General features: G+C 41.7%; 2 protein-coding genes across 7 annotated transcripts; one reads left to right on the top strand and one right to left on the bottom strand.

Annotated features, from left to right (window-relative positions):
* Window positions 1-51,164: 51,164 nt before the first annotated feature.
* On the top strand, window positions 51,165-271,878 carry NAV2 (neuron navigator 2). Of its 6 annotated transcripts, XM_086748544.1 has the most exons (40): window positions 51,165-51,489; window positions 111,114-111,231; window positions 117,520-117,572; window positions 131,211-131,283; window positions 138,126-138,292; window positions 138,341-138,393; window positions 138,971-139,039; window positions 142,256-142,413; window positions 160,137-161,235; window positions 163,957-164,069; window positions 167,459-167,567; window positions 169,511-169,900; window positions 183,667-183,789; window positions 217,195-217,333; window positions 222,028-222,319; window positions 223,234-223,936; window positions 227,302-227,769; window positions 228,819-228,884; window positions 230,130-230,174; window positions 232,271-232,431; window positions 234,465-234,653; window positions 240,408-240,460; window positions 242,851-242,874; window positions 242,992-243,066; window positions 247,194-247,277; window positions 247,855-247,966; window positions 248,454-248,599; window positions 251,176-251,348; window positions 254,087-254,240; window positions 254,776-254,935; window positions 255,412-255,512; window positions 257,178-257,273; window positions 257,429-257,597; window positions 259,587-259,822; window positions 261,072-261,226; window positions 261,707-261,778; window positions 262,265-262,461; window positions 262,913-263,031; window positions 266,803-267,006; window positions 268,120-271,878. In XM_086748544.1, the coding sequence occupies exons 1-40, from the start codon at window positions 51,232-51,234 to the stop codon at window positions 268,243-268,245; spliced, it is 7,302 nt and encodes a 2,433-aa protein (XP_086604670.1). In that variant the 5' UTR covers window positions 51,165-51,231; the 3' UTR covers window positions 268,246-271,878. The 6 variants fall into 6 exon arrangements, with proteins under 6 accessions (XP_086604670.1, XP_086604669.1, XP_086604665.1 ...); XM_086748543.1 differs by lacking the exon at window positions 138,971-139,039 and adding an exon at window positions 249,647-249,651 and having other exon boundaries at window positions 138,126-138,393; window positions 248,454-248,603; XM_086748539.1 differs by having other exon boundaries at window positions 138,126-138,393.
* An 8,036-nt stretch (window positions 271,879-279,914) lies between these two features.
* On the bottom strand, window positions 279,915-284,683 carry DBX1 (developing brain homeobox 1). The gene is made up of 4 exons (XM_086749201.1): window positions 284,118-284,683; window positions 283,490-283,591; window positions 281,727-281,929; window positions 279,915-281,335 (listed from the first exon to the last, which is right to left on the bottom strand). The coding sequence occupies exons 1-4, from the start codon at window positions 284,677-284,679 to the stop codon at window positions 280,961-280,963; spliced, it is 1,242 nt and encodes a 413-aa protein (XP_086605327.1). The 5' UTR covers window positions 284,680-284,683; the 3' UTR covers window positions 279,915-280,960.
* Between the last annotated feature and the right edge of the window lie 3,675 nt (window positions 284,684-288,358).

The raw sequence follows: 288,358 nt of genomic DNA, 5'->3' as shown, positions 1-288,358 counted from the left end.
GTGCTGACTTGGGTATTTGAGCCTTTTTCACCTCTGAATGAGACTGTTTTCTGTTGTTTTGGTAAATCATAACTGTTTTGGGAGGTTTGAGGTTCTCCTGAAGTCCATTGCTTGCTAGATAGAAAGCTGTAGCTCTTAGGTTCTTCAGAACAGGGACTGAGAGGCAGTGGCAGTCGTTTTGATAACTAAGGCTCTGGCCTTCACAAGAGAAAAATGATAGTGTTTTTCTCTCTATAAGGTTAGAGAAATCTTAATAGTTTTAAATTCAGTTTCTGTCGCTTGCTGTGATTGAGCTATTTTTCTAAATTGTAAGTAAGGTATCGGCTTGTAGGCAAAATCCACTTATCGTGGTTCATAGATGGTCAGGTTGTCTTGGAAAATGTCATCTGTGTATGAAAATTCCAAAAGACAGTGATCAAAACCTGTCTCTGAAGAAAACCTGCACTTTGAGAAACTTCAGTGTTAACGATTTGCATCTAGATTTGAATTAAATGCTTTTTATAAAAGCTAGCGTCTCCCTCAAATACTGTAACCAAAAGTTCATAGTTTTGCTAAGTTTTAGCCCTGATTTTTATTCTTAGGTTTATTCCCCTTCCTAGGACTGAGTATGGGAGAAATTCCTTGAGTATCTGGTGTAAATCCCTTCAATTTTAATCATCTGCCAGGGAACGTCCCATCAAATGGCAGTGAAGACAGAAGTGCAATCTTTGAGGCAAGTGTCTTGGCTTAATGATTATTATTATTTTTTTTTTTTAATTACTAATCGCTTAATTTGAATCCATCAGTGGCAAGGACGTAAACCTTGTAGTAGCTAAATAAATGTTTCTTGTCGGAAAGCCCTAGCCTATGTTGACTTGCTTTTCTGCTCAAGGTCGTTACCCGCTCTGTGCCAGTAAGTCTGCGCTTTAACATTACAGTAAATTCAAATCAGATAAACTTTGAAAGAATTAAAGTTATATTAACAATGCTTGGCATGTTTGCAATAACAATTTCTCAATTTCTGTTTTATATGCCCAAGATGGTTTTTAATTAGGTAAGGCATTTCAAACATGCTGCAAAATGTTTGGGAGGTTTTGATAGCAGGAGGCTACGTGATGTTTTCTGCTTCTAAAGGGAAAAACTTGGCCATCCAGGGTCATCCAGTCGCTACATCTGTGGCTCCACAGCTGGGGTAAGCCAGTCTAAGCGCGTGGGTTACCTTTGAAAAAGGTTGTCTGGTTCCCGGCGAGATGGCTGTGCTACATCTGGTGACGGTGTGACTGCGTGGTGAACCAGAATAACCTCTCCTTGCCAGGCTGCGTTTCAGCTGGATTTGGTGCCCTTATCTGGCTCATTGCACAAGGTGCACCATTGCTGGTAAGAGCCCTGCCGAGGGGCTGGCATCACAGGATTTGTCTTTTCGTGAAAACCTGCACTGACATTGACTTAAAATGCTTGTAAAACCTGAGCGCCATCGGCTTTAAAACTCCCTGAGGATGGGATTATCTTCCCACCTTCAGGGGTGATGCAGCGCAGGGCTCTGCTAACGCCCCTCCGTGCTACCGGCACGCGTTGTACGTGTCTTAATAACACTAATGTTGTATTTCAGAGTGCTATAACTGAAATACTACATCGGCAATTACAACCGCAGTGGCACATTACGGAAGTTTGCAGATATGCTGAAGTTTGCATTCTAGCTCTTCACCTTACACAATTATTAAAAACAATTGCCTGAAAAAAAAATCTGGTAACAGTGAAGCAAAGAAGCATGAAAAGGTCCAAACCTGACCCTTCTCGGGTCGGCTGGGCCTGGGAAGGAAATACTACCTGTGCTTGACGAAGTACGTGTCTGCGCCCCTTGCTTCCTCTTGAGTGAACCATATTTGAGTAGATACTTCTATGTAAGCACGTGCTCAGATACATTCCTGAATCGTGGCCTCATCTGAAGGAGCTGGAGCACAAGTCTTCTGAGGAGCAGCTGAGGGAATTGGGGTTGTTTAGTCTGGAGAAGAGGATGCTGAGGGGAGACCTCATTGCTCTCTACAACTCCCTGAAAGGAGGTTGTAGGGAGGTGGGTGTTGATCTCTTCTACCACGTAACGAGTGATAGGATGGGAGGAAACGGTATCAAGTTGCAGCAGGGGAGGTTTAGGTTGGATATTAGGAAACATTTCTTTACTGAAAGAGTGGTCAGGTGCTGGAACAGGCTGCCCAAGGAAGTGGTGGAGTCACCATCCCTGGAGGTGTTCAAAGAACATGTAGACGTGACACTTCGGGACATGGTTTAGTGGACACAGTGGTGGTAGGCTGATGGTTGGATGTGATGATCTTGGAGGTCTCTTCCAGCCTTAAAAATTCTATGATTCTGTCTCTGCCACAGAAAGAAGAGGGTGCTCTCTTCTTGCCTATTGATGTTTCTGACCATCACAGCAATGCTACACCTAACTCGGCTAAAAAAAATACGTGGCTTTCCTGCTTGGCAGAGATCTTGAAAGTATTTATCGGAGAAACTGTTTTGGGGAACAGTGGGATGAGGTGGAGATGGGAGCTCTTGTGTTTGGCCAGACATCTTGTTGGACACGTTTTTCTTGAGGCACAGCTGTGTGGCGAAATGGTTGCGTAATTTACCCAGCTGTAAGCAAGATCTACTTTTTCTTACTCTTCCTAAAGTTACATGCTGTTATTGGTCGTGTGTTGACTCTTACTGGAAGCACAACTGGTGGAGGACACTACTAGAAGGATATGATGCAGACACTACAACTGCGTAGACAAGTTATACAGAAACACAGTGGTCTGATAACCCAAGCAGCCCAGCTGTCTCAGCTTCAGATTTCCTACGTAACCGCTGTTCGAGCAGCGTAATACCGTGTGGTAAGCTTTAGAAATTTTAATGCATCGTTTACAGGTGGATAGAAATAATTTGTCATTAGGTTAGAAGGAACAAGTCGAGTCTCCTGATTCAGTATGAAACGCTGTTAATAATTAAATGTCTCTATCTGGATCACTGCCCCATTACCCAAATAACAAAAGTTGCAGTTTGCTTCATATGAACAAGTAAAACAAGCAGAAAAGTAGGGATTTTGCAGAGTGAATGGCGGTAGTTGGCACAGAAATGAGGACATATTAGGATTTTGAGGAGCAGCTAAGAAACAATTTCTATTGAATTCATCTGTACATTGGCTTTTACCAGATTCAATTCCTAATAAAAATCTTTCTGTTCCTCTTAAATGGCTGCACTGCTGAAGTGTAAAACTGCTGCTTGTGATGGGCAAGTCAATAAAGTCTCGTTAGTGTGCTCCGCTGCCTCTCACTGCCGTCCCCGCTGCAGTGCCCGTCCTTCGATGAAGGGATGCTGGGGCATTGTGTTCCCAGCGTCCTCTGATTTGTGGCCAGCGAGGCAGGAAGGTCCGAAGGGATACAGGATCGGAATAGCTCAAATATCCATTTAAAAGAAGCCTCTGTGAGCAGCAGAGCAATGAATGCCTGGTTCCTCCTGGGTTTGCCTTGTGTTTGGATTTTCCTGGTGCCGAAGACGACATCAGTTTGAGCTTTTCTGGTTTTGTGTTTGAGCCTTTGCTGATACAGCAGCTAAATCTAGCTGATGGCATTCAGAATTGTTAGAGAAGGAACAAATGCACAAAGTGAGTGATAGGATTCACCTTTTTTTTTTTTTTTTTTCTTTAATTCAAGCAAAAATTCAGGAGCTGGTGAACTACTGTGTGTACTGGGGACGACTGGTCCCAGCCAGTAATGGCCACCAGTGCCAACACAGCTGTTTTCAAAAGTTATAACAAGTTTTATTTCTATTCATTTTTTTTTTAAATGTTGAATTTTAGATAAAGATCATTTGAGGTCAGGCTATCATAACAAACAGCAAAGTGTGCTATCACACAGTGACAGATAACAGGAGCTATGCCTACTGGAAACACCAACAAAAATATGCCTGATAAAACCAGAAAACATGATCCACGTGACCCTGAAGTTCCTCTGTTCCAAAGAAAAACAGATCACTGCTTGTAAATAAAGTGAGTCTTAAAATGTCTTGATCAGACCTTCACCTTGTAATAAATAGTTTCTAAATCTGGCATCAAATCCAGTACCTGAGCAGAGCATTGGTGTCTCCACAGGAGTATTGCAAACTTCAGTCTCCTGTGCTTTTATCCAACTTGTGTCTTTGGTCTGTGCAAAACGTGTTACTGCTAACCATGCCTTTTATTTCCGAAATATTCTTCTGGCTGGTGATTTGGCTCCGGTGGTATCAACTTATAATCGGATTTTTCCAGGTGCCCTAGTCAAGAATGTGGCTCGTGGTGTACCGCAGGCTTTGCCGATAAACTGCCATTAGTCTTGAAGGTTGGTGAATTATTTAAACCATCCTCCAGGTACAGCATCCTTGGGACAATCCGTGGAGGTTATTACCAAAACAGGGATAGTGGGGTGGGGAGATGTACCAGAACGTGGATGCTGATGCTTAAAGCCAGAATTTGCTGCATGGCATTGTACATTTCGATAGCTTTTGTCTCAGAACCTCTCCAGTTTCGTAGAGGTGCAAACGTTTCTAAACGCAAATACAAATGCTGATGTATTAAGTAATTTAAAAGGAAAATGGTAAAAAAAATAAATCTAGGGGATGTGAAATAATGAAGTTAGCAGATAAGGGTTTTAACATAAGGAGAAGGAGATTATTTTTCGGCACGATATGTGGTTAAACTCCAGAACTCCTTGCTAGACAGTGCAGCAGAAATCTCTTTGGGGTTTCTAAATCTGTAGCAAATACCCCTCAGGGTATTTGCTCAGGAGGGTCTGAGCTGCAGGTCCTGGTAAGCTGGGGCAGTGTGACACTGAGCTCATCCTGCTCTCACGGCCTTCTCTGGGCAACTGCTCTTGGCACCATTTGGGGATGGGAGATGTGGAACTAAACCGAGCTGTGGGCTAGCCTGGTACGGCAGCTCTCCCGTGCCAAAGCTGAATTTCTCACTTTCTAGAAAGGGAAACAGAGACATGGAGGGGACGTGTCTTTTCCGCTGATAACTGCCTGAAGGCTAATTAGGGCATGAAAATGGAGCGTTTGTCGTCAGCCCTGGGCTGCTGGCAGAGCTTTCCTACATTGCGCAGAAGACAGGGGTGGCTGTAGCCCACCGGCAATATGGTTACGGTATGGACTCTACACACTTATCTGAAATTTCTCCTGCTTCAGGCATCTTCCATTACAACTGAGGCAGCTGGGATCCAAAAAATGGTACCCAAAGAGGATGTTGTTGGTAGTGCTGTTTCAAGGGCTATTTAAGAAGACACGCTGAATTATCCTCTGGCCTCTCCTCAAACTCCTGAGATTTTCTTTGTTTTCGCCTCTCTCAGATGATGACTCATCATGTTTATAAAAATCGTACATCGCTCCCTAGAAATAATGTAATTTATTTAGAAATGCTGACTTCCGCATTTTATCTGCTAAACTAAGCAAGTACGAAACTGGCCTTGATCAATGAGCTTCAGCCAAGGGTGCTGGCAGTTTACTGGCTCTGACCTTCCCTGCGCGTTGAAGAGCTTAGAAGACAGGGAAGGTCAATGGCAATTACGCCATTTAAGAAATTCATGGAGAGTTAGGCAGCTAAATAACTCCAAGGATTGAGACCAAAGCTTGATTTATTTCTTCTTCTTCTTTTTTTTTTTTTTAATATTGCTGTCATCACTTAGCAGAGAAAGGTTCATTCATTTGGAGATGAATGAGTAAGGTGGATCTAGCAGTGGTGAGTTCAAACAGTAAATAAAATCTGCCTTTGCACCTCTGAAAAAATAGAATTTTAGGTCCTCTAAGAGAATGTTATTAAAAATAATTACCTAGTCACTCTGAAACTGTTAAAAGATCCACATAACACTAATACGGGCTTTGGTACTAGTCCTTACGTATTGGATCAGCCTAATAAAATTTAATCATATTTTGTCAATTGAAAACTCTTAATTTTGACCGACAGGAGATGTTCAAACATGCAGTGCATTGTAAGTGTATGCGTATCTGTAAAACATTTTTGCTATGTCTAAACACGTAGGATGTTTTGATTTCTGAGTAATTAATCCGAGATGCTTTTAGAAGTCCTAATGATGAAGAGTGCACTCTACGTGTGGCTTGGAACTGCATTTTCAAGGTATTTCAAGCTGAAAAATTTAGAACCAGATGGAACCAAACCTCATTAATTGCTTTGTGTCCTAAGGTACGTGAGATGTTCTTAGAATTCAAAAGGTTGTTGGTTTTCAACGTGGAGTAACCCTTCCAGATGCTTTGCTGGTCCCTGGGAGTGGTTCTGGGCCAAAGACAAAGGACAGAATATGGGGAAGAGCTGACAGGACCAAATTTTGTAACTGACTCCTCCAAAGAATTGAAGCCAAACTGTCCTGCTCAGGCTTTTTGTGTTTTAACCTCGTGATATGAACACTTCCAAGCCATTTAATCCAGTGCAGTATGACAGAAATAAAATTAAATCCGATGTCAGCAGCTGGAATCATTTTGTCTTAAGCTTGTTAGTAAAAGATCACTTTCTTCTTATTTTTTTTTTCTGCCTGCGCTGTGTGTCTGCCATGTACTCACTTCTTGGGTGTAAATTTTGTGTGTAACTGTACATCATGAGGAATTTAAGTGTCTCTGGTCAGACTTTTATTTTAAAAATATTTTTGTGCAGCCAAGCAGGAATTGAGAAGCATGTATGGAGTTGAATTTGGAAATATTTGTACAGGAGCTCCTGCTTGAAATTATTATTTTGCCATCGGGGTGTGTGAGCGAGCATTAGCGTTCCCTGGTTTGTAGCGGTGGCATGAGAGTGGTCATTGCTTTTGCCAAGTCACTGTGACATTAGCTAAAAATTAGCATTTTCATCCTAAGTCCTGAGATAAACGCACGTCTTTGTACGTGGCTGGCACCGTCACGTGTGACCGATGCAGTGGTATTGAATGCCACGGCATTTTGAACTGTAAGGCGTTGCTTTTGCCCTGAGTTAACCGCTGGCGTGGGCGGTGTGATGTCTCCAGCCTTCTCCATGCTCCCTGATGATGACAAGCTGAAAAAAACCCAGTCATTATTTTGTGCTCTCGGGTTCGCAGGTGGAGCTGGATTTGCAGGCTGCTATTTCTCTGAGATGCTTTTGTTCCCTTCAAGGACTTCCATCATCTGAATATTCATTTCCGCATCGGATTGCACACTTCTTGAGAAGGATGACTGGAGCTTTTCAGTGCTGCAGATTGAGATGCAAAAATGAGCCATAAATCACTTGAGGAATTCTGTCTTTAAATGCCAATATTGCAGCTGCTCTAAGAACTTGTATTTAAACAGCTGTCATCAGCGTTTTCTAACGTAGGCTACGCTTGCCGTGGGGAAGCTGTGACCACCTGTATGAAGGAGATGTACAAGAAAATATGTTTAATGTATTTGAGGTGCTTCCCTTCTATGTCATTTCTTTCAGGTTTACATTTGCAGTGAGATTTTTAGGAGCGAGGAGACCTTGGCTTTGTATTTGTTATTAGGAACTGTAGTGTGGGCATCACAGCCAAATCCCTCATCAGAAAGTGGGTTGATTTTTTTTTTTTTAATTGTGTGGTTGCAGGCTTTCTGTATCTTGTCAGTCCCAGTGATATATAAATGGATCTGTGCATGCCAAATACTGGCTTTATTTGTATAAACAGCTACGTTCTCATGCCAACATCTAGCTTTTATCTCAGCCACTAGATACCTTAGGGAAAGTAAAGATAAATACAGTGAGTGTGTTTTTGCTCATGGAACATACAGCACGGCAACTTCCGTGGTCCTCGGCATCTGCATTCAGATCTTGGTGGCGCCGAGGTTGGTACCAGAGGTGAAGCCCTTCGGGCAGGGTCATACGGTGGGGGCTCAGAGGCAGAGTTTGGGAACCGCCCTGTGATGGAGGTTACTCGGATGGTGTCATTCTCTCTAACTATTTTTCTGCAATAAACTTTCAATTTTTCTCATAGCAAATGCAAAATATCAGCATCTGGTCCGGATGCCTGGGATTACAGTTATTTTCTCTGCATGTGTTTCGTTTAACTAAGCTATGAACACTGTTTAATTTTCTATAGAAATAATGTTACTGGGGAAATAATTAGTTATAGTCTGGAATAAGTGTGCGTATGTGTGAAGAATATGCCATTACTGGAAAGACAAATTCTTTGTATGATGAATCCTATAGTTCTTTTTGAAAGATATGATGAAGATGAGGAAGAATTGTTCTGCTCTTATTTGCTTCTCTTAATAGCGCGACAAATGCGTCTTTCTTACACTGGAATGCTGATAGTTTTAATAAACCCATTTCATGGATGTAGAATACTGGGGAGGGGATGCTGGTTAATATGTGGAAGTGAATGCACTTCAGTAGTTGTGTGCTTTGCAAAATTATGACTGGAAAGAGTTGGCAGAAGTGGAATCGACTGCACAGTTACCTGTGAACATCAAAACCATAAACATTTAGGTCAGATTCAGGCTGAGATCTTCTGTTACTTCTTAAGATTCTGCCTTGAGTAGTCACATTCTGCTTTTGTGTGCTGGCTCGGAGGAACTTCATGTTGGTGGGAACAAAAATGAAGCAAAGCCAATAGGGTTTTTGTAGGAGGTTGATTAGACTTAGACAAGAAAACTGCTTTGGGAATTCTAGAAAGAAAAGATTTAACTTTTGTTGCCTTATACTAGAAGTCAGAAGCAAAGCCATGGAGAGACATTAGGAAGACTGAATCCTCTTCAGTTCTTGAGGCCACATGAAAAAGCTCTTTACAACTCAAAGCTCGGAGAATAGTATTTAATATGTTGCTTTGTTGAATGATGTCCCAGTTCCAAAAAACACTACTCCAATTGACAAATTTTGAGCGAGAAATTAGTTTAGCCTATTCATAATGATGAGTTAGAAAACATTTTTTCTGTACTCATTATGGGTCGTAGTCACCAATTCTTCCCTTTCCAAGTCATGCAGTTTAATTTAGGATGGTGGGACTTGCAGGACGTCTTTTGCTCTGTCTGGTGGTCTTTTTTTTCTGCTTTAGGCCTGCCCTGTCCAGCCTCCTTGTCCCAGTCCTTCTCACAGGTTCTTCTGACCCATCTTAACCATTATCTCAATGGTGGGCTGCAAGTTTTTTGCCAGTTTGGTGAATATTGCCACCCAGATGGAAGAGAGAAATTGGAGCAGTTCTTTTGCCAACAACAAAAAAATTTACAGTGGGAGCCCATTCTTTCTTAAACCTGCAAAGGGATAAATGCTGTCAACGCATCTACACACACACACAAAAAAAAAAAAAAAAAAAATCAAAGGAAGCTCATCTCTTACTCAACTCCAGCAATTTCAGCCAGTAGACAAAAAGCCGTAGGAAACCAGCTTCATTAGTGCTTCATTAGCTTTACTTAACAGACTGAAAGGGAAATGAGCACTATACACCAGAGCTGAATGCTCTTCCAAATGCTCCAGATTATTTCCTAACTTGTATTTCTCATCAGCTGTTGAAATTGGCCAACATCTGTGAAGATGTTTAAAAAAATGTTTCTGCTGCTGGAAAACTAGAATATTCTCCTTCTGCAACCTGCTGCATTGCTTCTCCCCTCTTCTCCCCTGCTGAGCCTGCTGCCATGTGCTTTTTGGGTGATGTTAGCACAACTCGACCGCTCCGAAACTGCTGAACTTTGTCATACATGGTGAATTGTATAAGCAAGACATTCTTTCGAGCCTAAAGTATTTTATATATATATATTTATATATATCTGTTTATATATACATATTCCTTATACCAGAACTGTTGGATAGACACATGACATGGCTTTTTTTTTTTCCTTCTGCTGAGACTTTTGCATATTTATGGTTGTTCTTAGCTATATTTAGTTTGAATGATTGAGTTCTCTCAATTCAAACAAGAAGCGTTTAGAAAGAAAATGTTCCAAAGTGGGCCATGTGCTTTCCTCTCAAACGGCATTTTTGTTCGATTCTACAGCAGCTGGTGGCAGTTGGAACTGAGGTATTTAACGAAAATACACGTTATAAACTCCAGAAGGTGTTGACTTAAGCAGCAATGCTAATACCTAACAAATGCCTTTCCTGCTCGCAGGTAGATAGGACTCAGGAATTTTGGAGATCTCTGTGTAGTTTCTTCACGATGGCAGAAAATACGTGGCAGTGCCTCTTTGTCCTCACTGACTTTTTATGAAGAAAGGAGCTGTGGCATTTTCAAGGAAAGCAATAATGAATTCTGGTACAACTTCATTTTATTTTTTTTTTAGATCACGAGGGATAATTTACTTGCCCTTTTCTTACAGCTCTTGTTGAAATTCATGTTGCTTAATCTCCTTGCTCTGCTATTAAAACTCACCTTTGTATTTTCCACAGGCTAGGAGAGATTAATCTTAGCTCCTGGTAATTAGTGCTAATTTAGTTCTTTGTGCTCCATGAGTGGCCAACAAAGGCCTAATACAGAATGTGCATATTTTATCTTCACAGTAAGCTAACAATCCAATCAATGAAAAGAATTTTTTTTTTTGCCTCCATAATTCCTATCTTGCCTCTTCCCCCCCCCCCCCCCCCCCCATGGATGTATGGAGATAATAACGCTAAGAATCAATTTAGCCGTGCTACGGTAGTAATAGCAAGAAGAAAGACTGAATAGCAAGAGTCCTTCTGCAGAGGCTGAGCAGAAGGTTGACAAAAATGTGTTTCGAAGGAACAGTGTTTTCATCTGTTGCCAGAACGTGGCTGTTTCCAGGGCTGTATTTAGTAGCTGCTAATGCGACGGAGAAAGCCGCCTCCCGGGATGGCATCTGAAGAGCGCATCCCAACTGAATGAAGATACCGCTTGGACTCTTGCCTTGGACAGCCCTCACTCCCCACAACCCCAACCACATCAATAGCTGCCTTGCTTTTCAGAAGCTAGCATTTTAGAAACTCAGCCTCCGGAAAGAATATATCCCTTCCTTTGGGTTAGCGTGTTAAACTGGTGATACCTCTTGGACGAAGCCAGCAATCTCACAGCCGTGGTACTCCTCTGCTCTTAGAAGTCTCCCATCTATTCTGGCTGATAACTGGTCAATGACTGGAGGAAAAAAGAGCTCGGTACAGGCAAAACAAGCTGCTGTTGGGGAACTTGGGGTGCTGTATGAGGGATATACATGGACCAGAGGCTAATAACCAAGTTCAGTGCACCCTAAAGGCAGAGCATGTCACGTGAATTCCTGAAATGTGTAAGTCAATACGCTGGAATAATTTTAACCGATATAAATTGTTAATTTAAGACAGCGTGCTGGGGATCAAAGACAGGGAGAGGCAAACAATCAGTTGATGCACTGTGGAAATGTATTTAAAGTAGTAAGTTTATTACATTTTAATGCATAATTTTTTAACTTCATAGACAAGTTTGCTGCTGAAGACTGTCGGGTGTAGATCTAAAACATAGGTAGGTAGTTTTAAGAAAGATGTGCGTCTTTAATCCCAGACAGCAGTTATCGAGCATCAGTAACGACTTCCTGCCATGAACAGGGAAGAATTTCTGGCGTTGTTTTCTGCCTTGGAGTTCAAAGCGTGAACGTCTGTGCTCTGAAGTCAAACGCACGGGGAAAGCGGCGAGCACTTCAGTAGAAACTGGGCTTAATTTTTGGATTTCACTTCCCTTTCCTGTACTGCTGTGAACACCCAAAAACGTTCCCATTGTTTTCATGGGTTTCGATTTCCAGTGCCAGCGAAGGCTGGATTGTTTCCTGAGGTGACTCCAGTGCTGCCTTTGGATCGCGCAGCAGAGGCATCTGCCAGCTCACAGAACCGTAGACTGATGAGCTGCAGATAAGCCTTTCTATTTCACTTGCCAGTAAGCAAAGAATGGAAATGGTTCTCTCGCCCTTCGCTTATCGGCAGTTGTGTTTTGTAACATGAAACTGCCTACTAACGCCGCACCTTGACCAACGTGCATGGGACTGCCAAGCTGTGGGTTGTCCCAAGCCCTCTCCTCGGGTAAAAATCCTCCCCTCAATTGATAGATGTAATTGTAAAGATTAAAAAAAGAGATGTAAGATAGGCACAGTCCACTGTTGCAGAACACGCAGGCTTGAATGACAAAAAAGTGGAAGAACAAGCTGAGTATTTCTAAGTAAAAGTAGTAAAACCTGCCCAGTTAGTCATTGCAAACACTCAGAGTGTTTCTGATTTTTGCGTGCACGTGTTTTTAGCAGCACATTGCTAAATCTGGTGGAATAAGGTCGGAGCTGTAGAGTTTGGGGCGGCGGATTTGAAATCTCAGAAAATGTGGTTTCTGAGATCTTTGCAGTTCCTCCTAGCCTTGTGCTCGGGGTGTCTCCCTTCTCCTGTTGTGTTTTTCGTTGACTGGGAAATGTTGTGGTATTGGTTCACTCTCCCTTTGTGTATTTAAGCTACTTTCCTAAGGAACTGATTTTTTTTTTTTTTGATAGTTCTGTTGGTCCTGTCTGCTCGTTCATCTCTTATTCTCTGCCTCCTTCCGGTACCTTTTTAACCCATTCACCAATTTAAAATCCATCCGAAGAAGCTGTAGATGCATTGAATCTCTGTAAGCGGCTCGGTGTGGTTCATGAAAATCATAGCTGTGTAGAGGGAAGGGATGCAAACTGATCTTCTCACGGAAGGAAATGCAACCTCAGTCTACAGTGAAGACACTGGAGGTTGTTCAAGAACGTAGGGAAGAAACCCTGGACAGTTTAGGGAAAATACAGATGCTGCCAGGGAGAGGGAGGGCAACAGGAGTAGTAAGGTAGTAGTAAATCTTCAGGGACTTGGGGAAAATGGGGGATGTGATGGTGTGGGTGATTACTGGGAGCATGTCATTGAGAAGGGCAAAGAGCAAGGACTGTAAATGATGGATGAAGGTGGGATGTAGGGCACAAATCCCCAGGAGATGCTTTCTTGGTCCAGCGTGGGCAGGAGAACTTTTTTTTTTCTGGTGGCACTCAATTAATTGTGGTTCTGTTTGATAAATGTTAATATATTCCTATCTCATAAAAGTGCTGTGTTAGCACGTGTCTGGCTGCCATTTGTGAATTCAAAGCAGCAGTTTTGCTGTGCAAGTAGGTCTCGTGCTGACTTTGTCACTGTAGGTCAGCCTGCGGCTTCGTTCCTATAAAAGCTTTATGTCGGCAAATCAAGAAATGATTTCTCTCTCTAAACAGTTGACTTCCACAAAGAAAAAAGTGCTTTTAGGATGAGAGATTTCTAAAAATACATTTTTCCCTGGAATTATTTCAGGTACTGCATCATCCTCACAGGTTGTATAAATCAATGTTTCTATGTTTTCATGGCAGTGGCTGCTTTAGCTGCTAAATATTGATTAAAGCATTTTGATATAAAGATGAGCTGCCAGCAAATCTTCTGTATGCAAAAATTAAGCAAAATTGAGCTGAACTGTATAAAGTGAAGATGGTTGTGCGCGGTCAGTTTACATTTACAGAATGACTGTGGTGCAGAACGTATTGCTAGAATGTGCTAAGACTTAATTTCACAGTCCAGTATAAAAAGCATCATTTGGTGATGACTTAAATAATTTAATCTGGCAGATTTGATAAATCTTTATTAATGCTATTATTTTGAAGCTCCTTTCATTGACTTTGTCAGTCAAAACTAAAAATAGCGCGAACTGGACTTGCGGATTTCAAGCTGCAAGGCATAAAGTAGTTAATGGAGATAATTGACGAACAAACGGTAAAAGCATACATCTGATAAATAATATATGCTTGGCAATTGTAGCCTGCCTACAAAAAAACCATGAAACAATTGGGTAACCAGCAAAATTGGAAATATATTCAGTGTCGTTTGAATTATTTTTGCAAGCATCCAAGATCAAGAAGGGCATAAGCTCGAGATCACAGCGTTACATTAGCATTAACAGAATGCCCCTCACTTTATATTTAAGAGTAGTTACCATATGGTTACTTCTGAGTCCTGCTGTGAATCTGGTTTTGATGAAGCATATGTTTCTGCTTCCTATCTCCTTTGGTTTCAGTGTACAGCAAACCCTACTTGTTTCCTAGCAGCTGGACGTGTCTCACTGGTGTCTCAGCAGGGCATCCTACCCAAGGAGTCATTACATTCCTTGATGGAAACTTCTTGGCTCTTTGCGGTTTTCTTTGGTGGGAGCACTCCTCTGAATATTTGAGTGTTTCTGCCTCAGGTAAGGAGACCACAGAGGTGTTCTTTGCTTGGACGCGTTACTCTGTTCACAGTTCTCGTCACCCTCATGTGTCTTTCCATTTAGTGACCTTTTTCCAGCTGTTCTGGCCAAGGGACAGGTGAGCACAGCTCATTCCAGGCTTCATTAGCATTGCTCTGAGCATCAATTAGTGGTGAAATAGGAGCACAGTAGTAGTAGTGGGATAGCAGTGCTTGTGCAGAATGAATCATTCTCGTGCACCCTCGGGGCCGTGATGAATTGCCTCCAAAATGCTTCCACTGTAAACTCAGAGAGGTGAAATCGCTGATGTCCACCATACCAGCATGTTCTGCCGTGAGTAAATCACCTGCTCGGTCTAGGCTGCTGTATCTGTGGCAGTCAATCAAAAGTATGCTGCTGAGGCCTGAGTACTGCTGTAAAGCAAAACAACAACAAAAACCCTGACAAACCTCGCCTCAAAATAAAGAACACAGATACAGAGCTGCAGCATTATTTTCCAAATGAAAGCGAAGAGCCCTGTAGTTAAATTTCTGCATTTGAAGTCGTATTGGATGTGAAAGCTTGCGCAGCTGAGTACAGGAGGGGTCTGACTGGCTGTCAGCTCTGGTTTGTCATTCCAAGGCTGTTCCTCTGTTCGTGTAGTGCGGATCAGAGTGGCTGCAGCCCAGGGGGGCCGCTTCAACTTGGTCTGGGTATTCGTGACGGTCTGAGAGTGCTGTGGAGGAACGCTTTTACTCAGCACGCAATGAGGGTTGGTGCCAGCCGCTGCAGCGGGGGAGCCTCCCTGGGTCTCCTCTCAATAACAGCGTAGTAGAAGTGTTCAGAGGATGAACTTGGGTGTAAGTATCTGAAAGTTACAGTACTGTACATAAAAGTGCAAGTTCTTTTTGATGATGGTTTGGGTCATGCTTGCTTTCTAGCAAACACTAGCACGTGTGGTCGGTGCTTCCATTAACGCCAGCTTGTCAAGGGGAATGGTTTTCAGATGGCTTTTCTGCACATCTGGAGTCACGGCGTTTCTCAGCGCGTCAGCTCCTTGTCTGTTTAAAGGGGGTGTATGCCTTGCTTTTCCATCCCTTGTCTCTTCTCTCTGTCTATATTGCGTGCTGTTTGTGGCAGATAAAGTCGCTTCATGTATACAAACCCTCCCTGGATCTTCAGGTTTGGCTGGGGCCTGGAGATGCTGCTGAACACAAATAAAAGGGCAGACCAAACCCATTTCTGTATTTACAGCTGAAGCTGTGAATTTTCCTTTGGGTCTGTTTTCTATAAAGAAACCGGACCCTCTTAGTAAAAACAGGCAAACAAACCCCTGCGAAAGATGGTGCCCAAAGTTGTAAATGTGGTTATTTATCAATTTTGATTGCTTTTCAGAAGACCTTGTAGAGAGTTCCCAGTAGCTGTCAGCACAGATATGGTTATGGACAAACAGCCAACTTGGATTCTCCCAAACCGTAGAATAAATCAGTTCTTTCAGTCCTTCTGGAACAGTGAGATGGCGAACAGGAGCAAACTGAACCCCACGTGCTACTTCGTGGGGTTTGTTTGGTTTTGTTCTTTTTTTTTTTTTTTTTTTAAAAAAAAAAAAAAAAGATACATCCTAATTGTAAGTACTAAAAACTATTCTAAAAAAAAAAGTTATCCCCAACGTACTTCAGTCAGATAGGAGACTGGGGATTGAGAGGGGCTTTAGTCTCAGCTCATTCATTGTGCAGTCTGAGGGCTTGTGTCTTACCTTCCCTCCGCTGTGGACTGAAGGAGCCCCAACCTACAATATGTGGTAGATGTTGCAGGCATTCTCTGATGTTTGTAACACACAGAGAAATCTTGGGCACATTGTGCCTCAGAAATGCCAAGCATCTTACAGTATTTCGATGAAAATTTAAATTAATTGAAATGGTTCCTGTGTTTAGGCAGGTGATGGTCTTGCTCATAAGGAGATAGGTGCAGTAATTGTAGAAAGGAGGTCACTGAAGTACTACAGTCCTTTGTTTCTGCCAAGAATTAAGAATTATATGTGAGCATACTTAAAAATTAAAAATCCATCAATTAATCAGAAGTGATAAAATATTTAACAGGCGTACTGCAGAGTGCAGATTGTTCAGGCTAATGCAATAAACGTGTTCACATTTTTTAGTTTTCCTACCCTGCTGAGAATGTGGGGAGGACCTCCATGCCAGGCTGCTCCTGCCTCTGCACCTGGGGGAGAGGAATTCACGCTGGGCTTTGGCTGCGGGCCACTTGTGAAGAGCAACCCCTGCTCCCTTCCTCGTCAGAGTAATGCTCTTTCCCTTTTCGCAGCAGAAAAAGCAGCTCAGCACAATAAACCTCATCCCCACCCCAGTAAGGCGGTGGCCCCTGGTGACCTCCCTTCCCTGGGTCTGCTGCGGAGAAGCTGGATGGTTGGAGTGGTGAGGTGTGGGAGGAAGAGACAGCCTGACCCGGAGAAGCGGGTTAATGCAGCTTTCCCAGGGAACGGCCGAGGCGCTCGGCGTGCTGCGGGTGCTCCGGTCACGGCAGCACCATCACGCCTGGAGGCTGCCTCCGCTTTTCTCCTGCCGCTTGCTTTTACGGTGAAGAATCACATTCTGCTGAATATCAACATGTAATTATTTCATCTCTGAAAAGAAGAGAATGATACTGATAAAAGATGTAGAGCAGTAAAATAGTAAATCCTATACATAGAAAAAATCTGGTTTTTGACCAGTGAGGAAAATTAAAGAGAGATCTGATCTCTCTCCACGCCAAGTCATTAAATGCCTAATTGTTAATTGGAGGAAAGTTTTTGACGGCTCACGTGGAAAAAAATCTTTGCTGTTTTGCCAGTCACAGTGCTAGTGGGCTTTCAATACCAGGAGCATGTCAGTCCTACCAAGTTCCCTGGAAAGCGTTAGCCTTTCTGTAAGGCTGAGCTTTGCCTTATAAGCTCTCCGCGAGTTGTAATGCGGCCAGGGTAGCTGTCAGGGTATCCCAGGTAACTTGTGTATCAGTTGGCTGTATCCAAGCACCATCTGCTTGAAACCTTATTTGTTGCTGCCTGAAACATTTACACTTGAAACGGTCCTAGATCAGATCATCGCATTGCTCTGTGCATCTTGGTCGTTAAGTAGTTAAGAAGCAGAAGGAAAAATAGCCGGATATTTTACCTTTGGATAAAGATTTGCAAGTAGATTAATATTAGTCTGCTAAAAAAAAAAAAATTGCAGATATAGGTTAAAATACTGTGTCTGTTTTTCTCAGCACCCTAAAATGTTTGCCTTCTATTATGTACTACGATAATTTTAAGCTAAGAAATATCTGAGAGTTTAAAACTATATTCTAGGATATACTGTGAATTAGCCAAAACCGGTGAGATGAATTGTGCAGCAAACCCAATTAATCTCCTTTACTTTTTGCTGCAGTGATTTAAAATAAAACCCCCAAACTTTCCCATGATCTTTAAGAAAAATGCTCCCGCATCAGGGACTTCAGAAGGAAAAACCGGTATTGTGAGCTCGCAGCGGGGGATCGACTCCCAGCAAACCGAGAGGATAATACTACCGGTAAATGGAGCGAATGTCCTTGCCTCTCCAATCAGCTGGTATTTGAAGGGTATTATCCTTGCTAAACTTGTCATCCACTTTACATGGAAGTTGGACTGCAAATGTATATACTCTGCTTAATGTGACTTTTGAAGAGTTGCCTCCGCAGTTTAGGGGTTGGATTTAATTCTTGAAGATAGACCGCTGCGGCGGCTTTATTTAATCTCTGTTTATTTGCTTTGCTGTTCTCTCAGTTTATAATCTAGGCAGAGTGTAAGGAAACTGCTCAGGAATAAGCAAAGCAAACATGAAACATCTTGGAGGAAAAAAAAAAAGCTGAAAAGCTGGATATCAGTCAGATTGAGTAAATTTCTGTCTTGAAGTAATCAGCAAATAACGGGTGCTACTGTATGTTGAGGCGCAGAAATAACCTTTCGGACATGGAATAGAAAGAGGGATGTGCTAGAGTATTCAGCTGAAATTGTGGGTCGTTCTCTCTAGGCAGTGCGTTCCACGTAATTACAGCTGGAATTGTTAAAGCTTCTGTCTGTTGTTGCTGTCGGTTGCCCACTTGACTCCTCTGTTTTGCCCTATTATAGTCATTTTAAAGCCAGATGAACCCAAATATTTGTTAGTCTCATTACTTCCTCATCCCATTGCTTCCTCATCCAAAGACTTAGCTATCCAAATCTCTTGCCGCCATTAAATAGGAACTGCAGTCGTCAGTAGTGTTAGCCAAGTCAACTGATACAGCCTACGAGGCACATTTTCCCTTTTTTAACATGTCTATAATAAATCTGTCTCTAAATATGTAAATAGATGCATTTTATATATATGTAACATGAATGGAGGGAGAATGTGTGGTGTGTATTCATGCACGTGAGTGCTGACACGATCCAACACTTGGACGTAGTTGCTGTAACAGATGATAAAATTATTTCTTCGTTAAGTCTTTTATTCTACCAGTCTGTTGACATTTCCCTGGAACACAGGTGGAGACATCTTCCAAAGATCAAAAACAGGCAGCGGAGTCTGCCGTTGGCGCGCTGCACAGCGCAGGGGCAGTGACACGGATTTGGTTGCGGTTCCTTATTGCTTACTTTGCATCTCTAGGATATCAGCTCCCTTTCTCTCCTAGCAGAACGCATGCATATTTGATCAGTCTGCCTCAGGATCTCAGCCTTTCTGCTTCAGTGTGTGTGAAAGCCTGGCACCTGGGGATTTCCACCCGTGGCGTATCTTATCTTCCCACCTAACTGCGCGCTGCAGATCAGTGGCTTAGCACATCAGCGAGGTATTGTGATCTAAAACCGCGGCTTTATGAACCAGAAAGCACTGCACATCTGAACTGGAGGTGATTTAATAAATTAGTCCGTACCTAGTGCTCCTCAGTTTCAAAGCAAAAATGAGATTTCTACGAAAGAGCTGCCTTAAAGTGAGCTAAGGAAATGTAGCTGTTTACTAACTCAACTGCATCCCTACAACATGTCACTCTGATTTTCAATGTGTTGCCTTTAGCAAGCTGAACAGGATGAAAGCCCAGAGCTTTCAGGGACAGCTGGAAGCGGAGCGCGTGGTTAACCATGGTCTGTTCTCCTTAAGATGTAAAGGGAACCGATATCACAGCTCGGAACAGAGATAGTGACATTGTGCTTTCCTACAGGGTCAGTTTTGACCAGGTATGATATTTCTTCGTACTTTGTGTCGTGGAACTCTCAACAACGTGGATTATTACACAGCTTGTTGAACTTTATTCAGGAAATGGTCCTGTATCACTTAGGGAATTTCCAGGAGTGAATGGACAGCTAAGGAGATAGAAAGAAAACCAAACAATTGTTAGAATGCCGTCAGTAAAATCTCATGCGTCAGTTCTATAGGACTAAAATGTCTTTGCCTAGAGTTAATCAGAAAGTACAATATATTTAAAAAAAAAAAATCATTATTTCCTCCCTAGTAGAGTGTGACTGACTTCATCTCCTACCAGAAGGCCTTTGACAGTGCTCATGTATTAGTAAGTATTTTTGTCACTCTTTGTCTGTGAGGTAATTGAAAATTCTGGTGTTTCCAAACAGAAGCCTGACTAAAACCAACCTTGACAGGAATTACAGTCTGGACTCTCCCTATCAAGAATCAGCTTCCATTGAAACTGTGATATTTAGCTCTGACGAGGTTGTCTCTGGTGATCTAGATGACCATAAATGATCCTAACCTCCAAATATATTTTTGTATTAAGCTCCAATAAAGGAAGAGCTTATTTTGCATTGTTTTCAAATCTTTGGACTTTCACAGGTGAGAGGTAATAATAGGCAGAAAGAAATGAAGGGAAACACTTGAGAAATGTCCTTACTTTCCAGAAACAATCTCCTGATATTTCCAGGTGGCTCAGCAAGAGACATGAAATGTTAATTTTCTTCATTGGGATTTGGGAGTTTGTGCTTTGTGGAGATCTTGGAAGATAATCTAAACTGACTGGAGTCTGGTCCCGTGCATTGATTATGATAAATTAATGAAGTAGCTAAAAGGGAAGTCCAAATTAAAAAAAGTACTAACTGTGAACACAGGGATAATCTCTAACTCCTGCACAATGTGGTTTTTTTTTCTGTTTAGAGAGGAACAGGCCAGTGCTACTGTGGGAATCACATTATTAGGCATGACAGCTATAACGAGGGCTTTTGCCCATTAGTTTAATCTACTTGAAAAGGGAGAGAACGGAAAACAAAAATTATGGCAATATCCTAAATACTGTGGTGTTCTTACCTGTGGTGCTATCAGCTCAGCCCTAAGGATGGGTACCGTGCCTGTTGACGGCCCTGCTGAGGAACTGGAGTTTTTGCCAGGTTCTACGCCAACGCCGTTGCCGTAGCGGTCTGTCAGCCTGGCTTGCTTGCACGAGGTGCCAAGCAGACGCTGTGGCATGGGCACTAATGGCTTAGTTTGTCGTTGTCAGAGCAAGGGAGATGCAGTTCAGATTATGAATGACCATTTACAGACCCATTTAGAATGTGTAACTCAATGTAAGGTTTTATTTATTAAAAAAAAAAAATCTACCAGTATCTTTTAATATAAGTAGTAATATTGTTCTGTGAAGCCAATGGTTTTCTAAAGCAACAGGCAAGAGCAGAGATGTACTGTGGGGATGTCTGACACGTGAACTGTATTGAGTCTTGTGAAGATACCCCCACAGGGCTGTGCTGGAGACCTAGTGACCTAGAAATAGTAGCGGCCATCCTCTAACAAAGTCAGAAAGTACCGCACCGTACAGCAAAGGGCTTTGGGATTTCAAAATAAAAAGTAATTGAAACAGACTTGCCCTCAGGTGACACGGCTTACCATGTGTTCAGAAGTCCCTGTTGCTCCAGGAGAAAACACTTCCAGTTTCCGACTCTGCAGATCGAGGGAGCAAAGCGCGCAGTTGGGACAACGTGCCCGGTCTCTGGGAAACATTTTCAGTCACTCTGCTGTTCACGCCTGTAGCAAAGCGAGGTATTAATCGGGTGACAAAATTTTACACTTAGTACCAAGCAAAACAGGCTCAGCTTAATGCAATTATGGCCACTAGGCAATCTTGAGGACTTTGTGATCTGTTTGATTCAGCTGTTGTACGCACTGATTGAATTAAAGGTGGAGCCTCCTAGGAGGGCACCTCAGCCCTCCTAGGGCAGAGGAGGAGAGGAAGGGGTGGAATTATTTTTCGTATCGTCTCATATTCTGTGGGGAAAATGGCAATCAAATCCACAAGAAAAAAAAAAAAAGACAATCTGATAACTGCCGAAGAAATTCAGCAACCTGCATCTTGCAAGCGTGCTCTTGGCAGAACGCAGTCCCTCAGACTGAGTTCTCTTCACCAGGTCTATGTAGCTATTATACAGTTGTTATTATAGCTGTGGCCGTTGCGTTATGATCTCCCAGCAAACAGTGGAAACACACAGTACGGTGTGGAAAAGGAGCTTGTAACATGAGGTAGAGTTTGGAAAATATCAGTTGAAGAAGAGTTTGGTCTCTGGAACAAAAGTGTTAAAATGATACTTTCAAGGTAAAGTGTTGGCTCTGGATGGCTTGCTCTGAAGTGATGTGTTACCAACCTGATCGGGAATGAACCAAGAAGAAAAGATGTATTTGAAAGAATGCTGTCAGGCACTTTCACTGTCACAGTGCTTAAGCAGTTGAACAGCAAGATACAAGATGTGCAATCACGGAGCTCTTAGTCCAGTGCAGAGATTTGAGTTGGGTTTTGTGGCTGGTCTTTTACAGCTGGCAAAATTATGTTCTGGCCTCCTCTGTAAAAAATCTCTGAATCTTTGCAAGTCGATGCTATACTGTAATAAGTGTAGGAGTTACAGGTGGCTGAGGCAGTATCTATTTTTCAATATTTCTTGCAGGAACATGGAAGCTGAAGCCTAATGAAATTTGTATTTTCGATCATCCTTGAGTTTTTTTGAAACGAAGTGACCTTACTTAAATCCATATAATCTGAGTACATGATCCCTCCGAACACTCTGGATGACATCCCAGAACATTTTATCTTTTATATTGCAATAAAAGACTTTCTCATTTCTTTCATTGCAGATACTTGTACTGCAGCAGTTTGGGAGTATTTTATTTGATGGATCCCTTATTTACATGAGAAAATCTTCTTAATTTAGTTCAGCGCAGATATAACAGTGAGCTCCTTCTGCTGAATGGGTGCTGCTTCCACTTGCAAAAGCACTGCGATGCAGAAGCAACGCTTGGTTCATACAGGGAGGACATTTCTTCTGAGCATCTCGGGTGCCAAAAGTGGTTGTCAGCCTCCAGGCACTCTGGGGTGGTTTTCAGGATCAAGTTCACTTCCCTGCATCTGCGGGTTTGCAGTAAGGTCAAGTCACAAATAAATCCCTGCGACATTTAAGCAGGATTGTTTCTCTTTATAGTTTAGGTGTTCGGCTAAGAGCAGATAATTCAGTATGTTATCACGTGGATTTAGACTCATATTAAAAAGGAGATTAATCAATTACTCTACAAAATCACCGTGTCAGCCTGTTTGTGGTGGAGTGATGGCTGGTAGCTCTGAGTTTGAAAACTTCTGAGTGTTCCTGGGGAGGAAGTCGTTATTCCTGGCGGCTTTTTTTTTTATACATCTTCACTGTTCTGGTTGCGGGTCAACTCCGTTCTCTGCTTGAAGTCTCAAGATTGAACGCTGAGCTGAAAAAAAAAGCAGTTTGCATACCACCTTGGGACTGTGGAAAGGAAGTGCTCTCCCTCTCTGACAGTTGTATTTTATAAATATTGCGCTGAGGTCAAACGTAGGCAAGCAGATTGTAAAAATATATGGCAAAGATGTAGAGATTTCCTGGCAATAATTTTAACACGTCCTGTTTTATTAGTTCTCATGTAGTTGTTTCTCAAGAGGTTGCTTCATTCATGCAGTACCAGTTTTCTACGGATACAGAATCAATTAGGCAAGGGCAGTGTAGGGAAGCTGTGTGCAACCCGCTCTTAGGAATTAGTTTTCCTCCAAAGCCCCATTATAGTGCTGTTTTCCTGCTTTGAGGCTTTACATACTCCATTTGGTCTGCATAAAAGGACTTACTGATGTGGATGGTTAGGAGAATGCATCAGTAGGTTCTCTCTCTTTCAGTTCATGCTCATTGAAACCTAGCAGTTAAGCAAAAACATGGTTTGCCCTTCTGGATTTATTTGAGATAGGAATCATAGAATCATAAAATCATAGAATGGTTAGAGTTGGAAGGGAATAAACTACTCAGCTTCAGAACAGGAAGACATACAGTCAGTATTTTTTCCCTTTTATGATATGAAAACTGATTCAGGTGATTATTTAGAATCATAGAATAGTTTGGGTTGGAACAGACCTTTAAAGGCCATCCAGTCCAACCCCCCTGGAAGGAGCAGGGACAGTTGGAAGGAACCTTTAAGGGCTGTCCAGGACATCTCCAACCAGATCAGGTTGCTCAGAGCCCCGTCCAACCTGGCCTGGAATGTTTCCAGGGATGTGGGGCATCCACCACCTCTCTGGGCAACCTGGGCCAGTGCTCCACCACCCTCACTGTAAAAAATTTTTTCCTAATATCCAATCTGAATCTACCTCCCTCTATTTTGAAACCATTACCCCTTGTCCTATTTCTTGTGGGAACGTTGTTGTCACCTCAAGTTTTTGAGACTGTTTCTGATGTGTTTAAGTAGTTGATGAGACCCTGTAACTGAAATTAGACAGAGGCATTGGATGAGGCTGTGTCTCCAATAGAAGATACTTAACCCAGTAAGAAAAGTAACTTTGGGGCTTGGAGCACAAGGTGGTGACCCGGACATCAGTTTTTCGTTGTTAACCATTGCTGTCTCACTTGTGGGACTTTGCATCCCCACGTCCATCAGCTCTTATCTTGAGATTTAGTACTCGAGGGAGAAGGTCTGTTTGTTTTGTGTGTTAATACTGCTAAATAAGAGTCAGGGAGTGAACTCAGCCGTGGTGCTGCTGATTGTCCATCCCCCCTGTTAGTAGGTCCTAGGGCACCTTATCCCTCCCATGTGCTAGGGCGACAAAGGCCAGGGACTGTTCCTCCTTGGCTCCTTCCATCCTGCACCGTCCTCTAGCACTACCTCAGCGCCGTTTGAAACCTCAGGCACCCCTTGATGCCCTTTATGCCACATCCCTGGGTATGAGCCACACTTCCTGAAATTCCGTGCCATAAAACTTACTGACTACAATGCAGTCATCGCGTTATTTCAGGCACTTAACGGCCAGCGACTGATTCCTGGCCCTGTTTTATTTAGCTGTAGTCAAGGAGACTAGGAAGATTGGGCTGTGATTCATGAGGGGAGATAAAGCTGGCAGAGTCTGGTTTTTTCCTCGTCCCCAGGGAAACAGAAAGCAGCTTTAAGTGAATGGGCAATTTCTGCTCAAGATGGAAGCTCATCGATGCTTAAAAATGCAGCGTCGCTGAGTGCTGGTCACTAATGCTGGGTACCGACGCTCGGTTCCTGCGCTGCAGTCAGGGCTTCCACCGTGGCCCTTTGCAGAGCAGCCGCAGTCACGGCTTTTCCCAAAATCATGATCTGCCATGTTCACACAGTTTTGGGCGGTTGGCAGTGATTTCTACAAGCAGCCCACGACAGGCTGGGTTTGGAAGAGCTCAAAATAGAAACAGAAGCTTACTGCTTTGTAGCCGGTGCAAATGATGTCAAGGAAATCTCACCTGTTTCCTTGCCACGTGTCGGCGTGCTGTCCTTCCAGCCCTTGACCGGGAATTCCTAGGACTAAGGACTTTGCATGATGTGACTGAACTTGGCAGAGGCTCCCCAAATCCTAACTGCTTGGTGCAGCAAAATGTCCCTGTCTCTGCTCTGTCAGAGCCTGAAATGAGAGAGCTCAACTTTCTGTTTGTCTCTGCGTGACACAGTTTTTAAATCTGGTAAAATAGAAGATATTCTGGTCATTTCATAGTCTATTGTTTTGAGGGAATGAAAGCCTCTTCCACCCTTTCCTTCCTCCCCTGAGTTAGGAAAAGCACAAAGCAAGCTGCTTAAGGTGAGACAGGTCCTTAGAAGGGAAAAGTCCTTGCTCACGGTAGAGATTTGAGCAGATCCCAGGACTGAGCTCAGTTGGCAAGCCTGACTCGCTATCTGTCGGCTGACTGACTTGTCAGAAGGCTGCTGGTGGCCGTTCATCATTTCGAGGATAATGCTTTTGATCTTCAGAGGCCGGATGCTTTTCCCTCGTGCGGCGTGACGAGGCCGGAGCGTTTTATGAAAACGAAAGCATGTGCTGTCCGTCGGCGTGGTGACTCCTCCGATGAGTCAGAGGATTTGCTGGTTAACTGACGAACCGCGTGCCTGCTTCTCAGATGTTTCCCGTTCAGTTTCTGTCTGAATAGCCTTCCTGAATAATTGTTTACTTTTGAATTACAGGAACATGCTTTAGCATCCAAAAAAGTAACAGAGAGCGGCGGAGTTGCTGGGAATTAACCAAGCATGTGCAGTCAATTCAGTGTATTTTGTTTCTTCCCAGTAGTATTTCTTAATTATGCTGTTACTTAGGAAATATAATGCTTGTGAGATTAACAGGCTTGGAAACTCTGGAAACTAGATGGAAACATGCAGCAGCAATGTTCTCTTCATGTACATTGACCTCACTGTAGAGCCTCAAGTTGGGTGCTCCTCACTTCTTCCCCTTTACCGAGTCTGCATTTATTGTGAGGTGAAGAGCTTTGCATTGCGAACCGAATTTATTTCGAAGAAATAGTCAATAGCTTTCTAGAATGTTGTTTTTCTTTCTCTTTTAAGGCTCCTGTTTACTATTTCTTTTGGGAGAGTGGCACTGTACCTTTGCTGTGAGAAGTTCCCTTCAGTAGAACCAAGTCATCTGGTTCCTTGCACGTTGGCAGTTGCCGCCTTTGTACAGTAATCCTATGATAACTCAGGGTTTTTAAACATGGGGGAAGGGCTTGGATGGTTATTATCCAAAAAGTGGACCCCATTTCCCGTCTTTGGGTAGAAATTTCCTCATATCTCTCCACCGTGTAATTTTAAGAAACTTCCTGTGATTCTGCATAGAATCGCTTTTAATGAGAAATTAATTAATCTTACTTTCAGACCTCTGCGGTGTAGAAATATACATTTGAACTGATTGCCTTAGGCTCCTTTTATAGTTAAAGAACAGAAATAAGCATTTTTAGGATGTGATTCACCTGAACTATTTTAGGTACCCGGTGTGGGAGGAGCTCAAGTACACTATGGCAGTGCTGTTTCTCTGCTTTGATGGCAAGGAGAATTCTAGCTGGTCCTGGATTTCGGCTTATCGTAGTCATTCTTTCTGGGTACAGCCTGTGTCCTACATGGATTCTGTTACGTGCAAGGTGATCTCAGCTCAGTCTGCCTGTTATGGCTGAACCCTGCAAGTCCCTTCAAACCATTGAAATTCTAGTGTGGGGTTGCCTTGGAAATAGCAGATAGAGAATGCTGTCTAGAAACAGCAGAAAAAAAAAAAAAGAGAAAATGTCTTGCACAGTTGAAAGTAGTTATATCAGTCAAAAAATGGGAAGAAGTTAAGCTTGTATGGTAGTTTTTTATTTTTAGTGTCAGTTTTGCCTAGTAGCAGCTGATGGGAGGTGAGATGAAATCATGTGTGTGCCTGGGCTATTGCAGTTTTTCTGTATTAACTAACCGGTAGGTTCTCCTTGGGTGAACTGTATCTTTTCAAATATCGGCTGCCTGGCTGCTTGCCGGCAGATTGAGCCGTTGAACTCTCTGATTCCCTTCCAAGTAGACCTGAAGATCTTACCACGCTCATTCAAGTCTGAAAAACACTGCAGTTGGTACAAAGAGGTGGCCCAGTAACGCTGTTTAGGTTGTATTGCAAAGCTCAGATTTTATTTTTAGCCATGTCTCATGCAGCTCTCCATTGGTTTCTTTGTAGAAGTGAATAGCAGTACGGCTAGAAATAATACACAGGCTTCAACTGTGCCCGGTGAAGACCAGCAAGGAGGAGATGTGGTCGGAGAATAACCCAAGTATTTGATTTGGCTTTAAGAACCTGTATAGCTAAATGATGATGATACAAAATGGAAAGAATGATGATCAGAAAATGTCTTCTGTGCATGAATGCATAAGGAAAAAAAAGGGTTTGCTTTTGATCTGTTGTTTTCCTAACTGGAATGACAGTTGGCTGAGAATGATTGGATGCGCTGCATTGCCACTCTTCATTTCCTTCATCTGGAACATACAGACTTATTTACACAGCAACATGTTTCTTCTTCAAACACAGTGGACATTGGTGTTTCTTCTCCGCAGAGGGGTGGTTCATTGTTAGATCCCAAAGGCCGTAAATATGCTACAGCCTACAGCTTAAGCCTTGATTTAGTTGCTGGTGAGCAAGTCGGTCATCCATGATGTCCACCTAAGGCACTGAATAACTGAAGGAGGAAGCCTGTGGCCCATATTCTGAAACTGGAAAATAAATTAAATTGTAATATTAATAATCCCCTGGCTCAAATCTGGGCTCGGATGCCTTTGGTGGAGCAAGGAAACGCCGTACTTTCCCTCATACCCAGCCAGTGCCTGCGAGAGAGCCTACGCCGCTCCTTTGCATACCTGCTGCTTCCAGAGACCGGCAGCTCCCCGGGGTGAAGCTACCCGGGAGCTACTGTTGGTTTTGCCTGAGATTTGATCCTTATCTTTTGTTTGGACTGAGCTTTGCTGTTGCGTATTCTGACTAGGATTAGTTTTAGTCCAGCTGCATCCCCTGAGGACAACAGTAGCACTCCCATTAGCCTGTAATCACCTTTACACGCTACGCCTCTGCGTTTTAACATACAGGTAAGGTTATGGAGCTCGGTGAATGTAGCAAAGATGTTAGTCCTAAACTCAGAAAACCTGTAAATTTTTATTTATTTATTTTTTCCCTGGCTTGGACACAAACGTCAGTGACTTTTGAGGGGTGCAGGGCAGTACCCATTCTGTCTTCTGCTCTCTGTTTAAAATTAATAGCTCTGTGCTATTGGCTTAATACAGCTGGGTTTTTATCACTGCACAATCCCAGAATGTCTTCGGGTATTGTCAGCCTCAAACACAGGAAATAATCCCTCATTAGGCTGAATTATCTAGACACCGCACAGACTAGCTAGGCCAGTGCTCAAATAGTATTGTATTGACACGGGCTTCCTGTTCGGTACGGGAAAATCCAGGCATCCGAGATGAAACTGCAGCGGCAGATCCAAATTTCTTCTCGACGGGTGTAAGGTGCTGATGGAAAACTCCCAATCCTGCAAAAATAAAACACCAGCTTTTGGCCACTGGCAAGAGTTTCCCTTAAGAAAGGTATCCAGCGAGTCGCTTTACACGGCATGTAATATTTTCAGCCTATTTGGGTTTTTGAGAGGGAAAAATGATAGGCTGTGCCTGATGCCCAGGCCCTGCTCTCTCCTTTGTCGCCTGTGGAGCGGCTCCACGGGGTGCTGGGTCCCTACACCCCAAGCCCCGGGACGGTGGCTGTGGCAAGAAGTCCTCTCCCTGCCAGAAGCCATCCCTGAGGAGGGGAAGAGGCTCAGCTGAGGCTGGCAGGTAGGGTTTACTGTGGCTTTTCCTGGAGGTAACGTGCTTCACGTAACTCTGTCTATTGCTTCTCCCATCGAGCAGCACAACGTTTCCACCGAATAAATCAAATACAGAGTGTACCGTTTAAAGGTGGCTGGTCCTGCGCAATGGTAACGAGGTCGAGATGTTCTGCATCCCAAGATGCGCACGGCACTTCAGTCTGGAAAACTGGAAGGGAAAATTCAGATCGTTTCTTAAAGAAACGAGCAGCCCCAGAGCGCTTTTCTCAGTTGTGTGCAGTTCACTGTAGGCGATGTGCTGCGATGCAGGGAACTCTATAATTTCTGAAGGATTTCTCAGTTCTCTGAAAGAAGGTTTGTTTTTAAATTGCCATTAAACATCCAGGGGATGCCGGCCACACCTGGCACAGGGTGGCCCCGGCCTCTCCTCACAGAGAGCCCTGCAGCCCCCGCGGCCAGTGCCTCGCCAGACTGGGTACAAAATGGTGCCGCAACCGCTTTCTGGTGGATTATACCTTTCTCTCTCTCCTTTACCCTATTTGTTTCCTGTATTTAGAGTCCAATTTAGGCAGGATTGTCCATCGCTTTCTGACAGGGGGGCACAACTTTCAGCAGGCTTCGGCGTCGGCTCAGCTCTGAGCTGGCGCTCGGCAGTGGAGACGGTGGAACCGGGGATGGATGTTTCCCGCTGTGCTCTGAGCGTGGCTTACGTGTACGTCAGCAAAGGCGGTGTATTGCAAATGGTTGCATTGAGGAGAGTCAACTTGGACTCTGGATGAACTTGGCACCAGTTCATACTGGCCTCACTTTCTGGGGGGTTTGGGTGCGTTTTTAGGCATAATTTGGTTTTGACTCTTTTTATATGAGACGTTTTGCGTGAAATGTCACCATCTGAAATCCAGCCGTTGCCTTTATAATGTATTCTTGCAGTCGTGTACGAACTTGCCAGTAAAAGAGAAATTTAAGAGCTTCTAGGTCATTGAATCCCAGCCCCTGGGAGATGCCTGTCAGCGCCCTCCTCTGCTCCCTTTTCCGACCAAGGGGAAATCCTGAATTCCAAGCACTTAACCTGTGCTGCTCTAACTTTTAGATTACGGTGGGAACAGAATCGCAGGATTTCTGGGCAGGGCCCAAAGCACAGAGGTAGGTGCAGGGGTCAGGAACCGGGAGGGGTCCCTACGCCCCGTAGGTTAGACTTTGACAGGCAGACAAGAGACACGTTGACCTCTTGCTCTCCTATTCTGGCATTTAAGAATGGTGCGATAAGTATGTCCTTGATGTTTCTGTATGAGTTTTAGAAATTATTCTATATGGTTGGGTGCTAGGAAAAATATTCCACATCATCTATTTATCAAGACTACATCCAATTTTTTTTTTCTTACAGTCTCTGTGAAGTCCCCATCTCCTCAACTCCCAACTAACCAGAGAAGAGAGAAAAAAAATAATATTCCTTACTGATGCTGAACGTAAGCCCTGTGCATAAGCAAAACTATCATGTTTAAGCATCTAATCCCGGAGATATCCATAGATATCACTGGTATCCAAGCAAACTGTTTTTATTTTCTTGGCTGTTGCATTATTTATATGCTGCAGAAGTCTCCTGGACAAAAAATTCCACGTGGCTAGATAGCATCCCACTTGGGATAAACCACCACAGTTTTGTTTAATATAAATAACTTCTATTTTGAAGCCTAGGATTGTCCACATGTTTTTCTGTTGCTGCTTAGTTCAAACTTATCCGTCCCCCAGATCCTTGTGATCCCCCTTAAGGTACTTAGAGAGCGCAAGAAGATCCCCCCTGTAGCCTTCTCATCTTCAAATACACGCGCTTAAGCGCCTCATCCTGTCATCTTAGCAAAGGCCCTCCCTACTTTTGGCCAGACTCTTATCTCTTACGGATTTTCTCTAGAATGCGTATGTTCCTTATATGAAGATAAGATGTGCCCAACTCCAGCTTATGCCCCAAAATGGCTATTTATTATGGCATAGTCATGATTTATTTTTAATGTTTGCAAATCTTCCTTTCCTCTTCCCCTGGAAGGAGCGTGCTCCAAGCCCGGCTCCCAGGAGCGCGACGGGGGAAGCTTTGCTCACGTGGCTGGCAGGGAGGAAGGAGAACTCTTGTGAAAGCCCTGGCAGTGCCGTGCTGTGCCGTGTCGATGAGAGCACACGACTGAAATAGTGACTGCTGTAGAGCTGGGCGTACGATCAGCTAACTTCTCGGCAGAGGTTGAGTTATGGTGTAGAAGATACCTGCTCAGAGCGGCGCAAATAGCTGGCCAGGCCCAAAATACGTGGCTTGCAGTGAAGGTGGTGGAGAAAAGCTACGCTTTTTGCAGAACTCTAGCAATAAGTGCTTTTCGTGCTGTTTCTTTCAGCTTGCGTGCAAAAATTACTGGTATTGAAAAATTTCCTTACAGGATTCGCAGCCTGATGTTTGACTCACTTCACTATTCCTGTCTGCCAGGAAGTGAAAGTGGGAAGCCTGTTTCCTTTTGGCAAGCCTGGGTAAAATGCGTTGAGAAATAAATGGACGGACGCTGATGGAGGCTGTAAAGGTGCTACTGGTATTATTGCAGGCCTGAAGAGAAAATAAACGTCAACCCAGCCTCATGCCATTCGTTAATGACCGCACGGCATGAGGATCAGAGATTTATCTGGGGATTAAGTGGTAAGGACAAAGGGAGCAGAGGTAGGAATAGATAAACCTGCGTGGTCTGATACAGAGCTTTGGGGCTGAGCTGAGTATACACAAGGGAGATCAGCTTATATTTATTGGCGGTGCCATTTTCAATCCTTTCAGACTATTTCGCAGCGTAACATTTGGTTAAAAGCAAGCATATTGTTTTTTAAAAATCGTTATATACTGGATTTTTTGTCCTTTGGTTCTTGAGCTGTTTTTAAAATATCTTTTGCCTTTGAGGGAGAGAATAATTGGTCCTGTGCAACAATATCTCATCTTTCACACCTCTTGTGTTGATCCTGCACTTACCTGATGTTATAGCTAGATGTCAGCCTCAGATGTGAATCGGGGGCTTGTCAGTCAGAATCAGATTTATTTTTGGGTCCTCATCTCTCAGTACCGGGAGACTGCTGAGATGATAGCATGATAACTGTGACTTCCCTCCTTCCCAAAAGCCCAGCCGAAGGGTTTAATTGTTACATTTAACAGAGTAAGGATTTGCTTTTAACAGACTCGGAGGAGTATCTGTGCTCATAGTAAAGTCTGGCTTTCTGTTGACTTCTATTCGGAGTGTGGTGGACTTCTTATTTTGCAGGTGATGTCCCCAGCCCATAAAGCTCTGCTCACAACCCTTTCTCTGAACACCTTGCCTCACTAACGTAGCCTTAACAAGTGCCAGAAGCTTCAACGCCGGCTCTGCAGAGGCTGACGTGGTGAGGCACCGAGGCCAGGACAGTTTCAGACCTGAGACAACAGCAGCAGCGAATGTGCTGGAAAACGGGTGATTCAGCTATTCCAGTAACTCACCACGGTGACCTGGCAGCCTCATAAACGAGCAGGTCCCATTTTGGCTGATGTGGGAACGGACCAGCTGACAGAGGGTTGTGACTCACGGGGTGACTGGTGCTGGGAGCAGCGGAGGGTCGCGCCCGCGGGACTGGCTTGCAGTGGGATGGCTGAGGCTGGACCGCTGTGGCGCAGAGCAGGCTGTTGCAGTTGAGAGGGGCACTGGTTTCTCCTTTCTCTGTACGTGGTTTGCTGTGAGCTGCAGCAGCTCGGGGCCTGTTTCATGGGCAGCGGGAGGCCGAAGTGCGTTAGGGATGCGGTACGCAGCAGGTCCTTGGGACTTTGTCGGTCGTTCCAGTGTGTCAGCCCTGCCTGTGAGTCAGCGTCGTGAGATGGGATGGACGTGCAGATTGTTATTAAATTTTCTCGTAAAAGACCTTGATAAGAAAATTGTAAATTATAGAATATAAGGACTGTACGTCCATTATTCAAAGCAAGGAAAGAAGCCCTTGTCTTTCTGTGCTAGGCTTCAGAAATGACTGTTTAATGTCTGTGTTGCTGGGAGCTCACTGAGTTGCTACAGACATTTAAATGCAAGTGGTTACCTGAGGGCTTACTGGCTTACTAAGCTCTGCTCCCTGTCGCCAACACAGTTCAATTTATTTGATTAATCTTTTTGCCCAGTCTTTCCTTTCCAGGAAGGACAGAAATTGAGAGAATTCTCTGCTGCAAGTAACTGTGTTCTCCCCTTGCTTCAGTTGGTTTAACGTGATAACAAGTAGCTCCTCAATGCACAGATTTGCAGGGTAGATACCCTGATGTATCCTAAAATTAATGTCTTGGAAAGAAAATGTGGTGACCGACGGGTTCCCAACTTAAATGGAACTCGTAACTGAACTGGATTGAAGTTCTGTAGCTGCCTTTTCCCCTCCTCTGAATTACTGCAGTCTCGGTGCCAACTTCCAAATCGTAAGCACACAACAAAACACAAATCCCAACGTGAGAGCTTGTCCACCGAGCTGGAAATGTGAGCTCTTCCTTTGCCCGTGACATTGCCCGCGCCTCTCATTGCACCGTTGCTTCTCTTGTTCCCCTTAACTCCGGCTGCTTGTCTGCTCACAGACGATTTCCATTCCTGCTTTTGTTGCCTGCCAGGCTCAGGGCAAGGAAAAGCAGCAGGTGTAACCACAGAGCTGTCAGCAGAACAAACCTGGGGGCGGTATTTTGGATGCTTAGGTGACTCGCCGGAGGAACAGGAATATTTCATTATGATTCTTTTTGGTTTGGGAGGGATACTTTTCTTTCTTTTTTTTTCTTTCCCTCTGGCTTTTACAAGAAGACAGGGAGTTGCACTCCTGACTGGAAGGCAAAGACTTGGGCTCTGTGGCTTAATTACTAAGATCCTAAAATAATTTCTGTTGGAAGGGATGTTTGAGGGCCATCTGGGAGTGGGAGCGTGCGTGGGAGCGTAGTGCGGGGTGCCAGGGCCGTCCACCCCGGCTCTGCGCAGGCGGCTGGGACACGGGCAGGCAATCTGGTCATGGCGTTGCCTCCTCCTTCCCTGTCACCGTGACCTTGGGCTGCTCGGTGCCGCTCACGGGTGGCAGCAGCTAGACCTCTCTAGCCCTTGTAATTTAGGAATCGCGGCAGAGGTCAAGCCTTTCATAACGGGTCCAAAGAACATAAGACTTCTGTGACCCCATCACTCAGTGCTCACTGCATCTCATGAAGGACAATTACTTTGCAGATACTGAGTCATCCTTGTGAGGTGCTTGCAGAAACCAAACTAGAAGAACTAATAGAAGCACAGAGGTCTTGATTTAGGTTTTGTACATCCTCATTCAACTCTGGGAGTTACTACCCAAGAATTTTGTCTCCTGTTACCTCTATTTTAAAAAACTTTATCCCAGGGGAAATACATTATGGCTAGCTCCTGAGAGTGCCCAGCCTAATTTTGACTGTGAGGCAAGCTAGCATGCCAACACTTTCTATTTTTCTTTAAGAAGTAACAGAGCGTACTTTGCCCATCAGTAGCTTTATGGCTAGTAATTACACTTTGCAGTGTGTCTTTATGCATCTCTTGCATGTTGTAGCAGCTGCTTTATAGTTGGCACCAGTTTTGGGTCTTCATTCATGGCCAAGGCAACTGCACGCGATATAAATAAGAATAACCACTGGGTTATCTGGGAAATAACCGTATCAATATCCAATCGCAGAGAAATGTAAAAAAATGAGTATTTCTCTCCAACTCAGCTACTTTTTACTTGCTAGAAGTACTGAATGCAGACAATTATCTTACAGAATGCTTAGGATTATTAATAAAATGTAGTGGGGCGGGGGTTGACATTGGCAAGTGGCTACCTTTTCAGTGGAAATGCTTCAGGCATCTAGCTTAGCTTTGTGTTAACACTGCCACTGATTAACATTTCCTGCAATGTCCTACAATTAAACTGGGACAGTCAACGAGCTATTTCGCTCTGCGTGGGTTCACTGACACTGGAGGGATGCTCGATTGTCGCTCTGAGAGCCAGAGTGATGTCAGGTGAGGGTGAGGGCCATCCTTGGGTGACAGAGGTGGAGGGGAACAGAAGTAGGAGGGCTGGCAGTGTCACTCCTGCTTCTGAGTCACTAGTGAGCTAAAAATCTGGGCAGAGAGCGGGGGGGTGTATTGACAGGGTAAGCGAATTGCTGCCACAACAGTTGCCTCTAATCTTATTTTCATGTATTTATAGTGTGTAAGATAACATTTTCCCGTGAGTGAGCCCTCTTGCAGGCCCCTTGGCACAAAGGGGCCATTTCCTATCAGAATCTTCTGAAGCCATACTCTGATTACTCCAAGGGGGTCATTATTGCTGGCGGGCCAGGTTTTGCTGAGGACGTCTTCAGGTTGAATTCAAGAGCTCTAATGGCCTTGATTACAGACTAATAACGAGCTCCGGTGCCATGCTCAAACTCTTGAGTGGGAAGAAAAGCAAGCAAAGAGGGAGCTGAAATATGGGACCATTGGGACAGTTTCCAGCTTGGACTTGTGATCTTTCTTTGTGCTCCCAGGCTTTGCCCCGTCCGTGACTCAATTACTTATTTTATACAAGTATGAGAGATCGCTCTGATGCGGCTGGTTCTTTGTTTCCGAGGGCTGTTCTCAGCCAATGTCCTCAGCAATTGAATTTGCTTCCACATTGTTATATTCAGAGATGCCTTTTATTTGCCGTAATTATCTGCTCCTAGCACAGCTCTGCCGCACAAAGGTTTGGGTCTGTGTTCCTGCGTGCCCACCCACGCGGGGAACCGCTGCCCTTTGTGCTCCGACTCCAGGTGGCAAAGCATAAGAGGGAAAGGAAGATGAACGTTATTTTTTTTTTTGATCAGAGGAACAAAACTAAGTTTTCAAAGTTGAAAATAGCATTAGAGTTCCCTCACCCTCTTGTTTATGGGGTAGGGAAGCAAAATTCCAAGCGTAAAAGGAAAGATAAACAGTACCTTCCTTTATTTCTTCCTTCCCTCAGCGTTATCTGCATAACGCTCTCCGCTTTTCATCTGATTTGTTTGGGACTCGGTGGTGCTGTAAACATGAAATCAAAACAGATATTCACATCAAAAAGGAGGCTGTTATTTTAGATTGCTTTATAGATATATTTTATATATATTCTATTTATTTTACTTTATTTATTGATTTCTACTCTTCATTAGCTTGCTTACAAATCCCAAAGTTTTTTTTTCCGATGGTTTTGTCTTTTCCATTTGTCAAACTCTGGCTCTCTATCTGTGCTTCCACCTGCTCCCCTGTTGTGATTTATCCAGGTTTGGAAATAATTATGGCTGTTTTGTTTAACTGGCGCTGCACCCATGTGTACCAGTCCCTCGAGATGCCAAAGAACCCTTGTTTGTAGACTGACTAGAGAACTGATGTTAGCTGTACCCTTCAGGAAATATAAAATCAACTGTGATGCTCTGGGTTTTTTAGTTTTGTCTTGCTAAGGAGCCCAAAACTTGGCCAATTTAAACTTTTTAAAATTTGTTTTCTAATTCCAAGGGAGGCTGGTGAAAGATGACACATTTAATAGCCTCTGTTCTCTACTAGGAGAGCAGTCGCTGCCTGTGCCTGCCTTTTGGATTTGCCCACATATCAGTAAAGGCATAGAATCATAGGAGGGTTACGGTTGGAAGGGACCTTCAAAGCCCATCCAGTCCAACCCCCCTGCAAGGAGCAGGGACATCTCCAACCAGATCAGGTTGCTCAGAGCCCCGGCCAACCTGGCCTTGAACGTTTCCAGGGATGGGGCATCCACCACCTCTCTGGGCAACCTGGGACAGTGCTCTAGAACCCTCAGTGTAAAACATTTTTTCCTACCATCTAATCTAAATCTACCTCTGTCTATTTGAAAACCATCCACTTCAATGCAGAGGAGCCTGGCTTTAAGTATGTCACACAAATGTAGATCAGCATTAACTACAGCAGTGGGGATCAGTTTGATGTTTAAATGCAATCTCTATCTGCCAACGTCTCGATATCCGAGGGCCTCCTGGTAACACAGCTGTCACATCTCCTTGGGCAGTGTGAAGACATTTTTATCTGGTCTTACAGTTTGTAAAAAGAAAATGGAAAAAAAAAAAAACCTAAACATTTCCAAAGTAGCAACTAAATTTGCTTGTTTCTATTTTGGGAAGCCCCATTTGAGGTGTTTGCCAAGCTGTCAGGCCAGCTTGCCTACGTTCGCAGGAGAGCTCAGCATCGGCGCTGAGTGCTCATCCCATGTTCTTGACTTCCAGCGTGAGAATTCCCCTGCAATATAACGTGCTTTTCCTTTTTCCTGAACGGGTCGGATCTGTCTAGCTCTGTTTTAATTTCGAAGTCCAAGTGAGTAAGTGTAGCTTACGACCTGGCTGCAGACCCTCAGAACACTTTCTGAGCACTGCGGCCTGGCCGGTGGCAAGGGCTGCCCTTGGAAGAGAGCAGCTCGCTCGCCGTGCAGCACAGCGGGCGAGGCGCTCTCGATGGCATGGACCGCGTCGGTGTCGTCAAGCCCGCTGCGATTAAATCGTTGTGGAGATAGAGAAAGCCATCTGCTATTTGTTCCCCCTGCCTGCTCGCTATTCAGAGAGCCGATGCCAGACGTGACGGCCGAGCCTGGCTGACTGGGTGCCAGGCTGTCATGTGGAGCTGGCCTGGCTGCTGCTGGGACTGGGTCAGAGGTTTGGTGACCCTTTGGCAGGTGACATTGTACGTAGGTGTGGAAAAGGCTTGGCTGTCAGTTGATGGAGGGAAGTTGCGGCGAAGGGTGCGATAGCTACTGGAGCGCGCCTTTTACAGCTGGTGTCTTTGCACTGCTGGGTGATGATCCTGGCTGAGCTGATAATATGTTCTCGCTCTCTTCAGACATATGGCTGTGAGAGTTGGGCTTGTGCCTGCTCCTTCCCCGGAGAAAGAGAGGTGTGTGGAACTTCTCCCAGCGTCGCTGTTAGGTGATGACCTTAGAGAAAGAAAGGCATGCATGTGAGATTTATCCCGGCATCGCTGTGAGATGATGGGTGACCTTAGGGTTGCTGCCGTGCCGATGGTGGGATGATTATCAGGGAGGAGTGTGCATCCCGTCTGTGCTGAAAGGGTTGGGGTGGGGCACAGAGGTGTTTGGGGGGCACAGAGATGGGGCGTGTGGGCTGCGTGTGGTTCTGCTGGCTTCCCAGGTAATGAGTAGTCGCTGTGCATCTTCTGAGCAAGTGTCTGAAGTTCTTTGATCTGTTAGAATCATAGAACCATTCGGGTTGCAAGGGACCTTCAAGGTCATCCAGTCCAACCCCCCTGCAAGGAGCAGGGACATCTCCAACCAGATCAATGAATATTATCTAATATACTTTGGGAAACAATATCAAATTCCTTAAACGACAACAACAAAGCGTCAAAAGGATATTAGGATTGCTGAACGACTAAGGTTAAGGATCCAAAGTTTAGGAAATGCCAGAAGCAAGTTGTCCTATGTATCTGCTTTTTTTTGTATTTGTGACATAACGTCTTTTTGCCGTGATGATACAGTTTTTAAGGATATGGCATGTACTGTTTTTTTCCTATGTTGCTGTTACAGAGCAATGAGTTAGCAAGCACAAAAAGAACAGTATGTGAGATCCTAAACTTTGTTTATTGTACTTAACTAAATGCTTCTCTAAACACAAAATTCTTATTTTCTCTCCCTCCCGAGCCCAAAGGATTTTTCTTCTTGGGTTCTTCACAGTGACTCGTGCTGCTCAGTAGAACACCTAAGTACTGTATTGGCAAGAATGTACCCTCACCTCATCTCTGGGTGAGGTTTGGTGGATGATGGGGATGGTATAACCTCTGTTACGTAGATAAGGGACTGAAACACTGGGAAAGTGAAAAATTAGTATTTTACTGACTTTGTGCAGACAATATGAACCTGATTAGGGGGCATACGCTCTGTATTTTATAAGTTCAGAGCTTACCTATCCCAGCACTATCTCTTTTTTTATACCTTGGTGTTCATCCCAGTCCTGCTCCCAATGTTGTCTCTACTCTTCAGACCTCTTTGGAACCAGTTTCCATCTCCATGTTCTACCAGCGTAGTCCATGCTCTCAGCCCCACTTACAGTTTTCCTCCGTTATGTTCCCCTCTCACTAGGCTCCTCCTTTTGCTCTGGTTTGGTCATTCTGCTGTGGTCCAGCTCAGCATTCGAGTTAGACACAGGTAGTGCTGTCATTCACGGCGCTTGTGAACCAACAGGAATGTCGCTGGCGCTACTGGAAGGAGCAGTGCCACCACCCAAACCACCAGTTACAGAGAAGGTGTTTTGTCTGGTCCCTCTGGGCTGGAGAGGGCTCGGCTCAGCTGTGGGTACTGGTTTTGTTGGTGCACTGAGGGGGTAGCGTTCGGGAGGATGGACTCGGCCCATCTTAGCTACTGAATTTAAATGTTCTTATGGAGCACATGTAAAATGAAGTGACTTTTAAATTGGCCGTGTTGTGCGTGTTTTAAGAGAAACCACGTTAAACTTACTTCTGGCACAAACATCGCTACCTTGCCGAATTGTGAGTTCTTTGTTCAAAGCTCGGGAGTGCCAGAGCTTGCTTAAGCAAAGGTCACTGGTGCTTCTGGGTGTGGTTGTGCAATGATACATTGTTCTGCCTTGGTTCTGGGATTTTGGCTAAAATATTCCAAAATTTTCAGCGTGAGGTGGGCTCTGGCGTCGTACGCTTCATACCAGAGTGTTAAAGTTTGACAAAATGATCGGCAGCTGAGATCAAGGTACTAAGAGTGGAAAAATCTCGATCGGCTTTAATAAAACGATGATGATGTTTATAAAAATTCTACCTGATATCCAATTATTCCCTGATGGGGTCTGAAGCTTCCTGTGAGCAACAGGAGCGGCGTAGGCACAGCGCTGCCTATCCCAGCGCTCCCGGGGTGTTTGAGCCGCGAGTGCTCGTGGTGGGCTTACAGCCATGAATTCTCATTGATCTTTGCTAATGCAAGGTTAAAGCTTTGGTATTTGCTTGTGCTCTGATTTTTATACGGCGTGCTAATTACGCTTTTGAATGGGAAATGCTCGTTCAGCACAATGTAAGAGAAATTGGAATTGGCTTCGTGATGCTGCGTTGCGAATAGCGTCAAACCTTTTCCTGTTTATGTAGAAATGCTGTTCTGGTTTTCTCGGGCCAAATGAGACATCACCACATTTTTATTCAGCTCACAATACGTGTGTGCACGCATGCATACGCGTACACAGTTGTTATTTTTTATTGTTGTGCTATCAGTGATACTGTGCAGAAGAATTTTCTTTCCGAACATCATGGTGGAGACATGGAAGCGGATGCAGCTGTCTGAAAATGAAAAAGAAAAGACAAAATAGAAACACAAACAATTTGCATCTGTGCAGCGGGACTGAAGGGTAATTAGCCACGGACAAATAAATGAGTTTATTTTGAAACGCCCAAAATGGTGACCCAAAATGTTTTGAAAGGTTTTCCGTATGATGGCATTTCTATGTTCAAAGTTTCAGTCCAGGAATCCTCAGATGAAACTGGTAATTGCTGGCAGGGGAGAGCAATGGAAAATTATGCCGGAGATAGGAAATCATCTCACTTTTAAAAGTGAACATTGCTATTTCAGTTGGTAATTCTGATAATTAGCAGGAGCAGCTCATCCTCAAATTGCTCTTCTAACATTAGCTGGTCCAGAATTGCATGAGGGAACTTAATATGCCTTTTTATCCTGAGTCTGTAATTGGAAAAAGACAGGAACAGCAAACTGCTGTTAATTGCACAAGCTATTTACAGCAAGGAAAATTTTGTTTTTCTTTTTTTTTCACACAGAACAGTGTTAGTGCTGCTGCAGCATGATTCACTGCAAAGGTCTTGCTCTAATATTGTGTATCACATACTAATTGCTGTCCCTGGAAGTCTGTCTCAGCCTATACTTCATGTGCATTCAGCCAGAGCACCTCTCTTGCACGTTCTCCTCACCTCTCGGGTGGACATGGCAGGCTCCTGGGTGTGAGCTCTAGTACCTCGCTGGTGGCCACCAATCTGTGGAAGATACTTCTGTGTTTCCTCTCTTGTGTTCATGCAGGCTAGGTTAATGTAAATTGCAAATGTAAGCATCTGTTCGCATAATTCAAAGTGATAACACATTTGTGTTTGTGAGAGATGTGGGAGAAGAACTGGAATAAAAATCACATTTAAACACGTGCTACAGTTTTCTTTCTAAAACTTGATCTGCTGGTGTCTTCTGCTGGACCTCCTGCCTAAGCATTTCCTTGTGATGGACCAGGTTATTGTTCACAGCTGATTTCAACTTTAGGTTCTTCCAATGGATCCTGATGGATTTTTAAATTATTATTATTTTATCTTTCATTTTAGCTTTTATTTTATTCAGGAATCATTGGGATAATTCAGATTGGATGGGCCCTCAGAAGGTCTCCAGTCCAACCTTGTGCTCAAAGCAGGGTCTCCTATGAGATCAGACCATGTTACTCAAGGCTATATCCAGCTGGTTCCTGAAAACGTCCCAGGACAGAGACTGAAAACGTCCCAGAATGGAGGCTGCACCTCTCTGGGCAACACATGCCACTGCCTGGCTGTCCTTGCAGCGAGAGGTTCTCCTTGTACCCAGTCTGAACCTGTTGTTGCAGTTTTTGCCTGTTGTCCCTTGTCCTCCCATGGAGTACTGCTGTGTAAAGCCTGGCTCTGTCTTCTCGATAGCCTCCCCAGAGATCGCAGCGGCTGCTGCCGCCGTTGTCTGCTGTCCATGCCAGCTCTTCTTCAGGCTGGACAAGGCCCGTCCCTCAGCATCTCCTCCCAGGGTAGTAGGTGCTCCAGGCCCAACCGTCCTCCGCTGGACTCGCTCCTGTTTGTATGGTGAGAGTGGAATAGAGCGTTTTCTTCTCAATTAAAGTTAACGTGGTTTCACTGCTTAGAAAGGCGGTTGTCGTCTCCTGTACTCGCCCGGCTCATTAACAGCTCCTTGCTGCCACGCTGGCGGGGGGGTGTTTGACTGAAGTCCTTCTGTTAACGAATGCACTCGTGTGGCTCCAGGCCGGATGGTGTTTGAGAGCAGGTGTAGTACATGCCCTTTGGAAGGGTGACCAGGCTGAGTAGATGGATGCCCAGCGATGTTTTCCTAAACAAACTCTATCGGTGAGATAAGGCGAGACAGAGCTGGTTAGGACTGCGATCAGGACTTGCCTCAATTCTTCAGGAAGCCGGAGGTGCAAAGCCTGGAGGTACAACTGAAGGTGGAACAGATGTTACACGTGTATTGAACCTTCCTGGTGGATCGCTGTCTGAAAAGGTTTATAATTTGCCAGTTATTTTCCAGATGATCTTTTTTAATGTGCTGCGGTAGCAGATGTGTTTGTTGTATCCAACTCTTTAAAGTCATTTTAGGAAGTTAAACAGATGGATGCATTTTGAAATTCAGCAGCATCTCTTTCAGCATCTGTAACGTCGTTGTTTCATGTGCCAACCGGGATAGAAAGAAACAGAGCATCTGATAAGTACTTTGCCTGTGACAAGCTGACCCGTTTGCCAACAGCCAATGATACGCTAATGCTGTGGCAGGAATGATTGACTACTGCTGCTTTTACAGCAGAGCCATTTGAATTTCCAGACAGTTGTCCCTTTTTTTTTTTTTTTTTTTTCCCCTCCTGATGTAGCTTGAATACAGGTTGTTTTATTGCTGGAATAAACAAAGCTGATGTTAATTCTCATACAGGAGGTGATTGTGCCTCCAGAACGCAGAAAATCATTCCATCAATTAAATTCCATCCATCTAAAAAAAAAAAAAAAAAAAGTTGTATATAAAAAAATCATATCATGGGGTGTGTAAAGTAAATGCATGCTGTCAGGTCTTTAAACAGGGTGAGTTCAATTCAGCATCATGGGTAAAATTCAGGGTGGCAGGAAACTTTAGGACAGAAAAATATCCTGTCACCTTAAAAAAGTAAAATTGGTCAAATGTTGAAATATCAAAGCTGTTTAAAACAACAAACATGGCATTAATCATTACACTGCAACCTCCTTTGTTTTGGTATGAACCAAAATATTAGGACAACATTCAGGTTTTTTAAATGTCATTTTGGGGGGTGGATGTTATAAAAGCTTGTAAAAATTCAATATTAAAGCAGTAGGAGAGTTAGTTGTCAATCTGCTACTGGGAGAGAGAACAAAGGAAATAAAGGGAAATGGGAGAAGGGAAGCTTGATGCTGCCGCGCATGAGGCTGCGTGGTGGCCTTGCAGCACTTCTGAGTATTCTGTGGTAGATCAACAGGGAGATCAATGAATAACTTTCCTGTACGTTTCCTCGCAAAGTGATCTTGGAAACTTTCTGATTTGAAACTGAACGTGGTGTTTGGCAGGTGCAGGTAAAGCTCTCCCTCAAAGGTACAAGTGATTTTTGAATATAAACTGAATCAGAACTTTGGGTTGTTTTTCCGTGGGTTATGGTGTCATCGTCCTCAAGTTGCCTTGTGATACGTCGTCACGTTGGAGATGGAGGTGGCAGACTGGGTTTTTTTGGGTGTTGCCTCTCAAGAATGGTCATGGCTGTTGAGCTGAAGGTTGACTGGAGTTATGTCTGTGTACACTTGAAGAACATTTACTAAAATTTTTTACTTAAAATTTCAGTAGGACCTTTAGTGTACTCTAGATTTTAGCTTCTGAGGATGTACTTAACATTTTCCATAAACATCAAATCAGGGCTACGCTTTCTTTAAAGGGGCTGTGCAAGCAGTAGGCATTCATGTCGGGGCATTGTGTTAAGCACTTTCTGTGTTTCCTTTTATATCACTGTCAACAATCTAGGTTTATATATTATTTTTTTCTGCCAACACATTCAGAAATAGCTGGTGTTTGTAACATTGCCATTAATCACTGTGCCATTATATGGCGTGTTGCAGGTGACCTCCAGCAGCGAACCGCTCCTGAATGGTTGCCCTGGGGGAATGCTCTCTTTTTTTGGCTTCTAGGAAAGAGTGGCTGCCCGCAGACTTCGGTTGTGAAGTGTACTTGGCAAAGCCTGCAAGCGTGGGACGGTATTTGTTGTTCTCTGCTATCTAGTTGGCAGTTGGTGAGCACCACAAGCACCACTTCCACGGCTCCAGAACTGCCCTGTGTGTCATCAACTGAACTGGATGCGTGGGCTCAGCACACAAGAGGATTTTTAAAAATACAAATTGATTGGTAATGTGTATTGGTGGGGAGGGAGCAATGCGAGTGTAGGATAGGATTGGAATAGTTATCTAAAGACGATTTTGATAAATACTTCTCATTTGGAAGTCAAATTCTGAGGTTGGCTGTAGAGTAAGGGCACGGATGGAGAGCAGGTGAAAATCTGACTCACCATTGAGTTCGAATAGCGATGCCTTGCTCTTTACGAAACAGCTGAAGTTGCGTAATGATAATTTGGCCAATTTGTGTTTGTTCAAAACTGCTGATGTGGGAGAGACTGATGGCAGCTAAGGTTGGGTTGGAATGCTTAAGCAGATCCCGTTGAAATAAAGGCTTTGAAAAAGAGCCTTTTCTTCCAATCTGCTTCTCAGATGGTTTCTACGTTCAGGCCCTGACAGCTCTTTCAGAAGATGGAGCAGGTGTGTTAGAAATGTGCCAGTGAGGGACAGCAGGGTTACAGAAGGTGACTGCCTGATGATGTGAGATTGTTAGCTTCTGAGCAGTGGATTTTTTTCCCTGCCACAACTTGAGAAGGTAGGGAGAATAGCAGCACAGGGAAGATAGCATTTTTTTAGGCCCTCCTCTTCATGTTTCATCTTAACTTGCTGGTTCTTGAAGTCGAGAGTAGTTCGCGGTATTTGGATCATCATCACCTTCCTTCTGTGGTATTCTCATTAGTCACAGATGGGTTTTTTTTGCTTTTCCAAATACAAGCCATAGGCAATGTCAAATTAGGCATAAAATAATGTGGGAGCTGGTACTGTTAACCGTGTGGAAACAAAGGACATCTGAATAGATTAAGAATACCCAGATGCACGTCTCTGTTGGGAAGATGTGGATTTGCCAGGGTCTTTCTAAACTGATATTGAGATAGTTATTCTAGGTGCTGTTAGTGGCACGGAAAGATGATGTCTCTTCTCATGGTCGCAGATGTTAAGATATACATAGGTTGAGGTGAGCTATAGATTGGCATGACAAAGCTAGTCTGTTAGGAGCGTAAAGATGATTCACATGTAAATGTTTTACACAGCGGTCACTGCTGTGCCTACTGTACAGACACACAATTTGCATCTAAACCGTACAACACTGCAGAAAGCATTAACTGAAATAAGCTCTTCCATTCCTTACCCTTTTCACTCCTGTTCCTGAGGAGTTTGAGGAGTGAACTTTACCTGCAAAGTCAGAGAGATGGACCTTTTCAAACCCAGTCACAGAACCCCTCTCAGTGTGTCTGTCTCCATCCAGTCAGCTGAGCCCAATTTTTATTAGATTCTGAGAAACTGATATCGCTACAGATCCAAAAGTGAGTGAAACATAATGAAATCAAAGATGTGGGCGTTGATCAAAATGCATTTGCTATGACAATAAAAACTTCTGTAGCTTTGGAGTGAAGCACTAGCAGAGTCAGATTTCTATAAAATGGCCATGCAGTCCAACGATAAATGCATCACGAAATAAAAAAAATACCAGTCTGGAATGAGGTGGGAAAAGTATTTCAGTGCAGTCATCATGCCAGCCTCTACTGTTCGTGCTTGCGTTACAAAACCATGAAGTGTTCTGGTACAGCAACAGGATTGAATACGAGCACTGTTCAGAAGATGCTCATTTAAAATGGTGCCATTTTGTGTCACCATGCAAAAGTGTCTGCCCGTATCACCAGTGTGACTGGTGACGCTTTCTATGTATATTCTGAAAATCAGTGTGATGGGTGTTCTGGTCCAGGTGGAACCTAGCTTGTGTATTCGTTAAAACATGACACTGTTAGAAAATGAGGTGGAATTAAACCCAGTGTGAAGTAGAAGCATGTCAGGGGATTACAAAAGGGATTTTTAGATCAGAATTAGTGTAATGCAGACAAAATTTCTGTGAAAAGAACTGGGAACGGGACCAAGGTTTCCTTCTTTTCTCTCTGCTCTATATAAAGAACTCACATGTACAGATTATAATTGCTGTGGTGAGAGGATGCCAAATTATATAACGCTTCTACCCACATTTCTCTTTTCTAACCTCAACCTTTCCTTCCTCTTGTGAGGATACAACAAAAAAAAATTAGGAGCTTGATCCCATTTACATCTTTACAGGTTCTTTCATGAAATGGCAACGTAAATCTGCAGACAGGATCAGGCTTTTACATATTCGATACTCCGATCGAGGACAAAAGATGGATGTGAATGTGCAAAATGTCTGCAGTGCCAAAAATAGGCCCATATTTATTCACTGAAGTTGATGGAGTTGTGCCAAGGCTGAATCTGCCCACAGTCTATAGGACAGCCGGCCGCCTGGCAGTAGCCGAGTTGGGCGAGAACGCTTTTGTGAGAACGATGAAGCCTTCTGATATTGACAGTACGGGGTGATATTTTAGGAATGTTCCCCTAGGCTTAAATCGATTTTCTGGGAGATGCATCTGTAATGCCTAAAAGACAAGGAGAGCATTGATCAAGCCGTTTTCAAGCCTTGAGTTTAGTTCCATCAGCAGTTCTGAACCGCCAGACCAGTTAACGAGGTGTTCTAATTGATATAATAATTCTACAGAGTTTTTCCACTTACACTAATGTAACATTTGGCTTCACTGAGGATGGGTATTAACCACAAGTTGAAAGGAAGGTCTGGTTCTCTGATCCTTTGCTGCATTTCATAAAGCTTTTAATTTTGCTTGCAATCCGTACAGGCATTTTCTTTCCACTTGGGTTTAGAGGCCCTGTTCAGTTGTTAATTGATAGTGTATGAGCAATGAGGGCAGCTTCAGTAGTTCTACTGTTCCAGAAACATTCATCTCATTCATAAAGCTCGTCTGTTCAAGAGCAGTCGACCCTGGGTTTTGTTCTGTTTACGGGCTTTGTTTTGGGCAATGTGCTGACTTGCCTACATGCTCTTCAACTACAGAGCATTCACATAGTTTCCACTGATGTGTTAAGGTCTCTGGTTCACACGAGTCCGCTCACTAACGTTTTGAGAATATTAAGCCAGTTTTCGACACCAGCGTGTTGGCACTTGAGATGACACTACGTGGTGCTAAGTGGCCACAGCTTGACTCCTGAGCAGTGGCATCTCCTGAGCTTAAAAATCAATCCCATAAGCAAAGCCACTCAGGGTTGTGTGGTCAGTTGTGGAGTTTGTTTTCCTAACAGAGAGGTAAAGTTCTTGTTTATAGCATTTTTTTCCCTCTGTATTGGCCCAGTCAGGGAGTGGGTGGACGCTTGCTGGACCACGGGCGGATAAGGGGAGGATGTTGTGATCATTCAGGCAAAGATACTCATCAGAGCTGCGGGGGAATGTTCCCCTAGTTAGTGGCTCATCTGACATTTGTGGCAGGAAGGCATGAAGCTCTTGCTTTTTATTTAGATAATTTGCCTGCTTTTTAATATTTACTTATCTTATAGCGTAGATACAGAAATTTGGCAGATTCCAAACAGAGGAAGGGAACACTGGTTGGGCTTTTCAGGGAAGATAGGTTCCCAGGTCCCACTGACTGTTCAAGACAAGTAGTTTCTTTTAAAAATCTTGGCCTTAAAACCAGGTAGAATCAATTTTTAACAAAAAAAAAAAAAAAATCCCCAAACACCAAAGCCTAGTCACTTCCAAAGATAGACCAAAACTGATGTTGCCCGTCTTTGCAGATACAGCCTGTGATGTGATGTGTTAGCAGTTTACGACCTGGTGGTACGGCTGCACCGCTGCTGGATACCGTATGTTGCATTTTAGTGGCATTATGCTGTAGTGCTTGGATATATAAAGCAAAATATGGATTAAAAAACTCCCGGTGTTAGATAACAATGGATTATTAATGCGAAATTTTCTCTTAAATAGCTGGTTTTGAATTAATCCATCAGAGAAGCAGTAATTATAGGCCACTCTCCAAATGTGTTATCAGGAATTCACATTGGGCTTTGGTAAAGAAGGGGTCCGTGTTCTTGATCTGGCAGAATAACTGGGAGGAGCATAGACTGAGTGTATTGATGGTACCCTGCAACCCATCACTTCAGTAGGCAGGACTGCTCACCAGGAAATAAAAGTTTCCTCTAGCTGTGCGATATTCAATCCACCATCATCAAAGGATGTGATTCAATAATTGTTAAAGGAGCAGCAAGAGGAATCCTTTTCTTCTGCTCAAATTAACTTTGAGTCTGTTTTGGTACCCGGTAACCCAGCCAATTTTCCAAGATGAAAACAGAACAACAAAACCTGGCAAGTTCTGTGCATCAGGGATTGGCGGCCTGAACCTCATAAAACGTGTAAGTGAAGAACAGAACATAAAGCTGTCAATTAGATCTTCTAATAGCTTTTAAACAGTACTATATTTTATTACAAACGTAAAATTAGCCTTGTTTTCAGGCTTGGATCTTTTTCAAGTTTTTCATACTTCAGCCCAGCCTTCTCTTAGCTAGCAAGCACTGAACAATGGAAATGGTATCGAAGCACTTGACACATTTCTGCTCCCATAACTACCAGTCCTTTCGTATGGTAAATCCTTCTTTATCGAGTTGTTGGGCTTTGAAATTTTCTATACAGTTATGTTTAAGCTGACGCTGCGCGTGGTGTTACGGCAGGGAAGTAAACATGAGAATATCCGTCGCAGTGAGATGGGTGAAGAGAGACGTGCACTTTCCAATGTGAGATTAGTGGATAAAGAGATGAGGGTGAAAGCAGTTATTCGTAAAAACAACAACAGCGACAAAGAATTACGCTCTTCGAGTTAATACAAAGCAGCCTGCAGAGTTGGTATATATGAAAGCACATGTGCCGAAAAATCCAGCAACAACCCGAGCTCCAGTTAACACGTGGGCCTCTTGTGTGCTGTGAGAGCTTGAGTTAGGCAGTCGGGGCCGCGCTGTGTGGGAGATGGCAGAAAGCAGTGATCGTGTGTCCAGGGTTTGCTTTTGGTTTTAAATCATCTAGTTAATGTGAGATATGTCAAAAAAAAAAACCCCAAAACCCGCAGCAAACAAAAAAACCCAAACCAGCAACAACAAACAACGCCCCCACATAGTACAGCCTTCTGCAACTGCTCTGTTCATGGAGACAGACCATTTTACATTGTGGTGTTGAGGAAGAAGAGTATTTTGTAATGAGTAGAAGACACGTTTCGACTTTAATTTCCAGTTCTGCCACTTACTCACTGTGTAACCCTGGGTAAGTCATTTAAGATGACATCCACAGAAGGATCCAGTATGCAGGTCTCATCTGATTTCCACTTCCTAAAATGCTATCCTAATCCTGCTGCCTAGTCCTTGAGACACCTACAGTTCAGAAATGCCGAATTTGTCTACTAGAAGAATCCCAGAGGTAAAAACCTGGGTTTTGCACATGTGAACCTCTCCCAAAAGTCAAGGTAGGTCCCAGCTCCCCTTGGAACGGGTCGTGGAGTGTGCTTCGGCCGTCCTTCTCCTCGCAGCCCGGCCGGGGCAGGGCCGTGGGGCTGTGCTTCCTCCGTCCTGCTGAGCAGTAGCTCTAGGGGCTGGGTGCTCACCCAGCGCGTATTTCAAGTATTTCAAGGCTGGGCTCACGTCTTCTCCTCGCTTGCTGGGATCGCTGCTGTCCCTGCCTCCCAGGCGGTGGTGTAGGGATGTGGTCTTCAGGAGGAGGGCGAGGTGAGAATAAGGAGGTGGGGGAAGTGCCCCACCTTGGGAAATAGCGCGATGGCTGGGGCTGCAATGAGGATGGGGTTTAAAACGCACCTTTGTCTTCCATGTCTTGTGTTGGCTTTGCGAATATTATCCTGAGGCGCCCTCGCGTCCCCGTGTATAACATAAGAAGCCTATGTGGTAACTCAAAGCCTTTGGGTGTCCGAAAAGTGGGTGCTGTGGCACTGTAGGTCCCGGTGCTAAGACCCCCTTAGGAGGCCTGGGCCATCTCCGGGTGCCTCGAGCGTCCCCGGTCCGGGAACACGGGCCTGGGTGATCCTGCGCCCTGGGATGGTGGGCGGTGGGCCGAAAGAGGGACGTGTGCGGCTCAAAAGCCTGTAACGCTTGGCGGGAATAAGGGATCTGGGGACTGTAAGGGATCCTGGCACCTGCGGAGCAGCGTGGGGAGAAACCCGGGGCACAGAAAGACTCCAAAAAGCCGGGTGCGAGTGTTGCTGTAACGGGGCTGCGTTACTGCGCTGATTCACGTTCCTGTGTGCGCCGGCAGCGGCGCTTTTCCCGGACAGCGCCGAACAATGACTCACCTCCAGGTGTTTTTATTTGAAAGCGGGTTTTTTTTGTTGTTTCGATGTTTTTTTTTTTTTAAATTTCAAAAAGAAACGGGTGCAGCATCCCGAGATCCCGCCGACCCGTTTTGCAGCCGAGTTCCCTGCCCGCCGCAGCACTTGAAGCCACTCCTACCCCTGCAGAGAGAGAGATATATATAAATATATTTAAATTTTTTTTTTTTTTTTGTTCCTGCTTGGAGCGGGCAGGGCCAATCCGGGGGCGGCGCCCTGCCCGCCCGTTGCGCGAGGCAGCCGCCGCCGCCCCCCCCATCCCGGGATGGTCCCGTCCGCCCCCCCCGCTCCCCGCCCCGGCAGAGCGGGGGCCGCTCCACTGCGGGAGGGGAGCGTGAAGCGGCGGCTGCTCTCCCCGCCGTCTGACAGCTTGAGTGGCTTTGATTTGATTTTATTTTCATTTTTCCACCTCCAGATTTTCATGACCGGCACCGGGGGAGCCGGGAAATGTAGTGGCCAGTGGCTGATTTTTATTTAAAATCGCTGTCAGCCGACGTTTCTCCTCCTGCTCCAGCATCGTGGTCCTGTTCGCAGCTCCTCAGGCTTAAGAAGCTTGGTTCGCTGGGGCTGCTCTCCAAGGGCATCAGTCATTAACACACTGAGCTACATCTGCTTCTTGGCTAAGGCTGAAGAAAGACATCTTAAGCTGGAAATCCCGCTCGCTCTCTAGTGCATACGGAAGGGGAAGCATATGCAGCAGCAGGCTCCCCCCCCCACACCTTTTTTTTTTTTTTCTTTTTTTTTTTTCCCCCTTATAAATTCCAAAAGGCTGCCTCACTTTGGAGATGCGGTGAGGAGATAATGGAGTGAAAGTCTCCCCATTTCCAGGGAAGAAAATTACGGGAGTCAGCCAGAGAAAGGAAGGAGCGAGTTAAATAACGGCAGAAATAGGAAGGAGGATAGTGGTGAAGAACTGAAAATCAAATTAGAGGAAACAGGTGGAAGGCTGGCAGATATACCTGGGAGATATTTTAGTCTCAAAGTGCTTTTCTTTTTTTTTTTTTCTTTTTTTTTTTTTTTTTTGGTTGGCTTTAAATTCTAAGCTGGTTTTGGAGATCCCTGCAGTGAACCAGGCTGCCTTAGCATAGAGCAGCTTCCCCAACGTGTCCTTTTCTCTCTCCCTGCCTGCTGCCTCTGCTGCTGCTGACAGAAACGTGTTAGGAAAGCAGAAAGAGAAAATGCCAGCCATCCTGGTAGCCTCCAAAATGAAATCGGGACTACCTAAACCCGTACACAGCGCTGCTCCGATCCTGCACGTCCCGACAGCCAGGACCATCCCACAGCCCTGTTACCTGAAGTTTGGGAACAAGGTGGAGGTGACGAAGCCATTGTATTCCAGCCAGATTCCTCTCAAATCTCCTAATGGACAAGAAAACGCAGGAGATGGGCTCCCACCGAGGAAGAGTAGCTCGGTAGAAAATGGATTTGACACACAGGTTAGAAAGCACCAGATGTTGGGGTGGGGGATGCGAGAATTCATTTCTGTATTGAATGTGCGCGGCAGGTTTTCGCAGGTAGATAGCGGTGGTGTGAACGGCAGTGAGACCGTACGTGTGCGTGTGGTAACATCTGTTTGCAGTGGTGGGATGTGTTATTTTCCCCGTAGTGGCATGTGTCACCAAGGGATGGCTTTGTGATTTTTGTCAGCGGGGGGGAGCCGATGGTGGGGTGGTGAGGGATGCTACTGTGGGAGCTCCTCGCTCATGTTGCCTCCTCTGTTGCCTTTGCTGGAACTTGGGGGATTTGTGGAAAGGAGACGGTGGAGATGGTGTTTCTGGGATGTGCTCTTTGTGTTCTTTCTGTAGGTGCTGATTGTAATGGCTGGGTCGCGTGCCTGGGATGGGGAAAGATTGCTGGTTGTCGTGAATGCGTTTTGTGTTTGGTCACGTACTGTGCTGGAGCGCGAGTCGTGTGGACGTTTTGTATCTGTAGTTGTGTGTGGAGTGAATGGCAGGCAGTGCTTGATGTTCAGCTGCAGTGTGCTTGTCGTTCCCAGTGCAGCTAATTAAATAGATTATGTAGGAAATGAATGCTCAAGTGGAATTGTATGTTTTCATGCTATATGGGCATGACATCATAGGTGCAGCACACTATCAGTGGGCATTTTTTACGTTTCCCTTTAATGTCTATCAGTTTTCTGATGCATTTTTATATATACTGCTTCCTGTGTAGGGAGGAGAAATGTACGTTCTTCAGCTCATGTAATTTTTGTCAGCATAGCAACGTGTTCAGCACGGCTCGGCTTGCCTTGTACCGCTGATGCCCCAGCGTGCTCAACAGCAGCGTGAGCAGACCGTACGTGTTAGCGTACTACGGCGTGCGCAGAGCAGATGGTCTGCTGCAGCGAGCAGAATTGATTAGCGTTCTACAGAGAGCGCTGTATAGCAGCGTGAGGTATTTTGGCAACAGCCCTGTACATTACAAGCTGCTTCTACTGATATCTGAGCCCAGTAGAAGGTGACACCATTATAGTGGGACAGGCAAATGATGACAGATACTTTCTTTTTTTTTTTTTTCTTTCCTCTTTTCCTTCCCTAAGGAATAATGGGTGATCCCTACCACCCAGATTTTCAACTCTATGGCCTCGTAACCCTGTTCTCTTAAGACAAGTGTGACTGCTGACTGGGCGTGTTCGGCCCCGTGCCCTGAATTTTAGGATGTGCTGCACTTTCATTGCTGGTAGACAGGGTGCCGTATTGGGCTGCTCAGGCCAGACAAATACGACTGTAGCTGTTCCTGAGGGACTGAGAGCAGGAAAAGGAGACAGACAAGTACTGGTGGCAGGGTGGTGGCAGCAGACAGACCGACCTGCGCATCACATCTTGTTCTTAGGAGAGAAACAAATGCTCTTCCCCCTGACTCCTTGTGCTAGAGTCTGTCCTCATGATTTTGAAATGTCAGCAAAATCTCATTATATGCTGCTCCTTCTCTCAGACACACCTTGGTTTCTGCACAGAAATTTACATTCATGCAGAGGTGATTGTTATCCGTAAATACTTTCTCATCTTATAATAGACTGTCGTGAGGGAGATCCTGCCAGTGGCAGCCGTTAGCGGCAGGAAGGGGAACACTATGGTGGTTTTAACCCTTACACAGATGTGAAGCAAACTCCATTTTATTAATACCCTGATGATGAAAGGGTCTTCATGCTAACTGGCTATATTTAAACAGGGAGTGATTTTGGCCAAAGGCATTTCAGATAATGTTGAGTTTTCGAATAACTTCAGCAGTGGGAGAAATCCTAAGCTTTGTCATTCTCAGGAACCTCATTTGGGTAGGAGCGTTAGCAGATGACCAGCACCTTTTAAGGTGTGATCCAGTGAGGTTTGTTTCGCTATCCATTATCTTCAATAAACACAAGTCCTTTTTTTGTTATTCTTATTGATCCAACTTTGATCCCTCTGCCCCCGTAAGCATGCAGGTCTTTGCCATTCAAGGTAGTAATTTGGAACGTCGGTCTATGTCTGAAGTGAGATTATTCCAGATCGGTTGTATCAAGGGCAACGTTCTCCTCTTTTTCTCCTGTCCCTCCCTCCCAAGGGAGGAGGAATGGGATGGATGGGCAGCTGCCAGATGGTGTATCAGCAGCTGAGGCATTGTTATCTTGGAAAACCTTCAGCTACATCCAGGTGCAGAAGTGCTTTCTGAAAATCAAGCTTAGTAAGGTTTAGTATTAAACACTGCGCTAGGACTAATTATCTCAAGAATCATAGACGTGTCCTATGAGGGTGATCACTTGCTTCTCTGGATATTTTATCTGAAGTACCAATATGGTCCTCACCATTCTACTGTGCAGGCATCTGGCATCCCCTGTATAAGTTGTATTCTTATCGTGACATTTTGAGTTTAGATCCACAAGCTGGACTGATGCCAAGTGTTTTGGCACCCATCTTTGGTGGATCTTGGTCCCCACATGGAGTTTGCAGCCCACAGGGAAGGACATAATATCCTCCTGTGTGGGTGGAGAGAGAATTAAAAAGAGATTGTGACACTTGGAAAAAAAAACAAACGAAGAGAAGAAACAAAAATTACTAAAATCTATTTGACTTGAGCTGTATTCCTTGCTGAGGCTTAACTTGAGATCTGCAGCCCCAAACGCTTCTCTTGGAGTTGGGGACATAAGCTATTTCCATCAAAACCCAAGGTGATATCAGGCCACTTTCAACACAAGTGGCAGAGAAGCGTGGCTTTTGTACGACTGCTTAGTGGTTAGAGCATTCCCTCTGAGACCGGGCCGTCTGAGTTCAGCTTCTATTTCAACATGAGGGCATTCAGACTCCTATCATATCTCTGGAGGGTTTCATAATCAACAAGCCGCAGGATGTTCTGGGAGTATTTTAGGGAGTTGCTCTTAATCCTGTTGAAGTTGGTCCTCTTTGCACTACATAATACAAAATTCCCTTGCGTGTACAGAAGTGACTTGACCTTGTGTTTAGGACATCTGCTTACAGGGAAAGAGATGATGGGAGGGCTGAAACAGGTAGATGGGGTACCTGTCTATCCTATATGGGATAGCGATTTGTGAACATGAGTTTTTCTCTCTCATCATGGTGTATGTATACTTCCACTCTGAATGCCTTTTTCCCTGCACTTAGTTTATTGATTTTTTCTGAAGAAGAGGCTGTGTCTAGTGCACAGACCAGAAGTCACAGCGTGAAGACACCAGACCATGTTCTGATGCTGGTTGAGCATGTTGCAAGCCACTTGCACACCAGTGCTATGTTCATGAGCTTTTTTGGTGCCAGATGGAGCCTTTCTTAGGCCTGATTCTTCAGAGAACATGGGCACTGCGGGTGGTATTCATTAAAGTACTCATTTTAAAAATATGCTGAAAATCAAGGTGTCCCACTTAAGAAGTGTGGTGTCAGTGAAAACTTCTCAATTTTATTTTTTTTTTTATCTTCTTGATATGGTTTTGCACGTGTAAGCTGGATTTTATAGTGAGTGGAAGTTACGTGCCTTAAGGCCATATAAGGGCAACCTGTGATTTCAAATGCTGTGCAATTTATAAAAAGCATTCTTCAGAGTATTTCAGGGGCACTTTCCAAAGAAAGGTCGGAGGGTTTTAGCATCAAGCCCATTGTAAATGCTAGTCGGAAATCTTCAGTCGATGAATCATGGCCGAGTCGTTCCTGTTTTATTGTCACTGATATACACACTCCATTCATTTTTCCATATTAAATTCCCCGTGTTGTGCACAACGGTATCCTACTGCTGCACTGGTGCTTATTTTGTCTAATTTGAAAACACCGCCAGTAAATTGTACCCGTATTTAGAGGGCATTGTTTTGGAAATATTTAACTTTGTTACCAGAGAAACTTCAGTCAAGTAGATAGCAAGATAGTGATCTCTCATATACGAAATGGTATTTATTAGTTATTCTGAAAAAGTCATATGCATTTGGCTACTAAATTTGCATTAGTTAGTTAAGACAGGAGTAATTGCCAATTAGAAGTCCATGGGCCTGGTAAAATTGTTCGTGCGAAATGCGAGAAGGAAGATATCGTTCCAGGAATACGGTCTGTTGCCATGTTATTGTGAAAGCCACCAAAGGAGATCATGGATTTAATTATTGTGTTTATTGCTGCTATGTTGTATTCTCTAGCTTCTTCATTTTCATTCCCTGCAGAACCTAAAATATAATTACAGTTTGTATCTGGAGTAATTGCAGCAGTCCTAAAAGCACTGGGACCTTACTGGGTCCTTACTGGGTCATTGGTCCCACATTCCCCGTAGAACACTTCAATGTTGGCAGGCACCTATTTAGCCTGGTATTAAAGTATGTGTATTCAGCAATTACCTATAACTGTCCTTCATAATTAGCAGGGAGAGGTGGGGGTGGGTTTTGTTATTTCTTTGCAAATGTCTTCATTTGCTGAAAGTTAGACAGTTCTCTGTTGGTGGATGTGCAAGGCAGATGCTCACTAGGTGTTAGCATGTTCTCTCTTGCTTTTCTCTTTCTCTGCGCTAGACAAACCTAGTTCTTTTAACCTTTTCTCTCAGGATTTCTAGAACTCTCACAGCTTTGTGCAACCTACTGACCTCTTTTCCGTTTGCCTGGATAGACCTTGTTTTAGGAATTCAGTTCACAACTGGATAGATGCCATTGTCTGCAATAAAACCACCTTGTTCAGCTTCTTCACATCGCTTTCCAAATTTGTGAAGATCCTGTTAACTGGGGCAGTCTAGATCTGGGGTGGTCTAGTTCTCACTGTTTGATAGTCTTACACTAGATTTTTCTTCTGGTGATTCAGTCCTTCTTTCCTATTTTGTGAAGATCATCTACATCCAGGGTATTCTAGATCTGGGGTCTGCTCCAAAAATACTTGTAATAACTGTCAAGGTTAGAAGTGATCCTGGGTTTTTCTCATCAGCCATTCTGTAGTCTGAGTCAATGACAACGGTATGGAATGGAGTTGGTAGAGAAACTTCATTGCAGATCCCTGCAAAAAATCTATTGGATAGCCTTTCCTAGGTTGATAGCACACTGCTGAAAAAATTTAAAAGGATTTTTCCGTCAGTTGTGTGCTGTGTTGAAGTACTCTAGCTACTCACAAATCGGTTACTTAAGAGGTTGTGCCAGTATTTTTCCACACTTCAAATGTAGGTGCTCATCGACTCTTTCGTGAGCCACGTGTGACTTTTGCAGTCTGTTGGGTGTTGGTTAGCCTTCTCCTATTCCCATGCCATTAGCAATCCAAATGAAGTTTGGATTCATATAGTTCAGATATTAATAATTACTTTAAAATATTTTAATTAATTTTATCAGAAGCTATTTATACTTCTGTATCACTGTCTTGCTAATGTGACGCTTCATAGGGAGAAGGATTAATTAAGTGTATTGCAGAGAAATTACGCCTTCCTTTCTCACATGCATTAGCCATTCTTGTGCGTGATACTGTGCTTCACAGTTTTCCTGCAGAGCCATCTTGCAGAAGGGATAGGAATCAAGCAAATCCTGATCTGGACCCAATTTCAGGTCAGATGTACATCGGCTGGTTTCAGTGCCACTATGAGCTGCCTCAGTGATATAACATGGGCTTTCACCACCACTGCTGAGCCAAGAAGTTATGAGAAATGTGGTCAGTAATACTGATAACTTAACCATAAAATATAGTTTTTTGCAATCTTGGAAGAAACCAAATGAGGTCATGTTCAGGATGTAGAAGCTCCATCCCTGGAAACATTCCAGGCCAGGTTGGCTGGGACTCTGAGCAACCTGATCTGGTTGGAGATGTCCCTGCTCCTTGCAGGGGGGTTGGACTGGATGGCCTTTAAAGGTCCCTTCCAACCCAAACCATTCTATGGTTCTATGATTCTGTGTGTACAAAGGAGAAATTTTACTGAAGAGCTGGGAAAATCTAAGAAAAACTGTAGATTCAGGCTATCAAAAATATATAACTAAAATTATTTTAAATTAGTATTAATGAGCTTGCTTATATAATTATAGTTATGGACCTAAGTACATTCCTATGGAAAAAACCTTGCCGTGTCTTTCTCTGATGCATTTTTTTGACACACTGTAAGTAATCTGAGACTATTATGTAGCCAAATTATTATTCTTTTATTTATGATTACAATGGTTTTGGTAATGTTTGTATATAGATACCAGTAAATATTAAATTTTGAGTTGTTCCAAATGAAATGTTACCAGATAGAAAACAAAACCCCAGTTCTTAAGGGTTTCTTTGTGGTAATTAGCATGGAGTTTTCAGTGATCTATCTTTTAATAAAAAGAGCTACCCTGTTTTAATGCCCAGCCTTTGAACAAACGATGTGAGACTGCATTGTAAACTCAGCAAGTTCTTTCGTCCTTGGGTTTTCATTTAGAATATGCAAAGGGTCGCTTGGATTCAAACTTCCATTCAGTTTTCAATTGTGCTGCATAATGAGTGAAAATGGGTTTTTGCTCTGATTTCAGTTTGATTGCAACAGTTCTTAAGTAAAGGAGCATTTGGTTGTTGTGTAATGTTCCTTCCCAAGTTCAGTACCTCCACCGTCAAATTGCCTGAGACGGGATTTCCAACGATGTTTACTGTTGAGCTAATAATGCTGCTGTTAAATTCACCCTGGTTTTTACTTGAAATAGTAATTTAATATGACCTTTTTTCCTGCTTCTGATTTGTTTTATTTTTATGCTATTTCTCTGATCTCTGCTCATAGGTAATACCTAAGGGGCTTCCAAATTTTAATACACTTAACCTAAGAGCACACTCCTTAGCAGCAGGGGTATTGTACTTCTTTCAGAAATGAATGGCTAAGGCACAAAGAGACTTACCCAAGGTCGTGAAGTCTGCAGTGCTATAGAAAATTCCTAGCCAGTCCCCTGGCTATTAGATTATCTTTCTCCTTTGCTGCTACTTGTTAATCAGTTCAAAATGCGTATGCGTATGGTGTCCACGTGTTCTCCCTCTGTCCTTGAAACTGTGAGCTTACTCCATAAAACGCTCTTTCTTCAGTGAACACTCTCACCTTCTTTGTCCCTGTCTTAGCAAGTGATTTTTATAATCTTCTGCTCTGGCACTTGATGTACGGCAGCGCCCAAGCAGGACACTTGGGTCCAGCTGTCCTCTAATCAGAAATGGGTTAATTTTGTTTTTTCCCATACTTTCTTTCTCCTGGCCTTCCTTTACCTCCCTGGCTGCACTGGTGAAGTTCTTTGAACAGCTTTTAGAGTTTTGCTTCTTACTTTTCCTAGATTGTTTGTCCATTGTGTGTTCCACAGAACTTCTCCTTCTTGATGTACGTGTTGAAGTCCAGTTCTGTTAGACACTCAGTCTCTCCTGGAGGCTTGTTTGAACTAAAATTGGCTTCAACAGAGAAACATTCAGTCTTTCTACCTATCCAGTTGCTAACTGATATATTTTATATAGTTTGTCAATGTTCAAATACGGATAAAATAGTTATAATTTGAAAAGCAAGTGTAATGTGAGGAACCGGAAAGACGAAAGCACCCGTGTGTATGATAGACCTAGCACAGGCACTGCTTGAGCTGTACGGGTGTTCTCAGTGGCTGAAAACCACGCTGCCATGCTTTATGGAGCTCATCATGAAGTAATGTTCTCTAGTCTGCTGCAAAATGCTCTCATCAAAAATCAGGTGGTGTGAAATACAAAACTTATCCGAAAGGAATTTCCTGGAGATGCAGAGAGGTACAAGGATGTTAGTGGAGGAGAAAAACTGATACTGGTTTTTAAAACTCTTGGCACTAAACCTGGGCTTTACTTCTCAAAAAGAAAAAAAAAATCAAATTATAAAGAAGTTGTCTGGTAAACAAAACATGAACCTTTCCCAAGTTGCGAATACCTGAGAAGTACCAAAAAGAAACAACACTGAGACCATCACTACCTGTGCTCTTTTTTTCTGTGCAGAGGGTATCAGAAAAGAAAGCCTTTCTCTTATTGGGACAGGAAAGGTGGATTCGGTTCTTTGTTTTGGAAATTCAGAGCTGCTTTTGGCTATTTTTTATTTCCTGTGAAGAGTCCTTTGAGAAACAGTCTACTCTGTAATTTCACTTTCCAGATTATCACACCACTAGGTTTAAAATCTCTGTTTAGTTTGTATTTCAATGCTTTTAGCCTACAAGTCCTTCTTTTTTTCCTACCAAAGGGAAGAAATTAAGGAGGGATTGGAATCAATAATTATTCTGCTTGAACTTCCCAAACTTGCAACACAGAATAAACACTCTAAGTACTGTTTAAGAAGATACAGTTTTGAATAAAGTGATAGTTGGGCTTTTAATGGCAGGATGTGTTTTCCTCTATTTTTCCCACTTGTTTTTTGCTTATTTAAGCTTTGGGGCTAAACGTTTTACTTTTACTCTGGTATAAATCAAGAGATGCTCTTAAAATTTAACCCATTAGTGTATTTTTTTCCTTGCAGCAAACTGCAGAATCTCAACCAAACTCTGATTCATTCTCCTGAGAAGTTCACCTGGCTAAAAATACCCTGCTTGAATATTATTTTTAGAAACATCTATATTTGAAGTATATAACTGGTCAGACTTTATGTGTATTATTAGACGTGAACTGTTGGTACATTTTGTAACAGGAAGCTGCTGGTTTTCCATTCACCAAGAACTGGAATTCGGTCAAACACTGGCACTTACTTGTATGCCTCTAATTTTATCTGTAAATTGTTCTTTCTGAAATAGTTTGTGGAAACATTCTCAGTTTCTTCAGTTTTGTAAAGCATAGGCATGGAAATAACTGCTAAAACTTAAAACAAATAAACCATTTATTAAAATAAATAATTGAGAAAACAGGCCACTTCTTATTTTAAAACAGGCTGAGACCTGAAGTTTTACTCCGATTTCACTTTTTTTTTTTTTCCCCTCTTGAAAGTATTTTTAGGTGTGTTGTCCTTGGATTATTTTTCATTTTACTTTTGGGTTATTTTAGAATTGGAAGCAATGTGTGGGAAAACAATACATGAAAGGAAAAAATATCTAACTTCTGGATTTCAAAATGTGCTTTTACCAGGAATTTTTCCCCTGTGAGTGTTCAGTTTTGGACTGTAATATCAACAATATTTTGACAATGTCTTGTTTACTCCCTGTGTCCATCCCTTGTCTTGAACGCTTCCTTAAGTCTTCTTCCTATCCTCAGCTTGCGTGGGTTTTTTCTGTACAGCTATGGCTACAAGTTGGAAAGAGTTCATAAGTCTCCATATTTTATCTCTCCTGCCACTAATATTGGCTCATTTGCTTTGTTTTGTCCTTTACGTGTTGGCCACCATAGTATAATCCAAAAGTGTGTGGTGGTGAGTTCATGTCTATGGTGTAGGCTCCAGAACTGCCTGTAGGTAGGCTGTATTGGAGGAACTAGCAGCTGTAAAGAGAGTCCATGGGGTACTTTCTGATAGTAGTTGTTGAAGTTTTACTTTATACAGGCAAGAAGGAAAATTTACAGACTGTAGAGAGCAAGGAATTAGCGATTGGCAGGTATTGGTTTGGTTGCGATAGTGCTGTGCTTGACAAGAAAACACGGTCGGGTCTCTGAAGCCTGAATACTTGGGCAGTAAGTTGACAGATTCATTGGCATTTTCTTCGAAAGTGGAAATTGGTCTATTCATAAAGGTACTAAATACTCGTAGTCCCTCCTTTGAGCTCTGGGAGCTCACAGGAGTGAAGGCCAAGGACCTTGAATTACGGGTCCCTCATGCCTTGGGTAGGGGAAGGACGGGTTCTTGGACATGATTGTCCCAGACGATTAGGGAGCTGGGCCATAAAACCTTCTTGGAGAAAGCTGGAGATCCTTGTTTCACCTACCTGACAACAAAGCTATCTAGTTCTAGGCATCCAGGGTTTCTCATATTATGTAAACAAAGAAAGAAACAAAAAACCCTAAACAGCCCTTGACAAGCTGACTTACACGGCTGCAGAAATAGCTGTTCTGGTACTGGGATCTTGTTGATTTGGTTATGCTTTCTCCAAACAGGACTCAACTAACTTCCTCGATCACTTCCATGTTGTTGTTCCTCCTTTCTCTAACAATGCTATAGGAGCTGACAAGGCCTTTTTGCCTATAGGCAACTACATTTTTCAGAGATGCATAGGAAGAAAATCCAGGATGGCTGTCTGGGGACACCTGTCGTTTTGTTTTGAGAGAAGTGGAAGAGGTGTAGGCTGGAATTATAATTCCTTTTGTATTCAGCACTTTGCAGTCTATTTTATGTCGGTGATGGAGCTCTTCAGAGGCCGTTCTTCAAACTAAAGGGATTTGGAGTGTGGTGGTCTCATTGCTAAACTATGTGAGGATCTGTAGTGTTTCCTAGCGTCTCGTCCTCCTTGTAATCATAGAATGGTTTGGGTTTGAAGGGACCTTTAAAGGTCATCTAGTCCAACCCCCCTGCAAGGAGCAGGGACATCTCCAACCAGATCAGGTTGCTCAGAGCCCCGTCCAGCCTGGCCTGGAATGTTTCCAGGGATGGGGCATCCACCACCTCTCTGGGCAACCTGGGCCAGTGTTCCAGATGTTCTACCATCCGTTTGACAGATCTGCCTTTTGAATAACCGTGCATTACAATTCTCAGTTGTAATACCTTTTTATGTGGCCAGGTTGGACAGGGCTCTGAGCAACCTGATCTGGTTGGAGATGTCCCTGCTTCTTGCAGGGGGGTTGGATTAGATGACCTTTAAAGGTCCCTTCCAATCCAAACTATTCTATGATTCTATGATTCTATGTCACATGATGAGGTGAATCTTCCCTGATAGGATCACCTGTCTTCTACTGAAAGTGCTGTGCAGAAATTATTTTGAATTGGTTTTTTTGCCATCTATTAATTGTATATACTTGCCCATTGGTAGAACAAAATGAATAGCCTGGTGGGATTTCATGTTCCTCATGTAGCTTGTGTGACATTTTCTGGTGAACATGGATACTGAGACTTTGTTACACTTGTATATCTTGAAAGAAATATTTAGAAGCGGATTCCTTTTCTTTTAGCCGTGTCCCCTTGAACCATGTCCGCTGTTACAAACTACAGGTAACTTCAGTACCGATGAGCTAAATACTGGTTTTGTACAAGTATTTTTTCAAGATTGTAACAGCTGTCTTTCCACATCATACCTATTTTGGCTGTTTCTCAGATTATGACAGTAATTACCAGGACGTCATTTCTGATCAACTTGTACAAGGGGTCGAGGAAATTTGTTTCCTCTGGCAGGTAGACAACCATCAGGCGGAGTATTGTAAGATCAAGCAGATACAAAGATTCATGTCATGTCAAGTCAGAAATCCTCCATGGCCAATGTAGCGTGATGCAAAGTTGGATTTTTCGTAGGGAAATGTAGGGATCAGAAACCGTATGTGTGTGTCGGAGGTTAAAGGCCTGGAACAGATGTAGAGGACACGTCTGCATCCACAAAGACCAGTGTGCAGCTTTGAATGTAGCTAGTGGAAACAAACGTTAATGGATTGGTCTGGGAAGACAAATTTGATTCAGTGATAAGTCATTCTTCATTGCAAAAAGTCCTACGGATATTCAAGTCTTCAGAACGAATTTTAGAAATGTCACATACGTTTCCAGATGAAATGTGCATTGGCCATTTGAAGCCATAGCTTGGAACGGGGCTTCTCTTTCCTCGCTCGATAACCGTGGGTCAGTCTGCTTCTCCGGACGGCCATACGTATTCCAGACTTGTCGGTGGCTTAACTGGGACGGATTATTTTGGGAAGGAGTATTTTTGGCGTTGCTACGTCTTACTCCTCCGAGATGGGCTCTGGAGCACGGAGGGGTCCGGTCCCGCGGGGCGATGTGCCAAACCAGCGCTGCCAAGGAAAGCTGGCAAAAAGGTGCCTGGCCTCTAGCGTGGAGCTGGAAAGGGGGGGCAGCAGCCTCCTAGTTATCCCTACACAACCTCAGGGGAATTCTAATGAATTTGCTTTAATTTACAAAACAAAACCACTTTCTGCTTTTCAAGAGGGAAGAGCAGCGGTTGCCTAGGCTCCCATTTCCAAGCAGTCGGATACAAACTTCCCTCGCTGCAGCAGGGGAGAGGTTCCCTTCCGTTGCCTGTGAGAGGTGCTAGCCTTTCAGCTTTTACCTGGTAGGGTTTGGACACCACATGGAGTGATTTGTTTTATAGGATTTAATACTTCGACTCCAAACCGGTGAAAGGGAATTTAGTTGCCATAAAAAGCAGAAATTTCTGGAAGAGGATTTTTTTTTGTGAATTAAAATGCACTTAAAATTGAAGGAGGGAAGCATCTTCTTCGAGCGAGACTTACCCAGAATTTTCTCCTTTCCCTGTGGTTGTTTCTTACTGTGGAGCCAGGCAATGGGAAACACTGTGAATACTGGGACAAATTAGGAGGTGCAGTGCCTTTCTCTGAGGTGTTTGCCTTTGGGACCCGCTGGCCAAGCTGCGGTAGGTGCCTGAGGCACGCGGAGGCACTGAGAGACCCCAGGCTCCGTGGGGACCCCAGGCCACAAAGGGGAGCCAGGTCTGCCTCCTGTGTCCTATCCCACCAGCTCCCCAAGCTTCGGGTGTTAGGGGTCACTGAGGGTCCTGTGGTGGGCTTTCAGCTGCCTCCACTGCGGGTTGCTTTTGGCATCCTGGAGATCCCCAAATCCTTGGCTTACAGGCATTTTGGTGGTGAGACTTGGAAGACCGACCCTGTTGGAGGTGACGTGGGTTGTGGCGCATATACGGTACCGGGCACTGGGATGTAATGCCCGTGGCCGTTCCCACCAGTGGTTTGGTTTGGTTTGGTTTATCAGATCAGGCAGCAAGGCAGCTGTGTCTTATTTTTAACACAGCTTCCCCTTGTTGAGCAGGTTACTTGAAGCAGTAGACACTTGAAAAAAAGGAGGAAAAAAAAAAAGAAAAAAAAAAGGGCAAAAAAGGCACATGAAATCAAAAAGCCAGACTACAAAGCTCCGAGACTACTCAACAGCAGATCCTTCACTCCTGTACAGTTTCAGACTTGTGCTGAAACTTAATCTCTTGGCCACAACAACATGAGGCAGATAAGATTTAGTCCTCTTTGTTGCCTCCTGAGCTCTCTGAAATTCAGCAGAAAATGGGGTTTGCATCGAGCAAGCACTGATTTCTATCTGTTATCCTCATAGCTTGAGAAATAGGCGTTGGTGTGAGGCGTTACGGTGGGGACTGCTGCCACCCTCGGCTCCCCAAAGGCTGCTGTGTCAGCGTTTCTGAGCTGACGGCCCGTCAGATCCACTCAGCCTTTATTATGCAGCATTAAGCAGAGAGAGATTTGAAAGTTCAGTGTTCTACTGGCCAATCATTTAATTTTAGATAATTTTGCAGTGGTTCTCAGCAGCTTATAGAAATGGATTTTCAACAAATGAAAGCCTTGGGCTGTCCACGCACGTGTGCAGGTTTCGGTCGCGTGAACAATACCTGCGGTGGAAGGAGTCTCTTGTAAACCATCTTGTGAGTAGCTGCAGCATCTCTCAGTGCCGTTACCCTCCCTCCTCCTTTCTTCTCCGACAGCAGCTGAAATGGCAGGGCTTGGTTTGGCCAGTACTTTGCATCGTTTATAGCAACACTGTTAAAAGCCGGGCTGAAACGGGTGGTAGCTCAGCTCATTTGCATGATTTGAAATGCCAGCTCGGTTTAATGTAGAGCAGCTGGTATATACTTAACTCCTTCAGGAGAAAACTTAATACCAGCAGATCGCATTATCCAGGGCTACGCGGCATTTATTTATTTATTTATTTATTCCATCTCTTCGCCGCTTCCCGGAACGTTTGTAGAGATCTTTTGCGCGTCGCTGGGGAAGGGCTTTGCTCTCCGTTGATATTTCTGTATCTTGCAGAGCTCACAAAAGAAGCAATTGCTCCCGCCGTCTGACAAATACTTGTTGCGGCTTCCCGGGCATCCACTTACACTGACCTTAGCAGACAGGACTCTGAATTAAGATGTGACATGATGAAGGATGGCCAGATTAGTTGGAAGAGGGACAGGTGTAGAGGCCTGGATTACATGGATTACTGCATACTCTATTTCTTAGGGTTAAATTTCAAGGTTGAAAATGGCTAATTCCACAGTTACAGAATTAGGATGTGCCTTTTCTTTTCTCTGGGTGCTGTGCTGGCAGCCAGCGTCACCTTGCGAGGGAAGGAAGCGTTGGAGGATCAAAGAATTCCTTCGCTGCCCTGAAATAATTAGCACAGCCTCAGTGAGAGGATGGAGGGAGCATAATCTTTTAATACCAACCCTTCTCAAAATTGACCTTGTCACAGGCAGATTCAGCTTCTCGCAGAGGAGCAGATGTGTGATAGAGTCACTCTTACTGCATCAGAAATGCTGGCACAGGATTTCATCCTCTGCCAGAATTCTCTTGCCTTTCTGTAGGCGATGGGCCTCTCGTGCTCAAGAGCTCTGAACGTTCCTTTGGAGAAACGGCAAAATGCTGTGCTATGAAGATGGACTTCACAAAGTCAGGGCTTTCTTAAGGCAGTTACGATGGAGCTTTCTCTTCCTCTGGGGATTTTTTTATTCTCTCGAGTCGCGACTTGAGCCGGGCTTTCTTGTGGAACAGCGGTTTCAAGTGGTCACTTCTGAAGACTAGTTTCAAGCACAAGCCATTAAGCTACAGAGAAAACAGATCTGTTGGGTTCTTTTGACACGTGTGAATCCTTCAATATTGTATCTAAAGTTCAAGCATTTCCGTTGCCCTTTATAAACCTCTATGTTAGAAGATACCATGTAGTTATTCCACTGACACCAGTGCTGTATTTGGTGGATAGGACATGAAAGTCACCTCGGTACAACAGAAAGGCCACGTCTTCCCCATGGAAAACTGATCATTGTATTTTTTTTTTTGTTGTGAAAGGGAAACCCCTAAGAAGATGATGTCGTGTAATCTTCTTCCATGAATGTAGACAGGATAAATTGCCCTCAGTGATGAAACACTTCATTATTTCATGTCGTGTTGTCCATGGGTAAGATCATTAGCGTGCCCGCATGCTGTGGAAGATTATAGACCTGTATTACATAGCCAAATTATTTGTGCTGTAGTGTATTTATACCATAACTCAGTTGAACATCTGAATGTTTTGGATGTGTACTATGCAAATAATTTCAGCCATTTGAAAAAAAGGTTTGCTAATGGTTGCTCTTAAAGGCAGGAAATTTATTTAAGCAACCTGTATCCATCCTTTAAATAGACAGAAACCATTTCCTGAGGCGGTTTAGAAGGTTCCGTTACAGCTGACGTAGAGCGGCGTGGATTAGCAATTGTCTGGGACCAGATCAAAACTTCCAACAAGCAACGCTATTTGTGTTCATCAAGTCTAACGCCAGGCTTCTGGAACGGGAGCGAATTAGCTGACTTTTCATCCACGCTGTGTGCGAGAGCTGACTGCAAGTTAGTAAATCCTCATCAACCATGTCACTTGGGTGGTTTGTTTGTTTTCTTTTTATGACTAAGAAATAAGTTTATTTCTTTTAATGCTTTTCCATTGATTAATACACACTTTCCAGGGATCCTGGCTTGACCTCTAATGCTTAGTATTTCATTCCTTGCTATTTTCCACCACAGATATTTTTAACTCGCTGTTTTTAGGACATTTCCAGCTGGTCAAAAGGTTAGGAAAGCCAGTTCCACCAGATGGGACATGCTGTGAAAAAGCTTGAAAGAGTGATAAGACCAGTTTTTATGTCGCCTTCCTTCTGAGCTTTGCCTTCCTGCCGAGAAGGGGTTTGGTCCTTGAAGGGCAGGGAGGATGCAGTGGCGAGTGTGTGAGCCCTGAAGACCCACAGGCCATCACGGTGGCTTCAGACGAGTCACCACGTTGCTGCCTGCTGCGGTTTGTCAGCAGCAACTCCCTTATCTCTCAGGTGTTCTGCAGAGATAAATCCATTATAATTCCAAGCCGCTCAGGTAAAGTGATACCTGGAGCCATGAAATTACCTTAAATAGCCAACCCTGTGACTCTGAAGCCTTCATGCTTCAGTGTGATGTGCTTTTTCCTTATCATTGATTTTTTTTTTTTTTTCCCCTTAAGGTAATAGTTGAATCTGAGTAAGCGATACTTGATTTAAAAATCCTTTCCACTGATAATTTATGGATTTTAATAAAACTTCTGAAGATACGAGGCACATCATTACCTCTTTGGTAGGCGAAGGTATAAACAGATATTGTTACTTTTGGCTGTGTCTTCTCAAAACAACAATTTATCCTTGAATGCTGCAAAGAATTTAAGGAGAAGATAAGAATTGAAGAGCTACGTATGCTATTGCAAATTATAATGAGGAGTTTGTGGGCTGTGGGTTACCATCTGCACTCCACTTCCATGCCATCTGCCCACGAGGAGAAAATCACCAGTGGAGAAAATAGTAGGGTGTCCTGCGGTTACGAAGCCGCATAACCACCGGTTACACATGAAGACCTTTTGAGATTGGTCGTGAAAGCCAAGCCTTTGATAGCACTGCCCTGAAAAGGCAAAGAGGAGTGTAAAAAAAGGCCGTTGAGATTTTGGAGGATGGAAAAAGGGGATTTTTAAGCCCCATGAATTGCATGATTGAACGCGTTAAGCAGAAGCAAGAAATCTGCAGTGTTAATTCGTGGCGTGTAACACAGTCAGCTGAGAAGGATCTGTGAGGGCTGGAATTATGGTAATTTATGCAGTTCACATCGCTACTGCAGCTTAAAAATAGCTGCGCTTCCAGGGAAGCAGCGCTACCATGCTGCTGCGTGCGGCAGGTTGACTTTGTGTTTAGCTTTGCAGATTTTACCAGTTTGAACGCACAGCCAAACCCTACTTACGCCGTCTTTTTACGCGGCGGTCCGGCCGGTTGTACCGCATTGCATCGCTTCCCTTCAGGAGGCTGAAAAGGAGAAGGTTTGTCCTCTGGCCTAGGAATGGCACAGAGGTGTCAGTGGATGCGGTGAGGAGCTGCGGTGTTAGGCCTGAGGCTGAGTGCCCAGAAGAACACGTGTTTTGGGTTTCTTCTTGTTTATCTGGTTTTGCTTTGTAGAGCTTGACACCTGTCGCTCAGGCGTGTGGTGCCTTGGAGTCCGGTCAGAGGTATTTGACTCACCTTCTGCCGCTCTGCACATTTTGGGTGCGTATGGGATGTCAGGAACGAAAGGAGAGGGGGGGAAAAAAACCCCTCCATGTATTAGTTGTGATTAAAACCAATTTTCAAGTTGTCATATTTGAACTGAATTCCCAGTGAGTGTGGGTGAAAGTGTGAAAAAACAAGCATATCGCAGCTGGAGTCGGTGGGTAGTTTCATATTCTGATTTCTTATTTTGAATTCTGAAGAAGACAGAGTATATTTTGCAGTTAAGGTCATAATTCAGCTTTATGAATACAATTGCAGACAATACTGGAACTGGTCTTAAAGACCAAAGCAACTTGGGACAAAAAGTCCTGGTGTGTAAGTTGCATTTGAGCAGCTGTTCCTCTGACAAGAAAATGGGTTTTGCCTACCAGGAGATGTTTCCAGTGGCCTTATGTCTGCATAGGTAAATCCTTTGCATCCCAAGGATCAATGCGCTCATTTTTAAAAGTCTACAGTGATGGGTGGAGGCCAAGAAAATATCATTCCCTTTCCTCCTTTTCTTCCACCACCTTCTGTTGTCTGCAGTCACATTTCCTTTCCTAGGTTTGGGATAAGACTTTTGATAAAGTGTTAATACCTCAAGCCCTCCCTTGGTTCGAGAACATGCCTTAACATTTTGCAGCTGGCTTCTCTTTCCCTCCCAGTCAGCTAACTCAGCTCTTCCTGGTGGCACTGGGTGGGACTGGCTGCTGTTGCTCATCGGCCTTAAGAAGCTGCACATGGGAGGTGGGTGCTTCCCTTTCTGCTTCCCAGCCTCTCCACAGCAGGGAAAGTCAGTGTGGAGCGTGGGCTCGTGCCGGAAGAAATGGAAGGCTTCAGGTAGGTGTTGCTTCCAGAGCAGGACCGAGGTCCGATTTCTCTTCCAGATCACTGCACTGGGTAGAACTGGCAGGGTTTTATGGTTTATCATGTGCATCTGAATTGGCTGAATTCTTGTAGGTGAAACAACACGTGAGATAGGGATTGTCTGTGTCAGATAGCTGGTTTAAAATAATCAGTTGTTGTGTTTTGTTAAAACCCTTTCTCTAACTCAGCTCAGGAAGGACTGATGACCCCTCATGGAGACCTGGCTGTCCGTGCCAGCTCTTCAGTAGCTGGTGTGCAAAGAGATGCGGGTGTGGGTCCAGCTCATTTAACAGAAAAATCTTAGCAGAGAACTGGTGTAACAATGCAATTTATTCAAGATCTGCTTTAGGATCGTATGAAATGTTTTTTTTGACTCAGTGAGTTAATGCCCGCAAGCCAGAAGCATCACTGCCAGGGAGAGACTGCACTGTTGGTCTTTGTGGTGCTGGAACTGGAAGTTACTGGCAGTTTGCAGTCGTTCAGCCCTCAGGGCCAGCCTGTAAATAAGTCTGAAAAGCAGGTGTAGAGCAGTGACTGTGATTTTTGCCTACCTTATTGTAACTCTAAGTGGGATACTGGTGAGGTCAGATCAGAGATGCAGCTTTATATGTGAATTTAGCTAGGAATATATTCTTCCTACAACTCAGTTTAAAAAAAACCCAAACCCACAGATTTGTTTGCTAAACTGCCCAAGAAGTTTAGAAGCTGTAATCCTGGGATACTGGATGAGGCCAGATTGCTCTTTGATTCACAGCATCATAATCCAGTGTGAGGCCTGCAACTATACCTGTGTTTACAATGGGAATTAATTTCCATACACTGAACCACCTCGGCCTCTTGATCAAACTTGAACAAAATAATTGGTAAAATAAGACCATCAAGTCCTAACTCAGTTATGTAGAAAACTCATTGAAAGCTGAGGAAGGTAGCACCCTTTCTGATCTAGATTTCTGTCCAAGTACAGGCCTGGTGTATTCCTGTCGCTCTCAGGCCATCAAAAAGAATCTGCTTTTTCTGTTTTTCCAGAAGTTCCGTGGTTTTGTGCATATATGCGGTGTTTGGATAGTGGATGGGTAGTGTTGTGTGCCATTACCGTGAGAGTATGTCGTGTTGTTTCTTAAGGAAGTTCCATGAAGTTACAAAACAGAAGTAATGGTGTCCTTGCTGTAGAAGAAAATTAAGTGGCTTAAAGGTAATGGGAGATTCAGGGCCACATCATTCTCACTCTGAACCGACGTACACCCAAGGGGGCTCGGTTTGGTAATGGATAGAGCCTGCACGAGGCAGCTACGTCTTCTGGCCAAAAAGAGCAGGATTTAGAGTCATAGAATGGTTTAGAGTTGGAAGGGACCTTTAAGGGCTGTCCAGGACATCTCCAACCAGATCAGGTTGCTCAGAGCCCTGTCCAACCTGGCCTTCAACGTTTTCAGGGATGGGGCTTCCATGACCCCTTGTGGGCAACCTGTGTCTGTGTTCCACCACCCTCACTGTAAAAGATTTCTTCCTTATATCCAGTGTGAATCTGCCACTCTCTATTTTGAAACCATTACCCCTCATCCTGTCACAAGAGGCCCTGCTGAAGAGTTTCTCCCCATCTTTCTTGTAGGCCCCCTTGAGGTACTGGAAGGCCGCTATCAGGTCTCCCCGGAGCCTCCTCTTCTCCAGGCTGAACAGCCCCAGCTCTCTCAGCCTGGCCTCACCTGGAGAGCTGCTCCAGCCCTCTGATCATCTTTGTGGCTTCCTCTGGACCCTCTCCAACAAGTCCAGGTCCTTCTTTTGTTGAGGGTTCCAGAGCTGGACGCAGTACTGCAGGTGGGGTCTCATGACAGCAAAAGCGATCATTTATGGATTCTTGAGAGCTCCTTAGGTTTGACCAAATCTTTGGACTCTCTCATGGAATAGGAATAGCTCTGGGGCTTCTTTTTATTATGTGTGATTAGTCTTGCGCTGAATTTGACTGCTAGCAAATTTAAAAAAAAAAAAAGCTCGGGGTAGGGCTGAGAGGAAGGGAGAAGGGGAAGCAGCAGTTCCTGCAGGTCCCGTGCTGGCGCGGGGCTTGGCTGGGCTGCTGTTGCCACCTGGTGGTGCTGGACAGGACCGGACCACACCGCCTTTTCCTTCAGCATCCTCAGGGGAGTTGCGCGGCATTCAGTAGCCATTGACTAGCAATGGGAAATATTACAGATACACACAGATTTTTTTTTTTTTTCAATTAATAAAAAAAAATCCACTATATTTTTATGGCCAATATTTATTCTTGGCGTAGACAACGCTGGGGGGGAAAAAACAAAAAACCTGAAACTTTGAGCATCACCAGCATTTTGAGAAGGAGAAAAAAGTGCAGCCAGGAGTTTCTGCTCCTGGTAGGACCTCAGGTGCCCAAGTTGGTATTTGGATGGGGGAAGCTCCACCTTCTTTGTGCGGAGACGCTTTGCTCGGAGTGGGGTGGGCAGTAGCTACAGGCGTGTGGGTTGGGTAACGTGTGGTGTGTAGAGCTGCTGTCGCTCTGGTGCGGCTGAGGCAGCGATAGGCCAGTGGTTAGTGTTTTGATTGCTCTTGATTGACCCTCAAATGTAATTGTGTCAGGTTCAGTACCAGTGGTTAGCTTCAGCAAGCACCTGATTTTATCCTGGTTTGAACTGGCATGGAGCTAATTTTCTTCTCAGTGGCTGCTTTGGATTGCCAAGTACGGGTGTGATGGAAACCCATAAAACAAGTATGACTTGTGAATCCAGAATCTGCCTTTCCTGGTACAGGGTGACGTGACAGAAACCGAACAGCAGGTAAGGTGATGTCCTCCCAGCCTCAGAGCGTCTCTGTCAGAGACGCGCTGTGAGTTGGTGGCATGTGGAAGCAGAGTTAATGAACATCTCTGAATTGCTTCAGCGTGGTCCGGTCACTGCATTACCACTGCAAATTAGATTTACATAAGTGATTAGCGTCTTATCCTGCTGAAATTAGTGGATCACGATCAAATTATGACCTTTTACACTTAACGTGACTTAATTGTCCTTTCATTATGTAGAGTTTTATTGTAATCCTTTCAGTAGGGGAATACAGATTAAGCTGTAGTTACCAAGAAAAAAGAAGATCCCTGTTCCACCCCTCCTGTTCAGCGACAAAGCCCCGCTCCGCAGCTCAATCTGTAGATTCTCTGTCTCTGTAAAACATCTGCATCTGCTGCAGTATTTCGGAGCCTGGTAATGTTCTCCAGGGAAGTACTGGCGCAGGTTATTTGCTGTGAGTCTTTCAGGCAGCACTTAGGAGCTAAGGTCGTCTTTGTCGTGTGTGGAAATTTGATCGGACCTGCAGTAGGGATCTGCCCCAAACGTGTGTCTCCATCTGTTGTAGTTGCTGTATACTGTGCTACAAAATCTCTATTTCAGGGAAAAATGTAAATCCATTCAAGTTGCAAGCATTTCCTTGGGATTTTGGCTGAGACATTCAATGCATTGTTAGATCTTTCAGAATGAAAGAAAATAATTTTAAATAGGGGAGAAAAAAAAAAGTATTTGCAGCAGCTGTAATGTCCTTGTATCATCTTTGGGTTTCCAAAGCAGCGTCCTGGGACTCCCCATGTTTCAGAGACATCAGGTCCCATAACACTATCAGAATCAGGAGTACCAGTACGGCCCACGGCACCCCAGTAAAAGACCCCCCAGTAGCGACAGAGCCAGTCTGCGCTGGCAGCAGACCGGCTATAAGGAGAGCTGTCTCCCTGTGCTGTATCCTGCCAGAGGAGGTCTCTACATAGGTGGTTTGTGTGGTGGAGCAAGGGCTGGTGGAACGTTGCTTCTTTTGGGTTAAGTAGTTGGAGAGTAAACCAAACACCACTAATAATATTTATCTGCAGAGGAAAACTGGTAATAGCTCATTCTTAGGTTTACTTATTTTTAGTAGCCACACTAGGGAAGTGCTGTAGCAGTAGCAGCAGCAAGTTTTCCCGGTTTTTTGGTCCACGATTTGAACTCTGTAGCTAGGCTAAGGGAAATGAGTCTTGTTTTCAGAGCGGTTGCCTGCTCCTGGGTTGTGCAAAGGAAGCATGCTAGCTTACAGCACGATGAAAGATTAACGCGTTCATGTGGTTCGTCTCGCTTCTGTGAGATGTTAATGCACAAAGAGCGATGACTTCTGCTCAGTGTGGTAACTCGCTCGCTGTGTCCTGTGAGTGGCCTGCTTGGCATCTTCCCACCGGAACTTCCAGGGTGAGAAGTCTGTTGTCTCGTCCATGTCAGCTGCTGCGGTCGCATTTTTACTGGAATGAGGAATATACAATTTGGGACGTACCCGCCAGGACTGGGTAAAATATTTGCCTTGTTTTCTTTCCATAGGTGACCTCTTCAAAGAGAGAGGTACAAAATATAAATGCTGACTTAGGCGTTATAGAGGGCTAAGGGAGTTTAAAAAGTAAAGAAAACAAACAAATAATGAATCTGGTTTATACCTCATCGGTGGCCTGATTCTGTACCATCACTGTAATGGGTTTATTGACAAGAAGTGTGGCAGAGAAGAGGAATGTGTCTGAGCACATTCTGAGGGTATATTTTTATCAGCAACATGGAGTAAATGATGAGTGGCACTGCTAAAATTGATGCAGACCTTGTCTTAATGGTGTCGGCCGCGGGCCACTGATTTCCGTGGGAATATTCCTGTCAGGCAGTCAGGTTTCATCGGAGTTATTTTCATTTGGACAATTGCGTTGAGACTTCTCAAAGTTCTAGGGTGTGATGATGACAGAAAACAAAAAAAAAAAAAATTGGAGCACAAAGGTAATGTTGAGACCCCTTCAAAAAGCTGTGGTGCCTTCAATTTGGAAACTGAAGGTTTTTATTTATTCTCAATATCAGAACGGGGAGCTAGCCTATTACAAGCCAATTCATCAGTCGTGTGAAGCCACCTCCTGGTAGCAATTCAGAACACTGCCGATGAGGCATTAGATTTGTGTCTTCACAGGAACAAATTGCATGCCATGATTTGTATTCTGCTTACTGAGTTCCTTGCATCCAATTTAATCCTCGTTACGGTCTCTCCGAGATTGCCCGACTGCAAAAGCAGGCTTGAGGAGTGGAGAACCTGAGCTCATCTCGTGATTTCTGCATACAGTTTATACATCTCGCTCCTTAGTCCTTTGAGCAGGTGAAAGATTCACATCATATGGAAAAGAACGATTTGATGGATGAAAAATCTGGGGAAAAAACACTTGAGTCATGGAAACATCCACTGACTGAGGCAGCGGTCGCTACAGAAGTCAGATCGGACTTGGTGTTTGAATCTGCGGGCGCTGCCCTTGTTGTTACGCCAAGTCTTTCACCGGCATTATACCGTGTGTTTTGGACAGACACGTTTGCTCAGTGTGAACTTTGAGATCTGTTTCTTGCTTCCTCTCACAATAAATACCACTGTAGCACGCAAGGCTTACCAGGGAATGAGCCTAAGGTTTATTATTTATCTAACTTTTAAAATAACATGAAAAAAATAACATTGTGGTTGCAACTAGCATATTTTAGGCTGTTTTAAAATCTGTTAAATAGCTTAAAAGTAGTATTAGAATCTCCTGGTTAGTGCATGGCCTGACATCAGTGAAAGAATGTTTAATAAAAATAAGCAATGTTTAATTTTAGGTAATAAACCAGGTTTGATTCTCTTCTGCCTTGCAGCTTATGTCGTTGCTAGTTACAGAAGTTGAACATGAAGGTGAAATTCTAAGTTCCATGGTCAGACTTCAAGGCAAAGAAGAGTCAGATCCAATATATCATAATTGCTTTTTTTTTTTAAATCATCGTATTAAGGTACATTCAGAACAGACTAGTAGTAATTTTAGTATTAAGACATATAGCTAATTTAGACACCCAGGCAATGTGAAATGGTGCAGTCAGGGGGAAAAAGAATTGCCTTGTATTCTAATATGACTTTATAACTAAAAACTTATTAATCGTTTAAATGAACCCCAAACAAAATGCTGATGTTCTGTTCTTGGAGAAACATCTCAGACTGGTGTTGATAAATAAGTTATCTTCGTAAATACTGATTGCTTTGTTCCAATCAGCCTAGGCTGCAAATCGTAGTCTGGACTTGGCCAGCGTGCGGAGTGTGTTAGTAATTAGCCCTTTCTTTGCTCTCACGTCAGTATGGACCAACTCATTTTAGTGATTTGAACCGGGCTGAAAACAGGAACAAACTCCTTTTGACACTCCTGGGGTCAGGAGGTGCTCTGTTCACTAATGTAAAACGCTGTGGTTATTTACAGCGGGGCATGCTCTAGCTTCTTTATGTTTACTCACTTTGTCATATTTTGAGATGCAGAAAAATAACAATGCCAATAAGCCGTGGGAGTAATCCTTAATGATGATGATACATGGGAAAACATCATTCTATTTAAAACCTGTATTCGTGGCTCCGTGCTGTTTTAATAATCCATTGAAAACGTAAACCAAGTTGATTAACCTTTACAGTAGAATTTTTGTGTTTGTTTTCCGGCAGCTGATAATCCCTTTAGAAGGCTAGAAGCAGAAACTTCAGTGGCTAGAAAAGCTTTGCTGAGATGAAAGTTGTTTTCAGCACCCCTACCTAGGCAGCTTATCATTTGTTTACCCTTTAGAGAGATCTCCCCCTTTTTAAAGCAGTAGGAATATGTTGGGATTTGGATGCGTGTGTCCACAGTCATGAAGGAGAATTTGCATTTCCATTTGATACAGCCCGGAGCTCTCTTTCATGATACGTATCATTGTCTTAGTTTCTTTCTCTGCCATTAGCATTTCTGCTTCTGTCCTCAATACTTCATTGCACGTTTGTATTTCATTTCACCCTGCAGAGACAGAGCAGCCAAGTAACGTCTTTCGTTGATTTGTAGTTTGCTGCAAACTCTTCCAAGCTTGAGGCTTTCTCAGTGTTTTCTTAATTGACAAGGTTGAGGATACGGCAGGATGAAAGCTGAGGCAAAAGTTGAAAGCAAGTGGTAAGGATGAATTTCAAATATTCTCAAAAAAAAAAAAAAAACCCCCAAAAAAAACCAACCAACAACCAAAGAGAGAGGTGTGGAAGTTGTTAAGCAAAATTGTTTTCCAGTTATTGGACTTAATCTATGAAGTATTAAAAAAAATTCAAAAAATGAATTTGAGTAGGGAAAAACATGTGGTGAGTACGAATTGCTTGTTACTTCTGTTACCAAACTGCCCCTCGGCATGAGCAGTAGGGCAGCGAGCACCCAGAAGCGCGGTGAGCCCAGGGGAGGTTGGTAGAGGAGATGAGGGGAAAACGAGTGGAAGGGAGACAGGAAAGAGCAGAAGTAGCCCAGACAACTAGAGAGAGAAGTTTTGGCTTGAACAGGCTAAGCTTTTAAGATGTTGAATGCTACGGAACTACGATGTGTTTCACTACCCTTTGAAACTTTCCGTTACTGCCCATCTTGTCTGCAGGTTTCGACACCGCTTTTGTCTTTAGAGTTCAAGAGGTGATCAAAGGAGACGTGCATTGTGCTCTGTCATTAAGGCTGTAATTAAGTGATTCCTTGTATCTTTGTTTTGTAATGTCAAATTAATGCTCTTCTGACTCCAGCCTGCCGTACCACCATGACATGCGCATCTGGTATTTCTCTGCGTAAAGAGAAAAAAATCGGTGCATTCAACTCTGAGTACTCTGGGTATGCAGAGGCAGAAGAAATCATTCCTGCTATATATGAGCATATCCAGTAATCGTGTTTTTCACAACAGCAATCCCCGTATTAAAAAAAAAATCCAACAAGTATTTCTGAGTTTCTTGATATAGTCTTAATTTCTTAGCTCAGATAAAAGGTTCACTAAGGGTACAGAAAGCTTAGAGGAACTTCAAAAAATCCTTTTTGGTTGGGCTACTGAATGAAGAGTGAATTTATTGTGGGGGTAGAGGAGGGCCATAGCATCCTTGTGGCCAGTTTGAGCATCCCTAGCATATGACTTAGGGTTTTTCCTCTGTTTCCGTGTGTCCCGTTATTTTTGACCTGTGGGCTTTCAGAACGAAAAGTGGTCGTGCAGCAGCAGGGAGTGTGCCTTTCTCTAGTTACAAGCCTGCACCAAGAGCTTTCCCTCATCGTGTGACTTGACATTTTGGGTAAGAGATGAGATGTACCCCAACTCTGCTGTCCTTGACCAGCACTCTTCCAGAGTAAGAAGCAGTATTTTTCATGAAAATATAGACTGCTTTTCGTAGTCGATGCTTAGATCTCCAAATTGTTGTCTTCAGGGGACTGATTATGGCTAGTGACTGAAACAGAGATGACACATCCCTGAAGACCTGTCATCTGTGCCAAAGAGGCTGGGGAAGGGAGCAAATGGAGGGCAATATTGTGGGGCTAGCAGCAGCTCTGCCCCATCTCTGGGTTGAGCAGAGGAGGCAAGGGGTACTGTCCCAGGCTGCCCATGCTGATGGCAGCCGCTGACGCCGCGCAATGAGGAAAGCAGAGCAATGCTGAAAGCTTTTGAAGATAATGCTGTAATAAACAACCAAAAATTAATGGGATGGCCCTGTTCATCCAGTAACGTTGTTCTGTGCCATCATCAAGAAGCTTGGAACAAGCCTGGGCACGGAACGTACTTGGTTAGTGTTGAAGGCGCAGGTTCAAAAGGTGGTGATGGAAATTTAAGCGTGAGGAGTGCAACCCCACCCAGAAACTTCTGTGGACACCAGGAATACTTCTTTGAAATCAAATTAGTTGGGAAGACTGTGATTACGGCACTTCCATCAATGGTAAATTGACTACAAAACTTACAGGCAAACTACTTTACGGATTCAACTCTAAATGCAGCCTTTTAGTACAGTCGCTGTATCTGTATGCATACATAATTCACAGTATACACTTCTGCTCAAATCTACCATATAGGCTGTTTTGGTCACAGAATTTTGTGCTCTTGAGTTAGCAACTGCTTCATTTACAGTGACGGAGAGTATAAAGGGAAAGATTTTGGCAAGAGGAACTGATGGATGCCAGTTATTGTCAAGTGTTCCAGGTAGCTAATCAAGGCTTGGCGTAACGGCTATTTTTTAATTAAATCTCAGTGTGCATCCTTTCACGGGACAGGTTTCAGAAGTTTTGGCGAGGGATCCTTTGTTGGTAATGAGCGGCTTTCTCTACGGCCTGTAATTTAAACGCTTTTTCATAGTGTTGTGCATCTGCTCAAGAAGGATTGCGTAGTTAATTTTAAATGATTGTTGGTGTTAAGGGCACTTGGCAAAAACTCAGCAGAAACAGAGCAAATAACCCTTTTCTGGCTGTATTTTCATCTTTCTATTAAAATAACATGAATCAAGAATTAGTCTCAAATATAGTAAGTCAATCTGGTTTTGTTTGATATCATTATTAAGGGTTTTTTTTCCTACAGAAATGTTTACCAATAGTCTTTAGACTTTGACAGGGGATGCTTTCATGCAAGTTTTATTGGGTGTCATCTCCTGGGGACAAAAAGCAGGACTGAAGGAAGTGCTTAGTCACTAAACGACTCTCTGTGCGCAGCAGCACTTGATGGTACGTACACCTTCTGGTCGTACGTAGAACGATCTCTGAGGGATGTGGCTGTGCATAAAGCAGATGGTAGCTCTGCTTACGCAGCTGGGCAAGGTTCTCTCCACAAATGCTATCAGGATCTTTAAGAACGCCTTATTATTATTTTTCCTTTGCCCTCACTGATCTGAGAAGGAAAGCAGAGGCTTCATTGCGTCTGTGAAACGCCGAAAAGCTTAAACAACGTTGTGCTTCACTACTACTCTGGTTTCCCACTCGTCTTTTTTAGAGTAGATGCTAGTTACATCTTTCCGACTTCTTTTGTAAATACAGTTTCACTGGTGGGTTTTAGTTGTGTAGCTTTTTTTAGTTCCAGTGGCTGCACAAAACGCGATGTCAAAAGCTAACTAAATTGGTGATGCCTAATTTTTTAAGCATTTTTTGTTGTATGAAGGGTGGTTCTGATTTATTCCAGAGTTTGTTAAAGGAGTACGGAGGAGTGCGTCCTTTTGTCTGGCTTCCCTTCTCCGCAAGAGTCACAGCTGTAGCAGTGCTTTCTTTACAAGCCTCCTATTCCTCAAGAGGCTTAAAATTTGCCTTGAAACATATTCTCACATCGGTGACTGGGCTGCAAGGTAGGTTATTGCTCTGTGTGCTCGCTCAGCAGCGATCTCGGTCTTAACCGATCATGGGGTCAGTGGTTTCTTCTGTAACACCATTTTTGTTTGCACCTCCTTTCTGAAACCCATGAGCTACAAATATGTGTAAAGGGTTGGCAGGACCAGACGTGTAGCTAACTGATGCGCTTCTATAGGGAATTTAGAAATGGCCTTTGATGATAAAGAAAGACGACAATAAATGTGATAATTCACTTTGACTTCCTCTATAAAACAGTCCACATGACTTCTCCGGAATTACTTTCATTTTTTTAATTAGTTCATGTTATGATCTCATATTTGCCCTTGCTCTTCTCTGACAAATGAAATAGAGCTTTTTGAGTCTTGTCCTGTGATAGGCATTTTCGAGTCCGTAAGTCATTCTTGTGGCTCTTCTCTGAAGCTTCTCCAGAGGTTAATAAACCTGCTGAACGGTTGCACGCAAACCAGCACTAAAACCAGCAGGTGATGAAGCCTGTTCTTATTTGTTAACCACCTGCTCTTATGGACAGGAGTTGCATTTCCCCTCTAACCACAGCACAAACCTGGCGTCGTGATGGCACATGGTGTCAGTGGTGCTCTTTCCCACGTCTTTCAGAGTCACCACCTTCATGTCCTTTGCTCTGTGATGTTCTCGGTTTCTCACTCTTACAAGATTATATTCGCTGTATTGAAACACCTTTTCATGGCTCTAGTCAGCATATAGGAGTTTCTTAAACTCATTCTTTTTCATCATTTACTTCTCCCATTACTGAAGTGCCACCTGCACGTTTTGTAACTGGTTCATGCCCTCTTCCAGGGCTTGCTCAGAAAAGTAAGGCTGAGAACGATTCCTGTGAAACACACTCAAACAGCTTCTTTTCTTAATGATAATCTCCCATTTATCCTGTATTTTCAAACCAGTTAGCTCATTTTCAGTCCAGCCGACGTACGCCAGGTTGATGTATTATTCCGATGGTTTTCAGCATGTCAGGGGACGTGAAGGCAAGAGCCTCCTCACAGACCCACATCTGCGTTATCGCTTTTGCAAGCTTTTGTAAACTCAGCAGAAAATACCGGTTTTAGCAAGACACATGTTCCAGAGAGGGATGCTCATTTGCCAGTAATAATACGATCTGCTTCAGCTGCTGATTAATTGAGTTTCTAACCCTCGTTTTGTACTTCTCTCAGGGACTGGTGGGAGGCTGATAGGCCTGTGACCACCAAGGCCACCTCATCCTCAGTCTTCCAACGCTGGTCCCCAGCACGAGCTGTCTGTCTGTCCTCCAGAACCTCCCAGCAACTGCTGAAAATCCAGATCAACCATTTGGGTAGCCCCTTCCTTGGGTCCCCTAACACTGCCTAACACAGCGTATCTTATCTGCTGGTTTAGAAAATGTTTAATTCAGAGGCTGCTGGTCACCACCATTTTGAGATCTTTTTTTGAATGAAGATTACCATCATCCACCATGATTCTGGTTCAGTATTTTAATTTTGTTGATATTTCCATTTTGTAAAGCATGAAAGGAAAACCTAAGTGGTTATTGGCGTTTAGTAAAAATAAATAAAAATCCAGCTTTCAGAGAATAGAAAATTTTAGTATTTTGACCGAAATGTGTTGAAGAGCAGGAATAACATTTTCTAATAATACGCTTCCTTTTCCAAATAAAAACCATAACAAAGTGTTATGTGATTAAAAAGCAAAAGTAATGGTAAGCACAAGAGCGTGGCTTTGTTTAATGAGTGCAGAGCAGGCTGTTGGCACACATATTTTTCATCAGCAAACAATGGATTATTAGTGAACGGATTTCCCTGAGCTTGCTTTATAGTAAACGTCGCACAGACGATGACTGTATGCACCGAGTTCATTCATAACGTCTCCAACACCTGTTTCCTCCTGTTTTTCCAACAGTTGTATGTGGAAAGCGTTGGGAACTGGAATGGTGTCTCATTAGAGCGTGGGGTATGCCGGGGACACCGCGTTTCTCTGTCGTTGAAGACTTGCTAGTGAATAACAAGGGTATTGTTCAGCACTTTAATAGGGATGTTTAGATGTCCAGCAGAGCCGTAAATAACGTCCTTTTCTGAAATTTTACTGAGCTCTTCCATAACTCTTGTCGCCTCCATGTCATTATTGACACGTTGTCAAAGTTCATAATTCAGCTTTCTGGAGAGCTCGAATGCTTTATTGTTAAAGAATTCAAATACAAGCAAATATCCCACCCTTGTTCTCTCTTGAAATTGGCCATTGTATGTGAAAGGCATCTCCCAGGTCGCTCGGCAAAGCCGGGACGCGGCAATCGGGAAAGAACTCCCGCCGCGGTGCGGCTAGGGGGCAAGAGGTCATGCACGGATTTTCCCAGCTTCAATCCCAATCTTATCTCTCTCGCTCTGTCAAGGGAGCCGAAAAGAGAGATAGGAGGATGAAAGGCAGCTCCAAAGTCGTGCTTTTTAATGGAAGAAATAAATTCCGGCTACACCTGGCAACCCTATCAAAACTCTGGGATCTTCATCCCAAATCAAGGCTGGCTTAGGAAAATCCTTTAAATAGACGCTTCTAAAAGCAATGCAAAATTTTAGTTAAGGGTATTAATTAATTTTAAAAGCAATTGGGAGGCACAGGACTTGCACTTTAACCTCAGGAGCTTTGCTTCATGAATGTTTCTCACTGATTGTGTGTCTCTGTCCGTCTTCAGCACGCTCAGCTGGGCCGTAAAGGATAAAATGAGAGAATATTCCAAATGTGAGCCACACTTCAGTCGTTGTAAAAACAGATGACAAAGTGTATTCAAAGAAATGAGACTGGTTGGCTGAAGAGTAATTAAAGCCTGCATTCTTCCATCCATATCTGGCCTTTTAATCTGCTTGTTTCGAGCTGGGCTGCTCTTTGAGGGGCAGGTTTGGCTCTACCCTGTTCCCTGAGCACTAAAGCAGCATAAAAACCTCCCAAAGTCAGAGTTTTCCCCTGCGGTGGCAGAAAGGAACTGCCGTTTTCTGAGACCTCTCCTTGGCTTCTTGCGATCCTTGGTTTTGGCGCCAGGTTGAGGGTTGGATGAAAACATTGGGCTGCTCAAACTGGCAGAGGAGATGTCCAAGGCTATGCCGGCTTGTGCTGTGGGTTGTCTTGGCCCCTTGTACGGGCCAATCCTGCAAGTGTAAAGCTGCTCGTGCCTCAGCTCCCTCGGTTTTTTGCCTGAAGTTGGTGTGGTTTTTGGAAGCAGAGCCCAGTCTTTGACTCGCGATGTTTAGCCAGGTGCCAGCACGTTGATGGGGAAAGGCCTTGGAATATTTCCACGGTGTCAGTGGTGGGGAAGGGACAAAGGTAGGCTCGGTGAGGAGCAGGCACCACAGGCACCGGCAGGTCCTCTGAGGTGTGCTGGTAAGATCTCAGAAAATCCTTTTGGTGTCACAGCCAGGCTTCTCCCTCCGAGTGCATGCATGCGTTTGTTCATTCATGGTCTGCCAGCAGGTTATTGTGTCAGCCTGTGAGCCTCCTGGAGACCACACATCTTATGTTCCAGCCCTCAAATGGGCTATGACCTTCTCCTCTTCTGAATGTTGTAGGAATGACCTTTCAGCAGGATACTTGCTTCTGTGGAGGGCTGACTGGGAAGATCTGGCTGCGCTAGGGCTTTGGTCCACATTGGCGTGACGTGAAAGGACAAGAGTTCTTTATTCTGAGGAAAGGATTCAAATTTTCCTTCTGTGATTCAAATGCAACCTGTCTGTATAAAGTCTTAAACGCTTGCAATGTGCAGCTCTTTCTCTATGCGTAGCTATTCCAGTGACAATTATTTTTGCAGTGAAGGAATGTGACTACTGTTTGTTTCAATAATTATTCTTTCTTCCTTATCGCTCTAAAATAATGAGAACAGGGTAACAGTTACAGCCCTAAGGGACAAAATCTAAGTCAGAGAAGCATAACTGTTAGTGAAGAGACTTCAGTAAGGAGATGCATGCATTTTTTTAATGCTTATTTATAATTTATTGTATTGTTTCTGCAGCAATCTACTAATGAAACAGCCTGGCCAGTAAAATCATACAATAGGGGAAATCTTAGCTAAGAAAGTGATCAGTTTGAGTACAACGTGGGGGGGTTTTTTGTTTGTTTTTTTGGGGTTGTTTGTTTTTTTGTTTTTTTTTTTAGTGTCTTAGCTGTACTGTGAGAACAGATTTGGTCCACTTCCTCCCTTTGGCCCCAGAAGGCAGCCGTGGGCCTTGAGAAGAGCCGTCACAAGTACAGGATCATGGATTCAGGTTTTGCATCCTGAAAAAGGGACTCGAGCGCTTCAGCTAAGAAGCAGGCAGTTTAAGGCAGAAACCTCCAACACTTCAATTGCAGAAAGAGTGCTGGGTGCTTTTGTGGAAGGACGATATGTCTTTTTCCAGGAATATTGAAGTGGTCAACACGTAAAACATGATGGCAGGCTGACAGAAGCTGCTTATGGGCTCTCAGTCTGTTAGCCACGGGCTACGCCTGTGGTCATTTCTTGTTTCCCCTCCTGCAGCCAGCAAAGTTATCTTTACGTGACTCACAATTTATATTTGAGGAGAGGGTGGGAAAAGTGATGGCTTGGGGAATTGCTTCAAAACGTGGTTGGTTTTGTGTTTGTGTTGTTTTTTTTGGTTTTTTTCTTCTGTAGTTCCCTGTCATTCATTTGTGATCTGGCAAAACCAAAGCCACCAAAGAAACCACTCCCCAAACGCAGGCACCGAGAGCGCTGGATGGGAACACGCCTGGGGTGCACGGAGCCGCCGCTGTGGTCTCCTGTCCCCCCATGGGCCTCTCTGTTGGGTGTAGCACCTTCTCCAGAGCTGAAGGGTGAGGAGCAACAGCCAGGTGTGTGGCGTGAGGCTCCTTTCCCACTGGGGATTTCACAGGGACCTGGGGCGAGATCAGACATGAATCTTCCCCCCGTTGAGGATCTTGTCTGGACGGCTACGCAGGGCGAGGTGGTTCGGGGAACACATGGGAGATTTCAGAAGGGTACAAGAGGGAAGCTGTGGAATAGTCTGGCATCTACCTAGATCTTTCATAGCTGTCTTTTAAATACAGACCACGTGGCAAACTGCTATGTATTGCCATTGAATGCAGCATTCTGGATATTCCTACTAAGATATTCTTACTAACCTCCTGAAATGCAATGTTCGTGTTCCTGGAGGTGATCTATGATGTTCTGCATGTTCAATAATTTTTTAGGCTTTATATTTATTCTCTTTTTTCCCCCTTTCCCTTTTCCTAAGGCCAGGTCTAGTCCTTTCCCATTCAGCAGACCTAAGTGTAAGTGGAAGCAGCTTAGATAGAACCAGCCAGCTTTAGAAGCTGAGCTCTAAACCGCGTCAGGTTGTCAAACTGGGCAGAAAATCCCTGCAATTCACTGGTTTGCGCTGAAATGTGCTTGGTACCCTTGGGCATCTTCCTGAACCACGGCTCACTTGGAACTCTCTTCGTTTCTATTTTGAGAGATTTCTCTGCTAAATAATCCCATTTGCTGTGTGCATTTCTCTCCTTTTTTTTTATTTTTTCTTCTTTTATTTTCTTTTTCCTTCTTTTTCCTTTTTTTTTTTTCCCTTCTTAAAAAAAAAAAACCACAACAAACAAAAAAAAAACCCCAACCCTCGCTATTTTCTTGCTGGGAGTCCCCCCCCCGAAGGGGTTAAAGGCGAGCCTCCTCCAAACGCTGCCGTGGGAGGAGCAGGGAGCTCCAGCCCGGAGCTGCCGGCCCGGGGGATGGGGGTGGCCCCGCAGCCCGGCCCGGCTCCCCGCCCGCGGGCGCTGTAACCGGTCCCGGGATGCGCGGACCGGATAGCGATGGGTGCGTAAAGCGGCCGCGCTGCCGGCGGGGAGGATGAGGAGCGGGATGCTGTGGGGCTGGGAGAGGAGCAGCACCACCACCAAACTGGTAAGGGTTTCGGAAGGAAAAAGAAAAAAAAAAAAAAACAAAACTGAAAAACTAAAAAAACCTTGAAAGCCCGGCAGCGCAGATGGATGGAAAAAGGCGTTTGCAGGGCGCTTTTCTTGCCCTGGGCATTTCCCGTTAGCAAGCGGGGGCTTTCGTCCGGGTGAGAGGTAAATACGCAGGAGGGAACCAGGAAACCGGGAGGGCTGGAAGGGCTGAGGGTGGAAGGGTGCTCTCCCCGCGTTGCAGTAGCAGTTGCAGCCGGATCTGTTACTCATTAGTTCATCTTTTGGGCTGCTTTAGGTTGTTCTGTGTCTTGTTTGATCCGTGCAGTTAGGCTCATTTGAAAATAAGACTGGAAACAGAACAGATTATGTGCGTAGCTCTCCCCTCGCCTTCCTTCATTTATTGTCTCTTTCACTTTTTCTCCTTGGAAAACATTTTCTCTCTTTCCATCCTGCTAGAATAATTTTGTCAACTGGGAGCATTTTGGGGTTTTGTTTGCTCAACAGTTTTTAAATCTCCCCCCTCCTCCCCCTTTTTTTTTTTTTCATTTCCCAGGAAAGTAAAAAAACCCCACTGTTCCCCATAAGTAGAAAACGTGTGGCTGCTTCGTTCTCCAGCATAAATGAGATCAGCAAACCCGCGTATCTGCCTGTCTGTTTGAATTACTGGCCCTACCAAGATTTAAACTCTGGTCAAAACTTGAGAGGCTTCCTATGAGCGGCTTTTTTTTTAAAGCTGTTTGATGTAAAGAATCTCGAGGCAGTGGCCATCTGAGATAGCTTTAAATTTATTTGCTCTGCCTCTCTGGCAGATTATTTAAACAAAGAAAATTACCTTCCTGAGCAGTTTTTATATGAAAGATTTCTTTTCCTGAGAAGTTGATAATCAAAACGAAGGATTTGTTACAGGTTTGATCCTTCAGCCTTTATGTGTGGAAACTCGGCTGAAATCCATGTGGGAGTCAAAGGTACCCAGCGCCGCTTTGTATCAGGTCTGTGATCCCAGAAATTCCTGGTGTGTCCAGTAATTCAACAACCTCTGTTTTTACATACCTTCCTCGCAAGGCATGAGGTGATAAACACCTGTTACTTAAGGAGTATTCTGTTCTAGACAGAAAGGCAGCTCTTCACGTGGGATCAGATAGTTTCGGATACTTCACGCATGAGTAGGCACTGGAATAATGGATTTGTGAGCTGGCAGGGAAAATGTGTGGCTCGGTGTGGGGGTTGCCCAAGCTTGGTTCCAGCTGAAGCCGAGTATTTTGGAAAGGGAGGTTCGAGTGAGCCCTCTCTGCCTTTTCCTGTGCCAGGATCTCTTCAGGAAGCAGGGAGAGCGATGTAGGCAGGTGGATTTAAAAGTCTTTGCATATGCAGTGGCTTTTAAACCACCAGTGAATGTATTTCACAAACAGAGTGAGCACCTGTAAGAAGCGAGCGTATTAAATCGAGCAGAGAAAAGGAGACGTGAGCTGAGAAATGAAATAGCTGCTGGCACGCAAGGCACAACAAAATCGAACCAAGTAATGCTCAGCTCCTTTGGCAGGAGGAGAAAAGTATCAAAACCTTCACCCAGTGCCTTGCTCCCAACTCCCTCTCCCTCTGAACAGATGGGTATTTATTGACCCCAGTAATTAGGGAATGGTGGAGATGGTGCTGTGCTGGGTGCTGGGGCGGGGAGAGCTGTGGGTGCTCCTCAGCGTCGGGGGGCCTGGCGAGGCTCTGCCTCAGGCGCTCAGATGAGCTGAGCTTTGTGGAGAGCTCTTCCGTAGGCCTTGGCTGGTCTGTGGTGATAAAGTGCATCAAAGACAGTCAGCTGTCTAATAATAATAATAATAATAAAGAATCCTCAGCTAAGTGAGTATCAGAGTAAATAGACCAGATGGTGCTCAATGAAAATATTTTAGGCATCTGAAAATGAAAAAAAAAAAAAGTGTTTAATTAGCAACCACTAAAAAGAGAAACTGAATACTGGAATGAAAACTTTAAAATTAACAAAACATAAAATAAATAACTGAAATAACTGCATGTCTTGCAGGAAATAAGGTGCAATGGGACGTGTTCAGCTGCTGGTCAAAGGCAAATGAAAATTTGCCTTTCATAACAAGTAGTGAAGCTGTACTGTTCTGTTCTTTCTCTGGCCATGAAGTTCTACACGACATAACTTTATCGGATGCAGGACTTCTTACAGTTGTCCCTGTTTCTTTGGCATAACTTTTCAAAGGATTTCAAAGTACTTCACTGGCAGTTCATAGAGTCTTAAAATAATTTCTTCGGGATCCCTGCGAGTGAGAGAGACGTCCCAACTCCTTACCCGACTGCTGAAGGGCAGGCACGGGCTCTGTCAACACTTAGGAGCGGGCAGCCGGGCTTTCACAATAGCGGGCAGGAACTGAATCAACATTGAAGTCAGAGGTGGAGGGTGCTGGTGTTGTGCTGGTGTTACTGGTGGAGCTGGTGAGGGCTGAAGGGGCCCAAATGATGCCCGCAGAGCCCTGTGCCGTAACGATTCCCTCCTTTTTCTCCCCAGTACTTTCTCTCTTTCCTCCTCCTTTTGCTCCAGTGAAGTTTCTGTGGAAGACAGAAAGGGAAAATGCTTGTCAGTGCTTGCTTGGGTGAGTTGGTGATGGCTGGTAGACCCAAAATAACCAAATACATAGACAGCCTTGAGAGTTCTGGGTGGTGATAGCAAGAATCACTGTGTGGTTGAAAGTGTAAGATTCAGAGTGTGGAAGCTTAGGGGTTTTTTTCTGATTTGTAATACAGGGCTTTTTAGGTGGCCAGGGATAAATCCCTTTGTCTGTTGTTGTCACAGACTTGCCAAATACCTGATCCTGCAAGACTTACAAGTTTGTAAAAAATTGGGATGTTGCCATAAGAGTGCAATGCAAAAACAGGTGTCTGACTCTGCTTGAAACTCAATGTTGGTGTCTCGTCCTCCAGAATATTGCCCTTGAATAATTTTGAGGGATGGCAGCCTAATTTCTGTGACGTAGCACTACACAATCCATTTAGCATCCATTTCGCCTGGGTGTTTGCTTTTGCTTTACGAAAAATGTATTGGGGGATTTTGATGTTTAAAGCACATCTTTATCGCTTGAAGCCAAGAGGGCTGAAACTACTTGGGAATACGGTTTTAGAGGACTGGCAAGTCTACTGCAGGTCCCACTCTGAAAAATTGGTCTTGCCACTTCTGTGGACGTAGAAATAGATTCTAAATACAGTAGCGTACAAAATAGAGTGAAGAGGGTATGGTGGCTTCCGTGAGCCCTTTGTTAAGCTATTGACATAAGTCTTCAGCCCTTTTTATTTTTCAGGGAATCAGTTTGCACAGTACAAAACTGCACTGCAGCATGTGTAGGAGTGTTTTTCAGTTTTATTTTGGAGTGATGCCGTTCATTTAGTGCGCTTGTCTTGAGAGGTGATGATCTGGTTGTTGATGCTTGCGTTAGACTTTCCGCCACTTCTCTGCTTTTTCTGATAGGTACTTATCATGCCAGTCTTTGGCAGCTGAGAAAATAATTTTAAATATTTGGGAACAATTTGTTTCAGAAATATCTGAAAATCATGGTTATGTTGGATATAGTCTTGCACACTGTTGAGTTGAGGGTAAACCAACCAGACATAAGGCTGTATGCAAATTGTGTCATCTTCACAGCTAGCATTTAATTTCAGATGAGAAGATGAGAATTTTTTTCCTTAAATCTACCCAGAATTTCCTTAACACAACCTGTGATGTTTGTTTGTCTTCTCTTGCTGTACAACGCTCTTCTCCAACCAGAGGCCCTGGCCTCAGCCTCTTGTGTTTCCGAGGCTGGACAAACTGGACTCCCTCTCCTCCTGGGAGTTTTCCTCGCTTGTAACCTAGCGAGGACTGGCATCTGGTTCCTGAAACGTTCCTGGCTTGATTCTGGAAAACTTTAAAAAAAAAAACAAAAAAAAACCCAACAAACAACTTGGGTTTTATGCTAATGACCTGTTTGGGAAGGTGGGAAAACCCCTGGCAAAATGTTGGTACAAATCTGTTTGTCATCTTGAATTACCTGCGTGATGCAAGGTGCTTTTATTGCTGGATATATTTTCTGGGCAACCCAACAGGCTTCTTGCCGGTCGTTTGGGCGCGCGTCGTCCTTATTCCCGGACGTTCAGAGGAGCGGCAGGACGGCAACCAAGGTGCCTTTGTGCGGAATAGACCGTGCCTGCTTTCTGAAGTGCTGCCAGCTCTCGGGAGAAAAAGTAGTGCTTAATTTTGATTTTCTTCGTTTTACATTTAAGACTAGCAGAAAAAAAAATTTGCAACTTATAGTGTAAAACCTTCCTTTTTTTTTTTTTTGTTCTCCCCTGTTTTATTTAACTGTTAGGAGTCGGCTACACACCTTATGCAAACACCTTTTTTTTTTTTTTTTTTAATGTAATCAAAACAAAGATCCTTCCCACTCACTGTTTTATGCCTTTGAGAATTTGCAAGGGGTAATGTACTGTTTTTGTGATGATTGAAGGTTGTTGTAAAAAACATGTGGTCCTTTTTCTTTATGGAAGTTTTAAATTGTCCTGGTTTTGAGCAGCCCCCGGCCTTGCAGCCTGTGCCTGCAACTGTGAAAGCTGAGAAGGTTTCAGCCTTTCAAGATTTTCCCTACTATTGTATCAGTAGAAACATGATGAGGACCCTATCTGTCTGTAACTGACAGCAGATAACCTTTTCAGGGTGGTTTTCTGTTTGGGTTTGGGGTTTTTTTGAGCCTACAAGCAACTAATGAATGAAAGTAGTGCATATGTCTTCTCAAGTAAGAAGAAATATTCAGAGCCTGACATGGGATAATAAATGACCCCAAGATAAGCCCATATTAAAAGTTTAGTTTCTTTAAGTGGAATAAAATAAACTTGATGGAAGAGCCACACTGGTGTCGCAGGAGCGAGCATTTTATTGTGAGAGGTACCATAAACAACAGTGTTTCAGATGTAGAAACATTTGGGCTTGTTAGGATTTTATTTAATATAGTTTATTTGTAACATTTTTTTTTTTTTTTTTTTAGGAAGGGAATAGCTTTTGTCTTTTCTCAGTGAGGATTAGGCTTATGGAGAGAAAACAGCTGGAGAAAACCGAACAGAAAGCTGCTCTGCTTTCCCTGTTCACCTCTATTCTATTTTCAGTTTATAAAACTTGAATGCTACTTGCTGTTAAGCAGATATAATTCTGTTTTCATTTTCCTCTCCTCATAATTATTTTCTCTTTAGATTTTGACATCTTGAATAACATGGGAGAAAAGAAATGTGCATGTCTTTGCATAAGTGCTTCATATGCAGACCCCTGTAAATTATGAATGGGACCAGATTCCCATTTTCTCTTGGTGTGGGTGTACCTTGGTGCACATCCAGCCAGAATCTCATCCTTACTGCAACAATAACGATGCTGGACTAGTTACACTTGAGTTTGCTCAAGTGTGAGGGTTGTGGGAGAGGGAGGTTTTGTCACCCTTGCACCTAAAAGACCTTGAGCTGCAGGGAGGGGAAGACGTGCCGTGCCTTCATCCCGTACGCCTGTGGCTGGTGGAAAACGCTGCTCCACAGGGGCTGGGTAGGAAGGAATGATGTCTCCTGCTCGGACAGTGTAGCTCAGTACCACTCCAGATGTGTGCCAGGAGGTGAGCACCCCCAACTAGACCAGTAGCTGAGTTTTGCAGAAGTTAATGAGCCGTAAGTTGGGTGAGCCACTGAATTTTCCCTGTGAAGAGAGCGTGAAAAGATTTATCACTGTATATAAAATTTCTGTCCTGGTTTACACGTGACTTCTCCTTCTATTAAACATTTGCCAGTAATGCTCTTATCTCAATGTACCTTCTGGACTAATGTGTGGCATACAGCAAAGAAAACATTTGTTTAGAAGAAACACTTCATTCTGGAAGGGATTTTCAAGTGCTTAACTTAAAAACTGAGACGATAAGAGGTTTGAAAAGTTCTGGTTTGATAGACCTATTTTTGCTAGCTGACTTAGCTGTACTTTTCATTAAGTAATGGACAGAACCACTGCGATTCCCTAAGCTTTTGCCATCTATATTAGTGACTTATAAGCCGTTTATTTGAATCATCATAGCATTATCTTGCAGCTGATAATTGACTTGATGTTGGAATCGGATCACAGCCTATTGCACAGCTTTTTCCAAGCTGAAAAGTTGGAAACCCCAGCCAGCTGATGGATGTCTAGATCGAGGGTTCAGTTGCTGGCACTCTGCAAAGACTGAAATAAATAGCAAAGTACAACTCTGTGTTTCATAGGTTAGGATATTTATGAAAGGTGGTATTGCATATGATCATGTATTTCCCACCCTTCTGTTAAATCACAGTTGAGAAAATGTTCTTTTGACGAAGAAGCCTGTGAGCGTGCAGTGATCGTTTTCCTGAGGGGAATCAGTCAAGAGATGACAACACAACTGTGGCCTGCAGCATCATAAGGCTGTGAAAAAGGCAAATTTGTTCCTAGGTGGTATCAGAACTGTACTTTCAGTAGAGTTAGTGAAGTATGAATGCTGTGGAACTATCAGGAGGCAGAAGAAACCTCGTACAGAGTATTTTACACAGTTGCAGTATCATTTACGAAGATCAGTTCAAAGGCAGCAAGGGCTGTCGGGTTGACCAAGGGAGGGAAAATCTGTTGCCTTGACAAGGGAAACAAGGATAACGCGGGCATCTGGGTGTTCTCTGTAAAGACATCAAAATACAGCAGTGTTTCTAATCAAGGCAGACAGGTATTCAAACAGGCTCTCTTCCAAAGACGCAAACTTCAGCATACCTTGTAGGAGAGACTTTGACCAATTTATGACAGCAGTTGTATCGTGTGGAGTTAGTGAAATTGCTAGACACAGGTACTTTCCAGGCTGTGTTCCTGTTGAACTCCAGAAGCCCTGGATTCAGTAACTGGAATGGTGTGAGTGTACTGGGACTGGCTGGGATGGAGTTAACTTTCTTCAGAGCAATCCATGTGCTCAGCTGCCAGGGTCATCCCACCACAGTGTGTATTTGCTCTGTACAATAGACAGATATTTAAATGTTATATAAATGTTAAATATCTAAAAATGTATTGAGCAGAGTTCTTTATTTTAAGTGAGGAGTTGCCGTCATTGCAGAAATCAGAGAAACTAGAAAACAATTTTATTAAGGTGAGTGCTTTAATACGAGGATTCATTTGTTTGTATCTCAGTGTAAATACGTACCGTGTTATAACTGTTAAGCTGGACGGGTCATGACTCAGGGCGGGTATTAAGAATATACTTCTTATATAAGGAACTTTAGAACTGCAGATCTGAAAATGTATGTAGGTGCTATATGTTGCTTCTTTTAGGCTTTCTGAAATATTCCAGATTAATCTATTTTTCTGCCTTTAATTTGAAATTCCGGTGTAGAGATTTGTGCCTCATTTAATTCTGCTCTGTGATTATGGCAGTAGAAGACTGGAAAGCGGTTTGAAGCAGGCTGTCCTTCAAAAACCAGTCCTGTTCTGGTACAGGGTGCCTTCTGGGAGGGCAACTTCATGTTAGCATTGTACAAGGCCTTTAATTTGTCTTGATTTTCAGAAAAACGTCATGTGTGAGTAAGCATTCAGTCTCTCAGCCAACCAGTACTTGCTTTTTTTTTTTTTTTTTTTCTTTTCTTAGCGGGTAGTTCATGACTAGGGCCATTATGGTGAGACTGTGACTGCTCAGGTGTTTTCTGTGCTGCCTTTTTATCTGAAAAGTCTTACTTCAAATATTCACCATTCCCTTTTGATAAGCTTATTTGCTGTCGTAATGGGTCTGCTTTTTCATTTTGAAATGTGCACGGTTTTATTTGACAAACGTAAATTCCCTCTAGATTATCTGGACAGTTACTAGATTTTATTATAATGATCCTAATCTTGTTGTCCAAGGAGAATGACCCTGTGTAACTTCTGTTAAACATTTCTCCAGGGTAATTACTGTGAAAGTGAAGAAGGGATGATGACTTTGGTGTGGAAGGGCACTGTACATCAAAGAGGCTTCTGAACTAAGAAGTCATTGTGTATCTTGTTTTATCAGTGTCTTTTTAAAGGAAGTACTAGAGAACTTCAAGAGCACTTCTGGGTGTCTGATTTTCAATTAGCTGGGTGCGTATCCTTTTTCTAGCATCTAGCACCCTCGTGCCTACGTTGTAACGTGCTGGACAGTCACCTGTGGAATAGGCTTTAGAAGGCAAGTTGGCTTTTTGCTCTGTGCTTCACATGGCAGCCATTCGGAGATTCGCCAAACTCTTTTTAAGGGCTGTTTCCTTTTTCAAAAAAATCTTTAGAAGTCTTTTTTTTTTTTTTTAATGACCGAAGTGGACGTAAATAGTCTGGGCTCAGAATTAGACTATCACTGGATTCGGTACAGGGTATATGAAAAGATCAGCATCTTCAAAGAATTACCTGATTTCTGTCTTGGTTTTGACAGAGGCTTCCAAAGCCAGGGACATGCTACCTTGTTCTCCTGAGCTCTGTAATGTGTTTTAGAATTTAGAAGGTAGAAATATTTGTTGTTTGATTCTGATTTAAGACATTCTAGTGGAAAATTTACACTAGGAGAGGATCCACAGCATAGGACACCAGGATTTTTGAGGATGAGGTATCTGGGGAATCAGTCTGTTCTGGCCTTCTGTAAGAATGTTTTATTTTCATGACTAAGCGTGGCTTTAGAAGGCAAATTTTTGGCCTTTTGCAAAACATTATTTAAATCTTGACATGGCCTAGATTCCTTTACTGAGCTCAGAACAATGTTGGATGAGGTGCTACTGAAACTTGAAGTGGCAGCTCTTGTCCTGGATGCGTGTGGTGTCACTGTGTCTGAGAAGTATTACCCAAATAAGACAGACAACCGGTGGGAGGGGTGACAGACATAGAAATACAGAGATTTACTCTGGGCTGAAAAACTATTTTCAAGGAATAAGAGGAGGAAATACACCTGCCATTCTGGGCACCTTAATCTCATGCAGATAGGGTTCTCTTCCTGTCATTTTGACAACCTACGTTTAAAATATTGAAAATATTTCCTGGTTGGCTTTTTCCTTTGTTGAGAGAGAATGAATGTGTGTAATTAGGTACCCTGCCCCCACATCAACATGCAACTATATCTCTTTGTCCCCGGATAACCTGTCATTAACTGATTAGCAGCTACAGCACTGAATGGCCTTTGCTGCCAGGAGAGAAAGCCATGAGGCTTCTCGCTTTCTTTAATGCGTTTAAATTGCATGGTACTCAATTTTTCTGCTCTGGCGTCATTGGTTGCTGGGCCAATTCTTTTTGCACTGAGCCCCATGTCAAGGTTTCCGCAGCAAGGCTGAGGAACGCATGTGCTGTTTAGGAAAGCTTACATTGACGTGGATGTTGATGGGACAATCTGAAGTCTTTGTTTTGGGAGAAGCAAGCTTGAAGAATCACTGGGTCATTTTGGGGACCCACCGGTACTGCTAAGCCCAGCTGATTGTCACACGAGAGTGGTGGGACCTTTGGAGGGTGGCTGCTGTAGCTCTTTGAGTGAGGCTCAATTGCCACTTCAACATTAGAAGATCTGCTTAAGATGGTACCTTCAGTCTTTGTTTCTTACACATATATATGAATAATCTACGTTGAAGAGTGCAATCAATGAGGGGATAAAACAGTGCACATAACTAATTTCCTCATTGAGGGAACCAGTCTGACTCTACGAAGCAGGCGGGAAATCTAATACAGACCTGAGTGGGTGCTGGGGAGGCCTTCCTGTAAAATTATACATTTTGTACACAAATAGAAGTGCATAGACCTATATTCAGGGTCACTTAGGGCTAAAGAGAAAACGCTTAATAAATTTAGTTTCTTCTCAGAGGTAAAACAGTACTTTGAATCCAAACTGTGTAAAGGCAATAGCTTTCTTTTTTTTCCCCTGTAATCATACTTAATATTAGGCTTACTGTCCATTCTTAAGCACATTTTGTATTTTATAAAATAAAGATCCTTTAATGTCATTTTGAAGGTAGAGAGGTTGGAGGATTGGTTTCACATGCTCAGCAATAATGTGAACAGGGCCATGTGTTGGCTTCAATTTGGTGTCAGCTGTTCGTTGCTGATCTTCGACTGGTTAATTTAATGTTCTCTGACATTTGCTCTACAAGCTTTTTTGTTGTGTGGTTTGTGGGTTGTTTTTTTTTTTTTCTGACAAGTGATTGCTGGTGAATTGACTGATGAGAGAAGAAGGAAGTCCCAAGATAGCATAAAGCAGTACGCAACACATTCGGGGGCCCATGGATCATTTGCTAAATATTGGAAAGGAGAGGGAAATTTTTAACCCTGTGTAAAAATTAGAGGTTTATTACTTTGTTAGACATCTGTTTTACTGGTTAGAGACAACTGATGCTAATTGTGTTTAATCCTTCTAAGGGGGTGGAGGTTGGTCCCAGAGCTAGTAAGTACTTTTATGAGGTCTGTCAGTCTTAGCAGCGCCCATGGAAATGCTAGCCTGCTAATCTGATCTTTGGGTTATTTACTTTTTGAGACAAGCATCTGCAGAGAATCGGGAAAATAAAATGTCAGCAGCGTGAAGCAGGTGTCCCTGAAGCATTTGCAAAGCCCTTCCTTATCCTTATCCCTTAGCAGAGCGTTGTCACGTCGTCCTTTATAAAGCGTAAAGGATCACACTAAAGAGACCTGAGACCCCTAAAAGTCTAACTCGTTTAGACTGTCAGAATACTTTAATGTGTTACTTACTACTAGTTATACTTTTAAAAAAGGAAAAATAAAGTAGAAACAGATATGCTAAATGCAATTATATCATACATAAAAGTTTAATTCGGAATTGTATTGATAAGAGGTTCTTTTCTGCATTATTGATTTACAAAACACTGGACGAATGTCAGCATATAGAACTGCTCAGACTTTGCCCCTTATACCATAGGCAAGTGTTAACGACTCCTTCAGGCTGGGGCTTGGCTGCACTGGCTAATGAGTTGATGGAAATGGGTTAAGTCTGGTTTAGGGTACCGAGCATCAGCGTTATTCCATGCCATGTTCTATACCGCATACAATCTTGACTTTTTTTTCACATTTTCTACCTATAATCTCAACATCTAAGACTGCTTGACTTTAAAATAATCCCAGTTCTTAACAGTTACTGCCTGAGATAGTTCATATTCATTAATTATTTCTTAGGTCAACTGTGTTGCAGCAGTAGTAAGTTTTTCCTTTGTGCACTGATAAAATGAGGTTTGAGGACTTATGCCATATGCCAAAACATGCATCCGCCCTTCAAAACCTCTGGGAACTTCTGTACAGTGCCCGTGTCACCATAGTAGAGAGATCTGTTTCTTTTGTAGGCAGCTGTGCCAGCTGACTGGTACTCTTTGCAGTGTGCTTTGGGAAATGTTCATTTCTGCATGCTCTTCAGAACTATCTCTGCGTGACTCTTCTGAATGTGTCCATGGACTTAAACGTGAGCATATTTTTTTAAGTGTAGAAAAACAATCATTTGGGCGTAGTGCGTGGCATGGTCATCGTCACTGCAGATGAGCTATTCAGTGCACCTTTTATATGGGAATGGCAGAGGCTAATTTTTTCCAGTCAACCTGGAGGAGACAACAGTTTCACCAGAGTACTAGAACATCTAGTGAGCATGAAGTTATGCTTCAGCCGTTCGTGGTGTTACAGCACTAACTGAAAGGTTGGCGGTTTGATGAAAACTCAAGAGCACTTAATGTAAAACCTATATTGATTTGCTGCTTTATATCTTAAGTGGAATTATTGCCAAAGCTGATCTTGATGTGTTTTGAGTTACTTTCTTAATGAAATATGTTTTGGGTTATTTTTTTTTTTTTCTATGACCATGGTCTGAAGCTTGAAGTACAAGGTTAATTAAACTTTAGTTTTAAAAGAAGAAAAAAGTTTGGCTGATCTGTTTTTAAGGGCTTTAAGCAAAAGAAATCAGTGAGAATACTATTGAATTTAGATGCTTCTCACTTGTTAAACATGAGATTGTGCTCTAATTACTCAGTTTCTCCCTGAATCTTTGGGTCTCCTAGATAGCACTCTGGCCAGAGCGGATGAACTGACACTAATTTTTTTTTCCCAGCTCCTACTCTAAATAGAAATTTGCCCTGTGGAGCAGAGCAGCTGCTGCCTTTGTCAGCTCTTATATAGTTCAGGGGGATATATATTTTTTTTTTTCTTTATTGGTCTTTGTGTCAGAATCGCTTTGCTAGGGACAAGCCTGCGCTCCTTTAGTGTGTGCCTATAAATGTCACTCACCTCGATGAGGTCCTTAAAGTGATGTCCCTGTCTGAGCTGCAACGGAACTGGCCCAAACCCACACACTAATTGTCGGTTGCCTGAATCTGTCCTTCTGATTCTCACAGGCTGTCACCGGTTTATAATCTTTGAAATGTATTTGTCACTTTGCTGAGGCTGCCATCCGTGTTACAGTAGTAAATGCAATCGCAAGGTCTTGCTCTTCCAGAATGCGACGGTGATGGCTCAGGAGAAAACCTGCAAGAGATACCTGTGAGGTTATTTGTAGAGATAAAAATGGATCATCCATAGCGTCCTAGTGATTAAGAGATTGCACAAACAAAACTTGCCACAAAAGTGTTGCCAAAGGTGTTAAAAACAAGGCGAAAATTATAGCTCTAGGGAGTTCTGCGGTAGAATCTCCACTGTTCAAAAAAATAAACCAACCAAACAAAAGAAACACAAACCAAAACCAAACCAGAAACAAAAAAACCCCAACAAGCTGCCTTTTTCTTTTAAGTTATTTTAATAGTAATTTCATATTTCGTTCACAACTCAACCATCTGCCTGTGGTTTAATTCATTTGCTACAATTCCAAGTTTTAGACAATGCTCTTAGACGGCCCTTGGAAAAAAAATGGCCTGTAACCCGAAATCTCAACATTGGGCTACAACAGCTATTGCAACTCTTCGTTTATTTTCTTTTTTCCCGCCTATTTCTAAAGCTTTAAGATTATGCAGATCAAACTGTAGTCGACAAAGAATGGGAGAAGGGTAATGCTATAAATATTAGTTGTGTTTGAGAAGGAAAATAGACAACCAGTCCTGATAGATCTTCCCCCCTCCTTCCTAGTATTGATATCTCTGTGATTAATTTCTGAATTAGAATTTTAGGATATATGCATGCATATGCCCTTCTTGTTTTCTTTTTTTTTAAACTAGCAGCATGCTCTTTGTTCTACATTCCTCCAACCCTTGCTCTAGGCAAAAAAGAAAAACTGATTTTGCTGATGTCCGTAAGCCTTGTTTCTATGCCGGTAGGCTCTGTCCTCCCGAATGATTGCCAGTAAATTGCTCTGATTTTATCTGCAGCTAAACCAGTGTTCTTATCTGATGTTACTCCAAACCATGCTCGGTTTCATACATAGATGTGCTTTCATTTCCGTCCTGTGATGAAAATGTGACAATGTATATGTCACGGATCAAAATGAATGTTCTTGTCTGAAAGAAAATGAAGAGTTTACAAGTTTAAAAAAAAAAAAAAGGTCAGATGTTGAATATCTATTTATTCCCTGTAAATTCCATATTATTTTTTTTTCTCCTTACAGTTTTTGGCTAATTTTATCATCGTAAATTTGCTGGAGTAACACTTTCCTAGGTGCAGATATTCAGGCAGAAGCATATAATGTGGGAAATTAAATGCAGGATGTCACAGTGAGGAAGGGATTATGTAGGTGTGTGTAAAATTATGTAGGAATTTGTGCGATGGAGGCTCCTGTGAGCACAGTCTGCTGTCATTGCGTTGTGCTTCCTGAATTTTCCAGAGCTTGCAGGTCTTTCCGTGAAGCTCCGTGCTGACATATAATTATTACAAGAGTATTAATAGTAATAGAAATATTTCAGCCATCTACATTTTAAAGATATATGTATCCACAGAGATGATAAGGAACTGAAATAATAAAGTCTCGGCCTGGTAGGTCGTGCTGTTCAAAACTCAGCAATTTCCGTTAAATTTCTTTATGTTAAAACCCTTTGTGCTGAAAATAGATGAAATCTGCAATTGATCTGCCTCATGACAGTGTTATTAAAGGACTTTTCTCTATATATTTATGAGTAAAACTTCAGAAAGCAGTGCAAAAATGATTTCCTTTGCTTGGATGACTTTTTCAGGAAGGTGCAGAAGGCCTGGAAGTGGCCGCTAGCTATGCGAGGAAGCTCTCAAGAAGAGATGCCTGAACCTCCTACGCTTGTGGGAATTGTACTTTCATTTCTTGAGCAGCCATAAAATGTTATTTTAAATTATTTATCACTAGCCTGCTATAAATTTTACTTGACTGATTTATTTTTTTTCCCCTTCATAGAAGGCTATGTTAGAGGTTCAGTATCAGAAATTTTAGTAAAACCCGACAGCATTAATTTCGATCGCCAGATCAATTGCTGGTATCACTTTAGTGAACCTCTCTAATTAGCGGCGTTGGATTTGCCATCACAGATCAGGCCAATGATCTACTGAGTCTGGGTCTGGCACCCTGCCCCCAGCAGCATCCATGCTGGCTGGCTTTGATGGAAGTAAGCCTCCCCCCTCCCTCCTTCCCCAGTAATGCATAAGGTCAGCAGGGAATGAAGAAGCAAAATTTTCCACTTATATCATGCAGAAGATGGCTCTTCATCCCAAAGAGAGTAAACTGGTAAGTGAGGTCTTGGCCAGCATGTCTGTAAGTGGCCTTCAGGGATAAAAATACTCATCATTTTATATAGCTGTAAACTCTAATTACTTACGGAGGCTAGCTGTTTCCCATTAGGAAGGGTATTTCTTAAATTCTTCATAAATACCCAAAAACATTTGACTGAAAAGATCTCTGGTTTTATGACGCAGACTACAGTGGAGAAAGGGAAACCAAGGTGTTTTCACTCTGACCTCTGTACTTGAGTACTTCTTTTTTTGGTATTCCCTTATTCTGCGCCACAGATGGAGACGCTGCCCATCTCTGCTTGTTTGAGTTTGATCTGGTGCCAGATGTGCAGCTATAACCCTTACTAATTGTCTTCTAACTATATAATTGGCACATAGATCATGATACAGAAAGCACTCCAAACCTTTTACATGGAAACAGGAGGAACTAAGCTGAAAGCAGGGTCAGCACAGGCAATTTAATTTAGAAAGTTATCATTCAGTAGGAGATTCAGTTAGATTCGTATCTGTGAAACAGACGGCCAACAGCAAGGTGATTAGATTAGGTTTGTTATGTTTGTGGAAATTAATTCAGCACTTTATTTTTTTTATTTGGGAAAAAAAAAACCAAACAACAAAATAACTTTATTTTGATGGCTGCCTAGAAGTTGAGCTCTTGTGGTAATCTGACTCTAACTGGGATGCTGAACCCTTCTGAGATTCTTAGTCTTTTTGTGCATCTTTGGGATCGAGTCTTTGCCACACAAATTAATGCTCAGCTGTCACAAAGTATTTTTCACTATCTTAAAAATGCAACTTAAAATAAAAATAGGTCTTTCAAAAGTAGGTCACACCTAAGATTTGTCTAGCCAACTGTCCCGCTTCGGACAGTGCCCAAGAACAGGAGGAGCATTAGAAGAGCATTAGAAATAGAAGCATGGGTAGAATATACAAAAACTTTTTAGAAAGATAATTGGCCCCTTCTCATTCTTACCATCAATAACCTTTAGAAATAATGGAATTAATATGTAATTCTGTAAAGACCAACCTGAGTAGAACATTCCTGTTCAGAAGAGCTAAATGTGTGCTAAGTAATCGAGGTTTGAGGACATGCTTGAAGCAAGGATGTGGTTAAGCACTTCCTCAAGTTTGAGTCTGGTTTTCTCCTCTTTTTGTTCCTTCCGTCTCCAGTTCTTGCTTGGCAGATACCATGATGAATAGGTTGTTGGCCTCTGTAACTCAGTTGCACTGATTTTTTTAATCCATGTTTTGGTTACTTCTTGCCTTATGTCCTTCCAAGTGTTTGAGAGCGCTACCTCTTGCCAGCTTCTGGCAAGTTCAGAAGCATTGCCTCTTGTGACAAATCTTGGACGCTGAACTAAATTACGTTTTACAGAGTGAGAAAGGCAATGCAGATGATTCATTGGTTTTTTTTTGAGTGGCGTTAGACACTCTGAAGCGGAAGCAGAGGATAGCTCACAGAGCGGAGGATAGTTCGCTGGTGACTTCAGAATGTTGATATAGACCGAACCTACCCAGCCCCTGGTTTTTTGAAGACTCAATTTTTTTGATCAAGCACTAAGCCAACCCAAAAAGGAATGTGGTCTTGTCCTTGTTGGCTAAAAGCAGGCTAGGATTTGGTCTCTTGGGTGAGACAAAGGCCGATTTCTCTAATTCCCTAATCCCCACAGCAAATGGCTTCTGTTAAAAATTAAGAAAAGCCTTTGTAATTTTTGTGGCCTCACTGTTTGGATCAGATAACTTTAATCTTCACACGTTGCTAGGAGTTGAAATGTTTTAGTCTCATGTGCCTTTGGGACGAATTTTACTTTCACTTCGTGTTGCTTCACAACTGTCAATGTTGTTTTGGTGAAGAGAAAATAGAATAGAGGAATGAGTTTGTGCTTAAGATGCTACATGGCCAGTCAGGTTTCATTTCCAGCCCTCTTCAGATTGCTCTTCTCTCTTGGATCATTTTCCGTACCCGTTCTTACTCAGAGTCCAGTACAGCAGTGGTAGTTTGTCTGTTTTGATCCTGCCTGTGGCCATCTGCCCAGAGGAGATGACACTGAAGCCTTACAGATTTGTGACCGCCAGTGAAAAATACCAATGAAATTGTAGCAGCTGTTTGGAACAGTCTGTCACACGTTTTCCGAATAGAGAAAATGAGTCTTCATTAGAAAAGTTCAGAAGACTTCCTTGCCATCACGGGCCAAGTGTGCCAAAATTACACTGAGTTTTGGGAACTTGACCACACTGAGTACTGGATGCTGAGAGCAGAAAGCTATATTTAAGACTGTAGCTGCCTGAAGTTAGATCTGTCTCCCTTCCTCAGCAGTCAGGGTTTTTGGGGGGGAACGCGTGCAAACCTCCCCCCTTCTCACGGTGAATCGCTGCCTGTCTTTGCCTTAGCAGGGCCGTTGCTTGTCACGCAGTCGAGTGTGCCCGGGCACATTGGAGGCTGTCATCTAGTGCTGTGTAGGTAAAGCAGCTACTTCACGTCTTGAATAATCGTGGTGTGTTACATTTTCTTCAAACGCCATCAAAGCCCTGCTCGTCCCCCACCTCCCCAAAGCAAACACGCGCCTCAACTGGCGGGGAGCAGGCTTTGCTGGAGGGGAGAGCTGATGTGGAGACAGTGTGGCTACCAAGTTATTTACTTTTCGGGGAGCAGTTAAAAGACCCATATAGACTCTTTTTTTTCCTGGCAGAAGTGTGCCTTTTGAAAAATAAACAGTTAAAATATCAGACATCTATCCTTCAACTTGGCAAGAGTGGGGTGAAGCAGTCATTGCTTCTCCGCTTGTCAGCACTGGCAACGTTATTTTTTTTATATAAAAAAAAATCAGGCAAAGCGGTTTACAAGGGCTGATTCTCTGTATTTTTAAGGAATGCCAGTGTGGTCAGACAGTGGGATTTGGTGTGACTTGCGTGTGACAGGGTCCTTACTTTCTGCACCAGGCCTTGCGCAGGAAAATAGGCCACTTGTACAGGTGTCTGCCTGAGGCCTAGCTCAGCCTGATACGTTTTAGCTCGCTTTTGTGGGGCAAATGTGATGCAAACCTTTGATGGATACTGTGAATGCTCCACATTTCATAAAAAGGTTATATCTGGATTTTTGTTTGGCCTGTTACAAGTATAGAGGCGGCGTGTAAAAGTTTAAATTTCTGTTCAGTGTAAATCTCCACAGACACTGGGAGCGTTTACATGAAGAGGCTTGTCTCTGTAGTTGATAGGAAGTCTTCTGATTGTCTAAAGAAACAAAACAACAAGAAAAAAACCCAAACAAAACCCCACAATTTTTCTTTTTAGTAGTTTTCTCTTAACGCCTACAGTATCTAACACAAAAGACCTGCCAAACTGTAGGCTTGCTGCAAAATAGCTTAATTATTAAAAGTGTGTGTAAAACTATATTGATCCTGCTTGCTGTCAAACATTGAAGCTCTGTGTCAGAGAAAGTGCTGAGAGAAGGCAGCAGTGGGAATGTAAGCAAAGAGGGGTGGCAGTTGTAAAATGTGACAGTGTAAGAAATCTGAGCACCGTGCTTGCGTGACTTCGGCTAAAATTAACCATCCAGGCTGTGCGTGCCAGCGTATATATCTTCATTTAACTGTGGACCCCTTGAGAAGGAAGAGCAAGCTGAGCTCGAGAAGTATACTTTCGTGTTAAATATGCCAATAGGTAGCATGACCTTTCGGGTCCCTGCTCGTGGGAGAAGTAAATTTTCCTGTGACCATTACAAAACAGTAAGCAGCTCTTGGCTCCTTGATAATGGCAGCGGTGCTGTTGAACAGTAACTAACGTCAGCCTCAGAAATGTTTGGGGTTTTTTTTATTATTTTTTTTCTCCTTCCCTTTTTCTGTAGCTTGCAGCTTCTTAAGATTTTTCTGTGGTTTCTCTTCGGAGTAGAAATGTATCACCTTTTCAGATAAGCCCTTTTCTGTTGCTATTCATGCGTGATAGTAGATGTAAGTGGGTTTATTTCTTCTGTGAGAACTGTGATATTTGAAAATAATTTGGTGTGTGCTTTAGGTAACTTTTTAGAAAACGCTGGAAAAAAAAATAGTATATTTGCTTCTCTTGCTTTATGAGGTCAATTATATTTTGTTGGCATGAGATCAAATCAGTTGATTCACTGTGGCCAAATATCATTTGGGATGGGTTTTGCTGATCAACTCAGCAAACTAAACTCTATTTTGCTTTTGGATATGCAAAGGGGTTGATGCAGGTGTGAATGTAATCTCATTTCTATTCAGGACTTAAAATGTTGTGCAAGGGGGAATAAGAGGGCGGCCACCTGCTTGGCTTAGTGTGTGGTTCCAGCTTGGAGGGGATTTGTATTTGGCAAACGTGTATAATGGGAGCATTGAGAGCAGAGCTTGCCGGATACCAGCACGATCGCTGGCCTTGCTTCACCTTCTAGCCGGTGCGTAGGAAAATGTCGCTTTGGGGTGAAATATTTACCACTCTCTGTAGGCAATGCCTGTCAGTAATGGGATCCAGAAACTGCAATCGGGAGGGAAAAAAAGAAAACGTGTCTTTTCTCCTCTTATATTAACTGTAGTAAAATATTCAGTAGGCTAAGAGCAAAAAATATGCTGGTTAGGCAATTTAAAGCATATTACTTGTTTAGCATCCACCGAAGATTTGCTTTACACAAACTGGGAGGCGGCAGTGCCTGCCCTGGCGTGTGGACAATCTCGGGCTCTATTACGGGAACGGCTTGCAAGCGTGCTAAAATTTACACGCATGCTGGGCTGGATGTGCTCTGAGTCAGCCCATTGCTTTGGAATGGGCTGACACGTGAGAATAGCTCTCCCCAGTCGGGAATAAGGCTTTAAAGAGAGAGAAATAAATAGTCCCGGTATTTGTTTAAATTACCCATTTATCTATTTAACTTCCAAAGGGTAATTAATGCACCTAAGTGTCCAGTAAAATGTCGTATTCAGCGGAATACCTCCCACCAACTGACTAATAATTTAAAGCTGTTCCAACAAACACTTGTACATATGAGTAGACTAAATCATTTTGTTTAGTTGCACTTAGTAAATAATGAAAAAAGCAGAGTTAACCTGTCTCCCCAGAGAAGTGAGAACCAAGACCTCAGTTTGTAGCAGCTGCATTCCCAAGAGTTGAGGGTACTTGGAAATTTCCAGCCCTTTAGATAATTGATGGTATTTTACTGATATCATATTAGATACTAATTAGTAGCTCATTGTTGTGACAACTATTTTTGGGCATTCGCAAGTACATGCATTCCTTTCAGGAAGGTCATTTGACCGTCTCACCTGCCTATTGGAAGGAGTCCACCTGCAGTTCAGTCTGTCATTGCCTCAGACTCCGAGTTTCTGGTGGTTTCCTCCCTTTTTGCTAGTAGTGGTGCCAAGGTTCCTGTAGGAAGAGGGAAACAAGTCCCCAGGCTCCCATCTGGACTTTCAGGGGGCTTTCAGTATCTCTGAGCGGAGAGAGACAGATGCAGCCTAGGGCTGGCGTGTCCGCACCGATTTAATGCTGTCAAACGTTGGGTTTTTTTTCTTTAAATCATGTGCTTCTTAGTTGTACTTTTGCCAGTAACTCAGCAAAATATCAGCTATGTTATTGTCATAATCTCTATGCACCTTCACAATAGTTGTTATCACCAGCATGCTCCCTTGGGGCCAGGGATGCTTCCGAGGGATGTGTTTTTCAGCAAAGCCTTTGGCTTTAGCTATTTACTTCTGGGCTTTGCAGTGTGGTATCTAGTGACAGGATGGTGGTATTGGAGTGTAGCGTGGATCAGCATGAGGCTGTAGTCAACATTACCAGTCAAAAATCGTGATTTCGTGACTCTGCACTTGTAAACCCCATTACACTGGGCAGCAATGAGCATCTGACGGGCTTTCCTCCCCGTGTATAGCATTTTAACAACTGTGCGCATTCCCATTAGGATCATCTTGGTATGTTGTGTCTATTTTTAGATTTTGGGAATTTTTTTTTTTTCCCCTGTGAACTTCAGCAGGCAACACAGGCATCGCATTGTGATGGGTGTTCTGATGGAGTTCATTGGTGTGAGTAACCCTGCTGTTCAGTCATGAAAAAAAAAGCCTTGCTCTGTTCTAATTGTGCTCCGTGATGTCAAAAAGATACTCTTCAGCTGTTACCAAATTAACGAGAGCCTGATTCACGATAATTATTGGAAGAAAACAATCAGAGTCTGATTAGTTAGGAACTGACATGGTGAGGGAGGGAAAGAAAGGTTTGAAAATGTGCTTGGGCATTTATTATAATGAGATTTTTTTTTTGGTGGAAATGAGAAACAAGGAAGAGGTTCAGGCATATTTTCTACTCACATAGAAGAGGGAAATTCTTTTCAAGTAGTTTTGTATGAACCCTTTCCTTTTGATAATGACCGCACTTCACAATACCAATGGGGAGGCAAAAACCATTGGGTAGTCCTTGCCTTCCCATTTGGGACTGGATTCCATTTAAAGGAGATCATGGAGTACACTACAATACCTGGCACCTCAATCTGATTGCAGCTTTGGGTCTCTCGTGATCTCTAAAGGGTCTTCCTGGGTTCCTTGCTCTCATGACTTTCTTCTCTTTGACTGGCTATGGGAACAGGAATACAGTCCTGCAGATGCTGTGTTTGGCCGTATCTGGCAGCAGATCAAGGAGAACCTGTCAGCATGTTTGAGCACCCAGGTATCAGCCTGTTGCCTCCAAAATGGGATCTGAAGAAAGGAATACCATGGTTTGAGATGGCAGCTTCAGACTGATACGGCTAGCTGGGCAAACTCTAGTTTATTTGTCTTTTTGGTTGATTTTTCCAAGGTTAAAAAGACTGTATTAATTACTTCTAAGTGGACGGAAGCTTCAGGATTTTTGCCTTTTACTGGTCAGTATGTTCCCCAGCCCTCCCCAAGCGCTCAATGATCTCAAAGAAAAAACCCATTCTGTGAAAGGCTCTGTTTCTGCTGGTTCAGTATTAAACATGGTGCAGGTGGTGCGAGGTGTGCTGTGGGTGTGAGAGATGCGGTCTCTTGGGACAGTCGGAAATGTTGCTGGAGACTCAAAGCGCAGAGGTTTCCTAGCTGGAAGGCAAGATTTCTCTCTTGTCCGTGCTTTAAACAAGCAGGTGTGAGGCTAAGGCCAGGGGAGTGGGGAGAAACCCCACTAAATTTCAAAATGTAATATTCCTACTGACTGAAGACTTACTGATCTTCAGGCCTTTTTCTCTACAGACAGCTTTCAAAAGCTTTAGAATTTGGGAAATTTTGCTCAAAACCCTTGCTACTTTGTGCAATAGTGTTTTAGTGATGACTCATAATGTACTGAATATTTCCAAAATCAGTATTTACCTGTAACACTTAATTCAAACCTGATGGGTTGAAGAGGGGGAGGGAACAGAGCAGAAGAACGTATTTCACATTTGGTTTTGATTTGTTCCCAAATTATTGGATTCCTAAGATCATAGACTACAGAGTGAAAAAAAACCAACCAAACAAACAAAAAAAACCCCTACCAAACAGCTGAGTCCAGCTTTAACAAAAGCCAGGACTTAGACCCAGGTTAAACATTAAACTGACTGCTCTCAGGCGCAAACACCTGTTTACGGTGATAATGCCCGAATCATGTTGTTTGCTTGATTTTTGTTAACTACAACAATGAAGCTGCCCCCAAAGATTTTCATACTGTGTGAAGTCACTGAAAAGTAAGTTTTAAAAGCCCATGTTGGTATATGTAATAAGGCAGCGTCTGGTTGGTTGTAGGGGGTCAAATATTTTGTATCGTGAGATTTTTGTACTTTTTAATTAGGTGGCTGTTCAGCTTATTTTCATGTGAATATTCAGGCATCTGGCTCTGTAACCTGCTTGCTGAAAATACCCGAGGAACGCTCAAAATTCATGTGTGGAGATAGGCATATACCAATGGAAAGTTTCTCAGCAGTGTTTTCCTACTTCTTTTATTATTGTTTTCCCAATTATTTGCCTGGATTTGAACCTTTGAAAACACTATGTGCTTTGAAACATTTTTTATGTGTCTAGAAATAGCAACCATTGTACACTTATATTTTTTTCACTTGTTTGTATGGAAGAGGAAAAGAAACATTAGGAATCATGTTTGTGTAGTACCTTACAAAGACTTGCAACAAACAGCTTTTGAAAACATCCTGGAAAGTTTCCATAATTAGCTTGATATATGCCATAAAAATGAGTGGTGAGCATAAAGAGCTATTACAATATGCTTGGGTAATACTGCAACTGTAGGAATGCTTCAGAGCTTGTAAATGTATAGCACAATCAGACTTTTTTTCCCTTTTCTTTTTTTGGTCAGCTAGGGAAGTCACTCCTGTACTCAGTGTTTATTTCATTGAGATGTTTTTCATTGAGATGTTTTTCTACTCTTTTTGTTTGGTTGGTTTTTCTTCTCCCCAATCATGGAGGTGTTCCACTGTCTCTTTTTCTGTTCAAGTCTGTGATGCTGTTGGTGTAGGAAATGCACATCCCACTGCTCTGAAGACAGAGGTAGAGAATACTGATGGAAAACAAGGACATATGTTTCAAATTTTGAGTAATTTGTTCGTTGCTGGTACCAATAGTGTTTCGCAGGTTTGAGAAAAACACAATTGAAGACTTTATAAACAAAATAACTCTAGTCAAAATATCTGTTCTTCATTTTATCCTATTAATATTGAACCAGCAAGTGCAAGAGGAGCATGAATTTACAATCCTTGTGTAATTTCCAGGTTCCTCCATCCAGCGTGGCAAATGCTTGACTTGGCAGTTGGCTTTTGACTCCCATGAAAGAGTCATAAGCCTTGCATTTTCAGTGCAATGCTGAAGATACTTCTGAAATTAGTAGTCACGGCTGCGCTCAATGATGTTGTTGTCTCACAACCAGAGTTCGCTGCCCGGTGTGCAGTACCCCGGTCTCACGCACAGAGCCAAAATGTCAGTTTAGTTCGAAATTGCGCCAAGTCGGGCTCTAGGTGGATTTCCGCAAAGCTAGCCCACCACACAAAGGAATTACAACATGTTACAATTGTTAGTAAAAACCCACCTAAATGTACACTCGTTGGTTAGCAGTTGCCATTCTATCTGTTACTGGTCGGGTGTATTTACGTTGGACTCACTTGCTATGTGAATTGGCACTCATACCCCTTTCAGGTGGAGGGGGGCAAGTTTTGTTGGTCTTGAATTGAGTTGGTCATCGCGATCTCCTCCGGCCGCCTTTTCCTTTTCCCCAGTTATGGCAGATTCTTGCTGACTTCATGCTCCTTGGACAATCATCAAGCTTTTGACACCTTCTGGGGTGGGATGTTTCCTTTTTATCAGCCTTTCAATTCTTCTTCAAGGGTGTAGTCATTAGTAGAGCATGCCTGGTTTATACAAAGTTAGCTCACTAGTTCAAGCCAGATTCTGTCTCGCAAGATATCCGTTGCCCTTGCCTAATGGAAAATTTCATAAAAACTGTTGTATATCAATATTAGTCAGTGACTTAAATATTCCTTGTTGATATGCAATGATGTGAGGGGCTGCCTAGCTCAGGAGCGGGGTGGTGGACGGGAAACGGGTCTAAATCCGTGTTTTGTTTCAACGGTGTTTTACGGAATCCAGTGTCAGTGGCCGTCATTTACATCTGGTCCCTTAAGGCTGGGGATAGGAAGCTTCATAGCTCCATGATCACACCCCTGATGGCTGGGGCCCTTTCCCTGTCCTCTTTCCATCTGTCAGTGGGTGTGAAGGAAAACAGTAGTTCCTGGGCAGTGCAGAGGGAGAGCTTTCCCTGGGTATTTGAGGACTGAACACAGTCGTGCAGACATTTCCCTCCAGGTCAGTGATTGACTCGCTTGGGTGAGGCATTCCTCACCAGCATTGTGCTTGAATTTAAAACAAACAAACAAACAAAAACAAAAAAAAAACCCACAAACAAAACCAAAAAACCCCACCTCAGTACATGGTTTGTAGGGACTGTGGAGGCTTGGCATGGGTTGTGCTCTAGAAGGCACGTTGAACCTACTCCTACTTGCTGAGAGGTTGAATTGAGATGAATGTATTTCTAATATGCTGGACACTCTTGAGAGTAGGGATGAACCTTAGTATTTATCTGAGTATTTAAAAGGTAAAATCCTGATAATTAGTTGTTTTTACTTTATTTCTTTGGAATATAACCAGGTCATATAGAAAAAGTCTTCCCTTAAGTTTTATCCTACATGAAGAACAAGAAATGTTATTTAATTCATAAGCAGAAATTCCTAATAAAGTATTTTTCCTTTTTTTTTTTTAATAGCCTAGTGTGAAAATATATTTTATAAGTTTTCTGGTGATCTTGGATGAGTTGTGCTTGCATGTGATGAGCAGTGCTTAAAGCAAATTACAGCAAGATTATTAACTGCTTTGTTTTCTTAGTTTTCGAGAATATGTTCTCAAATAAATCCCAGTAGTTAGAAGTTTGCATGAGAGATGAAAATCAATTTAATAGCCCTATTCAATCTGTGAGATGGAATTTATTAGAATTGGTAGATTTTTTAAAGACCTTTAAAGGCTTATGGGGTAATGTAACAAAGGATTTTCCTCAAAATGAAATTGCTATATGGCTGATATCTACCAGAAGTGTTCTTGGGAAAGAATCTTTCAAGGTTCTCAGTAACAGATATAGAGAAGGAATACCTAAGATAAAATGCAAAAAAAAAAAAAAAAAAAAAAGAAAATACTTGGGTGGAAATACAAATCCCTTCTACACACTTGTTACTGCTGTAGAAGATGTAGTTGACCGCCTGATGATCCACTCAAGCTGTAACATGTTCAGGAGTTTCCTGTCATCTTCTGCGAGCTTTGATGTCAGATTTCTGGATAGGAGAAGCCGTCCTGTAGTAAGCTGAATACCTGAGCTGCACAGTGCCTTGAATTTTAATGTTGTTGACTTGTTTCAAAGAGAAAAAAAGCAGTAATCTTAAATCAGCCTCTAGGATACTGAGGGAAACAAAGAGCTCCCATCCTGAAGGCTGATGTTATGACTAACAACTTCTTTTTGTTTCTCTTTTTCCTAACAGATTTATACAGATTGGGCTAATCATTATCTAGCAAAATCCGGTCACAAGAGATTGATAAAGGATTTACAGCAAGATGTGACTGATGGAGTCTTATTAGCTGAAATCATCCAGGTTGTAGGTGAGTGACTTTCTGGTTTTACAGCAGGTATCCACCGACTCACTCTGAAATTCACTGTCTTTATCAGAGGGGGGGAAATCCATCAAACTGCATGGAATTATGTAGATAATTTTCCTGCAGAGACTTTACTAATTAATTTGATAAAGCCTTGTCTTACAGCATAGTGGAAAAATATTTGATGTTGCTGATAAGGTCTCCTGACACAGCAATATTGCTCCACACAGCTGACTGTTAAAAAAGCAACTGATGAGGGACGTTTTTTTTGTCTGCTAGGATGCTGCTAGCCTTTGCTGTCTCTGTTTCCGATACCTTTTGGGGATTGGTCTGAACATAATCCACAGCGATACTGGCCTGCTGTGTTGAACCTCCTCCCTCCAGTTGGATTTGGACAATCCTTATACACAACTAGGAAAGGAGAAGGGGTATAATTTTGATGTGTCAGAAAAAAAGAAATCTTTCATAATGAGTTTTCAAATGAGGAAAATCATTTATCATTAGGACAAACCTTAAATATAGGCTCAGTTCCGCAAGGCCTTTAGTTCACTGAGTTTTCACTAATATTTTAGATAATGAAGGTTCTAAACAATTTTCTCCATTGGCCCCATGTCAAGCTACATATTCTCCCTCTTCCCTTGGGCCTGGATCCTTCATTAGTTCCTTCAGAGGCTCATCCATCTGGTACTTGAGTTGCCACAAAACACATGCATGGGCCAATGGAGATTGATGGAATCGGAAAGCCTGCTAATGGGAATTAGGACAACTATTGTTAGGAGCAAACTGACAGATTTGAGATGCAAATTAAGAAGACAGCAGTGAAATAACAAGACATCAGCGCATGCATATTTATACATTTTAGATGCTGTAAATGAGCTAGTTCCTTGATTTAGGGTACGAATGCGATGAAATTACGAGGTGTCGTTCCAATGACTCCACTGGAGCTGCACTGAAATATACCAAAAAAGATTTTGCCTCTGTTGTAGAGCAACGGTACATCTCAGTAGTGTTCCACAGTCCTGCCATTTGGCTGCAGACGTATAAAAATGGGCTGTGAATTGATTGAGTGTTGACAGGTATTGACTGCGAATGACGCTTCATCCTATACCTGTTTCCTTTAGTAGGGAAAATTTTTGGAAACTCAGGAACAGTCAGATGTTGATTCCTTTCATACATGCCTAGCTACCCTGTGTTAACGCTGTTGTAGGAAACGTCTGTGTGAGAACACGTGTGTAAGAATGCCATCATCAAAATGTGGACCTGGTTCTACCTAATATTTAAATGTAGTTGTTTGAGTGTTGATTTCTGAAAAGTCTTATGAAATTCAAATTACTCCCTCTAAAATATGCAGGAAATAATAAGGTTTACTGTATTTTGCTTTGATTCACCTTTGCCTTTTTGTCAGCCATTCTTAGAGCTTGGCTAGTGTTTAAGGTTAGGTCTGCAAGCTTTCAAAAGTTAGGGTACAAGGTGAAGGATTTAATTTTCAGAGAATGTTTTTCATGTGAAACAAAGTTCATATTTCAAGATGCTCAGTTTAATCCGATGAATTAACACTGAAGAAAAAGTCAGTTTTGTCTGCTGTGTGTGGCCTTAGGCACACTGCATCTCATTGTCACAAAGATGGTGAGAACTTTCACACTTAGAGCAGCTTTAACTGTAGCCTGCAAAATCCAAGGGTTTTTTTTTTCTAAAAAACAAGACAGCCGTCTAAGAAAGCTTCAATATGCAGTGTAGAAAACATTTTTCTTTTTTGTGTTACAGTGTGCTGTGTGTAAAAGCAGCCATGAAGACACTTCCTCCTTTTTATCGTGTGCCTGGAGTATCTGGAGATTATCCAAAGTCATGGAAATTGATTCAGGTTTAATTATTAGTGGTACAGTTTTTCTTGTGTTCACCATCTGAGATTTACATCACAGATGCTGAATCTTGAAATGCTACTTAGTACCTGAAACTGGAAAAAGAATGAATGATTTTTTTTTTTTTTTTTTAATGAAGACTCCATAAAAGTTGATGATGATGCAGAAATGTTGATCGCAATCCTTTCTACTTACCTTTAAGTGCAATAGCTGTGTATCTAGGAAAAGGAAATTTTAAAATTAGTAAGAACTAAGAAGCTCTTTTACCTTAGCATCCAAACAAGGAGCAAAGCTAAAAAGACATGAAACCAAACAGCGCTGCGTTTGAATTCAGAGATCGTCTTCACAAAGCTGCCAATGATAATACAGAAGCACTGACAGTTTTTTTCTATTTGCAAGTCAATTGAAATGCATTCCTAGCATTTTTGTTTATTTCAGCTCAAAATTTATGAGTGTATAAAAGAATATTTAAGTAATACATGCCTTAATAATGCCATACAAACATCGTAGCTGTGTTTAAATTCATGAATGCTGATGTACTGGATCTGCGCAAATTGGTAGTGTATCAAATTGTCCGTTGGTTCCCTGTGAGAACCTTCAGTTTTCAAGACTTAGAATCAGTGCTAAAATTAAACTTTAACCCAGTCCGATGGGCCGTTTCCTACTGATTTTGTAGAATTCCTACTGTATTTTGTAGAATATGTTAATTGGTTGGATGCAGCCAAAGTCAGATCAGGTACAAAAGCTGTGACTTTATAACTAGGTGTTCAGATGTCGCGTTAGTGTTAAATACTTATTCAGCTAAATAAAAGCAGTTTCTGTAAGACGTGCAGTGCACCCCTCAGTGTTGTGCTGGGCAATCGTATGCTGTCGTAGGAGGTGATGGGCACGTTGTTCCATGTAGGTGATTTGGATATGCCAAGATAGCCTGTCTTACAGGTATATCTAAAAATTCTGGGTAACTTGTGATTTCTCATTGAAATTAATTATATTGACTTAAACAGAACAGATCTTTGTTCCAATTTTAAAACTAATCACATACTGTGATTTATCTCAGTGTAGCCTTTGTCTGCTGTCATGAAAATTGTGCTGTTACATTTGCGAGGGAAGGTTACAGGTTTATATTTCAACCAGAACCTCGGGATCAAGCCTAGCAGTACTCTCTAGTGATAACTCCTGTCATATTTTGGGTGGGATGTTATACAAAGGTTCATTTTACTAATATTTGAGTGCCTGTTCAGTTAAAAGCTGCGGGTGACAATTCCTATGCAAGTGTAGGAGTTATATTGAATATATTCAAGAAAACGTTTAAGAAAATTAATCTCATATCCAAGGGTATGCCTAAAGTACTGAAAAATGCAGAATAGCCGCTGAGGTTCTAACAGAGGCTTAGTTCATTGTTATGAAGCGCATGTACTTATTTTTTGTATGGATGGCTTAACCATCCATGCATAGCCAATTTTGTTCTCTTTAGTGCTTATTGAAACGCTTTTGATTTGTTCTGATTATAATTTTTCGTGCACTTGATAGGGTGTCATTTGCTGAAGACTTCTTTCCCACCCAGAACGCGTACCTGTACCTGTATAAATGGGACGCTGACAGCTGACTGGCCGATAGATTTAAAGAATTCTTTGCAACGTTTAATGCTAGACGTTCCTTTTCACTTGCATTTTCATATAAATTTGGCTTGCAGTTTCATAATGTGTCTCCTGTCAAAATACATAAACCCAGATATTCTTTTCGATACCATTTTCCAAGCTCTGATTCAGATCCAGCTAATGAAAGCACAGTGTCACTCATTGCAACTTTCGTGGTAGAGCACAGCTTGTTTCTACTGTCCACCTTAGTGCGCCCCTCAATCTGTGTATAAATGGGAAAAGCTTGCAAACGCTTAAGCATTTGGACCAAATTCACCGTATTCAAAGTGAAGGGAAAAAAAAAAAAAAAAGATTGATGAGGGGAAGTTCTGTGGACTTAAAATCAGTTTGGGAAACCCCCCCTGCATTTCATGTTTCTGTGGTTGTGAATTTACATCATGCTGAAGACTGAGATAGGATTTAAAGCCTTTCTGATGGCCTGTGACTTCCAGTTTATGCTAAATGATGCTAAATGATGTCATATTCCTACGTGGCAAGTACAAACAGTAGCTGTGAGAGTTGGCTGTTTATCTCATGCAAAAAGCTGTGCTTGTGCACTTGTAAAATTGGACCTGGTCCCAAGAGGTATGAGTTAAAAGTTCAGCCCAGCTGCTCTTTGCTCCACCACCAGCTTTTCTGGTTGTGTTCTCTTCCATCTGCTTTTCATAGCAGGGAAGGGATGATAATTGGATTAATCTAGTGAAAGGAGTAACCAAGGGCCATAGGTGAGTCTGGAAGCAGGTGAGAAGGTAGGGCATAAACCTGCTCAGGGAAAGGTGATTGCCCAGGGGTGAGCAAGGATAGCACCTCATGGACCAGAAACTCTAGTTCTTGTTACTCTTCTGATTCCCACCAACTATTTCTGGTCATCTACATCCTAAATCCCCTGTGGTAGAGAAGGCCGACAGTGCTAAAGGAAGTAATGAGTAAGTGGGGAACTGGTGGAGAATCGTCAGCTGGTGGAGAAAAAGTGCAGGTTCACAAATGGGAGGGAAAGTTACCTTGGTTTAACTTAGCTTTTGAGAGGAAGTAGAGGTAACTGTCAAAAAAAAAAAAAAAAAAAAAAAAAAACAACCCAAAAACAAGTAGAGCACAAGAAAATCCAGGAGACTTGTAGTAATGAACTAAAGAAGCTACGCATCAGTTGATGTTGATCAGAAGAGTGCAAGGATAGCTGATGACATCTTGCAAGCTAATAGAAAGGTGTGAGGACAGAAGGAATGATTTCTAGGTAAGAATGGTAGTGTAGCCACAGTGTAAAAGAGGAAGAGGATAAAGAGGTGACCTCCCAAGTAGTTGATATGTTGGATGTAAATTTCTCCTGACAGAAAAGTTTAAGGTGGCTTACATTTTGATTTGCCATTAATTTTCCCGTGTAAGGCATCATTGTGTTTGTTGGTTTGTAGGGTTAACCTTTAGCGTACAGCTCTAGAACCAAGCTTGTACTCCAAGCCTATAGCAGTACCCACAAAGTGCAGAAGTGTTGAGTAAATATTTTGGTTCTACATTTGCATACTAAAAATACCTCAGAAAAAGTCAAACGCTATGTCAAGATTCTACTGTGGAAACAAGTTACCAACAGTTTAGGCAGTTTCAAGTAGGTGAGTCTAGGTAGTTTGCATACAAGAGCTTAAAAAGAGCCAGGAAATAAACTTTATGGTTTGCTAATGTTGGTTTTAAATACATTGCGTAACGTTTTAGAAGTTACAGAGGAGTAGGGGAAAAACTGTTTTTTTGGGTTTTTTTTAAGGAAAATAAACAGATAAAAGAACATTTCTGTATGGCCAAACCTCTAAAATCAATTCTTAAATATGTTACTGGGACACAAAAGCATACTGGGACACCTTGATGTGTAACGAAGGGAATAGCAGGCAAGAGTGAAGTTATGAGGCTTCTTTGTTTGCCATTGTTATGACTGCTGTTGGAATATTGTGCCACATCGGCTATTCCTAACTGAAGAACAACCTGACTGATGTCCTGAGAATACGGGACTGGCAGAAAATACAGCTTTTAATACAAGAATCGAAGGGAGGCAAATCTCTTTGATTCATCAAATGGGATGTGCACGCTGCCTTTATTACAGTGAAAAAAATGTGGGGAAGTGAACTTTGATTAGAACTAACAAAAAAGCAGCATTTCAGGGTCCAGTACTGAATTGTGAAAATGAGCAAACTGAGGCTCTAAGGGAAACAGTTAACCACCTCAACAGCCTCATTATTTCACTTGGGACTTGAAAGATGGAAACATCTTTTTCTGCAGCTAGTGTTGCATGTAAGCCGTGGACAAGAAGCTTGGAAAGTAGTCTCGTGATTTCTAATTTAAATAAATAAATAAATAAATAAAACCATTAGAGCTATTAATCGTAAATTTCCCATCTAGATTTAAAACCTGTATTCACTCTACAAGGCAACCAATTGACATGCGAACATCTATGGATGCGTAGTGTTCACTTTTCCACCCAGCGGGGATTCACTTTCCAGAGTTTAAATCCTTTTTGTAGTTGAAAGGAGTTCCCCGTCACTGTAGGAGATGTTGTCACAGCAGTTGTTTTCTGCCCCCAGCTGTCTCTGCAGGCATGACCCACTCGAAAACTCCAGCTGCGTTTTTTTTTCTTTTTTTTTTTTTTTTTTTTTTTTTTTGGATGGGTCTCTGTTTCACATGTTCTCTTTGACTGGACAACTACAATCTGATACCCCTTTTAGCCAGCAGCAAGTGCTCTGGAAATAACTGCAATAGAAGTCCTTGGTATAGTTTGGTTTTTTTTTTTTTTACTTTATTTCCTCTTTTTTCCTTTTCAGCAAATGAAAAGATTGAAGACATCAATGGCTGCCCAAAAAATAAGTCTCAAATGGTAAGTAGTGATCTGTCGCTTGTGTGTTCGTGGTTGGGTATCGAGTGAGAGTGTGTGACTTCAATGTCTGAGACTTTTAAGAATAATTTTTAATTGGTTTTTCACAGTGATAAGAGCAAAAGTATGATCTGAAGTACATTAATATTACAGTTGTTGCCCCATTGTACTCCGCAGTAGTTGAATAAGGCCTTAGCATTTATCACATACTTACAATCGATATCACATTTACATTGGTATTTTATATTTTTAAAATATCACATCGTTAAGCAGGAATGTATAAAAATAAAATGTTGTTAATCTATATAGACAGTAGTATTGCAAAAGCAGAATTAAATGTTTTTGAAGTTGGATTAAGAGTTCCTGTATCCTTTGAAAAGAAACAAAATAGAAAAGCAAAACGTACTAAAAGAAAAATCAATTTGCAGACTTCGAGATGTTTTATGTATGCAACTTGTTTTTGATGGATAAGTTTTAATTTGTAAAAGAAGCTGTTATGTATCTTGCTTATATGTAATATTTAAAACCGAAGAACAAAAAATTAGACTAGTAAAATTAAAAGCATATAATAACTAAAAAGTGTGTGTGCTCTGAGTATTGGTGAAGCTGAAATTATAGGCAGAGCTTTGCGAAGAACAGGAATAATAAGAAACGGATTTTTCAAATGCATCCTGGGAGAAGAGTATTTAACATTTACGATACTTTAAAGAAGATTATTTCCTTCTGTATCTTGAGAAAACAGCAATTTTGCAGTATAAATTCTAAAACCTCCCCTTTGCATTGCCAATGCTTACTTTGGGACACGTGAATATCTGCTTTGTGTGTGAAGCTATTTTAATGTTTTTTCATTTTTACCACTGCTCCCAACTGCCTCTACCTCCACGACTGTGACTTGAGCACAACCACTCGGAGGTTAAAGATGTGATGAGAGTCTGCCATCTTAAGTCAGAAACCACACTGCGTTCTGCTATTCTGTTTTGGCTTTTTGTTGTTTCTTGGGAGATATCAGTCGTGCTCAAACCCATGGAGCAAGTGCTCTGTAGAAAGAAAGCCATCTGAAAGATTTATCGTTGCTGCTTTTTCCTGCTTTGAAGAGGTTGGTTGCTATTCTTGCTGTAGCCACAGCAGCTGCCTAGAGTATAAATAATTGAGGGAATTTTGACAATTATTATAATTTAATGTTCCACAAGTGTATCATAAGAACTGACTTTCATTCAGGACTGGAGCCTATAACAAATTCCAGGACATTGTAGCTAAAAGTCACTGTAAGTCATTATTCTCAATGAAGGAGCAGCGCTGTTCTGTTGGATCGTCGGCTGCACGCTGTGAGTTGCTTACAGGAGTTGGATCTGGTTGTCACCAGAGGCGTGCAGAGGGGCGTGTGCTGGGACAGGAGTCATGAAGGGTGCTGGAGAGAAGAGTTTTCTCTGTGCTGCCTCCTCTGAGGCTCTGGTGTTACTCTGGTTGCTCGGTCAGGGGAGCAGAGTGAGTGGGACTGTGTCCCTCGCTCATGAGGTGTAGTGCATCAGTTGTAACTAGGCGTCTGCAGCGGTTTTCCTCATGTAAGAAAACTAAGGATTATGCCTATGGCCTGCTTTTATTAAGTGTGCATGCTTACAGAGCTCTTTATCATCTTACAGTCAAAATACTAAGGCAAGAACATAATTATCTTCATAGAGGCTGTGTTCACACAATCGCTTGAAGTGTTTAAGGAGACAGCTCTTCCCCAGGTCTCTTGCATTCTAGGAAAAACGCATCTGTTACTGTTTTGGTTTGGGTTGGGGTTTCTTTTTCTTTGTTTTTAAGATACAGCAGTCTTCATCCTTTCCATTTTAGTGCACTTTCCTCTTAATATATCTTACAACCATTCTCCAGAGTGGAGGAACTGGTTTGTGCGTGGTACTTCTGGTTCAGAGAGGTGGTGGAGGCCAGGCTCTCCCGTCAGGTCAAACACTCAGCTGGGTGGTGTCTACTCTTACTTTTTCAAAGGAATCTTTCAGTTACAGTTGTCCAGATCGATGTTGCAGTGTCTGTAAGGTGGGCATCACAGATAAGTAGATTTGGGCGGGGGGGAGGCACCATAAATGAAGATTTAAATTTACTCATTAAGTAGAAATACAGTGGAGTTTAGAGAGAAGCATTCTACTATCTTCCCCCCACCCCCCCGTGGCAGTTATCTCATTTGTAGGCTCATGTTGCCATGAGCAGAGGCACATGGGAGCTGAATTGTGAGGAGCCAGCTCACGTCCAGCCAGATGTATCAGTTTAGAAGGCTGGAGCAAATCTGTGTTTTCCAAGCCCGTTAAAGGGGGTGTGAAAGGAAGTATAGTTGCTTCCATGTGGTACAATCCTAAGCCAGTAAAGCCGGCCAAATCTCAGAGAGCTCACCACAGAGCCAGGTCAGTCTCTTTGCGTTGTTGTTCCCATTGCTACAGTGTTGGAGAGCATCATACAAATTTGCCCAAATTGAGCATTAGAGGCAGCTTGGGTCTATCAGGCTGAAAGCCAGTGCTAATTAGACTTGTCAAATTAAGTTTAGTACTGCAGAACCATTTGGGACCATCGGTGCTTATCAACCTCGACCCAGTGCCAGGAATGACCTGACAGGGACCTGCAGTGGCTCTGTGAAAAATCACTTAGGTGAGAACCTGTCCCGCCTCGTCATCTTGTCTGGGTTTCTCTGCCGCGGGGAGTATCCCTGCCTTCCCTTGCTCCAGATGAGAGTTGGCTGGCTTTTATATAATCTGTTGTAGACTATTCCTTGTTCTCTGCATAAGACTTGTTTCAAGGGTGTTGGTTTTTTTTCCTTCCCAAACCACGATGGTTTTCTACCGTATATATTCCCCTAAACAAAAACCTGCAATTGTGATGATGAGTTCCAGCTGGCGTGCAGAACATCCTGTGGTTAATAGAGGATGGAGTAGTACGGAGCATAGGCTCTGGAACAAAGAAGATTTGGAGACCATCACCACAACTGCGTTTGGGTTTTTAGAATGAAGCACAAGAAAATATTGGCATGGCTCTCTTGCCTTCCTTCCCTGCTTTGCCTTCCCTTCCTCTTGTTTTTTGGGATAGTATTAGTGCTCAACATTTGATAATCTGCAGAATCTGGACTGCATAGGAGGTACTATTTAGTCCTTCTAGGTAGTGTAGATTATTCTTACTAATGTAGGTGCCTTTGTGAGTGCTGAATGTTGCCTGTTGAAAAAGGGTTTGTGTCACTTATAATAAATGTAAAATTGAGTACGTGAGTTGTTACATGCAAATATCAAGTCTGGCTCTAATGGCAGCCTGTAGAAATCTTGTTCTCTAGGGGCTGTGTTCTGTCTGTGAGGAAATATGATGTGTGCAATGGTCACAGTTTCTGAAGGACATTTCACAGTAGTGTTTTAGCACAGTGCAGCAGCTGGGCATTTTATTATCTTGTAGATTAATGTATCCTTTTTGCGTAGCACAAGGAGGGAGAGCGAGGGACATGGTTGTGTTACCTGTTACATGCAAGTGGTAAATCATAACAGATGAGATAATGGTAACGATTGGATGATGTAAGAAAAAGGCAAAGGACAAGATGTCCAGTGTCCAACACTGGCCCAGGTTGCCCAGAGAGGTGGTGGATGCCCCATCACTGGAAATATTCCAGGCCAGGTTAGACGGGGCTCTGAGCAACCTGATCTGGTTGGAGATGTCCCTGCTCCTTGCAGGGGGGTTGGATTGGATGGGCTTTAAGGGTCCTTTCCCACCCGAACCATTTAATGATTCTGTGTTTCAAAGATCAGAATATTAACGTGGAGAGCAAGGTGAACGACAGAGGAGATCCATATTAGCTAGAATAGCAGTGACAGGGGAGAGAGCCAGGTAAAGAAAGTTAATTTTGAAAACATGGACTTGAAGGCAAAGAAGAGAGGAGATATTTGCAAGTGAAGGGATGTGTTGGCAGACACAGATGATGGTTGAAACACAACTGAAGATGGAGCTGGAAGAAGGGGTAGAAGAAGTAGCAGCAGTGTGTCTTGTAGGAGAGACAGAGGGGTTTTGCCACCTTGAATGTAAGGGTAAGAAATACTGAATGTGGCAGTGGAAAGAGAGAAGACGTATCTCTCTATATATATTTAAGAATGAAGTATGAGAACATGCTAATGAGAAAATAAAATTACTTTTTCCAAGGTTCAAAATAAATTAAAAAAAAAAATCCCAGAGTATGATATTCTAGAAAGAACTAAAATGCTAGGTGTGGAAGTCTGAGAGGTGATAACGCGTTACCCTTGTTATTGAGGCCTGAAGGAGTGGAGCGGCAGCAAAGCTGTCGCTGCTGAAGGGAAGAGGATGGGGGAATCTGTAGGTGGATAAAGGAGACTCTCGTCTTCCTGTGGTAAGCCTGGGGAAGTTGTGGGACACCCAGGACAAGAATGTGGAGCAACAGGAAGGAATGTAGGCTGATCCAACACCACAGTTCCCTCTTATAAATAGAGTAGCAAATAATTGTGGTTCTCATATGGGTTTGCGGTTGGCTTTTATTATTTTTAAGGATGATCACTTTGTATATGTAAGTATCTGTGTTGTCAAATAACAAAGAGGAGGGTTTTTTTTGTGTGTGTGTGTTGACCGGAAGTTTTTCAAGAATCATCCCTTTCTGATGCAGATATCGAGCTGTACTAGGAAAATAATACTATTCAGTCTTTATACTACTGTGTTTGCTTTTTTCGTGCAAACATAAAGAATCTTGTAGCACAGCATGGGTCAGGACCTGCATTTCTTCCCAAGGAACTGATGGAAGTCAAGATGAAGGCTGTGTTTTCAGTGTGTTCACTTTGTTTGCAAGAAAACCTTACTCCAGTGATGGCCATTTGATTCTTATTTTAATATTTGACTGATTTCTTCTGTTCTGAAAACAAGCTGTTCTGTTCTGCAATACCCAGAGTCAAAGAACAGTTTGTATGAAAATTCTCCAGCCTGGTAGGGACCCTGGTTGTGAAGTGAGTAGCGCTGAAAGTTTTAATTCAGTTGTGGGAGCCAGATGTCTGCTTCCCTCCTCAGTGTGACCCTTGCCAGCTCCATCCCCTGCTTTACAAACCCTTTTTTATCGGAGAGAAGAGTATGAGATGTTGAAATTACTGTTTCTGTGTATGGCATATGCTATACGTACTTCTGTGTGCTTTTTCTCAAAGAATTGAGATAATAAATGTGAATGGTGGTGTAGTATGGCCCATACTTAAAGGGTATAGCTGGGTACACATCAATGAGTTGGCTGGCAGGAGTAATATGAGCTGAAACCTTCTGTGTTACCTGAGCAGCTAACCATGTGTGTGTAGTGTCCACTAAGTGGGTGAGCTGATGTATTTTGTATGACTGCTGGGGAAGGGAAAAAAAAAAAAAAGGAAAAAAAAAAAAAGAATAATTTAAATATTTGTACTTAATTGTATTTTTCTCATGGAAAATAATTCTATCTTTGCTCTTCAAGAGGAGGCATCCACTTTAACCTGCTCCTCTAAACATTTTGAGCATTGTTATACACCCAGTGTTGTCTAAATGTTGCCATAGCTAGCTGCAATAAATCTGCAAGGCTGTTGCTCCAAACCTCTCTGCGTTGGTGGAACTTAAGTCTGGTTGCTTGGCCACCCGTTCCCCAAAGCCAAGGAAGACTCTGCTGCTTGGACATGCACTGCTAATTCAGGGGAGCAGCTCTGCCGAGAAGATCAAAAGCATCACAAGCATTTTTTTACCCCCCTCTGCAAATTCCTGGCACAGGGTTTTTGAAGACGTATCCCAGTGGTTAAATATAGCCATATATTTTCAAGTTATCCTGCCCCGAGGTTGTTCTGAGAGATGTAGCAAAGGGAACTTTTCCATCTTCTGGTAAGCCTTCTCCTTGCTTTGCTTGGGGAGTTTGTATCTTTCTGTCAGTATATGCTTAGAAATTTAATCTGTTTTAATGTTAATGCAGTAACAAATGGGTATCTTCTGGCCTTAACCCATGGTATGTTTCCTCACAGCTGAAGGCTGGCTGGAGGGGGAAACGTTACCCGGAGCCATGCCAGACTGGCCGGTGGCAGGCACCAGCTTAGCTCCTTCAACTGCCTGTGGAGGCACTTGGCCAAATCTTGAGTTTAGGAATGTTTGAAGAATTTTCTCTAAGCGTCCTGTGTTTCTGTTGGTCATGTATGGACCCGTGTTGTCATGTAGACAAGAATTATTTACTACAGCGGTGATCTGCCAGGTTTCTTGTACTTTAGTGTTCTTCTTCCTCAATTTATAATGACTGTTGCTCCTAAATAAGATTTGTTTCACTGTCTCTATTTTTTTTTTCCAGAGATCCAGACTGTTGTTATGTTGTTATGCTTACATTTGTGTATTGTTATCAGTGAGACAGGCGTGGTTGGATCATAGGTTTCTATGTTGCAGAGCTTGCGGTCTAAATAAAACCGCAAGCCACCCCCTCATTCCCAGCATCGCCCTCTGTAGAAAATGACGTACCGATGTGGAGATCTCTGTGTCTTTCACGTACGTGAAAGGCCCTGTTAGATGCAGTGGATTGTACTAAGTTCACCGAGACTCTGTTGGCGTTGAATTTGGTTCCGTGAGCAAAAACTGTGCTCAGATTAAATTTTACGTGGAGTCTGTCAGGGATGAGTTGTGGTTTTTATTCAGGATTAACTTTGTCTGAGCCTTTTCTAACTAAGGAAAAAAGGTTAAATTCATTTGAGGACAGGTGGAAGTAAAATTTCAATTTATTCTTCTCCTTTCTGTTTTGTTCCTTTTTGTTTAAAAACAGCGTAGTGAAACGATATGTAGAAGAGGAATATGACAAATTCCTCGGTCAGCTTTATGATGTGAGAATTAAAGCTGTTTGTATGGGAATTGCTTCTGGTGCCTCAGTCTTTGGTGCTTTTTACAGGATACGTAGTACTAGGCTCTTCACTCTGGAGTATGTGAAGCAAATCATAGCTTTTACAAAGCATTATACAGCTGGAGAAATAAACTTTTTATCTGTGTCTTGTCATAAGTCTTTGATTTCCAGCCATTGCTTATACACTCTAACTGTATGATAATGGTTATTTTAATTGATTAGGCTGTGAAGGTAATAAATATCAATAAAAGTTTATTCTTTTACTTTTTATGTAGGATTATTTTTATATATTTAGTGTCTGAGCTAAACAGTACTGTTGCCCTAGTCCTAAGCAGTTATGCAGGAGAATATCAGTAGGAGACGTTATCCAGGATCCAGGTGCGAGGAAGGAGGGGGCACATGTGTGCCGGTGCTGCTCCGGCCAGCGGAATAAACCAGTCAGGAACGGGTGAAGCTGTGACCCTCGAGACAAGTATGCACGTTGGCCAAGGCGGAGAGGGTACGCTGCACCTGGGAACGGGCTGCGGCCGTAGCTCCCTTCCCGGGGCTCTTTTTTAGAAATGAACAACTGTCAGTGACTGGCTATATTTCAAGAGCTCCTTCTCGTGGCACAGCCATGAGATGGCCATGGCTACTGATTTCATTGCGTGTATTTGAGTAAACAAAACCGGGCCGTTTGCCGGTGTCCTGTCATCCCACTCGCAATGATGGAGAATCTGTAATTTACTTACATTACTTAATTTCTGATTGGTAGGTTATTTTATTTTTACAATTAATCGTTGCATGGGCTACAGCAGTATTAATACAAAACGTTTTTTTCTGAGGTAAAGGCTCTGTTTGTGATACAGTGTTCTGTGCAGTACCTTCTACATGAGTTTTGTTAAATTCTGGGTTACTGCCGCAGATTGGCGTTAATGATACACAGAGCCTTCAACACCTCAGCTGGTGTTTGGGGGAATAAACAGCGTACAAGAGCCAGCACTCACTGCATAGAGTGGTTTTAGTGTCAGCCCTTCCTTTTAAGCATTTATGCTCTTATAAAAATACTGCTTCATGTAGAATTCATGGATGTTTTGGGAACACGCCCAGCTTCAGTAGATATTGATCGTATTTTGTGTTTAATCCCAAGTGCACACCACTAGAAACATAACTTTCAGTCTGGAAGCCTCAGGTAGGAAAGGGTCTCCTGCGAACAACCAGGGAAGGTGGGAACGAAGCATTCCTGGAACTCGCTGGCCCCTTGTTATGTACGTACTGAGTACAGCCGTGGTTCCTCTCCATCTGCTCCTGTCTTGAGTTATACAGAAGCAGACGTACGATTAGTGTGGTATCTGCTCAAATCTAGTCGGGTTTCTGTTGAGATCAGCAAAGAGCTTCATCTGCATCCAAAATTCATGATGCTCCAGAAGCAGGATACTCTGTTGATATTTGTTTTGCAAAGTTGAACTTGTTGCTTTACTAATCCTAATTTAGGACATCTCAAATTAAGTTATTGCCCACGCTGTCCTTTTCTTTAAAAACCCCAAATAATGCAATTTTAATAGAGAGGGTCAGCTCTTCACGTATCTGTGAAAACAGTGTACCCACGATTATAGATTTTTTTCTGTGGCTAGATCTGTTACAACCTGGCTTCAGAATATGGATTAGCTTTATTTGCCTTTATGCTACATCTGTTACTTCAGTTCTAAGATATCCACCAAGTTCTGTCAAAACCCAGAAAATTAATTTTGAGAGACATTTTTATCCAAGTAGTCAGGAGCAGCATAGGAATGCTTGGTACAACGTACTATTTTCTTTAAGAAAGGATACATTTTGACTGGGATAACTACAAATGAAGATGTATTTTAAAGAAAGCAGTAATAGTTAGTATTTATGTCCTTCTGGGGAAAATGGAATTTGTAGTTTTGCGTGGGACTTTCTTATATATAATTACATTTAGGAGACAGTGCAAATGAGACATTATTTGAGGCGAGTACCCTCCCTCCCCCCAAACCTCTGGGGTTTTAAGGATTGTCAGTGTAATGACTTAAGATGTTAAGGCTGTTCCTACACTTTGACATAAAAATATTGAGCATAAAAAGCTTGATCTGAAAATACAGACAAGGAATACATTTTGCCTTAAGAAAGAGCTTGCTGTAAACAGCTCTTTTAGGCTCTTTCCTTGTTTCTACGTTGGATGTGAAGTCTACTGGACTATTGCATAAGAGTTTGTGAAACTTTAAAAACTTTCCCATGAGATCGATCTTCTTTTTCTCCTTTGAAAACGAATATACTGGCCGTAACGTGGAGCCTCAAATTAAATGGAAAGCACTGGTTTCAATATAAGTTGTGGGTTTGCTGGGTAAGCTCATAAAAATGCCACATCTATCACTGTAAAAGTTGGGAGCAGGGGTCTTGCATCATAACGTGAGAAACTTCCCATGGTTTCTAAGAGAAGAAACGTACGGTAAGTTTAATTCTGCTTTTTGTTTGAGAAAAACATCTGCATCTGCCGCGAGGGCAGCATTAGTTGTAATTTACCTTGTGTATTTGACTTGGCAGAGTGGGACATACAGCTTTGGCTGTAGACAGTTTCCACGTTCGACTCGTTGTCTAATGTTCTACGTCTACGTTCACGTTCTACGTCTATCGGTGCCCACGTACGGGTCTCCATTTACGGGTTACAGGCTGAGGATATTTGTTTGGGTTTTTTTTTTGTTTCTGACGTGCCCTATTCTGTTTATACAGGCCAAGGCATGTTTCCTACCTCCTCTTCTTTCTAGCACTGACAAGAATAGAAACTGAAATTGCTCTTGTATGACAAGTGTGCGTCTGGTGGGCAGTGTTGGTGGAAATGCATAATTACTGTAAGGTACATTTGAGAACAGAGGGAAATCTGAGTTATATACCTGGGAAAGTAGTAGTCTATTACTAAAATATAGTAATAGACTATACTTTAAACTATTTATACATAACAATTCAAAACTGCTAATTCATTTGATGCTTTTGGCCAGGAAGTGTAACAAGGCAAGGCTCAGCTTTGGACACTCCTGGTAATGCGTCCGAGTGCGATAATCACTGTGGATGTCTGTCCTTGGTTTTCCTTCTCCTTTTGCACAGCTTTTCCCTGTTTTGGGTAGGCAGGAAGTGAGAGCATCCAACTGCTGTCTTTCCTGCTTTGCTTCTGTTGGGTTAAACATTGCTGGCAAAGCAAATGAGAAATCAGAATTGGCAGCCAAAAAGCAATTGTAGCTCACAGTGAAAAAGGAAAGGTACACTCCCCTTTGGCAAATCCAGTCTCTTCACATCTGCTTCAAGGGTTTAAGCACTATGTGAACCCAGCCAGGAAAGGACCCGTAGGGTCTCGGTGATAGTTTGCTGCTGAATATCGTAATTTCAAGGAGGCAGCTGTACTTTGTGTCGGAAGTCACCATTACACAGGGTCACCAGGTCTTTCCTTAGCTGAGATCTGTCCAGGAACTTCACTTCTGTCCTAGGTACACACATCTGAATGGTCTATTTACTGTCAATGTCTATTTACTTATCTCCAACCCGTTATGCACTGGGGCATCTTTCTCCATAAAACAATATCTGCAGTTTATTAATAGTTAGTTCTTACGTTAACACAGCAGAGGCTAGAGACAGAATCCTTCCTTAGAGCTTTTATAGGTGAAATTCATTAGATGTTGTGCTGTTGGAAATTATTCTCTTTAAACAAGTGACATTGTTTCTGATGCATTAGGCTATTCCTTACAATACGGTGATTAAACCAGGCTTAGAGTTCTTCACTAAGGCCACTGGCCACAAAACAGTATTCACACTTCAAGCTATTTGACATCTGAAGATTTTGGTTGCTTTCTTGCCTTCAGTTTTTATGATGGGAAGAATCAGTGATTGCATCCATCACATGTCCTAGTATCACTGGATTCATTGTCAGCACCTTGCGGGGGCAGAAGACAACTCCCTGGGCTTTTGCCTCTTAGGGGACCCCAGAGTGCCAAGGGAGCGTGAGCCCTTTGTCCCTGGAGCCGAATAGCAGTCACAAACCACTTTTCTGTGGGCCACCAGCCATTGTGTGGGAAGCACTCTGAATTTCTATCACCACTGAGATTTAATAATTTCAGCTATAGACCTGCATTCTGCATTTTCCTTTCTTCTTGAATTTCCCCAAATTTCTTTCTGTTTTCGTTTTTGGACTCTATTTTTCCTTCAAAACAGACTAATTTCTCACATTCCTGTTGTTCTGCTATGTAGTGTTGTTAGTATCGCAGATGGTACTGCATAAATGTTAACATTTATGTTAACATTATGTTAACATTATGTTAACAAATGTTAAAGTACTGAAATTGGATATTTTCCTGTTTATGTGATGTTTTGTTTCTTATGAATTCTTAACTGTAAAATCATATGTAAAAGAATCGTATGTAATCATATATAAACCTATCCAAAATAATAGATTTTTTTTTTTGGTGTTCACATACTATAATCTTTCTTCTGCATTTCAAATAATTATTTTTTTTTTCCTCTTTCATTTTCCATTTCAATATAGCACTAAAAAGGCCCTGATTCTCACAAGCTTTAGCCAGGCTTTACAACCGGTGTGGCAAGGTACCCTGTCTGCCCTTTCATATGGCAGTGAGGCCCAGGTCACTCAGCCAGTGGTCCAAATACACACCTCGAGCATGAATACTCCAATGGGGATCATCCATCAGCCTGGAGACAGGAGCCATATATCTTAATTAGGTGGCTAAAATGCTGGATAAAAATATGGCTTTGTCCCGGGAAAGAGGCAGCAGTGATTTTAAAGGGGGCTCCTTGAATCTGAGTTGGCTCCACAACAAGCATGAGATGAAGAAATTGGCAAGGACCACTATGTAGCACCAAGAATGAGGGCACCAATATGAGGAACTTGCTGCCCAGAAGGAGATCTTAATCATATGGTCACTCTGTCCTAAAGGAGAGTTTGGTCAAAGATGAGGGACCGACCTGGGAAGAGAGCTATGTTGAGTTTCTACAACCACAGATCTGGGGTTGGGATGAGCTATTGCTTGTCTTGACTCACTAGCCTAAGTAGTCCTCATCATTAGGAGAGGAGAAATCTGCCCACAGCTGTGGAAGCCTGGAAGTGTTCTTGGAATGGTGAAGACTTGTTAAGTGCAGGTGGTAGAAATGGGTTGATGCTGTTGTGTGGTGTTTGTTCTTGAAAAGGTAAATTTTGGCTTTCCGGCAGAGTCCCAAATCCCCTCAATAAAAGAGCCGTGTTGAAAACTTGAAAGGGTTGTTGGGCACTGAGGAAGGAAGCGGGCAGAGATTGACTGTTGTATCGTATTGAACTGTGGATAAATGAACCTTTGAACTCCACCCTGCTGCAAGCTTTAAGGCCTGAACATTACAGGAAATGTATGCTTTGGTATTTGTCAGGGTTTGGAAGTATATAGTACACTCAAAATGATATTTTTTTTATTTTTATAGACAATAAATAGAAGTACCTTGAGAGGAATCTATGCTGGAGATCTTCTGGCAGCTTCCCTTGCACTTTTTTATTACTTTGAGAAGGATGGGAAGCACAGGTCAGGTGCTGAGAGCTCAGCCTCCGGAATGCCGCACAGCCCTCACTTTTGTATTTTTGTTTGAGGGCAGGCAAGAGCTGAGAGGGAAGCTGAATCTTTCACGTTACCTCTTGATGTCTACAAACTTCATAGAAGAAAGGTAGTTACGTGATAGCAAGTGCGGGGCTTATCTGTAAAGTGAAAGCAGTGTTTGGTTGTGATGTTTTGGGAATTTATAAATTAAGATTTGCCAGATGTTCAAACATGGAGACTCTATTTTATCACTCACTGATTACCATGATAAAAGAAAAAATTGCTCAGTGATATTATTTGAAAGTCTTCCGTGTAACCACACATGAAACACATGGTACTTCCTAAAATGTTGTTCCTTGCAGTTCCTCGAGGTGTCTCAGCTTCTGCATACAAGTGCTGTGGTCTGGGGAACCTGACGTCTTTCTGCGTCTCCTGAACATGATAGCAGAGCTTTGGTGGTAGCTTGGTGGGAAACTAGGTGTGAAGCTACTGCAGGATCCCTGTTGTGATGTTGAGGAAAAAAAATTGTCCAGCCTTCTGGAGTTCACTTTGTTGGGCAGGATTTGAACGCAATCTGTGTGTAGCAGCTGTAGTCACTAACAGTCAGACTTGTGCAGAAAACCCTACCTGGTCAACATTCATGGTCTCCCGTGTGATTTGGTATGGTTGTACCGTCTCTCTGCAGGGCAGGATTTGCGCCGCAGTGAGCGACCATAGTTGCCTGTCATTTCTGACACGCGGAGGATGTTGCGAGTGACCATTTTTTGGATTCCGGCTGAGGTTTCCGGTTACGTGTTTTATATTTGACTGCTTTTGTGGTTGGAAACTTTTGCCAGCTGTCAACTTCAGAGCAAGTGGCAATCTGCCTTCTCCAGCACATGTGGCCTCTGTGTTTATTTTTGGTTTCACGTTTGTTGTACTTATTGTAGGTTAAAAATCCTGGCATAGCTTCCTTGACCCTTCAGTAAGATACGTTAGTGATCCTCTTTTGTGTTGGAGTATTAAATAACTTGCTTCATGCAAGTACAAATACTGGAAAGTCCTGGCCCACGTAATATTCGATCCATTTAGGACCCTAGGAACTGAGGAGGTTTCATATTTTGTTTCCCATATAATGAGCAAAGGGGCTTCTTGTGTGATACAAAGACTGAGTGCAATAAAGGGTGGTGGGAGATGAAAGCAAACAATTATTACAATGCATTTTCTTTTTGTGTCTCTTTGTTTGTTCTTGAACAGATTGAAAACATAGATGCATGCCTGAGTTTCTTGGCTGCTAAGGGGATTAACATACAGGGGCTGTCAGCAGAAGGTGAGTCAACCGGCTGTTTAAAATTTGTCTTTAAATGAGGAACCTGAATTACTGCTTGTGATTGCTACCAGCACATGGAGTGTAATGGAATATTAAGAGGAATAATTTAAACTTTTGACAATCTTTACTCCTTTTTTCCCCACCTCAATATGAAAGGTAGGTGAAAATACAGATGTAATCTCCACACAGCTGACTTGTAAATATAATCAATGACACCTGATTAGAATTCAGTCATGTCTTTTTTTCCTTCTGTTAAAACCCAGAAATTTCTTATCGAAGTTCTATGATTGGCATATTGATCAGTGTAGCTTTTACAGATATTTGAAGTGAACTGCTAGCAGTTGTTTGCCTCTTGAGAGAGAAATTTGTTTCTTCATTCTTCAGTTATTTTCTTACCTGAAGAAGTATCTGACCCTCTTTTCTTTTTTAAAGTAAGATTTTTTTTTTAAAGTTTGATTCCAAATTCACAAAAAAGTAAGCTCCAAATGTTTTGAACCTAAAAAAAAAAAAAAAAAACAACAAAAAAAACCCACTTGGACTTCTAGTTAATCACTCTGCTCTTGAGGAGCACCAAAACTTTTCTGAAATCCAAACATGATTCAGCATACTATATTCCTTTATGTCAGTGCATGGTATATGTCAGGATGTATTGTACCTTTTGACTCAAGCTGTTTAACAGCTGTCTTATTATCTGTGAAGAGAGAAACCAGATTTCTGTCATCCTCAGCACCAACTTGCATTTATAATTTCATTGGAATAAGCTGGAAAAGCAGTTGAGTTCAGTAGCTGCTAAGGCAAACTTTGAATATATTATATGACATCTTCAGTGCTTCACAGAACAAATAATTGGATGTGTGGCGTCAGGTGAGGCTTTAAGTTAGATTTGGTGCAAAACTTCCTTTTGAGGAGGAGGTTGAATCATCAAGTCATGCACGTGGGTTTACTTGTGTGTGAATAACTTGGTTGCCTGTGTTTAAAGCTGTGTTTCCTTCCTCTGAAGGAATCCTGTAGCTCAAAGGAGGAAGGCAAGAGAGGATGTGTAGGTGTGGTGGACCCTCGCCAGCTAAGCACTGGGGAGAACAGGAGGAGCAAAAGTGACAAAATGCATGGGTCAAGATAAAGATAGTTTGAGTGAAGGGAAGAGGAATAGAAAAACAGAACAAGCGATGCAAAGGCAATCACTCACCACCTCCCACTACCAGACAGATGCCAAGGCGGTTTCCAAGCCGTGGCTATGTCCCCAACGCCCCTCCCACCACCCAGCTCGGTTTTTATTACTGGGCCCAATGTCATATGGCATGGGATGTCCCTTGGGTCAGTTGGGGTCAGCTGTCCAGGTTGTGTCCTCTCCCAGCTTCTTGTGCACCCCCAGCCTGCTTGCTGGGGGAAGGCGGTGTGGGAAAAAGAGCTGGCTTTGACGCTGTGCCGGTATTGCTCAGCAACAGCCAAAACACTGGCACGTCGTCAGCGCCGTGTCAGCCACAAATCCAAAACCCAGCGCCACGCACTTTATGATTGTGATCTGAAGTCTTAGCTGAAACGCACTTTCCCTTGTGGGTGGGAAGTGATGTTTGTGAAATGTATTCTGGATAACGACTGTGGATGAGCTTTAAGGCGAAACCAGCGTGTACTCAAGTTTTATACACATACATTACATTTTTAAAATGTTACAAAAATATAAAAACTTTCATTAAATTACTATAAAGTTAAAGCTATTGGGTTTTTTTAAACTATTATTAAAAATTACAATTTAAAATTACATTTTGACAGTTTGGAAAATAGCTTAAAGAATTCCTTGCTGTCCTCAAAAGCAAGCCCCCCACCTCTTCTCAGTCTATGAGATCTTACAAGTCACTTGAAAATGGGTATTTCAAATGTAATTTCATTAAGCTTGGGATGCTTTGTAAGCATGTGAAGCAAAGTAGCAGATACTTAGTACCTGTTGTTCTAACCTGCCGTTACCACAACTGGTAGAAGAAGGTGCTGAAGGTTCGCTGTCTTTTTCTGTGGTGTATCCTTAAGCTGGGTTAGAACATGAATAATAAATATTTTCCTCCAAAGAGATGCTTTAATGTGGTCAGCCCCGGTAGTACCTGTATCCTGTGCCTCGATAGCTCAGTTGTAATCAAAAGGATTCTCATGTCAAGAAAATAAAGTATGAACTAAAACTTTTAACAATGCAAAGTTTGTTTACCAGGAAATGGTTAAAAAGAAAGTTCAGCTGAGTCTGTTGTAAAAGCCAGTTTCGACCTTGACATGATATGTAAATATTGTAAAAATATAATAAATTTCACACTATTTACCTGTCTTGATAAAATGCAAAAATCTAAGAAAAATGGCAGATCAGTTGATGAGGAAATTACCTGGGTCTGCAAACTTTTTTTAGCAAAATTAAGTTAAAATTACTTCAGTTCAACAAAAAATTCAGTTTCTGTTCGTGGTCACTACTTAACTGTGCTGAAGGAGGAAGAGGAAACTGAACAAGAGAGAACAGAGTCCCTTGAAATGAAGTGCCGTAACCAAAGAAGCCAGTGTTTCTGCACAAGTTGCCAAGACCTGCTAGGTTAACTGCAAATAACTTTGTTTACTTCCCTGGCAGATCCTCACCTAGGAGAAAGTAGAAGACTCTGATTGCGTCCAAGTGGGAATAAACGTTGAAATCTCTCCTGGGTTGCTTGAGAACACTTATTTTTCAACAGTGCAGTTTTAGTGTGGTGGGAAGTTAATGATTGAAAAGTGGAGTTTGGATGACTCCGAAATGTTGAAATAATTTGGGACTTCATGTATCATATCCTTCTAGTATTAAAATATCCTGCTTTGATATGTGCGTGCCACTTAGATATAGTCTTTTTTTTATGGATTTATACAGTGAAAATGCTAAGGATCTGCAATCACTGATAATGACCATGCTATACTGGAGCCCGGCCTCCCCCTTCTCCATCAACATGAAGCCAAAAAGTCATTCACTTCTCAAAGATTCTTACATCCTGAATCTCTGTTTGTAGTTACTAAAGAAAATTACAGGGATGCTGGAAAATTGTTTTCTCCTCTTGCAGCAATTTTTTATTCTCCATTGCTTTGAGCTGTCTCTCCATATGCATGCTCTTAAACTTGTTTCCACACTGAGCTGGTTTTTAAACTCCTGGAATTGCAGGTGCCCAGCTAAGATTGCCCTCTTTTGCACAATATGTCCTCTCTGCCAAGATTTTGAAGATTATGGAGAAGATAAATCTGCAGTAGAAACTCAAATTGATGTCGCAGAGGGCAGCTGCACCTCTTCTGGTAAACAGATTAGCTGGATAACAATCAGCTGAGCAATCATGAAACCATAAAGTGATGAAAGAATACGTCTCGCTAGACTTTGGAACAACCACCATTCACCTTAGACTTTTGCCTCTGAAGTGACATTCGCGCTTCTGTAGGTCCATGAATTTCAGCATGCGCACTCTGCAGTACTGCGGTTCATTTTAAGTCCTTTAGTTCCTGTCTAGTGTCAAGGTGGAATTTTTATTTCCACAATAGAAATATCCTACAGCACTACTTTAAGCCCTGTTTTATACCTGAGTAGGGCACTTACCGTGCTACCGAAGTTTGATGATACCACATTGAGTACAGTTATGTACCATCTTCAAAAAATTACTCTTTAATTATGAAAAAATGCCTGCAGATCCTAGTGTGTGTGGTGGGAATTACTTCCTTCTTGCGTTTCCCTGCCTCATTTCTCTTAAATTCCAAAGTAGTGTTCATGTTCATATCGTATTCCTCAGCAGAGTCTGCAAAGTTCATGCCAGAGCAGTGTTGGATCAATAGCTTTGGATCCCTGAGGTCAGCCTAGAGCCCCGTCAGCCTAGAGCATGTGCTGGCTGAGGGTGAGTGAGTCTGTACTTCGTGACATGTCATGGATTGACTGTGAAGCGTATCTGCTTCTCAGTGAAGCGTATCTGCTTCTCAGTGTTTTGTCTTAAATTCAGACCTGCTTGTAGTTACTTTGTCCTTTTCTTTCCTCTCCCATCATTCACTGTGGAAAGAATTTCCTGATTTTTTTTTTTTTTTTTTTTTTTTTGTTCGGTTCAGCAGACCATCTTGTCTCACCTCTTAAACGAAAAAAGAAGGGTTGATGGGGACTGCGTGCAGAATCCCTCAGTGGTCAACTGTAAGAGACTAATGCAGAGCGACAGCAGCAGACACCCACTCTCCTTAGGGGTCAATAGTCCATATGTACATTACTAGCCATTTTCTAGCAGGATAGATGCACGCTAAGAAATGTGCAGTGATTCTTCATTTGTACTCCTCCTAGCCAGTTTGGCTAACCAGTCTAGTCCGTATAAACTAATTCTGTTTTTTCTAGTCCCACGTGCTTTACAGAATCAGGTGCAAAATAAGCATTACAGTAACAAATGCAAACAGACTTGACTAAATAATGGTGATAAAACATTCTTCTTTTTATTTTGTTTACTTTGATCTGGATTACATACGTAATGAGTAAGTTATTATTTATATAATTTAATTCACAAGTGCTAGTACAATCACAGAATGAGATTTCTCTAGAAATCTATCCAGCAGACCTTTTTTTCTTTATCTTTTCTTTGTCCTGAACTGATTTTTTTTTTTTTCAATTTCCACTGAGTCCAGTGTATTTTTGTGGAGGGGACTGAGAGGAGGAAGCTGAGACTGGGCAGAGCGGTGAGGCTGAAGTACTCTTTGAAATACTCTCGTTGTACAAAGTGCAGGGGCAAACTGCCAGGCGAATTACCTCAGTCTGTCTTTAAGATAAGAGAAACAGAACTACCTCTGAAAGCCCTGTTTGAAACATTTTGCTTAAAATCCAGGGGGAAAGAGATCGCTTTTTTTGAAACTCATTGAAGGTGTTTTTCTTTTGATTGGGTTTTTTTTTTGGTCACCTTAGAAAAATGTCAAAAGCAGGTTGCTCTTCTGATAAATACAGCAGAAGACACACAAGTCTAGAAAGCCACAGGTTTTAGGTGGGTTTATTGTTACAGTCGCCTCTCTTCACATTGAAATCAGTTCCCAGTTTCCAGTTGCGTATAGCTTTGCTAAGTTTAAACATGCAGACCCGTGGTAATTTCATTTATCTTCTGGCCTGTATTTGTGCAGTGAGGCTTCCCAGTGCCTGTGGGTCTGTTTGGTTATGCTTCGGCCTGTGATTAAGTGCTGCTTTCCTTATAATTCCCATGAGTAGTTTGAGTTCTTTACTGAAGATAAGGAGACCCTTTTTACTGTGCTTTTCTGCCTTTTGCATCTGTTTTACTTTGCTTCTCTCCATGTCCTCCCTAGTCAAACACAGGCAGATCAGAGGAGGAACCTGGTGCAGATGCTGATGGTAGTGGGGGAAGGCTGGCTTTGTGGCCTGACACTGCATGGGAGCTGGAGTGGACTGGGAAAAGGGGAAACAGACGGGCCTCACTGGGATCCTGTTGTCCATGAAGAGACTAAAATTGGCTAAGAAAACACAGACAGACAGAAAATGGCTGCTGAAGGACCCTGGGATTGATAGTCATTCAAACAAGAGAATGGGGACAGTGATGGGGAAGAGCACTGGTGGAGGGACCAGGCTGCAGGGAGGGAAAAATCGGTAAGGAAGTTTAGTGAAGAAGTAGGAAAAGAAAGGAATATCATGCATCTAGGTGATGACCAGGACCGCTTAGATAAGGTCTAGGAGTTGCTGAGGAGTTGAGCATGGGGCAAAACAAAATTATGTAAGAAAGTTAATTAGATGAGTGGCTAGGAAGAAGAGGTACATTGAGGCACAGAAGGACAAGGAGACCAAAGCTGGAAGCTGCTGTAGAAAAGGGAGCAAAATTTTTAAGCTGTGAGCCTGAGATTTGGTGGGTAAAGGGCTTGCGGTTAAGAACAGAAGCATGTTACACAGCAAAGATGGGCAATGTGAGCAGAAATGTGGCTGGGAGAGGGAATAAAGAGTAGAGCAGGGCCTGTTACAGAGCAACCTTTCAGCCAGAACTGGGGACAGAAATTACAACTCTGATTCTCACTTTTGTGCTTGACCACTGCCTTGCCACGTGCAAAAGTTCAGCGGTTTAATGTAGCTTTTTAAATTAACTTTTTTACTTCAAGAAATTAAACATGCTGAATAATTAAGTCATGACACATTATTAAGGCTGGCTGTAGGACTGAATTGGTTCTCTTGCATATTGATTATGATACAGCTGTTAACGACATGTTCTGGTGCTTATCTTTGTCTTTCTGTTTGGTTTTTCATTTTTGCGTGTGATATTGCGTAGAAGAACAGGATAAATTATATAATTGAAATGTTTATTCACTCACTGTCAAGCAATCTTTAGGTGCCTCGGGTATCCATTCTTTATCAGCTTGTGATAGTATCAAACTGGTAATTATCTATTTTAATACAGCTATTTCACCCAATAATCATATTTTCTAGTGCAAAACTTGCATCCGATTTTCTTACTGGAAACAATTAGTCTGACACTCCAAAAATGGTATAATAGTGTGTGGTAACTGAGTAGTTTCTCCTCCTCGTGCAAGTTTGGGAGTGAGAAATAATTTACAGCGTGGTGTTGCTAATACACTTGTTATTGTGGGGGTTCTGTTTTGGTTACTTTACTGTAAAGGAACTCTCTTTTTAAGCACACTGGCATTAACACACAGGCTGTAGCAGAAATGGAAGACATCGTGCAGTCACCGCAGGGGAGAAATTAGTTATTTATTTGGAGTTCGTGCTCACTGGTAATCAGCTGTAATGCCGATTAGATGTGCACAAATCCTGTCGTATCCTAAAGGAATTGAGGTCAGAGTGCGTGGTCCGAGTGGTGCCTGACGAGTGACTTCCGAACTTTGCCTTACAGAAATCAGGAATGGGAATCTAAAGGCCATCTTGGGCCTTTTCTTCAGTTTGTCTCGATACAAGCAACAGCAACAGCAGCCACAGAAACAGCAACCGCAACACCATCTGTCCCAACAACCTCCCCCAGTATCCCAGCAAGCAGGGCCTCCATCCCAGTGCCAGGTCGGGGTACCGCAGCAGCAGGTGCCGGCTTTGCTCCAGACTCCGTGCCAACAGCCCCCGCAAGCTGCGCAGCATCAGTTCAAAGCACAACCAGAAATGCAGTCAAGGTGGGGAAATTTCCTTTACGTTGTTTTGGGTTTTTTTACCATCGTTTATTTCTTTTTTTCTTCTTGTTAAAGGTCCTCAAAAGCTTCTTTGTTTAGTTCTACTCTAGAATAAAGAGTGTGTTGGAAATTGAGTGCTGGGTAGCCATTGACTTTCACACCTTCAGAAATCAAAAAAGACACGCTTAAATATGTTCTCAGTGCTGGAAATAGCAGTTCAGTGAGTGCAATTTAAAAATATCTGACCTGAAGGTCTTAAACGTGATGTTCTTAGTATATACTGAAGTGAAATTGCTCAGTTTTTGCAGAAAAAAGAAATGTAATAAAAGGTTGAGAAAGAAAAGAGTAATAACATTGGGGTTTGCAGGCAGAATTGCATGTTCATTACTCTATAAAAATTAATTTATTTCAGATTTTAGGAGTTCTGACATAGATGTATTTAGACAAGAGGCTTTCTTTTCCTGTGAAATTCCTAAAAACTCTTTCCTCCCTAAAACTAGTTACTAAGTTCTGTGGCTTAAAGAGAAAAAAAATTTCTTTGTTCAATGTTATCTTCCACTTTTTCTTTCCTGTCATACAGTGCGTCTCCCAGGGACTCATCCCAAAGCAAAATCATCCGATTCACTCTTGGTCAGAAAAAGTCTTCTAGGTTAGCATTTCTTCATCTTCTGCAAAGCATGAATAATCCTTTTGCAATATTGCTGGATGCATGTTTAGGGTTCCTGTTGAAGATAGTTTGTAACTAAGCGTTTACAAACAGCTGAAACCTGGAAATGTTAGATGGATTTCAGTTATTTTCTTTTTCTTTTTTTTTTTTTTTTTTTTTTTTTTTTTTTCCCTCCAGGGTATGGAATGCATTCTGGCCCACAAGAAAATAATTTAATTTTCTTGTCCTTATGAGCTTTTGCTTTTGAGAACAAAACATGGTTCTGGGAGTTCTCTCCCCACTGTACACATCTGTGTTAGTTGTATTTAGATCTGAATTATTGAAATTATTAGTGTCAGGCTGCGGTCTTAGCTATTAAGTGGAGCATCACGTGAACACGCGAGCCCGGACAGAACCGTGTGGGTCTGTCTCATCAGAGCTCCTGCACTCCTCCGTGCGCTGAAGCTGAGCGCATCTGGTCTCCCTAAAAAGGATTAATAGGCATTTCAGTCTTTTTTTTTTCTGAATGTCTTGCATGCCAGCTCATATGACCATCTCATCTCAGTGATCACAAGATTTGCTGTGTTATTAATGTGGTTATTAATCATGTTTAATTTTACTGCTATTATATATTAAAATGTTTTGTTAGGAATTTTTTATAGTAAGGTATAGGTAAGGTAAACTATACTGTGCCTTTTTTGCTAAGCTTGTGAACTATGACTTACAATTTTTATTCAGCTTGGCCAGTTTGTATAGCTTGTTAGTTCTGTTGTATAATTTGGATTTATTTCCCCCATCTCATTTATTTTATTGCAACAGTGAAGGTCTGCAGTATAACCCCTGTTAAAATGTCCCATGTTTCCTTTTCATGTTCTCTCTTGATCATAGTTATGGCTTGACAGTTCGTATTTCCCTAGAAGAGGTGCTGAAGAGCGTGATGGAGAGTATTTTCCAAGCTCACCACCTTGTCTGTCATGGCAAGAATCTAGAAATATCTCCTTGAACCTATTTTTTCCCCTTAGATTTCACAGGTACTGCTGTGAAATAGCTTGGCTTAATACCAAAAGCAGGGGCTTAAAATCAGTCAGTTAAACTACAGGGGGGAAAGAAAAATCTGAGAGAAATGGAATCTTATTCAAGAGTGTTTTTAGCGCTTGTGTTTTTTTAATTCTCTCTGTGATTTTGTTCGCAGTGACAGTAGTGACTTGAATCGAAATCTTGTCACTTCTTGAGTGGTCACATGATTTGAGTAGCTTTATTTACTTTAAAATGTGACAGATTTGCAAAACTTGTGTGGACATATGCAGGGAGCCTTTTCTTCCCCATCAGTCCAAGAACATTCATTATCCCTTCCCTCCTGCCAAGCCCTACTGAAAAACTCCCCTCCCAGTACTGGAGGCTCTGAGTAGCCTTTGACAGTGCTTGGCCCATACCCGCAGTGTTTTATGACCGGATAGATACTTTCAGCTGAGGTATCTTTTGTGTCCTTCCTACCTGTAGGGAACCTAGCTCATTTCCTATTAAGCCAAACAAACTCTTAATGAGCTTTCTTGTCTGGGTGACTTCCAAGTTCTCAAGAACAGGATTTGTCCCTCGCTCGCCTCTGCTCCTTCCCGTGTGGTCTCCTCTGCAGTGAATGCAGCATCTCTGGGGTGTTCTCACTGATACCTTGCTGCTATGATGAGTATGTACAACTTCCTAGCACCCCCCAGTGTTGAAAAGGGCTGGATAAATTGAGGGGCTTGTCTAAAAGGCTTCAGCAAAGTCAACCTCAGAACCATGATATGCTGTGCCAGATCTGTGGTGGTTTGAGTTTGTAAATTAATTTTTGGTTTTGTGTTTGAATGATGCCCTTATATCTTATCCTATTTTGAGCATTGAAAGCATGTGCATGCAGCTGCTGACATTTTTGCTCTTTTCCTTCGTGTTTCTTTTCCTATTTCCTATTTATTCACTGGTCTTGGAGAGGTCGGTTTGTTTAGGAAGCACTGCCAGGCTCCTTCCTGGCTTCTCTTCCTTCCCATAGGCACAATGGTGATTTGGTCGGTTGCATCTCCATTCTCTCTGGCAACTGGGACCACTTCGTTTTAGCCTATTATTGGCACAAGTTACTTAAGACAATTAGATTTTTGTGTTCTATATAAAGAAGTTTTGAAGAGATTCTACCATACAGAAAATACAGAGATGGCAAAGAGCAGTCCCTTTCATTGCAGCTGTAGGTGACGTGACCTGGTCCTGTCTTTTATGTGATGTCCTTGCTTTTCAAAACAGTGAGCTGTTTCACTGGCTCCCTTCAGTGTGTATTTTGAGCAACTACCAAATCTTTCCAGTTTTAATATTTTGTCTATTTGGAATGTAGAAATATGTCCTCATTAGTGCAAACGTGGAAACTTTATGTATGAACTTTGACTTTGAAGGACTCAAACACACATATTGTTCTGAGATGTGGTGCTGATGACTTTCCTAGAGAAGCCTTCCCCCTCCCCTTTTGCCTGAAAAGCATGAGAGTAGTATCCCTCCCTGTCGACTTGCTCCAGAATCCTAACTACAGGTTTTTTTTCCTAGCTTAACAACTAAATCTTGTAAATACAGGCTATGGTAAGGAAATGCTGGATGAGCTTGACCCAGTTTAAACCAGAGGCTTATACCAGCTCACTGATAATGTGGGTGCCCTCAGAGGGGGAACTTAAGCTTCGTGTTATTTTTACAGACTCGAGTAATTAAACCAAGTTCAGGTTTCGCTGGGCTGGCTGCTAGGCTCTGTAGCTCTCAGAGCAGAGCTGCGATTTGTTTCTCTACAAGGGAAAAGGCAGCCGTGTTCTGTCGTCTTGTTATTTTCTCTCCAGATCATAATAAACTGTCCAGCAATCTGGTTTAAGAACAGCAGTGTGTCACTTAGTCTTAACCTTGTACCAGTGGTATTGCTCACTGAAATTACTTACAACTATTTCTGTTTCATGAGATTTATGGCAAATGACCAATAATTTTGATTCAGATTTTTTTTTTCTGATGTAAAACAATTCAGGCTGTAGCTTATTTGACATGTATTTTCTATCTAGGATGATTTTTAAAAATTTGTTCTTGTAAAAGAATGAAGACTTATGAGTACATGCTTGTGATATTGATCCTTTTCTTTTCAGTTTATGCATGGTATTCCACAGTTTCTTTCCCAGAGTGTTCTTTAAATATATTTAATCGTATTGTGATTTTTGTCATCAGACTTCCAGGCCCCACCACGAGGGTGTCCGCTGCAGGCAGTGAGGCCAAAGCTCGTGGTTCTATTAGTGCCAACAATCGTCGCAGTCAGAGCTTTAACAATTACGACAAATCTAAGCCTGGACTTCCCCCTCCTGCACCAACGAGTAGCAATGACAAAGGTAAGCACTTCAGATTTTGGCATCCTCAGATTTTATTTTTTTTTAATAGTGGCTTTGTTCAGGGGAAATTGAATTTTCCATTAAGCTCTGGAAGTTATAAGACTGTCTCGAAGCTGTATGTTGTAAACATGACATTTATAATCCAAAACCCAGCTAGTTTTTCTTGAAAAAGATATAGTCCTTTAAATATAACTGAAGTTGTGACTTGCTGTCCTGAAGGTACATGTGAAAAATAGCTTCAAGAAAAACTGGCACTAGTGAAATATGTTTTTTCATTTTGCTTCACACACAGATAAGGAGGAGTGAATTTAATAAAAAAAAATAAGACATTTTGATGAGTAGTTTGAGAGGAATGGAAAGTGACCACTAGAAGCTTCTTCAGTGTTTTTGTATGATAAATAGTACTGTTTGCTTTCCTTTCCTCCACTATCGTGGAAGATCCTTTAAGGTACAGAAGTGCATGGTTTATATTCTAATCCCTAGAGTTGTATAGCGTGGGATTTGAAGGCAGGAACATGTTACGGTTTTATAAATGTTACAGTGAAACTGTATCTGTGGGAGTGCATCAGAAATGCTAAGGACCCTGTTCAGTCTGAAGAGCTGCTTTTCTGAATGACATTTACTGGCTCGGTGTCCATTCACCAAGCTAGCAATCTGCCAGCACTCGTTAGCTTGAGTCTGTAGCTCTGAGCTCTACAACGCAGCATTGACCAGCGGAGTTTTGGGGGATGTGACTGGTGAGAAAAGAGCAAATTGCTCTGATACGGTCAAATTGTTGGCGTAGGCTGGCAGCTAATTCTGTATCCTTAATGAAGTCATTGCCCTTACAAAGATAGATCAGCGTTGGATTTCAGTACGATCTTCTTGCAGTGACTTGGCAGTCGCGGCCTTTAGGCTCAAGTCTCCTTCTTGTGTGTGCTGAACCTTCTGTTAACGGTAATGAGGATTTGGCTTGAGGGAAAAACACTGGTCTGGTTCAACTTGCCTGTGGTTCTCATGCTCATTTCTTTGTGAAATTTCCTTCTCTAGAAACTGTTGTCCTGTGACTGCAGATCATTAGATTTTGGAATATTACCCTATCTAGCCCTTACAACCCAAAAACTTCCTCTTGTGATGGTGGCAGTGCAGGGTCCTCGGCATCCTCAGGGACCTTTTGCATCATCCTGATCAGACCTTGTGTAAGAAGAAAATTACATTCACAGCTGCATAATGTAATTATTATATTATATATTAGCATAATATGTTAATAAAATAGGAACATATTACCTCAGTAAATCCATGCTTACTATTTTAGAAGGCTCACTACGTAAATAGTAATGGTTTAACTGTAACATCAGCCTGTATCATCTCTCAATCTGAACTGGGTCTGACTTTCAGTTAAAAGAACAAACTGACAAGTTACAGCATGAGCAGCAGAACTGATGAAACCTTGTTTTCCTGCGTAATATCTCCCCAGTCTCCCTCTGTCTCCTCCGCGTCAATACTCTCCTGTTCACCTCGTGTCCCCCAACTATGGGATTGGGGAGACGCAGTGTGGGACGCGTTTCGTCCTGGCCTGTATTGGTTGGCTGGATGATCCATACCTGTGTAAGGATGGTATGTTGTTAGGCTGTGTTGAAGAGAGAGCTTGAACTATCTTGGCTTTTTCTCAGTTTACCAGGATTACTAAATAAGGATAGTAAAGTACTGGTTTCAGTCTTTAAAAAAAAAAAAAAAAGGAAAGAAGAAAGGAAAAAAAAGTCCTCACATAGACGGAGAAATACCAATAATTTGTCAGCTGAGTAACTTAAATATCAACTGCTTTTAGGCAGACAGTTCTTTGAACCCTCGCTTCTTGTTGTAATCTGTCTCTTCAGAAAGATAAGCTGATTGCTGAAGGAGCATACAAGATGATCTTCTTCCTGTGATTACGACAGATGACTGAAAGAAACAAAGTTGCTTTTGTGTTGACAGCCTACATAAGTTGCATTTGATACTCAGAGTTTTGCTCTCGTCAAAATTTCCAGTCATAAATTATGGTCTTAAAAAATATAATAATGAGGGCTTATGTAAGTTGAACTTGAACTTTACTTAAAAATATAATCGTGACACAAAGTTGGTCTGCATCCATGAGAAACAAAAGCAGTAGGTCGGACAAATTTTTGGCTTCTTTTAAGTTAATTGTAACATTGCCAGACAGAGTTTATTGTCAAAGTGCTAAGACAATTCATGTTTTCTGACCCATATCCTGTATTTTGCCTGAGGAAATGAGAGCTACATGACCATGTTGCGTGCCAGTTTTGGTAAGTTTTCATCTCTTTACCCAGTCCTAGCTCCGTTGTGTGTTTTTGGAGAAGGAAATGGGAGGAAGAGAAATCTGCCTGGTTTGGCAGACTATTTTGGCACAAGTGGTCACTTTGTAAGAGAAAGTAGCCTTCAGTGTATTACATTTGAATCCTTTCTTACAAAGTAGGTTGTAATTTTCAGCTTTTATTAATCCGTGGCCTTTCCCTCCAAATGTGAATTGTCTTGTTAGTCAATCGTCTGTGTCTTGTGGCAATGAAAGTGCATTAATTGAAATGGAATACATCAGAAACGAAAAGGCCAGTAAATGGAGCATGGAGGAATAGCTAGCTACTGGAAAATAAATAACCTAGATTTTTTTCGAAAGATTTCATTAATCAACTAATGATCAAACCACTGGTTTTCTAGAAATCCTGGGGGAAGGATTTATGTAGCATCGTTTGTTGCAAGATGCATACGTACCCTTAGCAAAGGAGCACAGGTGAAGAGATGCGAGTCTCACTTCTCCACATCTTACATTGTGCCTTCAGTACTTTATTTTGCTTTCCCAGTCTTCGCGTGCTGTCTGACACCAGTTTCCAGATGCGGAGAAGGGATACGTTTGCTCTAGTAAGGATGGCTTAGATCCTTCATTGAGGTTAGGGCATGGTAGGTGTAACTTGCTTTTTGGAGCTAGCCCCCCACAAATTCCCTGGAACCTTGCAGGAATTTCAGCACCCTCATTTCTCACATCATAAAATGGTAACACAGAATGGTACTTTTTTTTTTTATTTGTTATCACAGGGATTAGCCATTAGGTAATGGGAGTAGTGTTGTAGGCAGGGTATTTTAGTGTATGTAATTGCTGTTACGGGCATTTTTTTCTTAAGAAAAGAAAGCAATTAAAGTCTAATTGCATTTTTTTGATTGTGGGGAAATAATGAGCCACTCAGGCCTTGTGGTTTTTTTTTTTTTTTTTTGTGTCATCATAATCCCTTCATACAACTGGAGCCTTTTAATTCATTTCTGCATTGTCAGAGTGATTGAGTCCATGCGTATGTCAGTATACCTTTGGCTCGTCCTTTAACATCCTTTAGCACCACAAGCGTGCTACAGCATGAAAAGTATCAGCCACCTCCCAGGGTCACTGCTGAACTCCTCTAAATCATCAAAAACATTTCTAAGGAATGTAAAGAAGCAAATGAACTTTGCATTTCTATGCCTGTATGTAAATTATTAGTTACTAATTATATTGAGGCTCTATCTATATCCTTCTAATAGTCTAATATGATCACGAAAAAAAAAAAAAAAGCCAAAATTCTATTTGTGTGTGTAATTTAGAATAAAGAAATCTATTTTTTTTGTCTGTGGCAAGCAGGAGTGGGGCTGTGTCCTAGATAGTATCGAGGATGAAACTGAAGTTCTGAAGCATATAGCTTCAGTAAAGGCTTTGACACTGTAGATTTACTCATGAATTTTTTTCAGTATTTTGCTTAGCCATGCACTGAGAGTCTTTTCAGACATGATTTGAAAGCAATCTACAGTTCTGAAAAACTGAGAATTTTTGACTACTTCTGTACACCCTCATATATCCCCTGTATTCACTGATCTTCAGGCACTCAGTTTTCATTTTGCAATCTCAAAATTCTGGTATCATTGTATGGGAATATTCTGTTTATTACCTCCTGATTTGTATCCACAGTCTATAAAATCCCCAAACGTATGAAGCTGTAAGAATGTCAGCTTAACATGCCATTTCCAGCATGTTTATGACGTGATACAGTAGTGTGACAGGCTTACATGCTTTCTTTTTAGTTTTTTTTTCTTCTACTTTGTTCCTAATATTTTATTTAAAATAATCCTACAGAGGGCAGTAGATGTCTATGGGAAAAAGGACAATTTTCCTTTGGCTTGAATGTTAGGTAAAACGTCAGCAGGAAAAACCACTACCAAACTTTGACTGTTTCCACATGATATCAAAGGAAATGTTTATTGTTCAGATAATGTCAATTTTTTCTTAAATAGAAAAAAAACCACATGCATACAAATTCATGGACTCAGATGAAGTAACTGTTCTAATAGCAGCATTCTTGCCAACTGACTTGATACAAGTCTCATGAGAGGGCTGTGAAACCAGATCCTGCTGACTCAGCTATAATCTCAGCTCTGGGTGTCTCAGTTTCCAGGTATGGATATACCGTACAGGCAGGAGAGTAAGAAAAGCCTGTGCTCTCTGGTAGATGCTCTTTTTCTTTTATTTCTTTCAAGTGTTGGACAATCCCTTTTAACTCAATGCGGTATATATTTAATCACCTTCTTCAAGGGTCGTCACTGTATTCACTAGGATGCATGGTGACAGCACAGGAAGCAATGGGCACAAGTTCCTTTAGGGGAATTTCGGTCTGAAAATAGGGATAAAATCCTTCACTATGAGAAGAATTAAAAATTGTAGAAGTTTCTACCAGATCTCTGGACAATCTCCCTTGATGGAGATATTCAAGCCTTGCCTTGGCAGAGACCTGGAGAACCTCAACTGAAGATTGGAAGGAATGATCTCCAGAAGTTTTTTCCTAGATTATTCCAAGAGTTCTACAATTTAAATAACAGTCTAAGAAACTAACCTCATAAAAGTATACTGGACATTGACTAAACAGTTCTCAGAGATTTATTTGCAGGACTCGGGGAGGGGGGAAGCAAAATTGAAGCGTGCTCAGTTCTAATAGTTCCACCTGTTTAAAAAATATTTCTAATATTTTGTAAGTGTCCTACGTGCCTGCCTTATTTAAATGTTCCGTGTTTTCCCTTCTTCTGTGTTGATGCTCAGTTCTGGCCTGTTGTTGTGCAAATGTATGTGTGGTGTGATGCAGTGATACTCAAACCACTCTGCATGAAACCCATTACAGGCACAGTGACCCTGCTGGCACAGCTAAAATGACTCCAGTACAGAGGGTGACACAGAGACAGAGGGAGGTGCGGGCTCTGCAGATCCCAAAGAGACAGGGTCTCATTGCAGTGACAATTTTGCGTGAACCAGACCTGGATGGGAGCCAGCGGTACGGGGCTAATATTATTTGAGTGCAGCTCTGAGCTCTGGCAGGTATAAAATTATGACACTTTGATGCCTTTAAATATTATTTCTCTTTAAAAATTTTACTAAGTATAGACTAGTTAAACAGGAAGAGATATTGAGATATTTGAAAGGACAGTTAAGGAATTTCTTTCCTGTCCACGTGGTGCTGGTTCCTGGAGGTGCACTGCTCAGAACGCTGCTGGAGGATTCTCTGGTGTGCTTGTATGTTCCTGTTGTCTGAATTAGCAGACATCAATTTAAAATAAAAATGAAAAAAAAAAAAGTGGTTGTCCAGAGTTTGTTTACAAGGTAGTCTTCTATCTTACTGATGCTAAAGCAAACAATAGTTTTTCAGATCAACTTTAGTGTGAAATCAGTATTTATTCATTTATTTAAATATCCTCTTGTGTAAAGAGTAGAAAATCTGAAATTTGCAGCTAAATCACTTGAAATTTCTCCTCCTAATATCTCAAATGTTTCATATTAAATCCTATTTTGATATTATAAGTACATGAGAATACACTGTTATGTCTTGGTTCCGAGTGATACTGAGCTTGTCTTCAACGCGGTGTCATTTAAGGTCATTCAGAAGTGACGGATATGGATTACATCAAACCCCTGGATTTGATTTTGAAATGCTATTTTAGAAATAGAGAGGAAAAACTCATCCTTACAAGGACCGAGTCGAGACATGTGGATAGTGAGATCAAAACTCAGAGTTCTTGTGGGTAGTATCTTGAAGGCCAACATTTTCAGCAGTATTCAAATGGGCTTTGAAAAAGAGGGATGTTGATAAAATAAAGAGAACGCTACATAATTAGAGGTTTGGAAAAACTCCTTTGCAGTTAGTACTTAAAAGGTTAATTTATGTTCTTTGTTCTACAGGTATCTATAGGGAGTGAGATTTATAGTAATGAAGATTCTTTATTGTCTCAACAGATCACATACAAGTATCCATTCGTTTGGAATTTGAAATTACCCTAATTCAGACCACAAACTGGATACAAATTTTAAGAATAAGGATGATTAGCTATTGAAAGAGATAAAATCTGACATAATGAGTTAAAATTTAATATTTTCCCAGAGCTGATGTTCAGACAGAGGTTACAGTTTTGGCTCAGAAATAACTGAGTGAAATTCATTGAACTGTATTATCTTTAAGATCAACGCAGATGATCCTAGTAGTTTTTCTGAGTGAAAAATCTTTCCTTGAAGCACATGAGAATGGAGGACAAGCTCTCTTCTGTAGCTGCCTATATGCCAATAAAACCAGATGAAATATTTGATGTTCTGAATGGCTGGGTTTGGCTCCTGTACCAAGTACAGGATGATCAAGTGATGTTGCACAAGCTTCCTCACTGGAACCCTTGTGTTCTGCTTAACCTCATGCAGTTTTTCCACTCCAAATAAATTAATAATAATGAACAGAGATAAAAGCCAGGCTTTTGCCTTTGTGCCAAATAATAGTATAAGAATTTTTTTTAAAGCAGTGAAAAAAGAGCTCTGACACTTGTAAAGCATGATAGAAATTCCTGTTGGAGAGTTAACTTTTTTTTTTTTTTTTACCCATTTATAGTAGTGTTCAGCGGAGAAGCCTGAATGTGAAAGCCAAGGCCTTTTCTGGCTGCAGGTACAGGGGCGGTTATCGTGACAGCTACGGCAGCGGAGCCGAGGCGTCGGATTCAGTTCCTGTGGCCCTGAGCCAGCTTGACTCGGGGCTGGCAGAAGGTTACTGGGATGGCTGAGCAGCCCGTCTCTTCCAAGTGGAAGCTGTATATACGGCCAGCCTGTTCCAGTGCTCAGTGCCACCTCATCTTTCCCTTTTCCTGGCCAAAGAAAAAGCTGCTCCTTTCAATATTTAATGGTTGAGATGATCAGGGTGATGTGTGATACTTGAAGCAAACAAAACCACAAGCTGTTTCTATTCAGTGGTGATGAAGTTGTCAGCTATGGTGTGAATATTTCGGTGCTGGGCACGTTAATGGCCAACCTGGGCAGATGTGAACTTGTTTCGAATGACTGTTGTCCTCTGGAAGAAAAGGCTTTAGATAAATGGTATTGTCGCCAATTCATAACAGCTTGATTTGAATCTACAGCCCATAACCACCTTACAAAATTTTCATCCAGCTGCAGGTAAAAATAATAACACTCTAGTGTTGGTAAACCAATCTCTTTGGGCGTAAAATAGCAGTCCTCTGTGGTTTTGTCCGTTTTAGTAATTAGGCGAGAGAAGTTATTAGCCAGGAACCTTTGGCTGAATAAGAAGAGTTAAATTAAAAGCAAGACCTCCAGATTTGGTCTTGCAGGTGGCTTACTGCAGAGCCTGTGCTGTTCAACTTCTTGTGTTTTAAGCATTGAGGAAAGTTATTTTATCGGCATCGTACTGAGTAACTCCAGTTTTTGAGGTTGATCAGGGTCTGCGGCCGATTACTCTCCTGTTCAGAAAGAAACTGTCTTGAAGTAACAAAGGGTGGTTTTCTGAGAGCCCAATGGGGACGCTTTCTGTAAATCAATCTGAAAACCACTTGTGATGTCCTCGTGGCTTGTTTAAAATGTCCTTGTGACGTTGGTAGCTCATAGAAGCTTCAATATAACTACACATTATAACAGTTGTTATGTATATAATAATTACTATATATGCATGTGTATATATGTAACAGTTGTTATAAGTCTTAGCATTTTGAATGACATCTCTTACTAATCAAAGACTCAATAGTCCTGAAGCAGTCGGGTGGGTGGTGTCTTACAGAAGAGGGTGTTAATACAAACCCACAGAGTTAATTTGTGACTGGGAGCACTCCCTGTTTTTTACCGTGCGCCCTGTTTAGTCAGTCTGGTGGCACACAGACATGTTGCTAAATAGGACAGAAATATGAAATGAAGGCTGATTATCTCGACCGATGTCCTTTATAGGCAGTATGCTGCTGTGGCTTCCAGCTGAGGACTCTGATATCCTTCAGCTGATACTGGAAAGGCATTGACCCTTTTAGTACGAGCTGCCAGATCCTCACTGAGATTGGTTTTAACTCTGCCAGTGGACTAGCACCGAGCCCAGGTCTGCGAGGCTGCTGAGAGCTGGAGTGAGGAAGGGTTTTGAAACAGGGAGCAGCAGAAAGATTTAACAGTTCACTAGAGACCAGCAAAAATAAGCAGAGTTCCTGAGATGGAAAGATTCCTCCCCTTAGCGATGAACACTGTGTGGATGTCAGAAAGCCGGGAAGCGATTTTATAAAATGAAACAGTTGGCTTGTACAACAGATAGCAGTAAGTTAAAGATTTTTATTATTTTTTTTCAGTTATACCTTTCTTCATGACTGAAAACTGCCCGTATAGATTTGGGAAAGATTGCCTTTGTTTGACTTCTTGCAGCAGTTGCTTTCAGTCCTGTTCTATGTCCATCTAATTTTGAGTTTTCTTTTTAGATTTCTCTTTCTTTAGCAAATGGAATGAATCTAATGTTTACTTTTGAAGTGCTGATTTGATAAGACTGTACAAAAGTCACTAAGATGAAAAGGACTGCAAAGGAGGGGAAAGGTATTATTTTTTTAAAGAGGCATAAGTCTGTAAAGTTTGAAACCAATTTGCCCACACTTTCAGATTTTCCCTGGGAAATAAATGTGATTAGCTCAATAAAGTGAGAATGTGATAATTTAACAAATTTCAGGCGTTCCACGCTTTAAAAATGTACAAGTGTTTCGTCTAGGTCAGGTATGAGGCAAACAGCATACTCTGCTTGGTGCTGAGGCTGCTGCTTCTGTGCCCGTCTCTGCCAGCAGTCAAGAGATGCTCTCTCTTTTTACTGACTGAGGATTTTCCCTGTGAGTCAGGCTGATGATAAAATAAGTTTATGTAATTTATCTTGACAAATCCGTAACCGGTGTAGTGGTATTTTCTGTTGTTCTGCTGTATGCGCTACCAAGAAGCAGATGCTGGAATAACCCTATCCAGTTTTCTAAATATAACCTGTATTAAAGGTTTTTACCAGGTGTTCAGTACGATGTATTTTGCCTTGTATATAGTACAATGATCACGAATTTGATGTGGTGAGAGAAGAAATAAAAACAGAGCGAGAATTGAAGGGGGGTGGAATAATCTGAAAGATACCCCAAGAACCTGATTATTTGGTTTGTATTTTTTTCCTAGACAAATCTCTAGGTTTTTGTCCCTTAGTCTAAAACTACTTCTGATGTCTTTACACAAATCAGTCATAACTTTGCAGTGTAGTCATGCCTTCTGGTTTTAACTCCGTTTAAAGAACTGTGTTTAAAATTACGATGTTTGCAGCATACATTATATATTTACAGAATTGCATCTGTAAATAACCAGGGGAGTCTGTGCTCCAACTCTGAAGCAAAACCAACTGTACCTATACCTGGGAGGTGTTTGCTACTCTGTTCTGAAATGTCTCGTGACAGGGACTTGATGACCTCTCTAAGTGTATCCCTTCCAGTGTCCATTTGGTCTTATACCTGGCTTTTTTTTTTAAAAAAAAACAAAAAAAACCAAAAAACACAACAACAACAACAAAAAAGACCCAGGATTCTACTCAGCTAAAAATTAAGCACATTTTTGCTCTTCATTGATCTCTCTCCTGTTGATATGTCTTCATCTATCTGAAGTCTTACAATGTCTCCCCGCTTTCTTCTCTCTTCCAGACTAAACAATCTCTACTATTTCAACCTTCTTCTCATAGGTTCTTTAAGATAAGTCTCTTACATGTCTTGATGATCTCCTCTGGCCTCTTTCCAGTCTGTCAATCTCTTTTAGAGGCGTACGGAGGCTGGACCCAGCGCTCCACCTGATGCCTTATTTTAGTGCTGAGTAGGACAGAATAATGACGTTCTCTGTCGTATCTATGATACTCATAGCGCGTTCCTGAGTGACATTAGTTTTTCCTTGGTGTTGCACTACAGAGGTGTGCAGTTGTGGTCCATTGTAACTCCTGTTTCTTTTCTGCAGCACAGTTGCATAGCTCATTGTTTGACCTTTTATATTTAGGCATTTAATTTCTCCTTTCTAAGCACTGAACTTCTCAGTCAACTTCAGTGAATGTGATCTTATTGACCCAGTCTATTTCTTCAATTTACCAAATGTCTTAATTGCCTCTGTATTCCCCAAACATAAGGTTACTGGCTTATGTCATAATGTGACTCTCATGAGAGTCATTGGCATCAAACAAAATACTTATCTTCAGGCAATGTGTATATCTCCAAGGCTATTGCTTGCGTCCTTTCACTTTTCTAATCAAATATATTTTTTTGAAAGATTGGCTCATCTTAGTGAATATTTAGTGACGTATTTACGTTGGGTGTCTGCCCATAAAACAGCCTCAGGACTGTCAGAATGTAGCAAGCAGTATGGCACGTTTATAGGACAAGATAAGAATATGCAGTAAATCATATTTGTGCTTACTTTTACAACTGTTCAACTGGCTGAATTTGGCGTTTAAAAATACGTCCTCTTTTACCTAAACAAAGGCTGGCTGAAGGCTTAATCTTGGCTGAAGTGGAGCTTTACAAGACCACAGAACTTTGCCATAGTGGATATAGGCTTTAGGAATATCTAAAATAAGCCAAAAATGTATTTAAATAAAGTTTTTTTAAAAAAATACCTAAAAAAAATAGCCGATGACATTTTAACTGTACAGTTCATGAGGATAGAAGTTGTGAGCTTTGAAGTAAAGTGTAACCTTGAGAAGCAGCTTCTTGCCCGGTGTACATCTGCATAGCTGCACTGGAGAGAGGGGAACCATGTTAATTTATACCAGCTGAAGAGCTGGCCCAGCGTTTCATGGCCTTTACAGTTCCTAGATGTTTCCTTTTAAAATAAATATTGACAATTCCTTGTAAATTTATTGCTGGGTGAATTGTGCCAGAAGAACAGCCTTGGAAACAGAAGTTCACTATTCATTCAGGAAAGCAAACAGCGGTGGTGCTATGTCTTAGTCTTCTGCAAGAGCCAGGATGTTTCTGACACACCTGTAGAAGCCTCCCCTCCTTGAGTCAGGGCATCGTCCAGCCACTCTGGTCCCTTCCATTTGTGGCTGCTCTACTGAGCCTTTTCCCTGTTCCTCATCCATAAGCAAATATACCTAAAGAATCTCTGACAGGGGCCACCACGTCTGACGTGGCTGATGACCAGAAAGCCAAGGCCAAGCCCTTCGTTACTGTGACGAGTAGTAGATCGTTACCTGCGTGTTGGCCTGGTTTGAAAGATCTGCTGCTACAGATTGTGGTTTCATTGCCCAGAGAGAGGAAATGATGGAGACCCCAGTGTAAATAGTAGTAGGTGTCTGTCAGCTGGTTTTGATATAAAAATGTAATAGGTTTCCACATACTTGAGTGTGTTCGTATTTAGGTGTAAATATAGATGATGGTGAAATGTTGGTATTTCTGTATTATTGGTTCCACTCCTCTGTTTAATCATAGAACATCCACGTTGGAGAGTGCGTTGGTGTTCACCACTTCACTGTGTGCAGCTGAGCAGTTGCATGGCTTCTCACTGAGCAGAGTAAGACATTTCTGCGTTTAAAAGTAGTTTAGCTTGGTGCTAGTACTGATCAGTGGGAGTTTTCTTAGGTGTTTATTGCTGTTGCCTGTCCCTTCTCTGTTAAAAATCTGCCTCCATTTCTACATCCATGGTCATTTCAAGCCCTGGTTGGAGCCACTGCTAATCAAAATAGTCCAATGGACAACATGCCCTAAGTGCAATTCTCAGGCCACTACCGTGTTTATGGTGTATTTTTGTGTAACGTACCTGTAGGAGAGACGTGTCGGATCAAGGCTGCTGAGTGTACGTATTGTCCACTCCAGCTATGTATAAAATCTAATTAAAGACTCCGTAACAGCTCCCTGCCTGGAATTCATTAATGCTTTTGAATAACTGTCATGAGAAATGTTGGGGGATTTGATTGTACAAATAAAAAAAAAGAAAATGGAGAGTAACGAACAAGAACGGTATTTGTTTAGAATTGAATGGAGAACATGAGTTGTTTTGAATGGCACAGTAAACTTGGTTTCATTATTTTTATGACCATCTAACCGGTATGTGGTCGATAGAGGTCCCTCCAACCTCTTTCTTAGGCAGTCATGTGGACAGCATTTTGAATTTTACAGTAACTAAACAAAAACAACAAGGAATTCAAGTGTCTGAGTTGGTTATGTCAAGACAATGAGGAAAGGATCGCCCCTGCTCCAGTTTTATTTCCCTTCACCTCACCAAAACCCTGAGGCTTGGCGACATAAACCAGTCAACAGCAGAACTGTTGTTTCATGTACTGGAGCTCTGTGTGAATGAAGGGGACTTCAGAGAAATGGGGGAGTTACTGACATCTCCGCAGGCTTCGATACAGACTTTCGGGGGTTCAGCATGTTTATGTGAGTACACGGAATTGCTATTCAAGCTACAGAGTTTACAACACTGAGCTTGAAGAAGTAGATATGATGGAAGGAAAGAAAAATATCAAGGACTTAAGGTAATTTTTGTCTCTTGTTGCGATAAATTAAATCGCCCTTAAAGGGAAAGCCGGTGAACAGAAGTTGAAGGAACCAGTTCTGCTCAGGTTGGTGAAGTTTTGTCCTCAGCAAAGCAAAATGTTTCTGATCTGGGCTTTTCTCAGGTTATGCAGAATTTCCCTATCTGGCAATCTCTGCTTTAAGAAAATGTTTTTGTTGCTTTTTGTGGTGGTCTAGAGTAGAAGAGACAACACAAAGCTTCAGTTATCTTGTGGGTGGAGGCCACGCCTCTTGCCCAGCCGGAGCCGGTAAATCAGTCAGCCCCTTCCACCCAGCTGTAGTTCTCTCTGGCCAACAGCATTGCAATAGCAGCTTCTGTGGGCCAGAAGAGTTGTGCTTATTTTGAGGAAGGGCTGTGTGCCAGGTTGCTCTTGTTGGGAACGTTCTGCTCTACCTGCTTGTGGTTTGCATTATGGAAAGATTGTGATTTTTGTAGTCAGCTCTTGGCAGAAGTGCAGGCATTTCCATACGTCAGGGGTTTGCTGAGCATGATAAATCATTCCTGAGGAGGAGAATAGCTCAGCTAAAAAGCTTTTCTCTGTAGGACTCTTATTTGTCGCACTTTGAAGGAGAGTCTTCTGGTGACTGGATGGGAAGGGTCAAGACTCGCCAGTTATTGCTCTGGATGGGAAATGATGAAACTGCCACAGTGGTTTCTACAGTTCTGACACTGTAATGTCATAGAGCAGGTCTGCTTTTACTTCCTAACTTAGAATGGGGCTGTGGATTTGCTTTTAACTCGGTTATCTAATCGTTGGGCTGGACTAAAAGATATTTCTCGTCATGAGAACTTCTTATTTTTCCCATAGCTGTGAAATAAAAAATGACAGCTTGTTCATTCCAGAATTGAATAAAAATGCTGTTAAGCTCTTGACCCTGCTAAGGAGAAGTAACTGTGTGCGTTACTCTGTTGCCTTTCATGTTTAGTATGATTGTTTTTTGAAAGTTTTCAGTTATAGCAAATCAAAGTCCACTTGCTTAGAGTGAACATGACAAATGATGGGAAATTGCATATATTTTCTCCTGATCTTATTATAACGTAAGCTCTCAAGGACTTCAGAGGAAGAATTAAATCATAAGCCTTCAGACTTTTTTTTTTCTTTTTTTTTTTTTTTTTTTTCATCACAAGTGGGTAGGTTTGCAGATGCAGTTAAGACTTTGCAGGAGCAGCTGAAATCAGATTTACCCATGCTACAGTGTGTATTGGCCTTGGAACTAGACCACCAACATCTTTTTTAACAGGAACGCTAGGAACAAAATAGATTTCAGGCCAAGATTTGACTTTGAAAAGAGGAAAGTGATCGTTATTTATTGTAGACTGTAGCTTGGGTTTGAAAACATTTCTTTTATAGTCGGTTCTAGTTAATGCAGGTTGCTGAAGAAAGAAACTATCTCCCTCACAAAGGAACACATGGGAAATAATAAGCTTATTAATTGAATGCATGAAACCTGCTCCCCTTTTCATGAAAGAAGGGCCTATGCTATGCTGAATAAAACTTTCCCCTTTGCATGCTGATGTGTTACCCGCGTATTGATGTTACTACTTCATTAGGAAACCCAGCATTTGAATCTGCGTTCTGGCAGCAGAACGCCTTTCGTTTACCAAGATTGGTCTGAGGAGTAAAAGAGCCAGCAGGCTTGTTTGTGAGAAAGAAGCAGAATCTTAAAAAGACAGAATTTTTCTTAAGCTGAGGCCATTTTTCTGGAGTGGGTTTTATGGTGAATTTTTTATTTCTTGCATTAACTTTGCGTGGTGCAGTGTAACAAAAGCTTGAGGACTTTGAATTTCCAGTTTCACTGTATTTGTCCTGAGTATGAATCAAAATCCACTGTACTTGTGTAATAAAATATCTTCTTTCCTTTCCCAAAGTGTAGCTGCTTAACATGTATATTTAAGGGTTTCTAAATATTTTTCCTTTATATCGGATGGGTAACGTCCAGCGTTCACGGAATTCACTTCCTGGAAAATGTTAGGTAGAGACTCAAAAAAAAGTCCCCATATGTTCATTTTTAAAAAAAATGTTACAGTCATGGTATTGTTTTCCTAATTCTGGTTTCCCTGAACATGTCTGTAAATGAGGAGCCACTCTGTAAATGGTGTTAGATTGTGCTCGTCCTCCGCCACTGGCAAGGGAAGCACAATTAAGTTCCAAATAGGAGGGTGTATGTGGGGGAGTTGGGGACAAAGTGAACACTGTGTTTAAAAACAAACAGAAAAAAAAGTGTGCTTTGTTCAGTGACCAAACAGAATTTTTTTACAATAAATAAATACTGAAAACGTTCAAATAAAGGAGACATAAAAAAGTTCTGAATTTTATTGGGAAATAAATTTTGAGAAATACTTTTATACTTTTTTATTTGGGGGAAAAAAAAACAACTAAAAAACCAAAAACATTTCATGTGGTCCAAGCAAAGCCTTCTCTCCAAAAGTCCATGGCCTGGAACATTCATCTGGGCTGTTAGGATGAAGCTGATGTCCCAGATGAACTGACACCTTCTGTTCCCTTCCAGGAAAACATTGTAGAGCTTGTAGGAAGCTTGTTTTGATGTGGGTTGCCTCAGGTTCCTGCTCCCACAGCTGATGCATCCTTTACCAGTAATTTTCAATTGATCACAGTCCCGTTACTCCTTACAACTCACTAAAGGTTCCTTGCCCGTATTGACTGGTACATTAGGTTCAACCCTGGACCTGGTTGTGAGTTCATCCTGGGCACCTTCGTGAATCACAGACCAGAATGCATTTGGATTAGGAACTTAGTGTTGAAAGTACTCTGAGTCTCCAGTTTCTGTGGAAGTATCCCAATATTCAGAAGGGCATTTTTTTTTTTCTTAAAGAAGCTAAACAATTTATTTGTAAATGATACACAATTGGGATTTTTGTGAAACCTTCGTTACATTGCTGGCCGTCTTCTGTGGAAGGCAGGCTGAGACAAAGACGTGCTTGTTCTGAGTTTACAATGGAGCACGGTGCGGTGCTGCGATGGGAAGTAGATTTTGGTGGGCAGGAGGAGTTCAGGAAATAAAAATAATAATAAAACAGCGGTGTACGGTAAGAGGCATGGTGGAAAAAGCAATGGTGCGCAGCTTTTGAAAGCAGAGGGAGTAACATTTCCAGCAGCTTCTGAAGTGGCTGTGGCCTGCCTTCTCTGTGTGGGCAGGGTGCTGTGCTGGGGGGTCACCGCTTCCCCTGGCACTGGGCGTCGCTGCCCCTCCTGCGCTCTCATCTCTCCAGCCCTCCTTAACTCCTCCATGGCGTTCAGCAGCCTTGAGCAAAGCAGCTAGAGGACCTGGTGGCATCACTGTTTGGGACGTTTGGGGGCTTCCTTTTCCTTCTGTAGGAGAGTGAAACAGGAGGAGTGCCCTGGAAGTCGGAAGGCTGGCACTAGCTTAAAAGAAGTACAATTCCTTTCTGGGTCTGTAATCTGCCTCTCGCTTCCTTCCAGCCCCGTGTGGGTAGTTTGCCATAGGAAACGGGCTAGCAAAACCAGCCAGTACAACAGTTATTGGTTAATAACAGAGTGCTGGGAATCTTCCGACTGCAGTAATATTTTTAAAAGTATCATTAATCCCTGCTATCCCACTTTGTCCGTAACCATGTGAAATGACTGACTTTATTATTAAGGAGTCTCCCATACTCTTAGAAACTTGATTCTGCGCTAAGTCAGGAAGACGCATGTGCTTTAAATCTCCAGTAGATCTGGGCTGGATCAGAGTAGGGAGGTTAACAGAGCCGTATCTTCAGCGAGCAGCTGAAAGTGAAGTAAAACAGTCCCTGTGTGGTTGCAGCGGCTCGTGATTTACAGGGCTGGATTCACAGGGCTGCTCCTGCTGCCGAAAACGCACGCTCTCAGCCGCTGTTGATTTTTGAATTAAAAAAATGCGGCTCTCTACACAGTTTACTTTATTGCTAGAGGGCAGGGAAATATAGGTAAGAGCCGTTAATCCCCAGCAGGCTGCTGGGCAGGCGAACAGACATAGATGACAAAAGTTAATTGGAAACATGAGCAGTTTAACAGAAAACATATTTGTGATAATTGAGAGAGTAACGTCTCCAGAAAGGAAACTCTGCAGAGAGAAACTTCAGAGGAGAGGCAACCAGTGGTAGGTGAGTGTGATTTTTCAAGCTCTCTTTAAGCTCTGTGCTAATTTCTTAACAAGAACAAATAACATTACAAGGAACTAATTAAAGAAAAGATCTACTTTCTCTGAGGGAGGAGGGCTGGACATTTACTGCCACTACTTTCTCTTTCAGCTGGGTTAAGATATGTGGTTCTACTTAATTTAGGTTCATTGCATAAGGACACAATTGGTTTCATTTTTGTACATGGCGTTTTCTTCTACCTTTTGCATATGAAGATCTCTTTCCCCCCCCAATAACTGAAAGAACTTAAGTTTTATTTTTTTTCCTTACTCTTGCTTTTTTTTTTTTATATGTTTGAGGTTTTTCTAAGAATTGAACTTGGACAGCAAATATTTTGCCAAAAGCAGAGGGAACCCTTAGTTAGAAAATAGTGCTGTGTTTTTGCTAATGAAAAAGTATTATGAACTTAATAAAGGAGAAAACGTTGCAAAACACATTTTGGTCTGAATTGATAGAGGTTGTGTTATGTTTTGTTTTGTTTTTTCCTTGAAAAAGTAAGTAAATGTAAATTACATAGTAGGAGTTCATTGCTGTTCTGTTGGGTGGGAAAAGAAAACTGACTTTATTTTCTTTAAGTGATACGGATGTTGAAAATAATGATACGTATCTACTTTTTAGTGTTGTTAGTATAAAGTTCCTAATGTTTTGTTACAGAAAGAATCTCAGATGAGCTATAATATCAGGTACTACTGTGCTGGGTTTTTGAGCTGTTTTTTGATTATTTTTTTTTCTCCAGAGCCTGCAGACAGTACAGCCTCCCAGCCCACAGGAATGAATGAAAATGTCTTATCCTCGGTTCAAAGCTGCAGCGGTACTGTTAGTTGCAGTAACTCATCAGCTATCCCTCAGCCCAGCTCTGCTATTAAACCTTGGCGCAGCAAGTCCCTTAGTGCTAAGCACACAGCTACGTCTTCCATGCTATCCGTAAAGCAGCCCGTATCGGAGCCTCCGAAGCCACCGTCAGAAATCGCCAAAACAACTCCCAACGGTCAAAAATCCATGCTTGAAAAATTAAAACTCTTCAATAGCAAAGGAGGTTCCAAAGCAGGAGGGACAACGCTCGAGTGCCCAAGGTCTCGGGACAACAGTTGCGAAAAGCTAGAGACGCTTCTCAGCTTTGAGGAAAGTGAAGAAATTGATAGCGCGAATCAGAATGTGAACAATCCGGGATCGATGTCCAGTAGTCCCAAAATTGCACTCAAGGGAATTGCACAAAGGACTTTTAGCCGAGCGCTAACTAACAAGAAAAGTTCTCCAAAGGGTAATGAGAAGGATAAAGAGAAACAGAAGGAGAAGGAAAAGGATAAAAGTAAAGACATTGCAAAGAGAACATCTATTACGGAAAAGCTGGATGTGAAAGAGGAACCAAAAGAAGACCAGACAGCACTAGCAACGACAGAGATGCCAAAAAAGTCCTCCAAGATTGCGAGCTTTATCCCTAAAGGAGGAAAGATGAATAGTGCTAAGAAGGAGGCCTCTGCCCCTTCGCACAGTGGGATACCAAAACCAGGAATGAAAAACACCACAGGGAAATCCTCAAGTGCCCCCGTTCCTGCAAAGGAAGGTGAGAGAAGCCGCAGTGGGAAAACCAACTCAGGGCTCTCTCATCAGAAGTCTCAACTGGACAGCAGGCATTCCAGCTCCTCATCCAGTCTAGCCTCTTCAGAAGGAAAAGGTGTAGGAGGCCTCAACAGCAGCAGCAGCAGCCAAGCTGTCAACGGACCCGCCGCGACGACGCACACCACAGGGAGCAATACTGTGAGTGTTCAGCTACCTCATCCCCAACAGCAATACAGCCACCCGAACACTGCCACGGTAGCTCCCTTCATGTACAGGTACGGTGAACTTCTCCAGTGGACTGTTTTGAATGTGACGCTTAGATAGGAAGATTTGTTTTGAACACTCTTTCCGGGGGGTGAAGCAACAAGATGAATGCCACACAATGTAAAAGTTTCTTGCTTTTAGAGAGTAGGTAATTCATACATTTACACAAAAACTGATGGTGAAGGCCATCAGACTAAGACGTATAAGAAGTTGTGATAGCATGGAGCGTAATATCTGACCCTACTGACAGTTAAGATGAGAATGCTAACACCTTCTTGATCCCTGGTACTGCTCTTACCTGTTTTTATTCCATGTGGATTAGGTTTGTTTTCTGCGTCATAGCATTAAAAGTTGTAGTAATGCCAATTTATGACATAAATTCACTCATTCTCTTCAGTGTGGCTAACGGTGGTGGAGCTACCACACTAAGCAGCAATGGGAAATCTTAATAAAATAAAATAAAAATAAAAATCCCTTAGTATAGGTAACGCCAGGCACAAAGTCTGCTGTTCTGTGCATTGACCCTTAATGAGATAAGCAAAGGAACAGCCGTATGGCATCACAACTGACCTCCATCCAGTCCAGCGTCTTCTGTTTGACAATGGCAGTAGAGGATACGTAGGGAAGAGTGACAAGAGGGAAATCAATAACAAAGCTTCCAAAGGGCATGTTCCCCAACCTGACCATGACAGAAGTTCCTCAGTCAGATGGTAGGATTTTAGGTTTTGACAGCCATCTCCTAGTTTTCTTTGATACTGTTTGGTTCTTTCATAGGAAGAGAATGCAAGCAATTGTTCTGTCTTCGTCATCTTCTTGTTGCTCATGATTTAAGAGACATCTATCATATTCTTCCCTGACTTAGGATGTGTCTTTTCAAGACTAAGGTGTCCTAGCCTGTTTAGTTTTCACTTGTAGAGATGCTGTTTGTAACCTTTGATCATCTTTGTCGCCCTTTCTCATGGTATTTCCGTTCTACTATACTCATTTTTGCCTTTGATCTCTTAGGAGATGTAGTGTAAGAAATGGTTGGCCACATTTTTTAAATAAAAGTGAATGTAAATGGAATGAACCTGAAGGAGAGGGATGCTGAAGGCCCATGCACGGGAAGAGCGACCCTTGAGTCTTCTGAGCGTTTTAGTGTTCTCCCAGCGTGTATGGAATAAAATACCAGATGTCCTTCTGAGATGCGGTCACATGAAAACGAACCAGTTGGGAAAAATTTATCTGACTAAAACTTTTTATTAATAGCACATATTCTTGATTTCCCTTGCTCTTACATTCCTCTTTGTACATCAACATTATTGTTGCATCTTTGGCTGAAGGTGGGATCTACTACTAGTAATTTTTTGAGATTTGTTTTCAGTTAAAAATTGCCAGTGCAGTTTTTAATCCATAATTAAATAGAGAATTGTGATTGCACACTGATTTATTGTTTATCCCTCATAATCTCCAAAAATGTGTCCATGATGCTTTGGGTTGTTAAGTTTGTCATTACAATGTCCTATCAAAAGATAAAGTAGAAAGCACTCCACTTGGCATCCATCCTAGTTTGAACATAGATATCATAATCTAAAGTGTAAAAGCACGTGCACTCCATACGTTTTATATATTCTAAACATTCTGATAAACTCTAGGTAGTATTTATTTGACTTTTTACGGAAAAACAATAATGAAACTCCTTGTTGGCAGCTGGAGAAAATGCTGAGAAACTGAAAAAAAAAGTTTACTTTTCAGCATTGGAGGAAAAGAGGCCAAACTGTTATCTTGCTGGCTTTGAAAGGAAGGAGAAAAGACCAATTGTACTGATTTGCAAGGCAAACTTATCAGATTATTGTAAATTTATTATCCAGATGCTTTTTTGAATCTGCAAAATGCACTTGTTAATGCATTGCAGCATTAGTCTCAGATTTTTTCTGCTGTTGGTTAATGTTAATTTAATCTAACTTTTCAGCTGCCTATAGACCTATTTCTTGTTTGAGTTTTTTTTTGTTCTGCTTTAAAGTAAAAGACATGAGAAATTGTTCTACGTTTCATATAGGGTCAACTGAAATTAAGAATATTGCAGTAGTAATTCCCTCCTGTGTCTTCACTTTTGTACAGCACTTACGCTTTGGACAGGAGAATTTCCGACCGCTTGTTGATGTCGCTCTACGAGCAAACCAGTGCAACTAGTAAAATGAAATAAGTCAAGATATGTTACTCAAATCTGACAATAGATTCTTATGACATCACCTTTCATTACCCAACAGCTGCAATGTCAGAGAATAAGTTGGAGCTTGAAGTTGATTTTACCATTGTTTATTTTAAAATGCAAATGAGTGAGATAGCTCGTTATTGAAGGGAAACGAGCAGGCACGTAACACACCATCGTGCACTACCTGCTTCGTATTTATGCAGTACAGACTTCATTAGAGAGGATCAGATTAGCCACAGCAACTGATCTTACTGATAATTAAAATCTAGCTGGAAATCCAAGTGTTGTAAGACCCTGTCTGAAGAGCTGTGAAGCCTAGCTTTGACTATGAATTTTTTATTTTTTACAGCTGAGTGCTTGTTTCCATTTCGAGGACATAATTCAACATGGGACTAATGAATTATGTACAATCAGTCTGCTGGTCTGTTCTGGAGAGAGGGACAGAACGGCTGACGGCGGGTGCAGTTGTCTGGTTGTTATACTTGAGATACTTTTGATGGGGAGTGACTGCACGTCTCTATTTTGTTTTGCCTTTCAGATCGCAGACGGACAATGAAGGGAACGTAACAGCCGAGGCCAGCACAGGAGGGGTCAGCATGGATTCTGCTCTTTATGTCAAAACTGGACAGTCTGCTCTTGAAGACCTCTCAGGTATGTCTGGCAACACCACTTTTACTGACTGTGGTCTGGTCACGTAAGAATGGGCTAAAGCAAGTTTGAAGTCAGGAGCTCCCACTTTAGAGGGGATTTAACTTGGTTTTATTCCTAATATTTTAGTTCTTATTAGTTACTACATTTCTTTCTGCTCTTCAGCACTGGAAATCAAGTGTCAATAATCTGAATACTAGATGCCCAAGTTCTACACAGTCATGTGCTCCCCAAATTTCTTGAAATCATTAGGAATTCTGAGAACTTTATGTTTTTCTAGGAGGTGTGCAGCACCTTTCAGGATTAAGCTATTGTAAGGATCCTAACTGTTCCCAAACATCTGATATTTGTTTTTTACTTCTTTAAAACTTTGCTTCAGAGCTTACAGAATAGATTAAGTTAATTTCCTTGATGTTTTGGTTTGTTTATGGGTTTGTAGGAATCTCAATATTCACTCACATGAACTTGATCAATTTGAGAAGTGGTCTTTGCAGCAATATGAGACCAAAATCCAACTGCAGTTTACTGTGTCCAGCAGGCACAAGCTGAAACTGATTGTCATTAGAATAGTAGCAGTCTAAATAAGAAAGTACTGTATCTAAAATTCCTGCCACTATAAGCAGGAATTTTTAGCAACCACATTCTACTAAAGATCTACAATGTGTTTTTTAAAGTCACAGTCAAGTCTCCTCCTATTCCAGTTTCAGCAATGTGTATGACCTTGCTTATTGCATACTATTGCAGGTTATCTCATCAGTAGAATATCTCAGGTTTTTCTCACATACTCAGTCTTGGTGTTCTTCACTTTAACGTGACTGTCGAAACTGATTATCCGGCTTGGAAAAAATCATGTGGCTAAAAGTTTCACAATTGGATTAATTTCGTTCTGCAATGCTACATTTATACCTGTGTGCATGTATGCTGATGGGAAGGGCAAGAGGCAGAGTTACTGGTGAGGAAAAGGGCTGCAGGAATGCATAAATGAGCATATCTGTGTGATTTATGTATGGGTAGATTAAATATTTATAAGGCAAATAAATGGGTAAAATGGATAAAAAATAGATAAAATCTCTTAATGATCATATTGCCTACCCTAGATGTATTTCAGTCTGTAAGCTGAGAAGTGTTTATAGATCACAAAAAGTCTTTAGTCTTTAATGACAGATGTTATGTAAATACAAACATTATTCCAGTAGAATATGTAAGTTTGGGGATCCAAAAAAAAAAGGAATACAGCTGGCAACCTCAAACAATGGAGATGCAAAACCCAGCTGTGTGCAGCCAAACCCCACAGAGGCCAGCAGTCCATAAAGGAGTCTAAAGGGAAAATGAGCAAACAAAACAAAATGGTCCCTCAACCCAAATAAATCAGAAGAAATAAGGGACAGATTTCATCTCTCCCTCTGTAGCAGTTATTTATGCTTTTAATTTAAAACAACATATAAAACAAATATAGGTAGGGAAAACTGGGAGCTGAATAGTTTAGTGATACTGGCTATTCATGAAGAGCTAAGTGATTTAGTAATTAAGTTCTAGTGGCACTGTCCTATGTCTGACCTCTAAGTATACTTATAATTTAAGCAACTTAATGTCATTTAAAATTAATATAAATGTTATATCAATTTAGGCGTAAGAGTGATCTTAATATAAATTGGTTTATCTAGTCTCATGTATGTTCTCTTAAGACTTTTTCCACCCTTTGCCTTCAGTACTGGGAGATAAACGGTCTGTAAAAGAGCACTGTGACCTTTGTTAGGCTAAAGGCCTGTAAATATTTTATATTCTTTACTGCAAAAATGTGTAGATCCATGAGTGTCGAAAACGTTTTCTGTCCCAGAGACGCGTTAGCTAAAGGAATCTGTCTTGTTAGGCGGCTATTTCCAGTCCAGCCGAATCATAATGGTTTGACCATTTGGCTTAAGTGAGTTGTATCTCTGGGAGATTATTTCCCTGGGAGTAGAAACCCATTTAAAAAAATTGCTAACATGGACATGACCTGAGCCACTGTTGTTTGTCTTAGAGAGGCTAATGATTTTATAAATATTAAAGTCTATTTTCCGCACCCTGGACAGTTTACCATAGTTGGGGTACCAGCGTTTTGTGAGAAGTTTATGCTACTGTTGCTTTACAGGCAAGAGTATAAGACTTGGTTTTCTGTGCTACGAGCCTGGCATCTTTCAGAAACATGAAGTTTAAAGCAAAGACTGTAGAAAGTTCCAACAACAGCTTATGTATCTGTTCCCTAGCACTTCTGGTTTGTGCGGTATACAGGTAGCCATCTAAACCAGCAGTCGCATGCATGACCAGTATCCTGCCAACTCAAGAATGCATCACTTGTGCAGACAAGGCAGATACAAAGTTCAGAAAGTTTTAAATTTGCTGTCATATTTTCTTTAGTCATGAGTTGTAAACCCTGTAGAATGAAATAACTTCCTTCTGTGCCCAACAGAATTTTTGTGATGGCTTTTTGGAGGTGTTCTGTCTCAGCATTCAGCTTACAAAGAATATGTTGGCACTACGAGAAACTCTCTTATCTTCAACCTCTGAGAAGGTTTAACTATATAAAGCTCAGCTGAGTTAGCAACCAAAGCATGTCTTAATTGACAGCTGAGAGCAAGTAAATAAATTATGCTGAGGCACTAATTAAATTATTAATTTTATAAAAATAAACTCTGCTGAGGCACTAGGAGGATTTTTGAATGTATATAAACTCTACTTTTAGAGTTAAAAAACAGGACGTAAATGTGTTTTAGAACATAGTATTTAAAGAACAGGATTTCTAAATGCCAGGGAAACTAAAAGTCACCCCCAAACTTTGTGTCATGTAGCACGTTTGAGTAATGATAACTGTATTGTGCTGTGGACAAGGAAAAACTTCTGCTATTTTATCTGAAACATCATTCAGCGTGGAGCACCCAGTCAATGCAATTTAGTTTACTGGAAAGCTGCTGTTGTAGAATGAGATTATTTAAAATGGGAAAAAGAAGGTCTAGTGAAAATACAGCACTGGAGAAATTGGCTGTGTTGGGTTGATGTGAATTTTGTCAATACATGAGATAGAAAGGGTGGTATTGATGGGATATATCTTCTAATGAGATTGAAAGTTAACCGGGATTTAAATTGGGTCATATGGGGAAATGACAATACAGAAACGTCTGCTGGGAAGGCAGCCTGTGAAATAAAGTTAACAGTACGGAGCTCATTCTCAGTCCGGCTGCGGCAACGGCAGGTGCCTGCTGTAGGGGAATGGTATCTCCATTGTAGTCAGTTTGAGTATTAAATAGCAGAAAGTCAGGAAAAAAATATGTTTGAGTCAGATCCAGGCAGAGATAACGGCTCAGTGCTGTGCTATTTCCTGCCTTATCCTTTCTAATGGTCTGTTTTCCCTGCAGGAGAGGATCCCGAAACTCGGCGGTTACGAACTGTGAAAAACATTGCCGATCTTCGACAGAACTTAGAGGAAACGATGTCCAGTTTACGGGGAACCCAGGTCACTCACAGGTAACGGCATGACTTTGTTCATAAGAAAATGGAAATCATAGTGCTTTTCTTTACATCTCTCAGGTCTGGCTGAGTTGCATCCGTGAAAAATTAACACCTCTGACAGTGGAAGACACTGATCCTGTACTTTTTGTCTTTAGAGGACAGATTCTGAACTATGTTCAGTGTTTGTTGAGATTTATGATGAGTAATTGTATATAGAATCAAAGGTAGAGAATAATCTTTTTTTTTGTTAAATGTGTTAGGTGATGTTTGAATACAGGTTACAGTTTAAAATGTTTCTTCATCTTACTCTTGAACGACTTCAGTGCATTGAACGCCTCTCCCCCGATGTGTAATATTTTGTTTAAATAAGCAGGTGAACTGTGCCTGACCCACTTTGTCAAGTGCATAACTTGAATTCCTGGCCAATCTTTGAACAAACAAATTTTTCTAATTATTAGTCATCCGTGTGTATAACGGCTTTTTCTTTGTCAAGCAGCATTTGGAAATCTTCAGCAATATTTAAAATATGCTCTAAATAAACACAGGCTGTTTTTACATTTAAACATGCTGTGACTCAGATCTTCTCGGTGTTGAACAGGAGGTTTGGGAGAAGGAGCTGTTTCGCCCCTCTTGAGGTCGGGGTCCTATGTAGTGCTCAGTGCCTTACAGACTCCAGCCCTAAATGAGTTCGTTGGGGGAACGCTTTGTGTTTTGGCTTTGTATCTGAAACTGAGGTAGAGCTTGCAGAGATAACTCCCAGTGCTATTTTTCTTTCCAAATTTCAGTTAATGTGACAGCTTGTTATGATTTAATGACTATCACCAGAGGACACATAGATTTTTGCAGCTTATAGGTAACATTACATTGTGAATAGTACAGCGCTGCTTATTTTAACAAATATCCACAATTAAAAAAAAAAGAAATAAGACTGTTAGTGGAGCAGGAAAGGAAAAGGGGAATTCACACAGGTAAAAGAAGTTGCAGCTGTGGATTGGCTGCAAGTACGCTGCGACTGTTCAGAGTGTAACGTCTTGCAATTTATACACATCACCTGAAATCTCGTGGTGTAGCAGTTTCATTTTTAAGGTTTTAAGGTCTACATTTACTCAACTGTATTTTTTTAAGCGCTTTGGAAACCGCTTTTTGACACTCATGTCACTGCTAAGATAAGTGGTCGCAGCATTCTCAGATCGTACTGGCATTGCTGTTGGAAGGGATGCAAGTTCTTGGTAAACCACCACACATATTCACACACTCGGACACGGAGAGTGGAAGATTTCGTACAGCTGACACTTGTCAAAGACTGTATTTACAGACTGTGACTTAAAATGCTTGTGTAATCAAAGCTTTGTATAAATTTTATCAATATTTTGGGGGGAAAAAATCAATTCCTGAATATATAAAATATATTTTGAGAAATATTTTTTTTCTTTTCTTATTTTTTTCATTTAATCCTTTCCTCAATGTCAAAATAGCTACCATCTACCGTCTTGGTGCTGGACACATCTCCAGCTTATTAAGACTTCAAGAATGCAGCCAAAAAAATGAAATGTATCAGAAAAATAGTACTTTAGTTGGTTTTCCTTTACTCAGCTTAATATGCCACTCTCTCGCCTAGAGTGGCAAAACCATGGTATAACAGAGTTATATATGATTGAAGGTTAAAAAGTTATGCTTTGATACTGTGGATAATCCATTAAAAAGTTACTGCTTAAGTCTTCTCACATCTGTGTTGAGCACTTGGTGGCCTGGTGCAAGAGCATCATTATTTAAGAGCAGTGCTGGAGGAATGGACCCAAGTCTCTCAAAGCATTGTAGCAGGCGGGTTCTGCTAGTGCTGTTACTTACAGTCTGTAACTTGGTGAGAGTTCAGGATGTTGGGTCTTGCAGTCATCTGGAATCTCACGGCACTCTGCACAGCAGGCCACATTTAATCAAATGCATTTCTTTTTTTTCAGCACATTGGAAACTACGTTTGACACTAACGTCACTACCGAGATAAGCGGGCGCAGCATCCTCAGCCTGACGGGACGACCGACCCCCTTATCGTGGAGACTGGGGCAGTCCAGCCCTCGCCTGCAGGCAGGTGACGCTCCGTCGATGGGAAACGGGTATCCTCCACGTGGGAACGCCAGCCGCTTCATCAACACCGAGTCAGGACGTTACATGTATTCGGCACCTTTGCGGAGGCAACTAGCGTCCCGCGGTAGCAGCGTGTGCCACGTGGACATCTCAGACAAGGGAAGCGATGAAATCGATCTGGAGGGCATCACCATGGATGCCACCGGCTATATGAGCGATGGGGATGTGCTGGGCAAGAATATCAGAGCTGATGATATCACAAGTGGGTAAGTGCCTTTGCTTTTCTTCTTAAGTATCACACTGTATGTGATACTTGCGTTGCATTAAATGACGCTATATTCCCATGATTATTTGGAGAAATTAGAAAAAAAAAAAAACCACAAAAATATTCTACTACTATTAATAAGCATTTGGAAGGACAGCTCATTATCACAGTTAGGGATAATGAAATTTAAGCACACGATTTAAGTTTTAATTGCATGTTAAAAAAAATTTATTCCTATATTTGAACATACTCTCGCACACGATTAAATGTTTCCCTGAATCAGAGTTCATTGTGAAGTCAAACACATGCTGCAACGTTCCTTTATGCCCACAAGATGGAGAGAGTGAGGCATTTGCTGTACTTTGACTGAACTCTTGCTGCCTGAACTTTTAGGGGACATTTCACTGGAAGGAAACGAGTTCACCTCTCTGTGTAGGGTAAAATAGTTGTACGTGCAAAATAAAGGCTAAAGAACAAGTTAGCATGCAGAAATATGAACTGATAGACAATTACTAACAAAAGTTGCACATCAGCTTTTTACTTCTGCCTTCACTGGAAAAAGCGTTTGTTCTTTGCTCCATATTTTGGGGTTTTTGTCAGTATTTAATGCAAATGGCAGTTTTCCTGTTCCTTCTAGAAAGTGCAGTTGTTTTTTCTTAGCTCAAGTACATCAGCGTTAGACTGATGTTAAAACTGATCTTTGAGGTGTAAATTGCATATTTATTTTTGTGGCAGCCTTTTCCCTCCCTGGTCACCTTACATCCTTTAGTTTTCTGTAATTCTTTTATAAACGGCATTTCTTGTAGCATGGGCTTATTTGGAAGATTTAGTGTCTCTTACTGAAATAGAAAGCTGCAATCCAGCTGCTGCTTTGTCACAAACTTAATCAGTTCAGTTATGCAATCTAGAAACCTCCATAAACTCTGTCCGTTGCGAATATTTGGATGTTTTCACACTGTCCTTTTTGAGAAGTCAGACACTTTATTTTAAATTCTTCATTAGGGAAGCGGATAGTACAGAAGCTGATGCAAAAGCCAGTGTAAAATTCTGTTTCAGAATCTGGAATCAGCTTATACCTGAGTTTTGCATTCTTTGTTGTAGTAACAATTATTACTTTTCTTCTGGACTATGACTTTTATTCAAACTCGTGGCTGTAATTTTGGTCTAGAAGTGAGGAAAATAAATTCTGAGTAGCACGGTGGTTTCTGTAAGACACCTAGAGTACGAGCTGAGAAGTGTCCCTGGCAGAATTGTGTCTGTTCAGGCTTCTGCTGCTCATATCCTAGAGGAGCCCCATTCTTTGTAGATCTTTACTCAGTGTATAAAGTTCAGGTTCTAAGTTGAGGAAAAGGAAAAAAAGTAATAAAGAGGTTGAGTTTATGAATCATATTTCCAGATAAATTTGTGGTTTCACTCATCTCTGCATATCATTTCCTTTTCTGTGTCCATCTGGTCGTCCTGTAGAGTAAAAAATGGAAGTCTCCATAGTCTGAAAATACAAGAGTGGTCTTTAGATTCTGGGTCTAAGGAACTAATAATCTAATACAATGTTTTTGCCAGTTGGTACCTGTGTCACCAAAGCAGTGAGTTATATACCAAGAGTAATACCGAGAATGGTTAATATAACATTTAGCAGAGGAACCATATACTCCACAACACCTCACTCCTAGCCTTGAGCATTGGAATATCTTTAACTGAGCACCTGACTCTTATTTCCTACTAGTTTTTAAAGGAGGGAGATAACTTTCAATATTTACTCATATAACCAGCCACAGATTGATAAATGAGCTCTAAATTTAAAGTTCTTAGGACAAGAAGAGTTATGTATACAAATATCTTTTTCTTTTGCCTTTAGATACAAAAGCCAATTTTGCTGAATAATGTGAGTTGGTTTATTGACTTATATAGCACTGTTGTAGTCATTGACTGAGCTCCAAGGGCAGAATCTGTATTGTAGGTCAATCCATCATCGGAAAGATCCAGCTCTGCTTCCAGGTTGTGGGCAGGGTTTGGAGGTTGGGCGGTTTGGAGGTCCTCTCGTGGCTGCACCGGCAGGCATTTGAAGGGAACGTTCTTGAAAGCAGCCCCACGATGTTGGAGTTACATTGGCTGTGGAGAGTAATTGTGTGTGTGGATTCCTCGAGAAGGGAGTATTGCGGTATTGAATTGCAATGACAGCACTGGATGTAATCCCAGTATCAGTGGAGAGCTGGATATAATCCAAATATCAATGGAGAGGGAGGGAAAAAAATGAGGGTGTTACCTCTGGTGAATCTCACTGACACCTAATAGTGCTGGATTGTCATCTCCAGGATGAACAGACATTTTGGTAGTCTGTTTCATGAGTTAGCTTCCCCAATGTCAGTTTTTTCCCAATAATTAAAAAATAAAATAAAAGGTAGCATTTTGTCTTTGTGGGAGAGGAGTAATACTTAGAAATCAGAGAGGTTGCTTGGAATAAAGTATCCGCGTGACTTACTGCAGAACAAATCTCTGAGATCAACATTAGGGCGAACAGGCCCAATGTTTCCAGAAGCTGAGTTACAGTGCGGGGAAAGCAGCACAAGAGGGCATTTAGAGCATGAATAGCTCTTTATTAGCTGGTATGTGTTTCACTTTGTCATTTTTCAGAATTGCTACAATCCTGCAGCCTGAAAACCTTGGATCTGTGTTTTCGTTGGCAAACTGATAGGGAAGGAAGCCAAAATATTTGTTACAGCCAAAATAAATCCAATAGCCAAGATAAACTATTTTAGCCCTGTGATCCTGATGCTTTCTCTGAAATGTACTGGGTCATGGGAAGTTTCGTTTGGACTCTTTAATGAGTCCACTCAAGCAGAGCTCTGGCAGACAGACACCAGGATTGCTTTCACAGGGTTTGAAAGAGCTGCTTTTCCAAATGGGCAGAAAATACCTCTTTAAACTTAAAGTCTCCAGGGGGTGGATCAAAGGTAAGAAGTGTTCTTATTGTGGGAGATAAAACATCAACCGAATGACAAAGCGACTTTGGCAGTGAGGTGAGTGAGCTCGGGCCTTCCAGAGCCTCATCAGAAAGTGGCACCTCAAAGCCCAGAATTCTGTCACCTGTCCACTCCAAAGGTTGTTCCGGGTGGGGACACTAACTCTCATGCCTTTTTTGGGGTTTGTTCAGAAGGTTTTGTACACTTCAGTCTCCCTCCAGCTACTAACAGACACGTTCCTACCACTTTTCTCCTTTTTTTCCCAGCTCTCTCTAATGAGATGTACACTTCATTTCCTCTTTATCTGTCCTTGGAATGAAGCAACAGAGCTGCTGGTCAGAGAAGCCTTTTCAAATTATTTTCTTTTAATTTAATTAATCTTCTGCCTTTGTTTTTATTACCCTAGTGTGCAGCTTTCTATGCAGAAATAACAGCGTGGATATGCCGCTTAGTGCTGGTCACAAATTTTCTCAGGAAATGGTTTTGGGTACTCAGACACAGCTTGTCAAAACAACTTGTTGCAGGAGCATGGCTGCTCCAGCTACGTTCCAACAAAATGTAGGTTTGATGATTTGACAGCTCGGCCGCCCGAGAGCCTAAACTTGGCGGCAGGGCAGATGTGAGCGGCCTCACGCGGGGACCACGGGTGTGCTGCGTGCCAGGCTGGGCTTCGGCCAGTGCCCACCTCACTGTTTTGAGTGTATCTCATGAAGAAATGTTAACGAGTGACTGCCATACCTCACTCGCCTGGCCTAGCAGTGAGCTGCTGCCTCAGCCATGAGATGAGGACAGAAGGACTCAGCCTGCACGCGATGTTCAGGGGCCCTATGCTAAAATTCTCCCCGCAAAAACCTCCCGCAGGTGCGGAGGCTGTTGCAGGGGGGTAGAGACTGTTTACCGTTTTGTTCACCTCCCCATTTATTTGCTGCTCTGGGACCAATACATTCCCATTCCAGATCTCTATTTCCATAACTTCTTAATGTGTTTGTGTGTGTGATGCTCATGGGATTATGGTTCCTTCTTGTTTATTCAAGCCTTCGTGCTCTCCAGGGATCTTTCTACAAGCAAGTGAATTGGCAGCATCGATGAAAGGATGCTGAAACAGAGAGCAGGCCACTGGGGAACCAGGCTTCAGTCCTTGCTTCTGCTCAGGTTAATCAAACCCACATGAAAGTGTTGTGCCCTAAGTAGAAACCACATTTGTGATGCAGAGGCCTGTCTACCCTTGCGTAATGTGGACCCGAACCATCACTGAAACAGGGGTCTGTGGTAGACTGAAATTTAGTCGTTACATCTATTAGGAGGCAACAAAGAGTCCGATATGAAGAGCTGAATTGGGGATTGATTTCATTGCATGTTGAATAGTGTGGCTGATACTTGTAGAATTCTTGTGGCTCAGTTGCTTGATTTTGTGCTATTTACCAGTCAGACAGTGACGCGTCTTTTTCAGGTGCCGGGCTCATATGTGAGATAACAGCCCTTCACTCGGGCAAAGGTTTTAGAGAAAGAAAAGGAGGGCTTTGCAGTTTGCTGCTAATGAGAATTTTATCTCAGTAACAGTAATTAAAATAAACCATTTCTAAACTGTCTGCAACAGGAATGCTTGCTGCTCCAAGTAACACGCGGCTAGCTAGAAATCAAGAGTGGCTGGGCTCATCATGGTCTGAATGAGAACCTCTTCACCCTGTATGTTGACTGAGTGCTAGCTATAGGTTTTTCTGACCTATTTTTTGCCACGGTGATTACCACTGTATCTTTTTCTATATGCTTTGAGTTAGTGATTTTGCTGGACGTTGCACTTTAAATGGTAAGTGATAAGATTTCTTCTAAATACAGTGGATGGGTAAAACTGCATTCCTTATATGGCTATAATACTTCAACATGACTAAGAATAATTAGGAGGTTTATTTTATTTTTCTTCTCTGTTTAAGGAGAGTGTTTATTTGAACTGCCTTCCGTCTTCTAGGACTGACTTACATTTTGCAGAGTAGCAGCTATATATGGTAAATAGATAATTAACACAAATAATGAAAGGGTCAGGCAAGCGAACTCAAAATTTTGACTTTTGTGAAATGGTATTAGGAAACTTTGATTTCTGAATTCTTAGTAGACTGTATTGAAACTGGTTCAGAGCTGGCTTTTGGATTTATTCAAAGATGTCCTGCTGCTGTGCGAAGGAAAAGAAAAAATGGTGGCAGAGTTTAAATCAAAATAATATTTTTATTCCAAGATCTTTACAGGAGATGGGACTAGGATATTACATAAGCATTTTCAATTTTATTAATGTATATAATTTTAAATATTCTTAAAAACTGCACTCAATTCGGGAATAGTTCTGTTGTCAGCTTAATCAGTAAAACAGTGTTTGATGGTTTATCACGTGTGCTGTCTGAGCTCACACGCTCTCATGGGAGTGAGTGGAATCCCGCACAGTGTAGGATTCAGCGTAGGAAGACATCCTAGGCCTATAAATCGTACATAACCTTCGAGATCAGCAGGAATCAAACTTTTTATTCAGTATACTTCTAAAAGGGGCCACATTAGGTCACGTATAGTGTTTGTCAGTAAAACGAATTCCCAGGTTGTGGCGTGTTGTATTTTTTGCTTATTTGTGCATACTGTCCTATTGTTAATGACTGCCAAAACATGTTTAATAGCCATTAGCCTACTCTGGGCTTGTTTCTGTAATAAACACCTCAGCAGCGTTCGACCTACTGCTTCGGTGCCAACAGGTTTTTGAAATTTGAGCAAAAGGACCAACCAGGGTCCCACTCTGGGGCTAGCCAGTAGAGGGAGATGCAACCATACGGACTGGGTGGATGTGGATCATCTGCAGGGAAGGAGCAGGCAAGGCTGGAAGTGGCTGTGGAGCAGCACTTCCTCCGCTGCTGGCTCCGCTGAGAACCTGTGGAGAAGCAGCACTCCCTCCTCGTGTCTCTTTGGTCACACGTTGTTCCTCTCTCTAACAAAATTACAGAGAACGATGCAAAATGGAGCACTTATTCTATCTCTTCTTTCTATGTTTTTCATTGAAATAGATTCTAAGAAAGATTTAGGCATTTAAATAAAAATTGGCATATGTGAAACCCCATTCAACAGCTGCCTGGTTCTGGTGGAAATTCAGCTTGCTCCAGGCTGGCAGCCTGCGCTTGTTGGGTGTGATCGCTGTCCTCTCTTAGGTAAGGAATTACTACCCATATTTTACTGGGGTCCAGAGTGACATTTGCACACCTGAAAGGACTTAATCTCCTGAGTGTTTTCCAATCTTGTCAACCTCATCTTGACAGATTACCATCTCTCCTCTCCTCTCCCCAGATGGGGTCATTCATGTTTCATTAGCAAATGACTGGGTACATTTCAGAAACCGTCTGGGCATTGGAACCCCAGGGCTGAGTCCTTCCAAATCCTATAGTGGCTCTGCTGTGATTTACTGTCCTTCGTATGGGTGAACCTTCCAGCGTAGGGAACCATTTTGACTCCACTGGCCCAGCTGCAGTAAAGCGAGAGGCTGATGCCCTTTTCCATCCTCTGGAGAGCATGTAGTCTGGCATTGGTGTTAGGTTAGTCCAGTGGTCAGATTAATTCTTCTGTGAGATGAGTTGTGTGGTTTTTAATCCCCTCAGACAGAGAAGGGAGCAATTTTTTTTTGAAATTACGCTTTTGTGCTGCTCACCTTTAATCTGGGTATTCTGGACATAGATTTGGATTAGGAAAGCTTTGCTGTAGGCCCCAGACTTAACATCTGCTGTGGCCTAACTCCTGCTCACAGCTCTGAGCCAAGGTCTCCAAGTCACACACTTCAGGATTAACTCAATGGCCTCGCCTGATTGAACTAAACGTGCTCATAATTAAAAGATAGATTTGGGGAAAAATGTGGGGAACGGCAATAAATACAGTTAAGCAAGATTGTGTCTTAAAAACCATTAAGCTTTTACTGGTTATTTGGTTGCAAAGGGGAAAATTCTTCTAATCCTAATGAAGTCCTAATGCTCTAATGAAGCCCTCGCGTCTCCTAGCAAAGTTCTTGAAGAGTCACTGCCCCAATTCCTCTGTGAAATCTGTCTTATTCTCTTCCCATGAGTTATTTCATGTCTTGCTATCTTCTTGTACGTAGGTTAATCACCTGGCTTCTTTGAACCCTGCTTTGAGGGCTGTTAATAATTAGTATTAGCATTTGAAGTCTCATTGCTGTAGCCAGAGTTCTCCTTCAAGATACAGCGCTCCATTCATTTCTGAAGAGCTATTCAGCTCCAAGGTAGGTGAAGAGGAATAAGTAAAGCTTTAACCTGGCCTTTCTTCTCATTAACAGCCTAAAGAATGAAAGAGAAGTTGAGGCAAGCAAGGAGAAAATGAAGTAATATTTATATTTAATATAAAATTATCAATATAATCTTATTCTACTAGTGCTAGCTTTTGTAAGTCTTTAAATGGATGCTTTTCAGTGCCTAATCCGTGTCGTTGTTGTGGACGAGCTGATAGATTTGTGAAAGAATTTTTTAAATGGTAATGCAGCAAGCCTGTTCCTTGAGAGGAAGGAGAATTTAGGCTTCAGGTGCACTTGGCAGACAGGTTGCGTGTGTATTGGAAAGAGGATCATATGCTGGAAGAGTCTCCTCTGAAACAGGAATGGATGTAGTGATGTGAGAGATGCTTTCTTTGTATTTTAATATTCTTCTTTTATACACTGATAGTTTCTTTTAAACTACATCTAAGACTTCTAATTTCACAGCTAACTGGTTTCATCAGAAGCTGGATGAGAAGCCAGTGTCCTGGAGGGAACAGATGTGGGGACCTGTATGAGATGTGACCTGCAGTGGCAGCAGCCCCCCAAGTCCCTTACAGGCTGTTCTGTCCTTGGAATTCCTTCCCTTCCTTCCCTTGGCAAGCTTTATAGTAACGAGCTTGCAGACTTCTTCAAAGGGAGACCCAGCTCAGAAGACGTGTAGAAATAAAGGTAGCCCTGGGTAGCAGTGCCCAAAAATTGCTATCTGATGGCTGCTGAATAACTTATGTGCCAGGCAGCCAGAACTCATCTCCAAATAGAAAAGTATGGATTTCACAGAAGCTGCTTCTTTCTGTAGATTTCTTCTTTTTTTTTTTTTTTTTTTTTTTTCCCCAGAAAATGGTCTGAGGATTAAGTAGTTAACAGGTGTAAACTTGTTTTGCACCAGTGTCAATAAGCAGCTTCCGTTCATGTTATTAGTGATTAACAGGTGAGAGGTTTCTCTAACTAAACTGTGAAACTAAAATATACTTATTAAGTTTTGCGTAATCTCATTTTTCCTGTCTTACCCGTTGGTGGAACAAGTATCTCCTCCTTCTCAGCAGTGATTAGGATTTTTGAGATGGCAAGTCATTTATTCTTTTTTCTGGGTTTACTCCATGTTTGAGTTTGAGCATCTTCAAAACAATTCATAGTTCATTCATTAGTTTGTTAATTGCAAACAGTTACTGATTATTAGTAAAAGTCTATTGATTTATAAATTACAGACTGTCTTAAATGTAAAATTAAATTTTAAATGAAATGAGCAATAGGTTTGTGCTTCCATGACCCTGAAAGGTAATATTTGGTCTAATGTTAAGGATTTGGGTATTGTATTAGCAGTTCCAACCTGAAAGCTCAGGACCTAATCCTGTTCTTGAATGCCTTCATTGAAATTCATGTGGATCAAAGAATGGAATTTAAACCAGCCACAGGCTTGTAGACAGGGTATACGTTCAACCCTTTGATGAGAGAGATCAAGTACTGTGCCGATGTAGCGGGCGTTGTAACGGAGAGCGGTCAGGCAAGGATAATGGATGGAAGGATTTGGAGGGGAGATGTGGAGAAAGGCCATGGTCCAATTCCAATGTCATGATGGAAAATGCAGACCAAATTCATACTAACCTGAGAAGTTTGGGGCTGTCCCCATCCTGCTGTTAGGGTAACGTTTCTTTTTAAGTCAGATTTAGAAGAAATTCCTGGTTACAAGAACAGGTTTCTTTTGACCACATTTATCGTATTTCAGGAAAGGCAGTGGAGAATTTTCTGCTGTTGGTGGTTTTTAGTGACTGGAAAAGTTAGGCTTCTCCTTTGATACTCAAAGCTTCTTAAGCCTCTTGATCTCATTTAACTGACTGTAATGACGAGGCGGATGAAGTCCGGTGAAAATAAACATTTAAAGGAAAACTTGAAGGATAACAGTGTTATTGCTGCAGCTAAAAAAGAATACTTTTGAGTGTCAAAGCAAATGTTGATGCACAAAATAATCCAAAAGCTGTAATTCCTGCAAGTTTTTTTGTTTGTTCAGGTTTCAAGCACTTAGGTTACTGGGCAATTCTTCTGCCAGGAGGCACCTGGGCAGCTATTTCCAAACTAACCTTGAGTCCAAAGCACCAAGATGAAGCCAGGAGCATCTGGTCTGCCAGAGTCCGCTGCTCTCCTGCTTGTGGGTGTGGGATTATGGAGCTGCATGATGCTGAGCAGATCTGGGTCGGCCTGCCCGGTCTGTTGTGTGGTGCTGGCTTACCTGCTGCTCCGTCTCTTCCAAATACTTACGTAAAGAATGCCTGTCCCTTGGCTATCTATTTTCAAAATTGGGAAATTCGTATTCATACATAAAGGAGTGAAATGAATATATATGAAGTGGTAGAGTTGTCAGACCGTAAAAGTAGGTGTGGTGTTGGCTGTATACAGGGGTAAGTAGGAAGTGCGGACAGAAGTCAAGCGACTCAGACCGCTGCGTTTTACTGATTCCTGGCGTAACTCGTTCCTGTTTCCTCAGCATGCCTTTCAGGAAAGGGAAATAAATCACTTCAGCATCAGAAATAACCTGAAAATATTGCACTTGGAAGGACTTATTACAGCATTCAAAATTTCAGAGGCATGAAAAGGGTGTACTTGGCTAAGGAAAAGAGAAGCTTAAAGGTCCAGGTTGTCCAGGGAACTCCAAAGCAAATTACTTTATGCTTGTAATACAGGGCAGGGAGCCACTTTCTTACAGGAAAAAAGTGTCACCTAGAAAGTGGGCTGTAAGTCCCAGTTGTGCGTTAGAAGTGCATAATACTGCTCTTGTTTAACCTGAGTCTTTTCATAGTCGAAGAAGTTTGGTTAATTTTGTTTCCTTGCTGATGAAGAGTGGAACTACGGAGAGGGGTATTAAGCATTAACTCCTGAAAAGATTAACAATTCCGTGTAACCAACGTCATCACCGTCTCACAGTCCATTCATTAAGTGTATTTGTCTTCACTTCAGCGTATGTTTGACTTCCTTAGACAGTCATCCCCATTGGCTGTTGGTACCAAAGCACCTGAGCTATTATGTTAAATCTTTTGAAGATGTAGAAAGTACCCGTCTGTATAAAAGTCACAGAGTCTGGATACTACGCTTTTTCCCAGATCATGCTTTTAAACTTTTCTTTATTTTGAAGCAGGTAGAAAGATACTTCAAAGTGCTTGTTTTTGCACTGGATGTGCTTACAGAGTTCTTACAAATCATGAATGTAGCAAGGCATCTAGCACAAATTTGTCGTAGTTTTTAATAAGAAAAGTCAAAGAAATTATACCTAGTCTGTAGCTGGCCTAATACAATTGGTTGGACTGCAATGGGCCGTTTTATAGGAGAGGCTAGTATACTGCTATAGCTTACGACAGGGCAATAAATTGAGGTAGCGTTGAGTACTGTTAGAATTATACGCATGCAGGATAATATTTCCTGGGTTTCTTCCTCCCTGAGTAAAACCTTGTAAGATTATATTTAGAAAAATACACCTTCCTTATATTCTTCTTTCTCGTAAAGCAAAAATCTGCAGCAGTAATAATCTTGTGTTCATAAAAGCAAGATGGCTTTTGAGAGCTAAGGTGGTTTTAAGTTTGAAGGCATGGAGAGGAAGGAAAAGAAAGCAATGGCCAGAGGTTTGTGGCACCAGTAACTTTTAATCTCCATACTAACCAATGGATAGTAGAGAATTTTTTTTCATTTATTTTAAAGTATATTTATTGTCAATGCATTTTTCTCCACAGTATTTAGAAGCTAGTACCTCTCCTCCTTCTTTCCCCTCACTGTTACGTGCAGGACTTTAGGCATCAATGCTTTTGACATCTTTTTGTAATTAAACATTCCTGGGTAGAGGATGTTGCATGTAATTAAGGTACAAAGCTTTCAATCTGTGATTACACAAACCTGTTTCAAAATACAAAGACCTATCTTGTGTTGTTCTGGCATGTAAGAAACTTGTCCTATTTGTATAGTGAGTAGAAGTCATCATCTGTGTCTGTGCTTTCTAGGGGGTCTTGGTTAGAAAAACTCATGATTTAGTTGTCAAAGGTGCCAAAGGCGTCCAGCTTCTGTTGACTCACGTACGATTTATGAGTGCTTAAAACCAGTGAAAATCCAACTGTTAGTTTTCAGTTTGATGCAACTGCAGAATTATTGTAATCTGTCGGATTGCTGAGCTTCTGCTTAGAGGATGGAATCTCTTGATGTTAGTAAAGAGGCTTTCCATTCATTTCAGCATGGCTAACTCTTAAGAGACTAATGTTTCATTTAACATATTGTGGGTAATAGAATATGGAGAACAACCTATTTCAGCTGTAGTTGAAATACTTTTATCAAAGTTTTTATCGAAGGACGAGTCATACGTGAGAAATCTGACAGCAAAGCCAAAAGCTGCATTTTCCAGTACGTGTACAGCGGATATTCATACAGAAACACATTTCGTGTGCAGACAAGTACCTGCAATAAACCAATTAGCCTAGGTACATTAGATGTTTCTGCAAAATGCTGTTTGTGTGTTTGTATAACAGCGTGATCTTAAGCTCCACGTTTCTTTCCCTTTCTTTTATTTCAGTAGCTTAAGGAAAAAAAAAATATTCTTCCATGATAAAATATTTATAACCTATGTCAAACACTAGCTAGGATGCAAGACCTAAGGTGAATTCCACACGAGTTGCAGTTCGACGACTCCTCTTGCTTTTTACAGTCTTTGTTTGTGAGTTTGGAGAACCGTGTCCCTGCAGATTTGCTGAATGGAGAATACTCTTGTGTCTGACTTCACGGGCTTAGCAACCTTTTTGTTAGACTCCCCAGAGAGACTCCTCGGTTGGTCCTGGGAAGGCCCTGCGCAGATTTATACAGCTAACTGAAATGCTAACCAGCAGATTGTGCGAGGCTTCTTGACTCTTTACCATGTCATTTGTATAAAGGTAGTAATCGAATTTGACTTGGGTGAAGCGCATCTGTTGAAGTAACATCTCGCGGGCAGAGGCGTTGCTGGCTGCAGTAGGAGCATCTGTCCTTTCTCGCTGTGGATGAGGGTGTCTCGCTGTTAGGGAAAAAGCTCTGTGCTTGTTAAGCAAGAGGAAGATGTCCTGTGTATCTGGATATTTATTCTCTGGGCTGCTGTCGATTCGCTAAGAGTGCCTGAAGGATTAAGAAGATACAGTCCTGTCAACTGAGGTATGTTACGTGTCCAACAGTATGCCAGAGCCAGCAGCCGTATTGCTAGAGCTGTTAGAGGTATTTCAGTCCCAGCTCTGTGAAAACCTTTACGGTGTGTTGGTGCTGCTCCTGTAGATGCACCTGGGCTGAGGAACTGGTGGTGGTGGCACAGAGCTCACTCCATGGCAGTGCCTGGAGAGGTGAATGGGACTTGCCGTTCTAGCTTAAAGCTAGCTCACGTGTATCTGTAGTCAGAAATACTTGAAGAAATGAAGCTAAACCAACAGAAAAATCCTCCTGGTTTATTTTGACACTTGGAACTAGTTTACCTGCTACTATTGTGAAACGCCACAAAATATTTTAAAACATTATTGAGACTGATGTAGGGCAGCTCATTGAGAAGCTATTCAAGAACAGAAGACTGGACTAACTTATTAATTTCAGTACTAATATATTAAAATATTGTATTCATAAACTAAACCAAAGCACTGGTTTTCAGAAGTTTCATTTCTTGGTTACCACTGCATCCAGAAGTTACATTAAATGATGGCTATCACTGTCAGCGTCGATACAGGCTTCAGGAGAAATGCTGGATGACACAACCTGCGTTACTGTGAGGAATTGTTTGGGGTGATCAACAACATCTATCTATTCTTGTCCGCCAAATGTCATATTTGTTTACTTTAAGACTGATTTTTCATTTGTCTAAACTGGAAAGTAAGAGTTGTGCCACCTTAGCAAATTGTGAAGTATCAGATATATGCCTGGTAGTTCTTAATCTAAGCACAGTAACTTTAAATGCAAATCTCTCTAGGTCACAGTTGCACACGGAGTGCAATACAGGAGCCAAAAAAAAAGGTTGAAAGAAATCTTTTAATTCCTGCTGGACTTAGATTTCTCACAGTAGACCCTGGGAAACTCATTGTTCGTGGACCATTGACAAAACCTAGGATGAATTCAATGTGATTTTTGCAGTTAACTTGTAAAAAGGGTTGAGATTTCCATCGTGTTGCTTTAGCCTACACAGAACAATTCAGGATGGGATTAACCATGGATTTTTTTGGACAGGAAGGGATAACTGATGATAGCATTCACAAATATTGCATGATTTCCATCTAGACAACCTTAATGAAAGTTAAATATACTTCCTTTGTTACAATTGTGTTGAAATTCAGTTCTTATTAATTGGAGAGTGCAAGATGAGAGAGAGATGAGAGAATGATGAGAGGGGGAAAAAAAAATCTCTCATCAAAGTTTTCCTTGCTTCATATCCACAAAAGTGGAGAAATTGCAATATACAGTTAAAAACATGCAGAAGGCAGGCGCTACAGTAATATCTAAAAGTTTTATTGTTTTACTAAACATGACTTTTTTTGTGCTGTTTTAAAGGTACATGACCGATGGTGGTCTGGGCCTCTATACACGAAGGCTGAACCGGCTGCCTGATGGCATGGCTGCCGTGCGGGAGACGATGCAGCGTAACACTTCGCTGGGACTCGGAGATGCTGACAGGTAAGGTCTCATCCAGCACATGCTCACATGTGCTGGCGCATTTGATTCACGCTGTATCTAATGCGTATTGGATCGCTAAGATTAAATAGCTTTGGGAATTCAGATACTGAATTCTCTCCAGAGTATTTCAGATTATATGTTCACAGAAGAGTCAGGATAAATGCTGACTTTGTCTTCTGATTGCTTTGCTGAAATCTTATCTGGGTTTTTGTGGCCAGGATGCAACACAAGAAAGTGTAAAACTTCTATTTTAATAGTGATTGAAATAAAAAGACCTAATTCTCTTCTCATTTCCTGATTCTTCCAAGTCCAGTGATTCAGTGTGAACGGTCAAGGCCAGAGATCAAGAACTAGGGGACTAAAAATCCATAATTTGTGGGAGTGCAATCATAAAGGAAGCTGAGGGATGGACAGTAATGAGACCTATATTCTGTTAGAGTTGGGATAAATGGGATAAATACTTTTACTTTTAGTGGCATCAGCCTATAGCTGCTTCTTTCCCTTCCACACCCAAAGCTTGATGAGTGTTACTGCTGATGTACTAAGAGAACCGTATCCTTTTTCTTCTGTGAGGGGCCCCTAAGTATAAAACATGGATTTTGAGTTACAGGTTTGAACAAATTTCTGAACTAAAAGTTTTTTCTCGTTTTGTTTTGTTATCGATAAGTCTTTCCTGGGACATAATGCAGTTGGCAGAGTTTGACATGAGTGATACTTTCTTCATAGTAATGCATGGATTACTAAGGAAATACAAGTGGTGGAGATTCTAGCCTTATTTTCAAAGAAATCCATACTAAATTTGCTTTGTTGTTCGCTTTATATTAGAAAAGAGCAGGATGGTAAATCTAAACAAAAGAACAAAATCCTCTCAGAGAATCTGAGCTCGGTTTCAATTACTAAAGCAACATATGCTTGCCAGTTGTAAAATATGCCTGGATTTTTCAGGAGCTCACCTCTTTCTGAAATTTGCAATTTGAAACCTCTATTTGGCCAACAGCAGTCACTCTGGGTTGATTGTGGGTCAAGGCATTGCCACCTGGTGATGCAATTGGAGGCTAATCAAGTGTCATCCTTGGCCGTTGCTGTGGCTTCTGAACGTTGCCACATTAATGGAGGTTAACTGTTTACAACACAGGATTGGTCTAATAGAAATTATATTATTGTTTAAGTAACAGTCAGCCTTCTGGACAGCTAGTGATACGTTCCTCATCATCGATCCTTTCCCCTGTCCAATATTTTCTGTGCTTGCAACACTTTTTCTTACAATACTTAGTGTAAATTATTCTCACGTTTTATTTGCTAAGCTCCTTCCCTGAAGACACCACACATGAAGGACCAATTACATATGTTTGACAAGAGGGCTCATTTGTGTGTTTAAATATATTCCACTTAGAATGGGACTGTGACACACTGAAATGCAGTCCCTAGTTTATGTCAATTGTTTCAGCTTTGAAAATATTTTTTTTTCAGTTCACGTGGAGGGGACGGACTTTACACACAATAGAGACTCCGTATGGCTGGCAATTTAGCTGCAACATGGGGTCACAGAAAAATTACCCTTGGTCGCAGAGCTGGTGACATTATGATGTGTTGTTTTGATTGAGTCTTTTCGATTTAGAATGTAAGCCTGCTCACCTTATGCAGGAGATCAGAGTTTTCCGACAATAGGGCAGTGATTTAAAAATAGCTCCTCTTTTGGTTGCTGGGTGATCATGACGTGCAGTTTAAACCAAAAAAAAAAAAAATCTTAGTTTGAGCAGCAGTTTTCCAGGGTGAAAACTGGCGTAAGGAAAAGGAGTTGAATAAAATGGTGCAGTAATGAATCGCGTTCTTCGCTCAGTGAATGGAAGCAAGCGGGAGTTCTGAGTTGCTTTATTGGTACACCTAGAAAATGTATGAAGATTAAATTTAACTTGCTCAAAGCAGATGTTAATTGAATACATGGGAGAATGAGTGTGAAAAGCTCTGAACCTTTGAGTATAAGGTTAATCATTAAAAAGTTATCAGAGGAATTTTTGCAATTTGCTTACTTGCTTAGTTTCTTGTGTTATTAATTGTAGAACTCCAGTTGCGAGGCTTTTACTCGTGGGCTCTGGTAACATAAAGCACAGACCTTGGAAGGTACATTTTCCCCTGCAGCAGGGAAATCCAAACAAGGCAATTTAATTTAATGCTTGATTGCAAGGTTAATAGAATCATTGCACAGCACAGCTGAGCTTATTTATTCACTTCAAGACAATTTGTGTTTGCATAGAACAAAGGCATTTTTAATTAAAAAGGCCATTAAAATGCCTTTTTTATTTAGTTTGTGATTTTTTTTTAGAAAAAAAAAGGTTGCAAATGAGCCACCTATAGTTTTGTCTCCTCTATGTATATGGACTTTGTGCGTACCATCTGGTTATTTAAGTTGATTTCAAATTGCCAGATGCAGCTGCTTGCTCTGAGACTTTATTCTGCTCTTACTTTCATATATGTAATTTGCATTTATGAATACACATAGATAAGAGGGAAGATACTTGAAACTTAGATTTGAGTAAATCTTTCTGTAATTGCTTACTTGCATAACCTATTATTTAGATAATTCAGACCTGTGCTGATTTAGCATATCCTTGTGAATGCGACAGGAGACTGCATTAATGTGAGCTCGTCAAGAGAAACTTTAGTGCTGTTATTAGGGAAATGTCTGTATGACTTTGTAAAAAATCCTCAGTGATTAAGTGTTTAAATAACTACTTCAGAGCGTGATTACCCTGGATTGTTTGACAATTTATTTTGAGGTTGCGTGAATTACATGTCTTTGCATAAGAGTATAAGGCATAAAAAAGTCGTCTCAGCTTCTGACTGTAAGGATGTGTCTCATCAGAGAGCAAACTACGTCGTCTTGGTACTTCCAACAGCAAGAGCACTGGTGAACTGCAGGTAAAACACGGCTCAGGCAATGAGCATGCTTTTCAAGAGTGTTTCTGTATCGTGGTTCAGATCTATGATGACTACAAGGACGGGAGTCACACTCTTCATTAAAAACGACCATATTCAGTTTAACTCTTAGAAGGACTTGTGATTGAGGCTGGCTCCTGGCAGTATTTCGATACCATTTCCTGCTTTTGGCAAGATTTTTGGATAATCTCAGAGGAGGCTGTGGAACCGGGAGAGGAGATGGACAGGAAAGAAGAATTGGAAGGGAAGCAGAAACTGAGCAGAAAGCCAGAGGTTGTTCCATGCAGAGCATGGATCTATCACTATTAATAAGAACATAATTGAGTGCAGATTTTTTCAGATGCTATGATTTATAGTAATTTCTACAAATGTTAAAAATTATGGCTTTCAAAAATAGCTGAAGAGTGCTATTTTGCTGTTATTTTGCATTTTATAAAAAGAGATTGAGGTTATTTATATGTCTCTTGGCTCAGGTAGTAGACAACACTTCACATTCATTTGTGGAGTAAAACCCTTAAACTGGAGTATGTTTAAATTCACTAACTGCAATTTAATTTCTTGAATCCAGTGAAAGTGATGAGATTACTGCAAAGATGGGTTAGTGTTCAGTGCTGGAGGGAGATTGTCGGACTGCCTTCATAACCATGAGAACTTGGATCACACTTCAGAAGAGCTGAAAAGCAAGTTGAAGCAAGTCATCAAGTTGGGGGCAATATTGGCTTGTTCCCTCTCTGGAGAGAGAAGATGTCGTCACTGCTTTTGGAAGGAGGCAAATACCACTGACAGCAGAATTACAGACGTGGTGCTGATGGGTATCGCATAAGAAGCAGCATCCATTTTTCTTCTTTTTAGATGCTACTTTATTGTAGACAATGGAAAAATGTTACAATGTAAGAAAGGAAAAAACTAAAATTTTTTGTTAAAATACCTTTTATGTAGTTTTATAGTAGGATAAGACAGCTTTAAGTCCTCAGCATGTATTTTCAATTTTTCCTCTTAACTGAGAAAATGCAGCTAAAATTAAATGAAGATGTTTGCAATTCCTGGCTTTGCAAATGCAGAGTTAAGTTCTCCATTCACAGAGAATATCCGTTAGCCATACCACCCAATTACTACCCATCTCATCGTTACTATGGTTTTGCTACTTTAGCAGGGGTAGCATGATGCGTAAGAAAAGGGGAAAAACAGAGAAAAATGTGTCTGGAATAGATACACATAGACTTGGTAGTCTTTGTCTGAAAATATTAAAACATGACTGGGTTATATCTTAAACTTCAGATGGACCCAACTGCTGTCAAAGTACATAGAAATAGATATTCCTGCCTTGTAATGGCGGTGGAATTCCCATCATCTCCTTCCCCCACAGCATCTCCTGCTCCTGCAAGGCTCCCTCAGGAGTGTTGACATAAGTGTTTGTGGAGTTCCACAGTAAATGAGCTTGCAGGGAGATTCATCTGGTATTTTATGTGAATGGGTTTGCAGAGGGAGGATGTCCTTTCTGCCAGGAGAAAGAGTAACTCTATCCATTGAAGTCATCTACAGACCTCAGGAGATCTCTGCTAAGAAAGATGCTGCCAAGCTGTTACCACTCTATCAGGAAGATTTCATGCCGTCAGTTCACGGTTCCTTCCCTTCCAGAAAGCCCTGGCAGTTGTACTTGTATTCAGTTGTTATGACTGAAATAATGTATAAATTCTGCTTTTCCTGTTTTTTCTTTGCTAGGACAATGGAACACCTCTATATAAGGATCCCATATACTAAATAAGCATAGTTTTTCTAGAAACTAATTTAAAAGTTTCTAAGTTGTCTTCAGATAAAATAGATCAAAAAGTAAGTGAAGTGCCAACGCCCGAGCATTCATTGCTCACTGTATCTGTGCTGTGAGTCACTGCTGTTTGTAAATACATGCCCACGTATAGTTGCTTAACAGCAAAGTCACAGGACTCATGAGATTATTCATCCCTACCAGATCTTCTACTCTGCCTGACCATCTGCTTGGATTTTATCACGAAGTTAGAAAAAAATACTACTGGTCCTAAATAGGCAAGTTGTACCTTGGTACCTATAGATACCTATCTCCCTGTCTTTGAAGGATCCCACGTTTATCTTGAAAACCGAGTCGCAGAAACGGGGAAATTCACATTGCAAAGATTCTTTGAAGTTTATGGCCTTGGGATCTACTGATTAGAATCACAATACCATATACTTTTATTATCCAAGGAGCCTTTTTACAAGCTGTAATCCAAAGTGGGTTTAGTAATTGCAAAGTTAAGCAACAAATAGTAGTTGAAAGCAAAGGAATAGTAACTATACCTGAGGGCTGAAAGTAGCAGTACCAAAAGGAAAAAAAAAAACTTTCTACTTTCAGACAAGGCAAGGTTAGTCAAGGGAAGCGATGTCTTTTGGCAGATCCATGTCAGTGGGCTGAAGATGACAAATTTCTCAGCACGTAAGTTTTTCTTCAGGTCTAAAACAGAAGCAAGGATTTTCATTACTAAATACAGGTTAAACAGTTGCTCTAGACTTAGCAGGATGTATTAGTAGTTTAGACTAACGCTTAAAGACACAATGCCTAAGAAGCAGAGGAAGATTTAGCAAAGAAAGGCGTGGTATGATGTTTGTGTGCTGTAGATTATTTATCACCCGTGCAACATGGAGGGGTTAACTGGGGAGAGTGAGCAAATTATTACAGGCTGTAAAGGCTGTCTTTTTATTGGATCTCTGGTTTTTAACATCCACCAGAGTTATTATTTTAATACTCTGATTTATTCTTTGAAGATGCTTTATAGAACTCCCTTGAAGATGAGAAGGAAGAGGTCAGAGATGAAGGGGCTGTGTGAGAATTGCCCTCCTTGAATAACCAGGTGGTTCTTAGCTTTGTGGCTTGCATGTGAATTTATTCAAGGGGCACAGTATTACTTTTTTTTTTTTTTTTTTCCTTTTTTTTCCACGCACACACTTTGGGGAATACATATGGTGCACTGGATGAAGTATACTACATTCTGGAAAGTACTTATTTAGGGTTTGGTGATATGTCAGTTCTGTTTAGAGAGGCATGATGCAATGGAGGAACACTGGAAAGTTTTGTTTATCCCTCAGGTTTGGTCTCATTTTCGTCAGCAAAGAGTTTGCTTCCAGCAGTCAACTTAGTGAGGCTGGGAGCTGTTTGAAGGCTAGAAAGAGTTTTGAGGAGAAGGACAAGTTCAGGAGGGACATAATTTTTCAGCAGAGATTCTACTTGCTTAAAAATTTCTGTCCAACTCTAGGTTGTCACATCATGTAGCAATAGCTACATGATTGATGTGCGAGGTTTTGGTACTCGAAGCAGTTTTGTGCATATTACTTGACAGACTTTTTGTTAAAATGCAATTTGTTTCCCTATGGGAAGAGTCCCTTTTCCATGTATACCTGGCCAAAAAAAAAAAAAGGCAGATTTTACTGCAGTTAGAACCTAAGTGCATACAAGAAGCCAAGAGTTACCCTATTCTTCTCATTTGACTAATACCTGTTTTTAAAGCTCCACAGGCTGACAATGCCATTGAGAGCAGTTCTTTGCCTTTTTCAAGAAGTTTCTTCTAATGGGGAGCTACAGTTCTACCACTGGACACTAAAAACAAACCAACCCAGCAACCAAAACACCCCTGCAGTTGCAAGCTGTTCCCTCCAAAATTAGTACATTGGGCAATCTTTACATGCTTGACTGTCACTATCGTTCTAAACCCCTTCTTCAGAACTGGTTTTTTGCTTAGATGTAAACACTGAAGAGATAGGCTGGATTTAGGCTTTAGGAACTGCATTTCTTGTTGAAACTTCTTTCTTCATGTCATGCTCCTTATTTTTGTTGCTGTGATTCTGATTCTGTATTCCTTTCTATTTTGGGGCGTTGGGGGGGTTCTACCTCTGCTCTAGCATCTGTTTTTAATTAAATTTAATTCAGCTCCTGCTTAAGTCAGGAGCTGAAGTTCACTCCAATGTGAATGGAAGGTGGCGGGTGCCTCAAGGGAGCTACTTACTGTGGCCAAGTGAGGACTTTTTTTTTTTTGCTGTGGACAGCTGGTTATGTCCCCTGGAAGGCTGCACTGCTGCGTGCGTACAGGTGAAGGGACTTTGCCTTTTTCAGAACTGTGGAAACAGGGGAAAAACTGTCTAATTCAAGCAGCTGACTAATTTGCATCTAGGGATGGCAAAATCATGATCCTACACCACTGGAACTAGATTTTCCTGAAGTGACATTTCCTTTCACAGACACCCACCTGATGTGTGTAAGTATACAGTTGATCTAACTGCTGATTTGGAAGCTCTTCTGAAACTCAGTATTTCTGGTTCCTCTGCCAGAGATTAGCACTGTCTTTTCTGTTGTATGAAGTGGCTTTTAAAACACTTTAGGCATGTGGGAAATTAAGCTTGTATTCCAAGGGTAAACAAGATTGTAGATACAAAGGCCATTTTGAACTGTATCAGGGTCTTTGTGCTTTGCATGACAAACCGAAGAATGTGAAATGCTTGCTGACATAGTGCAGACTTTGTTATTTGGTTTTCCATGTCGAATGGCAAGAGAGTCAACATAGTCTCACAACTGACCTACACCAGTAACCTCTGAGTTTGGGATTTGGCGATTGAATAGATAAAACTGATAGCAGACAGCTGTCAGGCTCCAAAAGAAGAATCCCAGTTTGGGGCTGTTTGATGAGCGTGGAAGCTCATTGTGGCTGTAAAGCAAATTTCCAGAGATATGTTTTTTTTCTGAATATTGTGTGCATTACTAAATGTCTCATTACCCCCAAACCTAAAGATTCTCCCTTTGGTCTTTGTTTACCCTTCTTAGATAGTTTGTTGAGGCTTTGGAGTTGTCTGTAATTGTACATTTCATCAGAATTTTTCATTAGGTTTTTGTTTGTTTGTTTGTTTCTGTTCTATAGCGATGGTATTCTCTTGTGATTATAATAATATTCTATTCATATTAGCTTACATATTAATAGAAATATTAATGTTAGTAGCCAGGTTCTAAGCTTTTTCTTTAATGGCTGAATGTTTCCTGTAATTGGAAAGTGATATCAACATCCTGAGTCCAAATGCAAGAGCTTTGCTGGTTTTTTTTTGTTTCTTTATTGCTTATTTTTATTGAATATTTAGTCATTTATTGCCAGTCTTGTCCCCTCTAGTGAAGAGCTTTCAAACATGGTACTGCAGAGGAGGTGAGGGGATACCCTCTGTTTCATCAGTGAGAAACCTCCAAGGAATCCAGGATATCCAGATGCTTTGAAGGATCCATTGCCTGCACAGGGAAATGAGACTCCAAATTTGGACAGCTAACTAATACATTAAAAGTTGTATGGTACTTACAGCACTGTATATCCAATACGCATCCACATCTGCAGCGTAGTGAGGAGCTGTAAGATATCCACAACTTTAAGGTCATATTTAAAATCCTACGTATTTCAAAGCATCTCCTTCAACTGTCCTGAATGGCAGCTGCTGTCTTAAGAAGGTAACAAGGTAATAGGGATACTTTCGGGCTGACTGCTATCAAAAGAAAGGAACGTGTCCTCATTGAGGCAGGAGATAGGTTCTGATAAAATGAAGGTTCACTCCCTGTTTCCATGCTACATCAGAAAGAGGTGCACTCTCTTGCCTCCTCTCACAGACCTTATCTACCAACTGTAAACTTGGTTGTCGTAAGGAAAGGAAAGCATCATTTCTCACCTACGTCTACGCAGATAGAAGTGCAGAAATTTGGGCATATGGTCTAGGTAGAATGAACATCCAGCCCAGCCCTGCTGCATTTTGCAGTAGGGGTGCTGAGGGAGTGGCAGGACAAAAGCACAAAACTGTATTTTTGCTGCCCCTGGGATTCTTGGAGCTACTGCATTTATATCACTCCATTCCTTGGTGTCATGACAATTTCCTTGGTGGCCACCAAGATATTCCATGTTGAGGGTCAGTCCCCTTCTTATCTGTAAGTCCTATTCTGCTCTTCTCAATTCCTTAGCTTCCTCATGGTGTAGGGGTTTTCCAGCTGTATGATAAGGTGACTTTGTGACCTTTTTATGACAGCAAATAGGATTCACAGTGAAGCTGAGGCTCCGCAGAACAAGTCATCACTTTGCTCCTGATCTTTCTGAGTTGAGCCCCAACATCCTGAGGCTTAAACAGTGCCGTGTTAACGCAGCTCCATGGGGCTTAGAAATGCTCTGCTATTCTATAAACAGGCATTAAGGCTTTCATGTGATAGCCTTACGTTGCTGAAGTATATACAGTTAAATATACATTTGGCCAGGATAAATAATTGCATACTTTACAGTGGAAACCCTTGGAGCTACACTGTGCTGTTACAGCAGTATGATGAGAATGTGTGTAATTTGTTTTTATTAGTAAAAGTTTTTTATATTCTCACTAAATATAAAACATCTAATTTTATTAATGCTGATTGCTGCAATTTAAGACTAATTAATTTGACGTAAGTGGCATTGGAACAGCGTGAAAGCTGTGTGCAAAGTTAGCACAGGGAGCCTGGGTAAGTACCACATTGCTAGAGGCGATGTTTATGTGTGTCCAAGTGTATATGGTCAATAAGTAGCCAGAGGATCAGCACTAAACATTGGAAGTCTGATTAGTGACTGAGCAAAGTCCAAGGGCTGAGGTCAGCTCTTTTTAACTATATGATTTTTTTTTTTTTTTTTTTTTTTTTTTTTCCCCACTTCTTAACTTACAAAGGCTCAGCTCAGCAGCCACTGTGGAGTTACCATGTGCTCTCATCAGCCTCAAGTAATCTTTTTATCTTTTAAATCTAATTTTAACTTCAAAGTTTATCTTCTCTGATTATGTTGTTAGTTTAAGTTAATTTTCATATATATCAACTAATTCATTCGTTTTGGTTTGGGGGAAATGAGCAAACCACCTTGAGTGTTCAAAAAGGTTTTATTCCCTCTTTCATCTTCATTGTCAAGATTGATTTATTCTTGTTATGAAACTTGCAGCTAGAAATACTCCTCACAACGTGACTTAATGCCTTAAACATCTCTTTGAAAGTATTGGTGTTATTTGATACTATCTGATACGTGCTTGCATAGTTTTATGTTTCATTTGCATTTCTGGCAAAGATTTTATTTTTATTTTCAGCGATGGCTGAAACATAATGTTGCATTTGCAAAGCTGGAACTGCTTTGAATGCAGAAGAGGAGAATGGAATATTATCAGGAAATAGCTAGAAATGAATTTGTAGATAAGTGTATATGGAAGGGGAGGAGAGGGAAAAGAAGGAAAAATCACCAACATGAGCCTCTGGGAAAGAGATACGAGTATCCTGTGCCAAGTGAAGTTCACAGAGGTTATGTTCTTCCAGGAAAGCCTTATACTCCACTTAATCCATATTTTGGGACTGCATAGATTCTCTTATGTACTCCTTGGTAGATAATTTCTCTATCTGTTTGTGCTTGGAGAGCATTTCTGAACCAAAGAACTGATGAGGTGGATCAGATGGTGGCAAGAAATCTGCATGTAAACGTATCTAATGTCTTAATGTGCATGCAAAAGAAATAAGATTATGATTTCAGGTTAAAGTCAGGGTATGAGTTCTGTGCTCTAATTTCTGCTGAAATTCTTTGTTGGCTTCTAATGATAACCACTAAGCCATTTTTTTGTTACTATATATTAAAAGTAAGTGTGCCATATGGCAACATGAAGTTGCTTGTTGTTGCTTTTGGTCAAAGAATGCTGGTGGTTTGGCCTCCAACACCAACATCCAGAAGGTAGAAACAGAGGTGTCTTCCACAATTTAGTGACAGTCTGCTTCTCTCTTAGCATATTTTTATGGGCTGACCTTATGTTAGCTGTAATGAGCTAAACATGTGACTGATAATCGTTCTTTCCTGTGAGTCGTACCATATGTTTTCCCTCTTTCCATCACCACAATTCCGGTCATACTTCACCCAGTTATTTTACCTTTCCTACATCATCCCCTCTGTGCTACCAAATGCTTTTCTCTTGCAGCCTTTTATCTCTTTCCAAGCAATGCATTTTGCTTTCAGTGGTGGATTTTCATCAAGTCTACCTTTGTCCTCAATGAATTACTGAAACCCAACTTTGTCCATGAAACATGTTTGAATGTTAAAGTTGCTCACCACTTTGGATACATTCTCCTCATATTTAATAACATCAGTCTCAAATTTCACTTTTAGATTTTAACACCGTTGGAATGAGGGAGCTTGCACTACATGGTGATGCGGTTAAGTTTATTATGGCAATGTATATGTTATCGAATCATTTAGGAACAAGGGATTATTTTAGAAAGAAAAAAAAATGAGAGCCAAAGGTAACTTACAACTTGGCTCAGCAAAGCCGGGTGAGATCATGGGAGGAGAACAAAACTTTATTTGGATATTTTCAGCAATAGTAATGAATTGTAGCTATAACTTAAGTAGAATGGATTCAAGGGAGACAGGGAAAACCTCTCTGGCACTTACTGACTTGTAAACTAGTCTCTGGGAAGTTTGTCCTTTGAGGCTTTAAAAATCTGTTCAAACCAAAGCAGAATCACACAAAGAGGGATTTTCCAGATTAAAGTCTTTGTTTCATTATTGGTACTGAAGGCAAGGACTTTCCTCGTAGTTTGTTAGAGGTGCCTGTTATGATGCAGAATATGAATCCTTGCATTAATCTAACTAGTAACCTGGCAATTTTCTTCTTTTTGGAGGGGGATACATCTAGTGATTTTTATCCTTTCATCCTATCGTCTCTTGTGCGTTTCACTTCAGTAAAGTCTCTAAACAAAGGTATCTAATGACCACTCCTTAATTCTAGAGGAATTCACTGAACTAGCGCTATCTTTATCAGTACTAGTTTACATTAAGTCTCTTACAGCAAAGTAAGACAGCATTTCACAGCTCAGCCCTAACAAGATGGCCACATTCTGCCAATGTTGAAATGGGACAACAAGATGAGAGGCTGGCTTGAAAATATTTGCATTTCATTATTGCACTGGATTAAGACAGAAAATAAGAGTTTGGGTTTTTATTCTTGTTTTTCCCTTGCAGAGTACTGATGCAATGATTAAGGTTCGAATATAAAAAGTCAAATTGAGGTCACCGCTGTGCCTGACCGGAGCAGGGATCTTCATCTTGGCCTCCCCTATTTGGGTCATTTCTTTAAGACTGTTTTTCTCTGTCTTTCCTGCCAAATTATTTGCTGGAAATAATATCAACACAAGATACTGAAAGGTGTTAATGGCACTCCTGGCTATTCTAGAGCTATCAGGTCACGGAAGTGGGATGGAAAGAATTAAGGTTGAAGTCCTTGAACTCCCACATCCCCCCTGGATCATTTAACTATGAAAATTAACAAAGGGTCCAAGGGAGCCTCCTTAGTGAAGAGTTAACATTTTTTTTTATAAACCAACAGGATATTTCATTATATTTAAGCAGAAAATTCCAAACTGCGTCTTAAGCAATGTCGTATCAGTAGCAGAGCTGGTAGTTTGAGAGTTGTAGTATCTAAAGCTTGACAGAGTAAAGGAGCCCGAAAACCTCTTTTAAACAAAAGGAAGTTCCAACTGGATTCCAGTTACTGCTTCTAAGCTACTTTTGTGTCATCGCTGTAGTGTAAAAGTGCTGTGTTTGGCCTACAAAGTTCTCAGGATCTCAAAGGAAGAATGAGTGGTAGGGAACAATTTGGGCGTATATATGTATTGCATATGAAAATTGCATTAACAGCAAACTGCGTAGTCCATCTGCTGGGACAAGCAGGCAGGGGTTCCCCGCGGAACAGCCGTCGTCGTGGTAGAGCAGTGATCCACCTCTGCAGCAGATTGGTCTGCTGCATCAAATCGGAATCATAAGGAAAAAAAAAAAAACAACCCATCACGAATGGATGGATAAGAATGTGTATTTACAGACAATTTCAGTTGTGATGTTTCCCTTCCAGTTTGTCCCACACCTGCTTTTTCCTTCTCCAGGCCCAGTTGAGGCTTCGTGTCCCAGTTCTGTTGCGTTTGTGCAGCAGGTCCCAGCCTTTGACTTCAGATTTTCCATCTAAATTTGTTTTACCTTTCCTTTTCTTTTTTTTTTTTTCTACTTATTCTCCACATACAGTCTCCGTTTCACTTCTAGACTTACCATCCCTGTTCTCCAGGGCCCTCCAGAACCAAATGAAAACTTATACTGTAAGACAAGGTTTCTCAGGGAAGATCGATATAACTTAATAGTAAAATCATGTATATTTTCTAATGATACTCAGAAATTGTTGTGCTATTTTTAACTGAGACCAAAGTCTATCCTTAGGTTGGCATGCAGTTTGGAAAACTTCAGGCCAAATAGCTCAGTTTTCGCAAAACAATAAATAATTGAAATCATTCCCCCCGATAATTATTTCATTATTGTAACACAGCCATCTCTGAAGCAGAGGGTGTAGCCTCAGAGAGAACAAACATGCAGTGCAAAACCCAACAGGGCTGGAGCTGGGGAAGGAATTACTGGGCAAGGAATGGTTTTGCAAGTTTTTACTCTTACAGAAATGTTAGGAAAGGTTAAAGAGTCCTGCAGAGACCCTGGGGCCTCAGGACTTCTGAAGGGTAGGGAGTGGAGGGAGGAAACAGTGCCAGCATCAGTGATACAGGCCTCTCTTCACACAGGGCTCACAGAACTGGTCCAGCAAGAAAGCTTTGCTCAGATCTACTGAAAAAAAAAAGTAAAATTGTGCTGTTCTGTTACATTTGGGCCTGTTGGAGCAGGTCCAGAGGAGGCCACGAAGATGATCAGAGGGCTGGAGCACCTCTCCTGTGAGGACAGACTGGGAGAGTTGGGGCTGTTCAGCCTGCAGAAGAGAAGGCTCCAGGGTGACCTTGTAGCAGCCCCCCCTGTAGAGGGCCTACAGGAAAGATGGGGAGAGACTCTTCAGCAGGGCCTGTTGGGACAGGACGAGGGGTAATGGTTTTAAAATAGAGGGAGGTAGATTCAGACTGGGTATAAGGAAGAAATGTTTTACACTGAGGGTGGTGGAACACTGGCCCAGGTTGCCCAGAGGGGTGGTGGATGCCCTATCACTGGAAACATTCAAGGCCAGGTTGGACGGGGCTCTGAGCAACGTGATCTGGTCGGAGATGTCCCTGCTTCTTGCAGGGGGGTTGGACTGGATGGCCTTTGCAGGTCCCTTCCAACCCAAACTATGCTATGATGTCATGACTGGAATGATTAAAAGGTTAAATTCAGCTGAAGTAAAATATAAGGAGGATGTCACAACATTGACAAGGTTTATGACTGCACAAGTGAGCTTTTGTTTTCTCCTACTTTCCCATTTTCTCCCTTTAAAAAAAAAAAAGCCAGAAAAAGAAGCCTAACTGCATGTACCTTGTTATCAGTTAAGAATTACAGAGCGATAATGTAGGGGAGGTTACATATATTAACGGATCATTTAAACAGCCTGCAGTTCAGTGATGATGGGGGTGGGAGGGGAGTGTAGCACCATGGGAGAGGCTCTGCCGAGCTCTGGACTGGATCAGATGCTTGGGGGCAATTAAACACACGAGATTTTCCCCTTTAAACAAAGACACAGAAGGGAGTCTCCTTGTTTTCTGTGCTGTTAATCATCTAGAGAGAAGAACCAGTAAAGGAAGAAAGAAAAGATGGTGCTGTTTAAAGGAAGGATGTTAGACCCCAGCAGGATGCCTGCTTGAGTTGCATCTCAATAAATAATAAGCACTTGTTATGCTAATAGTCACTGTTTTCAATAACATGATTTGCATGCAGATCATATGCGTGTTAATGACACCGTGCACACAGCCAATAATGCACATATTCGGTTTTGTCCTCTGCACTTTTGTTTGCAAAATGGTGCATCGCATTAATGAATATTGCAAAGTTTTCGGGTGCAAATAAATAGCTAAAACGAAGAGCAGCAGCATACCGAGCCAGATACGCCCCGAAGATAAGCATGCATACCAGAGTTTATGGAGGAAGCCCAGGGTTAGTGTCACCTTGCACTGCACCTGATTGTAATGAGAGAAAAAAAAAAAAAAAAAGAAACAAAAGAATGCATGATAATGCAATGATACATGATAATTAACCCCATGTTGGCTAATTACTAGGTGCGTGCTTGTGTATATTGCTCTGGCTTTACACCAGAGCACAAAGTTTGGTAGTTTTATACTGGCTTTGTGCCGTCTGGAGAAGGACGTGTGTGGGCAGTTACCCCTTGGAAAATTTTTGAACACGTGAATCAAAGCCGTGTTTATATTAGATGAGTGCTTCGCATCTTGTGACTGTAGTATTTCTGACACGTGTTGGGAGGACAGGACTTGTGGTGAGCTGGGTCTGAAGGGCAGCTCCACATATTCCTCCTTCTCTTCCTTCCTTCCTTTCCCATGCATCTTCTGGATGCCTAGCATTTCTCATTTCATCATGTCTAATTGGAAGTTCCCACTTGTCCTCCTGACCTACTGACTTAACTGAGCAAGACAAGTAGAAATTGGCCCACAGGGTGAGAGTGCCTGGTGCTAGAAATGAATGATGCCCTATAAAATGTGATGATGTGACAGCTGAGGTTCAGTGTTGTGCTGAATCTGCATTGCATCCAGACCCACTTCAGTATCTTCAGATGTGCATCTGTAAAGCATAACGCAGCGCCAGTTCAGGAATCTCTGAACCATGTTGCATAACACCATGTAGCTATGCCCTCTGTATTTATAGCTGTACTGATTTTTTCTGACAGTTTTGACACCACTGAGCTCTGCTTTCAGCTTATTATTACAATGAAATTTTAAAAAACCAAAAACAACCTGTGGTATCTTGGGAAAAGATCTAAGTTGTTATCTGGCATTCCAGACTAAATATTTAACTTAGTTCATAAGGTATATAATAGAAATATTTACCTGATAGGAAACTGTAAGAATATAATTTACAATTATTGCCAGATTAATTTTTCAGGTATCAGATAACGACACGTTATCCCTGGCATGGAAACCATGAACTGGATTTGCCCCGTCGTGTACCAGTTACAATCGCTGCTCCAACTATAACTTGCTGTGGGGAAGGAACCTCACGTCCCTCACCAGTAAGCTCATGGCCACTGCTGCTATTCTGAGGTGGCTTCTGCTGAACATGTGTGCAAGGACAGAGATTTAGGTAGCACTGAGTTAGCAGAGTTGTCGTCGCTGAGGACCACAGGCAACCTTGGCAAAGCCAGTTGGTACGCTGCAGAGTCTAAACAACGTGTTGACTATCATCTTGTCCTTCTGGTGGGATAAAAGCAGAACATTTCACCCTGAGAAGCTCTCTGTGTTTGCAAGAAGAGTGTTTTCTAAGTGAATCATTGTTGAGCAATGGAAAATAAATTTTTAGTTTATTGACGCTGCAGCTAAAATGTTGACCTTTTGATAAGAGCAAGTCTACCAGATGAAATTTCCTCCAGTCAGGCTTCTATAAAGCTGACATGTGTTAGCTACCTGAAATGCATGCTGCAATCCTCTAATCTGTAGGGCCATTAGTCTTCTCAGACGATCTACAGCTACAATTTTATTAGGGCTTAGCGAAGGTCAGAAGTTCACATGGGCAAGTTGTGATTGCCACAGGTGTTCATGAGATAATGAAGGAGTTTTGTGGAGGGCATACTTCTCATCAGCTGCAATTTTCAAATATTAGTTGAAATTCAGTGTTTTATCTGACAAGCTTGGGGTTTTCTTACCGCTTAATAAGAATGTCTGTATCCGAATGAGCAAAAATATTGAGTCGTAAAAGTTGCCGGCATTATTCACAAAGCCATAAAATGTGGAGCTAGGAAGGGCTTTTCTTTAAATGTACACACGAGTTAGAGCAGCTGCCTTGTAGGTAAGAGGTTTGCTTCAGTTACCTCTTGTGTGAGGAAGATCTTAGTGGTTTTCTTAACCCGGCGTAGATAGCAGTGGCAGGGAGGAGAAATACCTGAAATTCTATATTGTGTTAACAGTCTGCAGTGAATTTGGAAATAGCAGGTTAGTCTAATTGACAGGCGGTACTAGTAAGAATAAGAAAAAAGCAATTCACATGAGAAAGCATGTTTGAAAGTCAGTGAAAAGTTTTTTTGCAAGGTAATGGGAGAAAGAGGCGTGCCTTCTGCTCAGGTACAGCCTTTGGAACATTCTTGTGTTGTACCGGTGAAGCAGATCCCTTTGTTTTATTAGAAGAAGGCAGGTGGACTCTCAAAATAAAGGAAAACTAATTTTAGTTGAAGTCGAGAGTTTCCATCTTTGTTCTTTGCTTATTACTCTGTTGAAGTGTTTCTGTGGTTTGAATGTTTATAGACTTGGTAATACAGAGGACTTGCAAACTCTGAAGATCCAGCTGTAATGACGCTAGCTTGATGTAATATAATAGTTCCACTTTAATTAGGATAAATGAATTTACTTTTCTGGTGGGATGTATCAGGTTTTTAACGGCCATAGCAACAATAAACAACTGTAAATGCAGAGATACATCTAATTAGGGGGAGGCTGAAGCAATTAAGATGGGCAAACTATTGATCGTAACTGAATTGGATTTGACTAAGAAACGGAGAGCAGACAGCAGTGCTTTCACAGTAAATGCCATGAGATGGTTAATGACTGCTACTGATTAAGCAGTAATGATTGTAGTATTTTGTTGGGGATGTGCGGGAGGGAGGAAAAATCAAGTTTTATAGGACTTTGCAAAGCTGTTTTACAACTACTTGGAGAGCTGCTTCTTCAACCAGAAGTATCTAAGTGCAGCTGTGCAGATGTTACGCTTGGCATATCCTTTCTGTGTCTGAATGCATCTTCTGATGTAGTGTCCTGGTCTTGCTGGCTGAAACAGAAACCGTAATTAAAATTTTATCTCTTTCTGAGCTGTTTTCTACCTCACTGGCCGTGAAGAACTTTGCTCCTAGATTATGAAAATGTATAGTTTAATTCATATCTGATGTTTCTGTTCTCTACTATGTAGCTGTTGGACAAAGACACTATGTTAGAAACCTCAGAAAACAAACTGTAAATCACATATTGACATCTGTGAGTCTATCTGTCATATATTCATCCCAAAGCATTTTTTTCAGAGTCCTGAGAAAAAAAACAATCGTGCCAGCTGTTTTTATAACTTTGTATGTTAGAGATCTAGCTTAAAATCTCAATGGTTGCAGAAGACGAAGTTTTATAGCCATGTAGAAATATGGCTATCTATCTAAACTGTTATTCTATTCAGCAGATTAGATTGGAAAAACTAAATTTTTCTCCTTGGTCAATGGCATGCATGCTAAAATCTGATTGGCAGTGTTATGTTCTTTGGAAAGAGGACTGATTTTTATGGTTTGGAGAAGGACACAAAGAAAACTGCATTTAAAACAGTGGGAATGGTATTTCGTTCTTGTGTTTCACTACATTAACTGTTTGCATTTTAAGATCAGGGCTTTTTTTCCATTTTGTATAGACTGTTCTTACAAACAAGCTATTTGCCCTGGTTTTTTTTTTTTTTTTTGCTTTGATTCTCTGAATTTAGAAACAAATGTTTGGATCATCTGAGTATAACCCCTGGATTCAGCATTTGGACTTGCTCTCAGGTAACAGCATGCAAGCTGCATCGCTGCTCAGCGTCCTCCGTTTTTATTGGATTATCTCCAGTCGCCTGCCTTTTTCTTTCTCCGCTTCCACTAGAAAGTAGCCATTGGTGTTTATTCACTCTGTGCTTATTCATTTGAAGTGGGTGTAGTGAAAAGTATGCCTCACACTTGTGTCAACACAAGTGCTCCATGTAGGCTACTGGCACTTTTTAAATGATCTTTTAAGGAAATATAAAATGTTATAAACCCATTTTTTTTCATATATTACACATGCATAAATAGTCTTTTCTTTTCCATCGGGCATGCAGGTCACCTTGTTGGAGGAAACTGTGGTTTTCTTTAACGGTTGGTCAGTGATGAAAAATTCCTGGGAGTCAGATGCGAAGTCTGTCTCATGCTATTTTCATGGCACATTATCAATGCAATAATCATTAATCTTATTCCAAATCATTAATCTTATCCTGTATTTGGCTTTTCTATGTATGCACAGTCTTTTCAGGGCCAAAATCCGTACTTCTCAAGTCAAGTGAAGTTTTGCCGTTGGCTTAAGTGGCAAGAGACTTTCTAGTCCCCAAGACTTTGGGACTAGAAAAACCTCACCATCTTTCCCTCAATGTATGCCTGGTCAGTTCCTATGCGTTGCGTATGTACCCATGTAGTAGTGCACACTGGTGATTCCTTCTTACTTTCTTCCGTACAATACTACCTATGTGAATAGTTTTCACAAAATCCTAAAGTATTCTACACTTCATGTGTTCACTTCTAAAAATAAATATATCCAGACAGCACCACCATAATACAATGGTTTGCTCTCAGGGAAGTCTCTATGGCAAGAGAAGACTCTTAGCCTTGAGGTTTAAGTACATGAAGAAGAGTATTTCATGGTATTTCATATGACAGGACAAGGGGTAATGGTTTTAAAATAGAGGGAGGTAGATTCAGATTAGACATAAAGAAGAAATTCTTCACTATAAGGGTGGTGGAACACAGGCAGAGGTTGCCCACAGAGGTGGTGGATGTCCCATCCCTGGAAACATCCAAGGCCAGGTTGGATGAGGCTCTGAGCAACCTGATCTGGTTGGAGATGTCCCTGCTCCTTGCACGGGGGTTGGACTGGATGGGCTTTGAATGCCCCTTCAAACCCAAACCATTCCATGATTCTATATATTCCTCACCAGTGTGGAAACTTAGTGCCTTTTTCATTCAGCAGAATGAGGGGAATTAAAAAATGGATCTTCTTTATTCCAGACCCGCTTGTCCTCGCTCCTGAGCTCCCTTTGGAATCACAATGAAAATCCACACATTCACAGGGTTGTGTAGGGTCTCTGTGCTACCATTTCGCCTGTTGTGGGTTCATGTTGCTTCCAGTGTTCCTCTGGATTTAACTAGAAGTACCTTCCCAGGTTTGAGAATTACATATGCATACAAGAAGGTTTTTTGTTTGGGTTTTTTTTAAGTTTACTTTAACATAAAACATAGTTTGTCCATAATTTGTTTAGATTGATACACAGAATTTTAGCCCTGTATTGTGATCCGAAATAGTTGTAATGGTACAGCAGTGTTGCTGTGTTCCTGCTTTTATTTTCTTATGCATATATTTAATCGATAATAGTACTTGAAAAATGTGTATTTTTGTTTCATGTGCTCAAGTTAAAAGGATAGAAGTGTGTTCAAAAGCGTATTTGAGTTGTTCAGAATATGTTTTGGCTTTACAAATGTATTTTTTTTCCTCATCTAAATAATCTTAGTGTTCTTTAGGAGGAAAGGGAAAAAAAAAAAGAAGGCTTAAAAAGTTATTTGTGAGATTATTTAAAGACGTTGGTTTGCCCAGGTGTAATGGAGTCTCTCGCAGGCTGAAATGTGGCAGACGCGTCGTACGCGTTGTAGAACAGCTTGCAGAGACTGAAGTGCACTGGCTTTGCAGTCTGTGCTGCCTGCATTACTTCTATCATCATTGCGGTCATCAGATGCAGACGTTTTCTAAGCTACTAACTGATAAACTCAGCTAATGAGGAAAAAAAATATGAAGGATATTAACATACTGCAGTAAACCCCCAATTTTCAGGCGTTATTGTGTTCTCTGAGGGAGAGTTTGAAATGCAGCAGGATTCGTGCTGCTTTAACCTAGCATGCAAACCTGTAATTATGGGCTTGGGCCTTTTCAAATAAAAATCAAACCACACATTTCTTTGATAAGTGTTTTCTTTTTTTTGTTGCCTACAATTTTAGCTCAGTTCAGACCATGAAGATGATTCTTACTGAGGTGACTGGGAAGAGCGTGGGGAGAAAGAACAGGCAATCGGAGGTGCAATGGTTTTATTACACTGAAGTATTAGGACACTTTGCAGCCTTTTCTAAGCAGCTGTTCTTTAGGTAAATTAATACCTGGGGTCTCTTTACTTCTCCTCAACTTTAACTACCATAAAAGAACTTAATGTAAAGCTGTTCGCAGCTTATCTCACCCGATTGCTATGCGAAACTTCTAACACAAACGCTTTTATAAACTGCAGCCATAACACACTAATCTTCTGAACTTCCTGACCCATAAAACTATGATTATTGCTACATGTAAAATTCATCTGGAAATGTCCCTCTGTATTTGGTGTTATGGGTATTATGTTGCAAAATCCCCTCCTCCTTTGCAGTGTAAGGGCTGCCAGGAAGGGGAAGGACAATGGGGCTGCAGAGAGTAACGCTGGACCTTAATCTTGCGATTCTGGTTTTATTTGGAGCTGGTGATTCAACAGATGGGATGTTCAGATTCTCTTTTTTTTTTTTTTCCCCTAGGTTACAATTTCAGATTTGCTTATTTTTGGAATTAGAGTATTTTTGGCTGCTCTTATTTACCATTAGCTACAGGTCAGTCTCTAATTTGCTATACAACTCTCTGAGCAGATAATTAAGAAACATGATGTTTGTGGGAGCTATTTTGGTGAAGACAGGAAGGATGTTAGAGTTTAGAAGCAGCTTTGCTATTCCCGTTGTGATTCTTGTAAGTATCTGTAATATCTGAGAGTTCTCTCTAGTGATAACTCTGTGATTAAAGTAATCAATGAGGAGCAGTGTTTGGGATTTGATAATAAAGGATGCCAGTTAAACTCAGCGGAGGGAAGAAAGGATTAACAATAGTCTGTGAGTATCTTCACCCTCACCTTCATTATGGATAATATGTACTTTTAAAAAAAAAAAAGCTATGTGATTCTTATCTAATGTTCAGCAAAGATAATTACATCTGCAGCTCTGCATTTATACACACACACATCACGAAGGGGGTGTGTTGACTGCACTGTAGGGTGCAGACATGCCAAAAAGCAGAAGAGTCATGTTTCTATCTCTTATCCACCACCAGACTAACCTACCATAGATAATCGTCCAGCTGGAAAAAAAAAAAAAAAAAATTCAAATGAACAGCCTTTTTTCATTTTAAAACACAAACATTTGCGTTAAATGATGCTTTTCCCAAGCCGCTTTTATTATTAGTATTGTTCTAAATTGCAAGTTGTCACATCCACCAGCCTCTAAATTACCAGTCCTCTGTGTTGCTATGGTAACACTGCGGCCACTAAAATATAGACTGGGGCGTAGAAAGGCAAGCTCAGGCTGCAGCTCATTTATTTGAAGGTTTTGGCAGGAGACTATCTCCACAAAGTCTTTACTTTATAACCTTTGAATACTTGCATTTTAACTCTTTTCAATCAAAAATACGGCGTTGTGCTCAAAGACGTGTCTTGTTTAAGGTCGGGTACCCAAGCTGAACAGAGTTAATAAATACCTGGGTGTAGTTGACTTCTGACTGCTCTTTCCCTCTTTTCTCTTTGATTTCGGGCTGAATGATTGATGATTTTCTTGAGGTGAGGCTAAGAGGACAGCGCGGTATTGTCTTCTCCACTTCCTCCCTCTGAACGGCTGCCCATCTCCTTTTCATGGCGTTGGTAACCTGGACAACGGAAATCCACCCTGGTCAGATGAGAAATGTGGTTTCTTGCATCGTGAATGAGTCTTTCTGTAATAATGGGAATGGACTTGTGTATTCCCACTTGGCTGGCAGTCAGCGTGTTGGTCAATGCCAGTAACTGTATAAACTACAGCAAGAGTCAGTGTTTTGTGTGTCCCCCCATTTAAGTAACAAAATATAAAAATTATAGGCTCTGTCTTGAATTTAATCTTTCCGCCTTGTGCTTATTACTGCAATACGCTCTTAATTGCACGAGCTCAGACTTTTTTTTCCTAATCTGTTTTCTCCATTTTGCAGTCCACTTCCCTGACTTTCACTTGTTTGTCAAGTTCATCTTCTCCACACCGTGGCTTTACATCTGATGGGTATCTCTGTTCAGCCTCGGACCACCTCCGCAGACCTCACCGCTAACCTTGGTTCTCCTCTTCCAACTCCTTGTCCCCAGATCCCTCACAAATCTACTTGTAGCTTTTCCCCCCCCGGCTCCATTCTGCTCGCAGTGACCTTGAACCAGTCCCTTGGTTTTTCATCCACCCATGGGCTCCCTGACCTCTCGCAATGGTCTTCTACTCCAAGCTCCAGTGCTGCCTTCCATGCCCAGTTGGTCATGGCTATCCGACACCACTGGGTTTTCCATCATAATGTTATTATTACCATTCCTCTTGTATTTCTGATATTTCTCTTTTTTGGGGTGCGTGTATCGTTTCCTGCTCTGTGCCCTTTAGCACGCAGGAGACTTCATGAGTTATGAGTCTACGTGGGCTATAAGTGACCAGCTTTCCAGTTCTCACTGTCTTAGACGTTTTCTAATGTTTAGAGCTTACACGTTCTCGCTGTCTTACGGGTTTTCTAATGTTTACGAGTTATGTTCATGCAGCATCTAGCGTAAAGGTAATTAGCGCCTTTGAGCACTACTACCCATGGTAAATAGAGCTGATGTAACTTCCCCTATTAGAATAAAAAAATCTCACGTGTATGGCAGAATGCAGAGACCTGGGAAGAATCACGTCAGAAAGTATATTAGGCTAAAATAAAAGTTTTGAATGCTAACAACTATATTTCTTTTATCAACCAAATACATATAAATATGTATAAATACCTGTCTCTATTGTTCTTGAAATAAAAGGAAGTAGTAAGTAATACTTTACAACTATAAATAAGGATTAATGTGTTTAATCCCTACTCAGAGAAAGCTTGCATATCTTGTCCCAGTTTTATGAGGTCTTTTTTGGGGATACCAGTGGGTAAATCGGCATTTTCAGTGTTGAAAATGTTTTTCTACCCACCCCCCCAAAAAAAAAAAAATTGTGTTTTGCAGTATTCCAAGTCCTTTATCTATTAAAACATTTGAGGTATGTCTCCAGCTACATTCTCATAAAACTGCAGTTGTTTCAGCGGCCCCGTTGTTGAATCCCTCTGTAAAAGCGGAGTGGGAAATACGCTCTCGCAGATTGCAGGCTTTTGGCTGGGATCAAATGCTGTCCTTTCGTACCTCCAAGTACAGGGTTGCTGACACGAGCTTTTCCTTCATCCCATACGGAATGTGATCCGGAGGCACCCAGTCTGCCTGGTTACAGCTTTTCACAGATGACCTAGTCCCAGCAGAAAGTCTTGACCTCTCACTTTTTCAGCACTTCAGAGGTTAATTTTGTGGAGGGATCAGATTTCTTTCCAGGGGAAGTTTCTGATGATCACCTTCCAGCTAGGCTTTACTTTCCAGTGTCTTTCAGAGCTGCTGAGTGTTGAGGACTCTGCTGGAAAACAACCTCGCTCCAACTTTTTTTTTTTTTTTTTCCGAGTTTCTTCCCAGATAGCCAAGTTACAAGCTGTTTTATTTAGGGGGGCGGTGTTGGATGGTAGCCTCATGAAGGTATCAACCTGCAAAATAAATCTGAGCCCCTTTTCTGGAATTCTTCATGGGCAGCAAGGTGGTGAAGTGCTCTGGCCGGGGAATATTGCGAGGTAAGAGATATTTTGCAGTTTTGAAAGCAGGCGAGCGCGTTGGGTTAGAGCTTTGCGTGAGCAGGTTTCGCTTTTGAAATGCTGGCAGCAGTGGGAGCCCAGGAGATGACGGGGTAAACCTGAGAAGTTTGCTCCCTGCACCATCTGTTTCACTTGGAGCGCTACATGAAATCAGTATATTTTTAGTAGATACCCAATATTTGAATAACATAATAGGCAATGCCGTATGTGAGAACTGACAGCTATTATTGTATTTTCTTTTTTTTTTTTTTTTTTTCTGGCTTTACCTCAGGATCCTGTGAGATTTACTGACTAATTACTACTGTCCCAGAGGCTGCAATCTCACCGGCTGTCTTTCCGCTGCTGTTACAGTCTTTTAGCCTCGCCAAACCGGGGGGCTTTGTAGTGTTTTAGCCCGGAAAGTTTGCTTTCTGTGCCCAGGAGGAACCTCTGGGAATGAGCTCACTGCAGGGAGACAAAGGCGTTTGGGAGGCTCGCTGGGGCCAAATCCCTGCCCGGAGCTTTTTAGGTCATAATAAGTTTTATTTGCGCTCCTGTGCAAATTTCTGTCGGCTTCCTGATATGCCTGAGTGAGGTTAGAACATCTTTTCCCCCTTTTGCAGTTGTTTGTTGTTTTTTTTTTTTTTTTTGCAAATAAACCTAATTGTGAAGGCTGGCATGGACCAGGATTTATTGGTGCTACTTAGGATGCTGCAGTTCTGCTAGGGGAAAAAAAAAAACCTCCTTCCAAAACTGATAGTAGCTGACACCTTCCACACATCTCTGTATCCCAAAGAATAAATTATTTCACGTCATTATGTGTCCATGTGATAAATCACTGCTGTGGTAATGAGGGATGGGTGATTTTCGGTGGTGTAGCTTCCCGAGGGACAGTGCTGTGATCAAATTTACACCTCCTGTTGCCAAGTTGAGCTTTCAGCCGTGCGGCAGCGGGCTGTAACGCGTTCAGGAAGAAAATGGTGTGGGATTCTCCTTTTTTTTTTCTTTCTGGTGGGGTAAGAGCATGCAAGCGTACACGTTATCTTTATCTCCGTGGGTTTAGCTGCGGCTGGCAGTGCTGTGTGAGAGAGGAGCAGTTCTGTGCAAAATTGGCGTTTTGCCATGCACTGATTTTTTCCCTGCATCAATTGATGCAGGAGCTTTGCGGTGTAATTCTGAGTAAGGCAGAACCTCAGCAGTGGCTGTGAATTGCTTCAAGTCTTCGTGCCTATCACTCACTTTATGCCTGCGCATTTCTTGCTGGGGGCTACAGCTGCAGACCTTGCAAGGTTTGCGTTAGTGGAGTTACAACATCCGCAGGGGTTAAAAAAAGACTGGAAAGCGAGGGAGCCGGACTCTTACCTGCCAGCTTTCCGTCGGTGGGGCTGCCCAGTGCTCCCAGTTGGCCATTTGTGCTGGAGGGAGTGGGTGGGCAAGTGGCCGCAGGGGCAGGTGGGTCCAGCCCCACCAGTCTTGCCACCAGCAGCAGGGAATTAAGTCCTTGTTGTGTGTTTTTGTTTCTCTACTACTCTTCATTCCTTTCCTTCCACGTTTTAGATACGTCAGTCTTGTAAGAATTTAGCTAATCTATTATTTTTCTGCTTGCTGTTTAAGCCCAGTTTTATTTTGTTTTGGAGCCTTTGGTGAAGGCGGCTGCTGGGTACGAGTAACCGCTGGTGAGCTGCTGAGCACTCACCAACTCAGTCCGGTGCTGGAGGAGCGGGCAGGTGGGAGATGGGTGTCAGAAACCCTGTCAGTGCTTTCAGTAAGTGCCACGCCTTTTTTAAGTCCTAACTTAAATAGTGTCGTCATACTAGGAGGTGATGTGATCCCAAAGGTACCTGCTTTTGAGGGAGAGGAAGGGATAAACTGGGAAGTAAAGGCAGGGGGAAGAAACCCACAAGATCTGGTGTTTGTTTATCATCACTCTCCATCCCTTGGGCAGGGCACCTTCTCAGCCTGCCAGTTTGGGCTGGGACCTGGCCGAGAGGGAGGAGAAGGCATGTCTAGATCTTTGTCATGCTCCCTCGCTGCAGGAGGAGGGCAGGAAGCTGGGACAGTGCATCGTCTGTCGCAGCATCCGCAGCAGCTTTGGCTTGACCTCTGTGGATGTGCTTGGTTCACCGCTGTCACACGCAGGCTGTACGTTCCACAGGGGTTTGTGTTCTGGGGAGCACCAGTACATAAACAAGGAGTTCTGGCTTTCATTAGAAGGCCTTTCTCTGTGCTTCTTACTGTCTTGGAAACAAAGGCATAACAAATAAAGCATATTTTTTTAACATAATAACAACTAAGATTGAACACTGACCTTATTGTGATATGGATCATAGAATTGTTTTGGTTGGAAAAGACCCTTGAGATCATCGAGTCCAACCATTAACCTAACACTGCCGAGTCCGTCACTAAATAATGTCCCTACGCATCACATCTACACGTTTTTTGAACACCTCCAGGGATGGTGACTCCACCACTTCCCTGGGCAACCTGTTCCAGTGCCTGACGGCCCTTTCAGTGAAGAGATTTTTCCTGATATCCCATCTGAACCTCCCCTGGTGCAACTTGCGGCCATTTCATCTCTTCTTATCACTTGTTACTTGGGAGAAGAGACCAACACCCGCCTGGCTACAGCCTCCTTTCAGGGAGTTGTAGATAGCAATAAGGTCTCCCCTCAGCCTCCTCTTCTCCCGACTGAACAGCTCCAGTTCCCTAAAAGACACTGTCCCGTGGAGACACTGACTTTTCTTTCCGGCTTTCACTGGTACAAATCAGCTGGAGCCGCTGGAGTGGTATGAAAATGATCAGGGCTGAGTATCAGTCCCATGGCCTTCAAAGCAGGGAGGTGAAGGTGCCACCAAGGCTGGTCTGTAAACTGGTTTGTAAACACAGACAGTCCTCAGACAGAACAGTAAATGGAGGGGACACCAAAAATATGATTTGTGGATCGTGAGTGCGGGAAAAAAAGGGTTGGTAGCTGCTTTTGGAGTTTTTTACACTCAGTTTTTCAGACCTTGCTGAGATTTGTGTTCCCCCAGCACTTGGGTCAAAGGCAGTGCCTTGCCCTGGTTTCTTGCCTTTCCCTGAGGCCCTGTAATGCCAGAGGAACCATTGTGGTGAACAATGGCCAAGAAAACAAGTTCCACCAGTCGAGTATTTTACAACTGAATGCGCTTGTGCTGGCTGCTGCCTTTAGTGACTGAAGGGACTCTGAGCAAAGTGTGAGCAGATGAAGAAGGTGCCATTGGAATTTCTGCTTCAGAGCAGGAGATGGGGAGTTTGAGTAGAAAGTCAGATGGCTTTCACGAAGCTTTAAGGTGTTTCAAATGGTAAACTCCCTGAGATTAGCTGGGTTTAGCAGCTCCTATGTGTGTGCGCTCAGCTGTGTTCACTTGAAGTTTGACAATGGCTTGGTCAAATTCCTGGTGAGATTTTAAGGGACAAAATAAAACCCAGTGTTATTTTTATGAGGTTATTAGCACTGATATAAAAAGATTAAATGAAAAGAGCATGTGCAGTTTTCTAGCTTCTACCCAACCTTTTCTGACACTAATTGATACTTTTCTTCTGAGAGTTATTCTCTTCTAAAAATAGGTATTTTGAATGCAAACCCCAAAGTGTTATCTTGGATGAATTCTAGACAGAGCTTGACAGAGAGCTTCGTTTCAGCTTGTTGGCGATAAACCCAATAGTCGCTAAACATGAAAACGTCTGAGTAGCTCACAGCACCCGTAAAGCAGTTTAACTCTGCACCAGAAAATGTCATCGTAAGGATTAGATTCTGCTCCAGAAAGAACAGCTGGAAATGCTCTGTATTCATTTTGCCTGGTTTACTTTTCACTTGTCATGATCTTGCTTTACAAAGTGTTTCAAGGTAACAGTCCTGGCCCTGGGCTCCACCTTTGGTTAGAAACAGAGTGGTTTATTTTAAAATACCTATAATGAGATGTAATAAAAAGAGAGTAACTGAAGACATGGAGCAGGTGAGTGATTAATAACCACGTAAGATACATTAATTAAATTCACTTCTCTTGAAGTAATTTCCATCCATTTTTTGCGAACAGTTATTTGTCTCCTTTCATAACAATTTGAAAGGAAAACCATGCAAGGGTCTGTATATGGTTTTTGGATTTCTCATGCAGTGATGTCAGTATTGTAGGAAATCCCAGAAGAAAACAGTGGAAACCACAGTATTTAGTATCTCACTTTATAGCACATTTACATTTTTCTGACTTTTTTATTTTTTCCATTTAATTCTTTGAAGATACTGTGAAGTTTCAATTATTTCACACCTTGACTTTTTTTTTTTTTTTGTTCTCCTATCAACTCATAAATAGTTAAATTTTTAGGTAGAAGAGGATAATTACCATGTTTCCACTTGAAATATTGTAGAGCCCCAAGGCCCTGTCTTGGACAAATGTATTTTTCAGCAGTTCATTGTAATTTTGGTTTTGACTGAAGATCCAGCAAAGTTAAAATCCACACCCATCCTCAGAGAAAGGGTGCATTTTCAGCCTTTAAACAATAGCTTTATTTAGTAGGATTTTAGTAACTCCTTTGCTTTGAACTTGCAAATAGAGAACGTTTCTGCAGTGAGAGGGCCTGTCCTGAGGGTTGCAGGATGGTAAAAACCCATTGTTTGTCCAAGTTGACGAAGAAAAGCCAAATCCGTGGATGATGATTATGCAAGATGGAAAAGCGCTGATAGATTGTGGAAAAATACCAGTCTGAGCCTAACTGCTTTGCAAATCTGTTTCAAAAAAACATCTTGGAGTAGGTGACCTGGTGCTGTCTGTGGGCCATCTACAGCGGCAAGGTTGTTTGTCGCGTTAGGGCGAGCAGGCTGAGGTGGGGAGGGAGAGGAGGGAGCTTCGGGTGCTTGGTTTCATAGTTTTTAAGTGGCAATGGTGACGGTTTTTAAGTGGGTGGTTGTATAATTTTCATATATAATACACTTAAGATTTTTTTTTTTTTTTTTTTTTTTTGTAATTTTCAGCAAGCCAAGTAAAGTTTCAGGTGATTGATCAAATAGAGAAAGGAAAGCCCAAACATTTCAGCTTCAGGTTATGGTTGAGTAGACTTTTGCTGACATCAGAAATTATTAATTGCACCAGCTAAATTACAAAGATGTTATCTTGGCTCTGGGAGCCAAGAAAACGGTAATTAGGGCTGTTAGATTCCCCATTCTGCTTCCTTGCTTTTGACTTCAACCATCAAGGCACTGGATCAAGGTAAAAGTGAACTCATATATGTGGAGGGCTTGGGGTTGTTTCAAGAACAATGTGAAATAGAGGTGATACCTCAGTTTGTTAAGAGATGCTGTCCTCTCAAGAGGCGACACCTTCACCCGTGTCAGATACGGACACGGAGCGGCGTGTCCTGTGCTGTTGTTTATTACACCAGATACAGTGTGATGGGCTTCTTGGGGGGAAGAGCTTTTAGTGTGATGGATGGCTGCTAGCAAGTTAAGCAGTACCTGTGCTTTTAATTGCGGTGCTTTTTAGCAGTATATGTTGTATGCTCATAAAGCTGCTTGCATTGGCATCTAATTTACAGAGTTCAGAGAATTCTGTGCATATCTCACTTGCATTAAAACTGTCTCTAGTGTTACTCCAAAGGGTAACATCAATAATTTTTTAATGTAGATTTTCAAAATTATTCTAAATTTCTTAAGATGTTGTGTTCTCTTGTTCTCTTACATCCCATTGTTCTTATAGCTAGAGACTGACCTCTCCCGCCCTGCTACTGAAATGATTTTTTAAATAAAGCTAAACCTGAGCTGTCTGGTTTTAGCTGGCACGGCATCTTACCTTGTCAGAACAGCCATGCGCATCGGTGTCCTTGCTTCGCGTCACCAGCGTGCCTGCAAGAGCTGTGTTGCATAGCTTCTGGCAGCCAAAATGCTAGACATCTGTCTTTGGACCTCAGAACAGCTAATCTGTTTTGATTTCATAACAGATTAGTAAACTTGAAAATACAGAGTTTGAGTTGTTCATCGTTTCCATCAGAACGTAAAAGACTTAAAGCCCAGGATAAATCGAAGGGGAAGCCACAACCATCAATGTATTCAGGTGCATGTTTCTACCTTTGTCCTTAGGCACGTGTCCCGGTTCAGAAGGGCACTCAGGTATTTCCATAATGCCTTAGATTGCCCAACTGGAGTCAACAGGACTGGCTGGTGCCAGTAAAACTACTTGTGATTAACATTAGACGCATTCTTTAGATGCTGATGCCTGTGGTAGTTTAAGAATGGTGCATGGTTTTAAATGTAATGTTTCTGTACGCTGGAAAGGAACTGTCAGTCACACAGAAGATGAGTATTGTATTTGGGGGATGGCGAGGGGGCAGTGCCTTATCTGCATAAGAAGGAAATGACACTGTTCAACATGGAAAATATGACATTGCTATTGTTATTAGGATTTTATTCTAGGTTCAGAAATAGAAAATAAGAAGTTAGTTGCTACACAAGACTTTGGAAAGTGAGCATATTCCTTTATGCAGTTAGTCTAATAACTGTTTTGTAACCGTATTTATAGACTTATAAAATCTAGGAATTGTAATTGCTTTATGTTATAGGTTTTGAAATAGAAGTAAATATCAGTTATAGGGCCTGTTTTTTCCAAACTGATATTGAGAAGTAATATAGATTTCAATATTCTGCATTATAATATTTAATTGCCTGATCTAAAAAAAAAAAAAAAAAGATACTTCAAAGAAGTCTTTCAATCCTTTTCTATGTTTTCAGTTTTTCCATACTGGGCACTGGGAGGAGGGGAATATTATATTCTCCCCTGCCCTTTAGGTTCAGTGAATTTCTTTCTATGGTCAACTCATCTTTCATTCAGTCATGATAGAGAAGATTTTGGAAAATAAAAACAGCAAACAAATCTGTTGTGTAGGATCTGGCTGGCTGGTTTTCTCAGGCTCAGTGAGTCTCACATCATGTATGGCGTTTTGTTTTGACATGTACTTCTATTTTGCATTACAGCAGATTACTCTTTAAAAATATCCAGGTGAAGGCAAATCTAGGAAAAAAAAATAGCTTTCCTTTAAGTTGTAGCATCACCAACACCGTGCACTACCGGGAAAGCTGGAGTGTCTGTGGGTTTATGAAATAGTGTTTGGAAAATCTTTTCTCCAAAGCCAGGACCTTGCCTGTAGCCGGGGCACTCCTGGAAGTCAATCAGAACTGGCAGGAACTTGGTTTTGTCAGCTGAAGGACACCAGATGAAGGGCCACCTTAAGGCTTCGTGAAACGGAGCCCGCAGCGGAGGTCAGCGGTTGGTTCTGGTGCCCATCCCTGTCCCCTGCCAGCAGACCAGTGTGGCTGAGCACTCCCAAATTTCCCGAAGGTGAAAATCAGTCTGGCTTACTGAAAATGTTGATCTGAGCTTCCCAGCTGGCCTTGTCTGCAGTGATACGAGGAGAACTGGCACAAAGGCCGCTGCTGGCAGATTGATGAGGAACGTAACTGGGAACAAAGCAGCAGCAGCTGTGAGCGATAACCCTTCCTGCAGGCACGCAGAGGAGCGTGTCCCCATGGCCGCTGCTGTTCACGTGGTTCCACAAATGGTGCTGCTGGTTGAGCTGTGCTTGGTTCCCTGCAAGGCCTTACGTAGTTGTGGGTGAAGAAAATATTCCCAAGTAAGAAAAAAAAGCAATTAAAAAGTGCTAAACATTTGTTCGAGTCTGTGTACGAGTAGTTTTTTGTAACTCTAAGTGAGAAAAATGAAATACTTTTCATTTCGAAGTTGCCAAAGGTTACATAGTAAGGCCACGTAGTAAGTCAGTGGTGAAGCTATGAATAAAAGTCAAGCAACCAGACACAGATTGCCCTTCTTGACATAGTTCAATTACCTAGCACACAGTTCAATTTTAAATGCATATATTAAATATCCAGTATATCAGTTTGTGAATGGCTTCCATGCTACTGTCAAAAAACGCACTGCAGTCTGTTTGTTACAAATTTGTATAGCAAACAGAAACGCAATGGGGAAGAGAGTCCGGAGCTCCCAAAATCTGAGGCTGTCATGATAAATAGCTAGAGAACTGCCAAGAGATGAGCTCTTACTGCTAGATTTTGCAAATGGTCTATGAAATATGTATTTATGCATTTTCAGCAGTAGTTATCCGTCAGTGGACTGAAGTGTCTTCGCAGAGCTGCTTACAGGACAGCGTTTCAATCCCAGCTTTATTGTTCTTGGAGATGGAGCACTTGTAATCCAATTTATAAATCTCTTGCTTAAGCGGCTTACTTTTAAGGGCATTTTAAGAGTGGAGCATCTGGCTTGACTTTTAGATCATTTGGATTCTATCTTAACACTCGGATTGCTTCAGGCGTGGACATTGTTGTTGGTGCTTCCTGTGTCCTAAACTTCCAGTTATGTGTTTGCTATTTACTGGGAAATGAAGCTGTAACACACTGGAAGACAGTCGTCCTGAATAGTAAACTGTTAACCTATCTCCTTGAAAATGAGTGTGGTACAGCTCAGGAGGGTTATGTGCCATTTCAACAACTGAACTTCCAATTACTAAAAATTTCTGAGACCAGTGATGTTGTTAATGGTAGATCCAGATCTGTGTAACAACCAAGTACAAAAGATTGCTTCAGGATGATTTTTTTCCTTGCGTTTCAGTATCATCTCTGTGTTACAGCTTCGCAAGTCAGTGCTACACCTACTCAGAGATGCATTCTTACCACCACCTTCCCCTGCTCTGGGAATGCAGGCATAAGTTTCAGGGGTCACCGTAAAGTTTATTTACTCATATAAATTTTCAGTTGAGTCCGCAGGAGTTGTGTCATTGGTGCTACTGGCTGCATTAGAGTTTGTGGCAACCATGTAGTCAGTGAGCTGTAGGAATTTAGAGTAGAAGTGCAAGGAGGATAAGTTAGGAAAATGAGCAGACTGTTTTCATTTGGCAGCCGCAGGTAGGATAAGACTTGTAGAAATAATACTTTTCCTTTTGAATGATGTTTTGTCTTTTGATCCTTATTTTCTGCCTTTGTTGTGCTTTTTCTCCAGCTGGGATGACAGCAGCTCTGTCAGCAGCGGGATCAGTGACACCATAGATAATCTCAGTACTGATGACATTAACACTAGCTCCTCCATCAGCTCCTACGCCAACACACCTGCCTCCTCCCGCAAAAACTTAGAAGCGCAGGTAAGATTTCTGGTTTAGACAAGCTAACATTGGTACTTATTATTTTCTCTGTGCAATGAGTGTAATTGTTTTAAGTTGGATGAACTTGAACACATAGTACAGATGGTATCGCTGAAAAGGCAATGTCAAGCAATAGTAACCTCCTTATTGTACGTGGTATTTATGAATATTTCCTCTGTGTGTGGAATCCGTGGCATCTCTGCTGTGGTGGTGTGGCAGCAAATGGCTTCTGCCTTCCTAGCAGCGCTGCTGTACAGAACACGTGCATTAGTAGATGGGATATTTATTTATATTTTTTTTAGCTTTAGAAAAGATTTTTTTTTTTCCTAAAGAATAGAATTTAATTAAGTCAAGGTGAAGGTTTAAAGATTATTTAGACTTCCATCGGAAATGTAAGCATGCTAGGCAAATGAAATAGATTATTTTAAACTTCCAGGGCTGCAGGTTACTGCAGGATTTCTATTTTTGGCAGCATTTTGTAGGAGGATAAATCTTACGTCCATCAGCAGCATACGTGTACGTTTTGTGCTCAGACACCACACATCCAAGGAGGGTAAAACAAGTGAAGGTATCCAGCAGTTCTTCATTTGTCAATTAGACTCCATAATACAGAGATTCGCAGTAACATAAACTGCTTTTTCCCCCAGTTGTATAGAATTTTGTTTGGAAAAGTGCAGGACTAAGAAGTCCAGCTTTGTTCTTTGTACACCCGCCTACTCGAGGGACGCGGGTGGTGTGTATCAAAGCAACCGGGATGCAGCAGGTAGAGGAGAGGGATGTAGGTATGACCACCTCCTGTTTCTTTCTTTTTTTTTTTTTTTTTTTATTCCTTCCCAGTCCTTTTCATGACAAGACCCTAAATCTGTTTTTAATACCAGTTTTCACCTAGATGTGTGGTTGCTGTGAAGTGTTACTCTGCCTACAGGACTGTGGTGCAAGCATGTATTACACTCTGTTCCCTTGCCATGAAGCACGTATTTGTTGCCTACATTAAAGATTTCCGGTTGGCCTCTGGTTGCATATCAGCGATTGCTCGAAACGGCGAATACAAGTCCCATACAAGCTGAGAGGAGTTAAGATTTGTAAAGTGTGTTTTTCAGTACGTAACTGAGAGAGTAATGTAGACAACTAGAAGTATTTTTTGACAGTTGTTACTGTCTCGACATTGTAATACTGTTGGGAAAAAATGAAGAAAAAGAGAGACATGATTAAACATTAACCTAAGGGAAAAAAAAGAAATTCATTTGATTTCTGTCTTCTGATGGATCAGATTCTTGGAAACACCTCTGAGAGATCAAAATCTGTGTTGAGGAACTCCTTTTCCTCCTCCATAACTCTTACGGCGTCTGAGAGAGTGCAGACATACACCAGAAGAAAATCCACTGAAGCTTGTCCAGACAGTAGAGCGTAGCCATTAGAAGAGGAAGCTGGGAGCTAAGACACACAAGCTGTTTGCAGTTTTGTAGTGTATGTCTGTGATCTGCTTCTCTCCTCCATTTAGATGGCTGACAATATTTGTATTCCCCTATGCGGTGAGCCACAAAAGACTGGCAGACGTCTGCAGAGGGATGTGGACTTCTCTTCTCAGGGTATCCACTGCTTTGGTGCTCCTAAATAGTAGGCACTTAACTTCTAAGCTGCTCTGATTCTGCCACGTCTTTTTGAGATGGTACAGAAGTTGGATTTCAGATAATTAAAGAGGGAGCTTGAAGCTAATGCATGTGCAGCTGGGAGTCCAGACAAATAATACAGCAACATCAAAGGGTGAGAGCCCGAACATGTTGGTGTCTGTTGATAAAATCAGTAACTTATTCAGAATCGTCACTGCAAAGGAAGAAGATATGCTTGCAGTAGAAGAAAAGTCTCTGCTAAGAAACTGATTTTCAGAGCTTCTGATTACCCCATTCTCCAGAAGCTGTAGTTTCTCCATCTTTGAAAAGCAGGACCCAAATATGACATTGGCTCCATCTTCATAGATATCATAGTTGTAGCCCCTTTTTGTAACAGTGCTGTGAAGGTTTTCTCAAGTTGGTTCTGAGCAAGCTAGTGATGGAAACCAGAATTTGTCTTACCATGATCCCATGTCTTGCTCTGATTATGCCAAATGCCAAACCACTTAATGTAGGTATGCAACTTGTGGAGCCCTGATATTTTTTTTCCTTACATTGCACAGTATCGACTTACACCTTTTAGTATAGCACTGCATATAGTAAGCCTTTAAGGTCATACCATACACATACGATAAGGAGAAATTGAGACCTGGTTGGGCATTTGAAAATAACTAATTTAACTGAAATAAGGTGGAAGAGAGCAAGTAATAATAAACTTATTCATGTAATGCTAAAAAGTTCATAAAATGGAAAGGAAACCATTCCTTTACATAGAGAACAGCAACATTTTTAAGCTGTTGGATCAAGATGAATTCTCAATTTGATTGGAGCAAAGGTGGGTTTGGTCTGTTCACAGCTTCGTGAGTGGATTTACAAAACTGGAGGAATAAGTTGAGAACCTGGTGGTTACTGCACTCCCAGCTCAGCTGGAAGTCAGGTTTTCTCCCAGCTCATGCTTGCTATGTCTTGCCATGACCTCCAGCAAAGAGTATTTCCACTTTCACCCACTCCAGGCCTTTCAGGCAGCTGCAGTCTCAAATCCAGGTTTCACTGTGTTTTGGTTTTGATTCCTTAGTCATGTTTCTGTGCTGTTCTCAGTGTTTACCCTTAAACAGAAACTTCTCTGGCCAGAGAGCTTCAAGGGTGGATGCGCAGCATTTCAAAGGCTACTTTGGCTGTGGGTGTCGTAGTGGAATGAAATGGAAGAGGGCAAAGGTAGAAGACTTCTTGTAGTGCCCTTCTCTCTGTTGAGACTGTACTGTTCCTGCAGATGTAGAGGAGGAGAGAAGTAGAAGGTACAGGAACGTTTCATAGTCAACCAAAACTAGAGTAAGCCCTTTACCAGCGAATAGATATATTTCTTGCTCTTGAACACTAACGGTGTAAATAAGCAATTCCAGACAAGGTACTTGAAGAAAGACACTAATGAGAGCACGTGAGGGCTGATGATGAGGTGGTTTTGTTGGTTGATTGTTTGTTACTTCTTGCCCGTGCTCTCTTCCAACATCTGTAAACGTGGGAGACATTTGCATGAAACTACGATTTTAGAGACAGGTAGGACGATAGATCATTTCACGTGCCTGAAGAAAGACCATTGTGATGGTGGTGTCAGCTTTCACATACTGATGGCTTAGACTAGTTTTTCAGGCTTAAAAAAGAAAAATTAGTTACAGTAAGCAGTGGAAATTAAGACACACACCCCCACTCCCCACCCAGATTCTTTAATATTAGTGATATGGTCTGGTTAGAAGAGAAGAGGCATAAACTTGAAACATACTTCAGGAACTTAAAAATAAAATACAGCATTTTGCTGAAAGCATGCTGAATTATCATGTGTCCTTTCCTGTGCTATGTTTTTCTGATTATCCAGCTGGAATAAAAGGCTGTGGGTTTTATAATGCTTTGGAGTATTTAAAATAATTTCCTTTTAAATTATATTACCGTTCAACTACTGCACAGTGCTGAGCATATTCATCTTCTACTGAGGCTGCAGTGAAGAGATGATGACACTCAACATCTTACCAAAATTCACCAGCTCTTATTTGGGAGCTTCATAACCAAGTGTTGAACTGGCAATCTCATTCATAGTTCTGTGGTGGCTGGAGAACACTTCAACTGTGAATTTTTTTATCCAGGTCATGGTCAGATGCATGGATATTTGTCATTTGTGCCTGATCACAAAATAGCTGGTTGTGATGTTAGAAAATTTGCCCAAATTAATCAACAGCATTTGACAGGAGAAGTAGAATTCTGCAAGAGTAATCATTAACAGCAGAAAATGCTAACGTATGGGGAATGGATTATATATATAGGGTAATAGACTTAACTTAAGCATTTCTGAGAATTTGGCAAAGACTTGCTAATAAGAAAATTCAGTATTTGACGTTGATCTTTGCAAAATTCTCTATGCTAAAAGACTGGCAGCACAGTCAGTCTGTGCACAGAATAAGGAAAACCAGTTTGTGAGAGTTGAATATGAATTAAAAACTGATGTAATTTGTACATTTAAGTGAGACTTGAGTATTGTTAGAAAGTTACTGGGGATTCATTTCTCTTTAGTTCTTCGGTGTCCTTCTAATATGTTAGATGAGAATAAACAGCATTCCACATCTTCAGATCTTTCAAAAAGCTGCCTCCTCATGCTCCAAAGATCAGATTGCCAGACAAGAGACGGGAAAGCAGCAAGAACAAAGGAAAGCTGGCTGCACAGATTTGAAACGTTTTTTTGGCATTGTAGTAAAAGGGTTCATCAGAAATTCAAGATCGAGGATTATAAATGTCACGGAGCTTAATATGTCCTTTATAAATCAAGCAGGATTTTTTTCATTTTTTTTTCTTTATTTATTCTAAGGGGCATGACTGTTATGGTTTTTTGTATTTTTTTTCCCTAGCGTATTAAAAAAGTGTGTCATTGCTGGCGTTCATTTCTTGCTGTGATGTTTCTTTGTCAAAGGCATGTTATATTTGTTGGTTCTTAGAGATGACTGCTGAGCTTGATTAATCAGTTTGATGGTTCTCATTTATCAAGCTTCTTAAAAGAAAGGCTTGCTCTGACGGTTGTATTACAATTCCTTATCTGCCTAGACTGATGCAGAAAAGCATTCCCAGGTTGAGCGGAATTCTTTGTGGTCCGGTGATGAAGTCAAGAAATCAGACGGAGGATCCGATAGCGGCATAAAAATGGAGCCAGGTTCAAAATGGAGGCGGAATCCCTCTGATGTGTCGGATGAATCTGATAAAAGCACTTCTGGTAGGAAGAACACTGTTATTTCACAGACGGGCTCCTGGCGACGGGGCATGTCAGCTCAGGTTGGCATTACCACACCAAGGACTAAACCTTCAACCACCTCAGGCGCATTAAAGACACCTGGAACAGGTGAGAAAAGGTGTAAGAGATAAACAAACCAAAAAGTGTATTCGGTATGAAAACTGTTTAAATACTTTCCAGAGGCAGAACCTGAACTTCAGGTAATCCTGTCTTTCTTTTTAGGTATTGTTTTAACCTATGCAGCGTCTCGTATGCCTGCATTTCTATTCCTGTTCATTTTAAAATGCATATTTTGGACTAGTACACTGTGAAAGTTGTTTTCCTGACAACTCTAGTCTTAAGCCAACTATTTATTGGGCACAGTATTGCTGTAAGAAGAATAAATAATTTCAGCTTTTGAAGTCACAGTTAACTTTAAGAACGTACAGTATGTCTGTTTGAGGAGATTTTTTTTCTTCCCCATACTAAACCAGCATGTTAATTTATACTAAACACTATTTAGTTCTGAATTTTCTTATTAATGTATTAGTGATCGTAGGACTTGCAGATGTGTGAATGAAAATTGATTGAATAATTTTCATAATCAAGTAATATAAGTTAATACCTCTCCTCTTGCTTGATCGTGTACGCAATTGTACATGAAAAAGTTGACGTTCGATACTTTCTTGAACAATGTATTTTAGGAAAATTATGCTAATGGCCTAACACTACTTCTGTCTAATGATAAAAAAGGATCAGTCTGTGGTAGCTACAGAGGGAAACATTTTTCCTTATCTGTCACTATTACATAAGACTGTTCTGCTTTTCATATTCTGGAGGGCAAACACACCACATACTTTCTCTGGCAAGTCTGCATGTATAACTCACTAGAGTGGCATGTAAGTTCAGTGCAGACTAGATCATAAGTTTGAACCACACTCTGGTGGCTAACACGCTTTTGCTTTTCATGCTGCTTTGAGTTTCATCATTTGCTTGATGTTTTCAAGTCATTAAATATTAGAATTCTTTTTCTATTTTTGTAGGGAAAACTGATGACGCCAAGGTATCAGAAAAGGGTAGACTATCTCCTAAAGCTGGACATGTTAAACGTTCCCCATCAGATGCAGGACGCAGCAGTGGTGATGAATCCAAAAAGCTTCCCACGAGTAACTCTAGAACAACTGCTGCTAATGCTAATACATTTGGATTTAAGAAGCAGAGTGGGTCAGCCGTTGGCATGACTATAATCACTGCCAGTGGGGCAACTATCACCAGTAGATCGGCTACCCTGGGAAAAATCCCAAAGTCATCTGGACTCATGGGTAGGACCACTGGTCGGAAGACTAGTGTTGATGGCTCCCAGAACCAGGATGATGGCTACTTAGCACTTAGTGCCCGAACTAATCTTCAATATCGTAGTTTACCCCGGCCCAGTAAATCCAGTAGCAGAAGTGGAGCTGGGAATAGATCTAGCACGAGTAGCATAGACTCCAATATAAGCAGCAAGTCAGCCGGGTTGCCTGTCCCTAAAATGAGAGAGCCTGCCAAGGTAATCCTTGGAAGCTCTCTGCCAGGATTAGTCAATCAGACTGATAAAGAGAAAGGGATTTCGTCTGACAACGAAAGCGTGGCCTCATGTAATTCTGTTAAAGTGAACCCTGCATCACAGACTGCTTCTAGCGGAGCTCAAAGTACCCACCAGCAAGGAGCCAAGTACCCCGATGTGGCCTCTCCCACTTTGCGCAGGTAGGCAATAAGTTCGTTGATTGTGCGATGATGTTAGTTGGAGCTGAATGATCAAGACTCTTCCAGCCAGGCCTGGCTGTGTTTTGTGGAGCACTTACTGTTTAGTGTCCTCATCAAGGTCTTGTATTTACATTTAATTTCACATGAACAGATTGGCCTGTGTTGTAAATACTCAGTACATCATGCGACAGCAGGAAAAATTTAACGTTTGGGAAAAAAAACCTGTCTGGCAGAAAGTTTGGGAGTTGTGATACAAGTCTCTCTGTTACAAAAATCATACCTGCATCCATGCAGAATAAGAGTTTTCTTACATGCAGGTTACTGAAGAGTTCTTGCACCAATGTATATGTAACAAGCCTGGAAATACTCCAGTGGTGGATGAAATTATAAGTTGACAACAGGAGAGTTATTTTAGGTTGTCGTGATGACAACAATGTAATTTTGTCCTGCCATACTTAGATTCACATGCCTATCCCAGATGGATCTTTCAGATGCATGAATTAGGCCAGTGTGTTGGGAGACTCAACATCAGGCTGTTCTGTGAAGAACCCGAAGTAAAGCTACTCTCTAAAAGGAGTTGAATTTTCTTATTTTAATAATACTTCTTTAAACAGAAATCTGTCTTCTGTTTCTCCACCACTACCCCGCACATTATTTTAACATTAACATTGAGTTGGTCAGGAATTAATTCGTTGATGCAGTGTCCATCAAAGCCTTGATATTGGTAAAAGGTTCCGTTAACATTATTTTTCAATTTAATTTGACATTGAGTAGCTTGTCTGTTTCAAGTTGCGGTGTTTTTGCTTTTCATTTTGTCTTGGCACCCATAATACCCATACAGTTATGCTACATCATCCTGCTTCCAGTGATGTGAGAAAGCCACATTCCATCTGAAGCACCAGTGCAAGCTGTGATGGCAACGCTGTAAAGAGTTGTAAACTGTTTGTTTTTAGATGAGTGGTTTTATTCGAAGAGCCTATGGAAGGATGATTCACAATATATCATTTATTTTAATCCTAGTTGTCATTAGATAAGCCATGTCCTTTAAAACATTTAATTTTCATCAATGGCTACTTAAAAACTCCAATAGACCTTTCTTTTCTATAGCGTGCCCCTTGAGAAATGCAGATTTTCAGTGTTGCAAGCCTCAAACACATTAATGTTGAAATTTGATTGGAAATTGGTTTTGATTGCTAGAAAGCCACGTTGCTAGCCTTGTAATTGAAATACTACATTAGAAACATGTGAAACATCAAAGAGAAGACATTGAGGCTCAATTTAACTGTTTGCTTGTTCGATTTAAAATTTCACTCTTGAGTTTTCATCAGACTGACTGAATAGTCGTGTATTGAAATGCACTATAGTTGAATTTCACCTCATCTGTTTATTACTGATTTCTAAAATGAGAGTTGAAAAGATTTTTAGCTTAATTTTCATAGTCAGATGAGTTGCACTCGTTTTTTTGCATTTCCTCTCAGCTCTGTAATTTTTTAATATTACACGATAAATTAGAAGCCATACCTTAGTAATGATGTAGATTTGCCTGCAGTTCTCGAACATAAGTAACTTCTGTGTTCTCATAAACAGTGAAATTGTGTAATTCTGCAATGAGAGCCCTGTCTCTGCTCTCTCAGTAATCCCTTTAGCTCCAGTATTATGTATCCAACATGTCCCTTAAGTGAAACCATCATTTATCTTGATACATTTTATTATTAAATTGGGCCCTTGTGCTTTACAGTGCATAAAACACTACTTTTCTGTTAATGGGAGATGTGCACGACCTGAGAGCCAGCTCAGATACGTCAGTCTCTTGTCAGTGACAGTAGATAGGAGTAAGATGTCCCTCCTTGTAGGCTATGTCCTTCCAGAGTTAATCTCTGTATTGATGTGACTGTCTTGCCAGGTTGGATGTTCTCTGGACTGAAAGGAGTGCTCTCCAGACCACATCCTCTTCTGGAGGCGTTTGTTAGGAGGTTGTAGGTCAACCAGACACTGTCTTTGGCAGCGTTGTCTTTTCATTTGTGCCACGGTGCAGCATCCTTTCCGTTGCATTAGAGGTGCTGTGAAGACTGTATAGCTTTAAAAGAAGCTTGTAAAAGTGTTGTGTGGTGGCTGGGGTTTTTTAAGCTCTAGGGTCCTATGTCTAAGAGTACAGTTCCCCCAGTACAGCTGAAGAGGTGGTATGCAATGGTGCAGAAGCAGGAATACCCTGAGCTGGTATTGCTGCAGGCGGCCATGTGTCATTGCAGTGTGGTTTGACATTTTTCTTTGTACTCACTCTGATAACATTAATGCTAAATAAAACCTAGAATCTAAATGTCTCTAAATCCACACAGGAATGGGTTTTATCATTCAGACTGACTTGTCTAAGTCAGTGTCTACTACTCAGTGAGGTATGGTGTCCAGGTGAGCTGAGTTTGCCAGACCTGGCCCCTAGTTTGTGAATGTCTGTCTACATCAGGTGCTGAGAGGATCATGGCACAGAGCAGTGCAGGATTGTGAGGTAGATGTAGACTGGCATCTTTTGTGAAGAAAACTAAGGTTCCAAAGGCTTAATGCCAACAGGACCTTAATGGCAGAAACAGAAGCAATGTTTGGGGTGGATATTTGAAGCTGGAGTGAAAAGCTACATTTCCTTCATAATTTTGAGAATCAGTTTTAGAATGATTGATAGTCTGGTCTTAAGCATGTTTACTTCTAAGACACTTTTGGCAAAAGTGGTACAAATTGGAGAAGCTGCAGCCATCCTCCTCCAGCCGTGCTCTTAGATCCCTTCCCTTGCGTTGGTTCTAGCGCTCAGCTGGTCTTTTACTGAGCCAGTTCCAGGTGCCAAAGCAGGTTAAACCTCATTCTACACTCCAAAAAAAAGTAGTTTCCAGCCAGCTTGGCTCCTGAAATGAGACAAAACTGCATTTGATATCAGGAAGTATTTTTCCTGTTACATCCCAGCAAATGCTGCTTCTGTGCAGAGTATTCGGTGATTTGCACAGAGTTTACCTGCACAGTAAGCTTTCAACCTCTAATAGGCCATACTTGGGATTAATGATGCGGTGTTTCTCTGGCATCCTTTTCCCTTAAAGAGCAGAAGACGTTACGGCTGTATTTTAGCTTTGTGAAAGTAGTATTTGATGATTCGGAGAAGAAACACCCAACACAGATTTGAAGCTATCATAATTGTCTCTGGGCTTTATTGAAGGCGGAGTGAACACAAGGAGATTCATAAATTTATCGTTGTCTATGTCCAGGCTAGGACCATCTACTTAATATTGATTTTCTGAAGCTAAGGAGATATATGATCTAAATGTAAAATATCCTTGCATTTAGTATTCCATTTTATGTATTTTTCATGTGGTCTTTTTTTACAGACTTTTCGGTGGCAAGCCTAGTAAACAAGTTCCCATCACAACAGCTGAAAATATGAAAAATTCGGTAGTCATCTCCAATCCTCATGCTACTATGAACCAGCAGGGTAATCTGGATTCACCATCTGGCAGTGGTATGCTGAGCAGCGGGGGCAGCAGTCCCCTTTATAGTAAAAACACAGATATGAACCAATCTCCGCTAGCTTCTAGTCCCAGTTCTGCACATTCAGCTCCTTCCAACAGCTTAACGTGGGGTACCAACGCAAGTAGCTCTTCTGCTGTTAGCAAGGATGGCATTGGATACCAGTCCGTCAGCAGTCTCCACACCAGCTGTGAATCCATTGATATCTCTCTGAGCAGTGGAGGTGGGCTGAGCCATAACTCTTCCAGTGGCTTGATTCCAGCTTCTAAAGATGATTCTCTGACTCCCTTTGTCCGAACCAACAGTGTTAAGACGACATTGTCTGAAAGGTTAGTAGGTTTTCCTCTCATTTCCATACTTTCGTGTGTATCTCAAATGTGAATGAAGTCCTGGCAGCAGTAGCCAGCACTGCAGATACAAATCAAGTTGTGCTTCTTGCAAGATAACACTGAATGGTGTTACTAGAACATACAAAGAAGCTATTCCAGGCAAGGAGCCCAGTTCAGAGCAAGAGGATGGGTTCAGGTGGGGTTTTTAATTTGCTAAGGTAGCCAATGTGACAACTTTTCTTGCTGCCGTATTATACGTGATATTTGAATTTTGCATCATATATTATCCTTCCAAAGATCTCCTGTTAGTTGATCTGATAGTGATGTTGAAAAAACCCTCCTTCATTTTTATCATTTTGATTTGAGAAGCCAACTGTTTCTTGTTAAACTTCTCATTTATAACATTTGACAGCTTTTAAACTGGAGGTCATGCTGAAAAGAGACGTCCTTGTCTCCCTAGTCACTTGATCCCTCCTCGGCCTCTCCCTGCTTCCCTGTCCATCTCCAGTTGCTCCCTACAGTGTTTCAGTACAGGCATTCGTGTGAATGCTCAATGAACCCATCTGGGAGATGGATCCAACTGAAAAACAATCGCCTGAATTGTATTTCAGCCTGAGCAGTTCCCTAGCTCCTTCCACGATGAGATTCATCGCTATCTGTGTGGACACGGAGCGGGAGCTGGGAACAGCCTGGCCGAGGAGGAGGGAACAGGACTGCTTTTTCAGCATCAGCTGTGCCAGAGGCACATTGAGCGAACATCAATGTGGGATAAACCAAACAGTGCCTTGCAGTGCCTGCTCTCGGAGGGACCTTGTGTGGGAGGCAGTAGCAGCAAGCACTGGAAATCAGCTGTATCCTGGTGTGTAATTATGTAGCCAGGTAGCAAAATTTTTGTAGTTGCATCTCAATGGAGAAAATTACCACTGAATATAATGTTCTGACAGTTTGAGTTCCTGTTTGTGTTTTATTATAACTCCTTTCTGTTCTCTCCTCTTTTCATTCTAATATTCCTTCTCTTGTTTTCTGTCTTGTTGGACTGGTTCTTCTAGCCCTCTTTCTTCCCCTGCTGCTAGCCCCAAATTCTGCCGAAATACTTTGCCCAGGAGACAGGACAGGTAATGCTGTCTCGGGACAGGAGTACACACAAGGCTGTAGGTTTTGTTGCCCATCTCGGTGAAGCAAATTGTTTTGTGACAGACTGTGCTCCGTTGAGTCCTCTGCTGTGTTCATCGTCCGGATGTGAACTGACACAAAGACATGCCAGTGAGAGTCCCCTCAAACACCCCATCTGTCTACCTAAATCAATCTGGGGAATGGCCTACGGCAGAGTTGACGTCGTTTTGGTGCTCCTCTTGTTACTGGGAACATCTTTTGGTTTGTGGGGGTAGTTTTTTTTTCCCCTCTCGTTTCTTTGCCAAAGGCAATTTGAAAATCTTACCATTTTTTTTCTACCAGTCTAAACTCTCACTAGCATTTCAGCATTACTCTGGCACGCTGCTTTGCCCACTGCCTTTCAGGCCTGTCCTTTTTGTCGTGAAGTCCCCATGTCATTCAGTGTTGTCAGTCTTTTCTCGCAGTTTGGCTCATGAGTGTTTTGCAGGGACTTGGGTACATCCATCCTCGTCAAGAGGGATGCTAAAGTTAGGAAAAGGTGACCCGAATCAAAACATTCTAGCTCACTTTTGCTCACTGCTGTAATTTTAATCGCTCCCGTACTGTAATTTAGCTATAGGGATTGTCATTAAATTAATTCATTTAAGCATGTGGGTATTTTCTTTAAGAACAAATTAACTGACTCTGCTCAGTTAAAACTTCATCAGTTGTAAAAACATAAATATTTGGGTTTTGGACAACTAATAGATTCGTTTTACTTCGGTAATGGAATTTAAGCTAAGATTTGAAAATTTAAACAGTCTAGGCTCAGTACTTTTACTGCTATACATTGCAGCTGTGTAACAGTAATTAGCTGCATTCCCTGAATGGTGTCTGCTGAAAGAAATGGTGGGAAGGTGGCTTGGACTTGAAGATTCTCATCAGTTTTCACAAATAGTCTTCCTCACGCCTGCTGAAAAGCATATTTTTAAGCATCCATTTGATGTTTAAAGAGACATTTTTTTTCATTGTGGGTAGGTGAAAAAGCAGAATTTTGTTGTGACCAGATAAGATTCGTTGGCATGGTACCAGCTGCATGTTTGTGCAAATCCACACCTGGGTTAGGAGGCTTTTGCATGTTTCTGTAGGAAGGCCCCAGCACCTTTTCCTCTGGAAAGGTGATGCTGATGTTTGTATGTCCTTCGTCCTGATCTTATTCCTTCCCTTTTGTTCTTCTCTGAAGTTCTTTTCTTTTAACTTTTCTGCAGCGACCCACATCTTGATAGGAACACTTTGCCTAAGAAGGGACTCAGGTATTGGTGTTTCCACACGGTTAACAGCTTTTGTTGTGGCTTTGGAGTTTGCTTGGTGTTGCTGTTGTGGCTGGTGGTGATGGTCGCAGTTTGCAAGAGGTGGCAACAATATTCTTTCTTTCTTTCTTTCTATCTTTATTTCTTTAATCCTCAAAGAAGGCCATTGACCACTGTGCTTTTTTTTCATCCAGTGGCTTCTCCGCTTGAGCAAGAACTGTGGCTTTTGCTGGCTGAATTGCTGAAAAGCATCTCATAAACCATCACTGGGCTTGACTTGAAAACAATAATTTTGCAGCTTCTATGGCTGTTATATGGAATGACTTGGGATAATTTTCATCCCAGGAACCTTGGTGTTCATATACAAATAGAAAAGATTTTTCAGTATCATGCCAAATCTTTTAGAATGAGATTGGACATATTAACCTAAGAAAATATTTGCTTTAGAATACATAAATATATAGGGCTCTTAGACATAGCTCCTACTCTTCTAGAAAAGAGCAAAAAAAATCTCCAAACAAACTTTTGGCAATTGTCTTCTCATACATTTTGTGTATCTGTAACGTCATGATTTTTATAACATAAAAAACAGCACCGAGAAATATTTTTCCATTGATACAGGCAGTTCTGGCAAGATAAACAACATTAGGTGTATTAATTAAATGCTTTAAGTGTTACAGAATTTACAGACAATATCTTAGACAATTTAGTTGCTGTTCTTCACAGCAGCTTTGTCCATGAAAGTGAGTGCTAAAAGCCTTTCTTAAAATGGCATTTGGTTTAAAATGTTTCTGTTGTTCTCAAGTATGACTCTAAAGATTTTCTTTTAAGACCGAAACATTTGAGTACTGAAGAGGTAGGTATTATGCCGCAAAAAAAAAATAAATCATTAGCATGTTAAAGTAAAACGATTGTTTGAAGCCCCTTTCTTAATGAAGTAATTTACGTGCAAAGTCCAAGAGATGCCGGTAGTCAGGGGCTGTTGCTTAAGTGTTGAGACGTAAGCAGAAGGAATGTATTTTTTTGAAAGTAGTTGGATTTTTGCAACGTTAATTACTACAGTGTTCACATTGATTTAAATTAGTCTTATTAAGTGATATCTTACTGTAGGGAATTTAGTTGGAGGGAATCTAATTAATTAAATAGATAATATCGACTAATAATAGGCTCCAAGTGTTTAGTTTTTGGAAGGAGAGCTAGTAAGTCGTAAATATTTCTCAAAAGCAGATGGCATAGCATAAGACAGACACTGAATCCATCAGCAGGCCAGTGTTTCTGTGATACTCTCTCTCTTAATACCTGTACCCTATCACGTAGTTCGCAGAACACCTGTGGTAACGTACCTATTTTTCGGGCATATACAGAAGCAGATTTAAACCTTTGCTTAAGCTGAAGCCAGCGGGTGTTTTGCTGTTGATGTTGGCATAGACAGCGTTTCCACTATTTTCTCTGACTTCAGAAAAGGCTAAACCTAGTCTCTTTGTGGTGATTTAATGCTATTAGTTTTGAACTAAATGGGCTACACCTCCACAGACCTTGATGTTTATGTCTCTGGAATATGAATTGTTGGGTCAGAACTTGTTAAAAAATCTGGTAATGGCTTTGTTGACTTGAATTTGGTTGTAATGTGACAAAAAGCCAGCTAAGCTTAGCGATGCACCAAAATATTAAAATAGTGACAGAATTTTGGCATCACCTAAGGAAAGGAAGTGATTTAAGTGTTATGGTTTTATTTTTCAAGCATGCATATGTAACACACACTAAATTTTATTCTACAGTACACAACTTTTACCTGTAGCTTTTTGTTTACTACTATTTTGGTTATTACTGAAGCCATAGGAAAGGAGGTTTAGGGGTTTTTTTACCCAAACAGAGGTGGAATGAATTAGGAACAGCTTGGAACAGCTCTTTAATTCAGAAATGTGTTGGGTTTATCATTTTAATCCTTAAATTTCATATCAGAGTCCTTCCGTCTTTCTTTCCCTCCCTCCCCAAGTCTTGTGGCATTTCATGGTTGCGTTTGTTTTGTTTTGTTTTGTTTTGTTTTAATTTTAAGTAAATATCAAAGTTCATTTTGGAAAAACTGTTTGGTTTTGCAGGTACACTCCATCCTCTCAGCTCCGTAATCAAGAAGATGCAAAAGAATGGCTGCGGTCCCATTCAGCAGGAGGGCTTCAGGATACCGCTGGCAATTCTCCGTTTTCATCTGGATCCAGCATAACATCGCCCTCTGGAACTAGATTTAACTTCTCACAGCTCGGTGAATAATTATCTGTTTGCATAATGATAGCAATACATTGCGTGTCTTGAAAATGGCATATTACACAATCTAATTTTCTTTCGGCAGCTCCGAGTCCCAGGTTCAACCTCAGGAAGCACTTTCATTGAAATTAGTGTGACTAATTAGCATTATTATCTCGTATGCCCAAAGGTGGCATACTTGCAGTAACTCTTAGTAAATACTTCTCTGGAAGTAATCAGATGCCTTGATATAAATCGTGAGCTATTTCTTAGTATCACTTATCAGTGTGTTTAAATTACTTTAAAATCCAAGCATGTTACTTACTCTATGTGCCAGTCTCATCAGTCAGTGGTTGTTGGAAAACTGCACAAAGCTCAATCAATTTTAAGTCAGAAAAAAATTCCTTCACTTAGTTACATTGATAAAAGTAAACGGTTTTTAAATGAAGGAAGCCATAAAAGTTGATTGACAGGATCTATAAAGCTAGCTTTGCAGCTTTTAGCTGATGATATCAGCAGTTGTAATAAACTATTTTTAAAAGTGCTAGCAGTGCTCATCTCTGGTGTGAAGCTTAAATATTACGTAGTTGCCTGTGCAATTTGTTTAGGTATGTAAATCCTAACAGTACAGATATTGTCTTTAAGTTAAGTGACAGTTTTTAAGTACTACGTTGGACAGATGTTTTGTGTTTCTTTTTGGTTTTCCAAGCCCCTCTGTCTTCCCTAGAATGATAAAGAAATAATATGCAAAATAGTTAAGCCTGTACTTCTGAATTTCTTGTGTTGTGTGAACTTACAGCAGCTGGCACAGTCACTTATTTCCAATGCAGTTTTGAGTTGCAGTGGTGAGATTTTAGAGCCTTTCTTTGAGTGCACTGAAAAGAAACGGGTTAAGTAAACACTTTAAAATAAACTGACACTTAAGAAAATTTCAGCTGAATATATACACGGTGTAATTACATTGCCAGCAGCTAACAAATTATCATGAAAGTTCATGCAAGTACCTTAATGCTCAAAAAAAAAAGTAGCCATAGGCACAGAAAGTTAACTCTTTCTGGAGAATGTTGAAGATTATTTACACTAATAAGCTCAAAAACTATTTGGTCACAAGCAATTCTCAAAAAAAAAAAGAAGGTATTTTTCTGTGTTCTTAAGAAAAGAGCTTGGAGATATGGGAGTCAAGAGAGGTCACTGCGTTTAATTCAATAGCAAATGTTGGTATGAAAGTTGAGCGCCTTTAAACTGGATTATTCTATCTTCGGCAATATTCTGTAGCAGTTGATGGTGTGTATAGAAACGGGCAAGGACAGTGCACTAAGAGGAACCTGCCAGCTAAACAGCAATTTTGTTGTTCTCTTTTTTTTTTTTTTTTTTTCCCCCACAAATCAACTAGTTCTTAGTAAACGGCAGGTTTAATTTTAGCACAGAAGTTATTTTAAAAAATGTGAAGCTGGAGTACATGTTTTGTACTCTGGGAGAATATTGGCTTTTGAGGCAAAACTGATATAATTCTTAGGACATTTTAATATTATATATTTTATAATTCTTGTGGAAAGAATTCTGAAATATACAACTGTTAGGAAACGAAAGCTCTTAAAATTTGTGACTTAATTGCGTAGAAAAATGTCATTTTCTGAGAAATTGAAGGCTTTGGAGAAGGTGGTTCTCTATATGGGCAAAATACTAGTTTAAATTCCTTCATGCATTCTAGTTTTTTTTGAGGAAGGACTGTTTCAAATTAAATGAGGGTTAATTAGTTCATGCCTACAAGGTGTTAGCGAGTTGACTGAGCTTGTGTGTAGAAGCACAGACGTATCACCCAGTGTTTAAAATGACCTTATTTACTTGAGTTTTCTTGTTCAATAGCTTGATTTGCCTGCCTTTTATTTGAGTTTGTCGAATTTAGAAAAATAGTTAAGCCTGGATAGGGTGACATCAAAATTTTGCGTCTTAAAGAGGGAAAAAAAAAAAGTTTTTTCATAGTTGCACAAAAATTAGGTATGAAAATTGGTGGTCACACAAATAAATTGGTGTTTATTCTTCATTTTATAGCAAGCCCAACCACTGCAGCCCAGATGAGCCTGTCAAATCCAACCATGCTGCGGACCCACAGCCTTTCCAACGCAGATGGTCCTTATGACCCCTATAGTGATACGCGCTTCAGGAACAGCTCGATGTCCTTGGATGAGAAAAGCAGAACCATGAGCCGGTCTGGCTCTTTCCGTGATGGCTTCGAAGAAGGTCAGTAAAGTATGTGATGGTGCTGCAAATGATCAGAAGATGGCATTCTCACATAAACAAAGTATAAATGTGCTTTTCAGTTCAGCATAAGAGTCATTTCAGAGCACAGTTCTCTCTGTGCGGAGCTCTCAGTGTTAGATGAAACTTTAGTCCTTGTCATCGTTGTTCTAATGATCTTCATTCCATGATCCTTCCGACCGGACATAGGAAAGCACGTAACTGTTGTATCTAGACCACCACTGTTCGAGAAATTGTTTAAAAAAACCCTGTCCTTCATTTTTAGTGATCTCAGAATGACTCTAGTTCATGCTTGGAGTTAACGTATTAAAGTGTTTCCTGGAGTAGGATTGTTCTCCGGAACCTCAGCCTCCACGCTTCTGTTTGTAGTATAAATAATTGATATCAGCCAGTTTCTATCTCAGTTAATTTTTCCAGTATTTAATCTGTATTCAAATTGTCTTTACTGTTTATTTCTGCTAAATATCCTGGGTTGATATCACACAGCTTCTGCAGAAGGGACCTGAGTGGTTCTTCAGAACATCTAGGCTCTTTTTAATTCCTCATTGTCTTTTCAAATATGTAATCATACCTGATAAAAGAAGCCCATTTAAATGTAAGAAGAGGCAAGTAATTTACCTAGAAATAAATACTTAGTTTGGTTTTTACTGATCAAGTGACCTTATGGTCTTTATGAGCACACATTAAAACCCTCAAGTGTTGCACTTTGAGAAGTCAAGCATGGAGCGAGCTCTGGGAGTGGTTCATAGGAATGTCATAGGAAGCTCTTTCAGCATTAGCTCACTGAGTCTTGAATCTCCTCTTGGCAAATGTTGGGAGCTTGGTTGGCTACGAAGTCCTTTTATCACTGTAGGTCGCACAAGCCTTTTCTGGCTGGCTTCCTCTACTGCTGAAGACCTGCAATTACTCAGCAGTGTTAATACCAGTGCCCTGTTGTTGCTGCTCCCCTAGAGCCAGGCATGCATGGGAGCCACACTTAAGTGCTTCTAGGGGCCTTTGAAAGCCAGAAGGTGCCTTCCTGGAGATACTGGTTATCCCATCAGTTTTCTGCCATTGGGACAGGTAGAAAATGCATATTGGATATGGCTCTGGAAAGATTCTGGGCTAATTCATTATTGAATTTTACCACTTTAACTCCAGTACTTTTAATTGTATTTTAGAGGCCTGTGGCTGAGGATCTTCATTAGGGGTTGAAAATTATTAGAATAATGCTCTAGGGCTGAAAACTGTGTCATTGCAGAAATCAACCTTTGTTTGTGCCATGCTCTCAGAAAGCTAGATGATCATAAACAGTCGAAGATTGCCAGATAGTTAGTTGAATTCCATTCTGTGATGAGCAGTCCTGCTCTTACTAAGGAGTTCCTTAATGTGATCTGTGAAGGAATTTAAATCGCTGCATCTGTGTTACACTTAGATGACTTACTGAAAGAGCTACTACAGCAAAACTTACTCAAGTTTTATTGAAGACATCCTCAAAAAAATAGTAACCTTAGTCTTTTAAGTGTGCCTAAGATTGCAGCAGATCCATTTTGGCATGTTGGAGGTTGAACTGTCTCTTATAATTCCAAAATTCTTGTCCAGGAGAAAGGCTAGTTTGGCAGAATATTTAATAAGTACTACGTGTTTGAGGACAAACCATTTAAAAAAAAAGAAAAGGAAACAGGAAGGGTTAGGTGAAATGTTTTACAAGGTGCTTTTCATTCATTTTTAAAAAGGTAATAAAAATGAAGTCCAAGAACACTCTACCAAGTTATGGACTTGAAAGCAGTGGAGAAAGATCACTTTTGTGTACGCAGAAGGAATTTGACCCTACAGTGGGTATGCTGAATAAGTTCCTTTCAGATTTTCCTACGTTTTTGGCACCTGAAAGGATAATAATATTTTACCAGCTAGGATGAATGTTCAGGTGCAGTCTCTGTATTTTTGTCTTCAGGTTAAAGGTCTTCTGTCACTTCTCTGGCCGTACGGAAGGCAGATATAGCCTGCTTAGTAGCTCTTGCTTCTTTCTCAGGGAATTAAAAGTTGAAAGTGAGCAAGTGGTTCTGAATATGACATATATGTTGCCCTGCGCTTTCAAACCTGTGGATCTAATTCACCTTCACCTTGAGAAAACAGATCAAAAAGTATTGTAGAAATTAAATTTGAGCTTAATGAACAAATTGACTTTATACAATCAGCCAGTGTCAATGAAGCATAAATCCAGGTCTTCACTAAAGCTTACCAACCTTCATCTTAATTATCTATTAGCACTTAAGATTACAAGACATTTGTTTCTTATCAGCTTCAGCAGAGCCAGGATTTATTCTTAAAAGCCTTTTTTTCTTTTGTCTCTACAGTATGAAGCACAGTCATGTTCTGTCACAGCACGGCGTGTAGGTCAAAATGTCAGCCAGTACATAGCTCTTGACAAGAAGGGTTTCAGGACTGGGGAGATGCTGGCAGGAACTGCCTCCAAACTATCCAGAACTTCAGGGGAAAAAAAAACAGCCTAAAACTTAAATGGTCTCCTGGCTGTCCAGTTTCCCCCCTTGCTTGGCCATCCGTCTTTTCCAGGAGCTCTGCTGCCACTGGCTCCATCCTCCATCCTGATACTTCAGCCTCCTAGAGAGAAGAATTAAATCCGGTGTCACTGGGATATAAATTTTTATTCCTTTTCGTGCTACTGACTGCAGTACCTGTTGTTCTTTCTACTCTTTGGAGAGTTGATCACAGCTAGGCAGGTTTTTTTCCAACATTAAAAATGATACATGCTTGCCTATGTATTTATAGTGCTTTAAAATAATAGTGCCAAAACAATTTTGGTTTGTAGCCTGCGTGCAGATGCATGTTAACTGCAAAAAAACAGGAATCACATCAAGAGCATAACTGCCTTCAGGCTCCTAATTAAATAGCCTTAAAGTAGCCATCTGCAGATACTTTAAAAAGAAATTGCACAAAAATTTTAACTCCTTAGTTATCCTTCAAACTAAAAATCTCAAATTATATACACATTCAAATGATGCAGTGGTGATGTTTTGAGGGCAGGAGTATGATTCCCAGAGTTATATGTTCTTTCCCTTTTTTTATTTTGAGTCTTCTTTTCCCCTCCTTTGAAGTCCCAATGTGATCTTTAGAATTCCAGTTGATGGCTAGCTCGAAAACATGTGTACCCCAGTCTATTGTAAGGAGATCTGTTTCTTCTCTGGCCAGTTGATATGATTGCTTTTTTGAATACATAAAGTCACAGAATGATTAGGATTGGAAGGGACCTTCAAAAGTCATCTGCCTAGTCCAACCCCTCTGCAAGGAGCAGGGACATCTCCAACCAGATCAGGTTGCTCAGAGCCCCGTCCAGCCTGGCCTTGAATGTTTCCAGGGATGGGGCATCCACCACCTCTCTGGGCAACCTGTGCCAGTGTTCTACCACTCTCAGCATAAAAAAAAATTTCCTTATATCCAGTCTGAATCTACCTCCCTCTATTTTAAAACCATTACCCCTTGTCCTATCACAACAGGCCCTTCTGAACAGTCTCTCCCTATTTTTCCTGTAGCCCCCTTTAGGTACTGGAAGGCCACTATAAGGTCTCCCCAGAGCCTCCTCTTCTGCAGGCTGAACAGCCCCAGCTCTCTCAGCCTGTCCTCACAGGAGAGGTGCTCCAGCCCTCTGATCATCTTCATGGCCTCCTCTGGGTAAAACTGCACAACAGAAGAATATAGAGAGGCAAACCAGAAAATAATATTAGATTCTCTGTATGAGTCCATTGGTGGCCTTGTGCCATATTGCCTGCACTTTGGGCTTTCCATCTTGAAAGCAGCGGTCCTAAGGGTGAAATGCAGGTAAAGGAAAAGTGAGAAGGAGATCTTAAGTGCATAGCATTTGTGATTTGAAGAGAGTTCAAATAGATGAGGAATCTCCAGCTTAGAAAAATGATGACTGAAGGGAGGTGATAATAGATAATTCAGTGCATTATAACAAAGTTGGTTGTCCATGACTTCTCAGATCACGGGGATGTAAAGACACTCAGGGAACTTACTGACTGGTTCAGCAGCAGGTCTAAAACAACTGCAGAGAGTTTTTGTTACAGACAAAATGTGTGAGTGGATTCAGAAGCAGTTAAGCAAGTTAATGGTAGAGAGGTCACAGTGACTATGAAAAGATAATGGTCTGACTGCAGTTTCCATCTCAGGAATTTCCATCTCTGCTGATTCCCAGAAGATGCAAAGGTGTACCTGGGGAAAAATCACCGGGTATCTGCCTCCTCCTTGCATTCTTTTCCCTAAACATGCGCTGCGGTTGCAGCCAGAGATGGAGCACACGATTAGACAGCCCCCGGGTCTGACTCACGCTAGTTATTTTTATGTTCTTAATGCAGCCCAGTCCTTAACATCTAACTGTAAAGATCATTTTAATTGAAAATATGATTAACCAGAAGAAGCAAATGGGTGTGAGGTTTTTTTACTTTCTTGTGGGTTTTAAAAATTGTCTTAAATTCCTCCAGAAGCCAACTTAGACTTTGTTTACTTCTCTTTCCAGCCTTGCCTTAGGATATAATATCAATGGGAAAGCAAGAGCTCATTTATTATGAATGTAGGAGAATTGCAGTAGGTAATTAGAGAAAAACGGCAACTTTTCTAAACTTTTTTTTTTGGCTGGAGGATTTAGATGAAAGAAACAGTTATTTAACATGATTTTACATGGTTTGTATGAAGTTACCTGAAGTTTGAATAAAAGTTTCAGTTAAATTGTATTTTGTTTCTAAAAATAAAAGAATGGTAATTTTACATATTTCAGTAGCAGAAAGAATAGCTTCAGGTAGTTTTTTTAATAGCATAATAAAAAATAAAATGATGTTATATGTAAATCCTAACACCAAGGTGATGGTAACAACCTTGAGAATCTATGTGTGTCTTTTACTGAATGCATATTTAAATGCAAAAACTGCTTGAGATGGATTCTTTTCCAGAAAAGGTTTTCTAGCCATGTTTTCACTCTGGTAATTTTTCTATAAGAGAACAAACTTCGCCTTGTTAAAGAAATGCGGCTGCTTTAAAGAGAGACAAAAAAAACCTCTGCAGGGATAGGGAACGTTGAGCTCATCGATGCCTGTGATACAGTTCCCTTGTAGTCAGCAGAAGGAAGATACACCTGCGTTCAGAGGACAATTCAGAGCCCCAGAATTAAACAGAGGTTTCTGCCCTGAGTGCTCCACGTCTCCTGGAGCATCTGGCTACATGCTGGAGCTGGGTATTGTAGCCTTCTCTGAGCATCTCCGTCTTGGTCTACTGCTTAAAGAAGACAACCCACTCCCTCAGTCTCATCAAAACTGTAGTACTTGTCTTTACCTTAGTCATGTCTTCTGCATTTCAGTTAATTTGTTGGGTTTTTTAATCTTGAGTAAGTCCTTTTGCAAGAGTCTTTAAGATAAGCTGTTCAGAGAAATATTTATTTCTGAACAAATCTTCATCACAACTTTTCTTTTTAATCTTCTTGACCACACCTCATTTTCCCAAAAAAAACAAGTATTATTAAATTGTTAAAACAACTTTACCAAATCAAAGTTTATGGATTGATTACCTGGCCACTTATTCTTCGAACTGTATGTTATTGGTCCAGTAATATAATTAAGTTTATGATGGATGATGAAATTTGTCGAAGTATTTCTTCAGTAGGCTGGTCGTTGGCACTGGATGATCTATGATGATTCCACTGCGTGGTTGCTGAGTTTATATTAATTGTGTTTATTTTTTTTCCTTTAGTGCATGGTTCTTCTCTCTCCTTGGTATCCAGTACGTCGTCCATTTATTCAACAGTGAGTATAATGAAATGAACAATTTGAGTTTACTAATCAAAATTATTGAATTGACTGGTCTTACTGTGCTAATTATTTTTCCATTCAAGGAGAAGGAAAAAATAGCACGTCTCATTTGTGTTCTGAATGCTAGGTACGAAAGAAATGTTTATGTTAGTAAAGGTGTCTGTGAATATGTAGCCATATCCTCATTAAACACTGACGTTAATGGCCTAAAAGCAGCAATTTAGTTTTTGAGTCAGTATTTTACAACTACGCTGAATAAGTTTTGCTACAAGGGACCTCAGTAGATCTGAGAAGATTTGAACTTCATTACCTCAAGCACCCCAAAATTTGCTGAATAAAGTCATTCCGGCCTTTTATTAATGATTTGCTACTGAAGAAGTTTGAATAATTTTTTTAATGCACAGGCTTTAATAAAGAACTCATTTGTTCACTGTGCCAGTAGTATTTTTTTCCAAAAGTATGTATTCATTTAAGGTTCTCTCATCCTAAAATAAGGCTTACTGGAGTTGAAAATACAGGGTTTTTTTAAATGCACGTTGCATTTGCTTATTTTCTCCTAATACTCTTGCGAAGGATTTTTCATTTAAACATATCATATGAAAGATCTTGTAAGTTAGGGCCGTACCTGTGCTGTAGCAGGGAGGTGAGGCTGCGACACGCAGACCCTGGCTTGCCTAGCTTTTCTCTGGCTAGCTGGGGTGTCAGCTGCAGCGACCCAGGGGCAGAGCAGGTTCCAGCCCACACAAGACTGTACAGAAGCATTTGGCACTGGTGCTTGGTTAATTCCCAGTGGCTCCACTGCTGTTAATATCCAAGCTAGCCAGAGGAAGGGTGCCCCGTGTATTCCTGGCGTGCTATGATCACAGTTTTGGGAGTTTCTTAAAGCACAACTGTCTTTAAAAACAGTGGATAATAATTACTTCTGAATCACAGAATCTCTAAGGTTGGAAAAGATCTCTAAGATCATCAAGTCCAGCCATCAACCTAACACCACCATGTCCACTAAACCATGTCCTGAAGTGCCGCATCTGCATGTTTTTTGAACATCTCCAGGGTTGGTGACTCCACCACTTCCTTGGGCAGCCTGTTCCAGTGCCTGACCACTCTTTCAGTAAAGAAATTTTTCTTAATATTCAATCTAAACGTCCCCTGTCACAACTTGAGGCCGTTTCCTCTCATCCTAATGAAATACAAATACGTATTAATTGAACAGGATCTTTAATTTAAAATTCTTATGTATGTATGATGCATCTTCATGCTTACCCCACATCCCCAGCTGAAATAAGCATATGTGATCCAAGAAGTGGAAGAACTTGCTCTTGGAAGTTCATATATATATATATATATATATATATATATATATATGATCTGTATACACAGTATAACTGTATATATCACAGTATAACTGTTTGTGAAGCCAGTCAAGCCAGCATGGTGTTATTTACTGTAATTTCATGTACATGTTTCACTGTTAGGAAGCTACCTATGTAACATGGCCTTAAGAATGAATTGAAAATATCGCCTTTCCTAATTTATCTTGCCTCAAGCAAGGTCCTTACAAAGCCAAAACAGATTGGAAGGATGGAGAACAGGCTTTTTCCTCTGGGCTGATGTTTAGAACCATAAGAGCAACAGAGAGCACTCAGCAGCTGTTGTCTAAGCGTCTGGTTTATGTGCTTGCTGCCCAAGCACGAGCGGTTCTTAATGGTGTGGTTTGATGGCTATAATTTTTATGGTGGCTGATAGTGGACGTTTACATTAAGGACAGTGGAGCATGTAACTTCCTACCATAAACTTCTCTTTAGCTGATAACTTTGGTTAGAAACAAGCCATAGGAGCCACAATTTTATCATGCCGACCACGACGGATGGTCACTACATCCGCTTTGCATCCTCAGATAACTAGTTGTGTGTCCTCAGTTTTCCATCACCACAATGCCTTTTTTTTATCACATCACTTTGGAATGCGAAAACATGATCTCCATCCCATGGAGAACTGAGTATGGGAGGAAGGGAATTGCCGAGGATCAACCATGTTTTGTGACAGCTCTGGCTCTTCAGAGCCTCATGAAGACCCTTATGTGAGGAGCAAGGACTTCACCCTTCCATGGTTCAGACTCGGAGGTGCACTGTGTGGCAGGCTGGGAAGTGGAGCCCAAATTCCTTTCTGCAGGAAGAAGTACAATACAAATAGTCAGTTTTCTTTTCCCTGAAGAGTAAATAAATTGGGAGATTATCTTAGATTGAATATGTGTGTGGGAATCCAAAATAGGGAAGTCACATTAGAGTTTTTGAAACGCAAAAAAAAAAAAAAAAATTGAGAAATTTGTTGGGCTGGTTATGTTGTAGTATTCTAATTTATTTTCCTCTCTTTTTATGTTATAGCCCGAAGAGAAGTGCCAGTCAGAGGTAAGAGCACATTGTGTTTGACAGGCATAAATGTTCTGTCAAGACACTGCATTTCGTGAATTGCTGGTTTATTTCTTCATATTGTGGTGCAGTAAAATGCTCTCTTAAAATACATAGATCCGCAAACTACGAAGAGAGTTGGATGCATCCCAAGAAAAAGTGTCAGCTCTGACAACTCAGTTGACTGCCAATGTGAGTACAACTCTGAGAACAAACACTAACAGGGAATGCATTTGATGGACTGGTTACCACCCCAATTTTTTTAAGTGACAAAAAGATTTCATGTCTATAACATTAGGTTCACATTACCTGTGTGTTTGAAAAAATAACTGCGTGCATGTAAGACCTTTCCAAAAATAACATCCTCTGTCCTACTGAATTGTCTTATGCCTTTCTTTAAATACTGAATTATATTAATTTAGCTTTATATATGTAAACTGTCTTCAGATCTTGAGAAAATCATGGAAGATGGGGTCTTTTTTTAGAAATAGTATCTTGCTTTGACATTTGGGTGGAATGAGAAACAGACAAAGGTTATAATTGGTAGAAATAAAAATTGGTAGAAATGTGTATTGAAGTGCATTATATTTTGCTATTGTATAAAGATGTGGGCTAATGGCATGATAGGTAACAGTGGCAGAAGGGGCTTTGAGACCTGATTTAAAGTTATGCCTAAAGAGTGGATGTACCTGATTTTTAACCAGTGTAGACAATACTGCCGCTTGTTTCCTCTGAGGAATTTGATGAATAAGTAACGTAAGACACTTGGGAAAAAAAAAAGATTTGGAAGCCAGGATGTGTTGGGGCAACACTGTGTATGACCCTGCGCAAGTTTATTTGTGTCTTCTGGGCTGTAGTCACAGATAGCAGAAATCTGCAAAACAGAAGCTTGCTAGAAAAAATAAGCAATTCTAGAGTAAATAAGCTACAGATGAATAGTCGTCAGATGGGATCATACCGACATCCTAGTTTGTGGGAATGAATAAACATCAGAACACATGCTACTGAAGAGGACATTCCTGTCCATCAGCTCTCCGAATAGGTGGAATACGAAAATTGGCACAGTGAAGGACAGCCTTCATCTGAGCAGTAACACCTGTCCCAAGAAGGATTCAGGGGAAAATCTACTATGGTGTTCACTGCAGGCATCACAGTGCTTCATCCAGCTTGCAAAATGGAAAAGGAAAACCAAGAACACAGTTAACAGAGAAGTCAAATAAAAGGGCTTTGATTGCGTGTAGCCACTTGGTAACTTTCCCAAGAGGAAAAGAAAAAAAATTTTTAAATCTTAAAAAATTAAATCTTATGTTTGCCTTTCAAATACAACAAGAACTGGATACATGAGTTGCTTTTCATCCAGAGGCTTCTTTTACATTTGAGAAAGCAGGACCAAATTCTCTTGCATACATTTTTTAATCATGTTGTTAAATAGTCGAGCTTGTGTCCTTCAAACAAAGAACTTGTCAGCTGTGCGACTCATCTAGCTCTGCCTTAGTTTTGTTGCATTCTTCTTCATATGGTGTTTGGATTCAGTAGGCTGTTGCCCAACACAGGAGTTAGTAGCGCTGCTACTCTGTGCCTGCCTCAGCTGCCGTTCATTTCCCCAAGAACTCATGCGTGGTTACTACCCACTATCTGTGCGGTGAATAATTTTTAGCATAGGCTACTGCTGTATGTTTTTGTTTGGGGGTCATTTGGGTTCTGGGGTTTTGCTTTGTTTTGTTTTCCCCCAAAAAAGTTAGCATCATTTATTATTTTGATCATATTCTATTTTTATTTTGTTCACTTTGCTAAAATGTTGAGGTTTGTAATTCATGCAATTTAAACTTGAACTTGGACCTCTCCCTTATTTGTCCGTAAATCAGCTACAGTCTGCTGCAGAGGTGTTGCTGTAACTGTCCTAGTAATATATTTCAGTCTCTAGCCCCCTCTTTTTAAGAAAACATGTTCTTTTTCCCTGTGAAAGGCCAGATCTGTTCCCAAAAACATTAATAAATGCTTTTTGTTAAGACACTGCTTTATGGACATTTCCTTTACATAAGATTTTTTTAAAAATGCTTTTAACTTAGACAATTTGAATTAATCCCTTGATTTAATTTTTTTTTTTCCCTGAATTTCCCTGTATACACAGTGCAGCTGTTGATGCTCTTCTCAGGATATGGGGCAAGAATTTTGAAAAGGTTTTGCTCCAACTAGGAAGTGGAGATAACGATTTTCCATAGCTGACTGAGCAATTTCCAGATAGGAATTATTTCAATTGAGGTGTTTGATCTGGTTTTGAAAGAGCAACTTTATCTGAAGGTTAAGGTCAAAGCATCAGGGGTTTGTATCCCGTTATTAATCCATGCAGTCCTGCTTGCCCGGTTACTTTTTGCTTTTGCAAAGTATTGCTGAGGATTCCTGAATATCAGTTTTGTTGTTCCCTGTCCATCCTCCCGAACAGAAGCTTTGCAGTCTGTGTTTTTAAAATAAATATTTAGGTTTTCAAACATGTGTAGCATGAGGGTTTAAATTACTTCTTGCTATTTTCTCACAGTCTCAGCTCTGCTTATTTTCATAGGGGCTGATGGGAATGAGAGATGCACATCCCCGTGTTATTGTACTGCTCGTGTTTGTTTTCATTGCGAATGTGAGAACAGTTATTGAGGATAAGTCAGCTGTGTGCTGCTGCTGAACAAGCCTGGAGTAGCTCTGTGAAAGGTTTTGCTATTCTGTATGTATTTAGGTGAGAGAACGTCCTTTTCTGCTTGGAAGGATTTTGCACAGTTTTACTTGTCATTTTGTGTATAGAATTTTTTTTAGCAGAGAAATAAAACATTATTTGCTGTGGCTAGTGTAGATGATTGTGGCTAATGAGAGAAATATGTTGAACTCTGCATGTGTTCAGTTCGATAGGCAGCTGCATATAGATGTGTATATTTAGATGTACGTGTATATCTAGAAAACAACTCCTTATCATGGCCCTAGAAACATAGTGCCCTTTTATCGAGTTCCTTTCCATCGTCTCAATCTACTTTTCCTTCCTTTTTTTTCTCAATCATTTTCAGTTCTTAGCTGATGTCCTTCATGTAATCAGCACTGGGTTCTCAGTGCTTCCTGGGAAAAGAAGGAAGGGTAATTGGCCAGGCACCAGGAAGTTCTGGAGGATATTTAGCGCATGGACCTTGGTTGCTCAAATATTGGAGAAGTCTTTGAGTTAGATGAGGCTGATGAAGCATCTGGCAGCCTAGGTACAGTGCAGCGGCAGTCCTGCCTCCATCCTTATCCATCTTTGCAGAGAAGGCATCTCTAGACTGAACTGACTGACTTCGCTTTCTGATTTCCACCGTTGGGTAGCACAGTGAGAGTCTCCACCTCTGTGACTTCCAGTGACTTTTTGCCTTAAATATTGACAAGGAAAATAGCAATCTAGCTGGAGGGAAGTTTCTGCCTGGCTTTTTTAATATCTGAAAACTTGCTTTGTATTTTATTTTCTGGTTTCTAGTTTATTTTACTTTTTAGGATATCCTCCTAAAACTTAGAAGTGACGTTTCAGGGTTTTTGAATATTCTCTGGGAAAAGATTTGAAACTTTTTGTGAAAAGCTCTGTGGCAGAAGTTACCTTAACTGTGTGAGGATAGCTGAAGACTATCATTAAGTAACCTTATACATGCTAATAGTGCCCCACATGAAAAATCAAAGATAAAGTTTGGTGTCAAAAATCAACAGCAGGAGGTGTTTAGAGATACGCATGGATTTGTCTGGTTTTGCTTCGTTTGAGATGCAGCTCTTCAAAGGACCTTAACTCCTAGGGACCCAGAAGGCGGTTTTGTTCTCAGATGCTGTTAGAGTATGTTTGAGAAACTGTCCTGGCCGTTGAAATCACGGTATCGAAGAAGTGGCCATGAGGAGCCACCTTGAGGAGATCTCTTACTGATGTGCCAGGTCACAGCGTTACTCCTGCGTCTGTGTTTTTTGAAGCATTTGGTTGCAGCTGCTGCCGAGCAGGGCATGGTTTATAGCCTAAACCAGCATCGTTTCATAGTGTGCTGCCAGCAGTAGTTGTACATGAAAGGGCTGTCGTTTTCTAAAATTTTGAAATTGGTCTGTTACTTTTGCCATTTCTAATTTTCCACAATTAAATTGTTCCCAGTAATTTGTTTGCAGACATATTCACCATGCATGCTCTACTCATTTGACCTTTTCTAATCAGCGTTATTTTCTCTGTATCATTTACACAACAAACAAGGTAATGCAGGAGGTCGTCCATTTAAATACTTGCAGAAACATTCTTGTTTTGTGGGGGGAGGAAACCTACTTCTGTATGGTTTAATTTTCAGGCTCATCTGGTGGCAGCATTCGAACAGAGCCTGGGCAACATGACCATCAGACTGCAGAGCCTGACAATGACAGCGGAACAAAAGGCAAGCTTAAAAAGTATTTGGGGAAATCTTAACTTCTGTTTCCAGCAGTGTTGCTCATGCTCCTTCTGTAGTTGTGAGGGGAAAAAAGAAATCACATACTCTTGTTTGCCTTAGTTTCCTCAATTGAAGTAAAATGTAATAATACTTACTAATTTTCCTCCTTGGGATGTTGTGACAACTGGTCACGTTGTTCCTATAAAATGTTGCTTTTGGACACGAGTCTTCGTATTTTTGTAATAAAATCCACACATGTGCACGTTCGAGAGAAGCAGCAAGAACAATCATTGCAAGACAGGCAACATTGGGGTTTTGGACAGTGTACTTGAATATAAATTATTTCTCTATTTCAAAGCATGTACTTTTTTTTTTTTTTCTGTATCGTTATAACAGCTGTTTTGCAGCCTACTGAGGGTGTGCTTCCCCAGTTATACTAGATCTCACTTTCATCTCTGTGCAGATGTGTGTTCCTTAAAGTCTCTATCAAATACCAATGCTCAGATTGAAATGTGGCTTCTTTGGAGCAGTTAGATGCCATTTGCATTTTCCAACATGTCATCCTTTTTTTTTTTCATTCAAGGACTCAGAACTGAACGAGTTAAGGAAGACGATTGAACTACTGAAGAAGCAAAATGCTGCTGCCCAGGCTGCCATCAATGGAGTCATCAACACACCTGAGCTCAACTGCAAAGGTGAGAAGGAAGCACCATGTAGAGCAACTGTGCAGTGCTCAGGAGACTTTAATCCTCTTGGTGATATCTGATGTAACCGTCAGAGAACAGCTTTGTCTCATGACCATGCTCCAGCTGCTTGTATGGGGATTTGAAATGGGTATCTGTGTAAATAGTGTGATAAATTCTACAGAAGTAAATGGATGTGTTGGACACGTGAGAAGGTGTTTTAAAAAGCTTTTCCACCTTCAGTGTGAGCTCACTGAATTTACTATAAGCATTTAGTAATCCACTCATCTACACACTGATATGAGGCAGCAGGAAGCAAAGATCCCAGTTTGAGAGCTGTCAGGCACTTGGCTTTTTTTTTTTTTTAGTGTTTTCAGTAATTTCCCATATAAAGTCTGAATGCAGTCCTGTCTTAATTCACTTCTCTTCCTTATCCTATTAATTTACACTTACATCAAATTTATTACATAATTTTGACACCGCCTCCGTTCATATTCAGGACCTGGAGCTGCTCAGCCCGCGGACCTGCGGATCCGAAGGCAGCACTCTTCGGATAGCGTCTCCAGTATCAACAGCGCTACCAGCCACTCCAGTGTGGGAAGCAACATCGAGAGTGATTCAAAGAAAAAGAAGAGGAAGAACTGGGTGAGTGTATTTTAACAGGTTGCGTGAGATTTATATAAAATTGTCGGGACATGCACGGTGAAATCCAGCTGCTCAGCTCCTCCTTCCTCCCCTCCTGCAACAGGTCAGCACAAGGACTATGCACTGTGTAAATCCTGTGTAAACTTTCTCTTGAAGGCTTAATTGAGTTGTAAGTGATGTATATGCTTGAGTTGACTCTGCCTAGGATTGAATTTTAGCTTAACAGCCAAAAGGCCAGTCTTAAATTAGAAATAGCTGTCAAAGATCAATTCTGGCTAAAAGTAATGTGATGTCCAGCCCCTTAGGGAAAACTCGACGACTGTCATTTAAAGTAAAACAAATCCACAATGAAAGATCATTCTTACTTTTTTTTTCTCTTTTGGCTTGTAGGGCTTTCTTTTATGTGAACGTGTTAAACACTTTGAGAACTCTGTTTTGAACATTACTGTGGAGTTCTACAACAAAAATACCAATCTTTAAAAATTTATTGTGATGGACGTTTATTTTGCAAGATCTTGCAATACTTACCTTTCATTTCCCATTTTTCCTTCTTTGCTCATCATGTACTGTGTACAAGGTACCCTGTACTGGAGGAAAGGTACATTATATTAAGCTCCATTTTGAATTAGACCATAACTACCTTAGTGACCTAGTCTGATTGTAGTTTGGACTGAAGTCCCTAGATCCTTTATTGTAGCCATTAAAGCAATCCACCCCTTCCTTCCCACTGATTTTAAATCTCCCTGGACCTTTTGGGTGTACAGATAAATCTGTATTGCTGCAAGATGTGGTTTGAGCTGGTGAAAGCTTGATTTGTATTTGCACAATATCCTCTCAGAAATGTTTATGAAACTCCTGAACTGTGAGAAACAGCTTCCTGAACAGGTTCTTGGCTTTTATTTCTCTCTTATCCCACTGGTTTCATTTTGATATCTTGCCAGCTGCTTCATAACAGCAGTATTTCCACTCTGCCCCTTAAATAATTGGTTGAATGGAAACAATGTCATCTCCAAATCCTTCTTGTGCTGAATTACAGAATAGTTATAGATGAAGTAAATTGCTGTAACTTTAAAATTGCTAGTGACTTAATTTGTGACACAAACCTTTTGTAATCATTAAGCCTTAGTTAAGATAAGCACTTCTTAAATTTGTTTTAGCTTCTATTCCTTGTTATTGTAACCTAGTAGATTGTATCCTACATCAGCTTACACTTTTCATTCATCACATGACTATTTTTAAAGAAGGTTAAGGACATATCTCCTTATTTTAAAGATAAATAAGGTTTTCATGAAGTAGATGAAACAGGACAGTATTTTTATGTTAAAAATTAGTACATCATTGCTGTAAAATGAAGACTCAGAAAATACAGATATCAAGTCTGATTCACACACGTTTATTCCACAAATACTGAGGAAGTTCTCACCAAGATCTTTGAGTTTATATATAGAAACAACGCAGCTGTCCGTTCAGGGCTGAAACACCAGATTTTCAACATTTCTCACTGTAGGAGTCTTTGTCTAGTTTAAAAATAACTTTTAGCTCATATTAAGCCAGTCCGTTGACAACATGTAATTTGCGATAGTGTTAAACGGCGTTCACAGAGTATCCTTAGTTGGAGGGGACCCGTGGGGATCAAGTCCAAACTCTGAGTCCACACAGAGCAACCCAAAAGTTACACCATGTATCTAAAACACTTCTTGAACGCTAACTGTTGAACTGTAACTTTGGGATAACATCAGTTTAGTCACATGAATATTCATTCTTTCTGCTGTTTGGAAAATGGCAGTCACGTTACAAAAGGTTATTTGAGTTGGAGGTACGTACAGAAGATTCAGTCTTTTCACCTGGTGAAATACCTGTTCCTGCAATGGAAAAACACTCGGCTGGTAGCCAAAACATTCTGTCTGAGCCGAGGAGAAAATATAATTTAAGTAGTTAAGAGATCTGGGTCTGGTGTCTCCCAAAAATGTTATGTGAAAATGACCCTGTCTTGTTTGAAACACCTGGTTTTGGAAAAGACAGGGTTCCAGTTTTAAATAACTGTTGGTTTTTGTTGATTATTGGTCGTGTTTGTCTTAGAAATCCAAAGCTTTCCTTATCACTGGCTTTATCTGTTAAAACATGTCTTTTTTCCTTCCCCCACTTCCTTTTGCTTGCGCTTCTTCCGGCAGGTCAATGAGGTAAGGAAGACCTACTTTCAACTACGAGATACAAAGCTAACCCATCCATGTACATGACTAACCATTTCAGCATCATTAACCTTGTCTGAGCCATGTCACGTTACAGCTGCAAGTTGCTACAACATCGCTGTAAGGCTTGTTGCACTGAATAGAATTTGCTATGAAATAGTTATCCTAAAAATAGGAGGCATTGATATCCAGTCCTATTGACCTTATTAATCTCATAAAATAGTTAAGGAAAAAAGCTTTTTTATTCTTTTTTATCTGTGTTTAAAATATATGTGAGTATGGCTGTATTGTTTGGAGTGTTTGCATGTTAGAGTTTTTACTCAGTGGCATTTTTTGCCTGGTTTCATCCTTAATGACATGCCTCCTGTTGTGATCTTGTTTTTTCAGTTACGCAGCTCCTTCAAGCAAGCTTTTGGTAAAAAGAAATCTCCCAAGTCAGCATCTTCTCATTCAGATATTGAGGAGATGACTGATTCTTCGTTACCTTCTTCACCAAAGCTACCACACCATAACTCTACTGTTTCAACACCATTGCTGAGAGCTTCCCATTCCAATTCTCTGTAAGTAATTTTTTTAGTTTTTAAATAGAAAATGGCATGCAAGGCGTCTTGCTGTATTGGTAGATGAGAAGAGAAATGTCATGCTTTGGAGAGATCCAGTGTTTTCCATGCTAGGTTTACAGGACATCTCTAGGCCACTTTCCAAAAGCAAGCAGAGGCAAAATGTACCTTACACCATCCTGTCCCCGTTGGTTCCTCTGTCCAAGAATCCTCACATCTGTGTAAGCACTACAAGAGTCTGAGAGCTGCTCAGTTACGTGCACTGCTAAAACAAGCTGTTCACCGTGAGGCCACAGCAGAAGACACAGTGGGCCAGACAGTGCTGTTCTATAGATCAGGGCTGGTCTGCTGCCACTGATCTGTCCTACTCCCGAGCATCACTTATGTTATCTCCCAGAGAGGGGCTGTGTTTTGGGTAAAATCCTTAGCCCTGTCATAGTGGCAAAAGAATGAGCAAAGATCACACTTTCAACTGCTGCCTATTTTGCATGTTCTGTAGTTAAAGGAGACAGGCAGAGGACAGAAAAGTAGAATTTATATATTCAGGGAATTAAAGATATGTAAGCTGACTCCTAATCCAGTACCTTTGCATTAGTGTCCAGGAAGCCAAAAATCATTGCATCGTTACTGTAGCATAATTTAATATTTCATTGAGGTGCTCTCTCAGCAGAACATACTGAGCATGAAGAGTATTTATAACCAGGGTGACCTTGGAGTGCAGAGTTAATTGGATCTCTTGCTGTTAATGAAACAAGCCAGGCCAAGTCTGGGATTTTATTTTCTCTGTTGGCTAAAGACAGCGCATGCTGTACTAATGATGAGTCCCCAGTTATGTTGACAAATTCAGATAAAGGTGAGGATTTACTGGAGATCAAACAGCATGATTTAGGGATACAAATGAACTCCTCTAACAGCTTGTGCCTGATGGATGGAGATGATCCGCTCCTCTGTTCTTCTGTACCTCCCCAGCCACCTGTGCCTGGTCCTTCCCTTGCACTGCCTCTGCTGCTCATCAGACAGCTCCACTGAGCTGATGCAACGTGCTAAATTATGGGAAAAAGAATTTGACAGAAACATGAACAGGTTTGGTTTTTCCCCCCCCCCCCCCAGATTGCTGGGCTGGCTCAGCAATCAGACTGTGATGAGCGCCAGAGCTGGCATAAGCATGGGGGCATGGCAGCAGCGCAGCCGGGAGCAGGCTGGGCAAGAGGAGCGAGAAAGAAACGTGTCCTTTGGGTAGCAGCAAGCTATTGTATAGCCTCGTCTGTAGGACCAAACCATACCCTTCTGCTTGTGTATGTATGAGAATGAGATGTAGGCTTCAAAGTCAGGACTTCTGCTCTGCTGCTTAACTCATTTTATGTTTGTGGGAAGCTCATAGGCAATCTTGGGCATTATTTTGGCCACCTGTGAAATAAAGTTAAATAATTGCTTTACCGCACTGTTTTGAGTCTAACCTCACATTTTAGAACATGCTCAGAAAACTTTGTAAAACAGATTTTCTGCTATTTCTGTCAGTAGCTTCATCACTTGAGCAGGATAAATAAATACAGAAAGTTGTAAGAGGCAGTACTGTGAAACATGTAAAACCAGACAGGCTTACAACCTTGTAGATGTCATGCAAAGCTTCCAGCCTGATTTCAGATCACATGCACTTGAGTAAGTACCCAAACTTGAAGTTTTGCCCATCATTTGTTTTCACATGAAGAGGTGGAAACAATAGAAATAACTTCCAGTCATGTAACAGCGATGAAATGTTAGTAGCAGAAGATAATCCCCTGTGAATTTTTCTTAAAGCTTCTCCAGTCTCTTGAGCCTACCTCGGTGGGTTTCTGGTGACTACAACAAATTGTGCTTTAGAACTCTAAGGCCAGAAAATTGTCAAATAATGATCCCATCTATCATCACTCAAAATGCTATGTGCGTACGTCTCATCTTGATGTGAAAGCAAAAAGGCTGAACATGAGACAAAAGTAAATATGTGAACTGAGGGAAGGACAGAGCATAAGTAAAACTTGTGTATTTTGGCTTATTGGCTTTTTGGTGGGGATAACATCTCTCATTAACCTGATTTAGGGAGAGACATTTTAAGTGAAATCTCCCTCAAAGAATGCAGCTGTGTAGTTGATCTTTATATAGATACACTTACGAATGTGCTGAAATGTTACTCACCTAGAATCTTTTTGTGTGTGTGAGGAGGGAAGAAAAACGCCACCAAAAATTTTTTAAGCATGAGTGCTTTAAAGCGAGCAGGAATTTATCACGCTTGAGTAGGTGTAGAGTTCCAAAGCCCTCCAGAACAGTTCAGGGAAACCCAGCTGTGCACACCTGGTGAGCTTTAAATCTGTCTGTAAACTCATCAATCTCCAACCGACTGCTGTTACTGCCTATACCCCCTTAATTTATTTAGATCTTGGCTTTAGAAGTTTTCCTTTATGGCAACTACCATGAATAAAAGGAAGACTATCCAATAGGAGGTGATTTCCAGATTTCTGTTTCAGATGCTGATTAAAGAAAAACAACTCTCAGACATATTTATTTCACTAATTTGTAATGTTTCCATGACCTATTTAATATCTAATTTTTGGTATCACTAATCCAATAAGCAAAAACTGTTACCTGCATCCTGCAGAATAAATGGAGTTTATTCCTCCTTTGCTAATAAATGCTGGAGAAGCACCATCTGAAAAAAGTAACAAATGGTCTCGTTCTGTGTCTTGTTTTTCAATCTTCTCCAGTATTTCTGAATGCACTGACAGTGAAGCTGAAACGGTCATGCAGTTACGAAATGAGCTGAGAGACAAGGAGATGAAGCTGACTGATATTCGTCTAGAAGCCCTTAGTTCCGCTCATCAACTTGACCAGCTTCGGGAGGCGATGAACAGAATGCAGGTAAGATAAGAACCACCCCAATTCCTGCAGTCTGTGTTGATGTAAAGATTGGCCAACCTGACACACAGTAAAGATCTGAAAGAAGGTAAATTTGAAGTTCTTCACTGCTTACTAAAAGTTATGTCTAGCTTTGTGCCAGTGTTAAACCCTTGTGCCTTCATTAAAAGTCAGCTTGAACCCATGAATTCAGCTGCCTTCAACTCTGGAGCCGTAACTGTTGCACTCCTAAAAACCTATGGGGAGATCATTTTGTTGACTGTCAGCAACCTCTTAAAATGCTCCCATGCTCTCTGCCTTAAAGTAGCTACATTCAGTGTTTAGTGAATTCCCACATGTTTATGTTTTCTAGGATACTTTGAAAAGTTTAATGGAAGAGACATAGTAATAATTAAAATAATTAATTTATTAAAATAATTGAAAATATTATGAAAATAGCATTTCTGCTAAACTAATATTTATTCTTAAGTTACTTATGTTCCTCTCATTAAGTATACATTTTCACTGTGGCTTCTAACTCCTGACTTGTCTTTTCAAGAGTGAGATTGAAAAATTAAAAGCAGAAAATGATCGGCTGAAATCTGAAAACCACGGCAGCTGTAGCAGGGCTCAGTCTCAGGTTTCCATTTCATCCTCCCCAAGACATTCAGTGGGTCTCTCTCAACACAGTTTGAACCTCACGGAGTCAACCAGTCTCGGTGAGTTTAATGAGAAAGGCGGTGGGCAGGTTTTATCCTGCACTTGGAAGATTTGGTATGGTTAGCCATGGAAAAATGAAAGCATGAAAATTATTAACAGTTGAGGTATGGAAATATGACAGGAGCTGGCATAAAGCCTTCTTTTAAAATGTCGTCATAGGTCTGCTACACCCTAGATCAGAGTTGTCCAATTATGACCTCAGCTGTGAAAAGTCATCTTTAAAGCCATTTAATGGTGTACATTTGCCAGGGGATATATCGTAGGAAGGAAAATACAGAGTAACTGACTAATAATTTTCAATGACCTTCACTTTTTAAGAGTGATACTGATATTTGGTAGGGAAGTCAGTAAACCCAGTTCTTATGTTTTGCCTCTGGGCATGCGAAGCCTACAATAGATGTGTTGGCATACGCTAGAATAGTTTTCGTTGTTATTAAGATACAACTGTGAAGCTGTTGATGTTTTCTGCTCGCAGACATGCTGTTAGATGACACTGGAGACGGCTCTGCCCGGAAAGAAGGAGGCAGGCACGTCAAAATAGTTGTCAACTTTCAGGATGAAATTAAATGGAAGGAGGTGAGTTGTGTTTTGTGCCCAGCTCTGAAATGTGACTTTGGAATCCAGTGTGGCTTTTATCTGCAAAAGATGTTTTTAAAATTTTGTCTGCAAAATAGTTCATTGGTATGTCACTAGTGATAGCCAACATACTAAGCCCCCACTTCCTTCAAGAGAAGAGAAGTTAGCTCAAGAGAGCCAACACCACCAATTCAGGTTGTCTCATGGGAGTCACCTGCAATAGCTTTTTATTTTACAGCTTCTTGTTGGTGCCATTGGCAGTGTTTCAACCATGAAGCATGTCAGTAGCACAGGTTTGCTAGACTAGGCCGTGTTTCTGTGGTGTAGATGATAACATTACCATTTGAGCTTTTCAGTAGTATCTCTGAAAACCAGGCCATTGTCAAGGAGGTTAGCAGACTAGTCTGCACCTTGGGGATAGCATCTGTTTAAGCCTGATATGTCAAAAGCTGCACAAAGCTCTTGGGCCTTTCTGTTAAACCTCAGTAAAATTTTAACTAATAATGGAAATGATCCAGCACGTAGACAGAAGGTGCACCAAAACGCTGTTATCACCGATCCAAACTAGCTCATCCCCCTAGTTCAAGTTGTCCCCTCTCATACAAGTGTCCCATTTTGAATGACGTCTTTCAGGTGTTCTCCATTCTCAAGTAATTGAAAGAATCCTAAATACCCAAATACATTTCAGATATTGCAAAATTGCAGCCCACTTCATGTGCATAATGCATGTGTGAAAGTACTCCGCAATCTTTACCATTATGGGTACCTGTAAAATTGTATTTAAGAAGTAATGCGATATCTTTTCTAAAGGGAGGTGACAAAAATTTGAATAATCAGAAGTAAAATTGACTCAACAGATCTTTCTATTAAATATCAATTTTGCAGTAATAAGTTACAGCCCTGGACAAGCAAATAAACAGTAAAACTATTGCTAATTTTGTTGGACTCCATTGTGGTCACAGTCAGTAAAGTTACCAAGTGGAGATGATTCCTTACATTTTAGTTGAAGTTTTATGATGGAAATTAGTTTTTCTTCAGTGAATGTTTCACAGCTATAGAATAGAAAAATGAGGTACATTCTGGTTTTTTTAATCTGCATTAGAAATCAGGAACAAAATTATCAGCTGAAATGCTGTGATATACCAGACATAACACACAAGTTGTTATATAAAAAAATATCTATAAAAAACTCTCTGTATAACTCTTTATCCATATAACCATGTATAATTTTATATATATATTTAGATTTCTAGAAGTAAATAGGATAAACCTTGCAATGCAACATACTTGATTGTGAAATCATGGAAAAATGAACATGCTGTGAACTTTTCTGCCTAGCATTTTCCTAAGTCTGTCTTTTTGCTAAGCTGTAAACTTCTCCGAGGCTTTTGAAGTGTTCGTGGTTTGATTAATAAATACCTTGTAGTTAAACATCAGTACCACTTAGGTATCCTTTAGATTTGTGACTCCAACACTGTGGAAAATGTTTATTGGGAAAGGATTTCATACAGCATTCAGAATTTAACACATATAAAGTGGTAAAGATGCACTGTAACTTAAAACAAAACAAAACAAAAAAGCCAGCATTTTAATTACATTAAACAGACTTGTCTAATACAGTTAGGATGTGTTTATTAACTTAATTTCACATTTCTATGCATTCAGGATTCGAGGCCTCGCACCTTCCTCATAGGCTGCATCGGAGTCAGTGGCAAGACCAAATGGGATGTTCTGGATGGGGTTGTGAGACGGCTGTTCAAGGTTAGTGAGTACGATTTGCTCTGTGCTTAAATTCTCCTGTTAGGTTTTGATGATACCAAGCAATATTTAAGTTGTGATTATTACTATTATAGCATAAAACAAGGTCACAGAGATTTCAGTGCTGCCTAACTTTTCACGTCCCTTTTTCGCCCTAGGAGTATATCATCCACGTGGATCCCGTGAGCCAGCTGGGGCTGAATTCAGACAGTGTTCTGGGCTACAGCATTGGAGAAATCAAGCGCACTAATAGTGCCGAGACACCTGAGCTGTTGCCCTGTGGCTATCTCGTTGGAGAAAACAACACTATTTCAGTTACCATCAAAGGTAATTACACTTGACCTGGCTGTTGTAGTTCTCACTAATTACAGTTTTATCAAAGCTTGCTGTCTCAAGAAATTCAGAAGAGTAGAAACTTTTTATTGTGTTTCTTTTTCCCATCCCTGCCTTTTATTTACTGGCCCTTCTATTTTCATTTGATAAAGACAACATGTAGAGTATGCTCAGTTTATAAATTCAGCACATTTTTGACCTGTAACAGTAGGAATAATTGCACACACTGCGGTTTTCTCCACGTATCTTGAACTGATGCCTGGAGTTGTCCTGGAGAAGACCTCCCACCACAAAAGATGTACTGGAGTTGTTTGAGCAGCAAAGTACCTTCCAAATGAAGAAAGCCTCAGAATTTCCTTACCTCTTAGTAACAGCTTCATGCAGAGTAAAAAAATTATTGATTTAACTTGTTTCATTTGTCTTGTTGAAGAGTCCCTCCTTAGACACCTCTAAGGAGGGATCCCAGAATTCATGGGACACCCTAAAATCTGGATTTTTTCCAAATGTACGGTTTTCAGAATTGCCACCAATTTCATTATCTCATCCTGTCAAGAATTAAAAGCTTATCTTTCTCATATGGTTCCCATTTTTATATGAAAACTATCCTATGACACTAGATTTAAGGAAAAAAATCCTTAACTGCTGCATGTTGGATGTACATCAGTTTGCTCAAAGTTACACCAGTGAAACCTCGAGTATAGATCTGCATACAGACAGTAGAGTATTTAAGAGCACTGTCAAACACTCTGCAGCTCAACTTTGACATTTGGCTGTGGTATTTGGCTGTGCAAGTACTTTGATTTTTGAATATTGGTGTAAAAAAATCAATTACCTTGAGTAGCAAGTCGGTGGGCAGGAAGACAAAATAAGCCATGAAATATCTTAATTTACTGAGGCTTGATGTGAACCCAGGGTATTCTGCTTACTTAGAACACATTGTCTGATAGTAAATCTCAACGGAAATACTGCTTAAGGTCTATCCATATCTGTAAAGCTGCAATCTGATTTTATATTTAACTTGCATCGGCTTGACTTGTACTTTGAAGGTCCATATGCGGTAACAGTTTTCGACAAAATAGAAATGTATTTAATCAATTTATGGAAAATCACTTCCATATACCTTTGAGATATAAAACTGCCTATATAAATATCTAATATTCCAAGGAACCACTGAGGTGCAAACATTTCCCTGTGTGATCTGCCAACTTCCCTTCCTGCTGTTTATTTTGAAGCAGTGTGTATTTTTCCTGAGCCAATTCTGCCTTAAGTGACTGCTGACATTGCGTAAATGCTTATCAGGAGGAGTTTTCTGTTAGAAAAGATAACTATCAGCATACAGAGAAGGAATTTAATTACAAGCGTTTGGGAAAGCAGGGGGAGTTGATGATAGCTGCGGTGGGTTTTTTTTGTCTACTGATTCAAAAGTAAACAGGTAAATTCTGGATGGATGCATACCATACATGGCAAAATACTGCAAAAGGGATGGTTTGTGTGTGAGAAATGTGCAATAATTTGTACGACAGCTTTTGTAGGGCCTTAGACACTGTGGGATGCAGCTGAGTACTTTGAAAACTGGGAATGCTAAAGGAGGATCCAGGCTAAGCCAACAGGTCACTTCTGCGCCTGTTTTACCAGCTTTATGTGTGCGCCCCTTGACCATGGGGGACACCGTGGTGGGGAAGGGATTTATCTCTGAAGCAAGAAGCAGCTTGGTCAGGTCAGATCCAAATCTGTTGTTTCTAAGTGTTATTTTGGGGTTTTCTCCTACTGTTACTGGGCCCAGGTACGTTCACAAATTCACATTTTTCAGTTCTCCAGTTTGACTAGCTAGTCGTCTAATCTTGATTTGTTCAAACTCCACTAACAGTATTGCTTTGCAGCATTGCAACTACTTAATTAAAAAAACTCCTACCTTTTGAAAATGCAGATAATTTGGATAAGAATTGAGAATCCCTCTAAATGAGGAATGTTTTCCTGTTGCAGGTATCTGTGAGAACAGTTTGGACGGTCTGGTGTTTGAATCGCTCATCCCCAAGCCTATACTGCAGCGTTACGTCTCTCTCCTGATGGAACATAGACGGATTATCTTATCTGGCCCCAGTGGCACTGGTAAAACATACCTAGCAAACCGTCTGTCTGAGTATATGGTCCTTAGAGAGGGCAGGGAGTTGGCCGATGGCATTATTGCAACCTTCAATGTGGACCATAAATCCAGTAAGGTGAGGAAACAGAAATCATCCTTGCAGTATTAATCCTACCGTATGTCAAAAATTAGAGGGTCTTCCTTTATTAATCCATCAAAAGCTGATTTTAAACCTAACTTTCTTCTTAAAGCGTTATGTTAATCCTGAAGGAAATAATATTTAAGGTTTTCAGAATTGCAGATTCACCTGATTGTGGGCCTGAAATAGCAGGCTTCCAGGTGTGTGTTTAAACACTTACACACTTAAAGGTGTCATGATTTTCAAGTGGTTAGAAGCCTGAGAATTGCTGAGGAATTTCAACACCTGCATAAAATTCCCAGCAACTTAAGCGATCCCTCTTGCATGTGGGCGTTTTTCCAAAAACCCTCAAATGCATCTCTAGGCTGTTGAGAGTTTCTGCAGCTGCGAGTATCAGCAGTTGTAATCTGCGTGTGTTGGCTTTGGAGTGATTGTTGTCCAGACACATTCCTGTGCCGGTAAGGCATGCCTCTTCTTTTTAACGTGCTGCTGGTTTTGCTGAATATACCTCCAGTGAAGGTTTAGATTAAAGAAAGGAGAAGGAAAAAAAAAAAAAAGCTGTATGAGCTGTATGTTTGATGGCCTTAGGCACATTTTCCTCTGGAGGAAAGGGATGGTTGAAATTGTGGTTGTAGGCCACTGGTATAATTTGAGACGTGCTATGGAATAAATGCTTTAAAGCTGCTGAGAGCATTTCAGCCACACCCAGTCGCCCCGCAGCAGCCCCATAAGCTCATCCTTCTTTCAGGGTGTTACTGAAGACATCGGAGTTTGGCCTCTGCCAAGGGATGCTTTATTCCAGATTAATTTTGTCATCTGTATTTTGATAGACACACAGTTGCGAGAAGATGGAACGAACCCAGCTGGGATGCAAAGTTTGGTTTGCTGTATGGAGAGTTGAACAAGTTCTTAAAAAGCAAGAAAAATACATTTCAGACCTCGGAGTGTCAGATTAGGGAAGCATGAGTGAAAAACAACAAACCAAACAGTAACACCTTGCCCCCCTTTAGGCCCTTATCTCACACAGGATTTCTGATACAGTCTTTGACTCTTCAGCATAACCTACAAAAGAGAAAAAGCCCATCTTCTGTTTTCTCATGGAAAACATGTGCATTTGTCAGATGGCAGGCTCTTTCGCTTTAGATTCCATGACAAAGCCAGTAGCTTATTTATCTTAGTTTGATTTTCATGGAATATGATGAAAACTCTCTTTATTTTTTTTCTTTTCTTTATGTATGCTTTGCAGGAACTCCGCCAATACCTGTCCAACCTCGCAGACCAGTGTAACAGTGAAAATAACGCTGTGGATATGCCTCTTGTAATCATTTTGGATAATTTGCATCACGTTAGCTCCTTAGGAGAGATCTTTAATGGACTTCTAAACTGCAAGTACCACAAATGGTAAGGAAATAATATCAGAACACATTCCAAATTTCAGTACCTCAGTCAGACCACCACTGTTGCAAAATGTGATCATAAAACCAAATTTTAGATTAATTTGGTAAAATGGACTGCGATGGCCAGACAGTCCATATTATAGACAGGGCTTCAGAAGTTTTTTTTCTTCATAAAATGATCAGTTCCTTTGAAGTCAGTAATTAAAATGTAGTAGAGGGTTTGGGTAATTTGTATTCACTTCATGCAGTAGATCTTCAATACTAAAACTCCATTTTTAGTGGAAGTTCCTGCTTTGAGATTTTGGTTTTGCTTTCAGAATTTGATGTTCTGGAAAGTCAGATTCTCAGTAGAGAATTCGTAATTACAAAAACCTTCTTTGTCAAAAGAGGTTTGAATAACCTTTTTTTAATGTTGAGATCTTACTAAAAAGTTGTTTTTCAAAATTTACAAGTGTGATATGCCTGATTTTTATTTTTTTAATAGTCCGTATATTATTGGCACAATGAACCAAGCCACCTCCTCAACACCTAATCTTCAACTTCACCATAATTTCAGGTACTGTTTATTCATGTTTCTTATTTCTGTTTGTGGGCTGGCAAGGGAGTAATGGCTACTGAGTCATCTGAAATTGTTCCTATCAGCTGAAAGAGCAAACTGGGAGAGAAATACCATTTGGTAGTAGTTGCTGCCCTAACATGTGCAGCTTTGTTATGATGCTGTTATTAAAGTAAATACAGTTCATAAAGTTTTTATTTTTCAGAGGATTTTTAAGATACTTGATCCTCCTAACAAATTTGAAAGAATATAATAGGCACAGCAGGTAGTACTTGAGAAATAAGCTGAAACAATGCACAATATGAATTGTTTCATCTAGTGAACTCATCATTCCAAAATAATTTTTACTAAGAAACATACGTGATTGGGATAACCCATGTTGATCTTGATAATCCTCTAGAAATAATAAAAGAAATTTAGCCTAGAATAGAGTGTGTTCAGTAGCATGAAAGAGAAATAATGGACATGTCTGCTGTTCTGCCCTAGATGGGTGCTATGTGCTAACCACACTGAGCCGGTCAAAGGCTTTCTTGGCCGCTTCTTGAGAAGAAAACTCATTGAAACGGAGATCAGTGGCAGGATGAGAAATGCAGAGCTGGTTAAAATTATTGATTGGATTCCCAAGGTCTGGCAACATCTGAACAAATTCTTGGAGGCTCACAGCTCCTCCGATGTTACTATCGGTAAGTGCCCTGCCCGTATGCCCCTATATAAATCTGTGTCTTTTATTTCCTTGTGTATCAGGTGCATCCTTGCAGATTTCCTTGTGCTGTATCAGGTAAAAAAGGTTTCTTTAGAACCTACTTTTAGATGGCAGTGTACTCTCAGGCAAACAAGAAGTACAAGAAGCTTCTGAACTTTTTTTTTTCCTTTTTTTAAGAAAAAAGGACTTCTTTGTAAGTCCTGGTTACAAACTGTGTTACGAAATCTGGTTAATTGTTTTCACCTTGAAGGCTATAGTTTTTCAAGTCGATTCAGAGGATTTTTGAGCTCTCAGGAAGAGCAGTATGCCAACCAGCTACTTATGTTCTCTCATCCTTGGCTTCTCCAGAGAACTGGAAGTTGTTGTTTGATCCTGTTTTGATGCTTATCACGATCATGATTTGAGTGTAATATCTGAATTTCCCTTTCCAGGTCCACGGCTCTTCCTCTCCTGCCCGATAGATGTAGATGGTTCTAGAGTTTGGTTTACTGACTTGTGGAACTACTCCATCATCCCGTATCTTCTGGAGGCAGTTAGAGAAGGGCTACAGGTGAGCACGCAAAAGTGAAAAATCATAGGTCTTGAATGGTGTCTATTCAAAAGGCAGCACAGCATCGGACAAAACTGAATAATGACAGCATTTTCTGTAGATATATAACTTTGCATACTGGATACCTGTGTGTCTGTGGAAATGTAGCCTAAATTGTCATTAACTGCAGGCAGAATTTATTCTGAAATTATGAAATATGGAATAGAAGCGGTAGAAGTCCAGATCAGATTTTTGAGAAGTGTTTAGATGCCAAACTACTGATGTTTTCAGTGGAGGGAGTTAAACACCCAGGTATCTTTCAATAATCTATTCCAGAAGCACACCTTAAAGTTGTACTGTGCATCTGAAAAATACGTTTGTGGTCATTAACTCAGTCACGCGGGACTTTCCTTTGTAAATCAGATCTTTCAACAGAGGAGGAACAAAGCTGTGTATGGAGAGAAACATATTAATGAGTGACAGGATCAGAATCAGTGACATTTTGATTACTTCTCAGTCTACAGGATGAATTTTTTAGTTGATTCCTTCATAATTCTTTCAGAGGCAATAGTGAAATCATCGTTTGTCTTATTTAGTAACTGATTCATACTCTAGGAATTTGGATAGTTTTAAGCATTACCACACAGTTCTTAGCATCTCTGTGACAATAGAGCGTGTTGGAATCAGGAGGAGGGTTCAAAAGGGAATTGCTATGGGCTTGCCATGCAACTATGGAAAAAATGACCTTTTTGTGTTCTTCAGTCCTCTGTTCACAGAATAAGCATGGCCGCACAACATTTAAAAGACAGTTTTGGAGATAGCTTAATCAAGTATCAATAAATTCTGGGCACCAATCTGAGTACTTGAAGGAGTACTAAAAAGAAAAAAAAAGATATTACATTGTTCAGTTAAAAACCACCTTGGGTTTCATTTGCTATCTATACAGCAGAGATTTAGAGGTGTTAACAGAGAGAGAGAGAAGATATCCCTGACATAGAAAGCTAATGGCTTCTCACAAATCTGGGAAATATATGAATTCTTCAACAAGTTTTGGTTAAAATTTGTGCAAACTGTGTTCGCTCATTGAAATTTGCCAGTGTCTGGCGTCCTCATTCTCTTTGGGATGATTGTGATAGGCTCTTAGCTGTGAGGAACATGATAGGTCCTAAAGTACAACACACACAGAGGAACTTTGCTAGAAGTAGAACAGGACACCCATTTTACATAAAAGTTCCTGTAAAGGGTTCCTTTAAAGGAAGGTAATGGGCACCAGTAATCTTGTTGACCTAGAACAAGTGAAAGGAGAGTGTGTGACTTTGTTTCCTCCTGAAATGGAGAAAACTGATAGTCACAGTGATGCTTGGGCTCCTGGTACTGTGTTTTGAAGCTCTCATATCACCTGATCAGTGTACATCGAAAGCATTGAAAAACTAGTAACAGAAATAAAGAGAAAGAGCAACAATGCATAAAACCATCTTTTTGCTTGCTTGTTTTGCCTGTAGTCTTCATCTTTCCTTAAGTTATTTGAATGGTTTGTGTTCCAAGTGTAAGGATTTCCATTTCTCACTTTGTGCTTTAGATTCTTTACCTAAAGTCTAACTTCAGCTCCATTTCCTCACATTCCACACATGCGGTTCCATTTGAATAATTTCTATTTTGTTGAGTGTGGATAAGGATAAGACTTCAGCACTTGAAGAGCAGCCAGAGTTGTGCTAATTAACAAGCTAATAGTAGAAATGTGTCTTTCATTTTGGTCTATTTTCTGTCCCCCACACCCACAAAGGCTCCTCCGAGAACACATCTTCTCTCGTGAAACGCCTGCCAGAAGGGAAGGGTGGACTGCTGATTTCACTCTGATCTCTGTGGATGTAACCTGAACTATTTTTACATTTCTGTTTCTCATTTAGAGAACTATTTTCGGTCAAAGACAAGCGAGCCAAATGGATCCTTACAATAATTGCTCCCATTGGAGCTGAGTTTTTTTTTTGTTGTTCGAGACAGGGATGTGAAAATTAGAGGGTTATGTAAAACCCCAGTTCTTCCTGCTTGGTGCGTCAATCAAGAATGCAGCACCAGCAAAAAGAGGACCCAGAGCCCCTGTGGCTTCCTGCCACCGTCACTCGTGCTCTGGTCATTTTTTCTTGTGATACAACCTGTTTGATTCTTGCCCTCTTAATTGCTCTCTAGAAGGGGATGCTCTCATGCAAAAGGGATGGACAGGTCTGAAAGGGAATAGTGAGTCAGTCTCTCATCTGCTGGAAATACGTGCTGATTTCATATGTTGAAATGGGAATTTTACTTTACTGGCTGATTTTCAGAAATGAACTAGGATCCACATGGACATTCTAGGTAGCAAGGATATGTAAAAAATATAAAAATCCTCTCCACTTAGTAACTGACATGTATTGCTGTAAATTCGAGAATGAGACTAAAATGAGGAGATCTGGTTTAGCACAGCTTGAAGATGTTATGCTGAGGAAATAATCCAGTGCAGCACAAGGATGAGGAGCGCTCGGGCTGTGGAAGACGCTGTTGAAGCAGCCTAGCACCATCTGCTGGGCTCCTCTGGGCTGGGACTCGTTCAGAATAAAGCAGATGTTGGTATTTAGAGCAATTTAATATTTGTGATTTGTGCGTGGCATTTGGCTGCCATCTGTGACAAAGCTGGCATTCACATCTATCATTTACATTTCACTTAAATTTAAGTTTCTTACAACTGTTACGGGGAGGTGCTAGTAGAATCAAGGACTTCATTTGATACATGTAAATTAACACGGCCAATTTTTCAAAGAAAGGGATAGGCTGTGAACTGCAGCTTAATAAGATGGGTGAGTGCAAAAAATAAAACCACAAACAAAACAAGAAGAAATAGTCATTTTAGTCTTAGATCTGTCAGAGAGCTGATGGATTTATTTGTTAGGCCACTGCTTTCCCCCCTGTGTAGTGGGCAGAAAAGGGAGAGTTCTCCAAATTCAAATGACAAAACGCCAGTGACGGACTCCCATTGCTGAAGGATGTTTAAGCTGAAATTTATAAAGCAGAAGTAAACATTTTAAAGGCACTTGAAGTTGTGTTTATGCTTTTTAAAGTCATTTTTCATTAAAATGAATTTATTATCTAATTAAGGCAAACTTAACTGAATATAACAAGAAGAATATGTTGGGATTCGGTAACACCATCTATTCGAAATGGAACAAGTTTTTTGAATACAGCTTGCTTACTTGAAAGAGGAACATGAACATAGCCAAATCCTGCTGCCACTTTTTCTTGGTTGAATATAAAGAAATTCCCCTGACTTGCAAACCTTTTGCTATGACATCCATCATTATTGCCTGATGACAGGTCTCACGTTTCCTCCTACGCGTTCCGCTGACGGCGGTTTCACGACGGCAGCAGACGCAGATAAGGCAGCTGCTGCTGCGATCCAGATGTCAACATTGACAGCCTCTTTTGTGTAATGACTGGATTTAAGTTAACCTTTCTGATGTGAGGTTGTTTTCAGGTCTCCCTTTCTTCAGCTGATGCCAAGAGAAGGGCGCTGCAGTCTCAAAGGAGGTGGTCAGCCACTTCCACATCAGTCTCAAAGGAGGTGGTCAGCCACTTCCACATCAGCCACTTCCACATTAAAAACAGCTAAAGCTTTATATGTCATTAGTTAAGGGAAATCTCTTGTGTTCAGCCCTGCTTGCGTTTTCTGCAATCCAAGAATCATGGCACATACATTTTGGTTAGGTAGGCACTGAGTGAAGTGGTAGACTAATAGAACGGTTTACGTGTTTTATACTTTTCCAGTTGTATGGGAGGAGAGCGCCCTGGGAGGATCCTGCCAAATGGGTAATGGACACCTATCCCTGGGCGGCCACCCCGCAGCACCATGAGTGGCCTCCTCTGCTCCAGCTCCGACCTGAAGATGTGGGCTTCGACGGCTACTCGATGTCACGGGAAGGCTCGACCAGCAAGCAAGTTCCAGTGAGTGATGCTGAAGGAGATCCTTTGGTAAGCTCTCATTTTTAAACCAGTAGAACCACTTGGTTTCTTTTGTTTCTAGGAATTAGAAACAGGAATAAAATCAGTAAAGGACAGCTGAGGAGTGTTTAAAAGTTTCAGAATGAGAAAGCAGTGTTTCTGTAGAGGTGATGAAGTCAGCTCAGGGGATGCATTCACCCAGAAAGCCCATATGGTTTTGCAAGAAACAGTGGCAGAAGCTTTTGAGATTCATTTGTTGAGGATATTTTGAGGATTCACTTTTTGAGGAGTGACTGAGGGTGTGTGTAATCAACTTAATCTCGACATGGTGGAATTAAATATGTGATCTTGTTCAACATACTTCAGTAACACAGTAGAACCATTGAAGTTAGCCTGTTTTGCCACAATCACAAAATAGTCTTGTTGCTTTTCTCCACGTGGCTTTTAGAGCTGTATTCTGGCACCAAATGAAAAGTGAGATTTTCAGTGAATATATGAACCAATAGTCTCCACGACTGATGTCTAATTTGTGACTCAGAAATACCGCGCAAGCATATAGGGAAGTGTTAACATGTCTTTGTATCAGATACGTAACTTGAGCTTGAAGTTAACGCTAAATACATGTTTTCTTCCAATGGGAGACAGTTATTGAAGCTGCTGCGCAAACTCTGAATGCCCTGAAGCTGTTCTGTTGAGGTGTACATTTTTCTGGACAGTTGGGCGTATAGAATGTGTGTTACAGTTTTTACTAGCTCATATATACATCTCCAAATATCAAGTTAGATATTAGGACATTCAGATTTGCCTCTTTTGACTGCCCTGTGCATATTTCCATGGGTCAGAGCATGAGAGAGGGTAGGATGGTTGTGGAATCCTGTCGAGTGCAGCTGTGGACTAATCCCTTCAGTCTTCTCATTTTCACCCTTACTGGAAAAGCATACTTGTCATTACTAACCTGCATGCTGCTATAACATGTTCTGGAGTTAATATCTCTTTTGAGAGACTCAGTGTTAATTACTCTGGTTGTCTCTTCCTTTCCTTTGTTACCCACTGGCAAAGTGAATGCCACTGTGGCTTTCCTATGGAGTTGATATTCTTTCTGCCTCAGAATGCAAATAATTGTGAACTCCTCTGCCGTTGCAGATGAACATGCTAATGAGACTGCAAGAAGCAGCCAACTACTCAAGTCCCCAGAGTTACGACAGCGACTCTAACAGCAACAGCCATCACGATGACATCCTTGATTCGTCTCTGGAGTCGACCTTGTGATCTTCCTCAGACAGAAACAGGTTGTTTCCATTATGGCTTTCCCACTTGGCGAGAACTCTGATCACAAACTCATGAAAAGAACACGTTCCTGGGCTGGGCTGGGATCTCAGTATTAGAGCTGCAAGAACAAGACACTTGGAGTCAGTCTTGAACCTGGGTGCAGGCAACCCAAGCGACCTTTGTATTGTTTTTTCTTTTGACGATGATGAGAACTGCACTATTCCTTTGTTTTCTTCTGTTTAGTTGCTGTAAGCTCTCATGCCTAAGATACTGAAGATGTTAAAAAAAATAATCATCATTACTAAAAGTTGAAGGGTTAGGGGGGAACTTCACAGCTATGAAGCAAACAGCTTTGTGCCATGTACTGTCCGGAAGAAGAGGGGAGAGGAAATTTTTGCCTATGCTGCTTCTGACCAAACACATTTAGGTGAGGGCTGGACTTTTACCAATTCAGCTTTGCAGATTAAACTCAGCTGCATAGAGTTCTGGTGCTATAACAATGTCGCTTGCCTTGGTAATAATACTCGATAAAGGCCAAGCTGCAGAACAGGGAAGTTTGAATAAATATTAAAAAAGAGAAAATAAAAAAAAAGAAAAATAAAAAAAAGAAAAGAAAAAGCGCTGCTCTCCTTGCCAGTCTGAGACCTTGGCTTTCTTTCATTGTGTGTTTATAAAGAGATATATATAAATAGGAATATATAAAAATATATATACAGTCTGAACAAATCAGGTTTTTTCAAACACTGTGTAACAATCAATCCTACTACAAGTGAAAGATCAGGTAGCCCTTTGCTAGTCAGGGCCTGATTCTCTTCCCACTGACATCCACGTAACCAACGCCGTTGACCTCAGCGGCGTTACACCCCGTTTATTGACGCTGATGCGAGTGAGTTGCCCTCCTCCGCAGAAATCGGTGCAAGGGCTGTGCCCCGTGAAGTCCCGCGGCTCCCAGGGACCCTCGGCAGTGCGCGGGCGTTGGGAGCGCACGGAGGTGAGCTGCACCCCTGAAAAGGGATTAATCAGACTTTCTGGTTTTAATTCTTGCCATGAAACGTTGCAGCTGGTTTTTTAAAAAACTTTGAGGCTTGTTCAGAGTTTTTGTTCCAATCAGCACAACCATAAATGAGTTTGTTAAAACTCAGCTCTGTGACAGTTCCAGTGCTACTCTGGTGACAACACTTAGTTCCACGACTTTTATTTTTAATTGAAAAAAATAATAAAAAAATCATTTCAGCAGTATTCAGGTCTGGAAAAAAAGGAGGGAAGGTACTGCGCCTTTTAAGTTTAGCTGGGCCATGCTTTTGAGTTTTGGCAGAGCTGTGAACCTGGGTTTATTTCTCCTCCTCTCTGAACGCACACACCTACACTATCAGTGTTAAGGCTTGTACTTCTGTTGGGGAACCAGAACACCTCCCAAAGAATTGCACTTTCCTTCTTACGGAAGCGAACGCTTACACCACCGTCACCGCGACGTCAGCTGTACCTCAGCGAGAACGTCGCTCCTCAGGCGTGATGCGTACTAGCCTTTCCAGCTCTCTTTTGGTGCTGACTTTTGAAGCGATGCCTTATTTTCTACTAATTGTGTTTGATTAAATTAGTGCTGTATATTATGGGATTTTATTTAAAGAAACAGGGCTAAAGTCATCTCTTGGAATATCATAAGTTGCTGTGAATATTGTTTGTACGAGATACTAGAAATTGTTTCAATGTGACAAAAAACAGGAGGGAAATGAGAGAATTTTTCAGGTTCATATCAATCTGCAGCTGATAAATCACTGAAGAGCTGTTTTATCCATGCAGGAGAAAAAAAAAAAAAAAGCTTTTCAACTATAATAAATGCCGTCATTAAGAATTACAGGAATATGCTGGTTTTTCAATGTACAGAAAGAAAACTTATTACAAACACTTTTTTTTTAAGAGCTTGTGGATTTAAAGTAATGTAACAGACAAGTTCATGCTTCTGTGACTCAGCTTGAGAGGATCGTTTATTATACCTCATGACTTTTCTGTAACATAACTGTACTTTGTCTTACTGAGCTGGTCTTGAATCTGCTCCTGTTACAGCTTTTAAGTGCTGACGACTTTTTTTGTTTGTTTGTTTTTAAAGAAAAATATTGTAAAAGAAAAATTTAAATATTTTAATGATGGGTCGGGGTGGGGGGAGAGCTTGGTGTTGTTACTGTTTTAACCTTATGAACTCTTTCATTATTTCACTGAATGAAATACCAAGGGTTACTCAGCCAATATTCCCATTCCAGTTCTTGGTACTGTAAAAATGGGATAAATCTGTCTGGAATCAAATACATATACAATCAAATACGTGAGTTGGAGAGAGGTTAATTTTTCCGGTAGTCCTGACAATTCTGCTTCCCAGCACTGACTTTACCTGCTACTACTGTGAATTTTGGTACCTGATCCCCCACCTGAATCCATGCAGATAGAGCATGTGCCTGTCAAAAAAAAATCCAGTTGCAGGGCTAGGGCTTTAAATGGGCTTAATATCCTAGAAAATGTCTCAGTTAACCTTTAACTGAGTGCTAGAGGACATGTTTAAAGTGGTGTTTTATTTGTGGGGAACGGGGTTTGCTGGGGTTGGGTTTTTTTCTCATTTTTAATCCTGTGCTTCAGCTCAGGAAGGAACTTCTGTTAGCTGTTATTTTTTATTGACACTAGCTTGGATTACAGTGAGAGAGGCAATTTTGAGTAGGTTAGTCATTCTGAGCATCACAATATTCAGTGTCTTTGCTGAGACTTCGGGAAGCAGGGTTACCCGTTGTGCACACATCTTAGTTTTTATCAAGACTTTTCATAGATTAAATCTTTCTTTAAGGGACTTTGTTCTCATTTAAGGCTTTTTCAAAACGCTTCCTTTTTTTTTTTTTTTTTTTGCCTTTTTTCCCTTACAAAGTTGGCTTGTTTAAAAAAAAAAAAAAATCAACAAGAAAGAAATGCAAGATTCTATGCAACATTCACGTTGAGTTATAAATTGAAAGTATAAACCATTTTCTTTCCTTCAGAACTGCCAAGAATGATACAGGCCATAAAGGAGATGTGGTTTATTTGGGGAAGGGGAGGGAGGGGGGTTGGTTAGCCTTTTTTGTACATTTTGGAAGAAACCAACTGATATTTCATTGTTGATGCTTAACTTCGATATTATGTGTATGAAATCTTGTCTAAATGTGGCAATTTTCTTTCAAGGAAAAAAAAATACAAAAACAAAGCAAAAAAAAACTTTGTTGATAGTAAATGGAAGGTTGCTGTTTTGATCTAGTCGTTTCCAGTGGAACAGTTTATGAAATATGTTCTATAAGATGTACATTTTTTCATTGTAACATAGAAATGTAAATATTTGATTAAAAGTGCTGCATTTTGATGAATTTTTTCTAGCCATTTTTAAAGAGAAAAACTAGGAATTGAGTATTTTGTGTACGTTTATGATGTTTTCCATTTGCTCCTCTCCCTATTTAATTTTCAGTTCTCATTTAGGATTGGAATTTGTGAATGGTCTGTTTGAGATCATGCCTCCCCTTTTCTCCCCCTTGCCCACCCCTGTGTCATGGAGAATAAAGCTGATGATTGTACCAGTCTTAAATTATTCATGATTTCAATAAAATTGATGCTTATTTATTCAGATTTGTGGCTTCTCAGAACTTTTTGTCCCTTCTTAATCAACGTTTTCTATTTTTTATTTGAAGATAGTGAGGTTCACTACTTCTTTTTATTGGCTTGTTACACATTGACTTGTGAGAAGATGCCAACAGCCCTTACCCACATCCAGGAGGAAATTTAGCAGAGGGACTACAGCAGTAGGATTCTCTCCCACAGCTAATGTTTGCACACAGTATCCATCAAGATTTGCTCAAGACAATGGTCCTTTCAAGGCCATCCAGTCCAACCCCCCTGCAAGAAGCAGGGACATCTTCAACCAGATCAGGTTGCTCAGAGCCCCGTCCAACCTGGCCTGGAATGTTTCCATTCTCAACAGTAGTAATTTTTTTCCTGGAGATTATTTTCTACTCGTATGTCTGCTTTTTTGACAGTTCCTTGTAGTTGCCTTGTCCTCTGCTCACTGATTTGAACTATCAGTGGCAGTAGGACAGATTCACCTATATCAAACAAAAAGGATGGAAAAAGAAGAAATTCCACTGAGAAGTTGATCATCTGCATTCAAGTTAGATTAATCTAAAAATGCTCTTCACTTTTCTTTTGATAGTGCTGCAGTGCAAACTGTAACTCAGAGCTGAGCTTTCGTAATGTGGGCATTATCTCTCCCTCCGCAGCGGTTTTCCAGAGGCAGAACAGTTTTGGACATGAGCAAATTTTTCTGAATTCTGTAAGCTTCCTTTGATTCACAGAATTGCATGTTTTAGAATTGGCCCTGGAAAACAGTCCAGTCCTCATCTTGGACAATGTTTGAATCAATACTGGACTGTTACCAAAATGCTTAATATCTTCGCTTTCCTTTTTTGGCTTCCCCATCCCTTCTCCATGTTGTTGTTTTCTGTGGTGTGTACACTTTTTTGTACACTCCTCTTCATTTTTTTTCCTCCTCTACCTTATCTTCTCTTTAATCTTTATTTGTCTGCTTTTCTGTTTTGAACATTGTATTTTATTCTTATTTTGTATCTTTTCTGGATCCACCTCATTATTGATCAGTGCTGTAGGATCAGGGCTGACTTCCTTTCTTCAATCAAAGGGAAAATTCCCTGGAGTCATTTTATGATGACTCAGTCCACAACCTGTGACACGTACTTATCACCCTTCACTTTCCACTGATACCTTGAAGCAGGTTACCTCAAGAACCAGAGAGGAAGTACCTCCTGCTACCCTTCAGGCTCCCATTCTCTCTTCTGCACTTTCTGTGCATGGCCACATTTTACCACTTCACTGATGCTGATGATTCTGACATTAATCTCTGTTAGGTGTGATAACGAAGGGTTCATGGTGTGGAGATACCTACACTTAATTGGTTTCTAGCTTTTAATATGGGCAATCAGTCTGGTTCTCCTTACTCCACAATTTAACCCCCACTTGGCACAGGGAGGAGCCACAGAATCAGGATGGTTTGGCTTGGAAGGGACCTTTAAAGGCCATCTAGTCCAACCCCCTTGCAAGGAGCAGGGACATCTCCAACCAGATCAGGGTGGTCAGATACACAACTACTTCTGATTTGCTCCTTTGCTGGACACTCAAGACCACTGAGCTAGGTACAAGGGATGGAGACCGTGCTCTGGTGGAGCATGGGTAATCCCTCCTCCTGTAATAAATTCACCCATGTGGGGCTGGACTTTAACCTAAGGTGGGTTCCAAAGGCAGTTGGGAGGAGGATGCTTCCAGTGGGCTCTTGTAGCAATCCTGACTGAAAAACGATTCTGCATTAAGGAGGTGGTGATTTACATAACTGTTAACCCGACTATGCCAGGCCTCTGCTGGGCCACTGTACTCTGCAAGACTAGCCTGGCCTTCAGGCCTATGTTGGGCTGCACAAATCCCTCGTCCACTGGACAAACACAGCCAGATCCTTCTAATAGCAGAGGCTGCAGACAGCTCCTCCTGGGTGACAGGAATTAAGCCACCCGTGTGTCTTGGCCTTTATCTAACTGTGCAACAAGAAGTTCTCATGACACCATCCTTTCTGTTTGACAGCAGAAATGATTAATAGCGTTGTTTTCTTTCAAGAAAAAAAAAAATTCTATCAATCATAGGTCAAATGACCACTGCCATGGATGGAGTGTGACAAGGATCCTGCATGCAGCCCCTTTGACGCTGCACCACTTGGGGTTCCCATCATCTAAAGGTACATAAGATTATCCCCGCTATCCTCATTTTACAGTGTTAGCACTTAGAAAGAGCACTTTGATACCTCACTGAGTCTGAGTGCCTTTCTTACTGGGATCATAATGAACCAGCACCACCCAGTGCAAAAGAGATGTTAGGACACAAAGCCTGAGCCCAGTGAGGAGGAACAACCTCAAACTTAGGTCTGTGCAAGCCACTAAACTTAATCTACAATAGTATTTCTGCCAACATTATTCCAATGTTTTCAGCTTCCTGCTGTCTGCCCACATCTCCCATCAGTCCTGGCTGTTCATCTGTCCCTGCAGTGGTGCACAAGCCATCCGTCAGGTTCCTGGAAAGCACTGAGGACTGCTTCCTGCTGGACACGCCAGTTAGGAACAGTGTGTTGCTAAATTTACAGTTTACAAACCAGTAAGACTGGTGTAGCCCCACTCAATAGATAAAATACCACACAACCGCTCGCTCACTTCCCCCCCTTATTACACACCAGCAGAACAGGGAGGAAAATCAGGAAAGAAAAAGACAAGCAAAACTCATAGGTTGGGATAAAACCTGTTTAACAGAACAGCAGAGAAAGAAAAAACAGAAACAAAAAAAAAACCAAGAATAGAATATACTTAGGCGTGTAATTTACAGTACAATAGCTCGTGTTGGATCCTGATGCCCAGCTCCCTTCCAGGTACCAAAACCTGCCTCTCACCACCATTCTCACTTATACACTGAGCATGATGTCACATGGTGTGGAAGAGCCCTTTGGCTAATTTGAGTAAGCTATCCCAGCTGCTGGCTAATTAGTAACCCATCCCAGCTGTGTCCCCCAGCCACTGGTGCCACCAGCTCCAGTTCCTCTCCCAGCTCAGGTGAAAATTAACTCTATCCTAGCCAGAACCTGGACAACAACATAACTGTCAGTGGTAGCCTTGGATACAGCAATCATAACATTGTGGAGCTGAAGATCCTTCTAAGTACACTGAATAGGCCTTGGATTTCAGAAGGGCCAGCTTCAAGGTGCTCAGGGCCCAGCTGTGAGGGAGCCCATGGGAAGCATCCATGGATGGCAAGGGAGCGTGTGAGTGCGCAAGAACAGCCGATCCCCTACAGAGGGAAAGAAATAAGGCAGAACAAGAGACCACCTTGCCTTAGCAATGAGCTCTTGGGTGTGTTTAAACACACAAAAAAGGACACATACTGGCTATGGGAAGGCAGCCAAAAATCCATCGAGGACTACAAGAACCTTGCTGTGCATGCAGAGCTGCAGTCAGGAAGGCTAAGGCTCAACTAGAACTGAAATTGGCCAAGCATGTCAAGAACAACAACAGGTTCTTCAGGCACATGAGCAGTAAGCAGAAGCACAGGGAAGGCATAGGTCCGTTGCTAAACAGGGCGAGGAACCTAAGTACAAATAATGCTGACAAGGCCGAGGTTCTCGAGGCTATCTTTGCCTCTGTCTTTACTGGTGTAGCTGGACCCCAGATCACAGTCTCAAGTAGCTACAACATTATGTGTAAACCCACCAGTGGTGGAGGGAGGGCTGGTCTGCATCCTCTTGCAAGGGCCCAACTGACATAAATCTACAGGCCTGGGCTGAACCTACCCCAGGGTGTCAAGAGAAATGGCTGACACTTTTGCAAGGCCACTGTTTATAATCTTTTAAAAGTTGTGGAGACCAGGGGCTATCCCTGATGACTGGACGAGGGCAAATGTCAAACTTGCTTACAGGAAGGGCCCAAAAGAGGACCCAGGAAACTACAGGCCTATTGGTCTTGCTTCGATCCCTGTGAAAGTAATGGAACAAGTCCTCCTAGAAACCATTACAAACCAAATCAAGTAGGCAGCTGGGAAAAGCCAGCATGGATTTACCAAAGGGAAATCATGACAGATTTACGTGATCACCTTCTACAATAAAATATCATTTTCTACATGGGACGGAGAGTAGATGTTTTTTCCCTGTCCTTCAGCAAAGCGTTTGACCATGTTTCCCACAGCCCTCTCCTGGACAAACTGCCAAAATGCAGACTGGTCGGGTGATGAATGAGGGAACTGGCTGACAGGCAGTGCTCAGATGGCGGTGGTCGATGGGTTTTACTCAGGCTGGTGGCCTGTCACAAGTGGGGTCCTCCAGGGATCAACACTGGGCCCCGTGCTGTTTGACATCTTACCTACCACTTGTGCACGTTCAGCAGGGGCACTCCTGTGAGGTCCTGGCTACCCTGTGGGCTGTCCCTGCTGTTGTGTCAAACTCTGCCTTAAACTTCCCAGGCAAAGACTTTTAAATAAATAAATTTTAAAATTTGAGGAGTGAACTCAGGGCTCTTCTAAAAAGTCTGCTTTTCCTTAGGATGGGGTTTGGCACTGGTGAGGGTTTAGCCTTTCATGAGCCTCAGCCTGCGCTGGTTTCTTCTGGAAACTATGGCCTTGCATCTTGGGCTCTATTTCTTTAAGATTATTGCAATGTTCAGACTTTGATAGAAGACAGGTGTTTTTCAAAAAAGAGGCAATTTAACTTTTTTTTTTTTTTCTTCTCTCTCAGCTGTGACGTTCTCGGGCTCTGCAGTACCGAAACATGAGGTGGCTGGCGAGGATTGTTTGGCTTACTGTTTTTAGGAAACACAGTGTGTCATACAGATGGAATAAACATGTTTTCCTGCTTATAGTGTTACCATCTGCAGCTTATTAAATTATTTCTACATGTAAAGGTATGTGTTTTTTCAACGGGCATACAGCAGTCTTGGCGCAGTGTTCCCAGTACAGGGCTGTGCAGGAGCCTGCCTTCCTCATCTGCCCTGGCTGTGGCACAGGTGAAAACGCCTCCAGCTCCCCCAGTTGTGTGGGGTACTGGTTTGAGCAGCCCTTCAGCTGGGGAGGGGGACTGGAGGGGTGCCACTGGGCCCCACCCATCCTGGGGACACTCCGGGGCTGCTGGCCGAGGATGCTGCCGCAGAGCTCCCCAGGTGACAGCGGCACAGACTCCCTAAGAAAGTGATTTATTTTCTTTTTTTCCCCTTTCTAAAAGCTGCTCCCATGCTGGAGGAGATTAAAGCTACAGCAGGCACAGATGGTTTCTTAAGGGATAAAATAATGGAGTACTTGCTGCCCTGAGCTCACAGCCACCAAAGATAAATCCCCTGCTCTGCCTTTCCCCTTCCCCAGTGTCAGATATTTCCATCCTGGCTGGGGGAAGGAAGAACAGACTTAAAATACTGCTCTGGGCCACCAGGTCTTTAAAAGAAGCCCTTCCACACCACGAAGCAGCAGAGTCCATTATCTACAGGATAACTTGGTTCCAGAGTTCCAAAAGCTGCGGATGCTACTGGTCAACATGGAAATTTTTCTGTTTCCATGAAGGCATGAAAGGCTTCTTACCACCTTTCTTCCTTTCCCAAAGCATGCAGAGAGTTGCATAAAAAATTAAATATTTTTACTATATATTTTTTTTCTTTTTTTTTGAATAAATAATTTAAAAAAAAAATTCCAGGGCCAGCAGTTTCTGTGTAAGCCTCACGAGATTAGCTGGCTTCAGGGAACAGGGGGAGGTGGCCTCTGACACTTTTTTTATTAACAGCCAGTTATGAAACATTTTGCTCATAGAAGCATCCCGCACAGCGGGAATGAGCCCAATTGCCATCAGGGCCTCCTAAAGCAAGTGGAATCCCTCCAGGTTTAAGGGAAGCCAGGTAAGAATCTCGGCAAGGGCAGCTGCTTCTGCAGGTCCTCCCTGGGCACAGCTGTCCTGCATGAGCCGTCACTGTGAACTCGGGCCTCGCCTCCCAGGGTATAAAATGGGAGCTTTTGGTGAAAGAGGCTCTTTTTCTGCAAGCTATGGGTGCAGTCTGGCAGCTGTGGGTAAGTAAGAGGAAAAAAAAAAAAAAAAAAAAAGCTCTTTATTTTCTTGTTAAGGTATCCCTGAATCTCAAATGGTTGTGCTTGGTGGTCATACAGTGTTCTTTGTGCTTTAAGAGGGGGACAAAAAAAAAAAAAACAACAACAAACCAGTAGGATTGATAAATGTCATATTTCAGGTAAGACTTTTTCTCCACTAAATGACAATTCCAGTTGTTTTTTTTTTTCCTCTAGTAATGATATTTGCTCAGCAGAATAAGATGTACTAGCACTCATGCTGAAAGAAGTACTCTGAAATAATGGTTTTCGGTAACTTTCCAGTAGACAAGCTGTAAAGAGCTGAGGGTGTAGGATGATTAGTGGCTTCTGTTGAACACTGAATTGGAAGGGGTTATGTGTAAGTGACACCTGCTCTTGTTTTGAACATGCTCCTTTCTTGAGTGTCATGGTGTGTGAGCTGGTACCTGTGCTCTCTGCAAGCAGCCTAGGAATTTAAAAACAAGAACATATGTTTTGAATTAGATCTGTCTTTATAGGTTACTTATGGTCTTATGCTTACTGAACTAGTAAAATTTAAGCTATAAATAATTGTCATTATTTATAATGCTCTGTCATTTAAAGAGTCAGTAGATGGATAACACCACATCCTGCACTACCTATGCTGTTGGTAATAGAGCTCTTTTATTTGGACCTGGCTGGGCCAGGATGTTGGTGTGACCTTTTAGGGGTGTTTGGGAGATGTGCTGCTTTTTTGGAAAAACCTCTCCCTTCAGAAAAAAAAAAAAAAAAAAAAAAAAAACTAAAAAAACCAAACCAAAAAAAAAACCCAACACGCACACATAAAAAAAATCCAAAACAAACAAAAAACAAAAACCCAACCAAACCGACAAATTCTTACACTGTTGTGCTTTCTTTTCTATTTTGTGGGATAAATACAGTATGTACCTTCTCCTGTCTCTGCCCCGTCTCAGGTGTGTGTTATCGATCGGCAGTGGCTGCAAGGTGTTGGAGGGGTAGAGGATGACTCGAGTGGCAGTGTGTCCTGGGTTAGGCACCTCCAGTTACCTAACAGGAGAGGAACTGGAGACCTGGAACAGGCATCTTGGTGAGGTGGTCGATGCCCCAAACCTGTCAGTGTTTGAGGCATTTGGACGATGTCCCTAATAATATTCTTTAACTTTTGGTCAGGCAGTTGGACTAGGTGATCGTTGTAGGTCCTTTCCAGCTGGAATTATTCCCTTCTCCCTTTCATGGGTTTTCTCACAGCTGTGGCAGCATAGTGAAGTGGCTCGTAGAGGAATAGTTGTGCTCGGGTGATGTCTGCTGTGTGTATTTATTTTGTTTTGGCACGTTGCGAGTGGTGGGCATTAGAGTTCACAGAGCGGAAAATAAGTGAACTCTGTAGCGAAATCTCTGTTTCAGCAGAACCCTGCTGCCTGTATGCAAGGAGGAAAAGATTGATCTTTCTGTAGTGTGTATTTGTATCTTAAAAAAATATGCATGTAGTTCAGGATTTGCCTTGTGTTGTGGAAGTGATCTGGCTGGACTTAAACTTAAGACAACTCTTCAGCCTTATCTCTTCCCTTAGGCTTCTCTGCCCCAAAAGAATATTGTGATTACACGCTCCCAGTCTACAAACTGTAGCATCTCGCAGGGTGATGATGGAGGGCAAATGCCCACACCCTGACTTACCCAGGGAGTAACTGGAAGGAGGGAAAATAGTCAGAAAGGCTTTAGAGGGGAGCACAGCGCAACAGCAAGCAGGAATTACGCTGCATTTAAAAGTGAAGAACCGGTATTTGTTTTAACTGCAGAAAACCTTTAATCCTTTGGTTGAGTCCCTCTGTAGTTAAAAGGCAGATAGATACTCTTGTAAGGTTATTTGATTTCAATTTGGATAAATTCTTAATCACTATACTGTTGATAAAAGGTAGTTTCTTTTTCTTTCCCTGTTTGGCCCCAGACACAACCTACAGCAGCCTGTAAGCAGGAATCAAGTATTTACTGAATGATCAAACTTGGAAATCTACTTTTTTCTTTATTTAGCAATCATTCACTTTATTATATATACATATTTAAAGTCTGTACATGGTAAAATAGAAAATAAAAGCGTTTCTTTATAAGTTACACAATTAAACAGCTACATTTGTCTGTAGTTTAGCCATCATTTAATTAAAAAAAGGAGAGAAATCTTGTTGAGCATCGTTATATTCATTCACAATAACCTTGGTATAAAACATCCATACAGAGTAAGTGTACAAAATAGTGTACAGTTCATATAAGCTGTGCAAAGACAGCAAAGTTCAGTCAAAAATCAAAGAGGCACATCCACTTTCCTCCGTCCACACCATGGATAGCAGAAGCAAAGTGGAAAATAAGCATGGGCTTGCAGGGCAAGAAGGTGGGTTAGGCAGTGCTTCCGATAGGATACTGAGGCATAAATTAAAATGAAGAACGTATAAATATACAAGACCTCTGTTACACAAGGCACATTTACATTATACCTTAGAAATCGGTACAGGGATGTCAGTGGGTCTGTGGCACAAGTCTTGTGTGCGCCGGGGTGAGGAGGGTGGCAGCGTTTGGTCTGTGCCCCTCAATCCCGTTATTTACTCTTGGAGGAAAGGGTCGCTAGACCAGAGCGGTCCTCAGGGGTTTGAAATTTTAATAGTAGCTGGAAATTCACTTGAAAAGTAATAAAAATGGCCACAGTGTCTAGATTGTGGTTTTGTTGTTGTTTCTGACCTGGGGAAAAAAAGTTTCCCTCCCAACAGGCTGCACTTCCCCCCTGCCTGTTGCTTGTTTTTGGGAGAAGGCAGCTAAGTGAGCAAGTGTTGGTGGCTAAGCAGAGAGTTATGAAAAGGTCAGCAGATACTATGAACGTGAAAACCTCCACATGGGGTGCAAAAATAAGGAAAACCTGTAAGTAGAGAGTCTTGAGACTATGTGATAAAGAACCTGCACTGGAGAAGCATGTGGACGTTTGGGTGGGACATCACCTCTTCAATTTATAGCGCTCTGTTCTATTTACAGCTTTGCAATGTCCCCATGTGATGGTAGGGGCAGGCAGGGTGATCTAAGAGACTGTTATCTCTTCCTCTTCCCCTTCATCGTCCTCTTCCTCTGAGTCTGAGAAGTCTGAAGGCTTGCTGGGGCTGCTAGAATGGGATGGAGAAGGAGACATCTGGGAGTCCAGTCTGTCCCTCAAGTGTAGGTGTTCTGGGGACTGGTGGTAGGTTAAGGGATGCCGGGGGCTGGGTGGGCACACGGGGGGAACTTCCTCCTCTTCCTCCTCCTCCTCTCCTGAACATTTCTTGCCTACATCACTGAGGTCTGGGTGAGGGTTGAACTTGGTGGGTAAGGTCTGTTCTCTGCAGCCACCAGAAGAGAGAAGCTCTCTTTCTTTGGAGTTCCTCCACTTCATCCTCCTGTTCTGAAACCAGATCTTCACCTGGGGAGGCAAAGCAACACAGAAAAGAAACAGTTCAGTTAAAACAGGGACCGGGAAAGGCCTTTTGGTTGCATCTTTGAAACCCTGCGTGTGCCTGTACCAAAGCTAACAGAAACCACAGAACCTGACATTTGTGAACTTTAGGAGAGGGGTTGAGGGGCCAATAAGGCCGTGGCCTGTCCTGTCCTACTCATCTAGTTGGGAATCGTGCAGCTCTCTTGGCTCCGTCGGTGCTCATGGCTCTGTTATATGCTTTGGGCTTTCTCCTGGTCCTGGGCAATTTTCCCTGCTCCTGTCCCCTTCTCCTCCCCTTCTCTCAAGCTGCTCTTGGGAGTGGGGGTCCCAGCTCCCAACACCCCCTCTGCTCTCCCCACCCTGCACCCCTTCTCACCTGCGAGTCCTTGAGGCCCAGCTTGGCTGCCAACTTCTTCCTGTCAGGTTTGCTGATGTACTTCTGCTTCTGGAACATCTTCTCCAGTGCCTTGCGCTGCACGTCGGAGAAGACAGCACGACGCAGCATGCCACGGCGGGGCTTGCCGCGGGCGGCTAGCGGCCAGGAGAAGGTGCCGGGGATGGGGACCACGGCAGAGGTGGCTGCAGGGGGGAACACAGAGCTGAGCAGAGCGGCACAGGCCCCCCGCCACCCCCTCCCCGCCCTTGGGGAGGGCACCTATCAACCTGGGGCAGCGAAAAGGAGCTTGAGGCTTAACTAAGCGCTGCTCTTTCAGCCAGCGATCTCTGGGATTAGATCTATCAACTCAATCGTGTAAAATGGATCAATAGTGGCCGGTTTTGTTGGGAGATTCAAAGGTCTCTGGCCTGAAAAGGCAAAGCGAGGCGCACCGGCTAAGATAGAGGTATAATAAAAAAGCTTTCCCTCCTGCTCAGAAGCATTTGATTTTTTTTTTTTTCAGGCGCTTTATTATGCTCGAGATGAAAATGAGGACTTTTCTGATTCTGAACAAAACCGCTCCTCTTCAGATGCAGTTCTGATCAATCAGTATTCATCTTTTTATATTAATCTCTTCCCCCCCCCTCCCCCCCCCAAGTTGAAGAATTAGAGCCGAAGACATGAAAAGTAACAGCTAATTAGCACATTGCCTGGTTCCCAATGGCATTGGTATGATAAAAAGGGCAGAGTTTTGCCTTAAAAAAAAAAAAAAAAAAAAAAAAAAAGAGGGGGGGAGAAGAACCTCCCCAAGAGAGACAGAGATGCTAATGAAGCGTGAATGGTAATTGTGTAGTAATGAACTAACAGAAAAAGACTGAGGACAAGCAGCTAACGCCATATATTATTGGAACAAAAGAGATTTACACTTTCAAACTAAACACAACGGCATGCCAGGCTCCTCGGGAGAATACTGATGGCACAATCGTCTCTTTCCCCAAATCATTTTCATTAAATGGACATGAAAAGCTATTTATAAAGCTCAAGTTGTTTTTGTTAGGCTATTCACATGCTGGAGAAAGGAAGCAAATTCCATTATCCGGAGGATGAATGGAAGAGCTTGGGTTATTTTTTTCCCTCTCTCCCTTTCCCTGTTTTCTTTTTAAATTAATAGCTTGTTTGTGTAATTAGATTTTTTTTTTAATTGTTCTCTCCGCATCATAATACCTCAGCGCTGTAAGGACCGTACCCCCGTGGCCCGTTTTCTCGCGGGGGTGCGAACACCAGTAAGTGTCTGGCCGGGAGGCGACGGAGCCGGAGACCCACGGGGAAGGAGGGGAGCGGTAGTCCGCGGTGGCGGAGGGCGGTCACACCGCGCCCGCGGTACCCTCCATCCGCCTTGGAAACGCTGGCGTCCCGGCGGGGAAGTAGAGATTTGGGGCGGAGGGGGCGTTATAGAGGGGGAGCTCTGCCTCCCTCCGCCTGCGCGGGGGTTGCGCGGGCGCTGACCGCTCCCCTCGTGGTGCTGAACGAGGATCGGGATAATTTGGGATGGGGATAATTTGACGATGGGATGGGCTGGGGTAGACGGCTGGCGGGGCGACGAGGATGGGGAACATCAGGCAGTGCCGGTGCTCAATGGGGCATCAAATTGGGGCGGCCGACGCTGGGCTCCCTCCAACCTCTGAACCCCCCCGTGGAGCGAGGGGGGACAGGGAGACATACTGGCGGGCTGTGCCCGGAGAGAGGGAATTTTAAAGACCTACCTGGGAAATAGGAAGATCTGATAAAGGGCTGGAAGGATCCTTCAAAGTACGGGAAGGAGAAAGTCTTTGGAGGGATGCTCTGGAGCAGCGCGGGGGACGCTTCTGGTGAAAGAAAAAAAAAAAAAGGGGAAAAAAAAAAAAAAAGAAATTAAGCGAAGAGTTACCGTTGGTTGGACTCGACCAACGGCACGGCTGGGTCTGTCGCTTGGTCTGGGGACCAATGCGGTGGTGTTTTCCTTAATTTAAAAAAAAAAAAAAAAGGCGCTCCAGGCTGAGCTCGGACCCGCCTGGGAAAAGCGGCACTTTTTGCTGAGATGCTTTGGCCAGCATAAAGCGGCAGCCGGGAGGGCAGAGTCAGCCAGGAAACCGGTCTGTTGGACCCTCTTCACCTCATTTGTGCGACCCTCACCCCGTTTGTGGGACCCCCCTCCGCCCCTCCTGCGGCCGCTCCGCGGCGGGACCAGCATCCTGCCAGCGCTCCCCCTCCGCTCTCGGTGGCTACCGGAGGGCTCAGCACCTCGGTACCGGATCCTCCCTCCCTCTCCTAAACCGTTCCCCGCTCCTTCCCGCCCCGGTGGGTTCCCCTCGATGGGGCGAGGGGAGGGGGGATTCGGGAGTGAGAGCTTACCGGAGCGAGGGGCGGAGGACAGGATGGCGTTGACTCCAAATTTCAGGAAAGTGGAATCGCTGCTGCTGGAAGTCTGTGGCGAACAGATCCTCCGGGAACCGGTCGTGGGGGTGGAGCCGGCGAGCTCCGGCGGCCCCGAATCCGTCCTGGCCGTCGAGGTCGGGGGGGAGATGCTGGGCGGGGGACCGGTCCTGGACAGGTAACTGGTGGGTCTGCCGATCCGGATCAAATCTTCCACCAGGAAGCTGGAATGGCTGGAAAAAGCCGACTGCAGGGATTGAGGCAAGGTGAGGGTGGGAGTGGGCCGCAGGAGGCTGGGGTAGACGGCCGGCGGGGCGATGAGGCTGGGGAACATCATGGCTGGGCGGGTGGGTGGTTTGTTTGCTTTTTGTTTTCTGCTTGGCGAACCTCGTTTAGATCCAGCTAGCGGGCTCGGCGGGGTCCTCTCTGCCCCTTCCTCCCGGACGCGGGTGGGTTTTATAGCGGTCAGCCCCGCCGAGGCTCTTTCAAAAGTGACAGCCCCAACAATGGGGTCCCACAAAGTTCTCCACTTCAGCTTCATTCAGGGCGAGCTCCGGGCTCCTCCATTGGTCCGGGGCCGCAATTTATGATTGGATTAGACTTCATAAGCAACCGGGGCACAATGGCCCCGCCACAAAGAAAGTGTAGTCATCAATTTTGCATATTGACCGCCTCTTTGGAATACGACGCTCCAAAGGCTCCCAGCGGGGTTTTGTTCCGAGGCAACACACACGGGCTAATTAAATGCCTATTTAAAAGTTTCGAATGACATCTTGCCTCGTAGAAAGGGAATTATTTAAAGAAAGCACTAAATTTATTTGCCGCTCCCCCGCTGAGCTTAGGAAATAAATCAATAAATATTCATATAAACCGATCTGCGGGCTCCCAGAAAAGCGCACGGGGTTTGTGGAATGGAAAATACAAATTGGGAAACGCGGAACTAAGCTCTGTTGGGAGGAGGGGGGAAATATTCGGACAGGGCATCCCATCGTGGTTTGGGGGCGCTTTGCCCTCCCTGCTTTGGGTATGTGGCAAAATTTGTGCGTGTGGTCGGGGTTATTTTTTTTTTCCTATCTGCACCTCAAAAGTCCGGCATAAAGCGAATTTGCGGTGTTAAGCTCCGCGTTGAAGACCCGAGCTTCGCGGGAGTCTTGCGTGCGTGCGATGGGGGCTGTCCCGCACCGGGATGGCAGCCTTGGCGGGGCCGGGAAGAGCCCTGTCCGGAGAAAACGGGAACATAGGAGAGATCTGAGCAGCCCGGTGGGATCTGCAAAGATCTGAGCAGCCCCCTCAGGTTCTCAATCTTGGTCTTTTCAAACTCATCTGCACTCAAAACCAGTGGAAATCGCAACCCTCCGACCGTGGAAATCAAGGCAACGCTGTGGCTTTGGGATCCTTTTGGCTAAAGCAGTCTCGGTTTTACCGGTACCAGCGGCTCGAAGCCCTCTCGAAGCCACCAAATTCACCTGAACCCCCCCTTTCCCGCCCCCCCCCCCCGGGTGTGTTCGGCTCCCTGCCCCAAGCCCCTTGACTCCGGTGCGAGGGCCAGATAACATCGTCCCACGGAAAAAAAAAAAAAAAAAAAATTTGAAAATAAGGGTTTGTTTTTTTTTTTTTTTCCCTCAGGCAGAGAGGTTTGGCTTGTCGGTGGCGAGTATGGCAAGGGGCGCAAGCGGAGTTAATTTCCTTTGGAGCTGGGTGATGAAAGCAACTATTGAGAGTGGTTTTACCTGATTTCTCTGTTAAAGACTCTAACAGATGTGTTAAATGTCCTATGTTTTAAAAGCACCCTATTCAGCCCTTTGGTGTGGCTGAACCTTTGCAAGCAGAAGTGTGCAGCTCAACCATGCAGCCTTTATCCTATTAACCATGAACTAACTGTCACCTTCAGCTGTTTTCCCTTTTTACTTTTTAACACAAAGCTTTCTCAAAAATCTTATTAACCAGCTTTATTTCTCTCGATGGTTTTTGTCCGGCCGTTTTGTGTTGATGATCTCCATGTCGATGCTTTAACCATTCAAGAAAAGTGCATCTGCGATTTATATCACATTAGGGAAGAAAGAAAGTCTGTTAAACCTCTCCCTTGATTCAAATCAAAAAGTTATTTATTAGAGAGGAATCAGCCCTCGAAATTGTATGATCCTGACAAGCTTTCCCGGTGCTGTACGCCGGCTTCCAGCAGCTGAGCATCTGCAGAAGGCTGACTTGGAAGATCCGCTGTCTGAAAGCATCACTTTGAAATAAAACCTCGCTGGAGTTCCCCCCCCCCACCCCACCCCGCAAAGTTTTCTTAATCTTGATGCTGAGCAGGTAAAAACGTTTCATTTGAGATGATTTACTCCTTTCTTTACGTATACATCGGAGGCATTTTGCCTGACTATAGACCAACTGCTGCTAATTTCTCTGGTTTAAGAAAGAGGGGCTGACATTTTGTGGAAGGTTGGGTCAAACGCATGCTGGGGCACGCGTGGACCCGGTTCCTTGTGATGCGTCTGAGCACACTCATAAAGAATTCCTTAAGCACCAAGGCAAAAGGGACTAGACGTGTATTGAAAGGGAAGATAGACCATAAGAAACCAAGAAATCAGACGAAAGGATCTTATTTTAAGTGATCTCCTTTGGAAGTTGCTTTTCAAAGGCAGTGATCATTTAAGAGAAGGGAATTCTAATGGCGCAGGATAAAACCTGTGACTAATGCCGTTTGACCTATGCTCACGCCGTTTTGTGCTTCCTGCCATTCATTTTAATGTCGTTATCTTCAAATTTATTTCTTAAAAGTCACTCACTTTCTTTGTCGCTTAAAAAAAAAAAAAAAGGGGGAGGGAAAAAAAAAAACCTGCCAGGAGCCGGGGTGGGGTGGGGGGGGAAGCCTGCGTGTGTCCCTCTCCGAGGCTGGTAATCCGCATGAAATTGGGAGAGCCCGCACTTCAAATCCGGAGAGCAAAGAGCTGGCCCGGGCTGGCCCGGGTCGCGCTGGGGACCGACATCCCCGGACAGACGGACGTCTCAATCACCGCCGCGGCTGTGAGGAAACGGCCCCACGCGGGACACTCCCCCCCCCCCACGCGGGACACTGCCCCGTGCTTTTTCCGGGCCGGCCCCCGGCGCTTCCCGCAGCCAGGTGAACCCCAAACTTCGCCCACCCCTTCCCAAGCCGAGCACCGCGGCTTCGCCTCCTCCAAAGTTGCGGAGGAAGTGCGTGCGAGCGCATTTTGGATTGTTTTCTTCTTCTTTCCTTTATTTATTTATTTATTTATTTTCCCCTCCTGGGGAGGGAGTCGTGGGGGGATGCTCCGTCCCCGCGTGTCCGAGCTCCCTAAGGATGCTCTTGGACCTCGTCAGGAGCTCGGACGGAGGCTGCAGGGGCAAAGCGGGATTAAGACACCTAAGGCTTCACCTTTAGAATTCAAGCAGAAGGAACAGTAACTGTTGGTTCGTTCAAAGCTCTTCTAGATCCCCCCCCCCTCCTCTTTTCTTGAAAATCCTTCTATTGTGCCAATCAAGCAGATGGTTTGCAGGAAATATAGCTTGGCCCCAGTGACCGAAACTAATTTTAACTAGCTTTCCAAGCCTGGCACGTTTGTTTTGCTCTTACAAAATAGCTAAAAAAACAGCTGGCAAGGGTGAATTAAACCCATTAAAGACACATTTATAAGAAATTATATTCACATAGGTTGCTTGAAACCCCCCTAAGAGGGGAGAGATGAGCGTATTGAAATGAAAATGTCCCCGAACACACTACCCTCCTTAACATTGCCTGAGAGTCTCAAAACATTTTACTAAATAGATTAACTTGACTATTGTTTCGCATCACATTTATCAGCTTCATTAAGTGAATAGCTGAACAAATATATTACGCATGCATGAAAAGCTCTTTTGGGGGCTGCCTTATTGTGTCCTCAGCCCTGACAGGTGGTTAACTGTGTTTCTCTCTCCTCTCCCCCCCTCTCTCTCTGCGCAAAGAAAGAGGGATCTCGGACAGAGCGCGCAGCCCAGACTTGGCAAAGGGACCTCGAGGGGAGAGTTACTTTCTTTTCCCTCGCCATTCACGCTGGCCAGCCTAGAGCGCACACAGCCTGAAACGCAACCAGATGATCTGATCATGTCAAGAGTAATTAACTTTAGTCTGGTCTCTGTATCTTGCTTGCGCTTTACTAACTCCTTCCAAGCCTGTTTAATTTGCATCCTTTCTTGGAAATTTGATTATTTTTGTCCACTTT

The sequence above is a fragment of the Chlamydotis macqueenii genome, chromosome 5 (genome assembly GCF_036417535.1).
Source record: "Chlamydotis macqueenii isolate bChlMac1 chromosome 5, bChlMac1.mat, whole genome shotgun sequence".
In the NCBI taxonomy this organism is placed as follows: domain Eukaryota; kingdom Metazoa; phylum Chordata; class Aves; order Otidiformes; family Otididae; genus Chlamydotis; species Chlamydotis macqueenii.
Note: the sequence above shows the minus strand (reverse complement) of the source record. Positions and strands in the feature narration are given on the sequence as shown.

What these genes read in the sequence shown, in the direction of transcription:
- NAV2 (XM_086748540.1), top strand. Translation starts at nt 51,232, where the DNA reads ATGCCAGCCATCCTGGTAGCCTCCAAAATGAAATCGGGACTACCTAAA. An exon ending in GTAGCTCCCTTCATGTACAG is followed by an intron (nt 161,236 to 163,956) that starts GTACGGTGAACT and finishes TTTGCCTTTCAG; the next exon opens with ATCGCAGACGGACAATGAAG. An exon ending in GCCTCTCCCACTTTGCGCAG is followed by an intron (nt 223,937 to 227,301) that starts GTAGGCAATAAG and finishes CTTTTTTTACAG; the next exon opens with ACTTTTCGGTGGCAAGCCTA.
- DBX1 (XM_086749201.1), bottom strand. Translation starts at nt 284,679, where the DNA reads ATGAAGCTGAAGTGGAGAACTTTGTGGGACCCCATTGTTGGGGCTGTC. An exon ending in GTCCTCCGCCCCTCGCTCCG is followed by an intron (nt 283,592 to 284,117) that starts GTAAGCTCTCAC and finishes TTCTTTCACCAG; the next exon opens with AAGCGTCCCCCGCGCTGCTC. An exon ending in TGGGCCTCAAGGACTCGCAG is followed by an intron (nt 281,336 to 281,726) that starts GTGAGAAGGGGT and finishes TTGCCTCCCCAG; the next exon opens with GTGAAGATCTGGTTTCAGAA.